The following is a 288358-nucleotide window of genomic DNA, read 5'->3' as shown; positions in this document are numbered from 1 at the left end:
ATGAAATATTAGATATAAAGAGATTAGCAGCGTGCTGGGCACGGAGTTGGCATTAGGTCAATATCAGTTATTACTATTTTCACTATTAATATTATCCCAGTCTGGAAGCTGACCCATAAAGGGATAAAAGAGGAAAGCCTCTAAGCTTAATGGCTGCAAAGGCCCCAAATCAAATCAGAGCATTTGGTGCCCGCTGTCAAATAAAATTTGCATGCCCAGGATGGGGGTGGGAGCTGGGTGTGTAATGTAATTTAAAACAATGTCTTTCCAGGGCAGAACGAAACTGTGAGAGATGTACATTGATGTGACAAAGGTTCCCCAAAGCAGCAGTTCTCCCACGGCCTGAAATGATGATATTTGCTGCTTGCAGATGTAGCTGAATTGGGAAAAGAGAGACTGTGCCCGCTGATTGTCACTTCATTTTATTCTCCCATTGCTGTTGTCCAAAGAGCTGAAGTGGGAGCCCCTCCATGGGGGTGCGTCCCAGGATCTTTCCCCACCTGCTTTTCCCTTATAAATTGTGATCTATAACAAATATACATTTGGGGACTTCCCTGATGGCGCAGTGATTAAGAATCTGCCTGCCAATGCCGGGGACACAGGTTCGAGCCCTGGTCCGGGAGGATCCCACATGCTGCGGAGCAACTAAGCCTGTGTGCCACAACTACTGAAGGCTGCGCTCTAGAACCCGTGCTCCACAACAAGAGAAGGCACCGCAATGAGAAGCCTGCGCACTGCAACGAAGAATAGCCCCCGCTCGCTGCAACTAGAGAGAAAACCTGCAGGCAGCAACGAAGACCCAACATAGCCAAAAATAAAAACTAATTAATTAATTAATGGGAAAAAAAAGAAATATGTATTTGGTTACTTCGATGTCTAAAGTGAATTTCTCATTTATATTTGGTCTTCAGCCACAGTTCCTGGCTCACAGCTCCAGAACCCTTGGAATTTCCTAAGTGAGGACAGTGATAAAGGTTTCTTTTGTTATGTTAATGAGTGGATTTTGGAACTCACCTAAGCCAAGGGAGCCAACCATCTATTTAGAGTTTCACTTTTTTTTTTTTTTTTTTTAATGGTACGAGGGCCTCCCACTGTTGTGGCGCCTCCCGTTGCGAAGCACAGGCTCCGGACGCGCAGGCTCAGCAGCCATGGCTCACAGGCCCAGCCGCTCCACGGCACGTGGGATCCTCCCAGACCGGGGCACAAACCCGTATCCCCTGCATCGGCAGGCGGACTCTCAACCACTGCGCCACCAGGGAAGCCCTAGAGTCTCACCTCTTGACCTGGGAGGGGAGAGAGGCTGGAGGTTGAATCAATCACCAATGGCCAATGATTTAATCAATCATGCCCCTGTAATGGAGCCTCCGTAAAAATTTTAGAGCTTCTGGATTGGTGAACATGTGGCGATCTGGAAAGAGTGGTGCCTGTTCCCCATACCTTGCCCTGTGCCTCTCTTCCGTCTGGCTGTTCCTGAGTTATAGCCTTTTATCATAAACTGGTGATCTAGTGAGTAAAATGTTAATGAGTTCTGTGAACTGCTCTAGCAAATCAGTCAAACCCAAGGAGTAGGTCCTGGGAGCCTCAGATTTATAGCCAGTCCGTCAGAAGCACAGGTAACAGCCTGGACTTGTGTGTCAGAAGCTGGGGGTGGGGGGTGGGGTGGGGATGGGGGCCAGCAGACTTGCAGGAATTAGCTCTTAACCTCAGGAACCCTTAACCTGTGGGATCTGATTCCACCTCCAGGTACGTAGTGTCTGAATTGAGTTGAATTCTCGGACACCAGTGGAGTGCTAATGGTGTGGAGACGTCCCCCACATTGGAAGTTGGGTCTCAGAAAACCGAAAGACCTCCTCTTCTGCATAAAAACCTACGGAGCTTCCCTGGTGGTGCAGTGGTTGAGAGTCCGCCTGCCGATGCAGGGGACACGGGTTTGTGCCCCGGTCCGGGAAGATCCCACATGCCGCGGAGCGGCTGGGCCCGTGAGCCATGGCCGCTGAGCCTGCGCATCCGGAGCCTGTGTTCCACAACAGGAGAGGCCACAACAGTGAGAGGTCCACGTACTGCAAAAAAAAAAAAAAAAAAAAAACCTACAGAAGATGTGCAGGAAAGGGCTCAGGAGTCAAGAGGTCTGAGTGTGAACAGTGGCTCTGCACTTTGCCAGCTGTGTGATGACGGCTCAGAAAATGCCGTTCGCCGTCTGGTTCTACGAGAATGAAGTCACTAGCCATGCAGTCGCTGACCTTTCACACACCCTGAAAGAAGTACAAGGAGGAAACCAGGAATGAGGTCCTCTGTGCTCTGGGGAAACTGGCAGAACAGGCCTTCAGAGAGTTAGATGTTTTCAGGAGACATTTTTACGAACCTGGATTCTTGCATCTTCCCATACTTGGAAAAGCACTACAACCATGACCTCAGACACCGGTTCCCCTCGTGAGCAGCAGCAACTTTCTACTGAGACGTGTGCTTGGTTGCAAGTAGCCCCTTCACCAAAATCACAAATATACTGCCCTCCCCGCTGGGAAGCAGTTCCTCAGAGCTATCTGAGAGGCTGTCTCCTGGGCTATAGTCCTCAGTAAGTCCCCAAATAAAACTGAAACTCACAGCTCTCACATTGTGCAGTTTGTTTTGTTTTTTCAGTCGACAGTGACCTCGGGCAAGCCTCTTCCCTCGTCTGTTGAAAAGGCAGTAAACTCATGCCGCTTACCTAATTCTGCTGTTATTTGCCTGGGCTTCTAACCCTGCTCCCCAAAGCCTGCCTGCTGCCCGCTACCCCCGCCCTGGTCCCCAGGGTTGATTACAAGTTGTGGTCTCCCCAGTAAAGTTCCAGGTTTGCAGCTTCATCTTGGAGGGGAAGGAAAACTTAGGCTTATAATGTCCAACTAGCAGCTTTGGATACTAAGAGCTAAGTAACTGGGCAATAATGTTGAAAAGCTGGGCTCCGTGAAGGTGCCTGTGCCACCTTTATGGAAATAATAGTAACAGCAACAACAGGCACCATTACCATTTATTAAGTATTTATTCCAGAACCCACATGAATTATCAAATCCTCAGGTAAGGGAGGTGCTCTGAGAGAGGTGCTCGGATGATTCCCATTTTACAGGAGAAATAGAGGCTTCAAGGAGTAAGATGATTTGCCATCAGGTCCACCCTGTACAGTTGTTCAGGTTGTGTACTGCATAAGGGAGCTACACTTAAGAGGATGACATTTACATTGCAGACAAATACTAACTTGCATGACAGCATATAGTGGGCACTAGGTGTCCATGCTTCCCAGGTACGTCTTAGAATGACCAGTCATTCATATACCCACCCAGACACCCACGACCAGGCCTCCACTCAGGAGTACAGGCACTCACACATTCACTGGTGCAGGGTTATAGCTGCACCAGGTCCTGACTATGCCCCAAGCATCCCCCTGAGGTTGCTGCTCCCACTGCCCTGGCTCTCAGTGGCTCGATTCCTGTCCCGTAGCAGACTCTGAGTCAGCTATGACTGCCTTGTTGAGGGGATGGGGCAGGTGCGAAACAGTATCTACGAACTGTGAGCCTGAGAGAGCGGGGCTGTGTGTGCACATAAAGCTGGGGCCTGATTCCTAATCGGATGATGTCTTGCCCGGGGTTCCTAAGAAGGGGCTTACGTGTGAGGACGTTTCTGAGGAACGGGATAACAGCACAGTGAGGGTTGTTTGGCTGCTGTAACAAACTCCCACAAACTTGGTGGCTTAAGATAACTCACATTTGTTCTACAGTCCTGGAAGTTGGAAGTCTGAAGTCAGTTTCACGGGCCAAAATCCAGGTGTCGGCAGGGCCACACTCCCTCTGGTGTACCCTCTTTCCCACCCTGCCCTGTCTCCTTTATCCCTGATTCTATCTGTCTTGGGACCTTCTATCTATCTTCAGACCTTCAGCCTGCATCTCACTCCTCCACAGCGAGGATCTCTGGGTACTTTCAGCAAGTTCTACCTAGACAAGATTCTAAATCTTTCAGGACAGGCTGAGCCTTCACCCCACCAGCCTCAGGCCCAACCCTGACCCTGGCCTTGATCTTCACCTTGAGTCTCAGTCTTGCTTCAGACTTAGCCCAACACTCATCCCAGGCTAAACCCTCAACTCTGCCCCAAATGTGCCTTCACCCCAGACCAAGTTCCATCCCCTATCAGACCGAGTTCCAAGCCCAGACATGACCCCAATGGTCTCCCAACCTAATCCAGCCCATAAACGTAAATTACTGGTTTAAAGAGGAAAACTGACAGAGAACGTGAATAGCGCGGATCAGCCCCTTCACCTCGGGAGTTCAGCTTCCATGTCATGTGCTTGGTGGGTCAGCTTATCAACAGCATCAGGGTCACAGTAGAAAGGCCACTTTGCTTGGGTCTGAGTCCAAGCTTTCTCACCAGCGAAGTCACCTTAGGCAAAGTTCTACGAGGCAATTTTCTGGCCTCTGTTTCCTCCTCTCCTCACGAAGGGATATTGAAAGGTCTCTGCACCCTCGTGCCTGGGTGTCTTTTGTAAATTGCAGAGGAACATAGGGATTTGCATTTTCTTTGTCCCAGATTCAGGAGTTCTCCGGAACTGATACTTACACCCCTCCCCAGCCAGAAAGACCAGTCTTCCTCCCAGCAGGGCAGGCAGGCACGCTGGGCCTTCCACCAACCCCCGACCCGCCGACAGTATGTTTAAACAAGGCTCCTACAAGCCCTGGCCCTGCTGCCAGAAGCCGACCTAGTTTCATTTCACCTCCCTTAAAAGAAAGTGTTATCCCAGCTCACCCTGTGTAGTCTGACAAACGTGTCTCTTTATTAGGGTGAACCGGGCCCTTGGAAGCATAGGAGCAGGTCACGTGCTGGCAAGGTTGCCATGGAAATTATTCACTTTTATTGAATTATTCATTTGTGCAGTCCACCTAGAATGTCCCCCCAGGCTCATAGCTGTGACAGACGGACACCTAGACAGAGAGGTGGGTGCCCCCCCGAGGCCCTCCATGTGTTGTTACTGCCCGAGAACTGCCTAATGACAGGACAAAGCAGAAAGCTGGGGTCAGAGACCCTGGCTTCCCTCCCGGCTCAGTTCCAGGGGACAGCCATCCTACAGTGATTTCACGGGCAGACTCTCCCTCCAGACTGCCAGGGTTCAAGTCCCCTTTCTCCTCTCCCCCTGTTTTTGCAACTGGAAAAATGCCTACCTCCCAGGGTTGTTGTTAGATTTTAGACTTAAGATGTATATAAAATTCTAAGAATAACTTTAGCTTTTATTATTTTCTTCCAAATTGCATGATCATGGGCCTCAATTTTCCCATCTGTAAAATGAAGACAGACCAAATACTCTTTAAGGAGCCTTCCAGCTCTGATATTCCCTGCAATTGGCAATGGAAACCAAACGGTGATTTCTTGCCTGAATTGATAAGTTTCTCAGGGAAACAGAAGCTATTTCCCCCAGTAGACTTTGTCCTCTTCCCAGAGGTAGCCACAGGTCAGAGTTGTGAAGTGAGAGTGTGCTGAAGACCCAGACGGGCCCAATTCCAATGTCAAAATCAGGGGAAGGGGCTTCCCTGGTGGTGCAGTGGTTGAGAGTCCGCCTGCCGATGCAGGGGACACGGGTTTGTGCCCCGGTCCGGTAAGATCCCACATGCCGAGGAGCGGCTGGGCCCGTGAGCCATGGTCGCTGAGCCTGTGCTTCCGGAGCCTGTGCTCCACAACGGGAGAGGCCACAGCAGTGAGAGGCCCGCGTACCGCAAAAAAAAAAAAAAAATCAGGGGAAGAAGAGTTGGTTCTGCATCCCTTTGACTCTCCCAAGCTAAGCGGTGTTGTCTAAAAGGCTGTTATACCATCACCAGCTTAATGAACCAGGTCATTTTTTCTAACATCACCACCACCTTCTGCAGAGATCACCTGGGCGTGTTAGTAATGCCTTCAAATAACTGATTCTCAGTAGACTGAAAAAAAAAAACCTCAACAATGTGATATTTGGTTTTTGGTATTCTAAACTGAGACCATTTTTTAAAGCAGCCACTGCAACGTATGTGTAAAGATGAAAATTGAGGAATGTTATCACAGAAGTATTGGAAATCACCTAAATGCTGATCAATAAGAGAGTGGCTACATACACTGCCAGTTTCTCTCCAATAATTTGCCATCTAGACATTAAAAAGAGTGAGTTAGATACATACTTATTGGCAAGGCATGATGCATAAGACACAGGACTGAGTTTGAAAAAAGATATAAAACAGCAGGTGCAAAAATAATCCCATTTAAATAAAACCTGTAAACATAAATATATATCCCAGATGTCTAGGGCCAGCCTACAGCTTCATATCTAGAGAAGGTTGGCTGGAACCCCCATCCACAAAGAGAAGCCCTGATCCCAATATTTCTGTGAATTCCTGAAGGACTTTTGTTCACATGGTCACACAGGGATTCTCCATCACTCCCTTCCCCCTCCCACCCTCATCCTTCTGCTGAATTAGCTCAAGGTTGGGGTTGTCTTACTGTCCCGTGTCCCAATTTTGGTTCCACACCATGACAGCTCAGATGTGGATTCAACCCCCTCCTTAATGCCCCTCCCTCTCCCGGCCAATCAATCACACTAGAACCGTGTCTGTACCTAAGGCTTGTGGAAGCTCCTCGAAGGCTTTTCATAGCAACAAAGCAAGCAACTGAAATTCAGTAATTAGGTGTCCCTGTTTTTCAAAAGTACCTTGACTACTCCCAGACTCAGGGCTCCAGCCTCCTGCTGGGTTGGGCTTTGCTCCTTTTTTTTTCTATTTTCAGCGGTACTGCTCTCTCTAACTTTTGATTGGCCCTGGGAGTGCCAAGCTCTTCTCACTTTAGGAAGCGCAGCAGTTCAGTCCTTTGCTGCCCCCCCAAATTCAAATCTAGGCCACCCTTGCACGTATCCAAACCCATCAAGAGGCTCAGGGTCAACTCACAGTGGACCTTTCACTAAACAAAACCCACCGTCCTTAGAAAGCAGTTGGGGCTGTAGACAGCAAAGTTTTACACACACACACACACACACACACACACACACACACGAATAAAGATCAGCCTGGAACCATGTTCACCCAAATGTTAACAGTGGTCATTTTGGGGTAATTTTACTGGCCGCCTATTCTTCTATACATATTTTTGTATTATTTTAATTTCCTAAAATGAGCATACATGAGTTTCATAGTCTGAGCAGGGAACAGGAAAGGAAATTTTCCTTTGGGGGAAAACCACGTCCTCTGTGACGCAGAAGGCCTGTCCCCTAGTCCCCCGTACATTCCTTTAGCATCTCACCGCCCAAAGCCCTGGGCGTTATCTAGCCGCTACCCAGACCTCACTCCCGACCCCTGAGCAGACTCTTCTCAGCCCCCTCCTACCTGTCCCAGCCTGTGGCACCACGGCATCAGCCAGCCAACCCCAGACCTGCCAGGAGGCCAGGAGTTCAGTCGAAACTGCCTCCCTGCCCCCGGAAGCATTCCAGGAACAACCATAGCAAGGGCCCCGGTGTGCCAGTGACAGCACCAGACCCTCCATTTCTGCAGAAACTCTTGAACTGAGCCACGCACAGAACAACTGAATTTCCCAGGAGCAGGGCTCATCGTGGGACACCTCAGGAGCAGAGCCCCAGCCCCCAGGGAAGGGACACCCCAGCAGCAAAGGGGAGGGGCATCTGGGAGGTCTGGAGAGCACGCTGGGTCTCCAATATCATACCCCTGATGATACATGTGGAATTGCTGCTGTTACTAGGGTCCTATAGATGAGATGTCACAACTGCTCTCTTGCTGAAGCCACAGATTGGGAAAGTCGCCAAGAAACTCAAGAAAGGAAAAGTCAACCCATGGTCAAGAAGGGAAGATGTAGGTTTGATGATTAAGTGTGAAGTTTGAGATCTAGAGGAAGAGGTTTCAGACTCCTCTCTGCCCCAACCCTAACCTGGCCAGGATTTCTGCCCAAAGACCTATCTGAGACTGGATGAATCATGTAAGAAAAATAGGATTTAAAAATCCATCCCCGGGCTTCCCTGGTGGCGCAGTGGTTGAGAGTCCGCCTGCCAATGCAGGGGACACGGGTTCGTGCCCCGGTCCGGGAAGATCCCACATGCCGCGGAGCAGCTGGGCCTGTGAGCCATGGCCGTTGAGCCTGCGCGTCCGGAGCCTGTGCTCCGCAACGGGAGAGGCCACAACAGTGAGAGGCCCACATACCGCAAAAAAAAAAAAAAAAAAAAAAAATCCATCCCCCATGATGCCCAGCCCTGAGCCATCAGCAGTGGGCACTCAATACCCTTTTGTTGAACCAAGCTCTTATAGAATGACCCTTCCCTCTTTTGAAAATCACCATTTATCCAGAGCCTTCTATGGATCAGGCACTATGCCATGTTCTTTACCTATGTCATAACCCAGTAAAACATCACACAAAGCAAGTGTTATTGCTCTTTTTTTTTTTATAGATGAGGAAACGGCATCCCACAGAAATCAGCATAACTAGCCAAAGGTCCCATAGCCCATTAGTCAGCTATTATGGCAATAATGCTACATAACAAATAATCCCAAAACTCAGTCAACAAGCATTTACTTCTCCCTGACAGATGTGGCTCTGCTGGGCTTGGCTCCAGCTTGTGGGTTGGTCTGTTTCTGGAGTCTTCTCATTCTCCTGGGATCTGTGGTTACCCACAACACATGCCCTTCATGGCAGATGGTAGCAAAATGACATGCCAGGACAAGACATACAAATACCTAACAGCCTGTTGGCAAAACGAAGCCTCATGGCCAAGCCCCACATCGATGGGAAAGGGAAATGTATTTCACCTCTTCTGCTGGGAACTAGTGCAAGGTCTCATTGCAAAGGGTGTGAATGCATAGTTTTAGTGGCAAGAATAAAGGAATGGAAACAATAATAAAATCTACCTACATAGCTAGTTGAGAGGTGAAGCCAGGATCAAACCCAGATCCTTCTGATGCCCAAATCCATAGTCACCCCCACTTCTGTCCTCTGTCCCTCCACAGGTGTGGGTGGTATAGAGGGAGGAGGCTGAAAGAGTTAGCAGCCCTCAGGAGGAACGTGAGCACAGTGCCTGGTGCACCTTGCTGTGCAATCAGTTGCCCTGGAGGAAGAGGGTGCTGGACCTTGCACTTGACCAGCCGGGGAGCCAGGGAGTGGGAAGCAGTGCCCCACACCAGGGTCAGGGTCAGCAACAGCACTTGTTCCCTGCCCAGCAGGGGCCACTGAAACTGTTCACTCATCCCCAGCTTCTGGGTAAGAGTGTACCCCGATATCTGGGACAGTGCCCCTTCTACATTTGGAGGCAACATCCCCCATAATATTTCATGCAATATTCCAACATCTGGAACATTACTGGGGGGACAACACTGCTAATATCTGGAGCAATTAACTTCCAACATCTAGAGCTCAAGATACCCTCAAATGGACATGACAGTCATAGGGAATAGCCAGGGTCCTGGGTGTGGGGTCTGATGTCTTGGGTTCCAGTCTCAGCCCTGATGCTGATTTGCACATCTCTGGGCCTCCAATTTCTTATTTGTAAAAAGGGAGAGAGGTAGGTTACTGTGTGTGTCTGAGAGCCTTCCCAGGCCGCAACTTTCTGGGTCCCGAGAGGCCAGTGTACTGGTGGTGGTATTCCAGACTCCGTGTTTGACTATATGTGACGAGTGGGCTCCATCTGCCTTTTTGTCTCTATCCCTGTCACTCAATATCCAAGCAACCTAAGTGTGCATTAACAGATGAATGGAGAAAGAAGATGTGGTATATATACACAATGGAATATTACTCAGCCATAAAAAAGAATGAAACCATGCCATTTGTAGGAACGTGGATGGACCTAGAGAATATCATACTAAGTGAAGTGTCAGACAAAGAAAGACAAATATCATATGATATCACTTATATCTGGAATCTAAAAAAAATGATACAAATGAACTTATTTACAAAACAGAAATAGATTCGCAGACGTGGAAAACAAACTTATGGTTACCAAAGGGAAAGGAAGGGAGGGATAAATCAGGATTTTGGGATTAACAGATACCCAATACTATATATAAAACAGACAACCAGCATGGATCTACTGTATAGCACAGGGAACTATACTCAGTATCTCTATTAATCTATAATGGAAGAGAATCTAAAAAAGAATACATATATTTATATATAAATATAAATATGTATATATAACTGAATCACTCTGCTATACATCTGAAACTAACACATTGTAGATCAACTGTATTGCAATAAAAATTAATTTTAAAAACCTACTTGCCACCTACAAATAAAATATATATATATATCTCCAAAGCTCCAGGTCTTCAATTCTAGAAGAATACAGGGCAATTGGGAGGAGCAGTGGCTCTGGGGAGGGGGCCTTGCCACCACTGTCCTCCTGGCTGGAAGCAGGGCTGAGGCTGGATTGCTCAGTCTGAATGGGGCTCAGAGCCCTCCAGTCCTGGGGCTTCCTCAAGAACCCCACATCCCTCTTGGATGGCAGGCAGCATCAGTATAGCTCTTGTTGCTCCAAGTGGGAGCCACAGAGCAGCAACAGCAGCCTCATCTGAATGCAAGATAAAAATGTGGAATCTCAGACCCCACCCTGGAACTCCTGAACCAGAATCTGCATTTAACAAGATCCCCAGGTGATTCGTGTGCACATTACAGTTTGAGAAGCTCCAGTGTAGCAGAACCCAGACCTGCTCTTATCTGCTCAGGTCCCTTTACCATTACTCACTGGCTCCTCCAGTGCCTGCATCCCAGCAGGCCACACCTGTGTCTTTGCTGGACGGCTGCCCTTGAGGATGCTCCAGGTCCCTTTGCCTGCAGCCCAGAGAGCCAGAAGGGCCTCGAAATTTACATCCTCCCAGGAGTAGCCCCTTAACCCAGAGGTTCTGGAACTTTCACAGTTCCTGGAGCCCTTGATGTCTCAGTAATTTTTTCACAGCACTTACTCCAAGGCCAAAAGAACTACCTAACGGTTCCATTCATTGAGTAGTGAGATCCAAACAACAAGTATTTATATCCTAACAGTTTAGTAGCTATTTTAAAATACAATGTACACAAATTCAAACAAAAAATATTCTTGTTTCATTCATCAATAATCACAAGTTCATATTAATGGGACAAGGATGCCTGTTGGGCACTGCACAACTTTTCAGTTCTTGGAATCAGACTGGACACCACCCTTGTTTCCTTTCCCACATTGATTTTCCCACAGTACTTGCTTTTTATCACAGCTACCTGTTTCACCTAACAGCCAGTTTCACAAAGATATGACATCATCCAAAAGAATGTAGGGCAATCTAACATTGAAACTGTGAACTATGTCAAGTGTGGTGTCTGGCAGCTGTAGCTGTGTTGCCCTCAAAATTAAAATATCCCAAGGCACCCTGGGTGCCTTGGCACAGTTTGGGAACCATGGCCTAACCTTTGATGGAGGGTGTTGGGGTATAAATGCCCCAGCTCCCTCTCTCTGACAGGGCTGACTCTGAGGAGTGACCTGCACTGTCTTCTGCTAGACTGAACCAACTTACCGTCTGCAGGACTTGGTCTTCCCTTTCTTTCTCTTCCCTTCCCAGTCTCACTTCTGCACTCCACTGTTTTTTCTTGGGAACGCTCCTTAAGTAAATCTCTTTGGCACGAATCTTCATCTTGAGACCTGCTTCTGGAGTACCCAGGCTAAGAAAAAGGTGACCAGGAAGAAGCAAGCCCGGGGTGGGGTGGGGACGGCCAGTGGCAATTAGGAAATATTGTCAGCAGGGGAGAATGTGAGTGCCTCACCTTCCTCCGTGGCAGTGAGGCAGGGAGATCAAGTCAAAGAAAGCTAATGAGGTAGAATTAGCAGCCTTGGTCACTGACCGGATAGGGATGGTGAGAAAATCTCAGGCCGCTCTGGGTTTGCCCTCACATGGAGATGCCATTAACAGCCATCTGGAGACTGAGGGCTGGGGTGGGTTAGGGGCACGCTAGCAAGTGTATTTTTCTACATGTTGAGTTCAAACCCTGAAATCCCAGTTCTAAAAAAAGGAGAAAGTGGAGCAGGCAAACTTCTCCACCCACTTTTTAAAAAGGCTCTGTTTAAACGTGCACTTGATGTGCTGTTCCCAGCTTCATTAACCTCCTAATAATTATACTAATTACTGCGCACTCTCTGTGTAAGGATGTGTTCAGAAGCTCCAGCTCACGCTTGGCTTCAGAAGCAGACAATGTGTTCCTCTGGCACGAAGTGTTGCCGGTACACCCTGCACTGCTGTCGGCAAACAGAAGCCACACCTGTTGAATGTCATCCCTGGGGAGGGGGGAGGGGGGAGGGCGCAGCTTGAGCGGCTGGCAAGCGATCACAGTGGCAGAGCCACACACGCATCTGAGCCCAGATATCCAAGACCGGGGTCCTCAAAGCTTTTGTTCTCTAAGACGGCCGGTGAGGGGGTAGGACGTCATCTGCCAACAGCCCATCCGGGGACAGGAGCTGTGCCAACTGTCCTCCAGCTAACAACTCATTTATTCCTCCCAACAATCTTGAGATGGGGCCATTGTTGGCCCCATTTTACAGGCAAGAAATCTGAGGCTCTGCTACATCTTTTTATTCATTCCACTCGTATATACTCGTATATGGCATTGACCTCTCTGTGTCATCACTCAGTCACCTTTATAAATTCAGACCCGAACACAGAACACAACTCCTTTTATTCTGGAAGGAAAACAGCAGAGATTGCTCCTCTGCAAAAGGGCCAATAGCCCCAAATGGAAAGGGGCAAGGGGTGACCTCCTGGCAGAAGGGGACCCCCCAAGGAAGACAGAGCAGACACAAGCTGTGATTCACAGGCCAGGCCAGGCCAGTGTTTGGGCTAGAACTGGATCCACAGATGTGATGGACTAAGGGGCATGGTGCGGGGGCTCCTGCACACGTGGGGCTGGTAGGGGCAAATTGAGAGCCACGTGGTGCGAGCTTTCTGACTCTTCCCCGTGTCTGGGCCAAGCCAATTTAAACAGGGCCTTGTTCCTGCCAGTCACATAAGCCAGGGGAGCCCCAGGCAGGACAGGACAGGGAATTCTAATGAGCTGGATGAAAGTGCCTGTATCTGGGCTTGGCAGGAAGGCCCTGGTCTTGGAGATGGCTGCCTGCACCCAGAAACACCCCTGGGGTCGGGGTGAGGAAGTGTTCTTGGCTGAGGCAAACTAGGGCAGGTAAGGGCAGGGTGCCTTTGTCAGTTGGAATAAAGGACAGATTAGAAAAAGCTGTCCCTCTGGGCAGACACAGCCTCTTAAGGGCAAGTGCTTTAGGGCAAAGAACACGGCACCTCATCCTCCTGCAGACACACAGCTCTGCTGCAGGGCAGGACGGGCACCTGATAACAGCCTCCTCTGGGCACCTCTAAGATGTTGACAGCACGACTGCCAGGGCCAGCTTGTTTCTGCCCTCAGGGAATTGGCACCCCATGGACTGAGGTGGAAAACAAAAAACTGGCTATGGGCGCATGGATGAGAGAGAGCACCTCAGAAAAGGAGCTTAGCGAAGTCTTGGCAAACGAGGAAGGGTCTGACAGGCTGACGGGGAAAGGGCGCTCCTGGCCAAGGGAACTGCTAGAGCAAAGGCTCAGAGGTGGGCAAGTGTGTGGCACATCTGGAAATTTGGAGTAGCTTGTGGCAGGGTCTGGGGAGGGGTGGGCCGGAAAGCTCTTCTCAGCCCCTCAGTACATTGCCCTCTTCCCATGTTTTGGAGTGAAGTTCACCTCCCTCATCAGAATTAAAGCTCCCACAGATCAGGGCCCCACCTCCAAAAGAAGCCATTATACTGCACCCCTCCACTGAGGCCCCCCAGCGTGGAGGAGTCAGGAAATAGGCCTGGGGAATAGGCAGGCCCTGAGTCAGTTTCAATTCCAGAATCTGCCTCCATCTCTAGTTCCCCATTTCCCTTTCTGCAGGAAACCATCCAGGACCCAAACTTCAAGCTGTTGATGAATTGCGGAAAACACTCGAGAAACTTCCAGCAAATTCTGGAACTGCATGCCATTCCTCAGCAAAATGTGGAGCTCTGGGGGCGGGGTGAGGAGTCCAGCTGGCTCCCTCCCCCTCCACGATGCCCTTGATGATGAATTCGACACCAGAAAAAATAAATCAATCCGTGGACGTGTTTTCCCTCGAGGCTCGGCAACGACAAAATCGTAATGAATGTGAATGTTTCTGGGTTATGTGTTGGAAAATTAGCGCGGGCTTGCATTCATTGAAATTCAGTTCTTTATGTATATCCATTCCCTTATATCCTTCTGGGATTTGCAGCCACAACAAAGATGCTGAGCAACAGATTAATCCAAGTGCTGTCAGTGACAATGATAAATGGAGATTTAAAAGCCTACACTGAGATAAATTACTATTAAAACTCAGGCCTCCCCTCTCCTGTTAGGTCTGCAGAAGCAAGAATGTGTGACAATACTCGGTTGCCTCCCATTATGCTCACTCCTAGGCTTGGGATGGTGCTGTCTCCAACAGTGGAGGATTTTTCTTTGCCTTAAGTGTTATTATTCCTTCCAGATTGATCTGGCTTCTTCCTGCTCTCTGCACCCCCTTGGGCCAGTGGATACCTTTTTCTCACATGGCTTCAACAACTAACCACCTGCACACCTGTGCCCGTCCTCTGAGCATCTGTGCCCTGAACCTAGCTGCCCTGGGCACCTCCCAGGACCTCAGACAGCACAGCTGAGAATGAACATGCTGTGTCCACCCCCAGACTTGCTTTTTTTTTTCTTTTGGCCATGTCGTGCGGCATGTCGGATCTTAGTTCCCCGACCAGGGATCGAACCCGTGCCCCCTGCAGTGGAAGCGCGGTATCTTAACCACTGGACCGCCAGGGAAGCCCCCCCAGATTTGCTTCTAAGTCCGTGCTCCCCGTCATTCACCTGGACCACCATCCACTCGGCTACCCAAGTCGGAAACATCATCCGACTCCTCTCTCCCTCTCAATCCCCTACCCAGTCAGTCACTCATTCCTCCATCCCAGCCCTCTTCTCTCCATCCCACCCCACTTCCCTGGATCAGATCCTCAGCAGCTCACCCTGGGGTGTGGTAAGTGCCTTCTCTGTGGTCTCCCGGGCTGGAGTCCCCATCCAACAGCCTCTCCAACCTCCAAGCCCATGCTCTGCCACTAACACCCCTCTGCCCCGTTTCCCCCTGCTGTGGTCTCTCCGGAGACGCCCCCATGGTGCTCAGGGCGAAGTCTAAACTCTGAGGCTCTTCCTGATCTAGCCCCAGCCTCGTGCCTCCTGCTGGGAGTCCACCTGCCGTCCATCAAGATCCTCGATGTCTCAGGAACACACCGCAATGTTTCTTGTGCCCTCGACTTTGTACCTTTTCCTAGAGATATCTTATCCACCCCTCTCTGCCAGCTGACCTCATGCTAGTCCTGAAAGCCCACACTCAACTGGGATGGGGCTCTGGTTCTCGCCTCGGAGCACTTGGCCCAGTTCTTCTGCAGCGTGTGTCACACTGGCTTGTGCGTTTGCCATCGCTTTCTTAATTGTCTCACCCAACTGTGAGTCTTGGGCATCAGGGCGTAGGTACCAGAGGTGTGTGCATGGGCAGTCTGTGCCCAGCCCTGTCTGTGTTTGACGCATGAAGGAGAGGAGAGGATCAGCTTGCAGTCAGAAAGACACACGGGCGACAGAGGAGGAACGCTGCCCTCCTAGACACTCGGGGGCTTGCCTGTGGCCACCTCGTGACAGCCGAGAACAGCAGAGCCCTGAGGCCCTCAAGCCCCAAGCCCTCCCGTCTCGACTCCAGCAGAGTTCCCAGGATCCCCCTCTCTCCCTCAGAAGGCACAGGATTCCCCAAACAGCATCAGGAGCCCCTTCTAACAGTACCTCACGGCTGCTTTGGGGAGGGAGATGCCCCGGAGAGGAATGAACTCATATTAGTTTATTCCCAAGATTAACATACCGAAAGCTTCCTTCATTAAAATTGCAGCACTGCAAACACGTCCTGGTAAACTTGGACAGGAAAGCTTCTCTCCAAGGGATAAGAAGTTGTTTCGAGATGAAGGCGTTATCTGGCTTGTCGCATCTGATTTTTCAGGCAAAAAAAAAAAAAAAAGCACCTCTATCCCTTTTTCTGTCTCCTGTCTCATTCTCCTTCTCGTTTTCTTCCTCTCTCTGTCCCCCTCCTCTCCCCCCTCCCCCTCTTGCCCCCTCCCCCTCTTCCACTGCGCCCCAATCCCAGCTGCAATTTCCCGGATAAAAACCAAAGACGTGGACTTATAGGTAATCAGCCGCTGCAGTCTGGGGGTGAATATTCAATTAGTTCCAGGCCAGGGATTCCTGATCAATATTGCCTTCTCGAGGCAAAACAGTGTAACAAACCCTCTTATTAAGCAATTCTAAGGTCTGGTGCTGATACCCATGACTGGCAGCTAATCTGTGCTTTAATTAATTCCGGCCCCTTGGTTAGCTAGAGCCATGGCTCACTCGGGGGGTTTTCAGCCCCCCACTCCATGGTCACGTTGGAAACCCAGCCTTAACCTAGCCCTTTGGTGCCCAGGCCCAGGGACTGAGAAGGAGAATAATAGACCCTCAGGAATGGAGGGGCCCACGAAGCCCAGATTCAGGGAAGAAAACTGCCCCCAAACACACCCATCCACACACTCACATTTCACATCCCTACCAAGTGACTGTTCATCATCTACTTGCACACCTTCAGTGATGGAGAGCTCACTACTCCACAAGAGACCCTGTTCTCCGGCCAGCTATGAGTCAACTCCTCCTGAGACAGACTCTGCCTCCATTGGTCCTGGCTTTGGACTTCAGTCCTGCCAGGCTCCCTCTCCCTTCAAATATGTCTGCCACTCCCTGTCCCAGCGCTTCCAAAGGCTTCCTTGGCCTATGGAAGAGCCCGTAGTAGTTGGCATTAAAGGTCCTCCATAGCAAGAACAGGAACACGGACAATCATAATTTGTTGAGTGTTTACTCGGTGCCAGCCCCGTGCCGAGTACTTTATATGTGTTTTTGTTTGTTTGTTTTTGTTTTTTGGGGGTACGCGGGCCTCTCACTGTTGTGGCCTCTCCCGTTGCGGAGCACAGGCTCCGGACACGCAGGCTCAGCGGCCATGGCTCACGGGCCCAGCCGCTCCGCGGCATGCGGGATCCTCCCAGACCGGGGCACGAACCCGTGTCCCCTGCATCGGCAGGCGGACTCCCAACCACTGTGCCACCAGGGAAGCCCTATATGTGTTTTTTAATCCTTGTAATAGCACCATGAGGATGATCCTGTTGTTATTCCCTGTTTTACAGCCAGGGAAACTGAGGCAACTTGAACAAGTTACTTAGGCAACTTGTTCAAGGCCAAGCCACAGATCTAACAAGGCTCCTGGGCAAGGCTTCCCTGACTCTGTCTAAACAGTGTGTCTACCCCCACCCTGAGCTCCTGCCATAACTCATCTGTGAACTGTCACTGCCCTCATTTCTGGGTATTCACTTGGATGTAAATCTTTTGCATGTTTGTCTCATGTACCTCTCTCAGGCAGGAGCTGGCTGCACCTCATTCATTTTGGAATACTCCACACTTAGAATGGAGCTCAGCTCTTAGATTGTGCTTGTGTCCATGGAAGGAATGTGTGAGCTAAACTTCTGTGGAGGCTGCTGGGGCCCAGACTGAAATGCCCCCAGCTAAGATATCAACCAAAGAAGAAGCTAAATGTCAGGGGAGCCCCACAAAGACTACCTGGATATACGTACAGAGAAAAGGCAAAGCAGAGGGGCAAAAAGAGCCTCAGACCAGGGGAATCAGGAGCCCTGGGTTCTCGGCCCAGTTGTGCCAGGCTCTTTATGGTATGTGGGCAAGTTCCTTCTTCTTTCTGGGCGTGGGTTCCCCATACACAAGCTTTGGTTTGCATTGACGGCTTCTAGAACCATGGCACTATTAGCCAGAGGGGGCACTTTGACCAGGGCTCCCCAGCTGTGGCTTGGGTGGAGTCTGGTCAGCAACTCCCCAGCTGGCCCCACTGCTATTGCTCCAGACTGCTGGGCACTGCCTGCTGCACCGTCACCACTTCCCCATCTCCTGGCTGAAGGATGCCCAGAGGAGCAACAGTTATAGCAACAATGGCCACAGCTAATCCTCAGACAGCACTCACTGTGCATCAGGCATGGTTCTAAGCACTTTACAAGTCCAGTTCCCAAAGGTGGGATGCCCTGGAGGACCTTTCCAGGGTGGACTGTGAGCCTGAGGCTGGAACTCCCTCTGCCCCCTATCTGGGCCCAGAACCCATGGCCAGGTCCAGAGGACAATCCCTTCTCTCAGCTGATGACCTTGCTTTCTGATTCACTGAGAAAATAAAAGCAACCAGACAAGACTTCACCCCTCCCTCTCCCTCCCAAACCTTTTAACCCATCTGCCTTTACACCCACCCTAGGAAAGCTGCAAATCGGATCATGTCCTGTGGCTATGGCTCTCAGCCATGGCATGGCAGTGGGCGGTGATGGCGAGAATGGAAACTGGACCCTGAAGGGTGCATGAGGGAGTTAACAAGAGAATCTCTGAAATACACAAGGCACAGCGTCTGGCCCAGAGGAGGACTGGATGGCGGGCTAGCAGAGTGGGAATGACACCCCAATGACAGCGATCGGTACGCATTCGCCACTTGCGCTGTGCGAGGCGCTGAAGTCAGTGCTTTCTGGACACTTACTTCCCAACAACTTTGCACGTGAGCAAACAGAGCTCAGACACATCCAGTCAGTCAGTGAGGAGGCGACCAGTTATCTGACACCAGAACCGCCACGTAAGCACCCGCTAGACTGCCGCTGACTGGGGCTGCCCTCCCCTCTCTGACCCACGTCAGCGCCCACTGGTTTACTGACGGAATCAGGTCTCCTCACTCCTAAGCTGTCACTCTTGCCCCTGTTACCCCATTACCTTTTTCTGCCTTTTTTCTCCTCAGTACTCAGGCATCATTAACATCTGACACCAAGCATTCAGGCATTCCCTTGGTGACTGAGGCTCGGACTAATGATTGTAACGTGACACTTTTATAAGTCATGGGTTGACCCCAGGGTGGGAGACCGATCCCAGTGGAACATGCCAGGGGACTCAGATGGGGACAGAAGAGGACATCTGGGTCATTTACTGCCTCTGTGGGTCATCCAGCTGGATGGGTGTGAGCTACCTTGGAAACGGAATCTCCAGCCTCCAGAACGGCTTCCAACAACCCCGGCCATCTGGCTTCATGCCCCATGTATATATGTATGTGTGCATGTATGTTGTATCAGGACTGGTCTGTGTAACCAGCAGAACATGCAGAAGTAGTGGTGTGTGACCTCTTAAGCCTAAGTCACAAAAGACACTGCTTCCGCCTTCCTCTCTACCATCACCCTGGTGGTGGCAAGGGAGGGGGGAGCTGCCATGTTGTGAGGACACTCAAGCAGTTCTGTGGCACGACCCCCATGAAAAGCAACAGAAGCCTCCTGCCAACAGCCAGCATCAACCTGCCAACTGCGGGGGGTGAGTCACCTTGGAAATGGGACCTTCAGCTCCAGCTGAGCCTTCAGATGTGAGACCCTGATCCAGGACCACCCAGCTAAGCTGCTCCCAAGCCCTGACCCACAGAAACTATGACAGGTCATAAGTGCTTATTGTGGTAAGCCATTACTTTGGGGGTAGTTTGTTATACAGCAGTTGGCAAAGGATTTGGTGGGACATCTTCCCACCTGCACCCCCGGATCTACCCTGTAAACAGATCTAAGTGGCATTCGTGTTCTGAAGAATTGCTCATCCAAGCACATGCTTGCAGGAGCGACCATTTTCTTCGGTACCACCCTGCCCACCTTAATGACCAAGATTTGAGGGCACCACCTTCAATGAACCGTTTTCATGCCACAGGAGGTCAGGTAATGCTCCAGTTGTGAAAGGGGATTTTGGATTTATCTCGGATCTGGGGCTAAGAAAAACCAAACCTTGATCATGGCAAACCTCTCCATGATCAGTAAGTATAGGCAGTGCTTCTTAGTGTGGGATGTAACGACCATTTGAGGGGAGGTTTGCTTCGAATAAACATTAACAAATTTAGCAGAGCAGAGGTTCACCTACCCTTTCAAGAAATCAGCTCCAGGATGGGGCCAGCTGGTGTCAGACCCTCTGTAGAAGGACTGCATTGAGATCTGTCCTGACTTTGGACTTCCACTTTTGGCTGCTGAGGCCCCTGCATGTGAGTTGGAGAAGCAGCCTCCAGAAACAGGCCAAAAGATGCTCTGGCTTCTGAGACCTCCCAGCCTTGGATCCCATACAAGTCTTCGGTTGCCTTACGTTCATCAAATCCCGCACTGCATTTTGCCAAGTACAACAAGTGTATATTTTTAAGAGGAAATTAATGCATATGTTTCTGATTCATCTTATGTGGAAACGATCAAAATATTGTGTCTGAAGTAAAGTCATATCCAGAAGAGGCTTTGGGTAGTTTTGCCAGGTTTTGATGATCTCTTTTCAGGAGTGGGTTCTGGCCTCAGTGTCGTCTGCCAAAGTCTCACAAGTTGGTGCAAACACCATCTCCTCCAGGAAGTCTCCCCTGAGGCCCCAGCCACCTACAGCTGCCTCTTCTCGGTGCACAGGGGGCTCCAAATCAGGGCCACAGCCTATGGAACTGTTCTTTTTGCCCGGGTCACAGTCCTCCCAACCAGACTGTGAGTTGCCCCAGGGCAGGGGCCAGACATGCTCCTCCCTGGGATTTGCCAAGACGCACCTGCGCAGGCTCACGAGGTGCGTGTCAGGAGGTGAGGCCACACAAGGGAGGCTGGACCAGGAGGTGAGGCGAGGAGGCAGCCAGGGCTTTCGGGCTTTCCTGCTCTCGGGCAACCCCACCCAGGGTCTCAGTGGGTCGTCTTACAGTTTCTGCCGAACTTGGTGTGGCTGGTCATAACAGTCCTGCCTCTTTCCTTCTTCTGAGGAGCCTTCCTGTTATTCCTCTACAGCAAAAAAGAAAACAACAACAACAACAGGGTCATTTCCTGAGTGACAAGGGCCCACAACCAGAGTCCTGTGTTTTCCTTCCAAAGTCTGTGGGAGGTGTGTTCCAGTTAAGCACTTAAAGTGAGCCTTCTGTGCTGGGATGACTGGGGGTGGGGTTAGGGGGTTAATGTCTGGGCAAGAGGAAAACACCCTCGAATGTCCTCTCCGGAAACAGAGAAACGTTGCTTCCAAAAACCTAGCGGGAGTTTTGGGAGAAGCGGCAGCCTGAGACGTCAGGGAGAGAACATTCAGGAAGGTTCCTCAGCCAGGCTGCCGCCTTCCACATAACCACGAGGAACCTTAGAGAGCCAGCATCCTGTTTGGAAAGACTGAGGAAGCTACTCTTGCAGAAACATCTAGCAACTCACGCTACGCTCTGGGAGCCACAGACCCCTTGGCTGCATCACAGAGCTCAGACGGAGGACGGCACGTGGGTTTCCTTCTTCCTGTGTAACTGCGTGTGTGTGTGCGTGTGCGCGTGTGTGTTGGGGGGAGGGGAGTAGGATACACATGTCTACAATAGGAGACACAGAAAACACAGAAAAAAATTAAGAAGGGCTCGTAACCATCACACACAGTCCACCCAATCTTTCCCCTCCACATTTCCAGAGTCGGCATCACAGGCTCGAGACGCTTCTCTTCTGCTTTTGTCACTTCACGTGATCATATCTTCATTTCCTGCCGTCACGAAGTGCTCATTGGAAATACCATTTTATGGATACGTAACATTCCATGCGCTGGCTATACCACTGCCAGCTTTAGTTTTTCCTTGGTAATGAGCAAGAGTTGCTCTTTTTTTTTTGCGGTACGCAGGCCTTTCACTGTTGTGGCCTCTCCCGTTGCGGAGCACAGGCTCCGGACGCGCAGGCTCAGAGGCCATGGCTCACGGGCCCAGCCTCTCCGCGGCACGTGGGATCTTCCCGGACCAGGGCACGAACCCGTGTCCCCTGCATCGGCAGGCGGACTCTCAACCACTGCGCCACCAGGGAAGCCCAAGAGTTGCTCTTCTGGAATTCATCTTTGTATGGAAGTCTTTGTTTAGATCTCAGATTACTTTCTTGTTCAAACCCTAAAGTGATATAATCAATTATGAATATCTTAAGGCTTCTGATTCCTATTTCTGCATTCTACTCCAAAATACCAATTTGGACCCCTATTCAAATCTCCTATCCACTGACTCTTCAGGCAAACTTAAAGGTTATGCAGACCAGCCCTTTATTTGGCAGATGGGGAAACTGAGTCCTGTGGAAGAGAGGGCCGAAACCTCACTCTGGTTAATCAGAGCCTGGTCTCTCCTGAGCACCTGTGTGCGGCCGTGCCTTGGACGAGGAAGCAGAAGTAAGAGGAAGGTGTCACGGGGGCTCCCCTCCCGGAAGCCTCACTCTTTCTGTAGCACAACACATGCACTGACAAAGCACAAGCCATAAAAAACAGGCTGTGAGCAGCTGGGTGAGCGTGAGGAGAGACTGTGCGCATACAAAAAGGGGTCAGCCAGAGCCTCCGCTTACCCACATCCCAAGTGGCATCTCCAGGGAAGATGTGAGCACCTAGGAGTCTGGGCTGTGGGATCCTGTCTCTTGCTCAGCTCTGATCTCTGAGGGGCGGTAGGCAGGGGTCTGCTCAGGGAACACAGCCAAGAGGGGAAGGGAATGAAGATCCATCCTTTGGGAGAGCCTAAAGAGGCTGTGCAGGCTTGGTCCAGGGACAGCAGTGCAGACTGGTGCAATCCAAGAAGGCCTCAGGGAGGAGGTGGTACATGGGCCAGGCCTTTTAGGAGCTGGGACTGGAGACTGGAGGAAAGTTTCAGAGGAGGGTGTTTGGGCTTCAGGCTGTAAATTTTTAAATGCAATTCTGGCTTTATATAAGTTTAGGTTACTTCTTTATTTTTAAATGGCACAGTGCTGAAGCCAGTCTAATAAACAGAATCAAAGATATACCACTGCAAGGTAATTCAATGGGTTGCTTTTTTAACATTTTATACAGCAAAAAATTCCTTGATCACAATCTATGCCATACAATCACCCTTTCTAGTATGTAGGATGCCAGGGGAGCCCCTGCCAAGAGGAGAGCAGGGGTGCAGGCCCGGTGTGGGATGGGGGATCCTGGGGGCGATGGGCAGAATTTCCCTTTGAAGGACAGGGTGGGGGTCGGGAGATACGAGACCTGCAACCACAGGTTGCTTCCCGGCCTCCAGCTCAGCCTCTGACTCAGTCACTGGGACCCCGCTTCTCTCCCAGCCTGGCCTGGAGCTGTTGCCTTTTGTGTCACTCTTTTCTCGGTGGTGCCAGCAGCCTTTATTGTTGAAAACGGCTGTATTTGGCTTTAATCAGAGCCCTTGTCAAGCACTCGCTGTATTTGGCTTTAATCAGAGCCCTTGTCAAGCACTCGCCCCCTCCTTTTGTACTTCATTGTCCTCAGAGGGGAAAAATTTATTACGAGCATCATTTTACACAAACTTCTCGGACATGCCGGGATTCCACAATTCCTGATGCCACCGACTTGTTTTCTGCTTACCACCCAGAGTCACAAAAGACAGACAGGAAGAATACCCACTTCTCCCCTAACTGCTGCTTCAAGTCCTGGTAGGCTAACGACTTGCTGTGTGATCTCGAGCCTGTTGCTACTCCTCTCTGGCCCTCGAGTTACCATCTCTGCAACCAGTGGGCTGGCGACGGTCTCCAAGAGTCATTTCATTCCAATCTGCTATAATTCTGAGGTTCATAAGAATAGCTGGAATCCTCCGGATGTAGGCATCGGTCCCCGCCTCTGGCCATCTTTATCTTCTAATGCTGATTGGGCTTCCTTACTGCACAGCCGAGAAGAGCATTCCTCAGCTCTAAACCTCTGACGGCCCCTCGTCTCCTGACCTGACAATCAAAGCCCTTCCTAGCTTGGCCTCCACTTCCCCTTCCTGCCTCATCTCCTGTCCCTGTCACCCCACCCCATCGCTGCCACCAGCAAACAACCTGCACTTAAAGTTTTCTTCATGCTTCTTTGATGTGGTGTGGAAGTCTTTATTTAGATCTCAGATTACTTTCTTTCTTTCTTTTTTTTTTTTTGCGGTACGCGGGCCTCTCACTGCTGTGGCCCCTCCCGTTGCGGAGCACAGGCTCCGGACGCGCAGGCTCAGCGGCCATGGCTCACGGGCCCAGACGCTCTGCGGCATGTGGGATCTTCCCGGACCGGAGCACGAACCCGTGTCCCCTGCATCGGCAGGCAGACTCTCAACCACTGCACCATCAGGGAAGCCCTCAGATTACTTTCTTATTCAAACCCTAAAGTGATATTATCAATTATGAATAGTTTAAGGCTTCTGATACCTATTTCTGAATTGTACTCCAAAATGCCAGTTTGGACCCTATTCAAATCTCCTTTTACCTGGAGTGACTCTTCCCCTCTTTCCTTTACCTGTCTGACTCCTAACTTTGCCTTCGAAACCTAGTTCAAATACCAAAGCCTCGGGAAGGTGCCAGGGGGAGTCGGTTTGTCCCTCCTTTGGGCTTCCCTGGCTCCTGGACAACCCCCAAGCCCAGAACTCCCCTCTGTGTGGCCAGTACCTCTCAACTCCAGACCACAGACTCTTCCAGGGCAGAGACCATGGTCATGGTCATCTCTGTGTTCCTGGTGCTCAGCTTGGGGCCTGGCACAGAGGACATATGGGTGCCGGTTGGCTGCATCACGGGGACACACAGGGAAGGCCAGAATTCAACTAGACCGGGCTGGTGAATCCGTCTTAGCTCTGGTCTTGCAAGAGCGGTGTGGCCTACTGGGAAGGACACAGTCCTGGAGTTACTTGTCTCAGGGTTCAAATGCCAGTGCTGCCACTCTCTGGGAACGTGCTCTTAGGCAAGTCACGTAACTGCACTTTTCTGTCTATAAAATGGGAATAATAAAGTCAACATTGCAGGTGTGCTGTTAAGAAACAGGTAAGAGACACATGCAGAGTCCAGCAGGTAGTAGGTACTCAAGAAACGGTAACCCTAGGGCCCACCCATCATTCCGTCCATCCATCCATCCATCCATCCAATATTGATGGGGTGTCTTCTGTTTGCTGGGTGCAGTGCTAGGCTGGGGATGTACAGTGAACAAGCACGATGGGATGGCTCTGATGTATTCTCCCCTTGCCCCTTGCCTGCTCTGGCGTTTGAGGTTGTGCCCTTGGTTTCCTTCCGGCCTGACCTGGCGCTGCTCTGAGCTAGTGGGACGGACACCCTGGCCTGGCTCAGGCCCCCTGGAGGAGGAGTACTGGCTGCCTCTGCACCTGCCTGCCTGGGGCATGCAGGCCTGGGCTGCCCTGAGGAGGGCCTTGGAGACAGCTGGGAAGGCTCAAGAGGGTGCTGGGGCCCAGGGGTCAGTGTTGACCATTGGGGCACACAGAGGCTCCGGCAGCATCCTGCAGGGCCCTGCCGCCGTCTGGCCCCCACTAACCTGACCAAAGCCCACCCAGCCCCCATCCCCAGGCTCCTACTCAGCCATCTCTTCACTCTTCCACCCACCCTCCCCTAGGGCTGTTATGAGGATTCAATGAACGGATGTAGGCGAGGCTCTGGAAAGTCTCTGCATGCAGTGAGCGCTGCAGGAGCATTTGCTTTCACCGTTTTATCCTTTAGTGCTCAAGGCAACTTGTGCAGGGGCATCATCGCCCTCTGTTTACAGCTGAGGAGACAGGCTGAGGAAGAGAACAAGAGCAGCCTGAGGCCAGGGGCTGGGAAGAGGGGAGGGGTCGGGGGGCCAAGTCCCAGTGGCTGGCAGGGCCTCACCCTCTCCGGCACCGGCACCGCAGTGAAGGGTCTCCAGGTCAGGCACTGTCGATAAAAATGCGTTATTACTGCCCTGAGCTGTCTAGAGCTCCTCCATCTGGGGGCAGGGCCAGCATGGTGAGCGGGAGTGGGGCTGGAGACAGTGGCACGGCCCCTTTGTTCAGGATTGAGTCTAACACACACACACACACACACACACACACTCCTGAGAGACCCCCCCAGGCAGCTCCTAGATAGATCCCCGCTGGGACGTGGGCCCGAACTCAGCCATCAGCCACAGCTGTGTTCAGGCAGCTCCTGGATGGGGGGCCTTTCAGAAACGCATCGCAGCAGCCCAGACGGTTCACACGCCCAGGTGCCTGGGTCCCAGACACCAAGTGAGAGGATTTACAAACATTTCCCGCCCCCGCAGCTCAGGGCTCCGTGTCACTCTGCCCATTTCCCAAACGAGGGGACCGTGGCTCAGAGACGGGGCTTGCTTAAGGCGCGAGTGGCCCAGCCAGGATGAGAGCCAAGTGTCCTGGGTGCTCAGCAAGCTCGGCCCCCTTTCCCAGTTCTCGGGGACTCAGTGGTCTTGGGAACTCCCTGCAGCCATGGTCCCTAAATACCAATAAGGAGCAAGACCAGCTACCCCAGGGCTCTTCCGGCTGGACTGTTTCCTCCACCGCAGCCCCTTTTGGGACACACTCCACCCTCGCATCGCGTGTTCCTTCACTCAGGGTCCTCGGCAGCCCCTTTCCTGATGTATCTGTCAGCACCGGGCACACACCCACCGCCTGGCAGCCCTGGGCATCTTCCGAGCTGGCTGAGACCTCCCCTTTCACATGCTTATTATTTCCTCCAAAGGTGACTCGATGACACTGTTTAGTGAGGACCCGCCTGAAGCTTAAGTTATCTGTGATTTAATGAGAAGCCTCTTAATGATAACATCTGTTGTTTTAATTACCAAAGGAATTATAAATGAGGCTCCCGGAGGAAACTGCTGCTGGGGCAGAAGCTGGAGAAGAATTCTCAACATCGGCGGCCCCGCTGGGTCCCTGGCACAGTGACTGCCACGGAGCGTGACCTGTCACAGAGAGCACTTCATCTTCATTTTAGTTAAGCGTTAAGGGTGAGGCGGGCAGCCTCCGGATCCAAGGGGGCTGAGCAGCCCCGATCCTGGAAGATACTCTGTGTGAGTAAGGCTTCGGCTCTGTGCACGGGAAGAAAGCAAAGGACAAACCAGCCATTTTTGCTGATGCTGTCGAGGTACATATCTGTCACCCAAAACTGGGGTAGGGAAAGGGGCTGGTCCTCCCCACCAGCCCAGCTGTGTGACCTTCGCCAGATGAGCTGACCTCTCTGGATTCCAGTTTCTTCCTGTAGAAAGCGAAAGGGACGTCTTTCCTTCTTCTCTCAAGGAAATGGTTCATCCCTGACATTCGATTCTGGGTGTAGAGCTGGTGAGATGTGTTCACACCCACCCGAGAAGAAGAACTCGCTGGGGCGTAGGATGAACGCCACATGGACGGAGGGTTCGAGACGGAGGACAGGGTGCTTCATTGTCATTGGTGACAATGATGCCAGAGTTCGTGATGGTGGTGACAGTGATAACAATCCTGCCGTTCCGCCTGTTTCTTACCCCTCCCGTATCCATGCCTTTTGCAGTTCCTCTCCATACAGGGGGTGAGTCTCTTTGCCCCACTGGATCCGGACAAGCCTTGTGACGTGCTGTGTTCGGTAGACTGCAGCACGAACGACATGCCTCTTCCAAACCTAGGTCTCTGCCGACCTTGCAGGTGCTGCCCTCTCTCTTGCTCCTCCACCATGACCGAGAGAGCGTGCCTGGACTTGGCTACAGAGGATAAGAGTCACATGAAAGGGCTTCCCTGCTGGCGCAGTGGTGGAGAGCCCGCCTGCCGATGCAGGGGACACGGGTTCGTGCCCCGGTCCGGGAAGATCCCACATGCCGCGGAGCGGCTGGGCCCATGAGCCATGGCCGCTGAGCCTGCGCGTCCGGAGCCTGTGCTCCGCAACGGGAGAGGCCACGACAGTGAGAGGCCCACGTACAGAAAAAAAAAAAAAAAAAGAGTCACATGAAGGAGAGCCAAGTCACCCTAGTGCCCCAGCCAAGGCCATTCGAGATCGGCCAATAGGCCACCAGTTCCCACTGCCCTTCCCGCATCCCCCAGCCAGAGTGCTCATCACACTCTACTGACATCTGGTCTACCCACCTTCTTCTCCAGACACCTGAGGGCTAAGAATACATCTCATCCATCAATGGATTATTCATGCTCTGCATAGGAACTGGACTGTAGTATGTGTTTCATAAATGCCTGTTGTATTGGCTCAGCCCCTACCTGACCAAGCATGGATGGAAGAGGAAGGGGGTGACCTCCTTGGAGCAGCTCCAGGTGTGAATGTGGAGGCCAGTGAGGTCCGGAATACGGATAAAGATGTGGGTCAGGGGCTCAGTGACACTGACGCGTCAACCAGCCCTTGTATTTGTCTAAGAATTAGGTTTTTTTAACACAAAAAGTTATTTTAACATAAAGAAGCAGGCAGGTCTCACTCGACAGGAGACTGACTTCCTGTAGCCCATTTTATTAAGACTCATCAAGACTGGCGTTCTCTGCATCCTCTGAGCAGGCAGTGTGCTCAGGAGGTAGAGCGATAGGGAAATTAAACACAGCAGCTACTTCCTTTGAAGCTTTTTTGAGCAGCAAGGCCAGCCAATTCCACAGTGTACGTGTCTGGAGAATACCAGATTTGCTCCCATCTGAGCTTTCCATCCAAGCAGGGAGATAGCTCTTCTAATTAGCCCAGTTAGATAAATATTCTTCCACCCAAGTTGCTGTTTAGAGAAAACAGATGGATGCTCATAAACACGGTCATGGAGTGAATTTGTGTAAAACTACCCTTCTGCTTGAAGTGGCTTCCAGTATTTAAACACATATATGTACACATGTGCACAAGCACACACACACAGAGCTCTGATGCCATACAACAAGGGCAAATTAAAAAGGGCTTAATGTAGCCAAAAAAAAAGGAAAGATTTCAGGTGGTAGTAAGACCCATGACATAGTGGGAGATCAGGACCTACAAACGTTTTCTTCCCTGGGGATTGTCCCTCCCCCAGGGTTGACCCTCACACACCCCTCCCTTTGACTAGATGATGCCCCATTTTATTCAGCAAGTCCCCACTCAAAGGCCTTTGATGTCTCCTTGGCATGGCTAGGATGAAGTCCACTTTTTGGGGTGACATTTAAGGCTCTTCCCAAGCTGACTCGACCCTGCCATTCACCTTCATCTTCCAACCTTCCTCTTCCACCCCATCATCGTGCGCTGCCGTCCTGCTGTAATTAATCCTGATAACTGTCACCGTCCTCACCACCCCCACTTGCATTTATTGAGTGCTAACTCTCTGACAAGCCCTGGACCAGGAGCTTTACATCCGTTATCTTATTTCCTCTTTGCAGTTTATGAGGTAGGCACAGTGATGCTCCTCAGCTTGAAGATGAGGAAATGTGGACTCAGATTGGTTAAGAGGCTTGCTCCAAGTTGCACAGCTAGTAAGAGGCCAACAGCCGCCGTACCGACCTCTTTGCCTTGGCGAATGCTGGATCCTCATTGGTGGATTCCCTTCTCCAGCTTCTTCATCTGACAATCACCTGCTTCAGCCCTGGGAAATGTTTTGCTCTCTGACTTCTGACCACTTCTTCTCCCATCAAAACTTCCCCGGGCTCCATGAATCACATCAGAACAAACGCCGCCTGGTCGAATGCCATTTCTCAAAATTTAGTAAAAAGAGTCTTAACATAATGACATGTTCTTCTCCAGGTTTTCATTCATCTCTGCAATCTCTGCCAGTCTCTAAGAGCCTGCACTGTCCCAGGTTCTGTGCCCTGCACTGTGGGAATGTAAGTGGCATCAAGAAGCATCCTCCAGGGCTTCCCTGGTGGCACAGTGGTTGAGAGTCCGCCTGCCGATGCAGGGGACACGGGTTCGTGCCCCGGTCCGGGAAGATCCCACATGCCGCGGAGCGGCTAGGCCCGTGAGCCATGGCCACTGAGCCTGCACGTCCGGAGCCTGTGCTCCGCAACAGGAGAGGCCACAACAGTGAGAGGCCTGCGTACTGCAAAACAAAAAAACAAAAAAACAAACAAAAAAAAGAAGCATCCTCCAGTATTTCCCTCCGACTCGTACATGGTGGTTCGCGGTGTTCTTCCAAGCTCAAAATATCTATCTGTGCACCTTTTCCTCTTTTCATTCAGAATGTTGTTCATTTATGCCTTCTTATTTTCTGGGTCAGTCTTGACGACGTTTGTTAAAGTATCGACCTTTTCGAGCAACTCACTTTTAGTTTGTTGATGTCTTTATTTTTGTGAATGTTCTATTTGCTTTATCGTTTATTCACTTTTATCATTACCTTTATTATTTCCTTCTTTCTAGTTTCCCTTATTCTCTTTCTAGATTCTTGAGTTGATTGCTTGGGTTGTAAGTTATGTGCAGCTGTTCTAATTTCCTAATAAATGCATTCAAGAGTATAAATCATCCCTCTAAGAATCAGTTAAACTACATCAGACAAGCTTGATTATGTAGTGTCTTCCTTATTTTCAATTCAAAATACTTCTTAATTTCTGTTGTAAATTTCTTTTGAACCCCTGGATAACTTAGAATTGTGTTTTTAGTTTCCAAACATATACACAGATCATCTCTTTGTTGTTGATTACTAATTTTATTGCATGCTGGATAGAGGATCTGTTGATAATGAAGATTTTTTGAAATTTATGGAGACTTCTTTTGTGGTCTAATACATAGCCTTTTTCCACATGTATTCGCTGTTTGTTTACATTTACATTTATATACATACATGAGCATACATGGTTTTTAATCTATCAGCTTCTGAGAAAGATGTGCTAAATTCACTCACTATGCTTGTTGTTTTGTCAACCTTCCCCTGTAAATTATTTCAGATTTTGCTTTATATCTTTCAGGACTAATGTTGGAATCACAGCATGAAATGCCTGTCCTTGATACTTTTAATACCTTTCACCTTGAGTTCAATTTTATCTGATAGTAATTTCTTTTATTGTTTTATCTCTTTATTTTTAATATTTTGATATCTTTTGGTTTTAGCCATTTTGCTCTTAAATAGCATGCAGCTGGCTTTTTAAAAACCAAATTTAAGAATCTCTTAATTGATTAGTTTAATATGCTCATAATTACTGTAATTGATGATACATTTACACTTATTTCTGCTGTCTTATTTTGTTTTCTATTTTCCCAACCTCTTCTTTTTTCTTTATTTTCCTTTCCCAGTTTCCATTGGCTCGACCAAGTTTTTTGTTGTTATTGTAGAGATTTCTCCTCTACTGGATTGGAGGTCATATATTCTATTTTTAGCTTCTGTATCTTTAAATTATTATATTTCAGCAACTCCTAACATTAATCCGCAAATACATCCCTCTGCTCGACTGAGACAAAGCTTTAGCACCTTTATTCCCTCTAGCTGTCCACTGTCTCTCTCCCCACCTAGACGATAACACTTAGAATTTTCATTTCAAATTGTCAGCCCTGCTCCACCTCTGTGTCAGCCCTCCTGAAAGTAGAGATGTAACCACAGCAAAAGGCAGGAAGAAACTGACCAAGTTCCCACTCCCCAGCTGAATGAAGGTTTGAAAGAGAAATGAGGTTGAGTTTTAGAAAAATTAAGTTTCTTTTGTTTGCACAGCCAAGTTTGTGAACTGAGGATATTCACTAGTGATGGGGTCGGTCCCCGTTCCCAGACTAGGGGTCTGGAGATGAAACAGTCTCAGTTACCCCCAGGGAGGCTCCCCTGGTGTTCTCCTCTTCAACAATTTCACAGGACATCAACAATAGACAAGGAGACTGTGCGACTTCAAGACAAAACCAAAACTCCTTATAATCATGTCAGAACACAGACAACACAGGAACATTAACCAGACCACGAAAATCACCAAATATCCCCCGATCCCAGCTAATGTGTGTGACTGCCGTTGCTCTCTCTCTTCCTCTCACCTTAGAGAAAAGAATTATCAAGATACCAAACAGGGCTTCCCTGGTGGCGCAGTGGTTGGGAGTCCACCTGCTGATGCAGGGGACACGGGTTCGTGCCCTGGTCTGGGAGGATCCCACATGCCGCGGAGCGGCTGGGCCCGTGAGCCATGGCCGCTGAGCCTGTGTGTCCGGAGCCTGTGCTCCGCAACGGGAGAGGCCACAACAGTGAGAGGCCCGCATACCCCCGCTACAAAAAAAAAAAAGATACCAAACAAACCCAGAATTATCTTCACTTCCTGACAGCATCCAACCCAGAACAAAGCTCTACGTCCTTGAACCCTGTCCAAATCCTCTTAAAAGTCCTTTCCAACAGCCTCTAACTGGGATGCCTCATGGTTCCGGGTAGTGGGGACTCCCCCTGGCACCTGAGACATGTGGCCTAGTACAACTATGATCTTCTTATAAAGATGCCTGAGTCCCCTGATTAGGTCTAGACTCAAATACAGACTAAACATATATAACTGAGACCCTGGAAGTGGGGGCCAACTTCCAGTGTGAGGTGCCCTGATCCCAGTTTTGCAGCTGAGACTCCCAGAGAAGTTAAGCAACCTAACCAAGGCTGCACAGCTGCTGAGTGGCAGGTCTGGGACTCAAGGCAACCCCAGAGCAGTCTGACCCCAAAATCTACCCTGTGAATCCTGTCCTCACATCATTATGTGCAAACCTGGTCTGGAGAGACATACCTGGAGCCAGGGGGCAGGCTTGGGCCTCTACTGCTCTCATCTGTGACCTCTCTGAGGGCAAGGATGCTGACACTCCTCTTACCCCCCAAACCCCCAGCACAGAGCAGCACAGACAGGGCTCCAGGAAGTCATCCTGATGATGCCAAGTCGATCCCCAAAGGCCTCTGCTAATTCCCTCCTCCCACGTAGGCCCACTCCGGACAGGTCCAAGGCATCTGTTCTCTCGGGTGATGCTCTGACTCCCTCCCATCTTTAGGGAATTCACAGAAAGTGTATCCACGTGGAAAGGGGGAAGCTTTAGCTTCCTTCACTGCAACCTGAGAGCCAGCCAGCTTCAGGGTCCTGCCACCCCAGAAAGTCCTCAATCTCCTTTGGCCGAGTCCTTCTGACATTTTCAGTGGTAAAATAAACTTGATTTACAGAAGCCATGAAGGAACCAGGGCGATGTGATTTCCAGAAGGCACTGTGCTATTGGGTATGATAAAGACTGAATGAGTCAGTAAATGTAGTTTAGTAACTGTTCAAAAAAATCAATACCCATGCAGTCTGTGGAGGAGGAGAAGGCTGTAATGATGGCCTAGAGGAGGGAGGATTCACGCCTGAACTCACGAATCCACGGCCTCCCCTAACTCCCTCCTGGACACACACAGACACATGACTCACGCTTCCCACTCCTGCACAGATACTCACAGACACACCAATATAAGTTGTGTGCACAGATAAGCACACAACATATATGCACGTGTCCAGGCATGTCCACTAACAGGAATAATAATAGGTACCATTTATTGACTAGTAAAAATGAGCCAGGCACTGGCATAAGTGCTTTGCATATCCTTATTTCATTACCATCCTGTACAACTCTATGAGGTAAGCAGATGACTATTCCCATTTTACAGATGAAGAAACTGAGGGGCTTCCCTGGTGGCGCAGTGGTTGAGAGTCCACCTACCAATGCAGGCGACATGGGTTCGTGCCCCGGTCCGGGAAGATTCCACATGCCACGGAGCGGCTGGGCCCGTGAGCCATGGCCGCTGTGCCTGCATGTCCGGAGCCTGTGCTCTGCAACGGGAGAGGCCACAACAGTGAGAGGCCCGCGTACCGCAAAAAAAAAAAAAAAAAAAAAAAAGCTGGGTGGAGCCAGTGGGGTGAGGAAGGACTGGACAGAACTGCACTGCAGGAGCCTCGTCCAGGTGTCCCGCGGCCACACTGGGCTAGAGCTCATGGCTGACCAGCAGCCTTTAAGGGACAGGACAGGGGACCCATCACCCATGCCCACAATCCACCTTGTACCTCAAGTCTGATTCACCTCGGCTCTTAGTCTGGATGGATGCACACTGGAATCACTCCGGGAGTTTAAAAAACACTGAGCCCATCCCACTACTGGGCATATACCCTGAGAAAACCATAATTCAAAAAGAGTCATGTACCACACTGTTCACTGCAGCTCTATTTACAATCACCAGGACATGGAAGCAACCTAAGTGTCCATCGACAGACGAATGGATAAAGAAGATACGGTATGTGTATACGATGGAATATTACTCAGCCATAAAAAGAAACGAAATTGAGTTATTTGTAGTGAGGTGGATGGACCTAGAGACTGTCATACAGAGTGAAGTAAGTCAGAAAGAGAAAGACAAATACCATATGCTAACACATATATATGGAATCTAAGAAAAAAAAAATGTCATGAAGAACCTAGGGGTAAGACGGGAATAAAGACACAGACCTACTAGAGAATGGACTTGGGGATATGGGGAGGGGGAGGGGTGAGCTGTGACGGGGTGAGAGAGTGGCATGGACATATATACACTACCAAACGTAAAACAGATAGCTAGTGGGAAGCAGCCGCATAGCACAGGGAGATCAGCTCGGTGCTTTGTGACCACCTAGAGGGGTGGGATGGGGAGGGTGGGAGGGAGGGAGATGCAAGAGGGAAGAGATATGGGAACATATGTATATGTATAACTGATTTACTTTGTTATAAAGCAGAAACTAACACACCATTGTAAAGCAATTATACTCCAATAAAGATTTAAAAAAAAAAACAAACAAACCACTGAGCCCTGCGGTTTCACTCCCAGAGAGTCTGATTTGCTTTGTTTTGTTTTGTTTGGGGAGGGCGGGAGTGGCCTGGGCATGAGAATTTTTAGAAGCTCCTCAAGTGATTATCTCATATTCAGTAATTCATCATGTACTTCCAACCTTAGGATAGGTATACCTCCCCAAAGGACCCCAGGATACAGGAAAACCAGAAATGCAGCTGGAGTTTCCTGGAATTGGAGTTCCCCGTACTCCAACTTTATCTTCCTACACACGCCCTAATAGGAATTCAACAAGGTAACCTTGCTGAATTAGATATCAATTAATTGTTAGAAGAGGGCCGAAGTTTTCATAGGAAATAAATTTCATTGTCATGTTATTAACTGAAATTGGTACAAGTTATAAGTAACTGCTGAGTGATAACGACTTCCTTATCAACATCGGATATTTATAATCTTTCAGGTTTTACTGGTAATTCAGTATCAAGATAATTAGATGTCAAGTAGACACATTAAATATTATTTACACTGCTGTTGTTTCTTAAATCTGCAATAAGATGGTGTTATGGAGTCTCCACCCCTTCCTTCTGTCATAATGGCTATGGCTTATGTGGGACAACACATCTTATATGTCACAAGTATTGGATGGGATGAAATCTGAAGTATGAATTGCCACTGAAAGTAGAGAAAGCTGAGTTTATTTCTGCCTCACCCTCTAGTAGCAGAAGCAGAAGTCTGGTCTAATATATCATCTCGGCTAAGCTGAGCTATTGAGGAGAGACTGCTGCAAAATCTTTTTCACTTTAATTACGTTTTACTTTTAGTTAATTGAATTACTTTATAATTACCTTGATGCCAACCCATATGAACCAGATTATTTGAACCACATTGAACCTCTACTGCCTTGCCACTGTTTTGATGTGCAGAAATCGCAATAGGGCTAGAGGCACTCATGAGTCCCACGTGGAGGAAAAGTCATTGATTCTGGCCGGCAAGGTTTAATTAACGTGTCTTTATGAAGGCAGGGCCCGAGCGAGTTTAGAAGAGATTTTATCCGAGAATAAAAGATGTAGGCAGCAGAGTGGCCGTGATGAATGAGATGGAATCGTTCCATTGAAAACAAATCAATTGGCAATATTTTGGAAATTGTTAAAAATGTTAAAATGGGTCACCCAAAGACCACATGATATCAGCGGGGTTGGCTCCACATCAGGTGCTGGCCCTGGGGAAAAGGTCGTGTCTTGCTCCAGTGAAGTGAGGGGCAAAGAGGGGTTCTGGTTAAGAGCATGGCTTCCAACTTTGAGACCTTAGGCCAGCTGTTTAAACTCTCTAAGTCTCAGTTTGTACATCTGTAAAATGGGGATAATGATGTACCTACCTTACTGGGCTGCAGCAAGGGTTCCATGAACGATACTTATTGCTATTATTCATTCTGCTTCTGTTTCATCATGCTCTTGATCCCATGTAACATCTTCTACCTTCAATTCCACTTCGATATTACTGTTGCCCCCATTTCTTGTTGTGGCTGGTTGTTGTTAGGGGTGAGGCATTTTCTTGGTGCCTTTTTGCCCACCACTTAATTTTTGACCTTTCTTAATCACTTTATTTTAGGTGAGATTCTTTTTTTCTTTCTTTCTTTCTTTCTTTTTTTTTTTTTTTGCGGTACACGGGCCTCTCACTGTTGTGGCCTCTCCCGTTCCAGAGCACAGGCTCCGGACACACAGGCTCAGCAGCCATGGCTCATGGGCCCAGCCGCTCCGCGGCATGGGGGATCTTCCTGGACCAGGGCATGAACCGGCGTCCCCTGCATCGGCAGGCGGACTCTCAACCATTGCACCACCAGCGAAGCCCAGGTGAGATTCTTTAAGCCATATAAAGCCAAGCTTGGTTTCTGGACACAATCTGCCATTTCTACCTTTGAATCAGGGAACTCAGCCAATCCACTCTCATGGAAACAACTGACACTTGTCTCATTTCTTCCCTCTTACATTATGGTTACTGTTTACCTTGCTGTTTTCTTTTTCCTTTTCCTTAATTTATCTGGCTTTGTCAAGTAAATACTTATTCCTATCTCCCCCCTCCATTATTTTGACAATTCTCTCTTGATTTTCATTCTATTAATGATGACTCTTAATCATCACATGCACAAAACACTCCATATTCTTCTGTTGCTATATTAAGAGATCGATGATTACTCCGCCCCATCCCAGTGCACCCAAGCTCTCTTTGCCAGTTATAAATTTCCCCCTCTTTCTCTCTCCCTGATTTCTCTTTGTATCGATGCTCTGTGTTTTGAGATACTTCTACACTTGATCTTGTAAGCCATTATGGTTATAATTCTCAAAAGAGACCATTTTCTAATTCATGTATACAGTTTGAAGTTCAAGAACTACTTTTTTTAAGTTTCAGAAAATCTTTACTCTTTTCCTATTGGCTCACCTTAGAAGTTCTTATTCCTTTTTTGTTGTCTCCTGGCTCTTGCCCAGATCTATCTCAGGAAGAGACACCTGTCCCAGGTCTTCCCCTGCATCTGCCTCCCTCTGGTTTCTGTGCCACCGTAGCTGCGGTGACCTTTGCTCACAGCTCTGTAGCCAGGTCCGGTTGTCATAGCCTGACTGGAGTGAAGGCCATAGGCGACTGAACTGACAGGTCTCTGCTGAGACACGAGAGGATGCCTCTCTGCTCCCAGGAGAGCTGTGTGCCAGGGGAAGCTCCCTCCCAACCTCAACACCTGCAAGCAACTCAGACTCAAATGCCAAAAAAGGTCAAAATCGCTGGAGCAAAACTCAATTTAAAAAAATAGTTTGCAAACTGGTCATTGGCCAAATCGATCATATAAATTGGTCCTTGGTAAATTGGTTGGCTTCCCCACAAAAGCACTGGCAGTGGGAACACTATATGGTCCCCAATATGCCACATTTGGCATACTGACTATTTTGAATTATACTTAAGAAACGGCAGGTGCAGAAAGGACACTCTGACCTTCCTTTATCCCCCTGGAAGCGGGAAATAAATCTCCTGTGTGCAAGGTAACTTCCCTGTACCAGGAAGGAGAGAGACATCCTAATCACCAGAGATGGAGAATTCATGGCTAAGAAGGCTACTAAACAAACCTTGTTACTTCTTCACTAATTAGCTACCCCAAGCCCAAACCCCTTTGTCTTGTCAATTCTTCACAGATGTATTGTTTCTTTGTCTAAAGGGCATAAAAGCTGTCTGCTTTGGTCACCTCTTTGAGTCTCATATCTTTGGGGGTCCCATACATATGAAATGGAATTTGTTTTTTCTCCTGTTCATCTGTCTTAGGTCAATTTCACCATTAGACCAGCCAAAGAAGCAAGAAGGGAAGAAGGGAAAAGGTTTCCTCCCCGACAAAGCACTCTGCTTCCATTTAGACAAGGTGAATTGTACTTAGATACTCAAAGGCATGAGTGCAAATGTGTCGTGATGCTTACAGCTGTGTCGGTCACTTCTCAGGTCTGTCGGAGCCAGCCCATAACACCAGTGCCAGAAATTGCAAATGAGAAATAAGGTTGCCTGAATTTCAAGTGTATTCGCCAGAACTGGGGCAGCAGCCTTGCCCCCACTGGGCAGGTGATGGGGACGAGCCAGCAGATGGGCCATGTCCCCAGGAGAGGGCCAGAGTGGGGAAAGAGCTGAAGACCTCATAGAACAGAAAACCGTGGACCTAGGCTTCGGGGGCTGGCGCGAGGGAAGGTGGGGATGGAAATCGGGACACTCAGCCTCAGCCTGGAGAAGATCAGATCAAAGGATATGTGCTCTGTGGGCATATCAATGGGGTCATATCCCAGGAAGAGCAGTTGATTTCTATGTAGCCCCAGGGGCTGGGACTGAGCCAACTGCAGAAGTTGAGGAAGGCAATGCCACCATCAGAGCTGGCCAGGGATGGACCAGTCTGGGAGGGAGGGAGTTCCCTATTGTGAAAGGCATGTCAGCCAAACCTGAGAGGGCATCTGATCTGTTCATAGGAGGTCTCCCGATTCCCAGGGATAGACTGGGTAATTCCAGGGTTCTACCTCCCTGGAGTCTGTAATTCTCCAGGTGGCTCAGATGTAATGGAGGGAGGAGTCTGCTTCCTGCCACTGGATACTCAGATTCATGAAAACTTAGCACATTGAGCTGGGAAGCAGGGGAGCCCTGGTGTTGAAAAAGTTGCAGCATCTTGATATTTGCTCCCAAGAATCTTGCATTCATCTTTAAGGAGTAAACTTGTCCCTTATTTTAGGAAAATCACCGTGATGTGCCTTTTAGGTACACAAATACTCGCTGGTTGTTCTTGGGGAAAATCATGAAATCGCCAGTAAGCTGAATACACATCTTTTAACCTAAGAATTTAAGGGTTCTGTTTGTCAGCTGAGACTTCCTTGCCCCCTCCCCATTAGGGGGGAGGGGCAGAAGTTATAATAAATACTTTTTGCTTCTGTATGAACTCTGCTGCAAAGTGGTGCTCGTTCCTGGGGAAACGTGGATACTTTTCTGGGCAGTTCTTTGTGGGAGAGGAAGCCTGACTTCAGAGAGAGGATGCTGATGTTACCTGCTTCATCTCTTGCTGGAGGAAAGACTGGACGGGACAGTCAGTGTCCTTGGAATGAAGTTATTTACGATGAATAAATCTGAGCTGCTCCCATGCCCTGTGGAGTGGGGCTTCCCTTGAAGTGAGTGGATATTCCACTGTCAGTCGTTCTGGGAAAGAGCTGGTCCCAGGGCAGGAAGTGGGGAAGAGGAAGGGAGACAGTAGATGGAGAGAGAAGCATCCCAGCCTCTTTCTGAGCTGAGCTGCTCGCTGTCCTGTGGAGAACACTGGACGTGAAACAGTCACTGGTCTGTAGGGTCCCCAGGGAGGGGTTGAGCCTCTGGCATCTGAGTGCAGCCCCCTCTACAGAAGTTATAAGTTCATCTTTGTAATGTTCTTCCCTTCTATGAACCTAGAACCTTTAGGAATGTGTTATCTGAAGTTGAAGTTTCTTCTAGACTGGGCTATAGAGAATTAAGTGAAGGGCTGCCCTGTGCTTGGGTTTGGGTTTGGAGTGGAGCACAGGTAGTAGCTGAGGGTGTCCCTGGTAGAAAACAGTGGTGCCCGTGGACACCAAAAGCCCCATGAGCCATCACAGGCAAGACAGTGGAGGGACAGCTGGGCACAGTGTTTAAGACACACAAGCGAGCATCACAGGGTCTCCCAGACACAGAGGGGTCCAGCAGGTAGGGGTTTGCAGTCAGTGGTAACTATTAATCAAGGTGTGACTTTGCATTGTCACCAAGGACAGATGCAGTACTTTTACATGGGTACTTCACAGCAGCCATGTAAAGTTAGCTATTACAGCTAAAACCGAGACTGAGGAAATATAGAAGTAGCATATATGAATGATGAGGAAGGTGACAAGGACAAGAAGGGGAGATAAGGTGACTCAGGGACCTTGTGGCCTCCTCCTTGCCCTCTCGGGCCCCCCATCACGGAACTTACACACAGGACTGATTATGAGTCCGTGTCCTACTCCAGACTCTCAGCTGTCCAAGGGCGGGAATGTTCTCTGGTTACTATGCTCGTCCCTCGCCATAGGAAAGGGACAGTTCTGTACGAGGTACACCGTGAGAAAACCACAAGCAGGGCGTGCATGGTGGGCAGGGGTGATGGGAGGTGGCACGGGCTCCATCTAGGGGGTCCTACAATTCCAGGCTTAGGAGCTGGGCTTTATCCAGCAGGTGGCAGGGGCCACCAGAGCACGGATCAGGATTGAGGTCATGGTGGGGGGCAGCTGCGGGGCCGTGAGCTCTGCCCATATCCATCACCCTGGTGGGCCATCTTGCAAAGAACGAGCGGGACAGTAGTGGCCCCAGAGCTGTCCCACCCAAAGTGTCCCCTGGAGTGGGAGAGGAACCCGTGGGAAAGGTAAGCCAATATAAATCAGAGCTAACCTGTGCTGATCACCAGCTCCCTAAATCAAGAATCTGGCAGATTTTCTGGGTGAGAATCAATCTTCCTGTCCCCACAGTAAATACCATAAACCTTTTTCCAGTGTGGTTTAGAGAATTTAACTGCCACGCTCATGATTTATTCGAAAATATCCTGCCAGTTTATGCGGACGAACGGGGAAGTCAACGTGCTTTTAGACAGGAGGTCAGAGCACTTACCGTGGGGCCAGGGCCTTCGCCCCATGGCGGCTCTCCAGCAGACTGCCACCTTCCACACAGGCCCCACAAAGGAGCACCCTGTGGCTGGCCACCTGGACAAACAGGGACAAGGGACATGGGAACGGAGGGTGAGCAGCCCAGGACACCAGAAGGACCATTCCCTAGCCAAGAGGGACACAGCAGAGGTGGCCGAGACTGCCAGCAGTTGGCCATTCCCTCTGGCCTTCTATCTATGGAAGCCAAGTCGGGATTTCTCTTTTTTTATAATTTTTATAATTTTTCATTACACAGCTAATACAAGAATACCTTTGTGTCATGCATGATTCAAACAATGCAGAAGTTTCTAGAACAAAGTGCAAAATCTCCCTTCAATACCCCATCCCCACTGCCTCCCTCAGAGAAACCACGGTCAAACCCTTAGTGACCACCATTCTCCATTCATAAACACATGTACCTTTTTTTTCCATAAATAGTTCACATTGTATATAATATGTTTATGGATGTATATTCCTTCCAGATTTTTAAACCTTTATTAAAAACTACTGCAATAAACTTCTTTATAATTCAACGCATTTTGATGCACACATGAGTTTTCTTTTAATGTAGACTCTAAATGAGACGCTCCTGGTTAGAGTTTTGACAGCTTCTACCAAATTGCCCTCCAAACGTACTTTGCCAGCAGGATATGGTGTCTCTCTCCTCACAGTGCTAGCAATACTTTCAGCTAATTTTTGCCAAATTAATGGACAAAACACCTTCATTGCTGATTTACTCATAACTGGTTTTTGAGAACGTGGAGCACAATGTCCAGTCTGTTCCTTCCTTCGTTTATTCTGCTCTTAGATTGTCCTTCTCTTTATGGAATTTAGAGATCTTTATCTTTGTCTTTTGAATATATTGCAAATATTTCATTTCAGCCTACTGCTTGTCTTTTAACTTTGTTGTGTCTTCTTTGTTCAGAGATTTTACATTTTTTAAAGAATACAGATCTGACTGTCTCATTTATGGTTCTGGGTTTTGTGACTTGGAAGGCTTTCCTCCCCCAGGATTATATTTTAACTTTTTTCCCTGTATTTTCTTCTAATATTCTTCTATGTTCTGCATTCATTCCTTGCTTCTAGCATCTCTGCTCTGTCACTTTTCTCTGCTGACACTACACTCCCTCCCCAGGTGATCATATTCCTGTTACAGCTTCAGTCACCGCCCTTGGGATCGTAATTCCCTCACGTGTATCTGCAGCTCTTCCTCTGGCCTCTAGACTTGCATATCCACCTGCCTACCTCACATCACAAAAGTGCCACAAACTTGGCAAATCCAAAACTGCACTCATGATTTTTCTTCCCAAACCTTGACTTCCTGTCTATCCTGCAGAATGGCCCAGAAACCTGGGCCTTGCTCTTTGCACTGCACTGTCCTTCACCCTCCATATCCATATCCCGCCAAGAGTGTGGATGGGGTCTCATCGGTTGTACATCCTAAACTCTCTGCCCACTGCTCTCTTTCTCCACCCTCATCTCCCCAGCCTAGGCTGCCTTCATCTCTTGCCAGGGCTTCTGCATTAGCCTGCTAACTCATCTCTACAGCTCCACTCTTACTTGCTGTAATCCTTTCTCCACACAGCAGTCAGACCCCTTCAAGACACAAATGTGACCATGTCACCCTCTTCTTCTCAAAATCATTAGGATGAAGAAAATCCTCCTTTGGACAACAAGGCTTCAATGATCTAGCCCCTGCCTATTTGTCTAGTCTCAAGCCTGCTCTCTGTGCACTAACCATGCAGTCCTTTTCTGTTTCGCCAACCACAGGGCCTTTGCACATGCTGTTCCCTCTACTTGGTATGCTCTCTCCTCTTCCACACCCAACCTGTTCCCCAATTATATTCTATTTTCCCTTTCTCTTCTCAGTTCAGATGTCACTTCCACGACCCCATAGATTACATCAGACCCCCATGTTAACTTTTCTCATAGCATCATGGACCTTTTTCTCATAACACTCACCCTAGTTTGTGTAGCTTATGTTTATGTATTTGATTATTCGATGTAAATCTGTCTCCGCCATAAGACAACCGGATCCATGGAGGCAGTGACTGGGTCTGTTTGGCCCAGCACAACGTGTGGCATTTGGTGAGTGCTCCGTGAACCTTTGTTGACAGAACAACTCACTCTGGCCTTCAGCGTCTGCCTGCTCCCTCGGCACCAATGGCAGGGCAAGGCCAGGGATGCCCCCTCTTCTGAGTTGCAGCAAGGAGAAGAGGCCTCATTTATCTTTGCCAAGAACCCAGTGAGTCTCTGGTGCCTGTCTCAGGGACACTTGGGAGACAGTGAGAAAAGGGAGAAGAAGGCTGGGAGGAGGCAAGATGATGGTTTCTTCAGGGAGAGGCTGGAGCAGGGCAATGAAGCCTTGGGATGCAGCTCGTCTCCTATCTCATGATGAAATCAGTGGAGGAAATTGTGAGTGCATAGCTGTCAGGGTGGATAGGGAAGGAAGAAAGCATCCGTGAGAGGTCCCGGCAGTTTGTGCTTAAGGATCAGGCAGAAGCCTCATGGCTCAGTTCAGCTGGACTGAGCTGAAATGTATGCTTATTCCAGCCTCATGAGATGGCTACATGAACAGCTAAAATGCATCATGCTTTCAAGTTGGAATGAGTAGAATGAATTAATTAATAAGTAAAGGAAAGGAAGGAGAGAATAAATACATGTATGCATTCATTTTCACTTATTTAACAAACCTTTGTGGAGTTTCTACTTGGGGCCAGGCACTGTTCTAGAGCTGGGGCTACTGTTGGGGGCAAAGTCAGGCTGGCCCCTGCATGAAGGAGCTTACATTCTAACGGAGAGAGGGAGATAGTCAATAAACAAGTAAGCAAGGACATACATTATATAATGCCAGGTAGCAATAAGAGTTATGAAGATGAATAAATAAGAGCAGCCAACATGGATTAAGAGCTTGTTACAAGCCCCATTCATGTATTAATACATTGAACTCTCCCAACAATACCATAAAGTAGGTATTATTATTATCTCTACTTAGTAATGAAGACACAGGAGCATGGAGAAGTTAAATAACTTGCCCAAGTTCTCACAGATGGTAAATTATTGTATTAGGGTATAAAATGAGCTGTTGTAACAAAGAGACATCAACATATAGTGGCCCAAAGAAAACGGATGTCTATTTCTGTCATAACAGCTCAGAGGTAGGCGGGTAGTCCAGAGTCGGTGGAAAGTTCTGTTCCAAGTATCATTCAGGAACCCTGGATCTTCCCACTTCGTTTCTCTGCCATACCATAGGATGTAGTCCTCTCTGTAGGGTCAAAGCTAGCTCAGCTTCATGGCTACATTACAGTTTGTGGGATGCAAAAAGAGAATGCAAAAGACCAGGGCAAGTGGATACACCAGAGCTGCACACATCACTTCCACACACAGCCCATTAGCCCAAGCTTTGCCTTACGGGCTCACCTAGCTGCAAGGGAGTCAGAGAAATGTAGTCTTTACCTGAGTGGCCATGTGGCCAGATTAAATTTGAGAGAGAATTCAGTTTCTAAAAGAAATAAGGGGAAATGAATAACGCAATGAGGGAAGGGGAGAAATGAACATTTCCTTCCCAGTGGATATGCTGAAAGTGAAACCCAGGTACTCAAGCTTAGAATAAGGGAAAAGGGAATGAACAATGTACTTTTTAATAAGATGGGCAGGGAAAGGCTCTCTAAGGAGGTAACATTTGATCAGAGACTTGAAAGAAGTGAAGGTCTAAGTAAGCGTGTTTCAGGAGAGAGAATAGAAGGTACAAAGGCCTCTAGGTGTGTGCTAGGAATTACATGGAGGTCAGTGGGCCTGAGATTTAAAAAGGAGAAAGAGTGTGGTCAGAGTTGAGGCCAGACAATGGAGGGTCATGTAGTCCATGATATGGAGTCTGGGAAGCCATGGGATGGTCTTTGAGAAAGAAAGTGATGGAGTTTGATTTATTTTTTTTCAAAGTTCACACTCAGAGCCAGGGAGGGTACAGTGCTTCCATTAGAATGGAAACATGGGCATTTAGGACGCTATAAACAAGAGGTGATGGTGTTTAGGACTAACACAGTTGCCCTGGCACCACCCACAGAGGGCATCAATGGGGAACCCTGCTGACAATAAGTGCCGGACAAGTGCTCTCTTTCTCCATTAGGCCAGGGACTCCGCTCTCCTGCCAACAGATATTGGGGCAGCCAGCAGCACTGGCCAAGTAGTCCCCACCATAACAAGTGGCCTGGACCAGGAAGCCTCTTTCACCCTGTGGTCATGAGACTCCCCTCTCCAAGCCAGAGCCACTGGGGTGGCCAAGGGGCATGGGAAAGAGGACCCCACCACAGCAAGCATCTGGCCCAGGAAGTTACTTTGTCCCCATGGGCCTAAAACTCCCTTCTCCACTGAGACATACTCAGCAGTCAGACCTTGGGAAAACCCTCTTGTCCCCTCAAGCAGCAACAGCAAAACCCAGTGGGATCAAGAGTGACAACAGACAAACTGAGCAGACCAAACTAACACAACAAAAGCTCCTAACATTAAACTGCCATTAGAACCACAGCCCACAAAAGTAAGTCACGAAAGTAAACGGGGTGACTGCCTGCTAAATTAGAAAATTAAATATGACCCAATGTCTTCTAACATAATAGATGAAATATCCAGTATACAATCAAATATCACCTGTCATACCAAGAACTAAGAAAATCACAATTCAAATGAGAAAAGACAATCAACTAATGCTAACAGTGAGACAAATGAGAAGGTGGGATTATCTGACAAGAGTTTTAAAGCAGCTTCAACAAACAATTACCAGTTCTCTTGAAACAAATAAGATAGAAAGTCTAAGCAAAAAAAAAAAATAAAAGTTATAGAAAAGAACCAAACGGCAATTATAGAACTGAAAAACACAATAACAAATAAAAAATTCTCTGGATGGGCTCAACACTTGATACAGTCAGTGAACTTGAGGATGGATGATGAAAATTCACCCAATCTGAACAATAGAGAAAAAAAATAGACTGACTGAAAAATAAACAGAACCTCAGGAATCTATGAGACAATAAGAAAAGAACACCAGATATTGCATTTTTATTATCAGAGTCCCAGAAGGACAGGAGAGAAAGAGTAGGACTGAAAGACTATTTGAAGAAATAATGACTGAAAACTTTCCAAATCTGGCAAAAGGCACAAACTTTTAGGCTCAAGAAGTTGAGCAAAACCTAAACAGGAAAAACGTGAGGAAATCCACACCAAGATACATCACAATAAAGAATTTGAAAACTAAAAGCAAAGAAAAGTTCTTGAAAGCAGCCAGAGAAAAATGATGCGTTACTTGGAGGGGAACACAAATTCAAAAGACAGTAGAATTCTCATCTGAAACCACGGAGGCCATGGTCTCTGCTTCCTTATGCCCTGCTGATGTTTCTCTCCCCTCCTCTCCTCTCCTCTTTTATCCTCTCCCTCTCCCTCTCCCCCACCCCACTCTCTTTCTCAGCTTGACTCTGCCGCAGCCCTGGGTTTATATTACTTCCCATTCAGGGGTCCAGCTGAAACTGATCATTGTCTCTTCACAATTCCCTTTCCTGGGAGAGAATCTGACTGGCCCAGCCTAAGTCAGCTGTCTACTCCTAGTGTCCTCAGCTATGACTGGGCTTCTGGGGCAGCCACAGGGGACAGGACTGCCCAGGGCCCATACCTGTGGATACTGGGAGGAGGGCAGATCCCAAGAAGGGGAATGGGCTGAGCCTTCACACCAAGAGGTATTCACTCCCACGAGGATGCCTCACCTGGAGACCGTCTATACCCACATCCCAGTTTTGAGAATACAGCAGCCCCCCTCCTGTCTGCTGGCCTTGGGACAATAATGCTGGATCCTGGACTCCTATTTCTTTATTCAGCCTGTATATTATGTCCTGCTGCATGAGTGGGATATGAAAGTAACTTTTTATTTCCCTTAAGATGACCTACCCAGAGCCGGAGGCTGTCTCAGGGAAAGCCTTTGCTGTCAGAGTCTGCAGTTTTAAAGAAGCCCTGAGCAGAGCAATGTAAACCATGGGTTTGGGAGGCCGTGGGGCACAGTGGGAAGATCCCTGGCTTTGGAGTCAGGCCATCCCGTGTTTAACTGCCAGGGCACTTCACAAGTTCACCTAACCTCTCTGGGCTTCCCAAGACAAACCCTTCCTATGTCGCAAAGATAAACCCAATGTTGTAGGTCAAGGGCCAATCACCATGCCTGGCTCATTGGAGCCCACCAGACCCTCTAGACATCGAAGGGGATGAAAAAACTGTGGGTATCATAAATAATCTCCTTGAGGAAGGATGTCACCAAGCGAGGTACGGACCCCACACACATTGCTGAAGCTTTGTGTCCCAGCCCCTTGGTGATACAAGAATGAAGGACGTGTGACCTCAGACCTTGATGACCTCACGTCTAAGGGAAATAAGTAGGATAATGGTTATCTTGGAGGCATAGTGGTTGCAAACCCAGACCCAGAAGCCAGGCTGCCAGGGTTCAAGCTGAGGCTCTGCCACTTCCTCACCGTGTGACCTTATCTGTGAAAGAGGGCATCATAATAATGCCTACCTCCCTAGGGTTGTTATAAGATTAAGTAATAAGTGCTTGAGAGTGTGATGGACACTCAGTCCATGGGATATGTCACTTTCAAAAATAGAAAGAGAGGTACATACAGGGTCCACGAGAGCACAGGGAAGGCAGCAGTGAATGCCAGGGTTGAAGTGTTTGCAGAGGGAGCTGGTGAGTGAACTGAGTAGAGGAACGGTGTGCAGGGGTGGGCAGGGGGGGTTTCAATTCTGGGCGGAGGCCACAGTCCGGGCGAGGTTGTCAAGGTGGGTGTGCAGAGCACGGCAGGTCCTTCGAGGAGCAGGAACAGGAATCGAGGGTGACATGGTGCTTGGTTTCCAGGCTGAGCACCCCTATGGGTGGTGGTCTCATTTGGGGGGGATGAGGGGAGTTCCGTTTAAGACAGGAGTGGATCACAAGGAAGGTGCGACATGAAGTTCACGGGTAGAGTGATGCCTGGTTCTCTGCTCCTTCCCCTAGACTGCCTCTGTGCTGGGCTGGTGCCTCTGACTGCCCCCTTGGGAGATTTTCCTCCCTCCCAGCCAGGACCACCGAGGGCCCTTGGGAGGTCCTTGAATGTGCGACTTTTTAGCGTTCACATTTATTCTGCTGGGGAAATCAGCCCTCGACCGCGGCAGTGCCCAGGCATGAATCATGATGTCCGCGGTGTGGAGGAAATGCAGCAAGTCAGCACTTGTGGGTGGGACCCCAGGGTTTTCATTCACAAAGAGATTTTTCAATTTTATTAAAATCAATAAGAGATTATTACAGTAGAAATGAAATGAGAGCCCCTAGCTTCTGGGATAACAAACTATACCACCGCAGCTGCTGACCTGAGAACCCGCTTCCAGGAGAGGCCCTCCTTGGAAAGGAGGGGGCTTTGAATCACACGCAGGGTGGAGGCCAAAGAGACATGCCCACCACAAAATTTCCAGCAAAATGCCTCACACTGTGTGGCCTCTCCCTAGGTTCTCAAATCTTCGGGAAACCTGTAAAAATCATGACATAATAGGTGGGGTGAAACTTTTTTGTGGAAACCAGGGATGAGTCCATTTCAGAATTGAGGTCAGCTCGGCGCTGGGATGATCCTTCTAAAAGAAGATGCTAAGTGTGTGTGGAAGCATTGTGTAAACTGTAAAGCGCTGTCCACCTGCTGGTGGTTATTCCTTTATCCTTATTATTACTCGTAACAGTAAGTTCAGGCCCTATAAACAGAGTCTTGGAGAAGGAGTGACAGGGGCTACAAGCTCTGAGTTAATGGTTGAGGTCCAGAGGGCAGGCCCCACAGAAACCAGGACAGAGGAGGCGATCGATAAATGCACATAGCATGAAGGAGAGACGACATAAGAAGAATCCAACCACACAGGAGTGCACACACGCTTAAGCAGCTCTTGGAGTGGAAGGGGCAAGGCGGGGTCTCAGAACCCAGCCTGGAGCTCCCAGGCCTACAGACATAGGGTGGGAGGGGTGGGATCTAGAAAGCTTGGCTCTCGGGGGTGGTCTGATTCCCCCTGATGGCTCCCTGGGCCGTGGACTCCTGGCTCCCTGCACAAGCTCTGCTTACCTGTCCCTGCCCGGGACTTGGAGGGGGCTGAGTTTGGGGCAGAAGGTCTAGGTTGGGCCCCAGAAGCTCCTGTGCTGGCTCTAGAGTTGGAGGCTCTGGCCCCATGGCTGAGATGCTCTAGTAGCCCCCGTCACCAGGCCCAAGCTGGTCAATTTGGGAACTGCAGTCATAATTTGGTAGGACAGCCAGGTCCTACCACCTGGGGGCTGGTGCTGCAGAGGTGGCAGGTCTCCCAGGCCTCAAAGCTGCCATGAGTGGGAAGCTGCTGGCCTGGTTGTCCACATCCAGGGGGTATAGACACACTCTTGTTTCACAGAAGCAAAGCCTGGCCCAGACTTAAGGAACTGGGTATCCAGGCTGTCCCCGGGGGCACAGACTCCAGCCAGAGAATGGGCCGTGGTTGGGAGAGAGCATGTGATGTGGCTCCCACAAGACTTGGAGGGGTCCCCCAATTTTTAAAAATTAAAACAACAGTAACAACCAAGGCACATGAAAATCTCCACCCTAACAAAGCTATTTTCATTTTTCTGTGTCTCCTTCAGGCCCCTGTTCATAGAGACACATACTTTTCCTTCACTGCAATTGTAATATGTGTGTAATTTTGTGTACAAGCGGGGTTTTGGTCCACTTAACAATACATAATGAACATTTTTCATGTTTCCACACAGCTTTTATAATTGAATAACTGCATAAAATGAAATACTATAGATTCTCCCTGATTTAAATAATTCCCCTATTACTGGGTATATAGGTTACTTCCAAATTTTTATTGAATAATGCCACATTGAACATCTTCAAAGGGGTAATTGTTTTCTTTCCAGAGGCAAACTCATAGAGCAGTAGGACATAAATATCTTTGACTCCTTCTACACTGTTCTCTTAAAGAGTGGTGGCATCTACACTACTTCTGAGGGTCACCAAGTTTGCATCCCCACCCATATCCTATACCCTGACCCCAACCTCACCATGGTGGCTTGTTTTAAGTGTGCATTTGAAGAGGGGGGCTGTGTTTTGCTAGTTTAATATTAGATAAGTAGGTAACATATTTAAGCAGAGTCGTAATATTTTTTCTCATACAAATTTTAATGAACTCTTTATGTGGCGTAGCTATCCTATGTGTATTGCAGTTGGGGCAAACTACCTGTCATCAAGCATCTTCTCATTTTGTTGCATTTTTTAAGGTAGAGGAGTGTTTATTCTGTTCTTGCTGTCATCATTCAGTCTTTTCCTTCCCAGTTTCTTCTATTGCTTCAAAGCTGAGGGTGGTCTTTCTTCGTAAAGGAAATAAATATTTCATTTTGTGCTAACTTATCTATTTTTTTAAAGATAGTACTTTAATCCATCTGTAGTCTATTCTGGTATAAGGGGGAGCTCTAAATTAAAATTCTTCAGTGCTATCCAGTTTCCCAATGTCATTCATTTTTAATTATTTTTAAAATTATTATTTTATAAAGCACTCTAATGATGAACAGCCTAGTCTTGTTATTTGCTTTTTTTTCTTTTTTAGAATATCCTTTGAAATCCTCCTCGGTTTGTTTTTCCAGAATCTGTTGCATTCAGAAAAATACTGTTGGGGTTGATTTGAGGTAGGTTGTGTTTGTCAATTAACCTAAGGTGATGAGACATTTTCACAATAGCCAGTGTGCTCATCTTGAAATATACGATACCTCTCACCCTGTCCCCATCCCACAGAGTTTGCAATTTTCTTTATAAAGGTCAGGCATATATTATGTTTACTCCTAAGTATGTCAGATCACTTGTTTCTGTTATAAATGGATGTTTTCATTGCATTTTCTAGCTGTTGCTAGTGTTCAGGAAAACCATCATTCTTATGCGTGTAGTCTGCATTCATCTTCCTCCTTAAACTTAATTCATAAATTTTTTTTTTTTCGGCACGCGCGCCTCTCACTGTTGTGGCCTCTCCCGTTGCGGAGCACAGGCTCCGGACGCGCAGGCTCAGCGGCCATGGCTCACGGGCCCAGCCGCACCGCGACATGTGGGATCTTCCCGGACCGGGGCACGAACCCGTGTCCCCTGCATCGGCAAGCGGACTCTCAACCACTGGGCCACCAGGGAAGCCCAATTCATAAATTTTTACCGATCTTTTTGAATCCACTATCCGTACAAATGTTGTGTTGTCTCTTTTTTTCCTCAGTTTATTTTCTCTTCCCTTACTGCACTGACGAGAACGTCCAAACAAGCTCAAGTGGAACTTCTCTAAATCTTTTGAGGAACTTGGTAGGTTGTCAGTTAACTTGTTCATTAATTATCAGTGTGATGATAACAAGAATTCATTTTTGTCTCTAATTTTGAACTGACTTTACCAATGCTGATTTTGGGTTCAAAATAGGTATGCTTTATCCTACTGAAGAATCCTTTAATTCTTAAATTATACTTTTTAAAAAGTGTTTGAATGTTATCCAATTATTTGGGGGGTAACTATTCAGATGATGTTACGCCTTTCATTTTGCTCTTCATGTTGCGTGAATCACGAAATTTTCCCCTGGTGACGGAGCTGGCATTCCAGCCCAGGTCTTTCATTTTTGACTCCCGTGTTATTTGACCAAGTCCTCATTTTAGGAAGGTATGTTCTACTTTACAAAGGCTTGAGCATTGCTTCTAGCTGTGTAATGACCAGCAAACACAGGCAGATCAAAGATGCTTTCAGACAGAATTCCTTCTGCCTTTCTGGGCACCTGGGTTTCAGTGACAGTCATGAAAGAAAGAGGTAGTGCCAAGCATCTGTGAGAGTAATTCTGAAATTTAAAAAACCTGTAAAGACCAGAGGAGTAATAGAAAATGATGGGGATCTCTCACTGATATCCGATGTCCATTTCCAGTCCTCCCTCCCTCTGCAGACGTGACAATGCCGCCAGAGGCTGTTCCAGTCCTTTCTAGACTCCCTGTCTGTCCCCCTGACCCCCACCCCCCTCCCCCTTGCATCCACAGCAGTCTGCCCCCATGGCGCTCTCTCCGGTTGCTTTCTTTCTGCTGCGCTCGGGGAGACTTTTGTTCTGCTCCAATTAGCCAGAACAGTTACCACTTCACCAGAATCCAGGCTGAAAGTGGGGCCCTGTACAGCACCGTGACACCTCCTGGGTAAACACCTCTCAATCCCTCACCCCACCACCCACAGGCCACACTTTCCCAGAACAGTCCCACAGACCCCTCACTTGAATTTCATGCCAAACCTATGAGGCCGGTAGACAGGAGTTATTGCTGATATCCCCATTTTACAGATGGAAACTGAGGCACAGAGAAGACGAAGGAATTGCCTAAAACTCATGCAGCTAGGAAACGGCAGGACACAAATTCCAAAGTAAACTCCCCTGTGATTCCAAATCCCATGTTTCTTTTACCACATCACACTCTCTCCTCTCAAGCTTGAAATAGAGAATTCAGACATCTACAATTGACAGAGTTAAGTGTGCATTTGTTTTAAGTAACTGGAAGCTTCCAGGCATGTGGAATCTGCGGGGGCTTGTCCCCTGTCTCAGACTGGGTGGGGGGCAAGATATCCTTTGCTTCCCCTCACTGTTTTGCTATTTCTCACATATTGAATTCAATGTTCCTACCCTTTGATGACCCAAATGCTGAGCAGAGCGGAGGGTGGGTGGGTGTAGGAGGAAAGGGCGGGGCGGCCCAGGCTCCCCACTGGAAACGGCTTTGGTTCTGCAGGTGGAAAATTTGTTGTCTCTGCCCCTCGGATGCTCAGGGGAAGCCAGGGGTTCCTGGAGCTTCACTTGTATGCAGGTCCCCATTCCTGTGGAACGTAAGGAAAGGACTCTGGGTCTACCTCCTGCTCCAGGGGCCCTTGGAGGGAGACTGGGGCTCACTCTGCCTTGCCAGGGGAGGAGGGGCTGGCGGTGGGAGGAGAGCCTCGTTGATCTCATTCTGAGCCGAGGGAAGGCACAGGCTTGGGCACCCTAGGATGCTTTCAAGGGAGGCTTTGCGGGGCAGTGACCTAAGCTGGACAAAGAGCAAGCGGAAGGGTGGGGCGGTGGGGAAATTAGGGAGAAGAGCATGAAAACAGCACAGAAGAAGGCTGGGGGGCTGTCGACATCCGGGGTCACACTGTTGGCGGGGAGGCTGGAGCGGCAAGCGGTGGGCCCTGAAGAGGGCTAGTTCACACCTCGGCAGAGTGGAGAAGCGACCAGCTCAAGGTCACACAGTTAGCTAGCGGCAAAACCAGGAAGAGAACCCAGCGCTCCTGCCTCCGGGCCCAGGGCTCTCATGATCAACTGCCCCACAGTGGCTGGAGCATCTGTGTCCGTGGTTCCCCTGGCAGGTTCAGCAGTCCAGGGCTCTGAGCCGCCCACCCCAGGGAGTCCTGCAGGCTGTTCCCCATCCTGGGGTGGGTGCTGTCCGGGGTGGTGAGAGGCAGCCAGGACCCCAGAGGCAGAGGAAATACACCTGGAGGTAATCGTAATAGATAGAAAGGAACAAGCAGAGACTGCAGCCGGCACGTGCAGACGCTGCACCACAGCCCTGCTCCCTGGCGAATCACTACAACATTACGATGTGCTCCGTGACTTCTCATCTGAAAAAACCCCACCGTCGTTCTGTGGTCCCACCTCTCCCTCTAGCTCCCACCCCACCTCTCTGCTCCCTCTCACAATGAAGCTTATAAGAGAAAGCTCATAAGAGCTCTCCCCACTCACTGTCCACACTTCCTGCTCACCCATTAGCCCACGCTGGTCTGGCTCCCATACCATCACCATTGAAACTGGCCTTGACCTGGACCCAGTGTCCACAACTGCCCGTTGCTTACCCTCTGCTTTGTCCTAACCACACTTCAGGCAGACTTCTCTCCTTCCCTTATCTCTGCTTGGCCCCGAGCCTGAGCAAGCACCAAAACACATAGAATGTTTGCTCCCCCGAGGACACCGGAAGTCCACCACCTTATCAGTTTCTCCTGGGAATCGCTGACCACAGCGGGACACTTTCCTGTCACACGTCGTTTGTCCAGCTTCCCCTCCAAAGAGTCTGCTTATCTCGGCGTGCTCCCCCTTCACCCTATAAAAGACAAACCTTCTGCTGTGTGATTTTTGAGCTGCTTTGCAGATTTCTGAGCTCAGAGCCTTTCCTATTGCCATAGTCTGTCTTGGCAAGAAGGTCTCCCCTCTCTAAGTCCAGCTTTGTTTTTATTTGACATCACAGTCACCAACTGGCCAGAACTGGGCATCCAGTAGAGGGAGAGGCCTCACAGAAGATGTTGTGAGCCTGCAGAGACAGGGACCAGGAACAAAGTAGACATTGTCCTTGGCTAGCAATGGAAATGTAGATCCAGTTAGACCAAACCCCTTAAGAGTCAGACCCAGAAGACACTGGGGAGCAGATGCTCCCACCATTATATGGATGGGAAGACTGAGGCCCTGAGGCCGAGAGGGCAGAAACTCCCCTAAGGGCACTTGGCTTGTCAGTGACAGAGTCAGGGCTGGATCTCCTGTTTCCTGATCCTCCCTGGACATATTTACCAATGAGAATACAGAAGCGCCAAGGGCAGCCTGGGAAGATTCCAGGCACAGACGACTCTTCTGGGCAGAGACGATTCCGCCTCTGCAGGGAAGAGCCTCAGAGGAGCAAGCTCGAGGCTTCCTTGTCTCTCCTGCAGCCCCCATCCCTGCTTAATTCGTGCATTTAGCCACTCTAATTAATGAGCAAACATTCTTTGCAAAACAATGTTTAAATACCTTAGGATTAATTGAATCAAATATTTAATTGCCCTGTAATTAATCATCTAAGCTTCATGAACTGAACCTCCGTCTCTGTGAGATGGGTTTATCCCAGTGACTTCTGAAAATAAACATGTGACGGGGCCTTTTGCAATCAGACTTCCTCCTCCCATTTGGAGCTGCTGGGGGGAGGGGACCCCGCTGTGGCCCTTGGGGGTTTCCTGCTCCCTGTCCCCAGCGAGCAGCCTGAGCTCAGCGTTCACTGAGCTTGGTGGGTTAAGAGGCAACACTGGGGACCACGTCACTCTGGGACCGGGGAGGCTGAATAAGCTGGACGGCTGCAAGATGGCCCCACTGCCTTAGGTATGTGTCTTTGGGCAAGCTGAATCCCTCTGCAAGCCTCAACATCTCCATCTGTGAAATGGGGAGAGTTACTAACCTACCAGACTCCCTGAGCTCTGAACAGGTTCAAAAGAGATCTCAAAAAGGGATAAAAAAGGCCTTGTAGACTGTAAAGTCTTATGCACCAGTGAGGGGGGCACTGTGTCCTCTGGTGCTTGAATCCCCTCTCCATTGTCCTCCGAGTCCCCCCAAGCATGGAGCTTAGCAGGCAGCTTGCGAGGAGATCCAGCCCAGAAGATTCGATCCACTGCCTGCAGCAATGCAGGATGGTGATGGCCACTCTCAGAGAGCATCTGAGGAGCTGAGGGTTGACCCCCTGCCTGTGCTGAGACCTGGAAAATTCCCAGCTGAGTTGGCAGAAGCCTCAGAGCCCAAGAAGTGAGGGCCCTAATTCTCAGCTTTGCCTTTCTCCTAGGATGCTGGGTGGAAGACCAGGGCATCCGTGGGCTGTCGAGGACACTTCGCAACAAACCAGGACAGATGAAGTCCCCAAGGATAGAGATCTAACAGTAGCTAAGAATGAGGACTTCTGATGTGCCAAGACCTGGTCCAAGACTTTACATGTGGTCAGTCATTAAGTCCTTATAATAAGCCCTGTGGTTGGGTAGGGTCAGGCTAGATCATTGCTCTTATTATTCCCCACCGATCTTACAAATGAGGAAATAGAGAATCAGAGGGCTTAAGTAACTTGTTCAAAGTCTCAGAGCAAGAGATGGAGCCAAGATCTGGCTGCAGGGGCGTGTCCTAAACCCTGTACCATCCTGGGAGAGATGAAGGGTCTCATAGGGCTAGACGCGGTGAGCTGTCGACTGGGGATCCATGCAGACAGCAGACAGACAGGGAGCCTTGGTACTTCTCTGACAGGATCCCTCCTCCTGGCTGTGGGAGGATGAGCTAGTCTCTCCTGGGAGACTGGCAAGACCATGGGAGGGACAGCCAGATAGCTGCCCTAACTCACTCCATGAGCTGGCTGAATTCCCGTCTGTCTCTGTGCCAAGGAGAACATCAGAGGCTAGATTCCTAACTTCCCAGTGCTGCCTTCCTCTGACCAGAGGGCACCCAGACTCTCTGGAGTGGCATCTATTAGGAGGGAATTAGCCCTCGACAGGGACAACCTCTGACCCAACATTGGAACTTCAGCTACACATCAGCAGAGGATTGATCAACTCCAGCCTGACTTGGGAGCTGCCGGGCCAAATGCTTCCCCTGGAGTTATTTATGCCACCCCATTAGCTCAGGAAGGGCAGGATTCATAGAGCCATCATGGCCTAAGAACTCAGTGAAATTAATACACCTGTGACTGAAATACACATGAAGCCTGAGCCTCCTCCATTTAACTGGGAAGAAAGCAGGGGAGGAGAAGTCCAGGCTCCTGATTAGAAGACGGGATATCCAGAATCCAGCCCTTCCTCTCCATCCGCACAGCCCACATCCTGGTCTTGTTCTCCACATCTCGTTAAGCCATTGCCACGGTACACGGTGCCCTCCCTGGTCTCCCAGCCTCTGAGCTCACCCCACCCAGTCACCCTCCATGAAGTTTCAGAACCTGGGACAGAGCAAAGAGCAACAAGGCTCCGCTCCTTGAAGAATGATGGCTGGAGCCAAGCTCTCTGTATTAGGCAGGGCTTTGAAAACCCTTTTCTGATGGGTACCTTTAAGAGCAGAACAATATGAGCTTGGTGTTGTGATCCAGAGCCCTGGCTATAGAATCAAATATAGCTGTGTTCAAGTCTGAGCCCCTGGTAGTTGTAACAGCAAAACACAAAGCAATTTAAATAGAGGAACTGGGGGAAAAACTATCATTTATCCACGCTGCAGAATACTATGCAGCTATAAAAGAGTGCATACTTGGGGAGGGTAGGGAGGACAGAGTTTAACCTATGGAGGCTATAGTTCTTACTCTGGTCATATTCCTTGTCTGTATGGCTCCTTCTGGATAGGAGGGATGAATGTCAGGACAGCATCAAGTCTCCTGGTCTTTGGTCATAATGAATCGAAATGGCACCAAAGCCTTAACTCCCCTCCCAAAAACCTAGGGAAGGGTGTTTTGGGTGAAGGAGGTTTTAGCCGGCAGACCTGCTGATTTTCCATCCACTAGTGTCACTTCTGCACCAACTTGGCCCTCTTCCAACCAAAAGGTTGAACCCTGGCTCCTCTAGGCTCATTTCCCTGCCAGAACTCATTAACTCATTCCTTCATTTATTTATTCATTTACTCAACCATTTTCTGAGCATGTACCCTGTAACAGGCCCAGTGTGAGAGCCAGGGACACGGCAATGAATAAGATGTGGACTCTGCCTTCAAGGGATCCCAGCCCAGCAGCGGAGGTAAACAGAAAAATGGAAAATTCCAAGGTGGGGTGATAAGCTCTAAGATCTGGGAAACCCAGGGGCTCTGGGAGCACAGAGGGGGTTCCTGGCCAGCAGGTGTGCAAGCAGAGAAGCCCTGTACTGCTCTTATTCACACCAAATCCCTGGGATTTGGGATCAGTGGAAGGACTAAATGAGATGAAGATGAGTGTGTAGCACATCAAACACTCTCCAAAATATCATAATTAACCTGCCTTCACAGTTGCACAGAAATTCATCATTTGCAGCATTCTCACACAGACTAACTCATTGGATAGATAAGAAATGAGAGCCCAGGGACTTCCCTGGTGGTCCAGTGGTAAAGAATTCGCCTTCCAGTGCAGGGGACACTGGTTCGATCCCTGGTCAGGGAACTAAGACCCCACATGCCAAGGGACAACTAAGCCCACACACCACAACTACTGAGCCCATGTGCCACAACTAAAGGGGTGCCTGCGTGCAGCAACGAAAGATCTCACATGCTGCAACTAAGACCCAATGCAGGGCTTCCCTGGTGGTGCAGTGGTTGAGAGTCCGCCTGACGATGCAGGGGACACGGGTTCGTGCCCCGGTCCGGGAAGATCCCACATGCCGCGGAGCGGCTGGGCCCGTGAGCCATGGCCGCTGAGCCTGCGCGTCCGGAGCCTGTGCTCCGCAACGGAAGAGGCCACAACAGTGAGAGGCCCGCGTACCGCAAAAAAAAAAAAAAAAAAGAAAGAAAAAGAAAAAGACCCGACGCAGCCAAAAATTAATTAATTAATTAATTAATTTTTAAAAAAAGAAAAGAAATGAGAGTCCAGAGAAGCTCAATGACTTATCCGAGGACACACAGATAGTAAGTGGCCAAGTTGAGACACAAACCCAAAGCTTCTGACTGTCCTTCCAACGCTCTCTCCCCCTCAACGCGCTGCCCTTCCTCCTGTTAATTTTGTTTATGTGTCTCCACCATCCTCAGTGACCGGTTATAGCAGTGCTCATGGAACCCATGCAGATGGAGAAATGAGTTATAGCTTTTCCCGCTCCTCCCTGGAGAAAGGTCCTCCTCCCTCCTCCTGCCTCCCCAGGGCCACGGCACCACTAATTCCATCTCCATCTTCCAGGCCCTTTGACCTCCCGAGCTTTGCCCTCATCCACCCAGAGGCTTCCCTGGCAGGGGTGGGCACTGCCTGAACTGAGGGGAGGAGGGGGGAGGGGCAGTGAGGGGAGGGAGTTACAGGGACTACGCTCCTGCAAAGTTATCCCGCACCCCCTTACACACACAGGTGACAAACATTTAAAGGAAGGCTTTCATAATGTGGTGTGAAGGCATAAGAACCCCACAAGAAGTGACCTCCTCCCTCCTAGCCCTGATCTCCACCAGGATACAGGCACACCTCATTTTATTGCACTTTGCTTTATTTTCCTTCCCAGATATTGCGTTTTTCACAAATTGAAGGTTTGTGGCAACCCTGTATGGAGCAAGTCTATTGGCACCATTTTTCCAACAGCATTTGCTCAGCTCTGTGTCACATTTTGGTAAGTCTCATATATTTCAAACTTTTCCATTAGTATTATATTTCTTATGGTGATCTGTGATCAGTGACCCTTGATGTTACTATGGCAAAAATATTACGACTCACTGAAGGCTCAAATGATGGTTAGCGCTTTTTAGCAATAAAGTATTTTTAATTAAGTTATGTACATTGGGGTTTTTTAGACATAACACTGTTGCACACTTTATAGGCCACAGTATAATGTAAACATAGCTTTTTTCAATTTTTTAATTGAAGTATATTTGATTTACAATGTTGTGTTAGTTTCAGGTGTACAGCCAAGTGATTCAGTTATACATATATTCTTTTTCAGATTCTTTTCCATTATAGGTTATTACAAGATATTGAATATCGTTTCTTGTGCTATACAGTAGGCCCCTGTCATTTATCTATTTTATATATAGTAGTGTGTATTGTTAATCCCAAACTCCTAATTTATCTTTCCCCACCTTTCCCCTTTGGTAACCATAAGATTGTTGTCTATAAACATAACTTTTATATGCACTGGGAAACTGAAAAATTCGTATTACTCCCTTTATTGTGATATCTGCTTTATTGTGGTGGTCTGGAACTGAACCTCAGTGTCTTCGAGGTATGCCTGTATGTTCCCTCTAGACTGGCCCAGAGCAGATATTTCCTGGGGCAGGGAAGAGGAAGCAAAGGGGAGAAGAACAGAGCCTTCTGGGTGCTGTGGACACAGGATACACTGAGCAGGCAGCACCCACGGTGTGGAGTCCATGGCACCCTGGGCACAGCCAACCCAGTGGGGACAAGGCCAACTGTCCTGCCTGGAGCTCCCAGAGGGGTGGGTGGGGCATGGCAATGAGGTGCAGCGCTCAGAAACAGAGGGGAACTGTGGGGTCCTGGAGCAAAGTTCCCGTGTTCTTTCCACCTGTCCTTTTGTCCCGAACACTAAAGATTCAGAGAAGAGTGAGACAAAGTCTCACAGTCTAATGGGAAGGCAGAGGCAAACCCCCAAACTCATCATTTACAAGGTAAAGCAAGAGAGACCAGGCCATGGCTACACTATGAATCAAGTCTGAAGGAAAATAAAGCTGCTTGGAACACACTGGGCCTCGGTAAATGTGACCTGCTGTGCATCTTTTCTGAGAAAGTTACTTGAAGATATACTTCAGTAAAACGAGGAAAGAATAAAAACGAACAAGGAAGGGGAAGATATAGAGTAAAATGATATAACGAACCCAGGGGTCAAATGGGAAAAAAAAAGAAATTCAAGAGTCATGCAGTATGCTAACACATATATATGGAATTTAAAAAAAAATGTCATGAAGAACCTAGGGGTAAAACGGGAATAAAGACACAGACCTACTTGAGAATGGACTTGAGGATATGGGGAGGGGGAAGGGTAAGCTGTGACAAAGCGAAAGAGAGGCATGGACATATATACACTACCAAACATAAGGTAGATAGATAGTGGGAAGCAGCCGCAGAGCACAGGGAGATCAGCTCGGTGCTTTGTGACCGCCTGGAGGGGTGGGATGGGGAGGGTGGGAGGGAGGGAGATGCATGAGGGAAGGGATGTGGGAACAGATGTATATGTATGACTGATTCACTTTGTTATAAAGCAGAAACTAATAAAATAAAATTTAAAAAAAGAGTCATGCAGCACACCTGGGCAGCAGCCAATTTAATGTAGAGCAGAAACGTACGAGTTCCCAGAAAACAAGATGGCAAGAAGAGAGGAGACATCCTAGGCAATGTGTGTCACATGTGCAACAAAGAATGTAAAAACCTAGAATAAATGAAGAACCTCAACAAATCAATAAGGAAACGAGAACTAGGCAGGGGTTATGAAAAGGCAATCAACGTACAGTATGGGAAGCCATAAATGGCCAAGAGCACAGGATAAATTGCTCAATCTCGTTCGTAGTCAAAGAAATGCAACCTAAAGCAACAATAAGGTTCCAATACTTGCCTATTTTAAAAGTAACAAAAAGCGCTGGACGGAACAAGGTTCTACTGCAGAGCACAGGGAACTATATTCAATATCCTATAACAAACCATAATGGAAAAGAATATATACATGCGTTAAGAAATAGAGACACAGATGTAGAGAACAAACGTATGGACACCAAAGGTGGAAAGCGGGGGGCAGGGGTGATGGTGGTGGGATGAATTGGGAGATTGGGAATGACATGTATACACTAATATGTATAAAATAGATAACTAATAAGAACCTGATGTGTAAAAAATAAATAAGTAATAAGGAAAATAAATAATATATACATGTATAACTAAATCACTTTGCTGTACACCAGAAACTAACACAACATTGTAAATCAACTATACTTCAATTTAAATGTTTTTCAAAAAAGCACAGGTTGGGGTGTGGAGAAATAGGCATTCCTCTCTGCAATGGTGGCAGGATAAATGGGTGCAGGCTCCTTTAAGGACAATCTGTCAACATCTAATAAAACTGTAAATGGCTTGGCTCCAACTTCCTCTCACATTCCCATCTCTGGCCAGTGGACCAACTTAGCTAGATGCCCATTGCAAGGATGCTTGGGAAACCAGTGTGCAGGGGTCAGCCACCCTGCCATGCAGAACGGGCCAGGGATGGGGAACAGATATAACAGCAGCCCAGCAAATGACCAGCTCAGTTGTTTTCACTTGTTTTTGTTTTCACAGATACTGCTCATTTGAACTGCTGGGCAGTAGTCGAGCGTAGGAATGGTTATCCATTTTCCTGTGGACGAACATGTAGATTGGTTTCTAGCTTGATGCTATTTCAAGCAGTGTTGTGAAAACCCTGCTGTGTGTGATTCCCCGTGTACACATACACATTTCTCTCTCGAAGAGATGCCTAGAAATGGAATTGCTGGGCTGAGAAGATTGGAAAGGGAGAAAAAGGAAAAAGCAATGATATTTCTTCTTCACACTCTGCCGTGGGTGGAATCTCCAGAAAATGGCTGATCTCCTGTGCTTTGAGGCTCCAGCTTCTTCAGCCAGGCTCGTCCACAGCCCCTGCTCCCGCCGGGTGGCCCTGCCTCCTGGGGTCCGGTCCCACCACCTCCTCCCTCTGTCCCTGCAGCTCCAGGGCTGGTGGTGGCTCCATGCAGTGACTCATCTCTCGGTCACCTCACCTTTCCCTGCCGCCCTGCCAGCCCTTCCTCCACCTTCAGAGCTCATTCCCTGTATTAAGGTCCCCGTATTAATATGCAGCTGGCGTGGATTTTGTTTTCCTGGCTGAACCCTAACTGATCTGTAGACCGCGGACAGGAGTTTGGATTTTAGTCTAAGTGTCAAGAATTTTATGCAGAGGAGTGTCGTGATTTAGCGTCTCACCTAAAACCATTAAGTTGGCCACCGTGTGAAGGCTAACTTGGAGGAGGGCCGGAGAGGAAACACGGCGCTCCCGTGGCAGGCTGATCCGCTGGTGGCTTGTACCGGGTGGGGCAGGGGCACGGGGAGAAATGCAGGTCCCTGCAGAATACTTTAGTGGTAGATGTATGAGAGAGAGAAGGAGAGGGGTCAGGAATAAAGCCTAGATTTCTGGCTTTACTAACCGGATGCCAATGCTGCCAATTACTATGGTGGGAAAAATAGGGTTTCCTTACCCATGGAGTCCTAAGACTCTGAGAATGTTCCTTCACTAAGCACCTACCCTGCACTAGGTGCCCTCCTGCCTTATCTGTAGGGAGGTATTAATACTGCATCAGAAAGCACCTTTGTAAACCTCACGGAGCTTTTCTTAAAAGAAACAATGACAACACAGGGGAGCAGGAAGCACAGCAAGGACATTTCTGGGGCCCAGCATCTCCCTTCTCTGCTGCTCGAAGGGCAAGATTTCCAACACTAGCTGGCTCGGCTGCATGACAGCAAAAGCAATACCAGCCACCCCACTGCATGCCTACTGTGTATCAGGCCCTATGCTGGGTATTTTATACCCATTCCTTCACAGTTTCACCAAAGGCCAATCTGTCAGCAGGGCTGGAAGGGCTGAGTGACTTCCTAGAGACAGTTAATGATTGGCCTAGGGTTCACACCATGGCATTCCCTATGATTTGGTTGGTGCCAAATCATGGTGTCACTGGGTAGAGACAGAAAGCAGTTTGTCATATATAAATGTAACAGGCAATAATGCCGCCTACTAAACAGTATATCATTCCTAATGATACTGTCAGCCCCTAATCAGTCTAATTTATATTGTCCACATGATATAATAGTCCCACCCAGTGTGGGCCTTCAGAAAGGCAGGATCCAACAATGTGTGAGACCAAAGTGGATTTCCACTGGTTCTGACTCTGGAAATCAAATGAAGATGGCTGATTCCCACTTCAGAGAATCAGGAGGCTGGGAGCTACATAGCAATAGCCAACCATGTTTACACAGACCTTTACAGGTAACCAAATGCTTTTATAGATGCAGTTTATTTTTCCTCTCTAAATAGCTCTTCATCATGCCCATTTTACAGATAAGGAAACTGAGGCTCAGAGAGCCGCAGGCAACATGACCTAAGTCACACAATAGGGAGTGAGAAACCTGGGATTTGAACATTGACCTTACTGATTTCAGAGCTCAGCTAGCTCGACCTTCCCTTCCCTCACTCTGTGGACAGGTCTTCTGCTGACCACATCCTGGTTCTGCCTGACTCCACAGCACCCCCCCCCAATGTAATGTCAGGCCCATGTGACAGCCTGGCCACATCCACGATGGTTTAATTTCTGCCATTTATGTGAACAGAAATTACTCACTAAAATTTAATTTGGTAAATTTCAATCTTTGTAAGCAGCTAATTCAATGAAGACACAGCCCAGCCAGTCAGCAGTTACTCTGGCTATTTCCGTGCGGCCAGCCCCCCAGATAACAAAGAACGCTCCAGCATCCCAGGCTGTTTTAAATTCACATTCCTTCATTATTATGTCAAGGAAAGTCATTATGTGACTGAAAAAAATGCTTCCTGTCTAGAAAAATAAAATGAAACCTTGTGCGGCAGATTAGCATGTTCTGTCGGGTATTAAATGGGGAGCTTTTAAGGAGCATGATTTCTGAATTATGTGGTTTGATGGTTATTTAACCACATTGGCTGGGGATAACTATTTATTGAGCCCGGAGCAATGCAGTTCAACAGACCCATCCTTATGTCCCATGGATCCCCTCAAGGCTTTTGCCAAGAACCAGACCTCTGGAATCCTCTGGGGCAGGGTGGAGAGTAAGGGGAGATGGAGCTAAGTTTCTTGAGTCAGCAGTGATGCCTAGAACATGAACAGATTTGCATGTGGATCAGAAGTTAGCAGAATTCCTGAAACTGATGTGTGTATGTGTGTGTGAAAGAGAGACAGACAGATTCAATACAAACCTATTAACCAGTTTGTTTAAGCCACTGGGGCCATGAACTTTCGGGGACAGGAACAATACTTATTCATCTTTGCATCTCCAGCACCTAGCACAGTGACTGGAACTCACATATAACCACAGTTTTGAGACTGGTTGTCACAAATACTAGTAAGAGAGCAGAGCCATACAATGGTAGACGCAGTGGACCAGTGGGATGTGGACTCTACCTGGATCAGTGTCTGTTGTATTCTTAGTTCCTGGACCACTGCCTGGAACAGAGATGGTACTCAACAAATACTTATTGAATCTTCTGAATCTTCACTGAGCTGTAGAGGTAAAGAGTCTCTAGGACAAAGAAACTAGGACCCATCTTGGGGAGGAGGCCAGGACAAAGGAGGTACCCTGGGATGATACAGAGAGTGGAAAAGTTGATGTTCAGCCAGAAGAGAAGCAGGCTCGGTATCAAGATCACTGCCTTTGCACCCCTGAATGGTCACCCTGAGGCAGGATTGGCCCTATCCTGGGTAGCTTTGGGGGAAGGAAGGTTATGGCTGGTAGGAAGTTATTGCTGGTAGGTAAATTTTGAGGGAGAAAGGGAAAGAAATTCTTAAAGTATCTGTCCAAGGAAGGAATGACTTTCCCTAAGAGTCAGTGAGCCCTCATGTGTCAAAAGAGACTCAAGTTTTGGGAGAATATTGGAGAAGAACGAATAACATCAGACAGAAGATTGAAGTACAGGAGAGTCATAGACTCTCCTTTAAGGTCCCAGGAAAGTCTATGACTCATAATACATATTTGATTGATTTGCTTCTTCTGGTTCAGAGAAAGCTGAATCACATCTCCTGGGTTAAGGAGAGGTGTTGAATTTGACCTTGAAGACCCTGAGATGGAGGTAACTACAGTCAGAACAGTTAAGATGGGGGACCAAGTGTGAAGAATCACATGCTGCCTTGCATGGTAGAGTAACATGTCACAGGCACACAGTGGGGGCGGTTCAGGGGACGAGGTTAAGGTGACTGTAGCTTGGAGAAGTGCGGAGCAATCAGGGAGACGTCCCTGGAAGTGGTCAGGTTGAAAAGCTGAAGCATTCAGGAGGCACTGGGGAGGCGAGACCCACGGGCCATGAGTAACAGAGCTGATGGGGTGGAACTGGGAGACTGGGGCTTTGACCAGCAGGGAAGGGGTTAAGGACAGTCCAGGAGGAGAAAAACCCAAGCACTCCAGGTCCTTAGGAAGGGTAAGAACTGAGACTGGGGATGAGAGAGCAAGACAGCTATCCCAGGATAAAGCAGCACCTGGTGGCATCATTTTAGCTGTGATGGAGGCAACCATGAATTGTGACAGAGGTGGAAGGCAGGAATCAAGGTTTTAGAAGCAGACAGTCCCGCCCTGAAGTCCTGACTCTACCACATCCCGCCCTGAAATCCTGACTCTACCACGTCCTGGATGTGCGGTCTTGGACAAACGAGCCTCTGGGCCTTAGTTTCCTTGGCTATAAAACTGGGCTAGAAAAAAATCTCTCCAGCCCTCTGAGGACTGGTATGAGTATTAGCTGGGGTCATGGATGGCAGCCCGATTTGTAAACTCTGAAGTGCTTGGCACTCAACAGGGGCAGCCGCTAATGCCACGGTATTGCAGAGTCTCAGAACTGGAGAGTGACAGGGGCTGCCTTCTGAGGCTGGGGCTCTGAGCCAGGCCTTGAACTTACCACCAAATTGGAGCAAACTTTATTCTTCACTTGAGGGGTTGGTCTGATGGGCCTGGGCATGGTCCCACATGTGAGTGACTGTCCTGGGGGCAAATTCACGCTAGGATGTTGACTTCCTTTCCGTTCTACAAGTCTGTATCGGAGAAGTGTTGACAAGTGCTGACCTGCAGCCTGACCACAGCTTGCTGGCAAACCCTCCCCCGATGGCTGCCACTTGGATGGTGCTTCTACCTCTCCCTGGACCCTGTCCCCAGCCTTCCCTGGCATCTCATGGTGACATCACACCAATTCAGTGATTCCCCCAGGAGATAGCCACCTATCTGCCAGTGACTTCTGGATTTGTACCTTCAGCCCTAACCCCACCCCTAAATTCCAAACTGATACATTATATATTCAACGGTCTACTTTGCTAGTGCCATGTAGATAAGGATCTCACACAGATACGACCCACATGTAATTTCTGGATGCCCCCCTTCCCCAAACCTGTCATTTCCTGCAAATGCCACCCCACCCCCAGCTTCTCTGGCCAACCCTCTAGATGTCTTCTGTCAGTCTGCTCTCCTTCCTTCACCCCTTCATCCAATCCATCTGAACACCCTGCCAGCTCTATCTCCCAAACATATCCCCAATCTGTCCCCCTTTCACCAAGTCCCCACATCAGCATCCTCTCAGCTGGTAGCGCAGCAGGCTCTGGACTGGCCGTCCCGCTTCCTTTCTTGACTTTTTCAAACCCCTTCCCTTCAAAGTAGCCAGAGGGATCTTTCTAAAGCATAAATCAAGTTATGTTCATCTTCTTTTAAGACGCTCTGGTGGCTCCCAGCACAGGCAGAATAAAAACAAAACTCCTGAGTGGAAGCCAGATTACACTGGGTCGAGGTGTGAATAGCATTCCAGGACATGAAGACAAAGAGCACAGAAACACTTGCAAGAAGCATGGCCGGGAAAGGAAAGAGAGCGACAGAGCTGCACATGGGCAGACTGTCAGGAAAGTGCTTTTGGTACTTTAGAAGGGATCACTTAAGCATGCTAAAAGCTAAAGGGAAGAGGGGAGGGGTGAGTGATTTATTTAGGTAACTGATGGCTCCTGTACTCAGGAGAAGAGATCCGTCCCAGAGCTAACTTACATCATCCAGGATGGCATTTCTGCCCCCAGATAAACCTACTTTTGTCAACTCTTTTCAAAACTACAATAAAATTGAGCTTCCTCAGTAAAGCCTACAAGACCCTCCAGGGCTCAGCCCCACCCACTTCTCCAGCGGATGCTGTGATGCTCACCAAACATTAGACTGGGGTTGCGTGCAGACTTTAGCACGCATGCGTACAAGTCACCGGGAGAGCTTGTTGCAACAGGTTCCTGGTCCTCCTCCTCCTGTGTCCCTCCTCCTCTGCGCTTCCTTTCCTGAGGTTTGGTCCTAAAGCCAATAGGTGCAGCACAGCAAGGCAGGCACACGCAGGAAGGGGAGGGCAGAAGGGAGCTGGGGGAGGAGAGTGATGGCACCGGATGGCTGCCCCACGCAGGGCACCAGAACCCTAATGGGGTGAGGAGGGAGGCAACACGGGATATCAGTACCCAAGCCAGTGAGGAGGATGCCACCCCAGAGGGGCATCCTGGCATGAGGTGACAGAACCAGACTGACTGAGAAAGATGTCTAAGCAAGGGGTGAGTGACTTGGCAAGGGGTGGAGTGATGGGGCAACCATGGACAGGACAGCCTGGTGTGGGATGTCTGGGCCCAGGCAAAGCAAGAGGGGCAACCCCACAGACGGGTGACTGGCATGGGGTGTCAGAGCCCATGTGGGGTGGATGCCATCTACACAGGGGTAGAGATGATAGCCTGGAATGAGGATTCAGAGCCCAAGCAGGATAAGAGGGTGCTGTGCAAGGGACAAGCTGGTAGCTGAGATGGGAGGTTGCTCACATTCAGGAGGATTGATCAAGAAAATATTCAGGGGCTTCCCTGGTGGCGCAGTGGTTGAGAGTCCGCCTGCCGATGCAGGGGACGCGGGTTCGTGCCCCGGTCCAGGAAGATCCCGCATGCCTTGGAGCGGCTAGGCCCGTGAGCCATGGCCGCTGAGCCTGCACGTCCGGAGCCTGTGCTCCACAACGGGAGAGGCCACAACAGTGAGAGGCCTGCGTACCACAAAATAAAAAAGAAAGAAAAGAAAATATTCAGGACAATGGAAGCCAGGTGTCATGGGTTGAACTGTGTCCCACGAAAAGCCTTATGTTGAAGTGCTAACCCCCAGTCCGCAGAACATGACCTTGCTTGGAAATAGGGTTGTTGCAGATATAATTAGTTAATGAGGTTATACTGGAGTAGGGTGGGCCCTAATCCAATATGACTGATATCCTGACAAGAAGGGGAGATCTGAACAAAGACATGCATGCAGGGACAACCAATGTGAACATGAAGACAGAGGTCGGGGTGAAGCATCTGCAAACCAAGGAACACCAAAGACTGCCAGCAAACCACCAGAAGCCAGGAGAGAAGCATGGAGCAAAGTCTCCCTCACAGCCAACAGGTGGAGCCAACCCTGCCGACACCTCGATCTTGGCCTTCCAGCCTCCAGAACTGTGAGACAATAAATTTCTGTTGTTTAAGCCACTCAGGTTGGGTAGTTTGTTACAACAGCCCTAAGAAACAACTACACCATGTTTTCCATTACTGGGGAGGGAGTTATGAACACCAAAGGGGAGAAAACTAGAATGAACCCTGTGATTTTGAATTTGAATTGGGTGTATTGATGTGAACTCATGGTTTCCTATATTTAGAGGTAGAAATAAAGAATTTATTGAAATAATATTTATTAACTATTGAAAGGGAGAAATAAATGTAAGTGTAGTGTATGGGTGTGTGTGTAATATATATATACATATATATATAATCTAAAATCTTACATAGATTTCTTAGCTCTGTCCTCTGAGAAATCCTTAAAGCAGTGACACTCCAGTAGCAATGAACATATCTAGCATCTTGTGCTCAGTATCACTAATTATTAGAGAAATGCAAATCAAAACTACAGTGAGGTACCACCTCACACTGGTTGGAATGGTCATCATTAAAAAGTCTATAAATAACAAATGCCGGAGAGGGTGTGGAGAAAAGGCAACCCTCCTATACTGTTGGTGGGAATGTAAGTTGGTGCATCCACTATGGAAAAAAGTATGGAGGTTTCTCAGAAAACTAAAAATAGAATTATCATATGATACATCAATCCACTCCTGGGAATATATCTGGATGAAACTATAATTCAAAAAGATACACACACCTCTATGTTCACAGCAGCACTGTTCACAATAGCCAAAACATGGAAACAACCTAAATGTCCACCGACAGATGAATGGATAAAGAAGATGTGGTACATAATATACAATGAAATACTACTCAGCCATAAAAAAGAACGAAATACTGCCATTTGCAGCAACATGGATGCAACTAGAGATTATCATACTAAGTGAAGTAAGTCAGAAAGAAAGACAAATACCATATGATATCACTTACGTGTGGAATCTAAAACATGGCGCAAATGAACCTATCTACAAAACAGAAACAGACTCAAAGACACAGAGAACAGACTTGTGGTTGCCAAGGGGGATGGAGGGGAGAGAGAGGAATGGACTGGGAGTTTGGGGTTGGTAGACACAAACTATTGCATTTAGAATGGATAACCAACAAGGTCCTACTGTATAGCACAGGGAATTATATTCAATATCCTGTGGTAAACCATAATGGAAAAGAATATAAAAGAAGAACGTATACATGTGTATAACCGAATCACTTTGCTGTACAGCAGAGACTGGCACAACATTGTAAATCAACTATACTTCAATATAAATAAATAAATATTAAATAAACAAAAACATATCTAACATCTTGGTTTCTAAATACTATTTTCCACTAATTAAAAAAAAAAACAAAAACTCCTTAGAGAAATGGCTGATGCCAGGTCTGGGGCAGGGAAGGTACAAGATGAACCTGAATTTTGTTGTACCTGAAAGCAGGGAAGTGCTCAAAGAATGATGGGGGTGGGGGGGCTTCCCTGGTGGCGCAGTGGTTGGGAATCCGCCTGCCAATGCAGGGGACACAGGTTCGTGCCCTGGTCCGGGGAGATCCCACATGCCGCGGAGCAGCTATCCCGTGCGCCACAACTACTGAAGCCCATGCGCTTGGAGCTTATGCTCCGCAACGAGAGGCCACTGCAATGGGAAGCCCATGCACCGCAATGAAGACTGGCCCCTGCTCTCCACAACTAGAGAAGGCCCGCGCAGCAACGAAGACCCAACGCAGCCAAAAATAAATAAGTTAATTTATTTAAAAAAAAAAAAGAGGGCTTCCCTGGTGGCGCAGTGGTTGAGAGTCCACCTGCCGATGCAGAGGACGCGGGTTCGTGCCCCGGTCTGGGGAGATCCCACGTGCCACAGAGCGGCTGGGCCCGTGAGCCATGGCCGCTGAGCCTGCGCATCCGGAGCCTGTGCTCCGCGGTGGGAGAGGCCACAGCAGTGAGAGGCCCACCTACCGCAAAAAAAAAAAAAAAAAAGAATGATGGGGACATGTCAAAAGGACCCAAAGGCAGTTTGAATGGGCTCCCACTGGTCAAATATGAGATAATCTGAGTACTAATGAAACAATGGTGGTAATGGATTATAATCCACTGAATAAAATATGGGAAACCATGTGTTCATATAGAGATATACAGATAAATGAATAAATTGAAAATGTGATGAGGAATAAAATAATGACATAATTTCAAAATGCCATCCTGCAAAACACTTATTTATTACAAAGAAGAAAAGAGTAACTTTACAGTAGAGAAGCCCGGCAGACACCATCTTAAGTCATCAAAGTGATCATCTCCACTAATGGGACAAATTGAAATCACATGCCACCAGATAGGATGCAAGATGAAGACTGCAGTGTCACTTCTGTGCTATTCCTGCCAACGACGCATAAACTGAATTTAATCACGAGGAAGCATCAGACAGAACTAAAATAACTGTCCTGTAATCTTCAGAAGTGTCAAGGTCTTGAAAGTCAAGGAAAAATTGAGGACCTTTTCCAGACTCAAGGGACATGAGCACTAAATGCAGCACATGATTCTGAAATAAATCTTTTTGCTTTAAAATACATTATTGGAACAACTGGAGAAATTTGAATGGGCCCTCAGAATTAGATGCATCTGTGCCTATCATTGCTAATCTCCTGATTTTGATGGCTGTATTGTGACTGTGTGGGAGAGTGTCCTTATTTATAGAAAATATACATTAAAGTATTGAGGGTGATGGGGCATCAGGTCATCAGTTTGCTTTCAAGTGGTTCAAGAAAATAGAAACTTTGATGTTATACTTCCTTTTCTGTAAGCGTGATTATGCAAGAAAAAAAATAAGGTTTACCAAAAACAGATGCTTGGACTCTGCCCCTAGGGATTCTGATTTAGCAGGTGTGGGATGGGACCAGGGCACTTGCATTTTAACCATTTCTCAGGTGATGCTGATGTTACTGGTCCACAACCCTATGCTGAGCTTCTCTCTGTTCCCGAAGTCACCAACTCATCATCATCATAGGTCCTTTGCTCCATACCTTTTACCTGGAAAGCCCTTCCTTAGCTCCTTTGTGTCATTTAGGTCTGAACTCCAATGCCATATTCTTGGGGTGGGGGTGGGGCTTTTCTTCTGGAAGCTCTAGGGGAGAATTTGTTTCCTTACCCTTTCTGGATTCTAGAGGCTGTGAAATCTGCCCCGTGCACATTCCTTGGCTTGTAGCCCCTTCCCTCCATCTCCAAAGGTATCAGTGATGCATCTCTCTGTGCCTTTCTACACACCATCCTCTAATGGACACTTCTATATCCCTCCTCCACATTTTTTAAAGATAAATTTATTTATTTAATTTATTTATTTTTGGCTGCTTTGGGTCTTCGTTGCTGTGCACAGGCTTTCTCTAGTTGCAGCAGGCGTGGGCTACTCTTCATGGCCGTGCACGGGCTTCTCATTGCAGTGGCTTCTCTTGTTGCGGAGCACAGGCTCTAGGCGCACAGTCTTCAGTAGTTGTGGCACATGGGCTTAGCTGCTCCATGGCATGTGGGATCTTCCTGGACCAGGGATCAAACCCGTGTCCCCTGCATTGGTAGGCGGATTCTTAACCACTATGCCACCAGCGAAGCCCCATCCTCCACTTTTAAGGATCCTTGTGGCTACATTGGGCCCACCCAGATATCCAGGATAAGCTCTTATCTCCAGGTCAGCTGATTAAGAGCTTTAATTCCATCTGCAACCTTAGTTGTCCTTCGGTACATAACAATATATTCACAGATTCTGGGGATTAGGATCTGGATCTTTAAGAGCCCATTATTCTGCCTACCACACCATCTAAAGATCTATTACCACCTGAAATTGTTACTTGCTGGAATTATCTTACTATGCCTACTTGTATAGTTGTTTATCAAACAAGTGTCTAGATGCACCAGCAGGCAGCCACATTTCCTGGGTTTAAATCCTGGCTTTCATACAGACTAAGGGTGTCACGTGGGATAGTCACCATCTCTGAGGCTCAGTTTTCTCATCTATAGAATGAGAACAGTAATTGTATCTTCCTTGTAGGGTTTCCTTAAGGATCAAAGGAAAGAGTATGTCTTTAGCATACAATCTGATACATAGGATGTGCTAACTAAATGTTAATTAATATATTATTGACCTGGCTGAAATCCCTCTCATAGTAAAGGAGGTAGCGTTGTCTCATTTGGCGACTGAGGGTTCTCCTGTCACCTGTGACCTCCCTCTTTACTGAAAGAGGTTTTCTTCTAAAGATTAATCTCATACTTGACTGCTTCTGTGTTAGTTTCCCAGGGCTTCTGTAACAAACCACAACAAACTTAGTGGCTTAAAAGAACACAAATTTGGGCTTCCCTGGTGGCGCAGTGGTTGAGAGTCTGCCTGCCGATGCAGGGGACATGGGTTCGTGCCCCGGTCCAGGAAGGTGCCACATGCTGTGGAGTAGCTAGGCCCATGAGCCATGGCCGTTGAGCCTGCACATCCGGAGCCTGTACTCTGCAACAGGAGAGGCCACAACAGTGAGAGGCCCACGTACCGCAAAAAAACAAAAACAAAACCCCACAAATTTATTCTCTTACAGTTCTGGAGGTCAGATCAGAAGTCTAAAATGAGCCTTTAGGGGCTAAAATCAAGGTCTCAGCAGGGCTGGTTCCATGTAAAGGCTCTGAGACAAAATCTGTGGCTTGACTCTTCCAGCTTCTATGGGCTGCCTTGACTCCTGGCCGTATCACACCAATCTGCTTCCATCTCCACATCACTTTCTTCCCCTGCTCAGTCTGATCCCCTGTCTCTCTTAGAAGGACCCTTGAGATTACATTGGTCCCACCCATCTAATCCAGGGTCATCTCCTCATCTCAAAATCCTTAACCTAATCCCATCTGCAAATTCTCTTTTGCCATAGAAAATGACCTACTCACATGTTCCAGGGATTAGTATGTGGGCATCTTTGGGGAAAGGGGGGGCATTATTCAGCACCTTCCTTGAACCAGTCTTTCATGCATGGGAAGAAACTGGCATCTGGTTCAGCACAGCTCCTGGTATCTTTCTCCTAAGTCTGAAATGAGCTGTTTGTGGAAGAGCATGTTCCTTCATCCCTTCCGTCTAAGTTTCCTCATCTCTAAAATGGATAGAGCAGCATCTACCCTGCAGCATTCTTTTTTTTTTTTTTTTGCGGTACGCGGGCCTCTCACTGCTGTGGCCTCTCCCGTTGCGGAGCACAGGCTCCAGATGTGCAGGCTCAGCGGCCATGGCTCACGGGCCTAGCTGCTCCGTGGCATGTGGGATCTTCCCGGACCAGGGCACGAACCCGCGTCCCCTGCATCGGCAGGCGGACTCTCAACCACTGCGCCACCAGGGAAGCCCCCTGCAGCATTCTTTGGGACAAATGACAGAAGCAGTGAATGCAAAGCGTATATGGCAAGGTCTAGAACACAGGGGAAGCACAGTACATGTTCACAGTTGCCCCTCCATCCCTTGTGCTGTTAGGGGTCCAAGGCCCCAGGCAGGGCTGGGCATGGCCTCTTCCACAGGCAGAGCCCCAGCCACTCGCTGCTTCTCGTCCCCTCTCCCCGTGGCCCCCATGACAGTGAGGCTCTATCCTCAGCTTTTCTGAGACACCTTGACCAAGAGAATATGACAGACTCGATAGCCATGCTCAACTCTCAACCACCCCCCAACTGATCCACCTCCACATCCTACTACACACACAGAGACACACATTCACATCCTTCCAGGTCATCCCACTCAGGCGACCGGCTTTGATGGATGTGAGCTTTCCTTTGGAAAGAAGCATGTGGAGGAAGCTTCTTCTTTCTGGAGCTCCAGAAAAGAGCTGACCTATTTGAGAAGAAGACCTGTGAATAAATCACTCATCAACACTCCTCCACTCCACCACAACTACTTTTCTTCCTTTTGGATCTTATCCTAAGAGCCTTACCTATCTCCCGGTATGTGAGGGGAAATCAAACTAAGTATTATGTGAATGCTTTGCACTGCTGGGGTTCCAAGTATGTCAGCCTCCCCATCACCATTATTATCTGATCCAAACCAGGCCCTGTGCCCTCCTGGTCAGAAGCAAGCCCCGCTGGATGGCTTGGGGCTGCACCAGAGTGGCTCTGGACTCTATAGGCCTTGGAAATCTTGGTTTTCCTCCTCTTTTCCTGCATGGGAATCCCTGAACACCAGTTACTCACCCACACCCTACCAATCAAACCCATTCTTTTGTGCAAAGATATGCTACAAGCCGGGCGCCATTCTAGGTTCTAGGCATATAACAGTAGATAACGTAAACAGTCTTTTCCCTCATATGGCTCACAGGGGAGCCCACCTCTTTGGCTTTTAAGGGGGGAAGCAGGGTGGGAATGTGGGTAGAGACTTTTGCCGGGGATGGCTAAATTCTCTAAATCTGTTCTCCTCTCTCAATCCTGTAGCTCTTAACTTATTTGAAAGAGTCACAGGACTGTCAAAGCGTCTGAACGAAGTTATGTGCTTGCCCTCCTGAAACATGAACACGCACATTCACCCTTACACACACACACACACACACACACACACACACACATACACACCATTTTGCAAATAACCTCTGGGCATCAAGGAGCCACTGAAGCCTCTCGTGAATCTCGGGTCAGAAACCACTTCTCTCCACAGTTCTGTTCAATCCAGGCAAAACCCTAGCCTCTCCGAAACAGTCTCACTTTCCCAGAAGCCACAGAATTGATTACTTAAGAATTTTAGAGATTGCTGAATAATGGTTTAGTTTCACATCCAGCCCTATGGATGCTCACAGGTGAAAAGGAAAATGACAAATGCTAACTCAGGCAGCCCAAAGGGAAAGAATGCCTCTTTAGATTTGCCAGAGAAAGAAGGGTTGTAAAGCAAAGGCCGTTGGAAATAGCTATTATTTCTACTTCATGTAAAAAAACTTAATGTTCAAATGAGTTATAAGCTCAGTGAGTTGAGAATTTTCAACTGTACTTTCTGACTTTTAGACTGTAATGAGCAGCTTCCTTTTGTGAGGCCCCAGCTCCAAGCTGAGCCCAAGGGCTCTAGTCTCTGAGCTGGTGCATATACCCAAAATGATCATTAAAGCACATCATGGAAGAGAACATTTTCATCATATGGTACAATTGGGGCCCAAGGTTTGGCTCTTCTGTGCTTCAGAAACAATGATGTCTTTATGTTCAGGAAAAAATGCCTGCTAATTCTACCCAACTTTGAATCCCAGAGTCAACTTCTTAACAGCACCCTCACGCACCAATCCATGAATAATTGAACACGCACACACTCTTCATTATAACCAGGTTCTGAAGTTCAGCTCTCCAGCCACTTCCCACTTTCTATCCCTTAGTGCCTTGGGATCTTAGGGCAGCTCAAAATCAGCAGCGGAAGTGGGTTGGCTGCTGGCCGTGGTGCTGAAAGAAGACCTGTTCTCCAGAGCTGCTTGCCTGCTTTTCTCATTTCTGAATACTGTCTCCTTCACAGAATTACACTAGGTTGCACAAGGTGACTTATTCCCTGGAAGCAGATGTTTCCCAGAATATTCCCTTGGACTCCTGATTTACCCAGTCCTCTTCTCACTCTCCAACCCCCTTTCTAGACACTCTCCAACAAGAATCGCATGTTCCAGCCACACTGCACAACTTGTAGTTTCTCTCACACATCAAGCTGCCCAATGTATGCTATTTATTTAAATATTACACACACACACACACACACACACACACACACACACAGAGCATCCCTTCACTTTGCATAACTCCTACGGACTACTGATTCTTCAAGACTCAGCCTAAGTGTCACCTTTAGGAAGCCTTCCCTGATTACACATGAGTTGAGTTTCCTTTACCTGGAAAATTCTTACCTCTCCTACTTCAAATGGAATTAATCATCCTCAACTCTACATCCCCACAGTGTCTTGTGCTTCCCTCTATGACATTGTGTACCACTCTCAATTATGATTTTCTTTTCCACATTTCTTTCTCCACTAGACTCTGATTTTCTTGAAGTCATGGATCCTGTTGATATAGCTTCCATACAAGTGCAGTGTCTGCCACATTACCAAGAACTTACTGCTTGAGAAAAGTGTGGTATAACTCTGCATCTCCCCCTAGAATTACAGAAACTGAGGGCTCTGGGTATATTTCTGCCAAGGTTACACATTATTTTCAAGAAGGGTAAAATGGTGGGAAGAAACAATAAAAATGATGATATATGTGAGAGAAGGGAGGATAAATGAAAAAAATTTTTACTGAAAGCCTGACTTGGAAATGGCGAGTGGGTTCTCAGATAAGGTAGAAGATAAAAGACGCTTAAAGAGAAAAAATCCAAGGTATTTACAGTTACAGGGGAAAGGCTTTTCCTGTCTCCTGATTCCCAGGTAGAGGGACTTTCTCTAAATGCGCTTGGCCTCTTGAAAAGTCTTAACTCCACCCCCATGAAGGTACAGTGAACCACCAGTTTGGTGGCAGCTTTCATGTTCCACTGTTTCTCAATTTAAAAAATCAAATACCTTGGAGGAGGAATTAACTCCCTTTTATCTTTGCCCCTCAACCGACACTAGCAGGAGACGGTGACCTGGTCTGCAGGTTTGATTTTTGCTCTCAGTTGGGTGGTCCCAAGTTCTAAACTGGAGGTAGGGATTAACAAGCCCTCCTGACTTTACTAGATTATGATCCTCTAACTTGGCCATTTTGGGTGATTTTTTTTTTTTTTTTTTTTGCAATACACGGGCCTCTCACTGTTGTGGCCTGTCCCGTTGCAGAGCACAGGCTCCGGATGCACAGGCCCAGTGGCCATGGCTCACGGGCCCAGCCGCTCCGTGGCATGTGAGATCCTCCCAGACCGGGGCATGAACCCGTGTCCCCTGCATCAGCAGGCGGACTCTCAACCACTGCACCACCAGGGAAGCCCTTGGGAGATATTTTGATGCTCCTTGTTCCAACTCTGTCCATTCTCTTTTAGTTCTGAACTCAGCTGAGGGAGAGAGGTACTATTTACCAGATTCCTCTCCAAAGCCCCAACAGGTACCAACAAGTTTAGTCATTCATCCCATGAATATGGGATGAGCACCTCTGTGCCAGGAACAGTTGTACACCAAGGACTGAGAATTCCAGAAGAAGATGTAATATGTCCTCACTCCTCAAGGAGCTGGCAGACCACTGAGAGAGACAGAATGAAGGGTAAACTACTGAACTACAACGTGAAAAGTGTTATAATTCAGTCTGAGCAAAGTGTTATGAAAACACAGAGATGAGATAGATTGATTCTGCCTGGAGGAGTACAGGACGGCTTTGACTGAGAGGGAACATTTGTGTCAGGTCTTGAAGAATAATTAGGGGTTTTCCATACAAATGAAAGGCTGAAGGCTATTCCAAGCAGTGCAAAAGTTCAGCCATTTTAAAGTGCACAGCATTTTGAAGGCATAACCAATATTTTGTGCAACTTCCTGGAATGCAAGGGAAGGGAGAAATGGTTAGAGATAAACATAGACAAGAGGTTGGAACCTGATGAAAGGAGTCTTCAATGCCAGGGTAAGTGATTTGGAATTTACCTTAGCATCTGCATGCAAAATGGGCAAAGCCCAGGGGCAAGGAAGGTTCTGTAATTTATAAAGATGCCACCTTCTCAGCATCTGACCCATTGCCCCAGCAATCAACTCCTTGGGGTCTCTCCGAGCTCCTCCTGTCACAAAAAGGAAAGGAGGAAAAACAGAAAGGTCTGAGAAGGCTGGTGACCTTGTACAATTATCCTTCTGACAGTGCTGTTTCTCAGAAGTGTTCTCTTAGCTGTGGCATGATTAATCTTTCTGCAACCATAATCTAGTATTTCATCAAAGCACAGATGGAGTGACAAGGGCCATGTACACTTCCTGGATCATTAGGAACATGCTTAGGATGTTGAATACACCCCCTTTAGATTTGGAGAAGATAGGATAGAAATGAGAGAAAAGATAACCTAATTGGCTAGAGAATATCATCTCTAAGAGGTTATCAATTCCTGCAACTAAAACTGAAGTCCTTCCAATTCAAATGACCCGAAAGATGTCTTGTCTGTGTGGTGGGGTCACCCAATCCTGGCCCCAGCTTTTGATGCTGGCCTCAGGCAGAGAGGAAGATAAAGAGAAGGAATGAAGGGCTGCCCCAGGCATCTGCCCCAACCAACTTGCTCATGTCCCCAGTACCCAGGACCCCCTCCCAGAGCTAGTTACCAGCAGGAAATGTCAGCTCCAGATAAAGGGAATATCCTTCCCTTGACTTCAGGGAGTGAGGGCTGCCTGGGCTTGACCGAGATCACCCTCTCCGTCAGACACCCAAAACCCCACATCCTTGAAGATGAAGTACAGTGTGCCTTACATCAGGGCCAGCTGTCAGAGGACAGCCAGGGAAAAACTCCAGGCCCAGCCTTGGGGAATTAAGAACAGAGACGAAGACCAAGGTCATGATCTTAGAGTACTATTAGCCTACAAGAGCTGTCCTTGGTGGAAGAGCAAAGAGAAGCAGAAAACAGCATTCTTATCCCCAGGGAACTCAGTCTAGGCAGTGAAGAAGGGTCAAAGGTGAAACTAAGAGAGGAGTGGGCCAGCCTGTTGCAATGTAGAATAACAAGCTGTGTGTATGAAGCACAGTGTCCAGTTCCCTGCCCTGGTCATCTCTACCCAGTGGAAAAGCTCAGCTCTTCCCTGAAAATCCTTATGTCAGAAACAACTTTTCCCTTCTCTGCTCCTATAGACCTGTTTGAGCCTATGTTCATGGCCTGGGTTGCTTACGGGTCAGCCTCTTTTATTAAACAGCATTTTCCTTGAAGGCAATGACTATGTAAGTGCCATACCCGGCACATGGTAGATACCCAATAACGAATGCTAAGACTGCAGAATGGTGCCTAGATGTTTGATCCCTGAATCAGGCCCACTCAGTAGCTTTAGCAACAGGTGCTCCAATCCTTTCTTCCCAGCTCAGCCTTTAACACAACGTCACTTTCTGCGTTACTTATGGAGATGCCACTTCAACTACATTTATGCATCAGAGAACTGAAGTCCCGAGAATATCAGTGATATTACCCGTGACCCAAGAACATTTCCTCCAGTGAGCACAGGACTTCTTCTGTCAGAGAGGGAAAGAACCACAGCAGATTGGCTGGCGCCACGGAGCCGGTGGGAGTTGTTAAATGCCAGGGAAAGCAGCTGTTTGTTTAATTTTGTTATCTACTTTTCATTCCAAGAAACTGAAACTGGATACGCACAATAGGAAGATATTTTTAAATATTCAGATCCAACAGTGGCATTTGAATGAAAACTTTCCCTTGGAGACTTTACCAATTCCATTTTGTGCCAAAAGAGACACTTGAGTTTTTTTTTTTTCTTTAGCTACTTTTATTCTTTAACTGCTGATTGACTTGGATACCCAAAAAGTATGTGAGCCAGTCCTTTGGGCACCAAGAAGACCACTGTGTGCACTTGGAGACACATCCCCAGGTCATTATCTCATTGTCATCATCACAATCATCACCATCATCCTTGAGGTCATCATCACCATCAAGATCCACCACTTACCAAGAACTTCTCCAAGCCAGGCATTGTGATAGGTAACCTCTAATTCCTGCAACATCCTTACAGTCTAAGTACTGGCTTCTCCATTTTACAGGTGAGCATGTGGGACTTGTGCTATTCAATGACTTGCCCAGGGTCACAGAGCTTGTAAGTGGTAACACTTGGATTTGAACCACTGGTTCTCCAAATGACGTGTATTGAGGAAAATGCTGGTTTGCTTCACAGGGGCCATTCTTGTTCGGGGTGGGCTACCCTTCCTCCTCACCCCACCTCCCAACTTCTGATTACAGCCTTGAATTTTCATCTGGGACCCACCATTCCCTCCGTCTCAGTTCCTGTGGTGGCTCCGGCAGTGATGTGTGTGACAGGGTCATGACTAATTGGAGCTCAAATTCCATGAGATTTCAGCTGAGGCTTCTGGGAGGAAAAAAGAATGTCCTTTGGCCCCAAAATTTCAAGATGAGAGGAAATAAAGTCAGGAGCTGCTGTCCTGGTCATGCTGCCACTGAAGCCTATGGCTAAAAACAGCCCAGGAGAAGGCAGGGATGAGCGCTGGGAAGGAACCAAGCCCTGAATGCAGCCATGCCTGAAGCCATATCCTCCCTGGGTTGTGCAGTTACACGAGCCAGTGAATCCCCTCCCCTGTCCCTTTTCTTTGGTTTGGAACAGATTGGTCACACACAACAGAAAACGTCCCGCTGATCCCCTCTCCCTCTCAACCCTAAAGTTCTGGTTTTGCGGCCTATATTGTTTCCTATTGCTGTTGTAACAAATTACCACTCTCAGTGGCTTAAAATGACACAAACTTATTCTCTCACAGTTCTGGGAGCCAGAAGCCCTAAAATCAAGGTGTCAGCAGGGCTGTATTCCTTCTGGAGGCTCTAGGGGAAAATCCGTTTCCTTGCCTTTTCTGTCTGAAGGCCACCTGCATTCCTTAGCTCATGGTCCCCTTTCTCCATCTTCAAAGCCAGCAGCACAATATATCCAAATCTCTCCCTCTCTCCCTCTCTCTCTCTCTCTCTCTCTCACTCACACACACACACACACACACACACACACACACACCCCTCTGCTTCGTCATATTTCCTTCTCTGACTCGGACCCCCTGCCTTCTTCCCTCTTATAAGGACCCTTGTGATAACCTGGGGCCCATCTGCATAATTCAGGAAAATCCCCCTTTATTAAGATCTTTAACTTAATCATATCTGCAAAGTCCCTCTTGCCATATGAGGTAACCTATTCCCAGGTTTGGGGCATTAGAATGTGGACAACTCTGGGAGAGCCATGATTCTGCCTATCATGTGCCCCAATCCAGCATCTCAGTGTGTGTGGGGGGGGTTGCTATTGAAGTCTCTCAAGACGAGGGCTGTCCCCAGGCCTTGACCTCCAGCCCTTTGTCCCTTACAGAGTCAAAGCAGAGGTTCTTAGTCACTGGACCTCACACTTGTCAGGACAGGCCCCTAGGAGATGCCACAATCATCAGAGTTGTCAGCTCCATGTATGTGACCCTGAGCAGTTCACTGGCCCTCCCTTTTGGTCCAGGAGGGACATGAACTTTGATGGTCTCAGAGACACATGCAGTTCAGACCTCCTACTTCGTAAGATCATTTAACTAACAGGCAGACAAAGGAAGGTCCAACCTTCCCCTCACTGGTGACTGGTGAGAACAGCACACAGTTTCCAGAGACAAGCCACGTGCCCAGGACCCAGTAGCAGGAACGATCAAGAAATCCCTCAGCTTCCATATTCTGAGTAAATCAGCACAAATTTAATTTGGATGTAATTTTGAAAACATGACCCATAAAAATATCCACAAGTACTACTCTACTGGGCCTCCTGGAAGGAAAGACACCTTTGGGGGCCAACGAGAGGCCTGTTTTGTACTCTAATCAATAGGTTCCACCAGGACACAACTGAAGGATTTGCAGTGAACTGTGTAGCTCAGGGAGGTGTTTCTATGAAAGGTCACAGGACAAGGTGAAGTCGAGAAAACGCCATGCTTTCCTCCTTGACATTTCAAGGCAAAGGAAGGAAGGAGACAATGGTGGGAAAGGTCAACCTAAAGTGTGTAAAGATGACAATTTAAGGGGACCACAAGGTCAAGAGGACGCTTGGGGGGGGGTGGTCAAGGAGCCAGGCCTTGGGTCTGGGGTCCCTTTAGCCACTTGCATAGGGCAAGTCTTTAACCCAACTAAGCCTCAGTTTTCTTGTCTCTAGAATGGGAATTCAGACACCAGCCTCACACACTCACAGAGTGGTTCTATGACAAGGTTGGATGAAAGCCCCCTGGAAACCATGAAGCCCACTTCACAGGTGAGACACAGCATCGGGGCATCATCAGCTTTTTATTAGTGGGTCTTCTTTCAAAGAGGGCTTCATTCATGCCAGAAGCAGCCTACCGCAGTGGCCCAGGGTTGGCTTGGCATGGAGACTGCCTGGGTCAAAAGCCTGGCTCTGCCACTTACCAGCGGAGGGGCCTGAGGCAACTTACTTAACTTCTCTTTGCCTCAGTTTCCTCATCTGTAAAATGGAGATGATAGAAATGATACCTACCCCCTTGGGCTGTTGGGAGGATTTTACAAAGTAACACGTGTAAAGCGCTGAGCTCCAGGCCCTACGGCAAAGCATGTGTGATGTAGGTCTTGGCCGTTATTGTCATTTTGTCTGCTGGTCAGTTCTGTTTCTTTCTCTTGCCGGCGCTGCCCCAGTTCAGGCCAGTTGTGCCCATCGATGCTCATCTGGACAAAAGTGACCTGCCCCGCTTCCTCAGGCCTCGCCTCCATCCCATCTTCCACACCAGCTACCGGGGGATGCTTCTAAGGCCATCTGCTGCTTCCCTGGCCCTCCAGCACGGAGCCCACACTGTTGGGCATGGCACCCAGAGTCCGTTAATAATCCAGCTCACACACATATCTCCAGCCTCATCTCCTTTCCCACCCATTCCACTTGGCAGCCACACAGAGCTTTCTCCTACCTAAACCCCATGCCCACAACACGGAATGTCTCTCCCCACCACCCCCATCACCCTGAAAACCCCAGTGGATCCTTCCAACTCGACACTTCTGCCTGCCACCTCGCCCTCCCTGTGAGCGTGCCCCAGCCTTATTTTCCTGTCATGGTCCCCTTCTTTCCTGCTTGTGCATTACATCCTTGTAACACCAGCTGCTCACAGGCCTCCATGACTTGGGCAGATGAGCAAGCACTGCTGTGAGTGGAGTTTCCTGGGGAGGGAACCCCAAGGGACATGGGCCCCTCATTTCACCCCCTTTTAGCCCTAGAGACTTGGCAAATTGGAACCGAAAGACCGAATTACCTTTCTCCTACCAAAGAGTCCTTCCTGGTTTATTTCAACGCATAGGTTTCCATTTTTTAATTTTTTTCAAAAAATGTAAAGCAGGAAAAACAAACAACCAGCACCCATATATACTTACTTATCCATCACCCAGAATTGACAATTTGTTAATGTTATTTGCTTTGTCTCCTTTTATTTAAAAAAATAGATATATTTATCTACATCTATATCTATGCTACTCTGCAGTTAGATTCCCTTCTCTCCTCATTCCCAATTCTGTTTCCTTTCCTCCGGCCAAGGCAACCCCTATCATGAACTGATGTGCACCTTTCCAGTTCAGTTGTTAAATTTTTATGTGGACCTAAGAATCCATGATGGTGTGTAGCGTCGCTGTGTGTGTGTTGATTTGCATCAGGGGTAGAATATTCCACTTACCCATTCTTCAATGTTTTCTGCAACTCACTTTCTCATTCAATATGATGATCTTGAGATTTACCCCCATCGCGGCATGAATCTAGTTCATTGCATTTAATTGCTTTTAATCTCATTATATGAATATACTACACTTTACTCACTCTCCCCTCTCTAGTCTGAAAGCTAGGTTGTTTCCAATCACTTGTCATGATCGTTGATGCTGCAGTCAACAGCCCTGCACACACACGAGGCTTTCCCCAGGGTAGAAACCACCACGTGGAACTGGTGGGTCTTGGGTTAGGCTTCATTTTCAGTTCTGCTGGATGTCGCCAAATTAATTGCTCTCAAAAGAGGTCATGGTAATTCTCACCATCACCAGCAATGTTTGGTTGTGCCCATTTCTGGGAGGCCCTCATTTCACAGGTGAGGAAACTGAGACCCAGACCAGAGATGGAACTGTCCAAGACCCTGCCTGCAGCCAATCACTGCTGGAGCGCAAATTAGGCTTCAGGCTCTGGACACATGACCAGGTCTCTGGTGACCACACTAAGGAATGCACTCCCAGGAGTCCCCTCGCTCTGCTCAGCCAGGGATAAACTCTAGTGACAAACCTCCCCTTGACCTCTCTCTGACCATTCTTTTCCCAACCTTGGAAAACACTCACTGGTTTCTACATCGCTAGGGGGAAAAAACCCTCATAATAAAAGTTACTGGCTAATATAATAACAAGTGTCTTGTATCATGGAAGTTTTGTATACATTTTTTAACAATAAAAATGAACACATGTTTTTCTTTACTAAGAGGATTTCTGCACTTATCACCCCTGGGAAGAAAATCTGATGTACCTTGACTCTATTTTATGGCCATCCTGGAGAACTGAGATGTTGTCAACAGAAGCATGAAGAAACTATAGGGATAAAAATTAGAGACAGAGACACTGATATTCAAATAAATGTTATTATTTGAAATTGGATTTTGTGGCAACAGTAACAGCAGGCATCACTGAGAGTGTGAAGGTCAGACCTTCAGATATTGAGGGCACATCAAGCCCCGGTGCCAGAAAATTCAGCTTCCAAAGATCTAGTACTGCCTGGATTCTCCTCAAGGTTGCCTTTATCTAGTAACTGATTCGCCCACACATGGAACACCCTAGGCCCCCGGATCTGGAGATCTGGAAGGTGGGAGAGGAGGGGAGGGAGAGAAGGGGAGGCGTGCAAGGAGGGGCGGGGAGCAGGAGTATGTGGGGCTTGCCTGGCTCTTCCCATGCCTGTGGCTGAGGGAATTATGTCAGGGGATGAGGGCTAGTGCTTCTCAGCAACTCAACGGTATGAATGACTGTTTACTGAGCACCTGCTGTATGCCAGGCCCTTCCTCCAGGCCCTTTCGAGCCGTCATTTCTAATCCTTAGAACCCCAAAGGGCAAGCTCCACTATTCTCCCCATTTCACAAACCTGGGTGCTAGGGCTCAGAAAGGTCAGCTAACGTGCTCAAGGTCCCAAAGGTGACACGAAGGGGTACCGGGTTCGAGCCCAGTTCTGCTAGACCCTAGAGCCTGCATTGAGTCCACGCTGGAGGCAGAGGAGATTGTAGGTCAGGGTAGACTCAGAAGCCAGACCACCTGCGCCTGAAGCCTGAATCTGCTGTTTACTGCGTGTGTGACCTCAGGCACTTTTCCTCCGTGCCTCCATCTCCTCATCTATAAAATGGGGATAATGAGAAGTCTCACCTCATAAGGGATTAAATGAGTCAGTACATATACAGTATTGAAAACGGTGCCAGGCATGACACAAGCATGGCCTGTCATTGCTGTCACCCGGAGGGGCTTTATATTTTGACACAGTTCCTACAAGGACTGGGTCTATTTCCTGAACACCAGGGAAGTGTTTCTAGGCTGGGAGTTCTCCGAGTTTGGTTCCCTGGGCAACCATATCAGCACCACCAGGGAAAAGCAAATCCTCAGTCCCCACCCCAGACCTAGTGAATCAGAAACTAGGGGTGGGCCCAGCCATCTGTGTCTTCATGATCTCTCCAGGCAACTCAGATGCATGATCCTGTTTGAGAACTGCTGGTCTAGGCAACAGGATTAGCTTGGGTTTCTGAGTTGGGCTCCTGTAACTTCAAACCTGGACCAAGCTCTATTCCAGTGTGACTTGGGTGAAGTCTGAACCTTTCTGCTCCATAGTTACCTTAGAGACAACACGAAGATCATGATCTTACTCTGAAGATTCTGGTGAGGACAAAAGAGTGTTGAAGTGGTCTTTAACCTGTAGAGCTGCCACCAAAGGTCACGGGGAGTCACACTCCTCTCTACATGTCCCCTGTGCAGCCCACCTTCCCAGGACGCCCCTATCTGGAAGGATGTCCAGCCATTTGGGGTGATGTAAGAGGCAAGGTAACAGATACACATACACATCTCTGCCCCACCCCTCATCAACCAGCCTTCAGTGAAGGATCACCTGGATCACAGCCTATTGGAAATGAAAGTTAGAACAAGAAGCCTCCGGATCCACCTGGGGGTTAACAGGAGGCCATATAGCCCCAGGGCCAGGCAGGAGCGCCCATCTAAACCTCGGCACTGAGGCCTGGGGAGTCTGGGGAATCTGAGCTGAGGCAGCACAGCCCCTGGCCCCCAATCCTGGCCACATTCAGCAGCCACCCTCCAACCGTGGGCTGGCCCTGGCCTGGCCCATGACTCTGGGTCCAGGGCTCCGGAAATGGGCCCTTCCTGAAGACAGTTTCTGAGTCCTGAGTCCCGACAGAGTGTGCCAGGTGGGGATGGTGGGAGTTGAGCAGGGCCCTAGGTCAGGCTGCTGGAACCAGCCAGAGCTCTCCCTCCAGCCAGAGCTGGCAGGTCTGGGAAGGCTGCTGGCTGCTGGCCAGAAGCCACGACTTCTCCCTGCCCTCAACAGCTCTGTCTGTCCAGCAAACAGATCACTTTTGCAAGACTCCATCCATGTCTCAGGAATCCGCTGCAGGCTTCCCAGGCGAACTTTTCTGTTTCTCTCCGCCTGGACGGTTTTGCCAGCCCTGCCTTCTGCCTAGGAGAGGCTCTGAACTGCTGAGGCTCCAAGTAAAGACGAAGCCCCCAGGCAGAGCCTCACTCCCCGCATGGCGGGGAAAGATGAAGCTGTCTCTCGCCTTCTGCTGCTGCTGCTTTGAAGCCCTGACACCGAGGGGCTGCTCCCAGGGCCAGGCCAGGCCTGGCAGCCGAAGGCTGTGGGTCAGAGGGTTCCCAGCTCACTCGGCCCTCCAGAGAAGCAAGCCTACCTGCGCAGCTCGAGGCCTGTGAACTCGAATGCAGTTCTCTTCTGATGCTCAAGGCCTGCCCTCGTCATTCTAGTTTGTTGCCTCACAAAGCCAGCTGTCGGTCTACCATGGACAGTTCTGCCCAGGGCGGCTTCTTGAGCCTACAACCTGTGCAACTGCATGGGGGCCGCACTCACAAGGGGTGTGCTTGGTTGAATGTCGTCTTGCAACTCTTAATAATTAAGGGGGCACCTGTGCCTGTGGAAGTGAGGGGAAGGAAGTTGGGCTGGACAGAGGGAGAAGCTGAGCTGCAGCACCATCTGCTCAGCGATGGCCTCAGCCAACCCACAGCCGGGATAACCCTTTATGGCTGTGTCAAACTGGGGCCAGAAGGCCAGATCTTTTCACCCTGTGTTGATCATTGGATATGGACTGTTCCAGACAGGGGCATAATCTTGGGTGAAGCAGCTCTCTGCAGCTGGGCAATATCTGAATGACAGGTGAGGGCTCTTGGCCTGCAGATACCTCCAGCAACCAGGAATACATGCTTCATTTCTGAAGGGGGGCTCTGGGCGATGCATCACAGCATCCACCGCAGGGCCCCAGGAGAAGGCTGGGGGGTGGGTTGTGGGAGCCTTTATCTTCCTAAGCTGTTCTTGGAGTATCAAGAGGGACTGGAGGAGACCCAGTGGGTGATCTTTCTCAATACCCCATTGTGGAGAAAGTGACTTATACTGTGAGTATATTACAAACAACCACAGGGAAAATTTTTGAACATACCCAAAGCAAAGCTATTCCAAGTAGTTATGACTTGTCAGTGACATTTCTAAGAGGAAACCATCTCAGAGTTCCAGCCTTATTCTTGTCCACATCACAAAGGCTGGGGTGATGTCTGCAGACCCCATCGATCATCTGCCAGTGTCTCTGAACTTGGCAGCCTTGAGGCACAGGACTTAGGGAGACACTGGTGAAGTGTCTCTTGGTACGTGGAAGGTACATGGGCTTTGAAGTCACAGTCTCAACTTTAAATCCTGGCTCCGCCCCTTGCTAGCTGTGTGATGTTGGGCAAGTTACTTGACTTCTCCGAACTTCAATTTCCTCCCCTATAAAATTAGGGTCGTAATACCTACTCATAGGGCGGGAGGGTTAAGTGAGATGTGCTTGGCATGGGATGGGTGCTCAGACCATGTTAGTTGCCCTGTTATTACAGCTCATGAAAAGGGTTAACTGTAGTTAATTGAAAAGGATTCTCTCTCTCTCTCTCTCTTTCTCTCATTTTGTTATGCTGTTTGCTGGGCACTTACTGTGTTCCCAGCCCTATCCTAATAGCTCTCCTGGGCAGTGAAGAGGGATGAGAATAATGATTTCATTCTCAGAGAGCTTTCAGTGTAGTCAATATAAAGTAATACCCTGGTGAAATATTAATAATGATAATAATAATCGTCTCTTACATTTCTGATTTAACTTAATCTCACAGCAACCTTGTGCAGAAAGTATTTTTAACCCCTTTTATAGTTTTCCAGATGGGAAAACTGAGGCTCAGAGAAGGACAGAGACTTGCCTGAGGTCACACAACAGACCAGTGGTAATGGGACAGGAACTAGAACTCAGGTCTCTCTGGCCTCAAACCCCGTGACCTTCTCAGGGGCACAGGGGATGCTGAAGCCCCTGGGCTTGTCAATTACCACTGAGTACTCCTTGCAGAGTGAAACTGTCACTGCCGAGGAAGAGACTTGAGTGAGTGAAGGAGTCAGGTGGGCTAATCAGGGGCAGCTGCCTGGAGGAAGAGGCACTCCAGGCCCGGCTGAGGGAAGGAGGGGCCCAGGAGTGATCTGCGGGAAGCCATAGGAGCTGGGCACCGTCAAACTTGTGGGTGACCTTGGGCACGTCCTTGCCCTCCTCTGAGCCTGGGCCTCCATGTTCTACAACGAGAAGATAGGAATAGGCCACGTGCGAGGCTCCTTCTGCCTTGCTGGGCCTCTGGGGTTCTGATGTGCCCCTGCTCTGAGAAGAGGGCCCCCAGAGCCCTCTGTGGGGTTGGCAGCACTGCGGCTGTCCCTCTGCTCCATCCCACCTCCTCCTCCTCCTCGCTTCCCTAGACGTAGATTCCCTAAAACCCCTGCTAATTAACAGTGTGCATTAACAGTCCCCCTCCTGGGGAACTCAGCCTGCTACGGCCCCTCCCAGCAGCACTGTGTATTGCCGAGCTGTCCCCCGAAGGAAACAGATGTCCCGTCTGCCTGGTGGCACCTGCCTGAGCTCAACTCTTAGCCCCCTGAAGCTGAGAAGTGAGCGATGGGCTTGAGGCAGCTGGTCCCGCCTCCCCCTCACCAGCTGTGAGGCCCAGTCCAGTCAACACCCACCTTGCCTTTCCTATCTGGCGGCACCCTCCCTGCGCATCTCCCAGGGCTCTCGCCAGGATCTGCCAAGGAGGCAACAGAACACCTTGCAGGCTGGAAAAGGCTGAGCCGACGGGAAAGGCTGTTAGAATGAATTAACACCAGCTCTGCCGCCAAGCCTGTCCTGCGCTCCCTCCTCTGCCTCCAATTTCTTTCCCCATCATGTTTCCAGAAGCCCTGCATGCCTATTTTCCCCCAAAAAACACCAGCTGCCTGGCAAAGCCCTATTTTTGACTGCAGGGGAAGTGGCCAGGATTCTCAAATGCAGCAGAAATTTGGTTCTGAGTAGCCTGTGACTTAACGCTGGAGCTCAGCTGGCTCTCAGCAGAGACTTGCCCCCTCCCTCTCCCTGCCCACAGCGACCCCCAAGCCAGCTCCCCATCATTCTCGACAGACTCCTGTTAACAGCCTGTCCAATGGAGACAGTGTGGCCCAGACTTGGGTTCTTACCTGGTGGCTGGAAACCTCAGCTCTTAAATGCCGCGATTAATTTCCTGTAACAAGCGACCACAAACTTGGTGGCTTAAAACAAGAAATGTACTCTCTTACAACTCTGGAGTCTAAAGTCAAGGCATCAGCAGGGCCACACTCCCTCTGAGGGCCCTAGAAGCTGATCTGTTCCTTGCCTCTTCCAACTTCTGGTGGCTTCCCCGGAGTTCCTGGACCTGCGACTACATCACTCCAATCTCCACCTCCATCTTCACAGCACCTTCTCTGTGTATCTGTATAAAATCTCTCTCTACATCTCTTTTATATGCATCCGTGTGATGGCATTTAGGGTCCCCCAGATAATCCAAGATAGACTCCTCCTTTCAAGACCCTTAACTTTGCTTTATCAGGTAATATTCACAGATTCTTGGCATTAGGACATGGCATATCTTTTGGGGGGCAACCATTTGACCTACTGCAGGTGCTCTTAGCAGATCCTAGAGGACTGAAAGGGAGAAGTCACACAGGCAGCCTCTCTGTAGGGAGGACCATGGTCTGGCCTCTGTTTTGAGATCTGTAAAAGGTTAGCGGCCCATGGAGGTCACTGCACAGGCAAGGTAGCAGGATACAAGATTAACATACAGAAATCTGTTGCATTTCTTTATACTAACAATGAAATATCAGAAAGGGAAATTTTTTTAAATCCCTTTAAAAATCACATCAAAAAAACCAAAATACTTAGGAATAAACCTGACCAAGGAGGTGAAAGACTTACATGCTGAGAACTATAAAACATTGGTAAAGGAAACTGAAGATGATTCAAAGAAATGGAAGCTATCCCATACTCTTGGATTGGAAGAATTAATATTGTTAAAATGGCCATACAACCCGAAGCAATCTACAAATTTAATGCAATCTCTATCAAATTACCCATGACATTTTTCACAGAACTAGAACAAATAATCCTAAAATTTATATGGAGCTATTGATATAAAAAGACCCAGAATTGCTAAAGCAATCCTGAGGAAAAAGAACAAAGCTGGAGGCATAATTCTCCCAGACTTCAGAAAATACTACGAAGCTGCAGTAATCAAAACAACATGGTATTGGCACAAAAACTGACATATGGATCAATGGAATAGAATAGCCCAAAAATAAACCCACACACATACTCTCAATTAATCTTTGACAAAGGAAGCAAGAATATACAATGGAGAAAAGATAGTCTCTTCAACAAGTGGTGTTGGGAAAGCTGGACAGCCACATGTAAATCTATGAAGTTAGAACATTCCCTCACACCATACACAAAAATAAATTCAAAATGGCTTCAAGACTTAAATATAAGACGTGACACCATAAAACTCCTAGAAGAGAACATAGGCAAACATTCTCTGACATAAATCACACCAATGTCTTTTTATGTCACTCTTCCAAGGCAATAGAAATAAAAGCAAAAATAACCAATTGGGACCTGATCAAACTTATAAGCTTATGCACAGCAAAGGAAACCATAAACAAAACAAAAGACAACCTACGGAATGGGAGAAAATATTTGCAAACGATGTGACCAACAAGCGCTTAATTTCCAAAATATACAAACAGCTCATACAATTCAATAACAAAACCCAACCAAAAAATCCAATTAAAAAATGGGCAGAAGGCCTAAATAAACATTTTTCCCCTGTGCTTTTTTAGTGCGTGTCCTGTTGGTAATTAAACACACATATGTATAATCATGTGTTTAAGCATATGACTTCCTCACTAGACTCTTGAGACCGACAAAGGTAAAGGCCATACCTATCTTATTCACCACTCTATCCTGAGTGAATAAATAGAAGATGGTCTTCTGATATTTGCTTAAATCCTTCTGGGAATGAGGAACTCACTACCTCATGAAAAAGCCCATCCATCTGTGCTCAGCTCTAACTATGGAGAAAGTGACCCCAATTCCATTTTTCTAAGCTGCCCTAGTCTGGCCATAGTCCAATCCTTTCATCCGTATGTCTGAAGTAGCACCAGCTACTACCAGGAGCCCTCATGTGGCCTGGAGAATGATCTAGAAGACATGCCCAATCTTCTGCAAGCTCTTTGACCTTCTGGAAGGTCTTCACCTTCTGTCTTTACATGCAGGCCCAAATCAAGTCATCTGCAAAAACAATGCATCAATGCAAAGATAATAGAGCACAATTTAGGACTAAAGCAAAAGCTCATTAATTTTCAGGGAAATGCAAATGAAAACAAAAATGTGATCCTACTTCTCAGCCTCCAAATTAACAAAGATTGATAACATCTAATGTTGGCAAGGGTGTGAGGAAAAGGGCGCTCACAAACCCTGCTGGAACTGTAAATTATTTCAACCGTTTTAGAAATTAATCTAGCAGGATTTATTAAAGTTAAAGATATGGACTCCCTCTGACCCAAGAGCAATGCTGCTTCTGGGAATCTCTCCAACTGAAAGAAAAGCACCCGTCCAAAAGCTGTGTAACCAAGAATGTTTACTGTACAATTATTCATCATAAAAAAAGGAAACTGGAAACTTCATATTCTATGGAATACTACACAGCTATTACAAAGAATGAAGCTGATCTATATGTATGGACTTGCAAAGAGATGTACAAAATACTCAATAGGGAAAAATAATATGGAGAATAATGTATATAGAATGTTTCTGTCCTATTTTTTAAAAGCAATTATAAATGGAGCCACATAAGTCTGCCACATTTGGAGGCAAGGGTAAGGCTGGGACCTCAGCAGATCAGCACCACAGTTAGTTTTGGGGTACATGGTTGATGACTTGTCACACAAAGCCCACCGACTACTAACCGCTACCTGTGGGCAGAGCTCACCCGTCTCAGCCTCCAATCAAGGAGATTAAAGCTGAGATTAAATCTCCTGTTGGCTGAGATTAAAGCTCACCTCCTCACAAGAGCCCCCCCAAAAGGCATGGAGGTCTCCCCTCAGGACAAGCTGTTCTTAGTCTTTAGGCTGAGGAGTTTAGTCACCACAAGGTTCATTCCAGACTCTGTGGACATGGCCCTTCGGCACATCTTGGATGAAAGCCAGTTGCAGCCCAAGAGAAGAAGTTCTTTCCCAAAATTCTACCTCAGTCGATTGCACACACACACACACACACACGCACACGCACACGCACACATGCACACCAAAACCTTAAGTCAACCAGTCATAGGTCATAAGCAGATAAAATGAGGTGAATTGACAGAATTTCTTTAGCAAACTGTGCAAGAGCCTGAGGCCAGGATGAAAAGATTTGGCTTAATTAACATGCAAATACAATTTCCAGCCTAATGGCTTGTAACTCACAATCAATGTCTTTGTGAAAGGGAATGTGACAGGCACTTCCTGGTCCCTGCACCCAGCCCGCAGCCTTTGTCACTTGTGCCCCTAACACAGCCCAGAGGCTCCAGGCTCTGCGTGGCTGACTCACATCTGCATAGAACTGTACAGACAAGTCAGTGGCTTTGCAGTCTGAATTCGGAGTCAACCTAGTCTCCTAGTATTTAAATTGTGGAGTTCACTGGTAAAGTTCACAATTTTTAACATGGAGTTATTATAATAAAAGATATGGAGGGGACATCCCCGAAGTGTTTACAGTGGTTGCCCCTGGGATACAAAATCAGAAGAAAAGGAGCTTTGTGCTCTGCATACTTCTGGGTCCATTGATATTTATAATAAGCATGTATTACTTTTGTAATTTAAAAAATTATGAGGGCTTCCCTGGTGGCGCAGTGGTTGAGAGCCCGCCTGCCAATGCAGGGGACGCGGGTTCGTGTCCCGGTCCGGGAGGATCCCACATGCCGCGGAGCGGCTGGGCCCGTGAGCCATGGCCACTGAGCCTGTGTGTCCGGAGCCTGTGCTCCGCAATGGGAGAGGCCACAACAGTGAGAGGCCCGTGTGCTGCAAAAAAAAAAAAAAAATGTAAAGACTAGATGTTCTCTGGATATGATGATTTGGGTTGTTTTTGTTTTACTGTATCTTAATATTTAAAGAATCACAAACTAGTGAAAACAGGGAGGGAACGTAAACGCTCATCTGGCCTCATTTCCTCACAATTCAAGAAAAGCCCAGGGATGGCAGAGTGGGGAAGAAAGCAGTTTTGACCAGTTTCAAAGCCAGTTCCTGTTAGCTCTGGGGCAGATTGCCCTGGTTGCCTGATGCCCAGACGCTGTTCTTTCCCTACAAGAACTGCAGGCCCCAGCTCTGGCTCTGTCACCCACCACGTCCTCTGCACACTTAGGAAATGGGGAAGGACTAAACCCAGCATGCGTCATCCTGAAGGTCAGCTCTGGCTCAGAACTTGACCTACATCTCAGCCACCTGTGCTTTCCAGCCACCACCTCAACTCCTGCTACTATCCAGACACACCCTGTCTTCTCTAGGACAGGAATAATAATTACAATGAGCTGGTTACTGTCACTCTCTCATCAGCTCTTCCCCAAGATACAGAGAAGATGTGGGATACGAGAGGAGACCCCTCTTGGGAACCACTGCAGCTGGGTCTGCAGAGTGCTAGCCCCACCGTGACTTGGCCAGTGTCACCAGCATCAGCCCTCACCCCTCCTTGCTTTGCACCCGGCATTTCAGACATAGGGCATAACTAATAGAACAAACATCTATCCCATGGTACCAGCACGGTGCTTCTCAACTGGAATTTAAAAAAAAAAAAAAAAGGTGTCTGAGCTCAGGCACCAGCATTTTTTAAACCTCCTCACGTGGTTCTGATGTGCATTTCATGCATAAGTGTTATGTGGATGTTGGGATTCTCCATTTGCCTGAACTACCTGACTTTCCTCAAACTATGATTCTGGAGCAGGGCCTCGCCTGTAATTGACAACAGCGAATTATACTCAGGTGCACCTTTGTCGGATTGAATTGCTTCAAGGTGGCTAGCTTGGGAAGGGTGTGTGGGCTCCTGCTTCCTTTTGGCAAGCTCCAGAGTCTGGGGTGAGAAGGCCCTGGTATGCATTGGATACGGAAGTGGGTGATTGATTGGTTTGGGCAGAAGGAAAACACCACGCACTGATTCAACTACATCACTCAAACCAACAGCCAATTCCAATCATGAGCAGCCGACCCTGCAACAGGATGGAAGGCAAGAGGTTCAAACTCCTTAACATTTCTCTGATAATGTCGAACTGGCTGCGTTCCAAAAGCCAGGCCACTCTGACCAGCCATTCCCCCTCCTCTAGGCTTCTGGAATGGCTCCTCCCTGGTAAACCTTTAGTGGAAGTTCATAGTGAATGGAGGGCTTCCCTGGTGGCGCAGTGGTTGAGAGTCCGCCTGCCAATGCAGGGCACACGGGTTCGTGCCCCGGTCCGGGAAGACCTCACAGGCCGCGGAGCGGCTGGGCCCGTGAGCCATGGCCGCTGAGCCTGCGCGCCCGGAACCTGTGTTCCGCAACGGGAGAGGCCACAACAGTGAGAGGCCCACGTACCGCCAAAAAATAAATAAATAAATTATACACACGCACACATAGTGAATGGAAACTTGGCCACAGTTGACTTTCCAGCACCCGGGACAGCGTCTGGCATTAGGTGCTGCTCTTGCTCAATGTGGCTTGTTGTCCTATGCAGCTGTGGGGGTGGAGGACTTAGCTTTAGCAGCCTCCAGCAATGGGGAGCTCAACCTTTGGCTTCCAGAGCTGCATGCGGAAGGCCACCAAACTTACCCAGACCCCAGAAACCAGGGCTAAGAATTGTGGAAGGAGATTCCTTTAGAACCACCTTTGGCCTTGGACATTTATTTAGACCAGGGCACTGTGCAAGCAAGGCCCTAGTAATCAGAGCAGGCTGAGGACACCCCAGTCAGTTCCCTCCATTCAGGATGGCCCATCAGTACAGATCAGCATAAAGTGAATACAGACAGACTTATGCTATGCTGTCCCCACTGCCTGCAGATACAGGTAGGAAGAAAGATTCAAAATTAACACATTTTTCATATTATCCTTATCTATTTTATTGTATGTTCAATGACAAAAATAAAGCATACTAAAATCAAACAGTAAAGAAGTATAGAAAGAAAAGTAAATATCCCTCCCTACCCCAGTAACACCTCCACAGCTACCACTGCCATCCCTCAGGATGACCGTCAACAACTTGCTGTATATCTCTTCACATCCTCCTCTAAGCTCATAAACACAGAGACACACATAAACATGTACACAGATATGTGTTCCAATTTTCTTTTTCTCTGAAAATGTAATCACGTACTTAGTAAAATTTGTTTTTTAATGACTATCTTTCTAGGTCAAAATACACAGTTCTAAATTGTTCTTTTTAAGAATTGCATATTATTCCACGTGGATGAACCATATATTACTAAAACAGCCTCCTATGCATAGGTGTTTTAGTCAGGGTTCCTCAGAGAAACAGTCAACAAGATGTGCAGAGAGAGAAAAAGAGAGAGTGAGAAGTTTATATTAAGGAATAGGTTTGTGCAAGTGTGGAGGCTGGTGAGTCCAAAATCTGGCAGGTTAGGCCGGCAGGCAGGAGACCCAGGAAAAGTTTCAGTTTGAATCTGAAAGCAGTCTGCTAGCAGAATGACTTCTTCTTCTGGGAAGGTTGGTCTTTTTCTGTTAAGGCCTTCAACTGATTGGACAAGGCCCACCCTCATCATGGAAGGTAATCAATCTGTTTTACTTCAAGTTTATTGACTTAAATGTCAATACCTTCAAAAATACCTTCACAGAAACATCTAGAACAATTTTGACCAAATATCAGGGTGCCATGGCCTAGCCAAGTTGACACATAAAATTAACCATCACAATAGGTATTCAAACGTACTGAATTATTACTAAATGGCAAACTCTAGGCTGCTAGATTTTTGTTCACATAATTTTATTTAATCTTCACAATAACCCTATGAGGTACGTAGAATTACCCGAGTCTACCCATGATGAACTGAGGGTCAGAATTCAGGGTTGGCTAGCTACAAGTCTTAAACGCTAACTCACCCTCACCAGCTACGTGAGCCTAAGCTATTTAGTTAAACTCTGCCCTCAGCATTCCTCTCTGTAAAATGGGTTTAATAACCTCATCTACGTACAGGGTTGCTATGAAGATTGAATGGGAATGCAGGGTAAAGTGCCTGAGAATGCATGGTGCCTGGCAGATTATAAATGTTCAATGAAGACGTATTATTTCCACCATTATTCTGGTGAAGGAGGCTGGGACCCCCTTGGATGAAGTCCACAGTGCGTGGACACAGCAGGTGCCTAAACCATTTACAAACCACTCCCGTCACCCGCAAGCTTCAGAGTTTCCTTAATTAAGAAGCAGCCTGTCCCACCACCTGGCGGTGTGTTTCCATTTCCTGGCCTGAGCTACAGTGTTGCCACAGTTGGGCTTCACAGAGGAGATCTGAGAAACATTAGCACTCTCTGAGGCCCACGCTCCAGACCCACTGGGGAGTCCACCTCTCCATCTGCCATGGGCCCCAAACCAAGCATGTACCAAACAGCCCCGGTGCAGGAGTAATTAAAATGCCGTGTTTAGAACACGCTTTCAGCGACCGAGGCGGGGCCGTTCAGCTCCAGATGGAACATGTTCCCAGTGAAAACCTCTTGGTCAGGGCCCCAGGCCACTTCTGGGCAGCAGGATAGAGCCTTCATGACAGGATCATCTGGTGGCCACTCTGCCCCTGCTCTCCCTGTGGCTGGACTCACCTCAGGGACCCAGGATGCTGAGAAGCCACTGCCATCTGTTCAAACCTGCTACTTTCAAGCCACCGAGGGCTGGAGGATGATGTATGTGGACATCAAATAGGACAAACTGCCCTGTTGTCCTCAACCCCACACGCACACCAAGACCACCCTCATTTAGACATGAGCGCTGAAGTCACAGTTTGCTTCAAAGTGTGAATTGCTGGGACCACCAATTTCTCTCTGGACTTCCGAGAAAGAGAGACAATGGGATGTGAGTCTTGAGAGTTGATGGATTCAGGCAGAACTGAGAGGCCCACGCACCACAAAAAAAAAAAAAAAAAAAAAAAAGGGAAGGATCATCTATGCCATTTGGTCGGACATCCCACCCAACACAGGAAATCCTGCTGAACCATCATTCCAAGCGAAAATCATCCTCCTCTCGACTGATCCAAAGAGAGCAGGACCACTCCCTCTTAAGCCCACCTCTCTTGCTGTACAAAGTCTAGACTATGAGACAGTGTTACTTCGTCTTAGTTCAAAGTGTCTCCCCTTGTAACTTACACCTATTAGCTCAGGTTCTGTCCTCTGTAGCCACACAGAAGAAAATAAAACCAAACAAAACACTTGGCCCTCTGGTAAGCAGATTAATAACCCCCCAAAGATGTCCACAACCTAATCCCCAGAACCTGTGAATGTTACCTTACATGGCAAAAGGAACTTTGCAGGAGTGATTAAATTAAGGGCCTTGAGATGGGGAAATGACCCTGGGTTATTCAGAAATGCCCAATGTCATCACGAGGAAGCTTATAAGGGAAAGAAGAAAGCAGGAGGGTGAGAGAAGATGTGAAGATGAAAGCAGAGGTCAGAGGGTTAAGACTGCTGCTTTGCATGGTAAATGTATACAATGGAATATTACTCAGCCATAAAAAAGGATGAAATAATGCCATTTGCAGCAACATGGATAGACCTAGAGATTATCATACTGAGTGAAATAAGTCAGACAGAGAAAGACAAATACCATATTATATCACTTATATGTGGAATCTAAATTTTAAAAATGATACAAATGAAACAGAAACAGACTCACAGACTTCGAAAACAAACTTACGGTTAACAAAGGGGAAACATGGGAGGGGAGGGATAAATTAGGAGTTTGGGATTAGTATATACACATACCACTATATATAAAATAGATAATCAACAAGGATCTACTGTATACCACAGGGAACTCTACTCAATATTCTGTAATAACCTATATGAGAGAAGAATCCGGGACTTCCCTGGAGGTGCAGTGGTTAAGAATCCGCCTGCCAATGCAGGGGACACGGGTTCAAGCCCTGGTCCGGGAAGATCCCACATACCGCGGAGCAACTAGGCCCGTGCGCCACAACTACTGAGCCTGCGCTCTAGAGCCCACGAGCCACAACTACTGAAGCCCGGGCACCTAGAGCCCATGCTCTGCAACAAGAGAAGCCACCGCAATGAGAAGGCCGCACACTGCAACGAAGACCCAACACAGCCAAAAAGAAAATAAATAAATAAATAAAAGAATCTGAAAAAGAATGGATATATGTATATGTATGACTGAATCACTTAGCTGTACACCTGAAACTAACACAACATTGTAAACCAATTAACTATATTCCAATATAAAATAAAAATTAAATGAAAAAAATAAAATGTTACTTCCCCCTCAAAAAAAAAAAAATCGTCACTTTGCAGACAGAATAGGGAAGAAGCCAATGAAAGCCCCTAGAAGCTGGAAAAGATGGGAACAGATTCTCCCCTAGAGCCTCCAAAAGCAGCACCACTCTGCCGATCTACCCCTTGATTTTAGCCCAGTGAGACTTCTGACCTCTAGAACTGAATGAAAAACTGATGCTGTTATAAGCCACTAGGTTTGGGGTCATTTGTTATAGCAGCAATAGGAAGCTAATACACCATCTTCACGGCAGTCCCTGATGGAGGTAAAGCCAATGGCTACGCACCCTCCCTCCCCACCCACCCCCCGGCAACTATTCTCCTTTCCAAACGAAATACTGTTTTCAACCACCTCTCGTAAGACATGATTTCCAGGTTTTTGCCATCCTTGCCATCCTACTCTGTAATCTTTCTAGTGCCCCATGTCTAATATATGCCTTTACATGGTGGCCCCAAGTAATGGATATATGACTCCATGTGAGACCAGCTCAAGCCCAGAAAGGACAAGGATCCTGGCCTCCCTTGATCTGGATAATCTGCCTCTCCATGACATTCAAGTGTCGACAGCTTTATCATGCCAACAAGCAAAACCCTGAGTCCTCTTCATGTGCAATGTTTCAAGCTTGTTCTCCCTCATATATGTAGGCAATTGAGTTTTATGATGCAAGTGTAGGAGTTTACGTTTCTTCTTCTCACCCCTTGAACTTTTACTTTTCTTCCTTAATTTCAACCCACTGTTCCAACCCATCTAAGTTAATCTGAGTACTAGTTAAGGAACCAAAACACAGTCCCCTGCAGTAACCCCACCCTGATGTTTCCTTCCAGGCTCTCCCTCAGCCTGCTGCAGCCAGAGAACCAGTCTTGACAGCTACCCCTTTCCTTGATATCCCCAAAGACAGGCACAGGTCCTTTGCATTTCAAGAGTTTTGCTAGTAGTCACTGAGAGGAAACCGAGAGGGAGTAAGAAAGCAATGAACATGGGGAAATTAAAGTGGCTCCAGAATCTTATGAAGTCCTTCATCTTCCCCAAATTGCACTGAAATGACCAAAGAAATAGAAAAATTAGAGATTGTCTTAGCTCAGGCTGCTCTAACGAAAATACCATAGACTGGGTGGCTAAAAAACAGCAGGAATTTACTTGTCACAATTCTGGAGGCTGAGAAGTCCAAGATCAAGGAACCAGCAGATTTGGAGTCTGATAAAAGCCTGCTTCCTGGTTCATTGTCGACTATCTTATTATTGTGTCCTCACATGGCAGAAGGTTTGAGGGAGCTCTCTGAGGTCTCTTTTTTATAAGAGCACTAATGCCATTCATGATGGCACAGCCCTCATGACCTAAGCACCCCCCAAAGGCCCGATCTCCAAATACCATCACACTGGGGTTAGGTTTCAACATATGGATTTGGGGGGAACATAAGCATTCAGGCTCTAGCAGAGCTTTGCAACAGACAGTGATGCCAGCAGTAGACAGAAACGTGGAAGAAGACCTGGGAGGTGTGGAGCCTCCTCTTGGAATGGATGGAGGGAAACATGGTCAGTAAAAGGATAGATCATGATCCATACAAGAAAAAGATTGGCCCATCTGAGAAGTAGGCGAGAACTTTTCTAACAGAGCCCAGGAAAATCTCTAAGCTCAAAGCAACAGAGACCTGGAGCAAGGAAGTGGTGATCAGGAGGTGGCATGCCAGCTGGCAGCCGGGGAAAGTGCATGTGTGAGCTTCAGGCAGAACAAGAGGACGGGATTGTTCCAGCAATCGCTTGGCATGGCCTGAACTGGGTGAGTGGAGAGGGGGGTTTACTGAAACAGGATACTGGTGTGGCAATAAGACTAGATAGAGGAAGGCCAACTGTATGTCACCTCACCAAGCATGACTTCAAAAGTCAGAGCCCCAAACCCTTAGCACAATACCAGTAGCCCTAATTCACTGGATTTCAATTATTTTTATAAAACCCAAAGTAAGAAATACATTTACAGCATGACCCAGCATGTGCATATATACATGTTTCATTTTTAAAAATACTTATTCTTACTACTTGTGTTGCATTTTGATATTTTCTATTCTGGTCTAGTCTGTTTTATTTAAAAAAAAAAAAAAAAGATGCGGGCCACAGCCCACTAATGTGATTTAATGTAGCTTAGGTCTCCATGGTAACTCCACCACTCTCCATACACAGATACCCCTAAGATCTTAAGACACTCCTAAGAGGCTAGAAGCGGGGGTAGAGGCAGGGAAGAGTCAGAAAGAAGAAAATGTATAGGTTTCAGGGACTCTTCCAGAGCCCAAGAATTCCTGGCACCCCTCAGTGGAGAAGACATGACACGGACATGGGCTTTGTCACACATCTGCTAAGGGGGAGGTGCCTACCTGCTGTGGTCCCAACAGATGTGTAAAGAGCTTTGTGCAAATCAAAAAGAAAAACACAAATGCCACAATCGGAATAAGGGCCAGAGGCATGAACTGGCAATTCACAAAAAAAGTGAAATATGTGTGACAAGGACAAAGCTTATTAACTTGAATATTGCCCTACTTCCAGCCTCTAGAATCACTTCTGTCTGCTGGGGTGAGAGAAGAGGGGAAGAAATAGCTTTTGAGCAGTCTTTTTAAGTTATTAATTAGATCCCCTTTTATGTTCTTTGAGACATACAAGTAAAGCCTGATTCCTTTTTAATTACTTTGGGCTACTTGTCTGTGCTTCTCTGATTAAGCTCCCCCCTGCTGGGCCACAGGACCATGGCTTTCACATGGGTTACACAGACGAGGCGATGTTTAACCTCCCCTGAGATCAAAGGAATGCAGAATAACAGGACAGCACGAAGTCATTTGAACCCACCAGACTGGATAAGATTTATCATCATGCCAGGGTTGGCAGGGTTGTAAATGGCACCAACTTTCCAAAGTATGACCTGTTGCTATGTATCAAAATTTAAATTGCACATGCTCCCTGATTCAGCAGGTCCACACATACAAATTTATTGAAGGAAATCATTGGAAAAGTGTGAACATATACTTACCAGAAGGTAGAAAGCTGAAAACAAGCTAAATGGCCACCACTAACATTTACCTACCACTCACCGAGTACCAGACACAAACAGATCATTTAAAGGCTTCATTTTAGTTCATCCTTGTGTCAACTCTACAGGGTATGTGTTGTTACCGACATTGTAGAGCTGAAAAAATTAAGACTCAGGAAGTTTAAACAACATGTCCAAAGCTTGTTTTTTTTGTTACAGAGCATAACCCTACAATGACCTACTATAGAGATGTTTAAAAGCATTCGTTTAAGCAACAAGTCTTTATTGAGTTCACTATGTGCCAGGTGCTGTTGTAGATGCTGAGGACACAGAGGGAAATCCTTGCCCTCCAGTTGCCTGCAGCTATCTGCACTCACCTGGGAAGATGGCTACAAAGCCGTGATAAATGGGAAAGCAGGTTAAATAGTGGTACTGTTGTGTATAATACGATCTATTCATTCTTTCATTCAGCCATTAATTTCTGAGCAGCTCTTCTTTGCCAGACATTTGCTGGGCCGTTCCCTGGACTGTAAGACTCTCACTGCCAGCAACTGGTTCTTTCAGTCTCCTTATTCATAGTCGAGCCCAGGGCAGACACAGAGCAGGTACATTAGTAACGTTTGTTGACTGAATGAGTGAACAAAAGAAAGTAGGGGACATAAAAGGCACCAGGCTTCGGAACAAGATACTTCTTTTTTCCCAAACATGGGAGTATTCTTTTAATTTTTATTACAAAAGTAATATTCTTGAAAGAAAAACTGAAACAATTTAGGAGTATACAAAGTGAAACTCCTCCTACCAGATAATCCCATCCTTTAGAACAAATTCTTGATTCTTTCACGTACAATTTTCAGACTCCCAGTGCTGCCCCCTCAACAAAGGTTTCCCTTGTTATTCTTTGTCATAGCACCCTATCGATTCACTTTATACACTTATCAAATTGTACAATTACTTTATTTTTTATTGGATTACTTGTTCAGTCTGTATTACCCCACACTGAATATATAAGAGCAAAGGAAAAATAACCTTCACACTGAAACTAAAGAACAAAACATATGAGCTTCACTCCGTATAGTTAACAACTAAGTTTGGAGACAACTATAGATTTTTCTTTCAACTAAGAAGTAACAAGGACTTCCCTGGTGGCGCAGTGGTTAAGACCCTGTGCTCCCAATGCAGGAGGCCCAGGTTCGATCCCTGGTCAGGGAACTAGATCCCACACGTGTGCCGCAACTGAAAGTTCACATGCCACAACTAGGGAGCCTGCGAGCCACAACTAAGGAGCCCACCTGCTGCAATTAAGACCCAGCACAACCAAATACATAAATAAAATTTTTTTTAAAAAAAGAAGTAACAGAAGATATTTCTAGCTCCATCCTTCCTCCCCGCCTCCCCCAAGCCTGCTCCTTAAAAACTCTGGATCTTTTGTGATCTTGGTTTTTTTTAAGTTCTGGCCCAGGAGACCCCATTTTTTAAAGTAACTCAAGAGTCCATGGATCAGACTTTCTGGCCCTAGAATTGTAGGGTGGTCTGAAGGTTAGCAAAAGGATTCATGGAAGACTGGGGTCTTTGCCCTGCAGCATCCCTGCCTAAGACATTCCCCAGAGTGCCAGAGTTGCAGATAACAGATAACTGTGACTCCATGAGATGCGGGGATATGTGTTTGCTAAAGATGTGAGAGCAAAAGCAATTAAAAAGGCATTAGTTGTGTGTTGTCAACTTATGTTCTTAAAACTAATTATTTGTTCACTAAGGTTCCCAGTCTTCATCAAAGGTTTTGTCACATGGAAGTAGCTGGCAAACTTGACTTGTAGGTATGAAATAAAAGGCTTAGCAGAAGCAAACTATGTCATGGTTTCTGAGGAAATCAGGACCAACCCTCTTATTAAGACCTGTAAACTCTGGGGTTAGCAATGAAAACATACATAATTCATGGTTTTATTATCAGCTCTTTGTGATGTGACAATTAGCCAGGAGCCTTATCATCTTGATTTTTACATGAATCTTCTCGATATGCTTCCAATTTTAAAGCTTTGAGTAGTCTAGAAAGGTGGCATCAAAAATTGTATATTGGGGGCTTCCCTGGTGGCGCAGTGGTTGAGAGTCCGCCTGCCGATGCAGGGGACACGGGTTCGAGCCCTGGTGTGGGAAGATCCCACATGCCACGGAGCAACTAAGCCCGTGCACCACAACTACTGAGCCTGCACTCTAGAGCCCATGAGCCACGACTACTGAGCCCACGTGCCACAACTACTGAAGCCCGTGCGCCTAGAGCCCGTGCTCCACAACAAGAGAAGCCACCACAATGAGAAGCCCACGCACCGCAACGAAGAGTAGCCCCTGCTCGCCGCAACCAGAGAAAGCCCATGTGCAGCAACGAAGACCCAATGCAGCCAGAAAAAAAAAATAAATAAATATTTTAAAAATTGTATATTAATCACAGTCATTCGTTTCCATTAAAATTAAAGTGGAAAATCTATAAAAGGTATAAATCCACATCAATAAAGACAACAGGAGGTGAGCAGCAGGAGACAAGAGATAAAAATAAGTTTCTGGAATCTGGAAAGTGGGAAGACGTGGGTAACAGATGAAGCAATGTGGAAGACCCCACACCTAAGGGTACGCATGGAAATGGACACAGCCCAGGAAACCATCTGCCCTCTAGAACCCTGTAGTTGGGACTCAGAAATTTCACATATAAATGGAAATGAGATATGGAACCAAAGGCAGGGTGGATGAGTTGATTATCTATATAGAGAAAATCTGAACTCACTCTTGGAACAAAACTTAGCAGCCAGGTACATATATCTAGGTAAAATATTGGAGAGTCAATCTCAAGGAAAATTGATAGTCCATGTATTGGTTATCTACTGCTGCATAACAAATTACCCCAAAGCTTAGCCACTTATAGCAACAAATATTTATTATCTTTCAGTTTCTTCAGATTAGGAATTTAAGAGTAGCTTAGCAGTTCTGGCTTAGGGTCTCTCATAAGGTTGCCATTGAGATGATACCAGGGCCACAGTCACCTCAAGCCTTAACTGGGGCTGAAGGATCTGCTTCCAAGATGACTCACTCCCCTGGCTATTGGTTGGAAGTCTCAGTTCCTCACCACCTGGACCTCTCCATAGGCTGCTTGAGTGTCCTCATGACATGGCAGCTGGTTTCCCCGAACAGAGAGAACAAAGAGGAAACTGAAATGTCTTTTATGGCCTAACATTAAAAGTCACATGTAGTCACTTTTGCCATATTCTATTCATTAGAATCAATTCACTAGGCCCAACCCTCACTCAAGGAGAATGGAATTAAGCTCCAACTTTTGAAGCATGGCATGCCAAAAAATTTGTAGACATATTGTAAAGCCACCACACCCCAGGAAAACAGACCTCCACATCTGGCATTTAGGGTGAATCCCAGCTCCAAAGCCAACTCCTTGGTCAATATATTTAAAGCAAATTCCAGGGACTTCTCTGGTGGTCCAGTGGTTAAGAATCCACCTTCCAGTGCAGGGGACGCAGGTTCGATCCCTGGTCGGGGAACTAAGATTCCACTTGCCTCGGGGCAACTAAGCCCACGCACCAGCTACTGAGCCCGCACACTCTGGAGCCCACGCACCACAACTACAGAGAAGCCTGCACGCTACAACAAAGACCCGACGCAGCCAAAATAAGTAAATAAATATTTAAAAAATAATAATAATTTCATTAAAAAAGCAAATTCCACCATTTAACATGTCTTCCTCATATTTATAGAGCACTTAAGCAACTGTATATAGCTTATTAACTGTATATAGCCTCTAAATATAAATTGTTAAATTATAAATCTAAATTGTCAACCAGAACACCAGATACTTAAGGAAAAAAACTTGTAAGAGAGAAGGATTCAACAATATTAAAAAGAAAAACTGATCCCTAGGGATTAGAAATAATTCAGGAAATAGAAGATAAATTAAAAAATAAAACTCTAGTACATTCAGGGAGAATACAGAAGGTTGCATCTATTATAAAATAAAATGATTCTACAAAATTTAAACAATCAGAAAACAAGAAAGAACACTTTGAAATTAAAAATATATCACCAAAGTATTTTTTATATATGTAAAAGGACTGTTTTTAAAAGTCAAATCCGATAACCCTGAAAATATAACCTTAAAAAGAGACAGAAAAGATGAAAGAAAAAATAAGAGGCATACTGAAGAAATCTGGGAAGTCCAACAGATATTGGGAAAACTAGGGAATTTATCAGATCTGAAGGACATGAATATCAGAATTAAAATATTCACCAGATGGTCAAGCATAATCAATGAAAAAAAGAAGTCTATAGATAGTTCATTAGGAAATTTCAAAATGTCAAGGATAAAAAGAATGTTTTTTTGACCTTCTAAAGCAGAAACTGGCACACTACAGCTCATGTACCAAATCTGACCCACCATTTGCTTTTGTAAATAAAGTTTTATTGGAACATAGCCATGCCCATTCATTTGTGTATTGTCTGTGGTTGCTTTCATGCTACAACAGCAGAACTGAGCAATTGCAACAGAAACCATATGGCCCACAGTCTAAAATATTTACTATCTGGCCCTTAACAGAAAAAAAAAATTTTTTTACTAACCTTTGTTCTGGAGAGAAAGGTTCCAGAAAAAGAGAAAGAGAGGGACAAAAGTTCACTCACAAAAGAACAAAATCAACCTGGCGTCAGAAACTTTTTATCAGCATCATCAAATGTGAGAAGACAATGGGAAAAATGCCATCAAGGTGCTGAAGGGAAATAATTTATATCCTAAAATTCAACACTCAGCTGAAGTATCTATCAGATGCAAGAAGAGTGTAAAGGCCTCTTCAGATATTCAAGGACTCAGAAGATTTACTTCCCATGTATCCTTTCTTAGGAAGTTATTTGAGGATGTGCTCAGGATAAATGAGGGAGTAAATCATGAAACAGGAAGAGATCCAGGAGACAGTCCTTGGATGGCAGCTGTGCAGTATGCCTAGAAAGCATTAGTCAAGGTTGGGGCAAGAAGGTGGAAATGTGGGGAGGGGGAAGAATTGAAAGATTTCATTCTAGCTTTGAGAATTAGGGAAAAAATTAAGGAGGTGATATGGTGGGGGGATGGGGGTGGAAAAGGCAGAGGCAACTGCTGTCTGTGGAACTTATGGATCCAAGAGGCCTTGACCCTAAGCTTGTCTGCTGCTGAGGGGACTTGAGACCCCTTGAGTTATGGACTGAAAAAGAAGTCCACTTCCCCAGGAGGGAGGACCCCTGACAGAGTTTGGAATGTTCTTTTACCAGGAAAATTTGGTGGTCCAACCACCAAAGGGACTTGCCTCTTCGCTAAAGTTCATTTCTCTTCACGAAAGGGGCTAGGCTTGGCCCATCTAGGACTGGAAGCTTGCCAAGGATGGTGGAGCTAAGGCTGAAGGTTTCTGCTTTCCTGGCAAAGGCCCAACCTAGAACCACCCTATTGGGGCTTGAGAGAAAAGGATGTGCAAATATGATGAGAGCTGGTGGCTTCTAGGTTCTGGGTTCTGAGCTCTGTGAGAGCAACATTAGAGAAAGAACCAGAAAATGCTCTTCAGAAGCCCCAGCTTGCCCCACCTTCCACAGCTCCTCTCCCCTCGCTCCCATGAGAAGCATTCCCCCTCCCCTAAGCCCACACCTTCTAGAAACGCTAATATTCTCAGCTCATGAAGCAAGACAAAGCAATTCTCCTCCTCTTGGTCTGTGAATGTCTGGTCATATCCTCAAGCATATGTTTTCAAAACCTATGACTTCATCAATATTTTTTAGGCAACATCTATTTATCCTAGAGACAAATTTCACAACCAGCAAGAGTGGCCTATGACAGTTGTTGAAATAACAGGTTTTTTTTCTCTTTACCAAATTTCCATTTTCCAGGTGAGGAAACTGAAATCAGAGAGGTTATGTCACACACTCAAGGTCACAAGGTTGGGATCAGACCCAGGAGTCAGAGCCAGGATTCAAACCCAGAAATGTGTGGCTCCAAAGCCTGGTTCCAAGTTTTTCCCTCTCCTCCTTTTATTCCAGAAAAGAGGGGAACATCACTGGACTGTCCTCCCCAAGTGCCTTTCAAGGCCAAGGGCTCCTAATTTCTGTGTGCCTTGGTTCACAAGTCCCAATTTCTGGTAAAGAGAATCTGACTGGCCAGATCAATTGTACCTTCTTGGACCAACCAGCTCTGTCCAGGGGCAGCAGAGGCTGCCGGGGAACCACTGAGTCAGGAGGGCAGCTCCTAGGGAAGATGAAAAATGTGGGAGCTGGAAGGCCATCCCAAGGGGGGCATGCTTCTGATGAGTAAATTTTTTCAAAATAAATTTATTTATTTATTTCTTTATGGCTGCGTTGGGCCTTCGTTGCTGCGCGTGGGCTTTCATTTTAGTTGCAGCGAGCGGGGGCTACTCTTTGTTGCGGTGCGTGGGCTTCTCATTGTGGCGGTTTCTCTTGTCGCGAAGCACGGGCTCTAGGCGCGGGGGCTTCAGTAGTTGCGGCATGCAGGGTCAGCAGTTGTGGCTCGCGGGCTCTAGAGCGCAGGCTCCGTAGTTGTGGCGCACGGGCTTAGTTGCTCCGCGGCATGTGGGATCTTCCCGGACCAGGGCTCGAACCTATGTCCCCTGCACTGGCAGGCAGATTCTCAACCACTGCACCACCAGGGAAGCCCATGAGTAAATTTTATTAGGCAGAATTGGTTGCCTTCATATCTCTGTGTACACTAACATCTATAGCCATATAGAACTGTCATCATTTTTCACCAAATGCACTCTGCTTCTCCACCCTGAACAAGCTCCTCTGGCTCAAGAGCAGAAAATAGAAATGCATTTCATCTTTCTCTGGGCTCCGGCATGGGGTGATTACTTGGCAAATAGCCCCGTCGCTTTTGGTCATCTTGGACATTTTTTCTACCCAGCAGCTCCTCTTCCCAAACAGACCCAGAGACATTTCTCAAAATGTTCTGCTCAAACAAGCATGCAACAAAACAGCTTGTCAGTTTGTCTCTTTCTTGCCGAAATGAGACCATGATGTCAAAACCCAGTCCTTTATTCATTTAGAAACGATCAGATAATGGAGCGCTGGTTTAATTTTCCAGTGAAAATAAGATGCTTCTTGACTAGCGAAGCTCCCTATAACCCTGGGAAGTAATTATCTTCTTCGGAGTCAATCCCTTGTGGATCTCCTAATTAATTGTAAAATATAGATGAGGTCTGTTCAAAACATAAGTTTACAAGGTTAATGGCTGGTGTATTATTCATGATATGCTCTTTGTGTTGGTTGGACAATTTTGTTGGGCACATCTATAGAATAACTGATGACAGTTTCCAAGTCCCTCCTCTGTCAAGTGCATGTGTTGAGAGGAGTGACTGGAAATTCCTTCTGCCTTTGACAGACTAGTTTTCGAGGTGCTCCAGTGTCATCAAGGGAAATCAGCCCTGTCTGTGGCAGACCCTTGGCTGAAAATGACTAACTATGCACTCCTATACCTACAAGGCCATGCACACACACACAATCACACTTGCATGTATGCACACATACAAGTGTCTGTATACATATGCATGTGCACACACACAGTGCATATATGCACTCCAGCATGTGCGCACACACGTGCATGCATATGCATCTCACACACACAAGCAGATGTTACACAAAGAACATCAGCATCAAAGTCCAGAAAACTGGTTTTGAACCTCAGACCTCAAACCTTGGGCATTGTCTTACTTGAAGACAGAGCCACCTGAGGACATTTTGCATATTCACAGCCTCCTATTGGGGTCAGGAACATTAATATGGGTAGATCCTTCAATGTTCATCTTTGTGGCAAAGACAGACGTACTTAATTGGAGGTTGTCCTGTCCTCGTGTCGGGGTGAATGCATGTGGGAACACATAAGGACTGGTTTGCTGTTAACAGTCAGATGTTTTATCACCAAATATGCCAGGAGCCTATCAGAACACAAGAGCACCAGATAGGATTCCAAAAGAAAACCTAACTTTTCCTTCCTTTCCTGATAAAGACCCTAATGGCTTGGTGAGGAATGAGGGTTGCTATGAGAACAAGCTGTAACCAAATCAGGTAGATAAAGGCAAGGGTATTGCAACTCGGGAGAAAAGGGAAAAGTTTGCTTCTTGGCTTGGGCTTGAACTATTAGGCTACTGCTAAAGAGGACGGACATTTTCTCCTCCTTTTCCCAAATTCCTGCCTCTGCATGCCCACTTCCTAGCCCTCTCCAAGCATGGAGACGTTGGCCTGGCTGACCAGAGCCCATGGTTCACTAGCGGGCAGGGCTGCTGCACCTGAAGAGTAGAACAGCAGGCTCTCTGCTCCCTCCTCCCCTCCTGCTTCACACTGCGGGACGCACAGCTGGATAACTATACCCCAGAGGGTGTGTCTGAACCATCAGGTATGGACGGAGTCCATGTGAAGAACACAGGAGAAAAAGCCTGTGCCTCTGTCCATGGTGGTCCAGAAGGGCTTACACAGAGCTGCCCCCTTAGAGTAAGAGTTGCTGCCCTGGAAGAAGAACAGAAAGTTGAAGACAGGTCAGAGCGTGAGCAGATGTGGAAGCATTAAAGACAGGGCGTGTCGGGGACTGCTGAGTCGTTTGACAGTGCTGGGCGGCACGGGGGCTGGACAGGTAAGAAGGACTGGAAGTGTCAAGGTGAAGAATTTGGACTTTACCCTGTAGGCAATGAAAGGTTTTCGAGCATAGGAGTGACATAATTTGTGCTTTGGGAATTTCAGACCGGTAACAAGTGTGGGAAGAGACTGGGGCAGGGAGTTCTACGTGGAGACAGGCAGCGATCGGCAACGGTGGTGTCCTGTCTAAGGCAATGACAGTGAGGATGGCGAACAGGAGATGACGCAGGGAAAAGGAATGAGGAACAGAGATGTGCCAGGGCTCGGCGGGAACTGACTGTTCATGAAAAGGGATGGAGAGCAAGAGGTTGAGATGGCTCTGGGTTCGACTACTGAGGCCTGGGTGGATGGTGATGCATCTACAGGAGGGGACACAGATAGGGGTGTGCAAGGGCACACACGCACATGAATGCATGCACTCCTCAGCCAATGGTTATCAGACCCCCATTCTCTGGAGTTCTCTCCCTTTACACCTCCCATCTATGACAACTAACATAGTAATGAAAATATTAAATAGGGTCACATACTATTTATAAACATTTAGTAAGAAATTTCCATACCTAAACAGCTCCATGAGGTAGGCCAACGGAGGCTCAGAGAGGGCAAGCCACTAGCCTAATGTCACACAGCCAAAAAGTGAGAAAGTGCAGTCTTGACCTCTGACTCACAGTCTCGCGCTCCTGCTATGCCCCAGTCAGGCTAGAAAGAAACTTGGAGATCAGTTTGTCCAGCCCTCTCATTACTGTTCTTTATGACACTTTGTGCCGTAGTAAGGAAACTCCTTTTAATCTTTCTTTTTGCCGCCACTGTCCTATTTCCTCCAGAAAGGAGTGCAGCCAGAGAGATTATTTTGACACATTTCCTGAAGATGCTGTTTCTAGAGCGCTTGCCTGATAAAAATGATATATTTATTTCGGACGGCCAAGAGCTTGCCGAAATGAGGAATTTATCTGCGTAGCTTTTGTTATTAAAGTGATTCTTCTTGTTTATTTCCTTCTAAGCTACTGATTCCATCTATAATACATGAATTTCAGGTAATAGAAATTTTTCATGCAAGTAAATATTTTAATAACAACATTATGGTCTTGATTTGGAGTGTTCCAGGCAATCGCTTGGAGTATTCAACAGGCACTGCACTGGAGCCCAGGGACCTGGGTTCTTGTCCCTGCTCAGCATCTGTGACCTTGGACAAAATCCAGCCGTCTCTGGGCCTCCGTTTCCCTATCTGCAAAACGTGGTGGCTGCCGCGTGCCCTCCCTGACTCACAGGGCCACTGTTAAGATCAGAGGAGAGGACAGCTCCGAAGGTTCTTGTGGGGAGGCTTCAGGCTTCACCGTGTACTGGCAGCGGGAAAATGGGGTCCTCACTAGGGTACAGACTTGCCACGATAACAAGACACTCGGCAATGCGGCAGCTTAAATAAAGTACTTTATTTCTCTCACAAAGGCAGGTGGGAGTCCAGAAAGGATAAATGGCTCCACCCTCCACGGTCATTCAGACACTCAGGTAGGGTGTTCAGTGCCACCATTCTCAACATGGAACTTCCATCTCTGCATCCAAGGTGTCTGCTCCCACCGTTCTCATCTCCTCATAAGCAAAATGTGGCAAAAGGGAATCCAGGATAAGTGGCTCTGCCTTTAAGGAGATGACCTAGACACCTAGACGGTACACCCAGCACTTCCACTCACATCCTATTGGCCCAAAGTTAGTCCCACAGGTCACTTGGCTTCCCTAGTCGCAAGGAAGGCTGAGAAATGTAGTTTCTAGCTTGGTGACTGTGTTCCCAGCTACTGCTTGGAAGGAGAGAATGGATACAAGGGGACACTCAGCATTATGGAGCATGTGACCACTCAGGAAAATGGTCACAAGTATGAAACAGCCCACGGGATCTTCAGGAAAAGCAAACAAATGAACAGGTGCACGACGGGCCTGCCTTGCATACTCGTATATGCGTGTACTCATACATGCACACCTGCAAACAGAGACTGGCTCAGCTGAGCAAAAGAATGAGAGAAAATCAGCGTATCTCCTGGCTTTCAAGATATGCAGTGATCCAAGAGAGAGGTGATGGTGATGTGGTTGAAGGTGGGGTAATCAGGTTGGAGAGAGGTGATGAGTTCAACGTCAGTTTTGCCTTCCCTGCCCTGGAAGGGGAAGGCCATGCTGAGGACAGTCTGAGGCTCACAGAGCAGGAGAACTCCAACAGGCTGGACCTGGGAGGGTCACAGACTTGAGGACAGACCTCATATCAGACACAGTGCAAGTTTTCCTTGCTCCATCAAGCTGGCAGTCATTCACTGGTCTTTCCCCAAACAGGGCTGTCTTCCATTCCTTGACCCCCACCAAAGTATGCTAACACATTCTTTGGCTGAAAGCTATACCCTCCAGCCACATGCATGTCTGGGCTATGACTTATGTCCCAAACAAGCTGACCCTTGGTCCAGACTAAGTCCCAAGCTCCGACCACAGCCAGGAGTCTCCCAAATACTCTCCAGGATCTCTGCTAGGAACCCAGAAGAGAGTGTGGCTTGTTGGTGCAGCACACATCACACTCCTGCCCTAACCCCAGCCCCAGCCCCCAGCCCGTGGCAGGGGTCAGAAGACTCCCCAGAGTAGCAAGAAATGTCTAGTCTGAAGCGATCACATGGGGGAGAGTTCACTAATGCGAGTGTCACAGTAGACAAGACAGGCTGTGCCTTCAACAGACAGGAGACCATCAGAAGAGCCTCACTATTTACTCTTCACATACGCCTCAACTTACAATAACAGCTCCTGTGTATTCATATCAGTTCATCCATAATTGTTTGTCAAAACCACTTTTCTCCTCATTATTTCCTGCTGAGGGTGTGAGATTATACAAATGTCTGTTGTAGCTGCCACAGAACCCAACAGCATTACAAAGGAAGAGAAATTAAACCCCTACTTATTAGGAAGTTTTAGTTCGACTCTCTAGGAGGAAGTAATTTATTAGATTACTTTTTGGAAATTGCATGAAGACATTGGTCTTGTGACGTGCCATACCAGAGTGGCATTATCTGCTGTTTCAGTACAGGGGACCTGGTACCAACAGCCAGATTAACTTCTAGTTAAAATATATTTGCTGATTAACTTCTAGTTAAAATTCAGGTGTCAGGCTGACTGATTCTGGCCAGAGCCAGAGCCTGGGACCCACATTTCTGTTGCCTGGGAGACTTGGGTTCTTGGTAAATAATAACATTTATTGAACACTTTCAGTTCCAGGTGACAGGTGCTGTGCTGTGCTCAGAAACTTACGTACAAGCAAGCATCATTCCTCACCGGGATTGTGGTCATTCTTTCCTTCATCTGTGTCAGCCCCATCCCACCCCACCTGTCTTTCATGGTACACCCAGAATGATCCTTCAAAACCCAGACCTGATCTTGTCCTTCTCTCCCACCACAGGGCCTTTGCACAAGCTCTTCACTCTGCCTGGAATTCTCTTTCTACCCCTCTTCACCTTCCTACTAATCCTTTAGCTCAAGCCCTACTTCACTCTGAGCAAAAACCAAAGTCCTACAATGGTCCAAGTGTACAGTGACCATATAATATGTATCGTCCAAGCAGGTACACTTTTGAGAGTGAGATGGGGTGCTATTAATAATTATGGCAGAGCAACAGGTATGGATACCACTAACTTGGGAGACCAGGCCATGGTCACCCTCTCTATAAGACCATCATGACTTGGCCCTTTCCCACCTCTCTGACCCCCTTGCCTACCATCTGCTCCCCTAGTTGCTCAGCTCAAGTCCTCTGGCCTCCTTGCTGTTCGTCAACCATGCCAGGTCCATGGCCACCTTAAGGCTTTGTGCTGGCTCTTCCCATTGTCTTCTCCCAGGAGTAATCTGAACAAACTCCTTCACCTCTTTCAAGCCACTGCTCAAAAGGCACCTGCTCAAAAAGGTTCACCCTGACTGTCCTGATGACCTCCATCATCATCTTCCCCAGAGCCATGGAGAACAGAGCTGGGTCATAGTGACATTATAAGTGTCATCAAACTCATTTCCCAGACATCTGAAATACTTGCATGGTCATCAATTTGACACACTGATTCATTAATATAACTTTTGTGCCAGACAAGTAACATGTAGGGAAGCTCTGTAGACCCCAAAGTAGACCCCAGACCAAGTGGCTTAGTACAGAATTCCTGATCTGTCCTTGTCGGTCCCCACCATGCTGGGAAAGTAATGCCCCAAGTCACAGAGATGCCACTTCAAATATCTGCCTCCACAGGTGACAACCTGAGCAACTCAGCCAGGTAGTAAGAGGAGCCAGGTGGCCCCATGGGGACAGAGAGTCCTCCAGCTTGGGAGAAGCCCTGGAATCCTCCATGCCCAAATGAACTGACCCCTTTGTAGTAATCAGATTTCCATTGGAAGCATCAGAAACCCAACTCAAACAAGCATAAATCAAAAAAGCAAGGCTGGGGCTTCCCTGGTGGCGCAGTGGTTGAGAGTCCGCCTGCCGCTGCAGGGGACACGGGTTTGTGCCCCAGTCCGGGAGCACCCCACATGCCGCGGAGCGGCTGGGCCCGTGAGCCATGGCCGCTAAGCCTGCACGTCCGGAGCCTGTGCTCCGCAACGGGAGAGGCCACAACAGTGAGAGGCCCGCGTACCACAGAAAAAAAAAAAAAAAAAAAGCCAACTATTGTGTCCCACCCCCCGGACCTATGGAATCCGAATCTCTGGGGACAGAACCCAGAAATGTGCATCTTTAGTAAACATTCCCAGTGATTCTGACGCACAGTAAAATTAGCAGAACACTAATCTGTGTAAATAAGGGAAGAGAGATTAATTCTGACACAGTGAGTCAATCTGAACTTTCATTCATAACTCAAGTGTCCAAGAAATATCACATTTCTTTATTTTCTTTAAATCTAATTAAATCCCACTTCATGACCCCACCCCACCACTGTAGCAGAAATGCCATAGGTCATTACTGGGGCTACCGTCCCAGGGCCTAAAGGTCCCTCTGCCAACCTCCGCCCCCTTCCAGTGAGGGGCACTCACTCTCCCCTCCCCTCAGGGACACCACCCAGACACCACAAATGACAGAGAGAAGAGTGGTCTTCAGGCACCTTCTGCTTTTAGTCCTACAGAAGCTCTAAATCCAAGAAATCAAACGGCCTGGCAGCCTTCTTGGAATAAGAGGGGAAATCTTAGTTATCTTGCCTACGTAACTTGGCATTTTTCAGACCAGTCCCGTAGTGTGAATTCAGGCTTCCCAAGAAGAGTCAACTTGTGTTGATTAATGCCCAGGGGAAATTTTTTTCCTCCTCCACTTAGTACCAGATTTAAAGGTAGGTGAGTTTCCTTACAGTAAGGATCCCTTACGACGAGAATGACGGTTTCCTAGCAGACTCCACCTGGCCCTGGTCTTTGCCTCCTAGTCTAAATCCAAGGTCAGGTTTATTCAGATAAGCAAGTGCCCTCAGGGCAAAAGTCCGAAGAATTGGAGGGGCACCTGCCTTCACTAAGTTTTTGACCTCATTGTTTCCTTTCTTCCCAGTTTATTAATACATTTAAGAGAAAAAAAATTGTATTTTCTCCAGCACTATTTTCAGAGGGAGGGGAGGTCACAGTATTTAGTGTGCCAGATGGAGAAGCAGAAGTCTGGGCTGTATCATTTCTATCTTTTGGAATTTGTTGAGATTTCCACTGAAGCCTCATACATGTCAGTTTTTGTGAATATTTAATGTTTCACGTGTGCTTGAAAATAGTATCTATTCATTGACTAACACTTTATATATATGCACATATATATGCACAAATATATATGATCAGCTAATAACTTTGTTATTAAAAATTTCTATATGCTTTACTTATTTTTATCTCCTTGTTCTGTTGATTTCAGATAAGGAGCTCCATGCTGATTATAGATGTATCAACTTTGTCCTGTATTTTCTTTTTTTTAATATCTTTATTGGAGTATAATTGCTTTGCAATGGTGTGTTAGTTTCTGCTTTATAACAAAGTGAATCAGTTATACATATACATATGTTCCCATATCTCTTCCCTCTTGCGTCTCCCTCCCTCCCACCCTCCTTATCCCACCCCTTAGGTGGTCACAAAGCACCGAGCTGATCTCCCTGTGCTACACGGCTGCTTCCCACCAGCTATCTATTTTACGTTTGGTAGTGTATATATGTCCATGTCACTCTCTCACTTTGTCACAGCTTACCCTTCCCCCTCCCCATATCCTCAAGTCTATTCTCTAGTAGTCCTGTGTCTTTATTCCCGTCTTACCCCTAGGTTCTTCATGACATTTTTTTCTTAGATTCCATATATATGTGTTAGCATACGGTATTTTTCTTTCTCTTTCTGACTTACTTCACTCTGTATGACAGACTCTAGGTCCATTCACCTCATCACGAATAGCTCAATCACCCATCCGTTTTGTTTACTGTATTTTGAAGCCATGGTATTAGGTAACTGAAGGTTCGTGATTGCTACATCTTCTTCAGTTGGCTGTACCTCCTTATCAATACCACCCCTCTTTATCCCTTTAGTACTTTTCATCTTGAATTATATGTTATCTAATGGCAACATAGAAACACCTGCTTTTTGTCGTTGTTAGTATTTTCCCAGCATATCTACTCATATCTTTTTATTTTCCACATCCCCCTGTCATTTTTGTTCTATATGTGCATCTTGGAAATAGCATAGAGCTAAATTTTGAGACCTAACCTGATATTTCTCTTGGTAGGTATATTTGGGTCACTCACAGTGACTTTGGACTGATGCTTGCCATTTTATTTTGTGTTTTCCATTTACTCTGCTTTTTCCTTCCTTCATCCACACCCCACTTCCTACCTGTTATCGAATGAACCAAGTATCTTTATCACATTATCCCTGCCTAATGTATAATATTTCCCTCTCTAACATTCTTTTTTCTATTCTTCCAGAGAATACCCTTAAATACTGTGTCCGTATTTTAACTTATATTAACTATCAACGTCTAGAAGGAATGTCTCTACAGCTTCCCCTTGAACAGAAAAACACTGAGTCCTCTTTGCTCCCCTCTACCCCTCCCTGCCCCTTTCCTACCCCTTCCCTGTCTCTTCCCACATTTATATCCTCTGGGATTTCAATTCTAGACTGCCATTATTTTTTAACAATCAAAGATTTTTTATCTTTCACTCTAAGTCTTACTAGCTTTCCACCTACCATTACATCTTTCATCCCAACATTGCCTTCAACTCACCTTTCATGTCTCTATTAATTTTTTCAGATGGATTATGAAAGGCAATCTTTCTAGATCTTTGCCTAACTGAAAATATCTTTACCTTCTAGGGCATTTTAGGCAAGGTATGTAATTCTGCCTTTAAATTATTTTCCCTTGGAGCTCGGAATACATGGCTCCGTGTAGGCTTGTATCCAGGTGACCCATCCTTGTTATTTGACAGAGACTCGGTTTCTCTTTTGATCTTTTGCTCTTTCTGAAAGGTTTTATGATACTTCTCTTTATCCCTGGTGTTAGGAAATTTTTCTATGACTGTCTAGAGTTTCAAGCTTTTTTTTTTTTTTTTTTTTTTTTTGTTGCACCGGGTCTTAGTTGCAATAGGCCGGCTCCTTAGTTGTGGCATGCGAACTCTTAGTTGCGACATGCATGTGGGATCTAGTTTCCCGACCAGGGATCGAACCCAGGCCCCCTGCATTGGGAGCGCGGAGTCTTATCCACTTCGCCACCAGGAAAGTCCCTCAAGCATTTTTTATTCAACATGCTCGGCCTTTTGGCATCTTTCAGCAATGATGATAACAATTATAGTGTTAATAGCTGGCATGGAGTTTTACCACATGGCCGGCCTGGTAATACTTTCCACAACCCCATGCTAGATAGTATCATTATACCCATTTTACAGAAGAGGAAATTGAGCCACACACACACACACACACACACACACACACAAACAAACTCTTTCTTGAGCCCTGGAAATTATTTTACTGTTACTTCTTTTAGAAGATCCTCCATTTTTTTCTGCCATCTCCTGTCTGTCAGGTATTGGGATCTAGAGTCAATCTCAATGTCTGATTCTTTGTCCTGGGCACCATGTTTTGGGAGATTTGCTCAGTTTGATTGCTGGCCTCACTGAACCCCACTTCAGCTGTGCCCCTTCCGGGACTGAGCCCATCTATTGAGGTCCTGCCTCTTAAGTCCAAACAACCTCACCGTCACTCCCCACCTGGAGACGGGTGGTCAAGGGAGGGACCAAAGCACCTGTCCACTCTGCACCCAATGTTCATGCTGATGGTTGCCCCACCCCATCAGGGCTGGGCTCCTGACCCAAGCTGAGCTAATCAAGTTCACTCTCCTCTCCTGGGAATTTGAAACTTAGAAGAAAACCCTTAACTAATACAGACTTGGTCACAGGACTAAGCCCCAACCTGGTCCGAGATTGCTCTATGACCAGATCGAAGCTGAACTCTGACCCCAACAGCACACCTGACCCCCTCTGGTCATCTCAGGAACACGTGCTATTGTCCCAGTGGCCCTGACATGAGAGGTTTCCCTCGACACGACTGGGGGACACGTCTTGTTTCCCATCACAGCAGCCAGCTCAGGCCTCCTCCCCATGCACTAAGCGGGGCTAATCCCTGGGACTGTTGGTTTCACCAACACCTGGGCCCAGAGCCTACCCGTGGAGTGTCATCCTGGGCACATTCTCTCACCGTGGGACCCAATGCCCAGAACAACTGCCACAATCTGTTCTTTGACCTGAAGGAATCAGGCACTGCTCCAACTCACACAGTCTCTCTCTGCACGAAAATCTAAGCAGATGCCACTGGTCAGAATCTCCTAAAAAAGACCTGATGGTTACCTGGTCGGCTGGAAGCCGCTCAGAGGCATCCTCTCTTCTGAATACCAACACGCTACCAAGATCTGTTGACTCAGGCCCCCAAGTGCGTCTGCTGTGAATTCCTTCTCTCCACCCTCCCTTCACGCAAGCCCGTACCCACAGCCTCCTTCCTGCCTGGGATTCCCGCCCCCAGGCTCACCGCCTCCCACCCCTCCCCCAATCCCTCACTCTCTTGACAACCAAAGCGAACTTTCAAAAGATCAAATATGACCACATCCCTTCCTGCTTACAACGCAGCCATGGCTTCCCATAGCCCCCCAGATAAAGCCCAACCTCCTGACGTGGCATTCCAGGCCCTACGTGATCTGGCCTCACCAGGCTTCACCGATGGAGGAAGGGAATTTATTTCTCATGTAGACGATTTCCCCCAAATTCTCATGGGCCTCCATTCAAACCCTTCTTGGGGGAAACGATGGCTTTATTTCTTTAGAGATTGTCATTTCATACAGTGGAGAGTTGGGGGGGTTACAATTATATATTGCAAATTGAAGCTGTTATTAATCAAAGCATCCCTGAAAATATCCAAAAACTTAATGTGACATCTTAGAGCTCCTCTCCCGCTGGCCCCAATGCACATCCAAAAGGAAGCTGACCTTTTCCACAGCCAAATTATAAATGTCAGAATTGCATGGCGTCGTCCTTCAATTACGGTCACCTTGAAAGGGAAGAATGCTGGAGGCCTCACACTTAAGTATTTTCAATCACAGATATATTTCAAACACTCTGTCTCCTTGAGAGAGGAGTGCTGGGTTCTAAAAAGCTGGTGTAGCCCTCACTGTGGTTTCTGCACGATGTGTCGTGACCCAGAAAGTCAGCAACTTAAAAGATGATTCGGGGGTTGATCAGAACTACACATCTGATCTCCTTCTGTTCCAACAAATTAAAGATTTAATTTTTCTTCAATTGCTATTTCCAGAAGCACCATAGTACAAAGATGCTTCCATTGCCTATCTCCTAAATACAGGTAATTATAGTCTGATTTTCCTTTTACTAAATCATGTTTTTATTCTGCAGCTTTAAATAAGAAATTGAAAAAAAAAACTTTCCTTCTGGTCATATACCTATTCTTCATTCAAAGTCTCCATTCAATAAGAAGACAGAAAGGGTTGAGTCCAATAAGTAGAGAAAAGCTATTCCACATTCTAGGCCGATGCGATGCTATGGTGTTTATAGTACAAACATGTTGAATTAGTATCTTTACATGTTACAATAGAATTTCTTCCTCTGTCTCCTGTAACCATATTTACAGTGGGGATTTTCTTCCTTCTGCACTCAATTAACAAGGTATATTATTGGATTTTAGTTATTATAAAACATGGGCAATTGATATCATTCTCTCTTTTTCACAGAACATTCTGGGTCTGATTTGAGCTGGGAAGTCTGGCCCCATCACAAAGAGGAGAGCTATGAATTCAGTGGGCTCTGCCAGGGAGCTTTGCTTCACTGTGTCTGTTCTCTGCAGACATCCTGTCTGCTTCCAGGTTCAGTGGCGCCAGAACCTTGTGGTCAACAGGGTGGTCAGAGCCAAGGGCAGCTGACCCCTGAATCTCACCAGCTGGTGGTTGGCCTATACACTGGCCCATTACACTTGGACACGTGGCAGAACTTGTCCCCTCCCTGGGATCCCAGTGTCTCTGATTCTCTACCTCCACCCCAGAAAGTGGGGCACAAGTGTAGCTGGATAGGAGGATGTTTTTTAGGTGAAGCAGTCACTGATCCTAAACCAACATTTCAAAAGTAATATGTTGATGTAGCGATTGTCCAGAGTGCAATGAAAAAACTTTATAGGAAACAAGACCATGAACCACAGAGGTGGGTAGAAGGCAGGGTGACCAACTGTCCCACTTTACCTAAGACTGAGGAATTTCTCAGGACGTGAGGCTCTCAGGTTTAAAACCAGGACAACCCCAGGTGAACCAGGGTGGTTGGTCACTCCAGAAGATGGTAAAGTCTTTCTTATGTGCCCCGCCCTAGTCCCACTCGCCCAGATGTTAGAACCAGGCCAAGCCTTTGAGTGGGGGGCCAGGAGAATGCCCAGGGCCTATTGATGGAACATCAGCAACAGCCCTGGGAAGATAAGCTCTGGTGGGACACCCACACTGCCCCAAGAGTGGGTACAGGGTGGAATCACTAGAAACACTATGCCAGTAGAGGTTTCACCATAGCCCACTCCAAAACTCAGCTCAGGAGCCAAACCAGAGTCAGACCAGCAAAACAAGGATTTGGAAGACCGGGCTGGTCCTTGTGTCTCTTCTGGGGCTTGGTCCCAACTTGTGGCCCAGGCTGTAACTGGAGGCCACTTTCATCCCCCCCCTGCAACTCTGGGTAGCTCTGGACCCCCCGACTCTCTGTCTCCCCTGGCCCCGCCCCCCCCATTACCAATGAACTACAGCAATGCTCCTCCCCCTCCCCATCTCCTTCACTCTTCCTCCTCCATCCCCCATCCCAAGAAACAGCAATGCTACCAGTTACTCAACCCAAAGCCTTGCAGTCACCTTGACTCTTCTCCTTCTCTCCCACCTCATGTCCATGCTACAAGCAAATCCTGTTGGTCCTACCTTGGTAACGTACCAAGAATCCAACCACATCTAAACACCTTCCTGAGAGACTACCCAGCTCTGAGTACAGAAACCAAATGAGACTGCATCTCCGGATGGCACTGCTGCCCCAACCCCCTGTGTGCCCGGGCAGCATTTCAGCTTCCTAACCAGCCCATTTCAGGGAACCCACAAGTGTTGGGGTGCATGTGACCCACCTAACACAGTGGCAAAGCCAAGAAGGCATCTTGGAAGGGGGATTACCACCGCCTCTAATGACCATCCGCCCTCCCACCCTCTCCAAATATCAACCATAATCATTTTCATCTTTTTTTGAGATAGACGGCTGATATTTTCTCAATCTTATGAGAAGCATGAATGAAAACATTTGGAAAATTATTCTTATTTATCTCAGTCATATACTATCTTTTTTAAGTGTGTCTGTTTTGCAAAGAAAGCCACACGATGAGTCCCAGCGCTACCTTCCCACCAGAAGGGCGGGAGGCACCACAAACAGCAGTGGACAGGACGCGGTTAAACAGCAAACATTCCCCTACATGCGCACACGCGTGCGCGCGCACACACACACGCATGTTGCTGCCCTAGAAGAGCAAACAGGAGGGGACCGCGTCGTATGTCTGTGGATTCGATGAGAAACTGGAGCAGGACGAAGTCCCTTCCACCACAGCTAAAATCCAGGTCAGGGAAATGCAGACCCAGAACAGAACAGAGGAATGTGTGGCCAAAGCAGCGCAGACCCCTAAGGTCCAGGAAAGTGAGGAGAGCTCATCCAGGGGTCAAATGGGTGGCAGGGGCTTTGCAGAGGGGAGGGTTTGAGAGGCAGAGGGATGAGCCTGGGGGCTGCCCTGATGAGAGCAGAGATGCCGAACCATGGAAACACAACCGACGCAAGCTGTGCCTGGAGCCCGAATTTCATTTCAGTTCAGTTCAGTTCAACGAATATATATTGGGCATCTACTCCGTGCCAGGCGCTAGGGGCGGCCCACCAAGATACAGCTCCTGGTGGAGACCACAAGGCAACAGTGCAGCGGGGCTGGGCTCTGATGCACCCGGTACACAGGGGTGCTTCCTGCCTCTCCAGGGCAGTCTGGAGTAGGGCACGGGAAGAGGATTAGCAAACACAGTGGCAGCTGGGTGCCTGAGGTGGCCCCGAGGAACCCCCTTTCTCAGGAAGGGGTTCTTCTAACTTCTTATTGACAGTGGCAGACCTCGGGGTCTACGACTTGTAGCTGAATCTGTGGATGAGTATGCTAGCTGTCGAGTAAACTGTTTCCTGGCATGGATTCGGGGCTTCGGTCAATCTCTGGTAATCCTTTTGTCCACCAGGTCAGTGTCGGGCAGGGTAGGCCCATCAGACAGCAGCCATGCAGGCTGGGTCTGGGAGCTGGCAGAATGTATCAGAATTTCTAGGAGGGAGGAGATGGGGTTAGAGGTGGCAAGAGGTGATGATAATGAGTGTCCTCCAAGACCCCTCTCTTTGAAACCCCTGCCCAGGGGCAGGGAGGTCATATCTCCAGCGCCCAAGGCCAGAGGAGGAAGTTCTTCTGAGTGGGTTCCTCGGTGGACCAGGAAGCAGCGGGGATGGGGAAGCCCATCCCTGTGCCCCTTTGGTCCATCCCCACTGCCGCCCCCTTGGTCCACGGCCTTGACCCCTCTATTAGACAGTTGCCTTCGCCTCCTGCCTCTTCTCCTGCAGTCCTCTCCCCATACTCCCTGAGAGATGGAACTGGCCCACTGATCAGATGGGGTCAGTCCTGGCTTAGAAAACTGAGGGGCTCCGCCTTGACTGTCAGAGACACCCCTACTCCCTCTGCCTGGCCATCGCCGTCCTCCACGGCTCAACTCTATTACCAGTTCTATTGCCCCTGTGCCCTTCCACGCCTGACCTCTCCCTCCTAAGCCAGACTCCAGCCCCTACCTTCTCAGGATTTCTTGAAGCCACCTCATCTAGGCTCTCCTCTCCCATCTCCACCCCACCCCCCAGATCCTACCCACCCCTCAGAGGCCACCTCCTCTTAGAAGCCTGCCTAGATTCTGTCCCTCATTGAGCTGGAGTAACCGCCTCCCTCTTGTAGAGGACCTATCACATTTTCCTCTTGTACTGCAGTGGTCTGTACACAGGATTTCTCTTTCTCCTTGGATTCCTTGATATTGTTTACACTCCACACCTCATACAGGGACATGGTATATAAATTCTTGTTAATTAAATAAACCTTTTTTTGTAGTTGTGGCTTTGGCTGTGATGCTACTGGTGCAGGCTGAACTCTCTGGGCTTCACCTTCCCTGAGAAGTGACCTGGTCTGAAAGCCACCCCATTGCATTTTGGGGAAAGGACCCAGGAGTGTGTGAGAGCAGCAGGCCGGAGTCCCACAGGGCAGGCCGCCCCTCCCCCACGGGGCAGCATCCTCTTCCCGCCTCTCCTCCAGGGCCAGAGCCCCGGAGGGAGGTGCATCGTCTTGGATGGAGCCAGAGTTCCCAACCCCAGTGACACACAGTCTACACCCCACAAGTCCTCCATGGCCAGCTCTGTCCGCCAAGACCTCCTGTTGGCTCCTTGATCGTCCGTGTCTCCCTGACCTCTCCTTCTCAGGCCAGGGGTCAGCACTCCTGTGCTGCAGCCCAGATCACATCACGTGGTTTGCCGTTCTGTTGGTAGATGGTTCCATGAGTGAGTCTGGTTTTCTCCATTAGCTCCGTAAGGCCAGGATCGGCCTGTTTCTGGTGTTCGTTACTTCCTCCTGAGTACTTGGGGTTGGGGGGGTGTGGCTTAAAAATAGCTTTCCAGCTTTCAGGGACCACATTAGATTTTATTTTTGTTAATTATGGCCAGCTAAGAAGAAAAGGACAGAAGTGTGCGTGCTCTTTAGATGATGCATTTGGGACAAGGCCAAAGATGTCCTTTCCATGGAGCTGTAACAGAGGAGAGTGGAAAACATCTCCCGCAAGCCTGTCAGGCTCCCAAGAGCTGCACCACCCATTCAGCCCCCTGCTCACAGGGAGCGCAGTGATTTAGGTTTGATGAAACTATATCCCATTAAATTAACGTTGTTAATTTGAATTTTATTGATTTCATAGTTTGCTGTTCTATAATTTGCCCATTTGTTTTGTTTTTATAGTCATATGAGAGCCATAAGCAGAAGGCTTTTACTCCTGCCTTCATGTTGGTACATATTTAAGTAACATTATGATAGAAATTGCTTGAGTCAACAAAAGTGGGGGAGAGTTCTTTGAAAATATTTTTATTTTAAAAGGGGATCCAGGGGACTTCCCTGGTGGCACAGTGGTTAAGAATCCACCTGCCAATGCAGGGGACACGGGTTTGAGCCCTGGCCGGGGATCCCACATGCCACAGAGCAACTAAGCCCACGAGCCGCAACTACTAGAGCCCGCGGGCCTAGAGCCAGTGCTCCGCAGCAAAGACAAGCAAGCCACCGCAATGGGAAGCCCCCGCACCACAGCGAGGAGTGGCTCCTGCTTGCCGCAACTACAGAGAGCCCGCGGGCAGCAACGAAGACCCAATGCAGCCAAAAATAAATATGTAAATAAATAAATAAATTTATTTTTAAAAAATTGGGGGATCCAAGCATTGCTTGGGTGTGAGAAATATTTTATTTGACGTCTCGAAATTCCTCCCAAGCCCAGGTGATTTCTTCATGTGAAATCTGGGGCGGGGGCGGATTTTCTCAGGAGGCATCTCTGCCCCCATGTACAATTCAGAGATTACAAAGGAGCATGTAGTGGGTTGTAGGGGGCAGAGAATGTTGTTCTCTGAATTGTCCAACCAGGAGTATCTGCGCCCCAGTTACAAATCTGAGAGAGAGAAACACTTTGAGGCCATCTTTATGTTCATCACTCTGGGAAAAGAAGAGATGTGAAATATCACAGGACAGACCCCTTCATGCAGAGAAGCCGCCCCTAAATGATTGATCCTGGAGGGTACCTGACGGTAACAAATGCAACCATGCCAAGAGACGGTTTTTTCTTTCTTTTCCCCCCAGAAGATATTGAGACACTGTGAATTTATTAAATCTCTAAGCAAAGCAGCCAGTTCATAAGCAAATACCCCACATCGCATTTATTTTGCACTTTGCTAGATTTTTTATATTCTAATTGGCATACAGGGCAGAGTGTAAAGCCGACAGGAAAATCACAGCAAATTATACAAATTATACAGCTTACTACTGTAAGCTGCGAGCCTAGAAAGTCAGGTAACCTTGAGCCACAACGCATTCCCGAGAATCTGTTCCCCACACCTCCCTCTGCAGCCTCATCTCTGGCTTCTCCCAGCTCACATCCTACATCCCAGCCCCAATCTCGAGCTCACTGCGAGGCTTCTGTCCTGCTGTCCTTTCTGCTCAAAACTTTCGCCACCTGCTGTGGACTGGGTGAATTAAGCTTGTCCTCTCACGCCCAGCTGAGAAGTTGCTTCCTCCAGGAAGCCTCCCCTGACCCACGCCAAGACAGGAGTTAATTAACACCCCTCCTCCATGCCCCACTGCACCCTGCATGTGTCTGTGGCCTGACAGTGTCCTGTGGCCTGAATGTCTGTCTCCCCACTAGACTGTGGGCTCCTGGGGGCAGGGCCTCAGGCCCTTCATATCCCCAGGGCCTGGCAAAATGTCAGTACATGGAGGTATTCCATTTGGGGTTTTGAATGGGTGGATGGATGAGGTTTCAGAGGAACCCCACTATCACTAGAGAAAGAAAACAACAGTGACCCTATGGTGGCAGCTGTCCCCTTCCTTCCCCACCTCTTCTCCCTGATTCCCAACTGCTGGGTGCTCTCAGCTTCCTGCTGTGGGTTTTGGCTTCTCATTCCCTGAGCAAGTGGGACCTTCAGGCAAAAGGCACTAAAGCAGGTTCCCTCTCCCGACCTGTCAGACCCCCTGTCACAGACCCAGACCCTCCCCATCGACCTAACGCAAGATCCAGAGCAAACCGCTGAGCCTCCACCTCTACCCACAGGCTCTCGATGGATCTGGATGGTGGGGGGTTGTCTACAAGTCTGTAGAGGTGGCCTTCTTGGTTCCTTCTCTGATCACTACCCATTGACACCCCAGTGCCTCAGGAATGGGGCCTAAACATGGTTTTGTCTGCCCCAGCTCTGCCAAGACCCACCTGGAGAACCTGGCAGACTCGTAGACAGCTACCAGGATGGCCGGGCCTTGCTGTCCCCAGATCCCACTCCAGCTGCCACCTCCTACATCTTAGAATCGTATCTGGTGAAATAAGAAATTCTCCCATCCTTCCGCTACCAGGCCCTCTGAGGCTGGCTGAACCCCAACGATAAATCCTTAAGGTTATCAGTCAGCAAAACCCACGCTGCCCAAGGGGCAGGTGGAGGCCAGGTCAGGGCCTCACTGGCTAGCCTTCTCCTCCCCGTTGTTTTTCTGTGTATGCCCAGCCCTGCCTCCCACATCCCAATCTATGATAGTGTAGATAACCTTCAATTCAAACTATAAAAGTTGGTTTTTCTCTGCCTCTAACATTGTGCTAGAAAATGAACCATAATTTGAAACACACAGTAAAATGTAATCTTTCCTTTTTAGCACTCAAGCTCCTTCATTGTCAAAGAAAGCCAACGGCTGGTGGTGGATTGGATTTTGTTTTTTGCCAATTATACATTTTGCCACAAAAGCTGCCTGAAGTACAAAAAAGAAGTGAGGGCGTTCACACTCTGAAGATGAATCATCTTCAAAGCTGGCATCAGAACCCCCCATGTTCATAACCCGAGTCTTGAGACAAAGGCTCTAGTCATTAACAAGAGTGTATACGAGAGGCTAAAGTTATTATGACCAGTGTTTGCAAATTCACTGCAGTAAAGAATGTCTTCTATTAATGACAACAGCTGTCGGTTTAATAACCCCAGAAAAGATCATTAAATTCCTTCACATTTCCCAAAAACAGATGGAAGAATTGCAGAAAGGTTCAAACATATGGGAAAACATATTGGATTGCAGGAGCTCCACAGGTCGGCCAGAAATCCGATACTCTGATGGACTGTTCCGCACGCTATTGCCTGCAGGTACCCATTGGGAGCAGGTGTGCTCCATGCCTTGTGGGGGGCATGGAAGCATGGTGAGGAGTGGTGTTGAAACAGGCAAGCCCTTGGTGTGCTAGGCTGGACTGGAAAGATGGCTGCCTGAGTTGGCAGGTTCTTGTGAAGGCTAAGAGGGTAGCTACTGTCAGCGGCCCTCATCCCCACTTTGCTGCCTCAGTGATTGCTGGAAGTACCATCCATTCGTAGAGTATGACACACTCAGTTTCCCATGCATGCTCCCTCTGATCACTGCACACTTACTCCAACATACATAGATGTATCTGGGCCACCAACAGCCAGGCCAATGCCTTTGCAGGTGAACTCCTGATACCTTGCATCAAGAGACTTATTCTGCTGATGGAATTGCCCACATCAGGGCCCATCAGCTTGATCTCAAGTCCATTCTCTGAGTTCAGGGTCAGAGGTACCTGTGCACCTTTTGTGTATCCAGGTGCAGGAGGGCATTTTAAGAGTTCTGAGTCTGGTGTTCTAATGACTCAGATCTGAATCTGTCTACGTTGAGAGAAGGAGAAGTAGCCACGTAGGAATTGTAGAGTTGTCAAAAAATTATCTACCAAAAAAAAGGCCACAGGACCTGGTGGTTTTATTGGTGAATTCTTTCAGACTTTCCAGGAAGCATTAATTCCCATGCTATATAAACTGCTCTCACCATGTAGACAAATATGGGAAAAAAAGTTGTTCATGGAGGAAGCACAGTCTTGATAACACTTAACATAGCATAAAAAGAAAGAAAACTAAAGACTGAGCTTGCTTAGGAAGGCAGATATAAATTCCTATGGAAATAGTGGCAAGACAAATTTAAAATTATATTGGTGGGCACAGCAAAGGAAACCATAAACAAGACGAAAAGACAACCTTCAGAATGAGAGAAAATAGTTGCAAATGAAGCACCTGACAAAGGATTAATCTCCAAAATACACAAACAGCTCATGAAGCTCAATATCAAAAAAACAAACAACCCAATCAAAAAATGGGCAGAAGACCTGAATAGACATTTCTCCAAAGAAGACATACAGATGGCCAACAAACACATGAAAAGATGCTCAACATCACTAATTATTAGAGAAATGCAAATCAAAACTACAATGAGGGCTTCCCTGGTGGCGCAGTGGTTCAGAATCCACCTGCCAATGCAGGGGACACGGGTTCGAGCCCTGGTCCGGGAAGATCCCACATGCCGCATTGCAACTAAGCCTGTGTGCCACAACTACTAAGCCTGCGCTCTAGAGCCTGCATGCTACAACTACTGAAGCCCACGCACCTAGAGCCCATGCTCTGCCATAAGAGAAGGCATCACAATGAGAAGCCCGCACACCGCGACGAAGAGTAGCCCCCGCTCGCCACAACTAGAGAAAGCCCGCATGCAGCAACGAAGACCCAATGCAGCAGCCAAAAATAAATAAATAAAAATAAATAAATTTATTTTTAAAAAAAACTACAATGAGATATCAACTCACACCCATCAGAATGACCATCATTAAAAAATCTACAAACAATAAATGTTGGAGAGGGTGTGGAGAAAAGGGAATCCTCTTGCACTGTTGGCGGGAATGTAAATTGATATAGCCACTATGGAGAACAGTATGGAGGTTCCTTAAAAAACCAAAAATAGAGCTATCATATGACCCAGCAATTCCACTACTGGGCATATACCCAGAGAAAACCATAATTCAAAAAGACACATGCACCCCAATGTTCACTGCAGCACTATTTACAATAGCCAGAACGTGGAAGCAACCTAAATGTCCATCAACAGAGGAATGGATAAAGAAGATGTGGTACATATATACAATGGAATATTACTCAGCCATTAAAAGGAACAAAACTGGGTCATTTGTAGAGACATGGATGGACCTAGAGACTGTCATACAGAGTGAAGTTAAGTCAGAAAGGGAAAAACAAATATTGTATATTAACACATATATGTGGAATCTAGAAAAATGGTATAGATGATCTTATTTGCAAAACAGAAATAAAGACACAGACATAGAAAACAAACGTATGGATACCAAGGGGGGAGGGGGGTGGCATGAATTGGGAGATTGGGATTGATATATATACACTACTGACACTGTGTATAAAATAGATAACTAATGAGAACCCACTGTATAGCTCAGGGAACTCTACTCGGTGCTCTGGGGTGACCTAAATGGGAAGGAAATCCAAAAAAGAGGGGATATATGTATATGTATAGCTGATTCACTTTGCTGTACAGTAGAAACTAATACAACATTGTAAAGCAACTATATTCCAATAAAAATTAAGTATAGAAAATTATATTGATGGATATAGAGGGATTAACCAGGTTTACAAGGATAATTTGATGTTACAAAATTAATTAATATAGAACACATATATAATATTGTTGGATGGAAATATCCACTATTGAAAAGATTTCTATTTCTAGTCTATTCAGTGCTCCCAGGTGGTCTAGCAGTTAGGATTTGGTGCTCTCTATTTCTAGTCTATTTAATTTGTACTCATCTCAAATTTATTTATTTGTGTTATGGGTTGAATTGTGTCCTGCCTAAAAAGACATGATGAAGCCCTAACCTCAGAACCTCAGAATGTGACCTTATTTGGAAAAAGGGATGTTGAAGATATAATTAGTTAAGATGAGGTCATATTGGTCACTAATCCAATCAGACTAGTGTCCTTATACGAAGACAGCCGTGTGAAGACAGAGACACACTGGAAAGATGCCACGTGACAACAGAAGCAGAGATTGGAGTCATGCAGCTACAAGCTAAGGAACACCAAAGATTGCCAGCAAAACACCAGAAGCCAGGAAGAGGCAAAGAAGGATTGACTTACAAGTTTTTGAGGGAGCACAGGCCTGCCGACACACTAATTTCAGACTTCTATGATCTAGAACTGTAGGACAATAAATTTCTGTTGTTTTAAGCCACCCAGTTCATGGTACTTTGTTACAGCAGCCGTAGCAAACTCATCTAATTGGTTTAAATCAGGAGTCAGCAAACTATAGCATGCAGGCCAAATCTAGCCCACAGCCTGTTTTTCTACAGCCCTTGAATTGTGGTTTTTGTATTTCACATTTGTAAAAAAAAATTAATTAAAAAAAATAAAGAGGAAGAAGAGGAACTATAGATTATATGTGGCCCACAAAGCCTAAAATATTTAGTATTTGGTCCATTACAAACAAACAAAAAAAAAAGTGTGCTAACTCCTGGTTTAATGCAATCCTAATAAAAAAAAAATTCCCAGTGGATAAACAAGCTTATCTGAAAGAAGAAACCAGTGAAATTTTTAGCTAAGAAAACTTTGGTTGAGGAAGAGTACAGAGAGATTGCACTCTGAGATATTTAAGTATCTAAAGTATATAAATCTACAATAACTGAAATAGGGAAAATACTGGCATAGACATCAATGAAATAGGATATGTCAACCTTAAATGGGCCTAGTTGATAATAAGAAGAGATTAATACATGCTATGGGAAATATCAGAAGCTTATTTATAGGCATACATATAATTTTTAAATATTGGGGATAACTGGGACATGGGGGAAATTAATTATTAGATCATCACATCACACTATTCATCAAAATACATTGAAGACTAATTTTTAAATTAAATATAAAAAAGGAAACTAGAGGGCTTCCCTGGTGGTGCAGTGGTTGAGAGTCCGCCTGCTGATGCAGGAGACACGGGTTCGTGCCCCGGTCCGGGAAGATCCCACATGCCACGGAGCGGCTGGGCCCGTGAGCCATGGCCGCTGAGCCTGTGTGTCCGGAGCCTGTGCTCCGCAACGGGAGAGGCCACAACAGTGAGAGGCCCGCGTACCGCCAAAAAAAAAAAAAAAAAAGCTCCTAGCATGATGCCTGGTGCTCAATAAGCAGTATCCTTCATTGGGATTATCCACAAGTTTCTCATTTCCCAAGGCCCAGTTGTAGCCCCCCTCCTCCAGGAAGCATCCCCTGACCACCCAGCCCAGCACATCAATTCTCCCTCTCTTGGTTCTGACAGCCCTTGCCGTCTGCTCCCACCAATCTAACACCAGACTCCTTACTCTCTTGCGAGGGCACTGATTCTGCTCCGTAAGCTGCTCTTGTCTCCCTTAATGCCCAGAAAATTCTCTGAGAGCACAGGTACCTCCCCTCCCTCTCCAGCCTCCCCCTCAGTGCAGGGCTAGGCACACAGTAGGTGCTCCAGGTAGGCCGGTAGGATGCAGCCAGTTCACTGAGAGGTGGAAGTTTGGCTTTCATGGAGCTAGTGAAGGCTCTGGAGGAAGGGAGATGATGGAAGGGGTCACTTGGGTGAGGCGCTGCGCAGCAGATCCACAATATTCCCAATCTGTTGCCTTCCTTCCTTCCCGGCAGAGTGATGAACGTGCCAGGGGCTGCGCATTATTAATCACCTTAAAAGCAAACATTCATCTTGATGCAGGATTTTTACTTTTCTCCTCTAATAACGGATTAAAGCACCCAAATGTTAAATGGGCCCGATAATTTACATTTTGCTTAAGCAGAAAAAACAAACCGTCAGGCCCTCACGGCAACACCGCTTTCCGACAGATTGAGAGATAGGCTGAATAAACTGCTGGAAGTAAAACATGCACGTACACACGCTCCCCGCCGATACGTGACAGCTTGCAAATATTTTGCAAAAAGAGCTATATGATTTCTGTACACAGACAACTACCCATTCCCCCTAAAGGATTTTCCTCTCCTCCTTGCCTTCTCAATCACTTGAGGTCATTAAGCCAAAAATCTCTGGGTAGCATTCCCCTCAGCTCCTGTTCCCAAACTGTGACCTCAGCCCTGAATAAATCAGTCCTGAGAGGAAACAATTCATGGGAGTTCTAGCACCACCAAGAGACAGCAAGATGGTCATTGCCATTCCCCTCTCTTCCCACCTGCTGTCCTAATGGGGATCTTGGAAGAAAAGAGAGAAGGTTTCCTGAAAAGAGAAGCCAGAGGAAAACTGCATCTTGATCCTCTTTGTTCAAACACCCACAGAAAATCAGCCATGGTGGATTGTCTCAGGTTCCAGCCCATGGCTGAAATATTGCAGTAGGCCATGCCCTGGAGAGGAGACAAGAAATCTGAATACTTATTCCTGCATTGGCACCAACTTACGGTGTGACCTTCACCAATTCCCTGTCATTCTTTGGTCTTCAGGTTCCCCATCTGAACATGAATGCTTGGTGTTGATAACTCTAAACTCTGCCATTTTGTGGCAACAAAATTTTAACAACTCCTGGACTCCAACAATCACACAGGACAAGAACATCAAGTATTAGAGCCTAACAGTTTTTAAAAAAGCATGCACGCTCACTGCGCACTGAGCATGCTCAGTGCCAAGGCAATCAAGTCCCTCATCTAAGAGCAGATCCCACCTCACTGAGCATGCTCAGTTCTAAAAGAAGGGGACACTGGGTTGCTTAATCAAAGGGCAATCTTGACTCTTGATGAAAGCTTACCCTCTCTCCCTGAGCTCCCCAAAGATAGGATACACGTACAATGTAGCAAGTAGTTGAATTAAACAAATCAAGCACTCTCAGCCAAGGCTCACTCTGTTCATCTGCTGGTTTAGATTAACTCTGATTGTGACATATATGATTTTTGAGTAAGAGTGTTACACCAAAACTCAATTCCTTGCAAATAAATCCTTATCAGCTAATCCCACCAAAACAGCATGTCCTCCTAATCCATTCTCACACTCATCATACCTGTAAGAATACAGATTTGAACAATAGCCAACTCGACCTCATTGACATTTAGAGATCACTCCATGTAACAACACAATTCACATTCTTTTCAAGTATACAAGAAATATCCAGAGATGGGCCACATACTTGGCCATAAAGCATGTCTCAAAATTTTTTTAAAGACTGAAAGTTTATTCTCTGATGTGATGAAATTGAATTTAAAAGTAGTAACAGTAAGCCATCTAGAAAACCATCAAATATTGGTAAATTAAACAAAACACGTTTAAATAACCATAGGTCAATGAAGAAATAACAATTTCAAACTGAATGATAATGAAAGCAAACTCTTCAAAATTTGGGGGATACAGCTAAGGCAGAGGTTAAGCAGAGCAGAAGAAAAGTTAGACCTTTAAATGCCTATATTAATAAAGAAAAAAGGCACAAAAATCAGTGATCTAAGCTTCTATAGATGAAAAAAAGAAGAGCAAATGAAACCCAATGTAAGCAGAATACAGGAAACAACAAGAAGAGAGAAAATCAATGATACAAAAATTGGACAATAGTGAAAACAAGCAGAGCCAAACCTCCCAGAGAAGACTAATAAAATAAAAAAAGAGGAGAGAAAACACATATTATCAATATCAGGAATTAAAGAGGGGAGATCGCCACAGATTCTCTTGAATCTGTGATCTGTAAAAGAACTATAGGGAATATTATGAACAACTTTATGACAATAAATTTACAGGTGAAATAGACAAACTTCTTGAAAAAGATACTCACCAAAACTAACATAACATGAAAGCATAAATCTAAAAAACCCTATATATACTAAGTTTAACTTATATCAAAAACTTTCCCACAAAGAAACTCCAAGTCCAAATACATTTACCAGTGAACTTTATCAAACAATTAATGAAGGAATAATAACAATATTAAGCAAACTCCTTCAGAAAATCAAGAAGAGAATATTTTCAACTCATTTAAGGAAGCCAGAATAGTCCTAACACCAAAAATTGGCAAAGATATTATTTTAAGAAAGAATTGCTATAGATGACCAATATTTCTCATGATTAGGGAGAATAAAACCCTTATAAAGCTATTAAATATATATATATAAACTATATATATATATATATATAAATATACATCAAACTATTAAAGGGACTTCCCTGGTGGCACAGTAGTTAACAATCTCCTGCTGATGCAGGGGACACAGGTTCAATACCTGGTCCGGGAAGATCCCACATGCCGCGGAGCAACTCAGCCCGTGTGCCACAACTACTGAGCCTGCGCTCTACAGCCCATGAACCACAACTACTGAGCCTGCGTGCCACAACTACTGAAGCCCGTGCGCCACAACCACTGAGCCTGCGCTCTAGAGTCCGTGAACCACAACTACTGAGCCCGCGTGCCACAACTACTGAAGCCCATGAGCCTAGAGCCCGTGCTCCGCAACAAGAGAAGCCACTTCAGTGAGAAGCCCGTGCACCACAAGGAGAAGTAGCTCCCGCTCGCCGCAACTAGAGAAAAGCCTGAGCAGAGCAAGGAACACCCAACGCAGCCAAAAAAAAAGAAAGAAAGAAAAAAGAAGTAATCTTTAAGAAAAAACTATTAAAAAAAAAAAAAAATATATATATATATATATATGCAGTGTGTGTGTGTAACACATCACAACCAAGTAGTGTTTATCACAGGAATGCAAGGTTAATTTAACATTTGGAAAACGTCTGAAAAAAATCAAGTTGAAAAAACTCAGTGAAATTCACAAAATTAACAGAATAAAGGAGAAAAATATAATTCACAGCATTGATCATATAAAGGGGAAAAATCATACGCTATATGGTTCACATAAAGTATTAGACAAAATTCAACACCCATTATGTTATTTTTTTAAAGGAAGCAATGAAAGAATTTTCTTAATCTGAGAAAGGCATTTTTTAAATTAAAGCTAACTACATTCTACCTAATAGCAAAACACTGAATGTTTTTCCTGTAAGACCAATAGCAAAGTTATTAGATAATTATCTTCAACATTGTACTGGAAACTTTAGATAGTGTAATAGGAAAAGAAAATAAACAAAACCCATAAATATTGGAAATTAAGAAGTAAAACTAGCATTATTCAGAAAGGCTGTGTGTATACATAGAATACACTACAGAATCCACCAAAAAACACTAGAATTGAGTTTCTTGACATTGCAGCATATAATGTCACTATATAAAAAGTCAATTATTGTTCTATGTACTAGCAACAAAAAATGGAAAATGAGAACATTTTAAAGTATCATTTGCAATAGAACTAATAAAAGCAAATACCTAGGAATGAATCTAATGATCAAGGTGCAACCACTATACTGAAAACCACAAAACATTGCTGAGAGAAATTAAAGATCTACATAAATGTAAAGATATGCCATGTTCATGGACTGGACAATTTGATGTTATTAAGATGTCAGCTCTCCCCAAACTGATCTATAGATCACAATCCTAAATTCCAAGAGGAGTTTTTGAAGAAACTGACAAGTTGATTCTAAAATTTATATGACAATTCAAGGTACCTAGAATAACCAAAATAGTACTGAAAAAGAACAAAGTTGGAGGATATAAACTAATTTCAAGACTTTCTATTATGCAACAGTGATCAATTCAGTATGGTTTTGGCTTAAGGACCAACGAATACGTGAATAGAACAGGATAGGAAGCCCCCAAAAAACAGACCTACATTTATGGTCAATTAATTTTTGATCAAGTCAATTCAATAAGGGAAAGGAAACTCTTTTTAATGGTGTGAGAATAACTGACTATCCATATTAAAAAAAAAAAAAGAATCTCAACTCCTACCTCACTCCATATGCAAAACTGAGTTAACAATAGATCAGAGCCTTAAATATAGTGCTAGAACCATGAAGCTTCCAGAGAAAACATACGATGGTATCTTTGAGACTTGGGTGGACAAAGTGTGAGATAATAGAAAAAATACATTTATTGGTGTCTGCCTCCTGACTCAGAGTTCCTAAATTCCTTGGAATTTCCTGGGCCATAGGAATATCTTTTGTTCTAATGAGGTGACTCTTGGTGGACTCCTAGATGGGGGCTGGTCACCAGAAAGACCAAGCCATGATTAGAAGCTTAGAACTTTCAGCCCTAACCCCTATTCTCTGGAAGGGGTCTGGAAATTGAGTTAATGATCGATCATGTCTACTTGATGAAGCCTTTATAAGAATCCCCAAAGTACAGGATCCTGGGAGTTTTCTGGGTTGATGAACACGTGGAGGTGCTGGGAGAGTCATGCCCAGAGGGAGCATGGAAGCTGTGCACCCCTTTCCCACATACCTTGCCCTATGCATCTCTTCCCTCTGGCTATCCCTGAGTTGTATCTTTTTACAATAAACCAGTAATCTAGTAAGTAAACTGTTTTCGTGGTTCTGTGAGCTGCTCTGGCAAATTAAAACCAAGGAGGAGGTCATGGAAACCTCCAGTTGATAGCAGTCATCAGAAGCACAGGTGACAGCCTGGACTTTCAATTGGCATCTGAAGTGGGGGAGGAAGTCTTGGAGTCCTAAACCCTTAACCTGCAGGACCTGACAGTATCTCCAGGTAGACAGTGTCAGAAATGAGTTAAATTATAGGACACCCAGCTGATGTCACAGAGAATTGCTTGGTGGGGGAAAAACCCCACACATTTGTTAACCAGGAGTGTCAGAAGTGCAGTCTTCTGTGTGAATAGTAAAGGAGAGGCACCCAGGAAGAGCGACTTTTTCCTACTCACAAAGATTTCTTAGGACACAAAAAATAATAATCATAAGAGAAAAAATTAACAAATAAAATTAATCAAAAGTTAAATTTCTTCTTATCAAAATACACTATTAACCAAATGAATAAATAGGCTACAAACCGAGAAAAATATTCATGGTTCATAACTCCAACAAGGGACTCATATACAGAATATATATGGAATCCTACTAATCAGTAACAAAAAGACAAGTAACACAACTTTATAAATGGGCAAAAGACTTGAAAAGACATTGCACAGAAGAAGACAGATGAATAGTCACTGACATGAAACATGCTCAATATTCATCAGGAAATGCAAATTAAAACCACAATGAGGGCTTCCCTCGTGGCGCAGTGGTTGAGAGTCCACCTGCCGATGCAGGGGACACGGGTTCGTGCCCCGGTCCAGGAAGATCCCACATGCCGCAGAGCGGCTGGGCCCGTGAGCCATGGCCGCTGAGCCTGTGCGTCCGGAGCCTGTGCTCCACAACGGGAGAGGCCACAACAGTGAGAGGCCCGCGTACCGCAAAAAAAAATAAAAATAAAAATAACACACTGTCCAGTGGGGAGTAAGATGCAACCCCACCTAAGAAACCTGATAAGAGCACAGAAGGCAGAGTTGGAAGACAGTCTCCAGAGATGAGAACCAATGGGTATCCACACAGACTCCAGGGACAACAGCTGGGAATGGGGAACCAGACAGTGAGGAAGAGGATAACGGGTTGGGTGAAGGCCACGGCGTCTCCACTTTGGGTGTACAAGACAGTGAAGGAACACAACACCCGATCTGTCCCCACCTCACTCAGCTCGATACCATTTAGGTACCACACCTTAACGCTTCAGTGAAGATGTGTGCAAATCTTCCTTTGAGTTCATCATTTGGCCTGTTCGGAGAGGTAAATGAGGACATTTAGGGACAGAGAGGAGTGTTGAGTGGTGGTGGCCCTTTCATCATTGGCAGCACCTTCATTGGGGATTACTTGGCTAAGTACCCTATCTGCACAGCTGGAGAACTATAAGCTCCTGGCAGGCCGACCTACCATAACAAATAGATTCACAATGTTAACGGTGCAAACACAACAGGCGTTCCTTTCTGCCTTCTGTGCCCAGTCCGAGGAAGGTGGTCCCGCTGGGGACTCTCCTTCATGCAGTGATTAGATCCCAAACTCTTTTCATCTCACGGCTTCTCCATCCTCCTAGGCCCTTGTTGTCATCTGCTTCCAGGAAACGGAAGAGGAAGAAGGAGGCAGGAAAGACATCTATTTTTCTTAAGTTTTTGGTCCAGCGACCTTGGGACAAAGATTTCTTAGATAGGATACGTAAAGAACAAACCATCAAAGAAAAAAACTGACAAACCAGTTAATTGGTCTGCATTAAAATGAAAATTTTCTCCTTTTCAAAAGACGCTATTAACAAAATGAAAAGACAAGCCACAAAGAGATCATTTTTGTAATCCATATATCTGACAAAGGGCTTGCATCGAGACCATACAAAGGACGCTGAGAATTCAATAAGAAGAAGACATTTTTAAATGGGGAAAGTTTTTAAAACATTCACAAAAGGAGATATACAAATGACCAAGAAGTACATCAAGAGGATGCTTGATAGCTTTAGTCAAGGAAATGCAAATTAAAACTACAGTGAGATACCATGACACACCCACCAGAATGTTTAAAATTAACGGGACTGGGCTTCCCTGGTGGCACAGTGGTTAAGAATCCGCCTGCCAATGCAGGGGACACGGGTTCAAGCCCTGGTCCAGGAAGATCCCACATGCCACGGAGCAACTAAGCCCGTGCGCCACAACTACCGAGCCTGCGCTCTAAAACCTGCGAGCCACAACTACTGAGCCCACATGCCACAACTACTGAAGCCCACGCACCTAGAGCCCACGCTCTGCAACAAGAGAAGCCACTGCAACGAGAAGCCCGCGCACCGCAACTAGACAGAAAGCCCGTGCACAGCAACGAAAATGCAGCCAAAAATAAATAAATAAATGTTTTAAATAAAATTAACGGGACTGACAGTATCAGGTGTTGGTGAGGGTGTGGAATAGCAGCTCTCATATACAATATTGCCGAATGTAGAATGGTACAACCACAGCGGAAAACAGTTTGGCGGTTTCTGGCAGTTAAACAAGTAGTCATATGACTCGGCAATTCCACTACTACTCATGTAGCCAAGAGAACAGAAAACATGTTTACCTGGAGACTGATACAAATGTGCATAGCAGCCTGATCCACAATAGCCCTAAACTACAAAAACAACCCAAATGCCCACAAGCAGGTGAATGGGTAAACAAATTGTGGCAGGTTCATACAATGGAAACCGACTCAGCATAAAAACAAAAAACAAAAAAAAAAACCACACACACACACTATTGCTACATGCAACATAGATGCATTTCAGAACATTACGTTAAGCAAAAGTAGCCAGCCCAGACGATTTCATGTTGTGTGATTCCATTTATATGAAATCTTAGACTATGCAACCAACCTAGGGTAACGTAAAGCAGATTTGTGGTTGGGCAGGGGCGGGGGGTGGGGTGGGTAGGGAGGGGCGTCCTACCACAAAGGCGCACGAAAAAACCTTTGGGATGATGGAAATGTTCTATAACTTGATTGTGGTGATGGTGGTCTACATCAATCTGGGAGTGGGGACATCCATAAAATGGCATACTTTTAAAGGGTGCATTTCATTGTATGTAAACTATGCCTTCATAACATTGATTAAAAAAAAGAAAGTCTTAGTCCAGAAAATGCACACATATCCCCTGTCACATTCCAGTGGTCAGAACAATTGATCACAAGGGCAATGTAGCCTCAAGGGAAGCGGGGAAATGTAGTCCAGCTGTGTGGCCAGGAGAAAGAGGAAAATTCGTTTGGGTGAACAGCAACACATCCCACTGTCTGTGGCCCAGAAGGTTCCTAGACACCTCTTCCAAGGCAGATAAGGCAGGGCTGGCCAAAGTTCACAAGACAGTAGATAAGGCCTGGGACAGAGACCTGAGCATGGAGCTACGGGGGCAAAGAGAAAAAGGATGTCTTCCCAGAGAAGAGGGGTTGGTCAACAGCCTGATCCCAGAAGAAAAAAGCAAGAGGAAAAGGAATAAACAACAGCATGGGAACAGGAAAGCAGATGCTGGAGAACTGGTGAGAAGTTCTGCGCAGCTGGGCAGCGTGTCTGGGGAAGAGGAGTGGGTGGTGGGGTTTCCTGGGTCTATGGTAAGGGGCTAAGCAGTGCGGGTTACATCGTGCACACCCTGAAAAGCCTGGAAGGGTCTGAAGGAAGCTCTGGCTCTGACAGCCCCCAGGCTGTTCCCATCCTTCATCCCAGAGCTGCTGTGCTCAGAACACCCGGCAGCTGTACTGCCCTCTCCCACGCAGTCCCAGCACCTAGGAGTGGGGGCAGGTCCCCACGTGGGACACAGGCCCCAAGCAAGACGGGCTGGAGGCAGCCCCCTCCGCTGGAGGAGAAGTTCCGGCTGTGACTCAGGCTGCTCGCCTCAAATCCAGAGTCAGCGTCACAGGCAGGAAGTCCTGTGTGGCCGGAGCCCACTCGCAAAGCCCACACCCATCTGAGTCACAGCACAGAGAAGGCACCCGTTGCTCAGGCAACCGAGGCCCCAGCTCTGGGCATGGATCCCGGCCTGGTTAACCCCTCACCTGCCAAGTAGCGGGTATCTGGCCCCCAGCTTCTATAAGTCAAAACTCTAGACTCACCTGGATTGGCTCTACCTGCCATCCAGCCTGTCCCCCAAAAGGCATCTCAGAATGGAGGATGCAGAATCTGCTTCACTCTGTTCCTCACTGTCCCACTGAGGAAAAGAAGGCTCAGAAGGGGCCAGGCCCTCACCCAAGGTGACCAGCTAACAAGTGGCAGAACTGAGATGGGAACCCCAGGTGTCCTGGTTTCTGCCTACGAGGTCATCTTATCCACTAGGTGTGATGGGGGAGAGCCTAGAGCCTATGAAAATACTTAAGGCCTAGAAAAGAATGATGGGTTCCAAAATACAAAAAGAAAACTGCGGAATCAAATTTAATAAAATGTTTAAAGTTTATAGAACAGAACTTGGAGGTCGGCTTCACTAATGGCTACATTTAGAATGTGTAAAATGTTTCCTTACATTTGAAAACAATGTCTAGATTAGCTTCTGTCACCTTGCAAGAATTCCCAAGTATTCAAGAGGATGTCTGAAAAAGCTTGACCAACACTGAATTAGTTACCTGTGACCCGATAATTTCAAAAGCAAAATTGTAAATGTCTTTTCAATTTATTTACAGTAAGAAAAAAATCTATATTTCATATGTGATCTGTGTTATTTATGAGGAGAGAAGCTTCCAGAAATAAGGAGGCAAAAGCCCAATGGAACCTCTATGTGCCTCTGACTGTACTACCTTCCCTACCTAAGACTAAAAGTGGGGAAGAAAGAGGGCCCAGCCTGGGGATGCAGCTCCCGCCCTCACCTCCAGGCACAGTGCAGCAGGGTGGGAAGGTGCCCTGCCCCAGGGTGAAGTGGACCTGGAGGATTTTCCCCTCCTGAACAGCAAAGCTTCTCCTCTTCCGGCGGGACTGGAAGCTAGCTGAGCTGCAGCCACAGTAACGGCACCCTCCCAGCCACGCTGAGTGTGCACACTGCGGCTTCCCGCACCCACTGAAAGGACCGATCCTATTAGATAAGGTGCCGGGGAGAAGTCCGATTTCATGTTCCAAGTAGGTTATGCTGATGGAAACAAGATAAAGGCTTCGTGCCTGGATCTTAGTTGTATCAGGAGTCCTGGGAAATGCTTTCCTCCGGTAAATGGTACATTATTTGCTCTCTGGGGTAATTAGAGATTCACAGACCTGCAGTCTCTCCTGTGAGGATCCACAGATGATTCTAAAGTGGCTGGCCAGGGAGTCAGCCCTCCCAGGGCATGGGAGGTAGGCATGGGGAAGAGAGCAGAGCTCAGGACCTGAAGACGTGGGCTCAAATCGTGAATACAGTTACTAACTAGCCAATCCTTCGCCATTCCTGTTGGTTCACCATTGCTGGCCTCAGTTTCTTCATCTGTAGGATGTAAGGAGGGGACGAGATTTCCATCTCAAAGTTTCCCTTCAGCTCCAAAAGTTCAAGAGCTTTAGCTTTTCTCTGTGACCATGTGGCTCCTGCCCTGAGTCTTTTAGTCCTAGGGACTCCAAAGGTCTACCCTAAGCCCAAGGACCACCTCAGTCCCAAGCAGAACATCTGCTATAGGGGCCTCCTGGCCCCCTGCCCTCTCTTCCCTCTCCCCCCACAGATGGGGCTGCCTGCCCTGTGCTGGTCCCCATCACTCAGACTGGGACACCAGCAAACCTGGGGTATCCGAAGTATTTTTGTAACGTAAGCACCTTACAACAATAAAATTACATTTTCCCACCCCATCTTTTGTGCTGTTGTCAGTTTTTTCCATTTTCATACGTTACAAACCCTATGATACAATGCTATACGTTTTCCTTGAAGCAGTCATTTGTCTTTTAAAAACAACAAAAGAGGGAAAAATATTGTTTTTTTATACTTACTGACACTTCGCCATTATCAGTGCTTTTCATCCTTTCTTTTATATCTGAGTTTCCATCTGGTGCCGTTTCCCCTCATTTGAAAAACTTCCTCTAGCATTTTGTGAAATGCAGGTCTGCTCATCTTTGGTTTAGCTGAAAATGACTTTCTATTGCCTTCATTTTTTGAAAAGGATATTTTTCACTGGATATAGAATTTTCAGTTGACTTTAAAGATGCATTCCATCATCATATGATCCCCATTGTTTTTGATGAGAAGTTTGTTCTCATTTGTATCATTGTTCCCCAGGATGTAAAGTAGTTTTTGTCTCTGATTTCAAGTTTTTTCCCTTTCTTTGGTTCTCAGTAGTTTGATGATAACATGCCTAGGTAGCAGTTTTCTTTGTATTTATCCAGCTGTGGGGTGAGCTGAGTTTCCTGGATCTGTAAGTTTATGTTTTCACAAAATTTGTGGAAATCTACAACATTGTTGTTTCCATATGTTATTTTCTGCCCGATCTTCTCTTTCTCCTCCTTCTAGGACTCCAATCACACATAAAATAGGCCACTCAATATTGTCTCACAGGCCAAGGAGACCATGTTCAATTTTACTTCAGTTAATTTTTTTTCTCTATTCTTCAGACTGGGTAATTTCTTTTGATCTATCTTCAGTTTCACTCACCCTTTCTTCTGGCATCTCCAATTTGCTATTAAGTCCATTAACAAATTTTTCGTTTCAGATATTTTAGTTCTCAATTCTGGAATTTCCAGTTGGTTCTTATTGTTATCTTCTTTCTCCCATCTGCTCATCATTATGATCGAGTCTTTGTATATTTTAATAGTTTCTATTTTAAAGACCTGTCAGCTACTTCCAACATCTGGGTTATTTTGAAGTCCGTTTCTATTGACTGTTTTTATTTTGACTATTGATCACGTTTTACGTTTCTCTGTGTCTAGGAAATTTTAAGTGTCTACTGGTCATTGCATACAATATGTTGTAGAGACTCTGGATTCTGAATTATTTTTCCATGATGGCTTTACTCACATGTCTGGCAATTGGACTGGCTGTCAGCTAGGACACCTCAGTTCACCTCCATCCTCCTGTAGGCTACACCAGCTTCCTGGCCTAGTGGTCTCAGGATGGTATTCCAAGAGGCTGACACCAGAAACTGCAAAGCAACTTAAGGTCTAGCTTTGAAAGTCATATAATATCCCTTCTACGTAGTCTGTTGATCAAAGCAAGTCTCAAGGTCAGCCCAGATTCCAGGAAATGGGGAAATAGACTTCTTCTGTGAAGAGTGGCAGAGTCTCATTGCAAAGGGACATACACACATGGATGCAGGAGTTTTGTGGCTATAAACAGTCTACCATAGCACCCTTTACTATCCTTAGAATGAAAGCATAGAAAATAGAACCAACCCCCAATTTTTTAAAACTCAAAATAATTCAGTAACCATAGTATAAGGGAGGTATGAGAGGAAAATAAATTATAATAAAATAATGTATATTTCAATATGTAAATGTTGGGCATAATTGCCCTAGAAGACATAATGAAGTAATCAGCATCTTATATTTATATGCAGATCTACACATGCAGAGGCACACAGGAGTATTATATTGGTGACTCAGATATTATGAGCATCATTACCATCACTAATGATCTCCAAAATGGTGAACAACTGTTGGTAATGTTCAGAACAAAACAAAAAACAAGATTCCCTTGATTTACACCACAGTTGCATTCCTGGACTCTTCGGTGTAGATTAAAAGCCATGCAAAGAAGTACTTATGTTCTAGGTTCAGATACATGTGAACAAGTTTGGCCCCTACAGGAATGTCTACAGCACATTCAAAGTCCAACAGGACAAGAGACAATTTTTTGAGAACATTACAGGATAACTAGGCACCTCCTTCATCTTTGGTCCAACCAAAACCGCACTCTAGAGTTTGAGGTGTCCCTGGGGAGTGGTACTGCTGGTTGAAAAACAATCAGATTGGGGGCTATTATAACAGGGTTATGGACCAGAAATACACACTATGGAAAGTCTCCTGGTGCACTATCAGAAACAAAGCAATGCCCAAGAGGACTACCAGTGAGGTTCTGGAGAGAAAAGGAAGAAAACAGAAGAGGTGCCCAGGAGGGTGTGATCAAAGCAGGTACGGGGCTTCCCTGGTGGCGCAGTGGTTAAGAATCCGCCTGCCAATGCAGGGGACACGGGTTCGAGCCCTGGTCCGGGAAGATCCCACATGCCTCGGGGCAACTGGGCCCGTGTGTCACAACTACTGAGCCTGCGCTCTAGAGCCCGTGGGCCACAACTACTGAGCCTGCACATCTGGAGCCTGTGCCCCGCAACAAGACAGGCCGCAACAGTGAGAGGCCCACACACTGCGATGAAGAGTGGCCCCCGCTTGCTGCAACTAGAGAAAGCCCTCGCACAGAAACAAAGACCCAGCACAGCCAAAAATAAATAAATAAAAATAAATAAATTTTTAAAAAAAAGCAGGTACGGCTCCCAGCAGATCATGAAGTAAGTAGCTCTGTGTTTCCCACCCACATCAGAATCAGGAAAGACCCAGTGATGCAGCCCCTTTGGCGGGGGCAGGCCGAGCAGCCCACCAAACCCGTCTGGCTTGCAGCCTCCATCCTGAGCGCAGGAAGGTGGTGGACCGGCAGTCGTCTGCCCTGCTCCAACATCTGAAGCTGACCCTATGGACTTACTTTTGTTGAACTTTAAAGAGGAACAGGGACTTCCCTGGTGGTCCAGTGGTTAAGACTCCACGCTCCCAATGCAGGGGGCCCGGGTTCGATCCCTGGTCTGAGAACTAGATCCTGCACGTCGCAACTAAGCGTTCGCATGCTGCAACAAAGATGCCGCGTGCTGCAACTAAGACCCAGCACAGCCAAATACGTAAATAAATATTTTTTAAAAAATAAAGAGGAACAACTTCAGTGCCTCTGGGTATGGATTCTGGCGGAGGGGGATACCTCAAGATTTTGTGTTTAAGGCTGTGCCCCCACCCTGCCAAAGTTTTTCTTGAGGAATGAGGGAAGATCACAGCTTAATTTGATAGCAGTGGGCGAGTCCCCAGAGGCAAAGGGAGCCAGCCAAGAGCTTCCGTGTGTCTGCATGTGGCACACGCGTTGAGAGTGTGATCTATGGGTTATGGAGTCATTTCTGTTAATTAAACTCCTTAATGTAATTTTGAGGTAAGAGTGCTTGGCCTGTATTTCCGACAGTCCCTGGAGGACCAGGAAAGTGGGAGAATATGCCATCTGGCAGCGCACCGTGAAACTTAATCACCGGGGGGAACTCGTGGGAAACTGTACTGATGGGGGAGAGATACATAGAGGGACAAATTGACACACAGAATCTGTACTCCTTTACCAATGATCAACGTTGACAGCAGGGTTGTTTCCCCTCCATGGCCAACCCCCCACCCACCCAGCCTCCAGTAGCATCTGCATCTCCCCAGAGGCCAGCCCGCTCCCTCCTCCAAAGTCCTGTGGTGGCTATTCTCACTCCTGTGTCGTGACAGGCCCTCCCCTCCCCACCTCAGAGTCAGGATCCTCTGATTTCCCCCCAAAATCGAAACCTCTTGCTCCTCAGATTGTGTTTATGTAGGGCCACAAAAGTGCCATGTTAACTCAAGGCCGTGCATCTTTGGAAGGAAATCAATACATAATTATGTGTTCTGTCTAGGCAGCAATGGCCCAGAACCAGGCTGACTGGGAATTAGATAAAGTAGAAAACAGAGTGGTCAAGGCTGGCCAAGCTGACCGGGGATGCACCACGTTGGCTGGGAAGGGTGTGGAGGCTCTGGCCACCTCTTGGGTCTCAGAGCCTTTACTCGTGAAGCTGCCGTGTCCTGGGATGAGCTCAGACCGGCAGGTGGCGGGGTCGGGGGGGTGACTGGCTCCTTGGCTTCTCCCTGTGGAGGATTCACTGATGCGTTTACGGAGGGCAGGACTCTGGGGCAGCCTCCAGGCCTCCACGCTCCCCCTCTCAAATCCACCCCACATGGGTGCCTGCAGCCCATATGATCTTCCTAAAGTGTAGATATGACCACTTCATTTCTCTGCTTAAAGCCGTTCTTGGGAAGCAGCATGGGGGTTAAATCATCTTCCATGAAATCAGAAAGGCCTAAGTTTGCATCTTTCCTGGGCCCCCGTAAGTCATGGAACCCCTCGGTCAAACAGACAAGGATATGGAGCCTACAGAGCTGTTTGTACGGGTTCTATGAAATCACACGGGCAAAACATGTAACCCAGTGCCCAGCACGTAGTAAGTACTGGCCTTCATCACCATCATCATCATCATCATCATCATCATTGTCATCACTTTTTTATGGCCTCCCAGAGGCAGTGCCTGATGATCTAAGCCAAATGAAGAGCCTGTAGCCAAGAAGGGGTGGGGGAGGGGTCTTAGTCCATTAGGGCTGCTGCAATAATGTGCCATAGATACCAGTGGCTGAAACAACAAACATTGATTTCTCCCAGTTCTGGAGGCTGGGTAGTCCCAGATCCAGGTCCCTGCAGATTAAGTGTCTGGTGAGAGCCCTCTTTCTGGTTTGCAGATGGCTGCCTGCTTGCTGTGTCCTCATGTGGTGAAGAGAGAGAGAGATCTGTGTCTTGTCCTCTTTTTAGAAGGGAACTAATCCCATCCTGAGGGCCCCACCCTCATGACCTCATCTAACTCTAATCACCTCCCAAAGGTCCCACCTCCAAATACCATCACACTGAGGATGAGAATTTCAACACATGAATTTGGGGTGGGGGATACACATTAGGTCCACAGCAGTGGGGGAGGTGAGAGGAAGCTGTGGCATCTTCAAAGGGACAATTGCTGAGCAGATGGTGGGTCCAGCTGGTGTTTGGGTAAAATGCTCACTTTCTTCATCTTCCCCAGGCCTCCTTCCACATGTTTGAGCAACAGCACTTATGATTTGGAAGAGCTTCAGTTATCTTTCCTCCACTTGTGGGAGGCTCCGAGCCTCGTGGGTGCAGGACCTGGATGAAAGTCACGTCCCAACAGGCTTCCCTGTGATGTCGGCATGTGCTTGTGACAATGGAGGGGCTGGGCTTGGCTATGGCTGGCTCACAGCACTGACCACGCAAAGATCCAAGCTCATTCTGGGACTAGTGTTCAGACCTCAGTCTTGGGCTGGGGCCAGAGCTCAGTCTGGAATTGGGGTCAGAGCTCAGCCCAGGGCTGGGATCAGTCCTCAGCCTGTAGCCAGAATCAGGGCTCACATGAGCCACAGGTGAGACTCAGCCTGAGGACAAGGAACAGACTTTCTTGCTGTGAAGCTTAAAGATTTCTATGAACATAACCCATGGCCAAAGCTTTGTGGGCATCAGGCTCTAACCACACCATTGATGTTCCAGGGGCTGAAATGCATCATTTCCCTCCATGGCTTTAATGCATCTTCCAGCCCACATGAAAAGTTAATGCAGACATTTTTAAAAACAAAAATATCAACATTAGTGATTTATCTTCTGCAGCCAACATGCCTGCCATAACCATTCTGCTTCTTGATACCAAAAAGGACCCTCAACAGGCAGAAGAAAAGCAAAAGTTAACCTCCCTTGAATATTTCCAAAGACCCAGGTGTTCGGGCCCTCTGTAGCCAATACCCCTCCCATGGCAAGAAGGGAGCCCACCGGGCCAGAGGACAGAGTGTTTGGTGCCAGTGGTCGCAGTGCATGGGCTGGAGAGCGTCCACCAAGAGAAGAGGGGAGTTGGACATAGACCAGAGAGCACAGAAGAGGAGCCGGGGATCCCTGAGTGAGAAGAGGCCTGAGGACAAGGCGATGGGAAGGGACTTAGCAGGGGGGCCAGCGTCTGGGCCTTGGATTCCATACTGCCCTTCACCAGCAACAGAAGCCCCTGAGGGGAGCCCGTCCTCTCTCCCTCAGGATAAGGAGCACGTGGGTGCAGCACCCATGGTCCCCGCCCCATGTGGCCCAGATGCCATGTCCTCCCTCCAAGCTCTTTCCCTATGGGGACAGCAGACCTGCCCACGTCCAGCCTTCTCTGTATCTCCCTCCCCAGCCTTGATGTCCCCCAGCCCTCTGTAAATTCAAATCTCTATTTCATCCCCCAATTCCTCAACTGAGATGACTCCAGAAGGCAAACTCTTCTGCAGCATTAAAAAATAATTTACAGAAATAATGTTCCTTTAATAAAAGCCACCTAGAATGATACAATTTTTATAGCACATGCCAGAATAAGAAAGGTCCGAGCTCTCGGAGAAAAATGAATCTCTCCCACTCCAGTATACTCCAAACGATACAACCTCCTCGGGTGAATATAATATATTGACTTGGAAAGTTTAACTTGTAAGGTAATTGGGCCAAGATGCCCACTTATTCTACTCCAGAGCCCTCCAAAGACAAGCTCTTTCAGCCCGGCTCATAAATATGAGGACAGGAAGAACAAACTCGCTTCTGCTGCTGCTTCTTTTTTTTTTAATATAATTAAACAGTTAGTGGCTAAATTGCATTGTAATTGATCGCAAAATTGCTTTTTTAATGAGATTTAGACACTAGGAAATAGCTTTTTTTTCTTCAATACGCCCAAAGTGAACTTGGTCATTTTGACAACAAACTATCTCCCTGGCTGTCTCCTCGGCTGGTGTGACCCTGAGATTTAGCGGACAGGAAGGTACGGGGCGAAGCCAGCAGACCCTCCTGCCTCCAGCAAGGATGGTACTTTTATAACACCCTCCTCCCAGGATGCTCAGAGCAACTTCATGCCCTTCCCCGCTCCACCCAATATGCCTGGAGTGTCAGAGCTGGGGTCCCGAGATTATCCTGTCTGCCCTCCTCATTTTCCAGTGCCTTTTTTTTTTTTTTTTTTTTTGCGTGCCGTCAGTGGAAGGAGCAGGGTGTGCAGAGGCCCTGGAGGAAGGCGGGGGAGGGGGTCACAGCAACCCCACAGAACTGAGGGAATTCAGGCATCGGGAGGACGGAGACAGAGGACGGCAGAGCCGGCGGCCATCGGGAAGCAGCTTTGTCTGCGTCGGGAAGGGCCTAAAGATGGCAATAACATGAGCAGGTCTGCACCTGGAAGAGACCTCACTCTGGCTTTTGTCAAGAGAAGAGATCTGAGGGAGGCCATGGGATGCCGTGAAGACAGGCAGGAGGGTTTACCAAGCGTCCAGACAGGAAACGCTAGCAGCTGCGACCAGGTGGAGGTGATGGAGGCGGCAGAGAGAAATGGACAGATCTGAGCGGTATTTTGGAGGTAAAATGGACAGGACACAGTGTGATTAGATAAGGGCGGGTGACGAACAGGAGGGCGTGAAGCATGGATCTGCCTTGGGCCACTGGAGGAGCAGTTGCACCACCGGCTGGGCAATCGTCACCCCCCCCCCCCGATCCAGACTCCGCGTCCCCTCTGCACACCTAGGGCCCACCCCCAGCACTAGCACCCTAACCATGCCAAGCTCCTTAGCAGCAGAAGTCATTTATTCCTCATAACAACTCCAGAAGTTAGGTCTGTTATTACTCCCATTTAAGAGACGGGGATACAGGTTCAGAGAGATGAAGGAACTTGCCAAGGTCACCCAGCCAGTAAGCGGCAGGCACAGGGTTCAAACCCGGGCCGTCTCAATCCGCAGCCCACGTTGTCACCCACCTCACACACTGTCCTGGGTTCAGCTCCAGGTCCCAGGAGGCCTCCCCCTTCTGCCAGTCTTGTCCCTGGGTTGCTGTATGATCCCTGTCTCTCCTGTGCGCGTGGGCATCCTTTCAATGACCCTCCCCACAACAGCTGAGGCAAGTTAGTTTTGTCTCTGTCCCTTGCCACTCTGTGGCTGCGTCAGTGACCTTGGGAAATCAATTCTGCACAGATTCAAATACAAATTCATCAAGAAGTCTGGAAGCAGTCGCTCACCCGGCACACTTCTGATATGGCCTGGGGATCAATTAGAATAATGCTAGTTCCTGCTGGATAAACATCAGAAATTTAAGATCTTAACACAATGAAAGATCACCTCTCACTCACCTAAGAGTCCAGGGTGAGTGGGTGTTCCTGGCTGGCAAACAAATTTCCTCCCCTTAAGGATTCAGAGACACTGTTCTCTCCATCTTGTGTCCACACCATCCTCCAGGGCAAGGCTCTGCAAACTTTTTCTGTAAAGGGCCAAAGGGTAAATATTTTAGGCTTTGTGGGCCACACCACATCTGTCACAACTACTGAACTCTGCCGTTGTAGGGAGAAAGTGGGCATTGATGACATTAAATGAATGGGCATGGCTGTGTTCTAATAAAACTTTATTTACAAAAACAAGTTGCAAATTTCAATAAAACTTTATTTACAAGAACACGCAGCGGGCCAGATTTGGCCCATGGGCTATAGTTTGACTCCTACTTCCAACTGGCAAAGGGGATAAGGGGCTGATAAAAGAATACCTACTTCCTAAGCTCCTTCAGCCAGAAGTGTCACACAACACTTTCATGTACATTCATGTGTCCCTACCTAGATGGAAATGTAGTCCCTGGCTGGGCAATCACTTCCCAGCAACAATGCGACACTGCGGGAGGGAAAGCATGCATGGGTCTTCGGCAACTGGCTAGCCAGCCATCTCTGGGAATTTAGTTACATTCTACTAATACCAAGCCTCTACTATGTGGCAGGCTCTGTGCTCCATCTGGGGACACAAGGGGGTCCACAAGACACCGCTCCAGCCCTAGAAGGATCAGAGTCTAGTTTAAACTGAAAATGCAGCTGTTTTTAAGATAAGACTTTACCTCTCTTTCTGAGGCTTTCTAAAAGGTACCCCAGGGCTTCCCTGGTGGGGCAGTGGTTAAGAATCTGCCTGCCAATGCAGGGGACACGGGTTCGAGCCCTGATGCGGGAAGATCCCACATGCCGCGGAGCAACTAAGCCCATGCACCACAACTACTGAGCCTGCGCTCTAGAGCCTGCGAGCCACAACTACTGAGCCCATGTGCCACAACTACTGAAGCCTGCTCACCTAGAGCCTGTGCTCCGCAACAGGAGAAGCCACCGCAGTGAGAAGCCCACACACCACAACGAAGAGTAGGCCCCGCTTGCTGCAAATAGAGAAAGCCCAGGCACAGCAATGAAGGCTCAACACAGCCAAAAATAAATATAAATAAAATAAATAAATTAAAAAAAAAAAAGAAAGCCGGAAGAAGTGCCAGGTCATTAAAAAAAAAAGGTACCCCAAATACCAGGCTGAAAACCGTGGTCCTACCAGGGAGCTGATGGGAAAGGCAGAGAATTGATGGAAGCTTCATAAAGCAGGGACCATTGTATGTATTTACCATTGACTCCTGGAGCTCAGCACAGGGCCTGGCACATAGTACGTGTTGAGTGAATGAATGAATGAACACCTAGATCATCTGTAGAGTTAGACCCTGGAGGTTTGGAGGTGGGTGGGTAACTTGAACATGCTTGATTGGTTTATCATCTACACCAGAGAATCTTAGATTAATGCAATGTCAAAATATCAAAGGGGAATAATTTTCATCCAAACAAAAAGAGTAAAAACTTAGATTCACCACATAGACATTTGGCCTAGAAAAGAAATTCTAGTCCTAGTGAAACCAGGAGACCTAACTCTAAGAATCTGTAATAGTAACAGCCATAGGGGATGTATGTATATGTATAGCTGATTCACTTTGTTATAAAGCAGAAACTAACACACCATTGTAAAGCAATTATACTCCAATAAAGATGTTAAAAAAAAGAAAATTAATTGTAAAAAAAATAGATAAATAAAAATAACAGCCACAATTCAATACAATTCTTTACACCTGATAAAATGCATCCCTATCCATGAACTCATGGGAAGCCTCATACATAATGTGAGGTCAACAAGGCAAGCTCCATTCTCCCCATTCTACAGAAAAGGATACAGAGGGCCCAAGAGGTGAAGTGGATCCCCCAAGGCCACACAGCTAGAAGATTGCCAGAACCAGGCCCGGAGGTCAAGGCTGATTTTGAAATCAGTGAGGGTCTATCCCTTCCCCTAGCCTGTGGCTCTGGGTTGAGAACATAATATCAACAAAGTATCAATTTCTAGAATTAAACTCATTTTTTAAAAAATGTTATTCCAACTTGCATCTTACCTAAGAAAAGTGATCTAAAGTATGTATGTGTTTCAAATACAAAGTAGTTTTAATTTTGCAAAGTTTATGAAATAAAGTACCCCGGGGGCATGCCTCGCAAATGAGATTGGATTTACACAGAATCAAGAAGACAGGAGCTGGGAGACCCTCTCTTAATACATGACCTCTGGCAAGTCACTTCCTCACTCGGAGTTTATTCTCAGTTGTTACCACGGGGTGGGATCGGACATTCTCCGGAGTCTTTCCCTTCTCAAAGAAAAATGCTATCATCAATTATCTCCAGGCATTAGGCCAACATTTTCACAATCTCCCAATAACCAATTCTGTAAGCATAACGGGGAGACAAAGGCATTGGGGGTTCACTTGAAGGAGGCTGGGGTGATGTCCCTCCAGGCAGCCTCTGGATTTGAGCATCCAGCCAAAGAGATTGGGGGGATTGAGGAAGGCGGGCTGGGTGCAGCTGAGTCCCGCAGGCACCCATGAGCCGGGACATGTCATAAACCTCTCAGATGCAGATGCAAGCAGCCTGTTCTTCCCCACCCATCACTCTGCAAGGACTCTGACCTTGGGTGACATCTCTCTCTTCATCTTCAGGAAGTGGTAAGTAAGGTGATTATGAGCCATTGACATTATAATAATGAGCTTGGAATGGAGTGCCACAGGCAGCAGTGAGGGAAGCCAGGTGGCAAATCTTCACCCAGACTCCTCTGGGCGGCGGGTGACAGTCCTCTGCACACATCCTCTGCAGATCCACCTGGCTGAGAGGGGCAGAAAGGAAGCAGGCCGGGAGCTGGGCTGCTGGGAATTTCCAAACCAGAGCCTGTGCACCGGGAAGGAAGCGTTTGACAGAACTTCTCAGGGGTTTGCTCTGAATAATGAGTGGCGTGCCAAAGTCAGGATTTGTATTTCTTATTTTTCAAAAGCCATATCGATGGGAGCGAGCTCACAATACAAACAGTGTTGATTGCAATCACTTGCCGTTCCCATGGCAACAGACCAGATTAAAAGGGCAAACAACGGAGCTGCCACTCTCTTCAGATTATTCTTCCGATTTTAATTGACAGACAGCACGCTAACACATGGAGTCCCCAGCTCACTGTTTAACAGAATGAAAACCTCTCCTCAGTAACTGACTGGGGACCCTCCAGGCCAACCACCCTGGCCCTCACTACTCCCATCCAGGGCATAAAGCCCAACAAAAGTCAGCTGGTAGCTTCTTGATTACCTCCAGTGATGGGGAGCTCATTCCACCACTGGCTGGATATGGTGCCCTTTATTGGGCACCCTCTTAGCAGCCAAAGGCCTGGGCTCAGGCCATTGAAACAAGTATGAAAACAACAGTCGACAATAGCATCAATTTTAATCAAAGCCAACATTACACACTGTGCTCATCACTCCTTATTTGTGACCCCCTCTAAATCCTCACAACGGTCTGCAATGAGCATTATTATCATTCCTACTTTGCGGATAAGGAGACTATGGCTTGGGGAGATGAAGGCCAAGGTCACACAACTAGAAGTAGCAAAGCCAAGACTGAAACTCAGACCCATCTGACCCCAGAGACCATGCCTTTGCCCCCACTGTGCCCCGGAAGGAAGGAATCAGCTGGATTTGGAGACAGTTGCCTGGCAGGGGTAGGCAGGGCTGAGAAAGTGAGGACTCAGGGACAGCTGGCGTAGAGGCACCAGCCCCACTTGCGCTGCCAAGCTGCTGTCTCTGAGCCCCAGGCGCCTCCTGAGAGAGGAACGTGGTCCTGGGGCTATGGGCTCAGCCATCCCTCTGGCTGTGGTGTCATGACTGTTGCATTCTTTGGGGTTTGGTCTGTGGTTTCCAGGGCTCCAGCTTTGCCTATCTGCAGCTTCCTTCTCCCCTGGCCCTGTGTTCCCTCCTCACACAGCTGCCCAGCATTTTGATTGGCCTGGTTCAAAGCAATCTCTACAGGCCCAGGGAGCAGCAGATTTTTGGGAAAAAAACAACACTGAAATAAAACAATAATGAATTCACAAAGAAAATGACAATTAAATAAGCCACCCCGGGGCATCTGGTGTTGAGCCACAGATAAACAAGGTCTGTTCCCAAACTCAGGCATTCCATCATTGATTTACCTCTCAACTGTTTATTGTGTACCTACTATGTGCCGGGCACTGCTCGAGGTGCTGGAGGTTCAAAAGGGTTGAGACCTGGGTCATCCAGAGAGAGATCAGGGTGGGGAGAGCTGGCAGGCATGGCCACAAAACACAGAGAGCAAGGTAAAAAGAGACAAATGAGGGCTTCCCTGGTGGCGCAGTGGTTAAGAATCCACCTGCCAATGCAGGGGACACGGGTTCGAGCCCTGGTCTGGGAAGATCCCACATGCCGTGGAGCAACTAAGCCCGTGCACCACAACGACTGAGCCTGTGCTCTAGGGCCCACGAGCCACAACTACTGAAGCCCACGCGCCGCAACTACTGAAGCCCGCGCGCTTAGAGCCCGTGCTCCACAACAAGAGAAGCCACCGCAATGAGAAGCCCGCGCACCGCAACGAAGAGTAGCCCCCGCTCGCCACAGCTAGAGAAAGCCAGTGCGCAGCAACAAAGACCCAACGCAGCCAAAAATAAATAAAATAAATAAATAAATAAATAAAAAGAGACAAACGCTATAAGAGTGGCATGGGCCATTGCCACTGATGCTGAGAGAGAAGAGAGGCCGCTCTCCTGGAAGACCCTGGAAGGCCTCTTGGAGGAGAGGGTCTTTTCAGTCATTTATTCACTCCATCACTGAAGCAATGTTTCCTGGGTCCCCACAGACCCTCTGCTAGGGTCTGGGGATAAGAGGATGGGCACTAGACCCATCCCTGAAGATGGAACCAGAGTCTAGCAAAAAAGAAGACGGCAAAGAATTAAACTCGTCAAAAAGTGCCCCCAAGGATAAAAAGAGTGCTCTAGGGGCTTCCCTGGTGGCACAGTGGTTGGGGGTCCGCCTGCCGATGCAGGGGACGCGGGTTCGTGTCCCGGTCCGGGAGGATCCCGCATGCAGCGGAGCGGCTGGGCCCGTGAGACATGGCCGCTGGGCCTGCGCGTCCGGAGCCTGTGCTCCGCAGCGGGAGGGGCCACAGCAGTGAGAGGCCCGCGTAGTGCAAAGAAAAAAAAAAAAAAAAAAAAGAATCTGAGTGGGAGGAGCTAAAGATGGCTCGGACGGGACGCTGGCAGACAGAGGTGGTGAGAAACAGATTCTGCGTGTGTTTGGCAGGTACAGGTGACTTAGCCAAAATTGTGATTTAACTGTGTCGGGAAGCTGGAAGAAGTAAAGAAAGAGCCGGCAAGTGGGATCTACAAGTGCTTAAGCCTCGGATTCCTAATAGGACAAAGATAACGTTGGAAATCTAGAAATTCAGACTTGGTCATAAAAGATATCCCTGGTTCAGAGTAGTCTGGAAATTGCCCTAAAAGAAGTGCCATTCTCCCTCCCCACAGCAGCCCTGTTCAGACGCTTGTTTGGCCAGAGCCTGGGGAAGGAAGGGCAGGAGAGCTCCAACTTAATAAACGGCACATTTCTGGAAATGTGACTGCATATGCCCAGTAATCACTCAACAAAGGCAGCTTTCAGCATCCATGTCAAGATGCTATGTTTGTTCAATAACCTGATATCACTATTGGACACATGGCTTAAGTAGTTAAACTGGAATGAAGGTTTGAGTAGGCGTTCTATAGGATACTTTTAGTTTAAACATGCTCTTTCTTCCATGACAGGCTGATTGCCAGGAAGTTCATTCCTGAAAGCAGCACAGTTTCCGCGCCACCCCCCACCCCCACCCCCCGACCCTACCCCACCGCTAGTAATTTGGTGCTTTTTCAAGGCTACAATGCTTCAGCCAACAAACAATTTCGGGGGGGGGGGGAGGGGGGACTTCAAAACTACCTGATACAAAATGTTATTATAAATTGGACTCTCATTAAGATGAAAGGATGATGTGTGGTTTCAGGTTTTATTATTTTAAACCATTTCTTGGATGATTCTTTTTTCCCTTGGAAAACACAAAGCTGTGACTCAGTAAGCCCACAGCTATAATGAACAAGCGACAGATAACTCAATTCCTTCAGATCTGTCTTCCAGCTTCATGTGTCTCTTTAGATAGTTTGTGTTTTATTTAGTAATTTCACATTTTCTTTACGCAAAACCAGGGTGGGTGTTTCTTTCCTGAGAAAATTTTAATGCAGCAGCTGAAGGTTGCAGGAAAAAAAAAAAAAAACCCACTGGTGAAAGATGCTCCATTAAAGTAAGATTGAAGCCAAAATTGAAAATTGAGAGCTAATCTTTGTGTATCTTTCGAATGGAAGTATTTTTAAATTGGCAATTTAAAAAAGAATAGGGCTTCCCTGGTGGCGCAGTGGTTGAGAATCCACCTGCCAGTGCAGGGGACACGGGTTCAAGCCCTGGTCCAGGAAGATCCCACATGCCACGGAGTAACTAAGCCCGTGAGCCACAACTACTGAGCCTGCGCTCTAGAGCCCGTGACCCACAACTACCGAGCCCGCGACCCACAGCTACCGAGCCCTCGCACCACAACTACTGAAGCCCACACGCCTAGAGCTCATTCTCTGCAACAAGAGAATCCACAGCAATGAGAAACCCGCGCACTGCAACAAAGAGTAGACCCCGCTCACTGCAACTAGAGAAAGCCTGTGCACAGCAACGAAGACCCAAGGCAGCCAAAAAATAATAAATAAATAAATAAAATAAAAAGAATAAAATTGGTTGGAATACTACAGTGCAAGTTGGGCAGTATCATTGTAATTCTAATTAGATGCATTCCCCTGTTTGAGATTTACTTACAGAACGATCTCAGTTTTAGCGGGAAGACATCCTTTTACTGACAAATCTGATGACGACTATGGAATTTTACTTGCCTTGTGGTGGGCTACAAGGGCAAAGCCCCATACAATGTGGACTCGGAGATGAAGGCAGAGTCACCCTTCCTTGCTAGTGACTTGAACTCTTGTGCCCAGAACGCAATGGAATTTACTGAGAGGTATTAAGTATCTGTGCTTCTGTTTCTTTATTTCAGAGATAACCAGGAATTAATTTTTCACAACACTGAGGAACCATCTGGATTTGCAGCTGGAAGCAGTGTCATCAGCTCTCCCATAACTTCATCTCCATCCTAGGAGAATGGGTCCTCCATCTGGAATTTTACTGGCTTTGCTGATCCCATTCTTGGCAGTGTGCGTAGGAATATATGGATTCCCCAGAAAGTGTCAGTACTGAATAGTTTGAAAGTCAGGAATCTCATACATAATGGGTAAAATATTTTACAGGAGGCAACTGAGAAGCGGCAGGCCAAGGATAAAGAAAGAGAAAGGAAGGATGAGAAGAAAAGAAAAGAGATGGCAAGTGAACGGAAGCATCCTGGTTACATGGTCCACGAAGCATGCGGCTTCAGTGACACTTGGGCATCATCATCATTCGGCAGATAGGAAGGCGATCATGCAAGGGTTTTAGGTGCCAAGCTCAGAAGCGGTGTGCATCACCTCCACCCCCATTCCGCTGGCCAGAGCTCAGGCACATGGACCCATCTAACTGCAGGCGGAACTGGGAAGCAGGCCAGTCGTGTGCCCAGGGATAGAAGGAAAAGGCTTTGGTGACCACCCATCTGGTCTGTCACAAGACTCCTTCTATCATGATTCTAGGTTCTCAAGCTGCTTCTAACTCTCCCCAGGAATAACCAAGTTACTCATCCTGAATGATGGGGGCTCCTCAAGAAGGGAAGAAAGCATTTAAGTGGCACACTCTGATGATCCCTGGCTCTAAATCCCCAGCTAACCTGCCGATGCCATGCCAGCAGCCTTCCTGGGAAGCTGGCTTCTGCACACCGCCAGAAATTGGTTCCCACTGAGGGCAGCTGTTCTTAAATTAACCAAAACAAGGCACAGAGGGGAAGGAGCATTTGGAGAGACAGCTGATGGCTTCACTGAATCAGAGGAAGCCTCTCCGCTGCTGCCACCCCACTGCCAAGCTTCCCCTCCTGTGGGCCAAAGAATGTTTTCATGTTCCTTCCTCGGATCTGAACTCAGGGCCGTTTACAAGCCCCGGACGGAGATGAGGCCTTCTGATGCCAGCCCTAGGAGCTGACAGGGCAGCCGTGAGGGGCCAGCCAGAGATGCAAAGTCCCGGGAAAGGAAAAGGCATTTCTAAGAGACACATGCAAAGCAGTCAGCAGGATGAATACAAAGTTTTGAGATTGGTGTCACTTTTCTTCCAAAGAATTCCCCAAAGGGGTCCTGAAAAGTAGCTGTGAAAGAACTGAAGATTCAGTGTTGGCCGTTTGCAGTATTTATTACAAAAAAGGGATGTCCGTGAAAGGTTGCACCATTCACATTGGCACAAAATATGCAGCAGTCTCCCCGAGGCCGGGTATCCTTCATTACCACACTGGCAGGAGCTGTCAGGGCTACAGGATGGCTGTGAAAATTCACTCTCACCTAGAGCCAGGCAGTGGGGGTCCTGCCAAAATACAGAGGGCACCTGAACAGAGGGCTTTCTGAAGGCAAACATAAGGCTGGGACTGCTAGGGTGCGGCCGCAGTGCGTGTAGGGGTGACCCTGAGGTGACAACATGCAGAGCGATCGTAATAATAAAAGCAGCCGAGGGCTTCCCTGGTGGCGCAGTGGTTGAGAGTCCGCCTGCCGATGCAGGGGATATGGGTTCGTGCCCCGGTCCGGGAAGATCCCACATGCCGCGGAGCGGCTGGGCCTGTGAGCCATGGCCGCTGAGCCTGCGCGTCCGGAGCCTGTGCTCCGCAACGGGAGAGGCCACAGCAGCGAGAGGCCCGCGTACCGCAAAAAAAAAAAAAAAAAAAAAGCAGCCGACATGGTCACTCACTGTCTTGGTCAGCGAGTACATTTCTAAGTACTTCAGAATGCGCATTAACAAATTCAGTCCTCCCAACTACCCTATAAGGTAGCCACAATCATAACCTCCATTGTACAAGTGAGGAAACTACAGCTCAGAGAGGTTAAGTAACTTGCACAACATCACACAGCTGGTAAGTGGTCACACTGGGTTAGGAATCCAAGCCTGTCCAATTCCAGAGCCCTTGCTCTTAACCTTCATTCTATGCTGACCTCTGATGTGGCCCTGGAGATAGCGGGACGGGTGTCACTGAGATGATCTCTGAAGGACCCCAGGGAATCATTATGGCAAGTGGACAGTAGTCCTGGTCAGCTTTAATTGGACAACCAAACTGAGAGCAGCAATGTCCCAATGTTCCAATGCAAGGGGACAGCCAAGAGGACCACCGAGGAACAGTCACCTGTATTTTATGAAAATCACTACAATGGCAGCAGTCAGAGAGTGAATGCCTAATGGATGGAAAAATTCCAGTCCAGGCTATAAGAGTCAGTGACAGCAGGAGGGAGAGCTCTGCTCTGGGGTCAGAGTTAGTTCTGGTTCAAATCCCAGCTCTGCCGTGACCTACCCATGCAACCTTGGACAAGTTACATAACCCCCCTCCAGCCCCCAAGTTCCTCAAAGATAAAATGGGCCATTGGGACGGAAGGGGGAGGGTGATAAATCCACCTCAAAGATTGTTGGAAAGACTACATTGACTGGGTAGGCGTATCAGCCAAGCTTTAGCAGGAATCCGAATAGCAGGGATCCAATAGCACCGTCGCTTTGGGTAATTTGGGGAAAGTTTTGAAAGGGGGCTTTATAAAAGTGAGGGGAGGATACCGTAAAACCACGTGTAACAGTGCAGTACCCCAGAGCCACGGCCCATTACTACTCTAGGAAGCAGGGGAGGGTGTGGTAACCAGAACTCTGAAATAAAGGACCGTCAGCAGAATAGTCCCCCAAAGATGTCCAGGTCCTAATAAATCCCAAAGCCTGGGAATGAGTTACCCTACATGGGAAAAGGGGACTTTGCAAATGTGATCTTGAGGTGGGGGGAGGATACAGAGTGATTGGGGTGGGCCCAGTGTAATCACAAAGGTCCTCATAAGAGAGAGAAGAGAATCGGAGAAGTTGTGATGACAGAAGCAGGGGTGGAGGGCTGTGGAGCCACGAGCCGCCAAGGAAGGCAGGCAGGCGGAGAAGCTGGAAGAGGGAAGGAAAGAATTCTGCCCCCCAGAGCTTCCGGAAGGAACACAACCCTGCTGACACCTTGACTTTATTTCCTTGAGACTCATTTCAGACTTCTGACCTCCGAACTGTAAGATTTGTGTTGTTTTCAGCCACCAAATGTGTGGCGATTTCCTACAGCAGCCATGGGCGACTAATACAGTGGAGGATGGGTGCAGAGCGCTGCCCTGAAGAAGGTGTGACCTTTCATCAGCCAGGCCAGCAAATCCCCGCAGAAAGCAAGCAGAGGAAACAAAACCCTGACCTCACTCTCCTCTGGAGAAGAAGGTGCCAAGAACCCAACTGAAGCCAGAGGGAGCCATGTCCACACAGATCAGCTTCTGGGGCGGAGTGCAGGGAGCAGAGGTGGGGACAGATGGGAAGAGACAGAGAGGTTCTCCAGCGCCACAGGGAGACCTGGAGAAAATCGATGTCAGCTCACACACTGTACAAGAGCCGGGGGCCACGCCTGAGGGGCCTGAGTCCTGACAAAGAGCAGGACGCCCACAGTGCGGCGGGAAAATCAGACTCACCCTTAACCCTCAGATCAGAACCCCAGCAAGACAGACTCGGATCTGGGGCATGGAGGGTGGAAATCCTTCCAGAGCTTCCTGCGGTGTGTGTGTGTTGGGGGGATGCCTTGAATGATCTAATAGGAGCCAGTCTGCAGAGGCGATCAACTCAGAGGCCACCACCCCTCCTCCTGTCTTAACCACCAATCCCAGCCCTGGCTAGGCACCCCACACACACCACACCCTTCAAGGATGAGATTGTGCTGGATGGAGAAGAAAGCCCAGGGTCCCAGGCATTGGCTGCCCCCCCTAGCCTGGCTCTGGCCAACTGCTACTGCCCACAGTACCAGCTGGGGACATGCTCAGGCCCTGCTCTCAGAAACTAACATTCACAGGCCAACTTAGCTGAAACATGCAGCCTGGCACTAGCCAAGAAGGCAACTGTGCAGATTAAGAAAAGCTACCGTTTCCTTAAGACATTTTCCTGCCATCTACTGGGGGTCTACAGTAACTGCACATATCCAAGATGACAGTGAGGAAAACAGGGGCCCCCTGGAATTGTGCAATGCACAACCTGCACAACTGTAAGTGGCAACCCCCCAGCCTGTCACAGAGCCCTCATCACAACTGGATGATAGTGACTGTGGCCTTTTTTGGTTTGTTGTCTGTCTCCCCAGCCCCCACCGAAACTACCATCGGTGCCCCCCGGCCAAGACCTCCCGGAACACGCCTCTAGATGAACGCACTGGGCTGTGCACTGTTGCAGTGAGAGAACACAGGGGAGAATATACTGTTGGGTCATGTTTCTATGAAGCTCAAGAATGAGTAAAATGAATTTACGGTGTCCAGGGTCAGAACAGGATGGGGTGTATATTCACTGTCAGTAGAGTAGCCACTATGCCCTGTGATGACTGAGCACCTGGAGTTCAGCTGGTCTGAACTGGGACGTGCTGGAAGCATCAACTATACTTCGAAGACTCAGTGTGAGAATCAGAGTGCAAAGTGTCTCATGAACGATAATATGATAACATTCTTGACAGACTGGGTTATGTTAACGCCACCTATTTCCTTTTTATTTTTTTTAACATGGCTACTAGAAAATTGTAAGCTACCTTTGTGACCTGTACTATCTTCCTATTGGACGGAGCTACTCTCACTCTTCCCTGCCTGCGCCCAGAGGGGAACGGAAGCCTGTGCCTCAGACTCAAGGTCATTCTGCAGCAGACCTCAGTGAACTGGGCATTTGTCTGCCAGCTGATCCCATCCAACTCTTCCTTTAGGAGGGTCTAGTTAAGGCGTTTTGACAGCTTCTGCAGAAGGTCTGACTTATTATTAGGATACATGGGTGTTGCACACGGGGAATCAGATCTTAAAAATTCTCTCTTCTTCCTCCTTTTTTCTCCCTCTTCCTCTCCCTCTTATCTTCCTACTCTTCCTTTCTCCCCCCCTCTCCTCTCTATACATCTGTCTCATGCCTCTCTCGCTCACCAACTTGCTTCCCTACTTCTCAGGCCACAAGGGGGGGCAACAGGCTGCCAGCTGGTCCCCAGTTATACTGCTTACCTGTAACCCCCTGGAGAGAGATCCCTCTGCCTCTGTCTCTGGGTGTCTCTCTCCTAACTCATCAGGGAGCTGGCAGTCTGGCTGTGGTCGCAGCCCGCCCTGGGCAACCAGCTCTGCAGAACGTAGGTCTCCGTCTTTCCTTCGTAATGCAGGCTGGGGAGGTGAGACCCACGGGCAGCCCCAACTGGGGGCTGGGATAGCTGAGCCTGTCAGCCAGGAGGCAGGCAACCCAGGGGCCTCGTAGGACATTCAGAAGAACAGAGCGTGGGTCGAGGTTTAAAAAGGGGGGAACCCCAACATGCCACCAAAGAGTAAAGAAAAAAAAATTGGTGAGGCGGAAGGAAAATGTTGGGATGCAGACAGAGCCACAAACTGTAAGTGGAACTGGTGGAGAACATGCTGGCAACACATTTCATCCCAGCGCTGGATCTGTCAGAGACTCACTGTCGTGACTTTGGACGTGTCCCCTCTCATCTCTGGCCCTTAGTTCCTCCATCTGCAAAATAAGCTGTTAGATACTTTCTGAGGGTCCTTACACACGTAGGAATCAAGATGTGTTTTTCATAAAGAAATGGACTACACTGGGTCATGGCCAGCAGGTATTTCTGAACCCGTGGTATGGGGCAGGCATTATTCTAGCTACTGGGGACGTGGCAGAGAACAAAGCCGAAGAAATTCTCTGCCCTCCAGAGACTGTCACACTCAGTAGAAGCTGCCAGCCTCAAGACTGCTGAGGAGAGACAAATGCTCCATTACATCTTCAAATGATATTTTTATTGGAGGCCAGGAGGAAAGGCGAGATTCTTCGTTCGTGGGATTCTCACACTAATGAGAATACCTGGAGTAATGGAGCAATTGTAATTAGGCCAGGAACTCTGCACAGGCGAAATGGCCATACATTAGAATGGGGCCATACCTAACCTTTCCTTGAAAGCCCTGAGAGGGGAGGGATGGGAGAAAAGGCTGTGCAGGGGGCAGCCTCCCCGCAAACAGCAGGTACTTGGAGGCCGCCAAGGTGGTCCCTCATTCGCAGGCCGATCAATCAAGGTGAAGTTCAAGACAGAGTCTCTGGTACAAGACATGGGAAACCCAGGGAGGAAGAGGGAAAAGCAGGCAACCAGATGGTGGCTATCCGAGGACTCAAACCTGGGCTGCCTGGCTGTCATCACGCAGACGGTGGTCATGGGGAAGCCAGGGCTCCAGCACTTTCCATGAAGCGTCTACTATTCAGGGGAAATCAGGAGCCAGGGAAGGCCCAGGTGGCCCCTCACTCCCCAGCTCTGACTCTCACCTGCTGCCTGGACCCCCAGGAGCAATAGCCTTGCAGGAACTTCAGAGCAACACCAGCTCCGCTCGTCAGCGTGGGTTACCCTCACTGCCGCCACGTACTGAGTCCAGCTGTGTGACCCGGGCAAGCAGCATCCTCCCCAGAGCTGAGGCTCGTCTGCCAAGTGGCACCTACACTGCCCACCGTGAAGCAAGGGAAAAGGCACTCAAAAAGGGGCGCTGATCCGTCCCCGGGCTCACGCCAAGCCTCCAGCGGAGCCCCTGCTATTGAAGGTTGAACTGTTGGCTAAATGCATCCGACTGAGGTTGCCTGGCCATTTCTCATGGACGAGGAGGTGGTTTGGCCTGTGACAAGCAGTAACTGGGCACGCGCTCTGGCCCTTTGCCATGCCATCAGCTTCGGGACACGCACCAAACCCTTAGATGCCCCTTCTAGCTGAGCCCCTCTCATGGCGAGGGTTCTGCCACTGAAGGGGTCCTCACCTCCTGAGAGGGGGCCATGCCCAGTGGGGCAGGAAAATGCTGACTCTAGTCCCCATTCATCTGGGTCGGAATTCAAATTCCGCCCCTGCCCCTGACTAGCTGGGTGACATTGCACATGTTTCTGTACCTCTCAGCCTTCCTTCCCTCCTTCCAGTCCGGAGGAGACTTGATGCCTGTTCAGCAGCATGTTGGCAGAGAACAGGGGGCCCAGCTGAAGGTGCCACTGCAGAAAGCTGAATGAAGGTGCAGGTGGGGTTGGGGGAACCAGCGAAGAATGAGGGGCACCTTGGGGTACAGGTGGGGGTGAAGGACCAGGGGAGGGGCTGCTGCTCTGGGGAGCAGTGAGAGCTGTGGCCTAGAAGGGCTCCCTGACCCCAACTGTGACCACAGGACAAAGAGCATAGACACGGCAAAACCACAGCCCAGCAAGAAGGGAGTGGGAGAAACAGAGACCCAGCCTTACTCTCCTCCCACACAGACCTCCTGCTGATACCTCCTGTTGGCCAAACCCAACTGGAGGCTGGAGGGCCAGGGAGGTGGGACACATCAGCATGTGGAGCCTCTCAGGGGACAGAGCAGGCCAGAGAACAGATCTGGGGACAAAAAGAAACCAGTTGGCTGTGGTAGGCTCTATAATGGCCCCCAAAGGTGCCCACATTCTAATCTCCAGAACCTGTGAATAGGTTACCCTCGTGGTAGCAATGACTTTGCACGTGTGCTTAAGTTAAGGGTCTGGAGATGGGGAGGTCATCTTGCATTATCCAGGTGGGCCCAATGTATCCACAAGGGTGCCTATAAGAGGGAGGCAAGGGGGTCAACACAGAGGGGATGTGATGATGGAAGGAGAGGAACACAGACGGAGTGGAAGGTGCTGCTCTGCTGGCTTTGGAGACAGAGGATGGGGCCACAAGCCAAGGCATGCAAGGGCTTCTAGAAGCTGGAATAAGTAAGGAAACGGATTCTCTCCTGGAGCCTCCAAAAAGAAAACAAGCCTCGTGACCCATTTGGGGACTTCTGACCTCCAGAATTGTAATGGGATAAATTTGTGCTGTTTTAAGCCATTAAGTTTGTGGTAATTAGCTACAGCAGCACTAGAGGCCTAATACACCTGCATAGTACCCAAGGGGATCCCTCTGCCTGGTCCCCAGCCCCCTGCCACCCTCCCAAATCACTCTCTGGTGTTGCATCATGTAAACCCCACTAGACAGAGGTCAGGAGGGTGACTCAGACATGGGAACAAATGCCTTGGTTAAGCAGTAATGATTCTCAGAGGGGGCAGGCCAGAGGGGGAGTAATAGGGAAGAACAATTGGTACTAGATGTTTCTTTCACTTTAACATTTGTGTTCTATTGCTTTTGCTTCCAGCTAAGAATGTTGCCTATAGCCTGAAACATACAGGATAGCCCATTCTCAAGGCTCTGACCTTTAAGGGTATAACACTTTTCCATTCACATAGAGATAAAAAGTTGCAGAACAGAGAATAACACTCATCTTGTTGGAGGTTTACAGGAACATCGCAACCTGACCTAAGGAGACAGCTGCAACAACAGAGGATTCTGGCACCGAGAAGTTTGCCGCGAGCAACAACACCCCTCCATCACCTCGCCTTTAAAAATGCTTGCTGGGCTTCCCTGGTGGCTCAGTGGTTGAGAGTCCGCCTGCCGATGCAGGGGACACGGGTTCGTGCCCCGGTCTGGGAGGATCCCACATGCCGCGGAGCGGCTGGGCCCGTGAGCCATGGACGCTGAGCCTGCGCGTCCGGAGCCTGTGCTCCGCAACGGGAGAGGCCACAACAGTGAGAGGCCCGCGTACGGCAAAAAAGGAGAAAAAAAAAAAAAGCTTTGCTGAAACCTTTTGGGGAGTTCAGAGTTTTTTTGGGAGCATGAGCCACCCGACTCCTTCCATGGCTCTGCAATAAATCTTTCTCTGCTCCAAACTCCAACATTTCGGTTTGTTAGGCCTCCCTGTGTGTCAGGGCACAAGAACTCGTCCAGTAACAGGGGCTGTGAGGCCCACACAAGCCCCGCTCACGTTTACCCCTCCAACTGCTCCCAAACTAAGCCTACAGACAGGCTCTGGGTTGCTCTCTAATAGAAGTTTCATATTTTTCTCCTTTCGTGTTTTTTTTTTTTGCGGTATGCGGGCCTCTCACTGCTGTGGCCTCTCCCGTTGCAGAGCACAGGCTCCGGACGCGCAGGCTCAGCGGCCATGGCTCACGGGCCCAGCCACTCCGTGGCATGCGGGATCTTCCCGGACCAGGGCACGAACCCGTGTCCCCTGCATCGGCAGGCGGACTCTCAACCACTGTGCCACCAGGGAAGCCCTCTCGTTTTTTAAAAAAACATCATACCGCTGTATGGACTGTCTGGTGAGGGAAGCAACACAATGTAGAACAAAAAGGCCCAGCCCAGAATCCTGGAAACCTGGATGCTAATCCCCGTCTACCCCAGCTTTGGAGTGGCATCTAGAAAGTTACTGGCCTTCTCTGAGCCTCAGTTTCCCCATCTGTACAAGAGGATGAGACTGAGGCATGCTGATTCCATGGTTCTAAACACCTCCCCCCTGTTGCCAGTCAGCCTGACCCTGTAGGAGTGGGGGTGGTCAGGGCCCCTGGAGGGCCGCCACCTCCAGAGCCCAAAGCTTTCCCGGCCAAGTCCAGGTCCTGGACCAGGAACTACAATCTGCTTGTTCTCTGCTGCCCCCTGCTGGCCGCTCAAAAACAAAGGCTTCCAGCTAGATCCCTTGGAAACAGTCAAAAGGGACCCTCAGGAGATGCCCCTGCTACTTCCTGCATGCACCGGCCTAGACCTGGCCAGCCAAGACCTCCTTGGAGACACAAGGAAGCCAGTGCAAGGACCAGAGGCCTGGCTGGGGAGGCTGCCTGCTATGGGGCCCGGAGTCGGCTCTCCCCATCTCTGCATTCCACCTCCCCCGGCACTAGTGAGATGAAGTATGAGATGCCATGAATTCTGAAAAGTGGTGATGTTGTCCCATTCGCTGCCTTTGGATGACAGTAACAAGAGGATGGTGTGTCCCTGTTCTCTCACACACACACACACACGCACACACACACACGAATTCACACAAGAGCAGCACACAAAAAGCGTGCCTGACAAGGCAAAAATTAGCAGGAGGGAGTCCACTGAGAAGACCAAGAGGGCTGGACCAGGAAAGAAAAGAGAGACCGTGCAAAAACCATGATTAAGAAGCTGAGGGTATGTCAAAGGCACATTATGATTTGTGTCCCCCATTTAAAAAGAAGACAGGCAATTAGAAATGCTCGGTGCAGACGAGGCTGGGGGAAAGCTGGCCTAGGAAGTCATGAACCAAAATGTGGCTTGATTTTAATCCACTGGATGCCATGTGAGAAAGAATTCCCAGGGCTTTTGTAATAGAAATGTCTCAAATGGCTGCTGCAGTTTGGGGGTGGGGGGGATCTCCAGTTGTTTTGAGTTCAGCACCTCCTCAACTACGAATGCCACGGTGTCTCCCGCCACACTTCACGGGGGTCCTGGCCCCTACCCCTCTTTGTTCTTGGGCTTGCAAATGTCCTGGGGCATCAGGAGGGGAGCCTTCCACCCAGGATGCACTGGACAGGACCACACAGGGTCCTGGGATACATTCAGGCATCAATCCCACTGGGGGGACCACAAATCAAGTGAGATCTTCACTGTCCCCAGGAAAAGGGGAAGTAGTGGGGACGCTGCACACAGAATATGGACAGGACAGTGGAGGCTGGGAAGCTTGCAGAGCACAGTTCCTGTCCTCAAATAATGCCATTTGCCAGGCTCTTCATCTGCTTCTGAGCTGCCCCTGAGACTCTGGCTGTCCAGACACCACCCAGGCCTTTTTTCAGGGCAGCCGGGAGCAGGTGAAGGTCCCCTCTGCTCTCATCCCACAGCCTCCACCCTGCTCCGCCTTCTCCAGCTCAGAGCCTTCTTTCCGGCCTCAGGACATTCCTCCCTTCCGTCTTCTGCAGGTCATATGCCCCCTTCCTTGGACTTACTTTAAAATCTCCACCTGGTTCTCTGACAGTATACCTGGCAGCCCATCAGACACCGAGCCTGATTCAACCAAAAATTAACCCTCTTTCCTCCACGGTCGGAGGACTTAAACCTCAAATCTCCTAGTGCCACAAAAGGGAAGAAGAAGGCGGGGGGGGGGAATCCCATGTTAAAATAGACGCTGCCACTCCAGTAGCCAGGAATATCCTCGTTCTGGTGGTCCAGGGGTCATGAATTTGGAACCACAGAAAACTGCAATTACACTACACGGCCATATTCAGGTAAATGATGTCTATTGATTTTTCAGATTTTAGAGTCAACCAATGAACAAAGCATAGAAGACTTCATTTTGGTGACAGACAGAACACAGACGTTAACAGCCAGGATGATGGGAGAGTAAAGGTACATCAAACCGGTTAGGGAGGAAGAAGTGGGACATGAGAGGGGAGGTCCCAATGCTGCCACCCTCATCCTACACAAAAGAGAGTCCCTGCAGCCCAGCAGAGAGTTCTAGGTGAAGAATAAATACCAAGTTACAAAAATAACCAAGCAAAGAACCAGCGATGTAACTATCCGAAATTAGGAGAAGGGAAGGGAAGGAAGGGATCAGAAAGCATCAAAGCATTCAATTCTCACTTTTCATTGACGTGGGGTAAAAAGCACACGTTGGAGGGCTTCCCTGGTGGCGCAGTGGTTGAGAGTCCGCCTGCCGATACAGGAGACACGGGTTCGTGCCCCGATCCGGGAAGATCCCACATGCTGCAGAGCGGCTGGGCCCGTGAGCCACGGCCGCTGAGCCTGCGCGTCCAGAGCCTGTGCTCCGCAACAGGAGAGACTGCAACAGTGAGAGGCCCACGTACAGAAAAAAAAAAAAGAAAGAAAGAAAGAAAAAAAAAAAGCACACGTGGGGAAGCTGATTTAAACATAGGGAGATAGAGAAAACTACCAAAAGAGTAAAACACAGGGTCCATTACAACTGCTAGCTCGGGGCTTCCCTGGTGGCGCAGTGGTTGGGAGTCCGCCTGCCGAGGCGGGGGTGGGGCCGCGGGTTCGTGCCCCGGTCTGGGAGGATCCGCTCCATTACAACTGCTAGCTCGGGGCTTCCCTGGTGGCGCAGTGGTTGGGAGTCCGCCTGCCGAGGCGGGGGTGGGGCCGCGGGTTCGTGCCCCGGTCTGGGAGGATCCCACGTGACGCGGAGCGGCTGGGCCCGTGAGCCATGGCCGCTGAGCCTGCGCATCCAGAGCCTGTGCTCCGCGGCGGGAGAGGCCGCGGCGGTGAGAGGCCTGCGTCCCGCAAAAACAAAACAACAACAACAAAAAACTGCTATCTCTAGGCTAAGGGATGGGAGAGATAGGGCAGGAAACTTCATTTTTATCCATAAGCTCTTCTGTGCCCTTTGGGGTTTGGGGGTTTGTTTGTTTTTTGTTAACCCTGGCATGTATCAGTAAATGTTGCTTGCCACATTAGTAAACAAAGGATGTTGCAGCCACCCACAATGTGCACCCTGAGAGGATTCAGGATGGAGAAAAGCAGGATGCTGAGCCTACATATAATAGTTAAGGTGTATCTCAAAGGAATGTTTTCAAGGAGCCCAGACTTTTGCATCTTCCCACACCTAGAAAAGTGCTAAACTCATTAACTTGAGATGTCTGATTTTCTTTCATTAACGGTAATCTTTTGAAGTTCCGACTATCTGGTCTTTGTTGCAAAAACTCCTATACATCCTGGCTCCTCCCTTACCTCTTCGGAGCAGTCCCTCAGGGCTATCTGAGAGGCTGTCTTCTGGGGCGGGAGTCCTCAGAAAGTCCGCTGAATAAAACAGAATTCTCAACCTCTAGGTTGTGCATTACTTTTTCAGTCGACACATACATTATTTTGACTTTTAAAATTAAAAGTTTAAAAAGTGACACCAAAATCCTGGCCAACTGAACCAGAAATGGCCAGGCCATCTTCTAGCTGCCCAGTGCCCTGCAGTCCGGCTGGGGCGGAGGGGTCGGTGTGTGGCAAAGTGGCGGCGGGCTGGGGAGGGTGAGGGGAGGGGCCGATGGCGGTGGGGCCTGAGGCGGGAGGCCTGGCGCCTGCGCACTAGCCCAGCATGTTCCTGCAGCGCAGCCGCTCCTCCTCGCGTTTCTCCTCCAGGCGGTTCTCCAGCAGCCTCAGCTCCCTGCGCACCACCTTCCGCATGGACGGCTCCAGCTCCAGCACTTTCTCCAGGTCCGCCTTGGCCTCTGCCTCATTCCACACCTCGGCGTGAGCCCGGGCCCGCACGTAGTAGGCCTTCGCGATGCCTGCGGGGAGGATCCAGCTGGACCCGCCACCCAGCCCCAGAGGCAGCCCCGACCCTGCGCCCGGCGGGGCTTGACCAGCTTACACAACCCTTAACCTTGACCCTGATCCTTAACCTCTCTGTACCTCCAGAGCCCGTCTCCTCCACTATAAAATACGGACGATAATAATAGCAGTACCTACTTCCCTCCCTTCCGCGGACCCTTCCAAGGCCCTGCACCTTATTTTACATTCACAACTTTCTATTCTTTTCTTACAGAAGCGCCCCAAATGGTACAAGCTCCAGGCCCAATCCCTGCACCTGTCCGTTACGGTCACTATAAGGATAAATGAAATGATAAATGCAGAGAATTTAGCGTGTGACGCAGAGTAAGTGATGTTGTAACGTTCCTCAAACATCGTCTTCACAAGTATCGCCATTTCCGCGCATCACGGATCCTAGAATGTACTTAGTATTGTTCTCTGTATTGATTGCTCCCATTTTTAAAACCCGTTTACTGCTCCACACAGGTTTGGTGAACTGCTTATATTTTGCCCTAATGCACCTTAAGATAAAATACCTCCCACAATAAGCACAGCTCATCCGTTATCTGTGATATCGTTATAGGCTTGGGAAAACCCTGCTGCGTGGAGGCGAGTTTTGACGCCCTGACAGGGTCAGAAGAGAAGGCCACCGGAGGTCTGTAAACGTGACTCTGGGCCCCTGGGCGGGATTGGACACCCTCCCCCCCACAACCCCGGACCCGCTTCACGCCACCCACCTGGGTGGTGCCGGAGGATGTCACTGGTGTGCTCCAGCACCTCATAGTACTCCTCCTTCTTCAGCAGACACTGGCAGTAGTTCAGGATCAGGGTGTTGATCATCTTCTCCAGCTTCAGCCACTGCACCTCCCAGGGTTTCTCCTGCCCGGTGAAGAAAGGTCTGCTGCTGCCCTGCCCCCACCCCTCTCCCCCGCGGCCAGGGCCAGTGCAGGGCTGCTCCCCCCACATGCACCCCACTTCCCAACCCCCTGGCGGGCAGCCTCCCACCTTGATCTGCAGGTTCCTCAGGCAGACGATGGCTTCCTGGTACTTGGTAGAAGCCTCCTCGTAGCGGCCCAGCTTGAAGAGCCTGTTTCCTTCTCCATGGAGGATGGGCACCACCTGCATCTTCTCATCTTTACTCAGGTTCCAGGTCTCCCTCTGGTACTCGCTGGGGGCCTCCACCTGCCCCAAGAGCTGCAGGTCAGTAAGGCAGGGACCCCGAGTGCTCGAAGCCCAGCAGGGCAGGCCCTTTCCCTTGCAGGGGACCAGAGAAAGTGGACCCAGCACATCTTGCTGAAGTCAGCTCTTCATTTTCCACAGTGAAGATCGCGGGCAGAATCATGCTTGCTGGCCAAACACATACAAACAGGGGAAGGAAGCAACACGCCCCCCACCCAGGGCCTTACCCTAGATCAGAGCCTTTGTGCAAATTAAGGAAAGGTACTCCTTTGTCAACACACTTTACTTCTAATATTCAGAAAATTGCCATGATACTCGTTTCATTAGAACAGGACACTTTATTGCCACCTGTTGGAAAAATATTATTATAAAAGCACAGATATATAATGTCTCTAATGAGCACCTTATAGGGGATGCCTTCTTGCAGTGCCCAAGCCGCACAACTGTTCAAGCAGGCCCCTTGGTGACACAGTTCTTATTTATTTGCCCTCAGGCTGAGCCTCAGCCTTGGCCATTAGCTGAGTCCTGCCCTGGTTTGACCCTCTCCCACCACCCCACAGACAAGGGCCATGAATCATTCTGGGGTCTGGGGGAGAGATTGTGGATGGTTCCATGCAGCCTCTCCCACTATTGGAGAATGAGATCGGAACCCACAAACCATAGGGACTGAGGCCGAGGATGTAATTCTAGACTTTTGGAAAAAAATGGAAGCTGATAACCAATAGAAATAAAATGCCTCCAAGAAGAAAATAACATTTTTAAAAATTAGTCCCAAAAGGGCTTTTCCCTTGGAAAAGGCAAAGTACCGTTTTTGTGGGGGAAGGATCCAATTCCAGTTCCCCTGTGGTTTATGAATGCTTTATCGTTCTCTGAAGAGGAACTGGGTGATGTCCAGTGACCCGTGGGGCTGGGCTCCCCTTGATGCCCACTGACCCCTGTTGCTCTTTGATGCTGGGACAGTACCTACCCCGCCTCCCATGCCCCAGGGTCACACCTGCAGCAGCTCTATTATGAAGATCAGTGGCTGCGGCTCCTTCTGCAGCTCATCCAGGTCCTCGTAGCCCAGAGTGTGGTAGGCGAACATGTTGGCCAACCCACACGTGTGCACGTGCCACTCAGTGGGGTCCTTGCCCTCCGCCATCTGCCGCAGGCTCCGGGACAGGATGGGGTAGACCCCAGTGTGCTGTGGGGAAAATTGGGCGGATGGCATCAGGCTATCTGCTCAGAGCCAGCTGGGCCACAGAGAGCCCCACTCTGGGACCCCCCAGAGAAGGACTCCTGCTCTCTCCCTACACCTGCCCTATGGCTGTTACTACTCATCACCCCAGCGTACCCCCACTAATCACTGTGGTTACCTGTGTGCCAGGGAGAGCACGCTACACCTATTAGCTCCTTTAATCCTTAAGGTGACCCAACAAGGGAGGCCCTACTATTCTCCCCATTTTAGAGATGTGGGAACTAGAGCCCAGAGAGGTTAAGTGATTTGCTTAAGGTCACACAGCTAGGAAATGAGAGTCAGGATTCAAACCCAGCTCCGGGGACCATGCTTTAGCCGCAGTGCTATGCTGCCTCTTGCTGGCCCTTGTGGTCGACTCAAACGGGTTTCTCTTCCAAGGAGACCCTCAGTCTGTGAAGCCTGTGACCCGCAGGGACAGGAGCATGGAGAGCTGTGGAAGGAGCAGGGCTCTGGGCCCAAGAGGGCCGGGTTGGTGTCCTGATGGTGCTGCTGACTGGCAGTGAGTCCAGGTCACTGCAGCTCCCTGAGCTCCCACCCCCTGGATTGCACCTCTCTGATAGGCTGGTGTAGGGGTTAAATAAATGAGATGGCGCAGATATAGGGCCAGCTCATCACAGCTTCACCCAGCACCAGGAGCTGGGGTGGCCACCCTCAGGGTGGAAGAAGGCTAGGAAAATCAGCTGCTTGGCCTCAGGCAAGGCCTGTGGCATTTTAGGCCATCTTAGGCCTCAGCTGCCCCATCTGTGAGCTGGGATGCCCCACAGACGAGCTCTGAGAGCCGCTCTCCAGGGGCTGGGTCCTGAGATGGCCCATCTCAGGCTCCTGCACCGCAACTCCAGTAAAGACACAGCACTGGGAAAGTGAAGAGGCGGGAATGGTTCAGCTTGGTCTCCAAGTCACCAGCAAGGACATGAAGGTCACCCCCTCCCTGCCTCCACCAGCCAGGATTAGCCTGGAGTACCTTCGGCTTCTTTGTGAGCTGGGTGACCAGATGGCAGTTAAGCCTGTTGAGATTAAAGCTGGATGAAGGGAGGGAGGGGCCCCCCGGGAACGGCTTGCTGCAGGGAGGGCGCAGTCCTGGCCCTCACACGGCAGCCCCAGCTCGCAGCCCCCTGCCTCCCAGAAAGTCAGTGCTTAGCTGCTGACCCCGGGAATGGGAGGCTGCTTGGACATGGCCTCAGACCAATGCCTTGTCCCATTAGCCACCTGCCACCCTAGCACTACCAGGGATGCTGGTTGGCACGGTGGACTGTAGGATGCCACCGGGAGTGGGCAGACATCCCAAGAAGAAGAATACAGGCCAGAAGAGGGAGCAGAACTCCAGGGCCCTGCACCCACCTCTGCAGCACCTCCGCTGAGACTGGGCAGGGGGACCCCAGGACCACTGCGCCTCTCTGGGGCTTCAAGGCCATAGCCTGTTTCTGTCTGAGGGGCTCTATCTATCTGGAAATTGCAAACTGGCATCCTGGAGGCCACATTCAGCTCCCAGATTCGTTTTGTTTTATCTTTCATGTAATTAGTTGCCAACACTTAAGCACTGAGAGAAATCATGGACTAATGAAAATCTGGTTTGTCTATAAAACTCAGACTATCCAGCCACACCGGCCCTGTCCCTTTCACACAGCAGCCATCCCGTGGGAGCTCAGGAGCAGCTGCCCCCTGTGGATGGAGCAGATGACCTTCAGTCACCCAGGGGCCCTGGCCCTTGTGGTATTTGAGTTTGCAACCCCTGGCCTCACCAGGCTGGGCACCAGCAGAAAATTCCTCATGGAGACCAGTGTGCTCCCTGGGTAGAGGGGGTGGTAGTATATTTCAGGGCAGAAGCTCCCAGAGCCCCTGACGGCCCCTGCCGCTTCACACCCCCTGGCCTGGATGCTACCTCTCTTCCCACTTCTAGGCCTGGTGAACTCCTATTCATCCTTCAATACCCAGCTCAATGTCATCTTCTTGAAAAAATTCCTCCTATGATCCTCAAGCAGTAGTTGCTCCCCTCCTGTGGCTCTAAACCACTCTGTCCTCACTCATGTATATCGTGGTGCTACCTGCCCTGCATTGTAATTGCTTAGGTGTCTGCTCCTCCTCCAGAATTCAAGTTCCTTGAGGGATGGGAACTTTGCCTGTTTAGTCTCTTAACACCTAGCACAGGCCAAACCTGGTGCACTGAATGTTTTCAGTTAGATAGACCTACAGATAGATGATGGGTGGATGCTTAGTGATGGAAGAATGGATTAGGAATAATTCTGGTTGAAGGGAGGGATGGATGAATTGATGCCTAAGTGTGTGGATAGAAGGATGGATAAAACATGGATGTATAGGTGGGTAAATGACTCTGGAAAGGTGTGTGTGTGTGTGTGTGTGTGCGTGCGCGCGTGCAATCATAGCAGCTGTGAGCTGGGGGGAGATGAGGGACTATTGGAAAAACCAGTAATCATCGTGGCATAAAAATTACCAGCCTGGGCTTCCGTGGCGGCGCAGTGGTTGAGAGTCCGCCTGCTGATGCAGGGGACGCGGGTTCGTGCCCCAGTCCGGGAAGATCCCACATGCCGCGGAGCGGCTGGGCCCGTGAGCCATGGCCGCTGGGCCTGCGCGTCCGGAGCCTGTGCTCCGCAACGGGAGAGGCCACAACAGTGAGAGGCCCGCGTACCGCAAAAAAAAAAGAAGGAGCTTGGTAATGGCTAGGTCAGGCTGTCAACACTTGAGCCCACCAACCAATCCTAACATCACAGTAAGAGAGGTAAGCAGATGTGGAGGTACACAGTTTATAGAAAATACTGGGGATCGAGGAATGTGTTAGACAAGTCCATGGCAAAGCAACCAGCAAAATCAGAACATGGGAACTTCAAGACAAGTTACCCAGTTTCTTCAACAAATCCACGTCCAGGAAACTCTAAAAGAGAGGAGAACCCATAAACGAAAGGAGACTTAAGAGATGTATTAACAAAGCTCTGTGCATGGACTTTGTTTGTATCCTGATTTGAGCAAACCAACCAGCAGGAGTGAATGAAAATTGGAGAAATTTGAGCAGTGGCTGGATATTAGATGGCATTAAGGAATTATTGGGGTTTTTTTAATGTAATAAGGATATTGAGGTCATGTTTTTTAATATCCTTCTTTTTAGAGACACAAATTGTAGTATTTACAGATGAAATGCTACAGTGTCTGGAATGTGCTTTAACCATAGGGGATGAGGAAGGAAAGTGGATGGGTTTAGATGAAACAAGACTGGCCTTGGAGTGATGGTGCCTGGCATAGGGTGTTGGGTATTTGGAAGTTGATTATACCTTTTTGTCGACTTTTGTATAAGTTTGAAAGTTTCCACAAGAAATGTTTGTTTAAAGGTCAGTGAGTTTTGCCATTTCTATCTGGACCACCGAGGAGAATGCCTTGTCTGGATGATTGCTAAGGGTGCCATAAATGAGAAAACAATTTTGCAGTGTTGGTAGGAGTGGGGAGGAGGGCAGAAGATGACCCGTGGCCAAAAGTCTCCAGGATCCAATAATCCTGCCCAAAAGTGAGGGCTGTGAGGTGGGCCCTGCACCCACATCCCACCAGCCAGCCTTGACACCGATTGTCACTTTAGCAGCACCTATTCTTTTGGGGGAATCCATCTTTGTCGCTACCATAGCTGAGAAGGAACGGGCAGGGTTCTCTCTCCAGAGTTTTGTTTTACCCTCACTTTCTTGAAACACAGCAGCCCTGCAAAGCGGGTGGGCGGGGCCTACTTACGATGGTGTCACACCAGAACTCGGCCACCTCGCTGAATCGCATGGACGTCAGCAGGATCTCCCAGACCTCCAGCTTGAACATGTTCCCGATGATGATGTGCATGGGATGGCCCACCTGCTTGCTGTCATCTATCACCGTCCGCTCCTCATCACATTTCAGGGTTCGGAAATGAAAGGTCACCTGGTCACCAAGAGAGCAGACCCTGGTCTAGACATACCTCCCGAGGCCCAGCAGAAGCCACCCCCTGCCACTGACTCCCTGGGCTGTCCTCCCCCAACCCCAATCAGACCTTAGAGCATCCCCCCCACCAGCCTGCACTCCCCCACTCCCTCCTAAAGGACCACATCCCACTCTCAACAGCTCTGCAGGTCAGGAAGTCCTGCCTTAAACACGCCCTAGATCTGAGGCCGCAGACCCAGACACATCCACCACCCGTCTAGGAGCCCACCAGAGATTCCCGGACAAACACCCTGAGCCTTGAAGGCCCTTCCTTCTCCCTCAGCATTTGGGACATCAGAAAATTCCCAAAGGCCCACCTGCATTCCACACTGAAGTTTAATTTGCAAAGTATCAAAAACACCCCGTGAATGGGCACCACTTCAGAGCTACCCAGATGCCTGGGGCAGAGGCAAGGGGAGGGGCAGTTGATAATTCCAGCAAGGACCTCCTGGCCACTTGTTGGCAAAGCTGACGAAGGCTGTTTGCAGTGCCCTGTGGCCAAGCTGGAATGCAGAAGGCTGCCATGGGGGCTTTTAACTGGTCTGGGGGGCGGGCCCCACTCACTCGGGCTCCGGTGATGAAGTTTGGGAGCTCCCCCGTGCCCCCATGCAGAATGGTTTTCTTGATCCCTTCCACGTTGAGCAGCAGAGCGGCATCCATGGCTCCAGGTGCAGGGTGACGTCCAGCCCAGCTGAGATAATCTGCCTGGAGGAAGGCACTTAGGTGGCTGAGTCTTGGGGGTGGGGGGGCGGGGAAGGGCGGTGGGGGGCGGAGCGGGGGTTGGGTGCGAATGAGAGGAATAAGGTGGAGCCACTCCCTGCAGCCTGGCCGCTGTCCCATCCTCTGCTTCTAGCAGTGACGCAGGGACCCTGCCTGACATCCACTGTTACTGCCTCAGCTTGTGTTCTATCCCACCCTAAGAAGGAGGGAAGACAGCTGGAGCTTTCTTAAAGAAGACAGGAGGGGACTTCCCTGGTGGTCCAGTGGTTAAGACTCCACACTCCCAATGCAGGGGGCCCGGGTTCGATCCCTGGTCAAGGAACTAGATCACGCACACCGCAGAGAACATCCCACATCCCATCTTTGCGGCAGCAAAGATCTGTGTGCTGCAACTAAGACCGCGTGCAACCAAATAAATAAATATTTTAAAAAAAAGAAGAAGAAGACAGGGGATCAGGAGTGAGCGGCAGCAGAGAGGCTTCAGGCCACTGAAGGAGGAAAGGAAGGGGCACCGGAAGCCCCCTTTGCCCTGCCTGGTCCTGGGGCGTTGGTCCTGGTCTCAGACTCTTTGTCCCTTTGGAGCCCAGGCCAGGGTGCAGTCCTGCTTCCTCTTTCCTGTGTCCCACTATCTCCTCCCCAAGATCTGCCCGCAGGTTTCTGGCTTGGGAGAGCACTAAGATGGAGTAAGAGAAGGGGAGCAGGTTTGGAGAAAGTTCAGGAACCCCCACCAGCCCTGCTCCTGTCTCCCCTACAAGGTCTGGCTGAGGACAGTGAGCTCTCCCGTCCCCTTTGCAGGGTCTCATCCCTGTGCCCTGGCACCCAGGCAGAGCTTATTCTGGGCATTTGGGGTTTAAAAGTGAAAAATGATGTGAAGACGTGGTGTTTGGCGCCACCTTGTGGCCAATTCAAGTTCTCATGCCCCGGCTCCCCCAGGCCTTGAGGGTGAGAAGGATTCTGAACAGCACAGAACTTTCTCTTCTTGACCAGAGGCTATGTTACCAGCACAGAACTTTCTCTTCTTGACCAGAGGCTATGTTACTGGGAGCAGGGACACGTGACCCTGCCGCAGGGAGAGACGAGGACACGGCACTAGGAGCCCAAGAGAGCTGCGTTCAAAGGGCTGGTCCCACCTCTTATTTCCTGACCATGTGGCTTTGGGTATCTCCCACCCTATCTCTATTTTCCCAACTGAAATGGGAAAATCGACCTCTCCTGCCTCCCTATGAAATTGAGAAGCTTCCCTGAAAAGTGAGTGGGACCCCAAAACCCAGCATCCCTAAAAGTTTTGACTCCCATGAGGAACCACTGGCATACAGCAGGGCCAAGCCTGGGCCAACTGGTCTGGGTCACAAACCCAGACTGGAGCAGCCCAATCACCCCTCCAGGACCCCTCCCTGAGTGTTGAGAACCTCCCCACTGTGGGCCCAGCTCCATGTCTCTCTGGGGACAGGGGATAAGGTGGAGAGGGGTTGCAGAGGTCCTTCTTTTCTGTTCCATTCTTTCTGCAGCCACATAGCAACCTAGAGCAGTCTGCATGCGTAGGAGGCAAGATGGATACTTAGATGGTAAAACTACAAAGAAAAATCAGAGAGATTCCCATAAAAGTCAAGGGAGAGAGGACACAGAGCAGGGGCAGTGGTTGCTTCTGGGGTCCTGGCAATACACTGTTTCTTCACCCAGCTGATGGTTACATGGGTGTTGGCTTTATAAGTATTCATGCTACTAGCCTTTACGTTTTAGGCATCTTTCTGTCCATGATATCATTCACAATGGAAGAAAAAGTTCTAACTGGGTCTCACATTGCTCAAAACTCTCCTTCTGTTTCAATTGCTTCCCTTTGCAGGAGTCGAAAAGCACACATGGGGACTTCCCTGTGGTCCAGTGGTTAGGACCCCATGCTCCCACTGTAGGGGACGTGGGTTCAATCCCTGGTCAGGGATATAAGATCCTGCATGCCAGATGGTGTGGCCAAAAAAAAGAAAGAGAAAGAAAGAAAGGCGCACATGGATTGCAGAAATACCTAGGGGTTGAACTGACAAATTTGGCCCATGGTTGGTGAAGCTGAGGGGTACGAGCAGAAGGGGGTGTTGAAGCTGATGCCGGAAGTTTCAGTTTCACTGCTGAGAAAAATGAGGTGCTCAGGCCACAGCCTCCAGAGGGACCCCAGCCACTGTTTGTCCCACAAACCAACCTCCTAATGGACTTCATAAAAATGGAACTCTAATAACCTCAGTCCCCTCTGAAAATTCAACAAAGGCTTCCCACCACCATCAGGATAAATTCTAAGCTCTTTCCCTGGCTGATGGGGTCCTTCAAGCCCTGCCTCTTGCCATCCGGCTCCTGGCCTCTCCATCTCGCTCAGGCTTCCTCTGCTCCTAGAACCTGATGGAGCTCTGGCCTCCCAACATCAGCCTTTGCAGACCCCTCTGTTGGAAATCCTCTTCGGCTTTGTCTCCCTAACTCATCAGCTAAAACATCATATGCTAAGGGAAGCCTGCCCCGACCCCCCAGCTCCAGTGGGTTCCCCATTCCTTTTACACCCTCTCATCAGCCCCTAGCACTTCACATTCATGACATTTTGCACAGTTTAATGTCTGCTTCTTCCATCACACTGGCCGCTCCATGAGGTCAAGGTAACTGGTGGAAGTTTTCTGTTGGACAGGGAGCCTTCAGGGCAGGGCAGGGCAGGTCTGGAGCTCCTTCTCCTTCTCCAACCTCCTCCCCAACAGAGGCAAGGATGGAGCTGGACCCCGAAAGCCTCAGCCTGGAACGACGGACTGGTTTTTCCCCCTTACAAGGAGGGCCAGGAGCCCCTGTACCCACCACCTCTCCGCTGGGAGCCTGCTCGCCTCCGTACATTTTCCTTCCCACCACCTTGCTCCACCCTCCACAGGAGGCCAATAGAGAGGTTCCTCATTCAAAAGAAATTGTTTCTTCCTCCTCTTGTTGCCATGGAGACCGCTCTCCTTCACCTGCCCTTCCAGTCACAGAGCTGAGGGAGGCGGGCTGAAAGCTTCAAGCAGGGAGGGCCTCAGCGTGCGTTCTATCCCTCGTTTCTGATGCTTGATGAGGCCGTGGAATCTAAGGTTAAGAATTCAGGTTTCAGAGTCAGCCCTTCAGGGTTTAAGTTCCAGCTCCGACTCTCTGCTCCATCTTGAGCGAGACACCTCACCCGTCTGAGTCTCAGTTTTGTCATCTGTAACGGGAATAAAAATAGTACCTGCCTCATAGCGTTGCTGTGAGGATTAAGGAAGATTAAAGAAAGGAAATGCACTTAGCAGACACATGGTAAGGGCTTCACACATATAAGCTATCGTAGAGATGCCCGTGATGTACGAGCCAGGCACTGCAACAGGCAGACAGGTATGGCTGGACAATTGCAACACGGCAACCTATTTGGGAGGATTTGTTTCTACGTGTGTCATCTTCCGAGTCTTTCCCACACGTTGAACTTAGTTTCCAGAAAAATAATAACTCCTGCTTTCCCCCCTCATATTTCATTGGTAGAGGACACGAATTAAATTCCCTAATTACAGGGCTTCCCAGGTGGCGCAGTGGTTGAGAGTCCGCCTGCCGATGCAGGGGACACGGGTTCGTGCCCCGGTCCGGGAAGATCCCACATGCCGCAGAGCGGCTGGGCCCGTGAGCCATGGCCGCTGAGCCTGCGCGTCCAGAGCCTGTGCTCCGCAATGGGGGAGGCCACAAAGGGAGAGGCCCGCGTACCGCAAAAAAAAAAAAAAAAAATTCCCTAATTACAATAATAAATACAACAAGCATACAAGAAGTGTGGGAACACACACTTCCGACGCTTGGGAAACAACTCAGCTAGGGGAAGAAGCTGAGCAGGCAAAACTGAGCAGCGTTTTTCAAACCACAGCTCACAACTCTTAGAGCGCCACTGTAACGTAAACTTAGCGAGCTGTCACCAGGACTTTTTTTTTTTTTTTTTTTAATGAAATAGAAAATATGTCAAAGCACCTCACACATAGTCAAGTATTGTTTCAGGAAACTTTTGTTTTAGTTACACGTATGTGTGTGTGCTGGGGGTCTCACCTGGGTCCTGGGCCCCCAAACATGATGTTCCTTGTGCAAGAAGAGCATCTCCTCCCCTGCCTCCCGCCTCCCCACATACACACTCAAACACACACAAACACACACATTCTTTGCTTGGTGAACTCATTTTCTAGGTCTCAGCTTTAAGTGACATAACTTTTGTGTCATAATTTTCTTTGATGAATCGATTACTGGTTTTTTAATTTATTCATGTCCGTTTCTCCCCACACACTGGATCTGAGCTCCTGGAGGTAAGGAATGCATCCATTTTGTTGACCTTTGTGGACCATTGTTAGCACAGGGCTGAGTCTATCAAGACACAAGTTAGGTATTTGGAAAGACACATGAGGGGACGTGGGGAAGGAGGAGAAGGGGGGCTGGGAGAGACCAGGGTTGGATACACCTGCCGGGGAGAGGTGCAGGCTGAGGAGATGCAGTGTGGTGCGCTGGTGAGGCTCGTGGACCCTGGCCCCAGACTGCGTTTGAATCCTTGCTGCATACTAACCAGGGGAAATTGGGGCCCCACCTGACCTCCCCACACCTCCGTTTCCTCATCTAGTCCTTGGCTGCAATGAGGGGCTCATGAGATCCTCCTGTAAAGTGCTTGGAACACCAGTACCTGGTGTATAGTAAGTGCCTCGTATTTTAATCGTCCTCCTCCCATGGGGAGGGTCCCTTCACAAGGGTGTGGGTGAGATCACCCAGAGGTGAAGAATGGGGTTAAGGACTGAGTTTCAAGGTGCCCATCAGTCGAAACTCGGGGTGGGGCGGTGGGGGGTTTTAGGTGAGGACGGCAGCAAGGAAACGGAAGGGGGAGCATGGCCAGTGCTGCCTTGAGGTGGAGGGGGGACGGGGCTTTCTAAATGGTGGGCTTTTTAGTTTGGATGCTAAAGGGAGGGAGGGAGGGAGGCACTCAGCTGCATAGAGGGGACGGGGCGGGGGAGGGAGGGGGCGGGGAGCGTACTTGGAGGAGGAGGGGAGGTGCACCCAATCTGTCCCCTCTTCCAGGATGGACTTTCCTGGGGGTCAGCGCGGGTGGCAAGTTTGGGGGACAGAGGGTCAGTCTCAGGAAGGCACAGAGTCACGAGGGAAGTTTGAAACAAAACTTCCACAGGAACCCAAGGCTCCGAGCTCCCCCAGCCCAGGCTCTTTCTGACAAAACCACTGAGACCTCCAAGCAGGATGGGGGGGGCCGCTAGGAGCTCGGGACCCCGCCTCCGCCCCGCCCGGTCAGACCAGCCAGAGCCCTTTGTAGCTAAGGAGGGAGCCCAGCGACCGGGGACCGAGCGTCAGGAGGTGGCGCCGGGGCTGAGCCGGCGCGGGGGAAGGATTCCGCAGGCTGAGCGGGCGGGACCGGAGAATACAAAGAGACCTCAACGCGCTGCTCCCGGCCCGCCAGACATCCAGAGGCAGGAATGGGGACGGGCGGGCCAATCCGAGAGCAAGATTCACAGCCGCGGGCGCAGGGTCCAATCGGATCCCCGACGAGGCAGCGAGGCGGGGACGGAGCCAATCAGCTGTGAGGACAGGGCCAGGGGGCGGATCCGCCCGGTGTTTCAAATTTTCTGGATGGGTGAGAAGCAGCTGTGCTCGGCTTCTGGTCTGCGTTGGGCGCTGTTGGGTGAGTGCGGGCAGGGGCGTGGTAGGGCCTCTGTTAAGAAGGGACGGGAGGGGGGACCTCCCGTTAGGACAGACACGGTATGTGGGGCTTCTGGGTATAGCCGGATGGACATTGGGGTGTCTGGTCAGCCCGTCAGAGCGCACTGGGTCAGGGCGAACCCGTGAAAGAGCCGCTGGTCCTGCCCGGGACCAAGTGCTGAGGCTCGGTGACGGCCGGCAAGTCCTGCCTCCCTCTCCGCCTGAGGCAGATAACGGAAAGGAGGCTGGGATGAAAAGACAGCTTGTTTCAGACACTTGCAGCACGGGACACATTGCTGACCGGCCTTGTTCAGCCTCTACCCTCTTCTGGGCCTCGCTGACCCCTCTTCCAGGAAGCATCCTCCTGCCTGCACCCACAGTTGCCAAGTGCCCCACCCCATGGGCCCCCATCCCATCTCTTCCCCCGGTACTCAGGGTGTCTTTGAAGCCTGGGAATGGGACAGTGGGGGGATGCCTTGCTGACCTCCCTTTGATCTCCTCTCCAGGGTCTGCTGGGCAGAACAGACTCTCGGCCAGGCGGATGGCTTCTCGGTGGCCGGCCGTGGGGGCCTCCATGCGTCGGAGGTCCCTACAGAACCAGGGGCAGCTGGAGGAGAGCAAGGCCCTACAGCCTGCAGTTGGCCACCCAGACACCTCCAGCGGGGCCCTGGACTCCCTGTGCAGACGGTTCCAAAGGAGGCTGCCCCTGAGAGCAGTCAGCCTCAACCTCAGGGCGGGCCCCTCCTGGAAACGCCTGGAAACCCCACAGCCAGGACAGCAGGGCCTCCAGGCTGCAGCTCGCTCAGCTAAGAACGCCTTGGGTGCCGTGTCCCAGGTAATGTCGAACATGTCCAGGTATGGAGGGCTTTCTTGATGCTGGATGATAGCTGCCCCCAAGAATAGAGACTCTATGAAGACAGGGCCTTTGATTTGTTCATTGCTGTGTCCCCAGCACAACAAATAGTTCCTGGCACGTAGCAGGTGCTCAACAGATAGCTGAATGAGTGAATGAAAGCAGTGTTGTGAGGGAACAGAGCCTCACAAGACAAGATGATAGAGCTGTATTGTGATAGGAAATTGCGTTCAAGGGGCTAAGGGTGGGAGAACACCAAAAAGAAGCTTAGTCAGTGAAGGCTTCCCAGAGGAGGTGATCCTGTGGAATTCGCCCAGGAAAGGGGGAAGTATGAGTGTACAAGGCAGGTGAAATAGTCCAGACCCAGGGCTGAGGGAGGGCACCATGCTGAAGAGAACTGGCAGGAACTTAGCCTATGTGTGGCCGGAGGACAGAGAGCAGCGTGGGACGTGAGAGGGGCTGGGTGTGCCGAACACGTGTAGATGCTCCCAAGAGCGACTGGGAGCCCTGGGAACCAGTGGGAAGAATTTGCAACATGGTGGGAATTGGGTCCGATTAGCAATATTAGAACTTGTTCTTTAGCTACTTGATGAAAAGGGGGTTAGAAGAAGATTCGCCTCTGAGGGGGCCTGGGGGTGTCTGGCCTTGCAGAGGAGTGAGCAACTTCAAGAACTGCTCAGAAGGTAGCTTTGAGAGGGTTTGGTATCAGATGAGAGGTGTGGGCAGGAAGAGGCCATGTGTGCTGGGGGTGATGGGTCCCTGGGCCTCCCAAGTGGCTGTGTCTCCAAACCTAGAGCTGGAGGCGTGGGGAGGTGTCACCTAGGAAAGGCAGGAGCTATGAGAGTGGACAGGCCTCCAAGGAGAGAACTGGGGGTGGGCAGGGCATCTCCTTGCTGTCTGAGTGGGAATCTGAAGGTTTGGGAGAGGGGAGCATTTCTGGACCCTTTGAGAAGTCTCTGAGCCAAATGTCAGTCCCTGAGAAGGATCTCTGTGCAACAATGTGGACGGTAGATTAGAGTCAGGGAGACCAGAAGCCGGGAGAGAAATTATTTCACGGTATCCCGTGGGCAGGCCTGCTCTCCTCTGGGCCTCGCCTTTGAGTCTGGGTCAGTCTGTCCCGAAAGAGGGTTTGGACTTAGACCAAACGCAGACTCCATGAGCCAGCATGGTTCTGCTGCTGGCCACGCACTTATCCCCGGGGGCCCCGAGCTGGGTCCTTGCCGTGGACCCATTCCACATGGACTCATCTGCAACCCTCACCTTGAGACTAAAAGCTGCCTGGATTTGTAGGACCAGCTGGTGGGCCGAAGTGTTGGGGGTATGGCCTGGGGACTCTGGGGTAGCTCACTCTTGGCTTGTCCATGCTGACCTTTCCATGTACCTGTCACAGAGAATCCAGGAGTCCTGCCAAAGTGGCACCAAGTGGCTGGTGGAAACCCAGGTGAAAGCCAGGAGGAGGAAGAGAGGGCCACAGAAGGGCAGTGGCCCCCCGGCTCGCAGCCTGAGCCACAGGAGCACCCGGCTATCAGTGGCTGCCCCTGCCGGCTCAACCCTGGACCCCCGGGAGAGGGAGCATCGCCGCCTCTCCACCCGGATGGGCCCGCGTGCCCACCCTCGGCGGCGGTCCAGGAGAGAGGCTGCCCTCCGGAGCCCCTACTCCTCAGCAGAGCCTCTCTGCTCCCCCAGGTACGTGCAGTAGGCCTGCCCCGCAAACACTAACTGGGCCCTGGGGGCTGCTGAGCCCCTCCTGCAGCTCCCTGGAGCCAGGGACACCCTGAGCGGAGTCACATCCGTGCTCCGGCCCAGCTCTGCGCCCTGCTAGTGGGGGATCTGGGGAGGTCCTTCAGGGCCTTAGTTTCCCCGTCTGCCAAAGGAAGAGGCGAGCTTAACTCTCGGAGTATCACAGTCACCCAAGCCTCCTGGGGTGGGGAGCCCAAAAGCAAGTTTTGAAGCCATGTGGGGGGCTGAGGCTCACCTGTCTACAAGATCACCTGCCCTTGACCTTGTGGGCCTTGATCCAGCTTTTCTCTGCCATCTGCTCCAAGCTGCTCTGATGTCACTTCCTGGAATGGGGGTCTGCGGTGACACGTTCCCAGCCCGTGTGGGTCATCTGGGCCTATACACCAGGCCCGGTGCTGGATGGGAAGGGCCCCCGTCGCAGGTTTCCAACTAATGACTGATATGCGTGGCTTTTCCTTCCGTTCAGCGAGTCTGACAGTGACCTAGAGCCCGTGGGGGCAGGAATCCAGCATCTCCAGAAGCTGTCCCAAGAGCTGGATGAGGCCATCATAGCCGAGGAGAGGTGAGCTGGTATACCATGCTTCAAAGGGACATGGCCGGGAGGGTCCGCCTTGAAGCAGCCACTTTTTTTCAGGCGGGCTCTGGCTCTGCCCTGCTGTGTGACCCTGGTTGCCCCTCTCCCTCTCTGAGCCTCTGTCTCCTCTGCAACATGCCTCGGTCTCCTCCTTGATGAAAGACCTAGATTGGGGTGGTGGTTAAGGACATACCCTGCATGTATGTGGCCCCCTGGGCCTTGGTCCCCCACATTCGTCCATCACATGTGGCCGGGTCCCTGGTTCCTGAAAGACCCGCCCTTCCTCTGCCACTCCCCATGGCTCCTCTCAGCCCTGCCCGCCCACGGAACTGGGGAAAGCATCCTGGCTGCTGTGAAATGCCTGGTCCGTCTGCTTAGGACAGCGTCCCGGGGGCAGGGCCTGGGCCTGGAGCTGCCCTAACTGGGGGGCCGTTTGTACGTGGCTGTGACGGCCTCTGAGGCGGGGCCCTGCCGGCTCTGACTACATGCTGAGTGGGCCATGTCGCCGCCACGTTGCCAGGTCTGCTCTTGTCTAGCTCAGGCGGGGAGGGTCCCTCAAAGCCTGCGGCACCCAGTGGCATCTGTCCCTCCTGCTTTCCCACCTCTAGTGGCGACATGACTGTTTCTCTCATTCGTGACTGAGGACAGCATCCTTCAGGTAATGCCCTCCTCCTAAGCATCTTTCTCTGTGTCCTCCCCCTCCCCCTCCCCCTCCTCTTGCACGAGCCCGGAGACATACTTGGAGGCATGTTAAAGAACTGAGTCTTTTCTGGAAAAAGCCACACAGCCGATGGGCCGCACAGAGCAGGAAGGTGCAAGTCTTCTGAGCTGCTCGGAGCCGGAGCTGCTGACCTCACTGGGCCCGTCATTGATGGAGCAAAGCATACCGGGGCCCCAGGCAGCCGCAGCCACCTTCTAGCGCCTCATTCGGGGGGCAGTCTATGGTGTCCCCGCCTCCCCTGGCTTCAGCACTGTGAGGGGCATGAAGGGAGCTCTGTCTTGCAGGACGCAAGCCATAGCTGACCACCATGCCCTCACACCCAGGGTCCACGCTTCCCGGGAGTTCCTGGAGGACCCAGGAGCTGGCAGTGCCCCTGGGCCGCTGCAAACAGGGACCGGACTAACAAGGGCCCAGGTGGAGGCTTCTCGGGGGTCTCTGCCCTCCTGCTCCAGCCGCTTCTCCACCCGCCAGTGACCACTTGCCGCAGTCTGCGAGTGACTCGGGGAGGCCTCGGAGAGGCGGGGGGAACTGCTCATTCTACTCCCCTTTGGGGCTTAGAAACTCACCCCACACGTGAGCTTTACAGTTGCTTCACTTGTAACGTGAAGTGCAAGCACAAGGTCACATTTGAGAGCCCTGAGCTGTGTACCCAGGAGTAGGGTCTGCAGAGTCATCTCCTGTGTCACCAGCGCAGGGGCTCTTGGGAACCCAGATTCTAAGCCCTGCTGCCCACAGCAGAGCCCCGGAAGAAGGGGTGGGAGAGAGTTCCAGGCTCCAAGACCTGAGTCCACAGGTACCTATTTACACTCTCAGCACAGGGCACCGTGGGCGTACAGGGAGAGGTAGCCCTGTTCAATAGCAACTTCTGCCCTTTGTAAATTATTTAAGAAATCTGCTTTGTCATTTTATTCGAAAGAAACCAGTGTACGACTTTCCTAGACAACACTGCTTTTTCATAATAAAGACTCTCTTTCTGTATCTGACGTCTCTCCGTTGTCACCCTACCTACCCCCTGCGCCGCTCTGAGCCATAGGTCTGTGGTCTAGGGCCCGGCTTTGTCGCCCTCATCCACCCCGACTCCAAGCCGGCCTGCCCCCAGTTCAGGCGGAACATGAGCAACGGGAAGGGTCTCTCGGCTTAGTTCAGAGCAAAGCACATTTTAAAGGCAAATAAGGTTTTTATTTAAGTGACAACATTTGAGAGTTAAAAACCAACTCACATCAAAATCAAGACCAGCTGTAAAAATCTTTTAACTCCGTAATGCTGTTTCTGTCTTGTTAGAAATCTGATATTTTACATTTTCTTTTCTAACGGATTTTGTACAAGGCAGCCATGAGAAATAGAATAAACCTTTTTCACCACAGAACCGTCCACCACAAATAATACTGAGAGTTACATACTTAGGAACAGTCAGACGGACAAGATCAGACCGGCTGCCACCACCGAGTAGACAAATAATAGAAAAGGACAGCGGGGTCCGAGGGTGGGAGTCCCTACGAGCAAGCCACCCTACCGTCCCACCCCTCCCTGGTGTCACCTGCCTCTCCTTGTGCCCGTGAGGGTGGCGGTCAAATTCCTGATTTTTTTTCCCCATCCACCTTGTTGATTTCTCAGCAAGGAGACAAGGACCCAGGCCAGGCCTCGCTGCTTGGACTTAACCCTACTGGGGCGGGGAGGGGGCAGGGGAGGGGAGGTTTCTTTTGGCTGAGCCAAAGAGAATAGGTTTCCAGAGCACTGGGCACCCAAACCCCCGAGGATTCGGCAGGAAAGTTGGTTATTTAAGGCGGGGTCAAGCTGAGGCTCCGCAGGCAGGGCGCCCCTCCCGGGCAGGGCTGCACCTGGGCTGGGTGGGCGAGTGGCCCCCCCAAAACCGGCGCCACCTCGGGACCCATTTCCACCTGCCTCGGGGGCCGCCTTTCATTGAACAATCGGCGCCACGTTTTGCTGGCAGGGCACTTCCGGGGTGCGGGTCTGCGCTCCAAAGCCGTCAAAGTACAGTTTAAAACCCATGAGTTCCAGCCTCCCCTCTTTCAGGGAGCACACCCCACCCATGTCTGGAATCCTGGGGTTCAAATATGTTGGTTTTCTGTGGCCCAGCACCCAGACTGGAGGGCCCTTTATCCAAATGCATGAAAGAGTCTTAACTTTTTTTTTTTTTTTTTAATGTATCTGTTGCAGAGCCTAAGAGAGGAGTTGAGATCTTTAGAAAAATGCCATGAGGCCGGAAGAGCAGGCCCTGGCTACAGATGCACCCTGAACCCCCAACAGGGCGAAGGCAGGGGAGGCCGCAGGCAGGCCCTCTGCCGGGACAGCCGCCCCCCACCCCAAACTAGGAAGAACAAACATGCCACGCAAGGAACAAGGAGCTTTGGTCAGGCGGGAAGATGTGTTTTCCAGCTCCTGGGGAGCAGGCACAGGGAGCTGAAAGGATTCTCTAGAAAACAGCCAGACTGGGGGGTCACAGAAGTACTCCAGGAAAGGCAGTGGCACCCCCTCGGGAGAACGACACAAGTTGGTTCTTTGTTTTTCTCCAACTTAACTGGAAGGAGGAAATCAAACAAACCACTAGCAGAGAAAGTGCACGTTGGTTACAGAGTTGCTGTGAAAGCAAACAAGTCGAGTGTGGTCACTATACAGAGCTCCACATACACACGTTCACACACACCGACCGAAGCTCCCAGAACGCTGTGTTCACCACCTCTCACTGCACACCTTCAGCATCTGAGGTGCACGTCGTCAGAGCCCCAAACCGGAGCTCCAGAGGGAAGGGGTGCGGGCCCTCCTGCTGGGGCCCACATCCCGGCTCCGATCCCCACAAGCGCAGAACCCTGCTCCCATGGACTTCAAATTCCTCAGGGTCCCTGCTATCTCTTGCTCCCAGCCTGGGGTTCTCAGAAAAAAGGGCAGAGGGACTCTAACTGGCGGAGAAGTATCTCACGCTAATTATTTCATCACTTGAGAGCCACACATCAGTGGCTTCTGCAAAAAGGAGATGGAATTTCAGAGAAGCAGACCAACTCGGCCCGAGTGTAATGCAGCGTCTGCTTTGGGAAGGAGGGGAAGGACTGGAGTTGACGTGGCTGTGCCGTATGAGCTGCTGCTCCACGGAGAGCCAAGAAGGATGAAATGTTAAAGGAGGGATGGGCCCGCTGCGAACCGCCAGGAGGCAGGACCAGAGAGGAAGCCGGGGGTGATCACCCCTCCCCAGCAGACTTGCCAGCAGCTCTGGGCCTGGGCGCAGAGGCGGCGCTGGAAGTGGAACAGGAGCTGGCAGGCTGGAGAAGAACCAGTTCCAGTGGAGAGCAGGGGTGGGGGCTGGGAGCCCGGAGCCGTCCAGCCCCAGCGGCGCGTCGAGTTTACCGGCTGATTCACAACAGCGGTGCCAGCTGCCCCCACCAGCACCCGCCCCTGGGGAGGACACTGGCCACATGGGACCTGCAAGAGGTAGACAGCAGAAGCGACACTGAGCTGACACAGGTGCCTGCTGGGTATACAGATGTCTGGGCCTGGGCCGCCCGGCCCGTGACCCAGAGCCTCGGCTGCAAGAGCTGGATCAGCCTCCGTGACAGCCCGGAGGGCTCAGAGGCAGCCCGGGTAGCCCGACACAGCAGGTGTGGGTCTGGGCCAGGGAGCGGGGGGGAGTGCAGGAGACCAACGCCTGGGCCAGGGGCTCAGCAGGAGGAAGGCCTGGGCAGAATTTGAGGGGCCCCAGGAGAGCCAAGCCCTGCCAACCTCAGGGCACGACCCAAGAGGAGGTTACGGGCACCAAACCAAGCTGAGTGGCAGGGGGAAGGGAAGAGAACACAACAGTTTGAGCCAAAATTACATGAACCCCCGGAGCTCTGGGACCTCAGCTGTTACGCCTTCCAGGAGCCAAAGGGAGAAATCACGCTGAGCAGAGCCGGGGAGGGGGAGCCCGACCAGTGCCCTTTGGGGAATGTCTCTGTCCCTGGGACACCAGGTTTGGACATCAGCGCAAACCAAACCTCTCTATGGAGCAGGGACCCCTTCCGAGCAACCCCACAGAGGGGCTTCCTTTCAAGTGATGGGGCAACGGCGGCTCCCTCTTGCCCTCCCCCGCACCGCCCCAGCCCCTCTCTTAGTCTGCAAGGAAGGTCCAGATCACCGGGCACTCTGAGAGGCTCTCAGGCCTGAAAAGCCTCGGAAGGCAGACGTGCAGGACAGCCTAGGAGTCAGAAACTCCCACCCATCTCAGCTGCGGAGACCCCTCCAATTACAGAAGGCAGGCAGGGCCCAGAGAGGGCAAGCAACAGGCTCGAGGGCTCACAGCCAGCCCAGCTAGGCCAGAACCCAGGGCCACAGCCTCACAGGGGAGGGCACCAGGCAGGACTCCGGGAAGAGGCATAACTGTCCTCAAGGGCCACGGGAGAAAGGTGAGGATACTGAGGACAAGAAAGAGGGGACAATGGACAGCTGCAGGAGGACAGACCGTCAGCACCAGACCCCGCCCCCCAAGGGCCGTGGGCAAACGACTCAAACATAGGATGAGCCCAGGGGACATCCTCTCACTCCCAGAACGTGGCCACTTTGCCACAGGAGAGCCAGGCCCAAAATGGTGACCCGGGACGTCACACGGAGGGCGGACACAAATGCCACTCGACCCTCCAGCAGGCAGCCAAGAAGCTGTACCTGCCAGCGGCTGTTGGTCCCTGGTCTGGGGGCTCCCCCCGTGAGGGCCTGCGTAGCATCGCTGTGGAAGCCTCAGGAACTCAGAAAGATGGTCGACTTTGTCAAACGCTCCGGCTCCGGGCAGGCCTGCCCCCGGGATTATACAAACATCCACCCTAGCTGGGGCTTGCGCTGCAGGCGTGACGGAGCGCAGCAGCGACTGCACTGAGACCCCTGGATCTCACCCCTTCGCAGCCCAGGGAGCCCCCCAAGGCCAGGCAGGGTCCTGCCCCCCTCGCTGGTCGGACACTGCTGGACAGACACGGGAGGGAAAAAGCAGGAAAAGGCCTGTGTCTGCCGGGGAGAAGGCAGCCCGCTGGGGCCCCCCTGCTCTGCGCACAGCCTGGCCCTCAGGGCACCGACTCGAACTTGGGGGGCCCGCGCGCCCAGCTGAGCGCGGGCAGGGGCCGCTCGTGTTCCTTGTCGGACTCGGGCTGGCTCTGGGCCCGTTCGGGCTTGGGGTTGGCGGGCGGGTCGGGCTGCTGCACCGACATGGTCCGGCGCAGGTGGTTGCGCTTCCGCAGGAACTCGGGCTGCGCATGGAGGCCGAAGCTGCCCTTGCGCAGGATCATACGCGAGCTGTTCTTCTTGGGGCGCGAGCGGTGGCCGGCCTCCAGCGCGGCCAAGTGCGCGGCGTAGCCCTCGCTCAGAAACTGTGGAGGGGACAGGCGTCAGGCCAGAGGGGCAGGCGGGCCGTGGTCCTGCCCTTCCCCACACCCCAACGTCGCCCTCTCCCCGGAACACCCAGCTGCTCCAGGACCTGGGGAGCCCATGACCGGTCAAGGCTCCCCGCCCGGCTTTGGGCAACTGAGCGCTTCTGTCTGTACCCACGGGTCACGCCAGAGTTCCCTGGATCCCTGATGGGGTGAAGCTCCCATCCTTGTCACCTTCACTAAAATCCCCCGAAGGTAAGTCTCCCTCTCCCCTCCTCCAGCTTCCACCGCACGGAACCTCGATATTTTCCGGCCCCGCAGCTGCGCTTCTTGCCATTCCCTCTCCTTAGGTCCTCAGAGCCTTTGCTAACTCAAAGTGTGGGCCGTGGATCAACAGCATCAGCACGACCTGGACCCTCGACGGGCAGAATGTCAGGCCCCAGCCCAGGCCTAGGAATCTGAACCTGCATTTAAACGAGGTCTCCAGGTGATCTGTGTGCACCTTAGAGTTGAGAAGCCCTGCTCTAACGGTCCCCACTCTGAGGTCCCACCATCTCTGCCCCTCCACCTGCGCTGGTCACTTTCAGGCACCTCCCACTCAACGTGGCCCAAAGAGATCATCGCCTTCCATTCAGTCACCTGCTTTTCAATCCCAGTAATGGTACCACCTACCTGGTCACCCAGGTCAGAAACCGGGCGTCATCTTTGACTTTCCCTTTCTCTCGACCCATGCGTCTGATCCCCTCGTTACCAAATCCAACCCATCCTGCCTTAGAAGTGCCTCTCGGACCCTTGGCCTTCTCTGCCCTGCCACGGCCCTGCCACTGCTTCCCTCCCCTCTCCCCCGCCTCTGACCCGCCTTCCACCTGCAGCCTGACGGATCTCTCTGAATCACAAACTCACTCCAGAGCCGTAGAGTCCCAGCTTGGCGAGACACACAGGCCATCCAGGACCCGCTGCTCCAGCCCTCGCTCCCTTTCCCTCCCACATCACGCTCAGCCAAGCTGAGTCACTTGCAGTTCCCAGAATATACACGTGCTCTGCCGTCTCCTGACTGTGGCTTTCGCTGCTGCCTCCGTCACAAAGGCTCCTCCAACCTCAGGCCCTTCCTGGACACCAGAAACCAACCTTGTCCCCGAGTCCGGCTTAGCTGCTCCTCTCTGGGACCCCACAGTCCTCTGTGCTCCCTGTCATTCATTATGGCTCCTGCCACACTGCACTGTTATTGTCTGCTAATTTTTCCATCTCCCCCACTAGACTGGATGACATGACATCCTATTCCACCGTGGATCTCCCCTGCACCCAGCGCAGGGCCTGGCCCAAAGCAGGTACCCAGTCGTGTTTGTTGAAGGAAGGAAGGAAGGAACAAACAAATGACTGAAGGAGCAAACACTGGAATAAACCTCCTCCCCCCCCCTCCCCTTTTGTTGGTTCCACCCCCTCACCCCCCAACCCCCAGCCCCACCTCTTCCCACCTGGCACTGGGTTTGATACTTCTTGGTGGGCCGGCCCACAATGAAGATCTGGGAGGGTGGCAGGCCTAGCACGCTGTAGACGGAGATGTCCTTCGTGGAGCCATAGGCCGCACTGATTTTGATGAAGCACTGAAACACAGGGCAGCTGATGGAGGGAGAGGGGGCCCAGCGCATCCCCACAAAGGATTCCCAGATGTCCCCCCAGGGAGCACTGCTGGGGGACCCTTTATCTGCACACTGATAGACTCCAAGTCATGGGTCCACCCTGCATCAGGAACCACCCCCTGCAGTGGTCTCCCCTCCCGCCCCACCCCCTGCACCGAAAGCCTGATACGGGCTCCACCTGTGAATCACAGCCCCACGATTTGCTGACCCCACGTGAGGAGCACGATCCGTAGGTTACGAACAGTGGGGCAAAGTGCTCCTCTGTGGACAGGAAATTGAGGGCCAAGTTGACACAATCCAGGGCCAGGACTGGAGGCCAGTTCTGTCCTGACAATTCTGCCCTCTGGTTCTCCTGCCTGTCCATGCCTTTCTCTCTATTCCATGACTACCACCTGGATTCTGGTCTTCTGTCTCTTGCTTGGGCAACAGCCTCCCAACTGGCCTTCCTGCCCCTCGTTTCTCCCGCCAATCCGTTCTCCATACAGCTGCCAAAACGATCTTTCTACCACCCAAATTAGACACTGCCACTCCCCTGCCTTAAGCTTTTCCATGGCTCACCATTACCCTCAGCAGAGAGTTCATGGTCTTGCCCAGTTTCTAAGGTTTTCACGGCCTGCCCAGCCCAGGCCCCTGATCACTTTGGGGACCTCAGCCCCCACTTGACCTGAATCTGATCCAGCACATACCCCCATCCTGAATACCTGCAGCTCTGAGAACATCCCAGGCTCTTTCCTACCTCAGTGCCTTTGCACATGCTGTTTCTTTGGCCACCAGACAAACTCATACTCATGCTTCAAGACTCAGCTCAGAAGTTACCACCTCCTAGAAGCCTTCCCTGGCCTCTCCAGACAAAGCTGGGTCCTCTCTCCTCTGATTTCCCAAAGGGTCTTTTCTAATCACCCACCAGTAAACTATCAATTTCCATGTTTTTCTTCCTGTAGATCAGGGATTGGCCGACTCTTTTGGTGAAAGACCAGATACTAAATATTTTAGGCTTTGCACTCTGTTGCAACTACTCAACTATTCCATTGTAGCTGAAAAGCAGCCATAAACAACCCGTAAGCAAATGAGCATGGCTGTGTTCCAGTAATACTTTATTTATGGACATGGAAATTTGAGTTTCATATAATTTTCACATGTCATGAAACCTTATTCTTCTTTTTTTTCCCCTAACGATGTAAGAGAATTAAAACCATTCTTAGCTCACAAGTCATATAAAAACCATGGGCCGGATTCAGCCCCTGGGCCATGATTTGTCAACCCCGGCTCCCGATCAGCAGTTCTCAAAATTTTGTAAGCATCAGAATCCCCTGGCGGGTTTGTTAAAATACAGATTGCTGGGCCCCCTTCCCTGAGTTTCAGATTCAGTAGGTCTCCAAGGGGGGCCAGAGACTCTGCATGTCTAATGAGGTCTCAGGGAACCCTGTGCCATAGGGCACACAGTGAAAATCACAGCTCTAGGACATCCCGAGTTCTGTTTGCCTGTGTGCATCCCCAACACCCAGGACAGGGGAGGGAACACACTAGGCACTTAAGTGTCTGTTGAAGGGATAACCAGATGCAGAGATAAGAGTTTAGGCTTTCAGGTCAGATAAAGGATGAAAGGGTGACTCTGAGAGCCTGGGCACATCCCTAAGCCTCACCTTTCTCACTTGCCTGGAGGGATAATAAGACACACCTCGCTGGGCAGTAAAAGGACCAGTGAGGTGCACGTGAATGTGCTTTGCAAACTGAGCATCCGCTTGGACAATCGGAGGATGTGGGGTAAAGGAGGAGGCCCCCCCCACCCCGGGTTGAGGGAGGAGGGGAGGGGGAGGGGGAGGGCGGTGGAGGAAGCCCTGCCCAGCCGGGACGCTCACCTCCTGCATGAGGTTGCGCAGGAAGATGGCCTTCTGCCGCAGCGGGTCGTGCACCAGCCCGTCCGAGAAGAAGATCATGCCCTGTGGGAAGTTGTGCTGGGACAGCCACGACACCACCCGCTGCTTCTGCATGTCCGGCCGCCCCGTGATGTAGAGGATCATGTAGCCCAGGTCCTGCCAGTGCCTGGCGAAACGGCATTGCAGGGTCCAGCCCCGCCCCGTGCGGGCCACCCCCTGCCCAGCAGCCCGCCCCACTCCCCACTTCCCCCTGCCCCGAGAAGCCGGAGGAGCTGTTCCCAGGAGCACTAGGGGAAAACAAGGGGGCACCCTGAAGTCCGCACCCCCAGTTGAGCCCCGTGAGTCCTGGCCATCTCCCCCGGATGGCCCACAGGCACCAACCACATGCCCACAACACAAATGATCCCCCCACTCCTGCCCCCTCTGCTTGGGTCCCCTTCTCTGTGATGCGCCATCATCATTCAAGTTTCTGGAGCGAGAGAAGCCCCTTTGATTCCTCCCTTTCCTTCGGTCCCCCCTCCTTCCTCCTCCAATCAAGGAGCCTTTGATTCTACCCAGCAGGACCTTCACTCCATCCTCTCGCTTTAACTCCACTTCTTAGCCTTAGCTCAGGACCCATCGCTCTCCTGGGCCACTACAAAACCCTCCTGGGAGGCCCCTTTCCCTCCAGTGCCCCCAATTCCAATCCAACCTGGGCCGTGCAACTTCAAGCAGGTTACTTAACGCCCCCAGAATTTCAGTTTCCCCATCTGTAAAATGGGGATAATAACAACAATTACCACCTAGGGTTTTCTGAAGGATGAAATAAATTCATCCCAAACAAGCCTGGCAGTGACTTTCTTGTTATCCTTGGTACTGTTTCCATGGTGATTTCTGTAAATTGCACATCTAACCCCACTACTCCTTTGCCTAAAGCCATTCCTGGCTCCCCGGTGCCCTGAGGTCGCAAGGCCCCCCTGCACTGGTGGTCCTCCACACTCTGCCCTTGGGCATGGCAGCTCCCCAGCCACATGAGCTGCTTTGCTGCCCCAGACAAGCCCTGTGCTCTTCTGCTGCAGACCCCTGCCCTAGAGAGGCTTTGTGGCTCCATCTCCTTATGTTCCCATCCCCCCATCTTTCAAGGCCACCTCCTCCAGGAAGCCTTCCCTGCTTTCCAAGCCGGATCTGCCTCTCTCTTCTCTGTGCTCTCACAGTGGGCAACTGCTCTCCGTTGACATGGAATCCTGTCTGCAAGACGTCAGATGAGTCCAGGCCTGACTGCAGGCTTTTGTGGCGCTAGCCACTGACTGGCCACCATAGATTGGGGGTTTCCAAACACTGGAAGATGCTCTGAGAGATTTGGGGAGGTTTTGTAAGAATGCACAGGCTCAGGTGTCACCTCCAGAGTTCTGATTAATTCTGAGGGGGTACCCAGTGATCTGTGATTATAAAAAGCAGCTTCTGATGCTTAGCAAGGTTTGGAGAGCACCGCAGCGGCCCCAGGAGCCCATGTGAAGAGGTGAGAGCACCCGATGGACTGCCCCCCCAGAGAGGAAGGACCACAGCCTCCCCTTCCCAGGTGTGGGAGGGGGACACTGACTTGGGAGGGGCTTGGAGAAGATATACTGGGAATAAAGGACGCAGGCTTATAAGGAGGAGGTCGACCCCTGAACTGAGCAGGTCCAGGGCCTGTTTCCACAAGGCCAGTGGGCATCTTGAGGTGAGCAGTCTCGTAGGAGTCCTCGAGCCAGACTAGTTTTCTCTCCCCAGAGTGACCACTGCTGCTGGGGTGATGCAGGGCAGTCCCCTGACCCAGTCCCCAAGAACTCCCAGGACCCGGGATTGGTCCCACTCTTGGTGTTCTGATCACTTGGAGTCCTGGAGTACGGTTTCTCATGCCCATGACTTGTTTTCTCCACTGGACTGTGAGTCTCCTCTAACTAGGATCTCTTTCTGCATCAGTGCCCAGCCTAGAGCCTGGCCCAGAGCCAGCCTCAGAAAAGAGTGGAGGGAGAGAGGCAGGGAGAGAGGGAGAGACTCAAGTGGTACCTCTTTTGCTTTTCTATTGGCAAAATCCGTTTGCACCTCTCTCAGCAGTACAGTAGCCCTAGGAAGCTGTGCTTCCTGCCACACCTCCTGCCCTGTCCCAACCTGGCCTCCAACATCCAATGGCCCTAAACTTGCCCCACCTCTTCCCCGCACATGGTCTGTTCTTCCCTGTCCCTGTCACCTTCTTGGCCTATCAAAACCAGTTTTGTGGGCTTCCCTGGTGGTGCAGTGGTTGGGAGTCCGCCTGCCGATGCAGGGGACACGGGTTCGTGCCCCGGTCCGGGAAGATCCCACATGCCGTGGAGCGGCTGGGCCCGTGAGCCGTGGTCGCTGAGCCTGCGCGTCCGGAGCCTGTGCTCCGCAACGGGAGAGGCCACAACGGTGAGAGGCCCGCGTACCGCAAAAAAAAAAAAAAAACGAACAGTTTTGTATTTTCTTCTTTTTGTCTTTCTGCATGTGCTAATATTTGTACAATGGCATGGACTGCAATATATATATATATATATATATATCTCTCCATCCTTCAGGAGTTGCCTCAAATGTCACCTGCCCCAGGAAGTCTGCTCTGCTTTCTCCAATCAGCTGTAGTAGCTGCAATCTCTCGATTAGCCCTGTGTGTTAGCTAGTCTTGAAAGATGGCCTCCCAGTGAGCCACGTGTCCCAGTATTCACAGCTTTACGTGGTCCCTTCCCCTCGAATCTGGTTCGACCCTGCGCCTCACTTATAACCAATAGAACGTAGTGGAAAGGACACTGAATTCCGAGGCTGGGTCCTAAGAACACTTGTAGCTTCCAGCTGGGTCTCTAGGAACCAGAGGAGGCCGGTCACCATGGTGGAAGTCAGCCACCAGGTACAAAGTGTGGCTAGTCTGAGACCCCCTGGCTGGCCACATGGAACAGCCACGTGGAGAGAGAGAAAGAGACGCCCCAGCCGAGGAACGAGACACGTGAGGTCATCATCCATTTTGGACATCCTCAACCTCCAGCCCCGTGGAGCCCTTAGATGACCCCCAGGCTGGACCACCACCTGACTGCCACTGCTGGGGAGACCCCACGGGAGAAACTCCCAGCAGAACCCAGTCACCGATTTGACAGAATAATAAAGCTTGATCTTCAGTTGCTAAGTATGGAGGCATTTGCCACACAGCAGCCGGTACTCAGAACACACCGATGTTATCCTGATTGGGATCTGAATGCGAGAGACCAGGCCTGATTCTCCGCACAGAATGCTCAGACAGCGTTAGAATAAACACAGGGAGGAAGACAGAGAGGGAGGGAGGGAGGGAGGGCATCCGAGTTTCTCAAGGGCCCTCAGTAAATTACTCCTGGAGGTGAAGCCAGGACTCCCGGCTCCGGGCCCGTAACCCTCAGGGCTGCTGGCCCCTGCCCCGGGGGACACATCCCCTGCAGAGAGGGAGCACTCACCGGACAACGTCCACTGCCCCCGGCCGGACCTTGGGGTCGCTTCCCATGATGGACACGCTGGCCGCAAAGGAGCCATCGATGCTGAAGACCACGCACTCCATGCCCCGGGGCAGCACCGTGAGGTAGCTCATCGCGCAGGTCTGGTCGCCCCTGAAAGGTATGGCCAGCGGTGCGCTCAACGTCAGTGTGTCAGCCTGAGGCCAAGGTCAGCCCACAGCCTGGGTCAGAGCTCAGTCGGGGCCAGGTTGAGAGAGAACCTGGACGGCATCTCCTGATGCTACAGCTGTGACCGCATCCCATTTTCCTCTCTCCCTGCAGACAAGGACAGGGTCCAAAAGACAGTACCTCGAGGACCCCATCTTCTGGACAGGCCTGGCTGTCAGGGCCAAGGAACTGGGTGAAAGCACGAGAATGTTCCCTGGGTCTTACCTGACGACCATCTTCACGGGGTAGACTCCGACCCCCAGGCGCCGGGGCCGCGGCACGCTGTACGTGATTCGGCCGCTGCTGTTGGTGATCTCCGTGTCCAAGTGCACCCAGCGGCCGGAGGAAGGCTCTGCCATCACCAGGATGTCCACCTGCAGGCAGTGAGGGGACCAGGGGAATCGCTGAAGGCCGGGGGGCTGGGGCTGGGCTTGGGAGCTCTTCTCTGCCAAGACAGCAGGGCTTGGGGTCCTGTCCGATGCTAGTTCCTGGCTCCAACCACCTTTCCTCTTTCCACGGCAGCTGCACCAGCTTCTCCGAGGCACCCAGTCCATCCCTCACTCCCGCTCTCCCTCCCTGACCTGCGTGAGCGTCTCCCACCTCGTGCAGCCAGGGCTTCCGCAGCCCTCACCCCACGTGCCATGTGGTACCCAGGAGGGGATGGCCCAGCCTCTCTGTACCTTCTCCCCGGTCAGGGCCACCATGTCGAGGGGCCCGTACATGAACCGCCCCACCAGGACCTGGGGGCCGTCTTCGGCAGCAATCACGTCGTTGGCCCGGTGGTTGGCGGTGACATTCTGGAAGGACAGAAACCAGCTCAGCTTCTGCAAGGGGACTTGACCTGGTTTTTTCCTTACGTCAGCCCAGGGTCAGCCGGAGGGATGCGCACTTGCCGGATATTGCCTTCCTTCCTATTAACCTCATTAGAGTTTCCGAGATGTGTCCCCATGGAATCCACGAGGGAAACAGACCCTTAGACCCTCACGTTGTCTCCAAGGAGCCCTGGGCTCCTGCAGACCAGCATTCTCCGCTCTTGATTCTCCCCATGGCCCGGAGGTAACAGCCAGTCCTCAGAGCCTGGCATCCTTCTAGACCCCCAGGCTGGAAACTGAGGGTCACCTTCACTTCTTCCTTCCTCATCATGACTCACATCCAGTAGCCGTTTACCATCCGTCTCTGCTTCGTTGGCGATTTAAATGTCAAGAGTAGAGAAAACAGGGGCTTCCCTGGTGGCGCAGTGGTTGAGAATCTGCTTGCCAATGCAGGAGACACGGGTTCGAGCCCTGGTCTGGGAAGATCCCACATGCCGCAGAGCCACTAGGCCCATGAGCCACAATTACTGAGCCTGCGCGTCTGAAGCTTGTGCTCCGCAACAAGAGAGGCCGCAATAGTGAGAGGCCCGCGCACAGCGATGAAGAGTGGTCCCCGCTTGCCACAGCTAGGGGAAGCCCTCGCGCAGAAACGAGGACCCAATACAGCAAAAATAAATAAATTAATTAATAAAAAAAAAAAAATGAGAACTAAAAAAAAAAAAAAAAAAAAAAAAAGAGTAGAGAAAACAGTGTAGGAAGTCTCGTGTGGCCGGAAACCAGTCACGGCCATTCTGGTTCTGTTCTTCCCTGGCTGGATTCCCCCCACCCCGCTCCAGATCATTCTGGAGCAATGCTGGACGTTGCGTCACTTGTCTCTAACTATCCCAGCATCCCCATCCTGCTTCACGTCTGGTTTCAATTCATTCCGTAGCTCAGAGGCCTACATTGGCCCCAGCTGCCCACCACTCCCAGCCTGGCTTCAAGACCCCAACCACTCTATCTGTACAGAACCACCCACATCTGTGTCTTTTCCCACACCCAGGTGCCTCTCCCCTGGGCTCTGCTAGTAGCATCTTAAAGGAGCCCCTTGTTCAAAAACACCCCCCGTGGCAGATGAACCGTCTTTATAAAGCACAGATCTTTTAACCCCCCGGGGCCCTTGGGATGAAGTACAAATCCTGAGCCTGGCATCAAAACTTTGCTGGGCAATCTTTTCAGTCCCATCTCCTGCTGCCGCCCTTTGAAGCCCCACTGGTTCTTTCAGGTCAGGCTCTGCAGAGGCCTCTGGGCCTTTGCTCACACTGGTCCCCCCACTTTCTATGGCATCCCTGGTCCCCTGCCTCCTTCTTCCAGCCCATCCACTAAGACCTGACTCAACGTCGTCCTCTCCAAGAAGCACTGGTGGACTCCCCAGAGATGGTCTCTACCTCCTCTCAATTCCCATGGTATTTTAATTCAATTCAACAAACATTTGCAGGCACCTCATCTGCACTGGTCCCAGAGCTGGGCTCTGGGGATGCAGAGAGGAACCAGTCATGGACCCTGCTGACCTGGAAACCCTCAGTCAAGTGGGAGATGCAGGCCTGCTTACCAGAATACTGATAAGGGAAGAGCTCATTCATGGAAATAAACACATGGAAAGATGCCGTAAAAAGGAATTAAGTACTGACAAAAACCACAACGTGGATGAACCTTGAAAAAGGTGCTCAGTGAAAGAAGCCAGATGCAAGGAACCACATATTGTATGATTCCATTCTATGAAATGTCCAGAATAGGCAAATCTATAGAGACAGAAAGTAGATTAGTGGTTGTTTAAGGTTAGGGGTGGCAGTAGGGGGCTGGGGGAGGGGGATGGTAGCTAAAGGTTAAGGGATTTCTTTTGCAGGTGATGAAAATGATCTAAAATTAACCATGATGATGGCTGCACACATCGCTGAATACACTAAGATACCTTGAATTGCACACTTTAAGTGGGTGAATTGTATAAAATGTGGTTATAGCTCAATAAATATGTTTACCAAAAAAAGAGTTGATTCGTGGATCACTGATCACCTTGTACCATTTAGGACTGTTCTTGGAGTCCATGTCTGATGTTCCCACAGGACTGGAAGTGCCCACCCCAGCAGTGGCTGTGCTTGTAAATCCCTGTGCCCCACTGCCTGGCAAAGGGTCTGGGACACAGTAGGTATTGACCATCGTTTGCTGAGTAAATGAATGTATGCCTACCGAACTCCTATTCGTACATCAATACCTCGCAGAGATGATGCTTCTTCAGGGAAGCACCACACGGCCTGCCCCGACAATCCTTCTCTTCATCTTCTTCCTAATCTGTGCCTCCCTCTATATGATGGCAAATGCCACACTGGGCTGTGAGCCCCGTGGTTGTGTGTAGGACTCTTTCGGACCCCTGGGTACATCTACAGAGCCCTGGCATATAGCAATTGCTCCACAGTTGGCATCTCCTCACCATCCCCAGCGCCCTGGAGCCCCACCCGTGGTGCTCCTGCGGAGCCAGGCCACGGGCAACCAGCTCCCCATCTCACCTACTCCCCCCTCCCCATCCACTGCCGCCCCCGGGGGCCTCGTCTAAGCCTGAATCCCAGCATGTACGAGCACGGCGATCTGAGGAGCGAACCAAAGCCCTTCCCCGCCGTGTGGATGCCCCAGCCCCCGGGGGCAGCCCCACCTCCCCGAGACCACAGCCTCAACCCGTAGGCACCTCCAACAAGCACATACCCGCAGCTTGACCTGGGTCCTCTTTCGAAGCCACTTCTCGCGGGGGTTGGCGGGGCTCAGTGCTGCGGGGTCCAAGCCAGCACTCTCCTTGACGTTCACGCTCTCATAGCGCATCACCTGATTAGCGGCCCAGCAGGACTCTGGGTCAGGCCATCTGGACCCCTCTCCCTCCTCCCCACGGTGTCAGGGCCCTCCAGCTTGCAGCCAGTCAGGCCCTCCCCCAGGCCTCCCCACCTCCCAGCCTGGGACCCTCAGGAGGCCGGGAGCCCCCAGCACCTACCACTCTGCCCACCGGTCCTGACGGCTGGGGCCAGACCACTGTCTCTCAAATGCTCTGGCCTGGAAGCAGCCTCTGCTCTCAACACCCAAACCTAGCAGCCACCTGTGTCCGTACCACTTCTCTGCCTTCCCCCATTACGGTGGGTGACCCTTATTGAAGGCCAGCTGGAGCCCCGGTCCCACCCAGCCCCACCCACCCCCTCAAGAACATAATGGAGCCAGCTCCCCTCTGAACCCTACATTGCTGGCTAGTCCCTCACTACTGGATCCTTCTCCTTAGCATCTAAATATGCCGTCATGGCGCCTCTCCCTAGGACCCGTCTCAACCACCATCACATGTTCCTGTTCTCCCTGACAGCAAAAGTCCACAGAAGACTCGCCCTGCACTGTCTCCACGTCCCCCCTGCCTTCTCCCCTCCCTCACTCCAGGCAGGCTTCTGACCCTGTGTCTCCTCTGAAGCCATTCTTGCCAAGGCCCTGTGACCTCCACCCTGCCCAACTCAGCGGCCCCCTCCCGTCTATCCGCTCTGGTCCTCCTCCGACCTCAAGGGATGTCCTCCTCCGTTCCCTTCGGTGGCTCTTCCTCTCTCCCCAGAGGAGCTCCAGGACTCCTCCCTGAACTTCTCCATCTACAGTAACTCCCTCGGTATCTGTGATATTGTGATTTATAAGAAGAAGTATGTATTTGGTCTTTGTCCAATTTCTGGCACAAAGCTCCTCAAATCCTTGGAATTTCCTAAGTGAGAGGGACAAAGGTGTCTTTTGATATGTTAATGAGGTGACTTGAACCGCATCTAAGGATGGGGCTGGTTGCCAGGAGAACCAACCTTGTGATCAGAGGGTTGGAACGTTCAGTCCCGCCCCAGCCCCATATCACCACCTCCAGTCCCGCCCCAGCCCCACATCACCACCTCCAGAGAGGGGAGAGGGGCTGGAGGCTGGAGTTCAATCACCGAAAGCCAGTGATTTAATCCATCATGTCTATGTAATGAAGCCTCCACAAAAACCCAAAAGGATGGGATTTGGAGATCTTCCAGGTTGGTGAACACATGGGAATTTGGGGACGGTGGTGCCCTCAGAGAGGGCATGGAAGCTCCAACTCCTTTCCCCATACCCTGCCCCTTGCATCTCTTCCATCTGGCTGTTCCTTTTATAAAATCTTTTTATAATTAACCAGTAATCTAGTAAATAAACTGAGTTCTGTGAGCCACTCTAGCAAATTAACTGAATCCAAGGAGAGGATCTTTGGAACCTCCATTCTATAGCCCGTGTGTCAGAAAACCCAGGTGAGGGACTTCCCTGGTGGTCCAGTGGTAGAGAATCCACCTTCCAATGCAGGGGACGTGGGTTCAGTCCCCGGTCGGAGAACTAAGATCCCACATGCTGCGGGGCAACTAAAACCCACGTGCCACAACTACTGAGCCCACACGCCTCAACAAGAGAGCCCGTGTGCCACAAACTACAGAGCCCGCGCGCCACAACTAGAGAGAGAAAAACCTGCATGCCACAACTAGAGAGAAGCCCACGTGCTGCAACGAAAGGACCCACATGCCTCAATGAAGATCTCATGTGCGCCAACTAAGACCTGACGCAACCAAAAAAATATATAGAAAAAAATTTTTCATGATGTTTAAAAAAAGAGAGAGAGAGAGAGAAACCCAGGTGACGACCTGAAGATTGACATCTGATGGGGGAGGGGCGGGCAGTTGCAGGGCTGAGCCCTTAACCTGTGGGATCTGGCCCTATCTCTAGGTAGATAATGTCAAAACTGAGTGAAATTGCAGGGCACCCAGCTGAGGTCAGAGACTTGCCTGGTGTGGGGAAAAAACCCACACATGGGAATTGGTGTGAGAAGCAGGGCAACCCATCGCTGGCTTTAAATGCCATCCAAGCTCTGATGACTCGACATTTTAATCTCCAAGCCAGCTAAGCTCCAGATTCTCCACTCACCTTCCCTCCCAACATCTAACAGGCATCTCATCTTCCCAGGTCCAGACCCAAGACTCAGTATCCCCTCCCGCCCAGCCCCGCTCTCCCCCAGCCCTAGGGCATAGTGTCACCATAGTTAATCGAGTGGAAACCAGGATTCGTGGGACCCGCCCCCCGTCCTTCCCTCGCAGCCCGAACGTCAGCAGGTCCTGTCACCACACCTCCAACCCGGCAGCTCCTCGGCACCTCCGCCACGCCACCGGCTTCCTAGCCCAAGCCGCCACCTCAAGGTTGGGATCCCATGCTTGCCTCATAGCGGGGCCTCACACTTGCTCTCCTGCCCTCCAAGCAGCAGCCACAGGACTTCCTTCTAAAATATCAGTATCTCTCCCTTGCTCAAAACTCTGCAGTGGCTTCTCATTGGACCCAGTATAAAATCCCCCTCTGACCTTGGCCGTGAAGGGTGCATGTGATCCGACCCTCACCTCCCATCCTCTTCCCCACCAGGCTCTCCCTCAGTCACTGGCCTCTCTCTCCACCTATTTTAGAGACGAGGACCTTGAGACCCACAGGGGAACAGGCATGATGACTCCAGTCTCCAAGCTGAAACATAGGTACATTCTCCTATGTGGTGTCTATTTAATTTTCTAGAAAGTACCACGCCATTGGCCAGAAGCCAGCGTTCCTTAGGAAAACCGTTGTCTGTCCAGGTCACCCCCCCACTCATCGCGCTTCAGTGCCTTCCCAGTGTCCAACGTGGCCTGCAAGGTCAGCCTCTTCTCCCCAGAAGGACGGGCCCTCCCAAGAAGGGACGACAGTACCTGTCTCAGGATGAAGGCCACCACGTCCGTGGACTCCCAGTAGCTGGCGTGGAAGAGGTGGGGTAGGGCCACGGTGGGGAAGGCGGTGAGGACGTCGGGGCAGTACAGGGCGTAGTCGATGCGCTTGCTGCCCCACCACTTGGCTGTGACTGCGGGTCCAAGAGTGGGGCAAGGTCAGAGCGGCCTGCCCGGGGCTTTGACCCAAGGGGCAGCGCGGGACCCCAGGGCCCGGATCCAGGGGTGGATGTGCCACTCGGGGCACAAGTCTGGGGCCAGAGCGCTCGGCTCAGAATGAGCTCTGGGAAATGTGCCGGTCCTCCTCCACCTTCAACGACCCCCCAGCCCCCTCGCATACCCACCCCTCCCCCAGGACGCGTGCTGCAAACTGGTCCCCAGGATGGGGGCCTGACCCACGGAGACGTGCACAGTCTCATCCCAGGGCTGTTGGTCACAGGGACTCCCAGGGGGAAAACTGAACGTTGGGATTAAGTCGAGGCCTGGCAAGGTCACATCTCAGTCCACGGTCAGAGGTCAGGGCCCCTGTCCAGGGTCAGAGGTCACAGTTCTGAGGTCAGAGCTCGGTCTGGACTCCCTTTTCCCCTCCTCCCCCGCCCTCAGCAGCCCCGGCAGTGGGCCAGCGGCCACCCGGAGGAGGGTTCCCTCTCCCGTGAATCCAGGCAGGGCCCGGGAGACCCTCACTCACTGCGGGAGGTGCCCACGGGGGCCAGGCTGTCCGAGGACTCCGAGCTCTCACTGTGGGAGCTGCCCTGGCTTATCCTCCGCCCCGGGCGCTGGGACCTCGGGGCCTGAGGGGGTGAGGCAGGGGCCTCCAGAAGCGGCGGGCTGCCCCGGGAGCTGCCCTCCAGGAAGAGGGAGCTGTGGGTGTGCAAGGCGTCAGCTGGAGGGGGAATTTCACAGTCAAGGCCGAGTGGTGGGCCTCAGATGAAGCTGCCCGTGTGCGCCAGCCCCATGCTGGGCAGGAGGCTGAGCCCGGCCTGCTCCCTCACCTGCCCAGCGGGCAGCCCGCACCTCTTACCCCAGGGCCTGACGGGACCACCTCACCATAGTGTGCAGTCAGATTTCACCTCCTCCAAGCCATGGGTTAGGCAGGCACGAGTCAGGGTCCCAACCGTCACGTCCAGCCCCAGAAGAGCTGCCGAGGGCGCGTCTGGGACCCTGCCTCAAAAGCACCAGCTGAGGTCACAGGTGGCACATTACCATGTACTCTTGTATCAGACTCCTCCCTGAGCCACAGAGGACTGTGGCTGAGCTTGGAAATGAATGGGGCCTCCAGCCTGGGAGCGAGGGCGCCCCCTGGGGGCACGGGGATGCCCTGAGCAGAGAGTGACACATTTTAAGATGTGGGAAGGTTTTAGAGCCCCTTCTATCTACGGAAACTCCTGACAAAAGAGGACTTTGGAAATTAAGTTTCCACTGAAATGGGGGCAAGGGGGGTAAATTGGATTTTTTTTTCTTTTTTTTTTTGCGGTACGCGGGCCTCTCACCGCTGCGGCCTCTCCCATTGCGGAGCACAGGCCCCGGACGTGCAGGCCCAGCGGCCACGGCTCACGGGCCCAGCCGCTCCGCGGCACGCGGGACCCTCCCGGACCGGGGCATGAACCCGCGCGCCCTGCGCCGGCAGGCGGACTCCCAACCACTGCGCCACCAGGGAAGCCCGGTAAATTGGATTTTAATCCTGAATGAGCCACATGCACAGCAGCCCCCGCCCCCAATCTGGCCCAAATCTATGAACAGGCTTGGCTAAACTTCCTGAACTGTGGTACGGAGCCAAGGCTCTGATCTCCAAGCCCCTGACTGTCCAATAGAGGCCTCCCCTTGGCCTCACCCCAGTCCATGCCTGGCTCACCCCACTTAAGCCCTGGAGGCCATTGGCCCTCCCCCAAACCCACCTGCCCTTGCTCCTGATGTTCCCTCCACCCAGAAGATCTCTCCAACCCCCATCCTCCAGCTCTTCTCCACCTGTCCAATGCCTTGGTTGAAGGTCCCCTCTTCCATGAAGCCCTCCAGGGTGACCCACTCCGTGCCCTGCCCCTCCAGAGTCCAGGCTGGGCTCTAGGAATAGTACTCAGCATGGATCCCTGGACTTACAATCAGGTCTGACAACTCAAGTATGATGCTGGTCCCGGCCATGGGAGCTGGTCACGGGGCAGAGCCCAAAGATGCCTCCTGCAGAACAGGTGCTCACACAGGTGGGCTGCTCAGAAGGCAGGTGAGTCAGCTGTCTTCCTGTCCCCCCCGCACCAAGCACACAGACCTTGTTCAGGTGAGTCTAGTCAACTCTGACAGCTGACTAGCTTGGAGGGGCTGGACCAGAGAGGGTGTCCTGGGGCACCTCCTAGCTGGGGCCCAGCCTCCGGCTCAGCACACTCTTATACTCCTGAGGGCCTACCAAGGAGGAGGGAATGTCCGTCACCCAGCGGGAACCTCTGGTAGCGGGGCACGCTGACGGGCGACACCAGGTGGAACTTGGGCTCCAGCAGTGGTTCAAGCCGGGAGGCAGAGGGGTCTGCGCAGTGGAAAAAGCTGTAGACCTGACTGCAGGCAGGACGTACCTGGAAACCTGGGTGGGGGTGGGAAGTGGGAGGATACATGGGGGAAGCCCCTTGAGCACCTGCTCCCTTGGCCCTAGGAGGCTCCCTTGACTGCAGCTTTGAGTAGCCTACTCCTCTGCTCAAGAACCTGCCATGGCTCCCTGCTACCGACAGGATCAAAGCCATGAGGTTCAGCTTGGCCTTCAATGCCTTGCCAACCTGCCCCACCTAGAAGCACCGCTGTAGGTGCCCAGCACTACAGCCATGGTGGACGTCAGTGACTCCCCAGCCAGGCTTGCTGCTTTCCTTTCTCTGTGCTTCTGCTCAAGCTGCCCCTCCTCCTAGCAGGACGCCCTCCACTATTTCCACTGGTCAAACGCCTTTAAATTCTTCTAGCTGCCACTTAGTTGCTACCTGATCTATGAAGCGGACCTAGGATCTTTCAGTCAGGATCAGCACCCCTTCCTTCGGCCCGCTCAATTCCCAAGCCCAGTAGTAAGTAGACTTCTTAGTTTGCCAGAGCTGACAGAACACTTCTCCCATTGACCAGCAGGTGTCTCCACTGAGGCTTCAGCGCATCAACGCACCTCCCTGTCCCTCTTAGAGGACTGGACAGTCCAGCATCCAGGGAGCCCTAGGTTTCCTTAGCAACGTTAAGGACGGCCGTGGGATTCTGCCTCCTCTCCCCACTTCTAGCAGACCCCCCCCCACTTTTTATCTGTTCCATAGTGCAGGTTGTTGGTAAACTTTGGTGCTAAGGAAATTCGAGAATCCTTGATCCATTGTTCTCTGAGGTGCCTCCAGCCTCTTATATCCTCAGAGTCATTGCTAAGCCATCTGCTGGTGCAAATCACCTCCGTGTGTATTTTAGAGGAATGGGGAGAAGGCACTGAAGGCTGCAGGGACTGCAAGAGCAAACGCACTGAGGTGAGCAGGGCATCTGCAGGGGGCAGTGAGACCAACCCAGCTGCAGAGGGCCTGCCTGGGTACTGGGGATGGAGGGGGTGGGTGCAATAGGGCTTCTCTTCCCTGACAGCATGACAACTGGACAATGGGGGCACAAATCAGTCTGGGGCATGTGACAGGGACAGCGAAATCCACCAGGAGCTGCCTCACCTTTGCCCATCTAGGGAAACTGCCCCACTCTCCTCCCCCCCGACCCCTCCTTCTTCTTCCTCACCTCTCTCTTCATCTACCCCAACTCCGTGGCCCTCCCCGCCCCCACTCTCCCCAATTCCAGGCCCTCACACAGTGGCCTAGTGACCCAAAGGCATCTTGGACCCCAGCCCACACCATACCCACCATCCAGTCCGGGCAGCACCGTCCTCCGCATGGCCAGGACCAGGCCCAGGGGCGAGCCAAAGAGGAAGAAGTCGGACACCTCAAAATCCAAGCGGCCCAGGCTGACCTCGGGGAGCTGGGGCCCCCCGGCCGCAGGGGGCTCCGCCTCATCCTTCAGCACGCTCGAGTGGATGCTGGCCGAGGGAGGAAGACAGGGGAGCGCAGGTTAGGGGAGGACCAAGCACGGGGGGTGAGCACTTAGCAGAGCAGCCTGAGGTCCGTGGTGCAGCGCCCAGCCCTCTGTCTCTGGGGCGGGGCTCAGACCCGGAGTCCACTTGATGGATCACCGACACGAGATGGCGACCATCTCAGCATCCAACGCCAAGGCCTGGCCAACGTTTGGGTAAGGCAGCAGTCAGCCAACTTTTCCTGTAAAGGGCCAGATGGTAAATATTTCAGACTTCGGGGGCCATATGGCCTCCATCACATCTACTTAACTCAACTCTGCCGCGTGGCACGCGGGCAGCCACAGACGCTACTTGAACAAATACGCGTGGCCATGATCCAATCAAACTTTCTTCACTAAAATAGACTGAGCACCTGAAAACCTAAGCCCCCTGCACATTGGCAGGTCTGCCCCATCGTACTGGTCTTGTGATGGCCACACTGTGAATTCCTGCCCTGTCCAGCAGAGAAGCCCGGCCTGGCCAGACAGCTGGGTGACATCAGTTCTGCCAGGATGAGGGCTTTCATGGTAACTCATGTTCCAGGCAACTTGCAAACACAGATGCAAAGAGCTTTGTCTTCCCTCCCCTCTAGCCCACAAAGGAAGCTGAGCTTAAAGAGAAAAACATGAGACACACAGAATTCCAGCCGTTCCCATCCCAGGTGCCCGTTGCCCCAAAGACTTCAAGTTGATGTTTAGCCACAGACCCAGAGTGGGCTGCTGAGAATGGGCAGAAAACTGGGGACCTCCCTGACCTTCCAGCTGCATTTAGGTACTGCTCGGGGTTTAAGAAAGTCCAGCAGGATCGCATGATCTATGAATCCATTAATGGAATGCAAATTCTACTAAAATACTCAAGTTGGAGGAGAAAGGGAATCCTAGAAATAACAATCGAAATAATGTGTGCCAGTCCCCCATCCCCTGTGGGCGAGGGTCTGGGCAGTTGAATCTGAATCCCCACACACCCTCCGCCTCTCACAGTGTGAGCATCTTGCTGTGAGGATGACCACCCCGGTGTTTAACAATTCGTATTTCATGTACAGCGTGGTCCCTAAACACACACCAACTACTTAACTGCCAGAGAAACAGCCATCTGTCCCTACACCAGAAGGAAGAGCTGGCTGTGTTGGACCAGCTATCGAGAGCCTCCAACTTCATGTCACTCTCCAAATTTGGGGCTTTCTTAAAGGATTTTTCAAGGATGAACCAGAAATGGTATGATTTTACCTTGCAACCTGACTTGAAATGTAGCTGCTTTTCTAAAGAATAATCTTTCCAAGGGGCTTTAAATATGATTTGAATATGCAGAGCCTTTGACTTAATAATTCTTCCTCCAGGAATCCATCTGAATGAAATAACCCATATATATATATATATATATAAATAAAATATTTATGCACAAAGATGTTTCTGGAGTGCTGTTTATAATTGCAAAGAACTGGAAAAAGCCAAAGTGTCCAGTTACTGGGACTAAGTAAGATGTCATCCATTCACTCAAAAAAATATTTTTAAGAATGGGGAGGGGGAAGGGTAAGCTGTGACAAAGCGAGAGAGAGGCATGGACATATATACACTACCAAACGTAAGGTAGATAGCTAGTGGGAAGCAGCCGCATAGCACAGGGAGATCAGTTCGGTGCTTTGTGACCGCCTGGAGGGGTGGGATAGGGAGGGTGGGAGGGAGGGAGATGCAAGAGGGAAGAGATATGGGGACATATGTATATGTATAACTGACTCACTTTGTTATAAAGCAGAAACTAACACACCATTGTAAAGCAATTATACTCCAATAAAGATGTAAAAAAGAAAAAATAAATAAAAGGTTAAAAAAAATAAATTAAATAATAATAATTTTTTTAAAAAAGAATATTTACCAACTATTTTTAATTAATTATATGGGGAAAAGACCACAATATTAGAGGGTTTTTTAAAGTAAAACTATAGGCAAAGCAAGTAAAAAATATACTGCAAGGAAATACTCCGAAGTCAGCAATGGTGAGAGGATACACTTTCCAAATGTTGGGATGACCTCATGCTACTTATCATCTGGGTAGAAAAGAGGAGGGAGGATGGGAGGAGAGAATTGAGGAGAAAGGGAAGAAGAAAAGAGGCGTTCCTTCCCATCTGCATCTATGTTCAATACCCATCTGAATCCTGAATAAATGTACAGATAATTCATCCAGCCAGTGTCTGTTAACATGCCTCTTCTAGAAAGTTAAAGGGTGGGCAGTTCCATGGAGGGGCCCGGCTGGCCTTTGAATGAGAGTGCATTGGGTGCTGGGCCCTGGGAGACCAAACTGCTGACCCCAGCTCTCCAGTAAACTGGCTGTGTGATCCCTGGAAAGTTCCTAACCTCCTTGGCCTCTGCTGCCCCATCTGAGAAATACCAAGAACACAATACCAAGAAATACAAAACACACCTACATCTGTTCTTTCACCAGATTCTTAAGACCATCAGTGAAGTAGGCGGAAGAGCAGCATCTACCCTCTTGGTGGGACCGATTGCCCCCAGCTCTCTGTAAGCTGGGGAGTGGGGCGGACACAGGGTGCAGAGTCCCGGGTCTTGGCGCAGAGTCCGTGGGAAATGGCCTTGGTCCCAGCATTTCAGTGCTGCTCCCTTCCCCCAACCCCAATGCAAGGGCCTGGGAGTCACAGGCCTCCCAGATGACTACGGGCCGAGGTCCTGTCCCGCTGGACACTTTGCTGGAAGGCAGCAGGCACAAGGAGCGGTTACCTTGATAGGAAGGCGTGATGCTGGGTGATGGCCTCGCAGTCATAGGTAGAGGAGTCGCTCTGTTTCCGGGGCAATGGCCTCTTGGGTTCTTCATCCTCCAACGCGCTGGAGACATCGATGCTGCTCTTGCTGAGTCGCTTGCTGCCGGCCAGGCTGCATTCCTCCTCCACCACAACCGGGGTGTCCTTTGCGGCCGAGCAGAGGACAGGAGGACACTTCGGTCACTGGAGACTCCGGGGCCCCGCCTCCTCCCCCAGCACAGATGAACCCCTTTCTCCTACGGTGTGAGGCAGTACTTCTTCCAAAAGGGGCATGGGAGCCACAGCACAGTAATGGTGGGATTTTAGGCACAGGGCTTTCCCCCAAGTCCAAAGGGCTCGGCAACCCAGCAGGACTCTGGACAGCTGTCTAGGGACCAAACCCGGCATGAGCCGTCTCTGGGCTTCAGTTTCTTCACCTGTAATAATCATCTCCCACTACTCTTGCAGGACTGTGATACGATACCTTGTAACGTGGATGTCACAGCACAAACATGAAAAGCTAACACTGCTCCCCCAAGAAAGGCCCTGTTCCCCATGGGCCGGGGCTGGGGCTCCCAAGGACAGACCCTCCCCCATTCCCACTATCTGGCCCGCACCTGGGTGCTGCTGACGCTCCCCTTCCGGCTGCTGCTGCCAGGGCTGTCACCTGAGGGCCCCGCGCTGTAGCAGATGGCATCGAAGGCCAGGAGGCCCCCCACACAGTCCCCGATGAGACACACCTGGAGAAGGCAGAGCTGGGACTGCAGGCCTGCCCACTGCCACCCCCCACCCCCACTCCACACCCAGCCAGAGCGTGGGTCGCCTGTCCGCGGGGGAACAAGGAGCCTCTCCCAGGGAGGCACTGAGAGTCCCAACAGGGGGATGGGAGGGTCAGCTTGAGGACAGGAGGCAGGCTACAGTCAGGGGTCAGACTTGGGCCACAGATCAGCATGGGCTGAAAATCAGAACTCAGATGTTGGCCTCAGTTTTTCTATCTGTAAAATGAGGATAAACTCAAAGATCTCAAAAGCCTCTTTGGATCTCAGAAACTAGGGCTCCAGGGCACCCTGGTCTAGATCCTTCTGGAAGACCCCAGCCTCTCTCCAGGCAGGGACCAGGACAGGGAGGTGAGGGCAGGCTGTCCTACCTGCCCACTGAAGCCAATCCCATCGGGGGATTTGAGGAACTCCATGTACACCTGGTTGGCTCGCTCGATGACGGTGGCAACTGCATCCTGGTACTGCGGGGAGGAGATGGCCAACAGGGGCAGGGCGGCCAGAGGGATGTGGTCCTGGCTGTTGCTGAGACAGCCCTCATCGTGGCTGTAGGGATTCAGGCTGCAGACAGGGGGCCAAGGTAAGCCCAGCCGGGCAAAAGAGAGCACATGCTGGCCAGGAATTGGGCGTTCGGCTCGGGGACTCTTCAGGAGGACACAGGCAGGAGCCGGACGAGACAAAGCACAGGCAATGGGGTGGGGGTGGAGGGAGGGGCAAGCCTCTGCTGAATCCCCTGTATGTCCATCCCGTGCCAGCCATGATGTGGGCCCTGTGCCTCTTATGACAGCAGTGCTCTCTGCCCTTTTCTGTATGGCTTCAAAGGACACCCCAGTTATGGAGGAAGCCTCTGGTGTGGATCAGGACGGGGACATGTCATCATGGCAGGCTTCCTGGAGGAGGTGAGGCTTGAACTAGGCCTCAAGAAAGGCTTTAGGAAAGCTAGAAGGGAGGTGAGAGGGCATGCCAGGCATGGGTATCACACATCGGCCACAGCTTGGAGGTGGGCACGCAGCTGCACGCATGATATCGTGTCCATCTTTCTGGGGAGAGGATCAGAGCCATCAAGGGCTTTGCAGAAAGGTCTGTGACCCCAGAAAGGACTGAGAGAGCCTGTCCTACAGCACCCCCCCACACACCAGTGGATTGATCCTCAGCCGCTGCGTGGGCCCCTCACTTCCTCCTGCCTCCCTCTCTCTGGGCAGCTCAGCCCCAATAGGGACCAGCTCCCAGCTGCCTGTGCCTGCCTGCACCCCACCCATCCTACCTCTGTCCCCTGGGGTACCGGACCCAGCTGGCCGGGAGGGACAACAGAGGGAGGGACTGTACGTCCCCTCCCCAGAGCCTGCCCTTCCCCCATAGTCCAAGCTCAGGTCATCCCAGGGCCCAACAGGGACCTGACAGAAACTGGGGAAGGTGACAGGGCTCAGGGCACCCTGGACAGGAGGCAGAGACCTCATGGTGTGCCAGGCGGGCCTAACAGCCATTCCTCATCTCCAAAAGAAACACAAATTAGAGGAAACAGCCCTCAATTGCAGCCGGAGAGATTTTAATTAGCTGAGAAAGACCTCCTTCCCAGCAGTGATTAGGGGTGATCGATGGCTGGGGTAAGGAGCTGCCTGGGGGACAGCTAGGCTCCCTCCGGCTGGCCCCTCCAGTGGATGCCGGGCCATTTGTCTTCCTGGAGATCAGGCCTGAGCCGGGTGACCCGGCCCTGGAGGTCAGATGTCCTGGGGAGAGCGGGGAGGGGTGGGGAGTCCTGAGATTGATGATGAAGGAACACAATTAACTCCGACTACTGGCAGTGAGGGACAGAGCCTTCTTTCAGCTCTGCTTCCCAAACCCGCTGCAGAGCAAAAGCCTGGAGGAAGTCGGGATGCAGATTCTAGGGCTCCTCCCCTCCGGACTCAGCCCACCCAGGGGGAGGCCCGACCGCCTAGCAGTTTAAAAAAAAACACACCCGGAGTCTGGGCCATTAACCAGGTTGGGGAACTACTCTCCTTCCTGACCGAACCTCCTTCCTTCCAACTCTGGTTGGGATCTGCCCAGCCCGTGTCCTGGGAACACGGATAAATCTAGAAGGCAGAGGAGACTTTCCTTTCTCTCTCAGAGGGGAGAACTCTCTCTCAGAGGGGACTCCCCGCATGCCCTCCCCATGTTCCCCCTGAAGCAGCCTGACGCTGAGCCCCTCTCCTTAGAGCCACACCTGATCCAGAGCACCCACTCCATCCCCCTGGGGAGTTGGCACCAGACTGGGGATCCCTCTCCACCCTCCCCAAACCCCACATGGATGGGGGCTCCTCTGCAGAAGCTATGAAAGGGGGTGAGGGGTGAGACCGAGGTGCCACTGGCCTCCCTTTCACCCCAGCTGCAGAAAGTTCCAGGCTCCAGGCTCGAGAGCCAGCCGTTTGCCACACAGGTGCTCAGGGTCTTGTTTGCCTATATCACTGCTGAGCAGCCAGGACTCCCAGCTGGCTCCAGGCACCACCTTCAGCTGGTTCAACAGGGCAGGCATCTGGGGAGCACCTGAGGGAGCCCCCGGGTCCTGGAGCAGTGGGCAGGATCTCCCAAAGTCCCCCAGGTTCTGAGGGCCCCCAGTTTCACAATCTGTCCCGTACTGGTTCCAGGGCAGGTTCGTGAAGAACTAAGCCCTGCAAGCACACTGCCTTATTCCCAGCCAGCAGGGTTCTCTTCTCCTGCCCCGGCCCACTGTCCACCAACAAGGACCCCTACCAGGATGGTGATGTGAGTCTCAGCTAATGCCTGCGCCTTGCCACGTGCTTCACACGCACTAGCACACAGAATCCTCACGATAACTCTAGGAGGTGGTTAATATCATGATCACCCCCATTTTACAGATAAGGAAACACACAGGGAGAGGTTAAACAACTTCCCCCAGGTTACACAGCCGGAACTCAAATCCAGGCTGACCGGAGAGCCCGCACCCTTAAGATGTTACGCTACTATCAAAGCACACCCAAAAGTCACCTCCTCCAGGAAGCCTCCCTGGCCCTCTCTCTGAGTGTCCGCAGTGCCCTGTGCCCCCTCCATCATAGCACACATCTCTACTGGCTCTTAATTGTGTGGCTCGAGAGTGGGGCGGCCTGGGTTTGACTCCTGGGTCCATGGGCTGCGTAACCCTGGGGACATTGCTTGACCTCTCAATGCCTCAGCTTCCTTGTCTGGGCCAAGGAGACCAGGGCCTGTTGAGCACAGGAAGTGGGTCTGAGTGCCACCCAGCCCCGGGCAGAGGAGGATTCGGTGCGCAAGTGTTAATCACTTTGGACTCTAGCTGACCACTTCCCACTGGTGATGCTCGTGGTTGATCGGGACCTGACAGCCCAGAGAGGCCTAGGAAGGCACCTACCTGCCCACCACGTACCCATGTGGCAGGGGCAGCCCCTCCGCTTCGGCCCGCCCCCCCAACCCCAGCCAGTCCAAACAAGCAGAAAGGGACTCACTTGGAGACGAGTGAGAAAGCCTCAGAGCAGATGGCGGGACAGGGGACGAACTTGATGAGGATGTGGCCCAGGGCTGCGGGGAAGTGGGCGCGCGTGACCTTCTCCAGCACGGAGCTGAAGGTGTGGATGTCGGCCACCTTGCAGGACGGGTCCCCCGAGCCCGTGTCCAGGATGTTCCCCCCGTGCAGCACCAGCAGGAGGACGTGCGTCTTGCAGGAGCGCTGCGGGCAGCCTTCCTAAGAGGGACATCAGTCAGGAGAGACAGAGACCGGCAATGGGGAGGTGGGGGCAGGGGGCACACAGAGAATCACACACACACAGGGGGACTCTGACGGCACCTCCTGTGCATTCAGAGTGAGGGGCACAGGCTGCTAGGAGGGCAAGCCCCTCCGTGTCAGGGTGGGAAGAGTCCCAAGGGACTCTTTTAGTTCATGCGGGATCCAGAAGCCCAGAGAAGGACAGGGACCAGCGTGACATCACACAGCAAGTCAGATGAAGAGCTGAGTGAAAACTGGGTGGCCTGTCTACCAGCTCGGGGCTCTTGCTGACATCCTGACCACACAGGTGGCCCAGACACCCTCAGAAACCCACCTCATTGTCTTCGTGGATCTCGATGCTTCCCTGGGCTGGGAACCTCCGTCTCCTCAAGGAAACCCGGTACAGTTCTCCTGTGGGGTGGACAGAGGACTCAGCATCTCCAGGTCTCCCTCACAGTGACTGGATGTTCCCTGGGCCCAGCTGGCATGAGGCCTGGGCTCCCAGGTGAGCTGGAACGACAGCGTCCCCAGCTCGGGAGGGTCACGCTGCCCAGCCCCTGCCGCTGACAGATACACAACCTGAAACCTCTCTCCTCCTGAAGAAAGGGAGGCCGGGGACTTCCCTGGTGGCGCAGTGGTCAAGAATCTGCCTGCCAATGCAGGGAACACGGGTTCGAGCCCTGGCCCGGGAAGATCCCACATGTCGCGGAGCAACTAAGCCCGTGTGCCACAACTACTGAGCCTGCGCTCTAGAGCCCGCGAGCCACATCTACTGAAGCCCGTGTGCCACAACTACTGAAGCCCGTGCACCTAGAGCCCATGCTCCGCAACAAGAGAAGCCACTGCAGTGAGAAGCCCATGCACTGCAACAAAGAGTAGTCCCTGCTCGCCGCAACTAGAGAAAGCCCGCGCGCAGCAACGAAGACCCAACGCAGCCAAAAATAAATAAATTTATTTAAAAAAAAAAAAAAGGAAGAAAAAGAAAGGGAGGCCGGCAGTGTGAGGCCATCATGGATGCTGTCTGTCCCTGAGGCCAAGAGGGGTGTCCCAGAAAGGAACTATTCTGCTTTTCTCACCAGTAACGAGAGAGCAACAGGACAGATGCCATCTGGTGACTACCAGTTACGGAGGGAAACTTGGGCCAAGCATCCCTCTGAAAACGACTAGAGGAGCTGGGTAAAGTATTTTTTAAAGGTCTGTTTGAAGCTCTCGGAGTGACAGCAAGGCCTTAAATTATGGGACCCCGGTCCAGGGAAGGTGGATCCTCCGAGAGGCAAGGCCAGCATCCAGGAGCACACTCACCGTCACACACGAGATTTGGGGTGAAGCCAGCCACTGCCAGGAATGTTTTTCTTGCTTCTCTCGGCTGCCATGTCCTCCTCCAGTAAGCGCTCCTCGGCATCCAGCCCTGGCTGAGCTCTCATTCCTCTAACATGTAAACTACAGCCGTGGACCAAATCTGGTCCGCCGTCTGTTTTTGTAAATAAAGTTTTATTGGGACACAACCGACTTCTTCATTTATGTATTGTCTATGGCTGCTTTTGTGCCACAGAAGCAGAGTTAAGTAATTGCCACAGAGTTCTTACAGCTGGCAAAGCCGAAACTATGGGCCATCTGTCTCCTTACAGAACAGTTTATCTGATCTAACACCCGCATTTCTGAATGTCACTGCACTGGACTCTCCGGTGGAGAGGCACCTCCAAGACATCCAACGGCCCCGTCATGGCCCACCCGGTGATGCCGGCCATGCTGAGGAATCCTCACCACCTCTCCTTTCTCCCCATGAGAAGGATACTATTTTCTCTGTGTGGCTGAACCACAAAGCTAGACTGTGAACCAACCACTTGTTTGCCTTCAAGCGGTTCATCTCTAAAGCATCTAAAGTTCTAGACAGGATGGCCCTTTCTCCTTCCCACTCCACCCCCACCCCCTGCCACGAGCCTGCAGCACCCACTAGGAGTCACATCTGGGGAGGGGCCTTCCCAGGGGCTTTACAGGCAACCCTGCAGTAGGCGTGGGCGAGAGCCCTGGCCAACATGTTTCTGAGTCAACATCTTCTCAGCCACTACTGGCCCCAGGGGAGGGAGCGTGCAAAGAATTCCAAGTGAGAAGCTTTTCTCAGTCAGCAAGTGCATTTCTGAAATATTCTGTCCTCACAGACACAACCTTGGTCTTAGGGTAACTGTTTTATGAGCTCGGAGCTGCTGCCCACACAGACAGGAAATCGTTTCCCAAATGATGGAGAGGTTTGGCTTGGAGGAAGACGAGAAAAAACTTGTTTTGAGGCCGGACTCTGCCCTGTGCTTACTGAGACGCCTTCAGTGGCTCAGACTCTTCTGCCTTAATTCGGAACATCCTGTAGACCTTGCCCTGGGCTTGGCTAGAAGAGGTCTGGGTCCTGCCTTCAGGACAGGATTATGCTAAAAGACACCAGTAAATGGCTCCGTTTTGTTGAGCACTTATTACGTCCCAGGCACAATGAGCTTTACAGGTACCATCTCATCTAGTCCCCACAGTTATCCTCTGAGCTGTGGTCCTCTTATTATTAGCCCCATTTTACAGATGAGAAAACTGAGGCTCGAACAACCAAGGTCACTTGCCCCAAACCACACAACTAATTAAAGACTGAGTGAGCTGCCCCACACTCAGCAGAAGACGATGCTTGACAAAGTGGCTCCCCTCCCATCCCCACTGATCTCCACAGCTTCCCAGTGAGGTAGACACGACAATCCCCATTCTGCAGGAGAAAAAACAGGAGCACAAACTGATGTGACACCCTGAAGACTAAAGCCCCCGGGACTTCTTCCCACCGCACGTGAAAGTTTGCTAGTAGGAAACCCCGAGAGTGTCCAGGAGGGAAGCTGAGTGTCGCTTCCCCAGGATGAAGCAACCATACTTCGTGGTGTGTGCAGCCTCATGTGTGCAGCCCTGGGGCAGCTGGACCAGGAGGAACCAGGAGCTGGGCAGAGCTGAGGTCATGGGCGGGGAGCCTGGGAGACCCCTCACTTCTGGGGCCGGGAGAAACCTAGTTGGGACCATGGACTTTGGAGCCAGAATGCCTGAGTACAAATCTAGGCTCTTACCAGCTGTGTGCCCTGGGTCTCAGTTTCCTCATCTGGAATATGGACATAATAATAGTAGCTACCTCACAGAGCGGTGATGAGGATAAATGAGCCCATACATACAACGTGCTTAGGACAGGGCCTGGAACATGGTAGGTGCTATATAAATGTTAATAGTTTATTATTATTATTATTACTATTATCCAGGGTGCATCGGGGGGCACACAGCCAGAGCCACAGCTGACACAATGGGGCCGGAGGCTGATGGGGACATCACCGCCTCCACACTCCTGCCCTGCCCCCAAGTTCCTCCCTGAGCCCTGGCAGGCTCCCCAGCCTCACTGGGCTGGATGCCTGCTTGCAGTGTGATTACAGAATTAAATGCTGTGATTGCCACAAATTACCATAGTGAGGCTATAAATAAGTTGCAGGGAAGACATGAGGGTCCTGCCATCTCCTGGGCACCATGTCCTCCAGTATGTGGGGACTGCATCCTGCACCCTCACTGATTACACAGACCGAGAGCACCCGCATCCTTGATCTTCCTGTGGCCAGCTCCCTTGGGGCCCATGTGATGCCTTGGGCATCAAATCTGTGCTGCGTCCTGGCCACGAATGATGCTGAGGCAGTTCCTGGCTCAGTGGAGATGGGAGACCAGCAGGGTTGTCTTCAGCATCCCTCACCCCTTCCCTAGCCAAGGGGAAGAGTCTGGCCTCCCATGCTGTTTGAAGATGGAGACTGGCTTCCTTTTAATGCACAAAAGCCAGAAATACTTTGCTCTGGAAGATGGAGGTGGGGAGACCTGGCCTGCCAGATCTGGATTCTGGCCCCTTGAGAGCTGACTAACAGGACCAGAGTTTCCCCATCTTCAGTCTTAGAAGAGGTCTCTGTAGACCAACAGAAAGGCAGCCTAGAACCCACCTGCCAGTACCTTGCCCACAAGGGTTCTGCTCTTCTAAGAACCAGACATTCCCACCACAGTGACTGAGGCCACTGGCTCTGACTCACCCACGAAACACAACTCTTTCACTCTTCCATGCCTTTGCTCATGCTGAGCCCTCTGCCTGGGAAGCCCTTCCTCCCTCTGCAGACCAGCAAACTCCTACCTAACCTAGGAACCTGCTCAATTGTCACCACCTCTGGAAAGCTTTCTCAGATCTACTCAGGCAGAGATGGTTATCTCACAGGGTGCCTGGCTGGGCCTGGCTTGCTGCTGTGAGATTATTTGTCTAATTTCCTCATCAGACTGTGGACCCCTTGAGAGCAAGGTTTACCAGTGGTCAGGACCTAGCATGACATTTTTGTGCAAACTTACTGCAAGTGAAGATCCCAGGGTACACATGACCTGTGAGACATCTCTATGCTGTCAAACCCCCAGGAGAAATTGGGATCAGGGGAGCATCATCCACCAGGGAAGTGGTATCAGGGAACCTCTGGGAATTCTAGAGCTTCCTGGCCGGGGCCTTATCACTCTGCCCCTAGAGGCTTCCCCAGAGCCTCTGGTGACAAGAGCTGCTGGCAGGGGTTCCTGGGTGGTGGGGAGCCACATTCCAGGGGCCCCAGGACCTCATTAGCAGGCTGCCTGTTTCTTCCCACTTCCTGTTCACTGCTGTTTGCATGGCGCTATTCAGGCTGGGTCCCTGCCGTGCCCAGATCTGGGCGGGGTGAGCCCACAACTGTTTTTGTGACAATGTTTTGTGACAAGCTCTGAGGCGGGCCAGCTACTACAACGCCTGCTCCCAGCACCCCTGCCAGCCCTGGCACCAGGACCAGTGCCCACCCCCCGCCCCAGCTCACCGTGGCGCCTCCTGCCGCCTGAAGAATAGAGGCTATTTTTGCTTAATCACATCCTTGGAAAGGCACAAATCATGATCATCCCTCTAATCACTGATGTGCTACACTCCTCTCAAGACAAAAGCCAAGGTCGTCACCCATGCACTCAGCACCCTAAGCAAAGCATCACCCAGTTCGCCCAAAGACTCCATCTCCCTCGCCACCCGCCACTGGGACCCACAAGGAGTGGGTGCTGGGGGTGCCCCCGGGCTAAAGCTGACCCCTCAATTTTACCCTCCATTCTACCAGCCCTGGCAGTCGCCCCACCTCTCTTAGTCACTCCTGGGGTCAACTGAGCAGAGCTGGGCCCAGCTTGAGGCCACATGGCACGTCCTGAGACGTATCTGCAAAAGTATCTAATCCTTTAGAGCACATGGAAGCACATGCATGGGCAAAGACACACACACGTGTGTGTTTGCATAAACCCAATGGCTTGGCTATCTTGCTCTGTGTGAGATGCACAGCATATACCTACAAATGTCTGGGAAGATCTAGAGCTTCATTCAGCTGCAAGCAGGAGGCTCAGATCACGGCCCCAATCCCCCAGGTAGACCCACATGGAGAAGGACACACACACGGGAGACAGGCGTGGACAAGTCCTGGGATGAGAAATGAGTACCCTCGTCAGAGGGTGACCTCGGGCACCCTCCCCGCGACCGCAAAATGAGGGGGTCAGACCTCATTCCCTCTTAGGAGTCAGGCAGTCGGAGATTCCCTGAGTCTAAGCATGCTGTGTGAGCTCAAGCCTCCACGCCCAGCAGAATTAGACTCTTAGACCGTAATGGGACCTGCAGGCATGATGCGCGAGTTGCTTTGAGGGATGCCAGAGGAAGGAAGAGGAACCAAGAAATGGCAGGTGGCAAATGTCACCTGGATTTTCAAAGTGGTTGAGTCTATCTAGGGAGCTTCATGTCAATTTCCAGGCAAGACCTGTTGCAAATTAACAAACAAGTGTTTGGGGACCCTTAGAAAAGGAAGCAATGGTCCCCCAGAGCCCTGATAGGCTCACTCAGACATCTCTGGCCAACCCCACCTCATTGCTTGTTGGGCAGGGTCACTGGGCTGGGAGCCCAAGGTAGTGCCAAGGGCTTAGGGCATCTGGGGAGGAGGGGACACTGGCAGAAAGACAAACCAGGTTGGAACCCGCAGCTCTCATAGTGGCTCAAGGAGTGCAGGTTCATGAATGGGGCCACGATGCAGATGGGACAGTGTGAAGCAAGGGAAAGAATGGGCCCGTGCTGGATGGTTTTAAAACTTTTTTAAAATAATGAAATCTTTTGCCCAGTGAAATTTTCCTTAGAAATTTTCCTTAGAAACAATTTGCAGAACAGGTGAAAGTGGACGGCTCTGACTGAAAAAGACTGGGGGGCCCAGAGCCCTGCTTCCTTACTTCCCCCCACCCTTGACCTAGGCAGCCACTGAGGGCTCCAGAGAACAATTAAAAAGCCACCAACTTTGTTCACCAGCCAGACTCCAGGCCACCCTCCTCCACGGTGCCCCAGCCCCTGGCTTTATGCAAAAACAGCAATCTAGGGCTTCCCTGGTGGCACAGTGGTTGAGAGTCCGCCTGCCGATGCAGGGGACACGGGTTCGTGCCCCAGTCCGGGAAGATCCCACATGCCGCGGAGCGGCTGGGCCCGTGAGCCATGGCCGCTGAGCCTGCGTGTCCGGAGCCTGTGCTCCACAACGGGAGAGGCCACAACAGTGAGAGGCCCGCGTACCGCAAAAAAAAAAAACAAAAAAACCCCCCCAGCAATCTAGGTGGAGGGGGTGGAGGATGGGTTGGAGGCCTGATATGGGAAGAAAGCACACCAAAATGCTTATAAGTGGTCTTCTCTGGATGGTGGAACAATGGGTGATTTTTTTTAACTTTCTGCTTTTCTCTATTTTCCCATTTTTCTCTAGCAAACTCATATTTCTTTTAGTTTACAACTATTTATGAATACATCGATTGAATGCACTCCCAGCTTGTGTCGTGTTTACGATAAGAATATTGTCAACAAGCTACTACTCCTGACTCTGCTAGATGCAAACACTACAGACAAAACACAGTGAAATGCCCTGCCCTCTGGGAGCTGACAGCTAAGGAGGGAATCAAGAGGAGATGACACGCTTATGGAAGGAAAGAACGGATGTGAAGCACGAGGAGTGAATCACCATCCTGCATTTGGGTTAAAAATCCAACTTGAAATGACTTGCCAATTCCTCCTCCATCGGTTATTGCCCAAACTTGTGTCGGGGCTGGAAGTATCAAGATGAATCAGATATATAGCAGGTGCCTTCAAGGATCTCTCAAGCCCCTAGGGTCACAGGATCAAGGCCCATGTCGTGTGACCCAGCCCAGTCACATGACCAAAGGCTGCAAACAGCCTGAGCCAGGGTAATGGGACCCCCAAAGGTAGTCAGCCTCTGAGGCTGCGCACACTAGAGACTATGGAATGAGGAGGGGACGTCCCCGTCCTGCTCCCTGCAGCTCAGGTCACTTTGAGGGCACATCTGGAGCCCAATAACTGGGCAGGAAAGCTGTGGAAGGGGGCCCAGCCTGGGGAATAGCAGGCTCTATGGGACATTTGCTGCCTGCAAATCCCAGCTGAGCTGTGTTTGGGTCACAGGAGCAGAAGACAGAGTTGGGGTGAGTGGGGGAGCGGATAGTTTCTGAAGAGTTCTGAATTTCAGCACAACTAAGGAAATGTTTACAATAGTACAAGAGTGACCCGTGCTGGCCCAGTGGCAGGGCGTTCTCTCCCCTTCAGGAGGTTGTACAAGCAAGGAGTGTAAGTGGTCACTTGGCAGGGATGCTGGCAGGGGATGTCTACCCAGGGCTGTGGGATCTAGAGGCCAAGGCCCCTCCTATGACTCCTTAAGCCTTTCAGGGTCAGAAGCCCATCAAGTCAGCCTGCATTCATCTGGCTAATGAGGCCAAACCCCAGGGGCCAGTTAGCCCCCCCCCAGAGTTGCTTGTCCCCACTAAGTCCTGTCCCTTGCTAGGATCTGGGCCCCAGATCCTGCCTCTTGAAAACACACTTTTGGCCACCCCAAGGGAGCTTGGGGATAGCTCCGAGGAGCCACTCCCCTTGGGGGAACCCAGTGTCCCCATCTTGAATCAGGCCCAGGGAAGTTTTCAGATATACAACCATAAGAACCTCTCCTGCCACTACACAGTGATGCTAGAAGGGCTTGGCGTCCCCTATCTGGTGACTCTCTGTCATAAATGCAGTCTTTCTCAGATGGGTCTTGAGTTTCTAGTCCTCGCCCAGCGTCTCAGGCAAACTTCACATTCATCCTGGGAGGACAGGGGTGCTCTGCCCATTTTACAGATGAGAAAACTGAGGCTCAGAGAGGTTAAGTGAAGGGGTGGGGATTTGAACCCAGGTCACCCGGCAAGGGCTCTTTCATCCTCTTGAAGCATCATCCCACAAAGGCAGGGGTTAAGAAAGGGGTGTTCTTGTCAGTCTTTTAAATGCCTCCATACTGGCTCTGCCAGCAGAGCTATCCCTGGCAGGGAAGGAAATGGGAAGAGAGGCGGTTATCAGGAGCAGAAGCCTGCCTGAACCTTTGGGTCCTACCCCCTAAGGAACCCCTGTCAAGCCTGCCCTGGCCCAGCTTGGAAGTCAGCACACAAAGGAACCCCAAAGCACACTCCCTGACGGTAATCCCCTCAAAATGAACATGGGCTCCAGAAAAGGAGAGGGGCAGGGCCCTTAAACACATGAAAAGGTGCTCAACCTTAGAACCCTAAACCGCAGGAACGCTCATTGAAATCACTCTAAAACGCCTTTTTTTTCCACCTTAGCAGTTATCAACACCCAGCCGCCCAGGGTGTGGGAAAGCAGCCTCTCCTCATTCATTGTGGGTGAAAGCAAAAACCAGTACAGCCTCTGTGGAGGGCAGTCTGGCAAGGTCATTCCACATACAGAATGCCCTTGACCCAGCAATTCCAAGTCCATGTGCAAAATGACATGGGTACAACACTAACCACTGCCAACACTTTCTAAGATATAGACAAGAGACAGAAAGCAACCTATGTGCCCATAAATAGGGACCTGGTTCAATAAACTAGGCCACCGTGAAATATGACACACCCGTTGCAAAGAATGATGCCCTTCTGAATGTCTTAGATAGTAAAATACTCAGGATATATTGTTATCCGAGAAGAGCAAGGTACAGAGTGGAAGGCACCAAATGCTCCCATCTGTGTGGGGTATATATAAAGATATATATATATATAAATGAATATTTAGGGAGATGCTCATATATGCAGAGAATATCTCTGGAATGTTCTAGAAGAACCTAGTCACAATCATGGCTTCTGGGGAGAGGGAGGAACCCTCATCACCTTCGTTCCTTTAGAATTTTATACCATGTACATGTGCTACCTACGGTCTACTCAAGAGACAGATTAAAAATAAGAATTTTTTCAAAGGGCATGTAGCAGGGTGATTAAAAGCCCTTTTGTCCCCCAGGAGAAAGGGATTTGAGGAGACAGAGGTTCCCTGAGACTAAAAAGAGATCCCCACCCCCTGCCCCAGGCTGAGGGGAGGAGACAGAACTAGGTGCGGTGCCCTCACAGCGTGGGGGACTCTCACAAGTCCAGGAGGAGACAGAATGATTTTCACGGTCTGGCCACCCTGTGCCCCAAGGAGCCTGGCCCCTAGGCAGACCAGGACGGAAGGGAGTACCAGGCTGGGGCCCGGAGCCCCGCAGCATCCACGAGTGTGGATGGAGAGCTTCCTGCACACATTTGCACGTGCACACGCTGTTTCCCCACCCTCCCCTGGGGGCTTTGGAACAAGGGCAGGAAAATGAGGAAAAGGGAAACCCCTGGAATCACAGAGGGGTCTCTGTCACGAGTCCAGCCGGATGGGTATGCAGAGTCGAAATTACAAAGGAGCTTATAGAAAAATAAAGGAAAAGGTGGTTTGTTCATGTATAAGTCAGTGGACTGTGCAGTATGGTCTCCATTCGCCCCTCCAGATCCACCTCCACCATCCCCAGTGAGGCTCCCTCCCTGCCCGCTCACCACAGGCTGTCCCTCTCCTGTCCCTCCCGAAGGCCAAGCTCCTGCACAGGTGGGGCAGGGACAGAGGGGGTGGCTCTCCACGCAGCGACCTTCAGGGCTGGGAGTGGCCCAGGGCATCGTCCTGTGCCTGGCGGGTTTCCTTTACCTGAGATTGAAGAAACCCCTACTGGACTCTCCTCCAGTCATGCTGCTCGAGAGCCTTCCTTTTCCTGCTAGAACCCCTGACCGAATCATGACTAGACTCTAACTGCCCTACAAAAATCTTATCATGTCAGCCTACACTGTCCTTTCCTGCGGCTTCCCCATCCTGACCAAGGCCCGTGTGGTCTGCCCACAGGCCCGACTCTCCACTCACCTCTCCCACCACTTGCCCCACCCTCTCTGAGCTCAACCACGTCGGCCTTTTTGACAGTTGTCAAGGATCCCATGTTCCTCTCGCCACAGGGCCTTTGCACATCCTGTTCCCTATGCCTGGACTCTTCCTCTCACCCTCTGTGCCCAGGTAGTCCCTACAGAAACCTCAGTGTTCCCTACTCCTGGGGGCCTTCCCTTCTTACTCTCCTCCTCCCGAAAGCACCGTGGCTTTCTGTGTCCTAGGACTAATCCTTATACTTTTAGTTTTGTGGTTATTTCATTTGTCTTCCAACCCCCAGATTGTAAGATCCTTAAAGGCTGGAACTGGATTTGTTTTTGTTCCATTTTATCCCCAGAGACTATTAAGGTGCTGGCATATAAAAGAGACTCATTAAATATTTTTCAAACAAGCGAATGAACTAATAATTTGTTCCTATTTTGTGCCCCTACACGTGTCAGAAGCTGCACACGTCCCTGGCAATGCAGATGCGGCACAGACTCACACAGATGCACACGGAGCCTTGTGTAGATGACTGCATTGATGCTGGGACACACATGCTAACGCACACACACAAATGCACAGGCGCACGTTTCCCTCTGCACGCACACACACACACGAACGGACCGTGCCAAACATAGGCATACGCACACGCACGCAAGAAAAGTGCTCCCAAGGCGGACGTCTGCCACCCTGAGCTCATTAAAGCCGCTAAATATAGCCCGTCTGCAGCTGTGCTCAGCAAGCTGCCCACACAGGCCAGGAAAAGACACCAGTTACCAGGCAGAGGAGTGGGGAGGCCAGCCGTGGGCAGGGGGCTTCGTGCACCACGCCTGTGTAGGGCTGCTGGGGAGGCCATGGGGCTGAGGGTATGCAGGAGGGGTTGCCCCTTGGTGGCTGGTCTGGAGGTTCAGAGCTGCTCCTCTGGTCCCTAATCCCAGACAGTGGGACGTGAGGTCAAGCCACACCCCCATGAGAGCATCCTCATCTTCCCCCTCTGCCTCTGTGGGACAACCACACAGGTTTTTCTGACAGTTATTGGGGTCAAGGAACCAAGCTCAGTCCAGGACCAGGGACTGGAGCCAGGATACAGCCTGGGACAAATCGGGGCTCTGCTGGTGCCTAGGGTAGAGGCTCAGTCTGGGATGAAGATCAAGGGTCCTTCTGGGGCCAGGACTGGGACTCAGTCTGGACAATTGTCAAGGACGAGAGAAAGTTCAGAGACCCACTGCTCAGCCAGCTCTAACAAACAGGCATGGCCACGGGCAGACCCTCCCCACACTGGGGGCACCATCTGCTGCCCCCACCCCTGCATCTGAAGCCTGGCACTGGCCCTGAGAAAGCCATCTGATGACCACAAGTGTAAGTCACATGTGCAGGTCAAGCTGTACTCCACACAGACTGGGTCCAACTCAGAGGGCCCAACAGCAAGTCCTCCTGTCCTGGAATCTTCACCCTCCTCCCACCCCCCCGACCCACACAGGTGGACATGAGGTAGAGAAAGTCTCTCCAGCTTGCACTTTACTGTGCACATCCTGGACCCCAAGTTTTTTGGGGGGCTCATGGAGCTGGCTCTTGAAGGGGGTACCCGTGTGACACAGGGGACAATGGGGCACCTCCCCGGGTACCTGGGGTGACCAGAAAGGAGAAACTTCAGGAAAATGGGAGCTCAGACCAGATATGGGACTGAGCTCTGGAGAGGGAGGGGCATGGAGGTCTGTGTTTGAGCACCTTCCTTGGAAGGTTATTTACCCCTAGTCTTTATCTTCTCAATGTGACCCGGTTGTAATGATGGTAACCTTTCCCAGCATCCAGGTGGCCATGAAGATCAGTGTGCAGCGCCCTGCACACTGTGAAGCTGCTGAGAGGGGAAGGGAGGGGGGGGGATGAGAGAGTGAGGCAGCCACGGCTCTCCTGGGAGAGGCTGCTCCTCCCTGGAGATGGAGCCAGCGGACAGAGGAAGGAGCGTTACTACGCCCACTGGGCCGACAGCTGTGCCCTCAGCCTCCTCTGTGATGACAGTAGGTCCTGGCAGGAAGGGGCGGACGCAGCTCCCTGACCCAGGAAGTGATGAATGGAGTAGAGGGCAGAGGCCAACAGGGCTGGGTCCCAAGGGAATCGCTCTGGAGCCCCAGGTCCTTCCTACCATCTGCTGCGGAGGGGGCTGCTAGTGTCCCCTCCACAGGGCTGGATGCACTGCTCGAGTTTGCCAACTAGCTTAAGAGAAAACTGTGCTTGGAGTCTGCATCCTCCTTCTAGAAGTCCGTCTGGAAAGGAAGGGGAGGGCTGGTGGGGAAGGTGGGCAGGTGGGTCATGCGGAGGCCGGTCTCATCCTTTATCGGAGAGGAATCACTAGAGGGCATCAGGAGGCCATGAGGACAGGTCTGCCTCCTACGAAGGTCTCTCTCACACTCTGGAGGGAGAACCAAAGTGGGAGAGATCAGAGGCAGGGAGGCCAGCATGGGAGGATGGATCCATCCAGAAGAGAGAAGATGGTGGCCTCAGCTGGAGAAGGGATGGGGGATGGAGCGGGTGGAGGCATGAGAGATCTGCTGCGGGTAGAATGGATGCTCTCAGGGGTCTGATCTGACTCTGGAAGGTGGCAGAGAAGGGGAAGTTTAGAAGGACGCCCAGGTGTCTGGCGTGAGTTTGCGGAAAATGGCGCCATTCATTTTGTACAGAAGAACAGGAGTGCGGTTCAATGAGCAGGTACTAAGCTCCCCGAGTCCTTACACCCAGCGCCACGTCAGGTGCCAGAAGTGCTCGGTAAATGTCGGCTCTGCTGTGGAGTAGCGTGAACACGGCAGAACAGCCAGACGTGCAAGCAAAGGAAACCAGGAGACAGAGGCAGCGACGGAAAATCAGAGAGCGCTAGAACGTCAGAGCTAGAAGGGGCTCTACGTACAGACGGGCCAGGAGACCGGCCACAGGCAGGCGCTGAGGCTGCCCAGCGAGTTAGCTGGAGGGGTGGGGGGCCCAGGTCTCCTGCACCCTGGTCCGAGCCCCTCTCTCCCCTCTGCCTCCACCGGCCCCTCCGCACTGGTTCCCTAGGCTTCCTCAAGTCTGGTTCCAAACTGCAAGCACAGGCCAGAGGCAGCAGGTTGCCAGCGCACCTGTGCAGCTGCAGGATGAAGGCTGGGCTGCCTGGCAGAGGAGGGAGGATTCCAGGACACCCCCGGAGTCCCCTCAGGCCCCTCTCTCTGGCCCTGACCCCCGAGCTGCCCAGCGTGTAGGAAGTTGGGAGCCCGTGGAGCTCAGCTCCTGGGGCAGAGAGTGGCCCCGGCCCTCCGAGCCCGCACAGCAGTGAAGACCCTACCACCTGAGTGGATGAGGGGGCCCCCGGCCCAAGGAGCTTGGACCCATCCAAGGTGAAGAAAAGACTCCTGGGGGCCAGGTTTAACTCACGTTGCTTCTCCTGGAGGATGCTGGATGTGCACGGCACGTTCCCTTCTCCTGCAGAAGAAGAGAAGAGAAGAGAGGTGAGCAGACTCCGCCTCACTGTCGGCCAGACCCTGGGAGGCCACTGTGGCCCCACTGGCCCCTCCTGTCCAGCTGCCCCCTCCCGGAGCCAAGAGCCGGAGGTGGGCACCAGGGAACCCCCAGCCCCTCATGCCCTGCCCGGCCCCTGCCACACTCAGCTCTCCACTCTTCAGACCCTTTCTACACGACAAAGCCCGAGCCCTGACGCCACTGCCTGGGGAGGCGTGTCCTGGCCACCTCCGCCCACCTGCATAAAGCAGCTGCTTGTCTGGGGTGGCCCTTTCCTACACTCACTCTCATCTCTGAGGGTCACCGCCGCCCTGCAGACAACTGGAAATCTCTGCCTCTAGGCCAGCCTCTAGTCTCCCAAGTCCTTGACCCATGTCCCCCACCGCCTCCTGGACCTCAGCTCAGCAGGTAGCGCATGCGCACCACTACCACAGACAGAGTCCTGGAACTGCCCCTGTTCCCAAGTCCCCACCTCAGTGAAGGCACCACCTTCTCCCCAAGCCTGGGAATCACCCGTGACCCCTTTCCCTGCCTCGTCCCCACTTTCAGTCAGTCACAGAGTGCTGGGGCCATCTGCCTCATTCTCTCCTCCTTACTCTCTCCTTCTCCACCGGATTTGGACTCCCCAGTGGAAGGGGTTTCTGTGCTGTTCACTGGTGTGTTTCCAGGCCTAAAACAGTGCGTCTCAGTCAATATCTGTTGGATGAATAAATGAAACACACACACAAACACATACACACACACACAAATACATACACACAAACACCCACAAACACAAACGCGCGCACACACACACACACACACCACTCCCCAAATACAGAACTCCATCCTGTCTCCCTGGACTATTGCAGTAGCTCCTCCTTTTGATGAGAAGCTTTTTTTCTACAATTATGAAAGTAACACAAGATCCTTATGGATATTTTGAAAAACACCAACCATCAGACAAAAGGGAAAAGATTCCTTATAATCCCATGACTGAAGGAAAACTGCTGGTCCCCGTTCTATGTCATTCCTTCCAGGCTTCTTTCCATAAACATTTTTTTGGGGCCAACTGAGATCATATCATCTCTCTGTGGGCAAGGATTATGTCATTTATCTCTGTATCCCCAACAAATAGATCAATGGTTGGCTCGTGGAAGGTATCATAGATGATAAAGAAGCACAAAATACACTTTCTGTACTTCAAGTTGAAGCATGAATAAATAAATAAAGCTACGAAACCTCTGTAAACATCACTCCAACAGCTATAGAACATTCTATTGAGAGGATACATCATGGTTGACTTTTAAATTATCCTATTGGCAGAAAGTTTCAAAATTTCACCATTATAATTACTGCTGCAAGGAACATCTTTGTGGCTGAAGCTCTTTCTGCCTGTTTTATGATTTCCTTAAAATACAGCCACAGAAGGAAAATTTTGGGTCAAAAGGTAAGAACAGGGCTTCCCTGGTGGCGCAGTGGCTGACAGTCCGCCTGCTGATGCAGGGGACACGGGTTCGTGCCCCGGTCCGGGAGGATCCCACATGCCATGGCGCGGCTGGGCCCGAGAGCCATGGCCACTGAGCCTGCACGTCCGGAGCCTGTGCTCCGCAACAGGAGAGGCCACAACAGTGAGAGGCCCGCGTACCGCAAGAAAAAAAAAGGGGTAAGAACATTTTTAAGGCTCCCGATGTTTATTGCCTGATTGCTTTCCAGAGAGGCGTATGTTCTGATTTACACACCCAGTCGCAGCAGAAGTAAGGGCTGCTCTTAACAGACACTCACCTCCCCAGCATTTACATTGGTCTGTCAAATTTCTCTGCCTCTAGTTTCACCAGATTAATCTTTCGAAAACTGGCCTGCCCAGGCCACTCTCTTGCTCCAAGCCCTCCAGTGACTCGCCGTCATCAAATTCTCAGCCTGGCAAGCAAGCCTCTCTGTAAAGTGGCCCCTGCCCATGTCCCCAGCCTCTGCCCACCCCTTCCTGCCTCATCTCCATCAGCCAAAGGACCTGCACACCATTGGGGCTCTTCCATCTTTCTCTGTCGAACACGCTGTATCCTGCGGGCTGGGTGGAGAACCAACCCAAGGCCACCTCTTCCACAAAGACTTTGATCCTTCCTCAAAGGGCTCAATTCTCAGGACCTTTGTCCTCAAAGGTCAGCTCTGCATCCCAAGGGACTCACAGGGTCAGGTTCAGCAAAGGCCAGTTCCCTTCCATCGTGAATGCTCCCCTCGAGCCCACCCCACCTAACTGGAAGGCTCAGAAAGGGACCCAAGCCAAACCCCAGGAGCTAGAAAATTCTCTGTGGCCAGAGTGAGGCTGGAATCTGAGAAGTGGAATCCCCGGCCCTCAGCTGACCTCAGCCCACTGAGAGCCCAGTCGGTCAGCAGTTCTGTCTGAGGCCCCCAGAGATCTTCAGCCAGGGGAGCCCCTTGGCATCAGGAGACCTAGCCCTGGCTCTGTGGCACCATGTTTTGGGCCTCGATTATACACACCTGTTCAATGGACAGTCTCACTCCACTCTGCTGAAGGGTCCTCCAGCTCTGCCAGGACAGGGGTCCAGGGCCAGGGGGACAGCACAAAAGTGGCCAGACTGGAGTCTAGGGCATGGGCCAAGCAATGTAGAAGTCATGCCTCCAGCCTGAAAACTCTAGCTAGAGGCAGGATCCTGCTGCCCAGGTGGGATCCTCTCTCCTGACCCTGACCATGCCGGCAGAACCTACAGATACCAGGTCTGGCATCCCCGGCTTCCTGAGCAAGTCTGAAGTCCCCCCAAAAAATGTGTCCACAGCTTCCCCAAGAAGAAGAAGAAGGTTCTTCCTTGGAGAACCTTCCCCAGTTCTCCAAGGAAGGTTCCAGGGCACAAACAGAAGCCAGCTCCAGGCCTCTGCCAGGGGCCTTGAATGCCCTTCCTCGTGCAAAGCTGCCGGTCCCTCCCCTGCAGACTCAAGGACGACTTCAGTGTAGGAAATGCCACCACCTCCCCGCCAACAATCCAGGGGCTGATGGGCGACTCCCTTCCAAGGGAATAAACCATCCCAGATGCCATGCACCGGAATCCATCACCCTGTTTCTGCAGCCTCTGCCTGCTAGGGCTGCCTTCATGGCTCATGTCACCTGAATCCTAATCTGTCTCCCTCCTCCATGGGATCAGGGCCTCTGGGCACTCTCAAAGGCAGGAGTAGGGAATGGAAAGAGCATAGACTTGGAGTCAGGAGGCTGAGATTCCTTTCCAGGTTCCCATGGACTCAGACTCACCGTGTGACCCGAGGCAAGTCACTTTCCCTCTCTGGGCCTCATTCCCACAATCCAGTGTGGGTCCAGTACTCTCTAAGGACCCTACAAGTACTGAAAGTCCTTGGTTGTACTGCATTTAGGTTAAACACCTGGACTCACATCTTGGTAACCGTGTACCCTTGGACAAGTTACTTAACCTCTGCCTGCCTCAGTCTTCTAATCTATAAAATGGGGACAGGAGTGCTACCTACCTCAGAGGGTTATTGTGAATATCAAATGATTAATGTGTGTAAAGCCCTTAGCACACAGCCCAGCACACAGGAGCCATTCAAGGTGTGAGGAGTGGTCTTAGTGTTGCTTCATTTACTTATTTACTTTTAACAACTGGCTCAAGACCTCATCTCTTTTGTCACCATCATGACTCCAGGTGGAGTCAGGTAGAGAGACTCAATGGTTAGTGCTGGGTGCCAGCTCACAGTGCTCCCCGGGCCCAGGGGTCATGGCAGAGCCCGTGCTCCACAGAGGCCCAGGTGGAGAACAGAGGCCTGGGCACCCTCGTAGAGTAGCCCCCCGACAGCATGACAAGGTGCGCGCAGACCGCTTCCCCGGGTGCCAGAGCAGCACTGATGCAGACAGAGCAAGGGAGATCCCACATCAGATGTCAGATGTGTAGGTCAGGACGGAACACGAGCATCCTGTCTGAGCACCAGCTGAGTCCAGGGGGAAAGCCGGCTCCCGTCACCCAGCAGGACAGATGCCTCCCATCGAGATGAAGACGCTCACTTATAAAACCCCTTCTATTTATCTATCTGCCAAGCACTGTGCCAGGGGCTGTGGGGGACGCGGAGATGAAAAAGTCAAGGTGAGATGAGAGAGGAGGAGGGAGAGACTCGCTCTGACCCAGCGACCCTGGGGAAGGTGCGGCAGAGCCACGACTTGAGAGCCTCGGGGCAAACATAGCTTTGACCGGGAGAGGACCGAGCAGGACACTGCAAGCAGCCAGCGAGACCGCGTCCGCAGCACGCGGAACCAAGGAAAGGCAGGTGTAGGGGAGCGGGGCCGGGGGCAGATAAGAAAACTGCAGCTTGGAGAGGCGGAGGGATTCACTAGCTCTTCCAAACCCAAGTCTCCTGCCATTTCTACTGTGCCCCAAACCAACTACATAATGAGCAGGGCCCAGTGCAAAATGAAAAGGCAGGGGCCCTCGTTCAAAAAGCAAAAAAATAAAAAAACCTGGGGATTCCCTGGCGGTCCAGTAGGTAGGACCCGCGCTTTCACTGCCAAGCGTACACAGGTTTAACCCCGAGTCGGGAACTAAGACCCCACAAGCCATGAGGCCCAGCCAAAAAAAAAAGAAAAAAGAAAAAAATAACTGTTATAGGTACTAAAATACTGTTTTTCCCTTTGTCCTTTCCTGACCTGTCCTGGTGTTTTTTATTTGCTACTTAATGTGTGCTCCCTCGTGCACAGGGATACCTGAGGGGTGAGTGTAGACCCTCACAGGTGCCCGGGGGCGCCCGCTTCTCAGCGTGGCACCCAGGCACATGGGCCATCAGCTACCAGAGTCCCCCTCCCGCCAGCTGCTGGACCCTGGCACCGTGCCGTGACCGAGAGCAGGAAAGCTGGGCCATGCGTCCACCCTTCCCACTGCCTGCTGCCCCGACCCCCCAGGCAGGCAGGTGACCCCCAAGGGTACTGCACCCTCCGCATCAAAACACTCTGGGACCCTGGACGGGGTGGGTGAGAGGCCTGCCCTCTCTGAGTCACCCGCTGAAGGCACCGCAGCTCTGCCAGCCCAGGGTGGGGACGGCTGCTCTGTACTGACACTGGGCCCCATGCCTCTGACCCCAACCGTCCTGGCACCTAGGCCCCTGCTTGGGGGAGGACAGTAGCTGTCTCTGGGCAGGTGCAGGGAGGAGGAAGCTGGGTGGCAGAGGGCAGGAGAGCGGGAGGCCAAGAGCCCATCCTGGGAGGCAGGGAGGGGGTGGGAGGCGGCCCAACGCATGAACCAAGCTCCCAGCCCCAGCACACGCTCCACTGTCCCATCAAGCGGCACTTACAAAACACAGATCTGAAGACAAAATCATTCAGAATTGAGATCATTAAACCCCAAGCCCCAGTCCTTTCAGAACACTGGTCACAGCCCTGACTACAACACATACACCTCTAGTGTTTCTCTAGTACCTGCTCTGTGCCAGACCCTGGGGGAAGGGGAGGCAATGGGCCAGGTCTAGCTCATCACCTCACTGTTCTCAGGCCAGGCCCTTAGAGCAACTCACCTAGCTGGCTTACAAGATGCTGCTACCAAGCAATACTTCATTATCATAAAGGAAATAGGATTTGTAGCCCAGGCAGGACTTCAGTGGGCAATAATGCCTGCTGGGGGAGTGGAGCTGGGTCATTAAAGCTGGGGGTAGCGGGGAAGCAGGGGTGCAGAGGCGGAAAGAAGCCAGGAGGGAATGTCACTGAGAAGCTGGTACACAGGATTCACACTGGTGTTACCTGGGTAGAAGGAAGAATGTTGGGGAGGTCAGGGCCGGCCCCAGCAGTGCGGGCTCAGTTGTGGAAACCAGAAAGGCTGTCCCTGGGCTGCAGAGCTTGTGGTTCGCCCAGTGCTTTCCCACCTGTTCGATCACTAAGATCTCACACCTGTGCGGAGAAGGGTGCCTTCACAGAAGAGGAAGCTGAGGCTCAGAAGGATAAAGTCACTTACCCAATTTTATATCTGGTCCCTTTCAACACCCTCACATCTGCTGGGGGCTCTTCCCATGACCTCTGCCCCCTATTGGGGGAGGGGCTTTCTAGAGCAGGGGCTTCCTGGGATGGCTCAGGCAGGCAGTGTGGGCAGTGCTTCCTGAAGTCGGGGGGTCAGGGGCTGAGGAGTGGAGAGCAGGGGGAATGGAGAAGGGATTGTTTGTAAGGGCTGCTGGGGAAAAGCATCCAGCTCCGCCGTCCCTCCCAGCCACCAGCAGGCGAGCGCGGTGAAGCCGGCCTCCTGATTAGCAGGCTCCCAGGACGAGGGTGATTAACCAGATGTGCCGCTGCTTCAGCCACTGTCTAAATGAGACCCGACTTGGCCTAAGCTTTCCAGGGCCCCTGGGCCCAATAGGCTCGCCTCGGCTGGAGCTTTCTTCAAATGCAGAAGCTGCCAGCAACTCCCGCAAACACGACAGGCTACACAGGGAGGGCAGGGCCTCTGTCGCCCACTAATCCTGCGTGTCCCAACCTCATACCCCCGCGCATCTGAGCCCCATCATTTCCTCCAAGAAGATGCTTCCATATCCCGCCCGTGGTTTCCTGAGTGATTTTATATTTCCTCTTTCCAATCCCCTTCCAACAAACTGTGAGCTCCCTGAGAGCAAGAGAAGCAAAATGTGTGGCCAAGAACAGAAACGCTCTCACCAAACACCTGAAACAGGAGGATGTGGTGGCCGCTGAGGGAGCAATTCAGGCAGACTGGGCCTCGGGGAAGAAGGAATCGGGAATTCTCCTCCTGATATGCCAGAAAGGGTCTGAGCAGGCCCCATGGAGCAGGAATGGGGGCAACTGAAGCCCTGTGATCTGCCAGGCCTTGGGGGCCCAAACCAGGCTCTGGCCAGCCTGCTAACTCAGCTCATGCAGTGGGGCTGAGAAGGAAAGACCCACAAGCTCCCCCCTGCTCGGGGTGCTCCCCAGACACTGAGCCTCTGCTGAGCTGCAAGGTCAAGATTCACCCTGATCACCTCTCACCCGGCCCATCACAACCCCCTCTACACTCATTCCCTGGTCCCTCCTATTTATTATCTTCTGCATTGGCTTCCAGAATGATCTCTCTAAAATGTAGCTTGTCCCTCCTGCTGAAACTATTCCGTGGGTCCCCAGGGGCACTCCTGATGTTCAAGGCCTTCCCTTCAGCTTCCCCGCTCCTACCTCTTCTCTGAGACCCCCCCATCCCTCTGGCCACCCCCCCAGCCCAATGCCTAGCATCCCAACTTCAGTCAAGACGAACTCTGAGTAGCTCCCCAAATGTCCCCGCCTTCTCATACCTCCCTCCGGACCTTTGCACCTGCTGTTCCCTCTGCCTGCTGCACCCTCACGGGTCTGTCCAGAGCCCCAAAAGGCCTCCTTCATGCCTCACATCTCAGCTCCAGCTCCGTGTCCTTCTCTGATCCCTCTGGACCTTGTTCCCACTCTCGTTAGAGTAATTAGCTCAGCCTGGAACCGCCCCACCCCCAAGTCTGGGAGCCAGTCAATTCTGAGTCCATTTCTGAGTCATCAACGTGTCCCCAGCATTGACCGGCACAGGGTCTGACACAGAGTAAGTACCAGTATGTGTGTCCTGAATGCATAAGTGAGGGAGGGAGGGCACGAATGCGTGATGAGCACCTCACTGCTTCGGGTTCAGAAAAGGAGGCAAAGCATCACCACCCAGAAAGGCACAGCTGCAAACAGACGGGTCAGCGCTGCAGGGGCGGCCCAAGTAAGCAGTGCTAAGCAAGAGGGAGGTGCTCTGGGAGAGGCTGGGCCATCGGGGAGGCCCCCTGGGGAAGAGCACAGGATTACGAGAGCTGGAGAGGAAATCAGGGGAAAGGCAAGGGGAAAAGCAGGCAGAGCTCAAGTGGGCTTGAGAGTCAGCAAGCAGCCCCTGGGCATTTGGCTGGAACACAGCGTGAAGGGAAGCGAGAGGTATAGCCCAGAAGTCATGAATATTAGAGATAACCTTGAGATCGCCAGATTTAGCAATGACCTGACAGCCCCTGTGTAGCCTCCCTCACGGTAGTCATTCCAGGGCTGTTTGACTCCTGCAGGGATGGGGAACGTACTAACCCTAGACAATTATAATTGTTAGAAGGAAGGCTAGAACCAGGATGGCCTCACATGCCAGGCTGGGGGGGGGGGTTATACTTCCCTCTGTTTTTTTTAAATTTTTATGCACTTATTATTTTTTTTGGCTGCGTTGGGTCTTCGTTGCTGCTTGCAGGCTTTCTCTAGTTGTGGTGAGCGGGGGATACTCTTCGTTGTGGTGCGCAGGCTTCTCGTTGCTGTGGCTTCTCTTGTTCTGGAGCACAGGCTCTAGGCGCATGGGCTTCAGTAGTTGTGGCATGCGGGCTCAGTAGTTGTGGCTTGTGGGCTCTAGAGCGCAGGCTCAGTAGTTGTGGTGCACGGGCTTAGTTGCTCCATGGCATGTGGGATCTTCCCGGACCAGGGCTCGAACCCGTGTCCCCTGCATTGGCAGGTGGATTCTTAATCACTGTGCCACCAGGGAAGTCCCTATACTTCCTTCTGCAGCCAACAAACACCTAGTTGCCGACTCCATAGCAGAATGATGTTACTGGATTTATATTTTAGAACCATCACAGTAGGATTGGATAAAGTTGGCCAACTGGCAACGAGATCCGGCCTTTTTCTCCTGTCCCGTACCCCCAGAAAACGTCATTAACTATTTTGTATGAAGTAATCTTTAGTAGCATTGTAAAACAGGAAGGGATGTCCTGGCAGATCAGAAATTCTGAGGTACCCTCAAAAGGCAGAAGGCAGAGAGATCTGATGGAGGGGGGTAGGACTGACTACATAGTTTGTGGGGCCCCTTGTTCAAAATGACTAAGAATTTCAAGATGGTAACAGCAGAGCATAAACTCGAGTGTGAGACTCTGCTATGCATGGAGACTTGTGTGACTGCTAAGGTCAAATGCCCAGAAAACCAGGCCACGAGAGAGGAAACCATAACCTCAACCCTGTAAAGAAAGGTCTGGAGCCAAAGGTAGGGGCAGCTCAGAGGGAATGTCAGGGTCATGGGCGGAGAACACAGGAACAAAGGAAGGTTTTGCAACTGTCCGGGCTTCCATGGTAGAGAAGCCAGGTGACTGGGCTCCCCGCTCACCCTGCCCACCAACCCCTGCTTGTACCAAGCAGAGGCATCTGTCCCCAGGTGTGAGAAGGGCTGAGTTTGAGGGACCGGACACCCTGCGGGGCTGAAAATACCCAAGAGGGGCAAAGCAGAAGCGAATGGCTCAAGCCACCCTGCAGCATTTCCTACCCTTCCCAATAATAAGATGACAGCACCTTGCAGTCAACAGACATGTCACATCACTCAGAGACGGGCTAACTGCAAACACGAGGTGCAGTATGTATCCAAATAGTACTAAATATAAAAGGAAAACCAACAATGTGAAAGAAAGATACCAAACTCAATGCCTGAAGGAGAGTACAGGAAAATGGATCTGTGGGTTCCTTCAACCAACTGAGTGTCATAATTATGAATGGCTCTCAAATTTAGCAAGCACCAGAATCTCCCAAAGGGCCAGTTAAAACACAGAGTCTGAGCCCTACTGATTTCTGATTCAGTAAGTCCACAATTCATATTTCTAATTATTTATTTATTTATTGGGGGCTGCGTTGGGTCTTCGTTGCTGCGTGCGGGCTTTCTCTAGTTGTGGTGAGCGGGGGCTACTCTTCATTGCGGTGCGCAGGCTTCTCACTGCGGTGGCTTCTCTTGTTGCGGAGCATGGGCTCTAGGCGCGGGCTTCAGGAGCTGTGGCACACGGGCTCAGTAGTTGTGGCTCGCGGACTCTAGAGCGCAGGCTCAGTAGTTGTGGCACACAGCTTAGTTGCTCCGTGGCATGTGGGATCTTCCCGGACCAGGGCTCGAACCCCTGTCCCCTGCATTGGCAGGAGGATTCTTAACCACTGCGCCACCAGGGAAGTCCCACACAATTCGTATTTCTGATGGTTTCCAAGTGATGCTAATCGTGTTGGTCCAGGGACCACTCTTTAAGAATCACATATCTAGAAATAAGGGTATAAACTAGAGTCAGAAGGTGAGTGGCAGGAAGAAACAGCTCTCTGGAAAGCTCGAGGCAGAGAAATTGATCAGGGAGACCTAGGCAGTGACTGCTCCCTTTGTCTCTATGAGAATGTGGCCTTGATGACACTAAGTTTGTTTCAGAAACAAGAAGGGCCCTGATTGTAAAGAGTCTCTTAAGTGACAGCTCATAGACTATTAGCACAAATTATTCCGGAAGAGATATGTAAATCCTGAGCAAAAAAGATTAGTGACATGGCAAGATCCAAGTGGAATTTATCCCAGGAATGAAAGATTGGTCAATATATGAAAATCCATCAGTGTAATACGCTATATTAATACAACAAAGGACAAAAACCACATGATCATCTCAATAGATGCAGAAAAAGCATTTGGCAAAATGTAACATCCTTTCATAAAAGCTCTCAAGAAACTGGAGGGAATCTCTTCAACCACAGAAAGGACTACAACAACAAAAAACCCACAGCTAACATCATATTTAATGGTGAAAGACTGAAAAGTTTTCCCCTAAGATCAGGAACAAGACAAGATGTTGGTTCTCATCATTTCTATTCAATATTATACTGGAGAGTCTACCAGGAAAATTAGACAATGAAAGGAAATAAAAGGCATCCAGTTCAGACAGATTGGACTACCTCTATTTGGAGATTGTATATATAGAAAATCCTAATGAATCCCCCCAAAATAAAACCAATAAACGAGTTCAGCAAAGTTGAGGTATACAACATCAATTTACAAAAATAAATTGTATTTCTACACACTTGCAATAAACAATCTATAAATGAAATTAAGAAAACAATTTTGGTTACAATAGCATCGAAAAGAATAAAACGCTTAGGAAGGAATTTAACAAAACAAGTGTAAGACTTGTACACTGAAAACTGTAAAACGTCATTAAAAGAAATTAAAGAAGACCTAAATAAATGGAAAGACATTGCATGTTCATGCATTAGAAAACTAATATTGTTAAGCTAGCAATACTTCCAAAATTGATCTGTAAGATTCAACAACAATCCCTATCAAAATCCCAGCTGGGGGCTTCCCTGGTGGTGCAGTGGTTGAGAGTCCGCCTGCCGATGCAGGGGACATGGGTTCGTGCCCCGGTCTGGGGGGATCCCACATGCCGTGGAGCGGCTGGGCCCGTGAGCCATGGCCGCTGGGCCTGCGCATCCGGAGGCTGTGCTCCATGGCGGGAGAGGCCACAACAGTGAGAGGCCCGAGTACCGCAAAAAGAAAAAAAAAAAAAAAATCCCAGCTGGATTTTTTGCAGAAACTGATGAGCTGATTCTGAAATCCATGTGGAAGTGCAAGGAACACAGAAGAGCCAAACTTGCAAGAAAAGAACGTGCAAAAAAAAAAAGTTGGTGGACTCCCACTTCCTGATTTCAAACTTCTACAAGTGTACAGTTATAAAGACTCTGTGGTACTGGCACAAAGATAGACATATATATAAGTGGAACAGGATTGAATGTCCAGAAATAAACCCATATGTTTATGATTAATTGATTTTTGACAAGCGCACCAAGATAATTCAATGGAGGAAAGAATAATTTTTTTTCAATAAATGGTACTAGTACCACTGGTCACCCACATGCAAAAGAATGAACTTGAGTCCCTACCGCACAGCATATACAAAAATTAACCCGAAGTGGATCCAAGACCTAAATATAAAAGCTAAAACTATAAAACTCTTAAGAGAAAACATAGGGGTAAACCTTCATGACCTTGCATTAGGCAATGGTGTTTTAGATATGGCACCAAAAGCACATACAATAAAATAAAAAATAGATAAATTGGACTTTGTAAAATTTTTAAAAATTTGTGCTCCAAAGGACATTATCAAGGAAGTGAAAGGACAATCTGCAGAATGGGAGAAATATTTGTAAATTATACAACTGATAAGGGTCTAGCATCCAGAATATATACAGAACCCTTACAACTCAACAATAAAAAGACAACCCAATTTTTTTTTTGGCTGTGCTGCACAGCATGTGAGATCTTAGTTCCCTGACCAGCGATTGAACCCATGGCCTCTGCAGCGGAAGCTTGGAATCCTAACCACTGAACCTGCAGGGAATTCCTAAGACAACCCAATTTTTAAATGGGCAAAAGATTTGAATAGACATTTCTTCAAAGAAGATGAACAGTGACCAATAAGCACATGAAAAGAAGCTCAACATAATTAGTCATTAGGGAGATGCAAATCAAAACCACAATTATATACCACTTCACACCCTCTAGGATGGCTATAACCAAAAAGACAGACAATAACAGGTGTTGGCAAGAAGGTAGAGAAATGTGAACCCTTATAAAGTACTGGTAGGAATGTAAAGTGGTGCAGCCCCTTTGCAAAAGAGTTTGTCAGTTCTTCCAAAAGTTAAACAGTTACCGTACGATACACATCAATTCCACTCATAGACATATACACCCAAGAGAAAATATGTCCACACAAAAACCTGTACACAGATATTTTTGACAGCATTATTTATAGTTGTCAAAAAGTGGAAACAATCCAATGTCCATTGACTGATGAATGGATAACCAATACGTGATATATCCATACTATAGAATAGTATTCAGACACAAAGTGGAATGAAGTCCTGATTCATGCTACAACATGCATGAATCTCAAAAACATTATGCTAGACAAAGACAGCAGCCACAAAAGACCACAGTGTTTGACTTCATGTATATGAAATTCCAGGGGTTTGGGGAGAGGAAAATGGGGATTGACGGCTCATGGATATGGGGTGTTTTTGGGGGGAGTGACAAAAATGTTTTAGCGCTAGATAATAGCGATAATTGCACAACTTCAATAATATATTAAAACCATAAAATTGTACACTTTAAAAGGATGAATTTTATGATATGTGAATTATGTCTCAATTTAAAAAAGAATTTGGCAAGACCTGCCTTACTTGGACAATGTTAATGACAGCTGTGTGTTTCCTTAGACAATTAGAACCAAGCTCAATCCTGCTCTGTGTTATAATCTCACTTATGGATCTTTGGCTAATTAATCCAATCTGAAGTGTGTGTGGTCAATTCCCATCCACTTCTGACAGACCAGAAAACTGAAACTTAAAAGAACAAGGAAACAGAGACTCTAAAAAGCATGGAATGAGTCCATGACATCTATGAATCCGTATCAGATTGTTATGAAAAAGAACCAACCAGAGCACATGAAAATGAAAAGATGATTGTTAAAAAAAAAAAAAAAAAAAAAGAGTTGATCAGAAGAACGGAAACAGCCAAAGAAGAGAAAAATTGGGGAGCTGTTGATTAGTTGGAAGAAAGGACTACTTCCAGAACCCAGCAAGAACCAAGAAATAAGAATAGGCAGGGCAAGTTGAGACATGGTTCCAGCAACTATCTAAGTTTGGGAAGGAGAAAACATAGTGAAAGAAATACTTGAAGAAATAATCAAAAGAAAATGTCACAGTAATGAAGAGGACACTAGGTTCAGGCACAACAAACAACAAAACCTCATCTGCAAACTTGGCTGTGACTTCAGAATGCAAAGAATAAAGCTTTTAAAAACTGAAAGCTTCAGGGCTTCCCTGGTGGCGCAGTGGTTGAGAGTCTGCCTGCCGATGCAGGGGACATGGGTTCGTGCCCCGGTCCGGGAAGATCCCACATGCCGCGGAGCGGTTGGGCCCGTGAGCCATGGCCGCTGAGCCTGCGCATCCGGAGCCTGTGCTCCACAACGGGAGAGGCCACAACAGTGAGAGGCCCGCATATCACACACACACACACAAAAACTGAAAGCTTCAACAAGAGGGAAAAACAGATTACCCACAAATTTGCCTCAGACTTCTCACCAACAACACTAAATGCGAGGCCATGAGGAATGTCTTCAAAGATAGTTTGGAATACTATTATGAATGCAGGCAAACTTGCATTCAGGTGTAAAGGCAAAAGGAACACATGCTGAGAAATGCAAGGGCTTGGAAAATGACTATCCTTAACGACAGTCCCTACCTGAAAGAATTATTTGAGGAGACATTCTAATTAACAGAGGAAGTAAATCCAAGAGGAAGTCATGGAATTTAAGAAGCAGCGGTGAAAACTATACACTAAAAAGGGTGAATGCTGGTACTTCCCTGGCAGTCCAGTGGTTAAGACTCCACGCTTCCACTGCAGGGGGCGTGGGTTCAATCCCTGGTCTGGGAACTGAGATCCCGCAGGCCCAGCCGGAAAAAACAAAACAAAACAGGGTGAATGTTTACCTAATGTAAATCGTACCTCAATACACTTAACTGAGGAGGGGGAGGAGGAAAGGGGAGAGGGAAGGGTGGGAGGAGAAGGGGGAGGGGATTAGAGCATTACAGTCAGGATCAAATAAGAAAGCCTGGATCACTCTTACCACTCAGCATCTATCTGGAGATCCTATGCAATGCAATTTAATAAGAAAAATAAGTAAGCTGGGTAAATATTGGCAAGGATATAACTGTTGAGATTTGTAAACAATGTGACACTCTACCTAAATAAACCCAAGAGATTAACTGACAAACTATTAGAAAATAAGAAAATTCAGCCAAGTGGCAGGCATTCAAGGCACAAAGATTTCAAATACATAGCAGACAAATAATTTATATCCAAAATACAAGTAAAGAACGCCTAAAAACCAATAAGAAAAAGACAATTCAATAGAAGATGAACAAAAAGCATGATTAAGAAACTCAGAAAAAAAGAAAATAGAGCTGGGCAACACATTTATGGAAAGGTGATCGCTCTCACTAGCAATCAAGTAAGGACAAAGCAAAACAAGAAAATGTCTTCATCCGTCAAGCTGATGATATCAAGTCTGGTGACATTGTGGGGAAATGGCTCACCTAATCCACAGCTGGTGTGAATATAAATTTGCACAGTCTTTTTGGAAAACTGTTTAGCAGTATCTATTACAAGTTTCAATGCTTATACTCTTAACCCATGTATCATTGTTTTAATGATGAAAAATTCCAATGTTTATCACTACACAGTGGTTAGATAAATTATGGTACATCTATTGTAGACAATACTACAGTACAGGTAAAAATAATGAGTCAAATCTATAAATACTCATAGGAAAAGCTCTCCTAGATCTACTATTAAATGGAAAAAATAAGTTAACTTGCAACAATGACATCTAATATCTATCTCTAGAGAGATACCCTCCACGTTGATAAACTTTGAAGTGAGGTCTGCAATTGAAAAAGTAGATAAGGAAGACTGGTTTATTTGTATTGATTGTTTATTTGTATTGTTTGTTTGTTTACAACAAGAATGTATTCAAGTGGGAATTCCCTGGCGGTCCAGTGGTTAGGACTCTGTGTTTTCACTGCCGAGGGCAGGGGTTCAATCCCTGGTCAGGGAACTAAGATCCCGTACGCCGCAAGGCGCGGCCAAAAAAACAAGAGGAAGAATGTATTCAAGAAATACTATGGTTATTTGTACACCAATATTCATAGCACCATTATTCACAATAGCTAAAAGGTGAAAACATGTCCATCAATAGATGAATGGATAAACAAAACATGGTAGATACATGCAGTGGAATATTATTCAGCCTCAAAAAGGAAGAAAATCCTGTCACATGCTACAACATGAATGACCCTTGAAGACATGCTAAGTGAAACAAGCCAGACATAAAAAGACAAATTCTGCTTGATTCTACTTATATGAGGCACCTAGGGTGGTCAAATTCATAGGAACAGAATGTAGAATGGCAGTTCCCAGGGGCTGGGGGAAGCGGGGAATGGGGAGTTATTGTTTAATGGGGACAGAGTTTCAGTTTGAGAGGATGAGAAAGTTCTGGAGCTTCTTCATCCTGCTGGTGATGACTGCACAACAGTGTGAATATATTAATGCCACTAAGCTGTACACTTGAAAATGGCTAAAATGGTACGTTTTATATATTTTACCAATTTTTTTAAAACACTAAATAAAAATAACAAGACAAGCAATTGTAAAAATAATAATAAGGTAGACTGAGCTGATGCCAAAGGATCCCTTTCCATGAAAATACTGGGCAATAGGGACTTCCCCTGGTGGCGCAGTGGGTAAGACTCCACTCTCCCAATGCAGGGGGCCCAGGTTCAATCCCTGGTCAGGGAACTAGATCCCACATGCACGCTGCAACTAAGAGTTCGCATGTCACAATTAAGGAGCCCGCCCGCCACAACTAAGATCCGGTGCGACCAAATAAATAAGTAAATATTAAAAAAAAATACTGGGCAATAAATAGCCACAAAAAAAAGTAAATATGTAACCAAGCTCAAAATAAAGAATGGATAATATACAAGTGCCAGAAACAAAGAGGGAACTACAATCCAGACACAAAAGCAGAAGCTAATGTAGAGAAGACCCCTGGAAGATTCAGATGGATAAAGGCTCCAGGTCTAGAGGCTGAGAACAGTATTGCTGTTAACTCCACAGACTTGGCCTCAGCCTGTGGAAGGTGAGGAGCTAGAGCAGAGCCCCCTGTGTAGTAGGGATCCATGAAGGGCTGCTCCACCCATAAAGAAACATTAAAAAAAAAGTCCTCTGGGGAAGCAGCCAAAAAACCATTCACAGACAGTGGGAAAGAAAAAAGTCACACATGAGTAATTAAAACCCTAAGCCCTTGCCACCTATGGGTGTAGGGTCTAAATTTACACCACTCAAGTAGAATGGAACCGCAAAGCTGTAAATTTAGCATATAAAATGTCCACGATTAGTGAAACACTCAGGCCCAGCAGAGACACAAGACCAATCATTAGAAGGACGTTTTCAAGACCTGGGGGACACAAGATTCCCATAGAAAAGAAAAGGGTGGGGTGTTGACCAAGATGAGTTCACAATAAAAAATGAAGAAACAAAACCCATGAGGTACAGGTAGCATGTGCGCAGGTACACACACATGCACACACACATACCAGAATTAGCGCCCTCAAGAACTGGAGATACCAGAGCAGCCTGAACGTACCTATGCAACACAGGCTCCAAATGACTGAGATTAAAGATGGGCCATAGAACATAATTAAGGTTCAGAAGGAAGAAGCTCAGCTCCATTTGGAACTTGCAGAGCATTAAGTGGTTTTGAGATGTCCAGGGAGAGGGAAGTAGGAGCCTCCTGAGAATATGAGTCTGGAGCCCAGGGGGTAGGTCTTGGCTAGAGATGAACTTGGGGGTCATCACCAGGGGTAGTTGTGATTGGCCAGGGCCTGAACCATGGTGGGGGCTGTCTCTGCAGTGAGCCCTGCGTTTAAGGGCAGGAATGTAGAAGGAGGCAGGGGTAGAGCTCGATCTATAACACCAATTTGGATTGCAGCCTTTTCCAGAAAGTGTTTTTAGAACTTCCTCTCCCCAAAGGAGTCCCCAGAGGCTCTCTCCTCAGGCCCCTGACTCAGCCTGTCTTATTGCCCTGTAGCCGTGGCCATGATCCTCTTCCTCTCTGCTGTGAGCTCCTACAGGGGTAACAAGGCCAGCCTGCTTGTCTTTATTTCCCCACCATCCTGGGCTGAGCCCGTGTCTCGGCTCCAGAAGTGGCTGCTGGAATGAATGAAATTGGCGTGTGTGCTCTGTCGTGTTGTGGGAATCACATCATGAATCCACACGGGAATGGGACTCAGAAGGAACCAGAAACACGGCTGGTTTCCTCTTCCTCACCCCTCCTTCTCTCTCTCTCTCCCTCTTGCTCCCCATTTCATACTGGGAGGAAACAGCATCAATTCTTGGACTCAGGCAAGCCCCTGCCCCTAATCCAACCTCTCATGAACTCCATGATGCAGTTGTTAGAACTGTATTTGTGAAAGATCTTTCACTCTTCTCTCCCCCTTCCCATGTTATAATGACCAGGCACTGAAGGCACTTTTTAAGTATCAGCTCATTTAATGTGTGCAATTTGTGTGCTAGCCCCATTCTGCAGATGAAGAAACTGAGGCTCTGAGAGGTGATGTGACTTTCCTGGCCACAAAGCCATGGGGTGGCAGGGCCAAGGTTCAAACCCAGACCTCTTCGATCCCAAAGCTACGGTTTCAGCCTTGCCCATCGACCTCCATCTGCTTCCTCCTCCCCTGCCCTCCCAGCTCACACTGCTTCTCACTCACCTCCTCCTTAGCTCACACTGTGTCTGAGTCACACATTCCTTGGCAGACAAGCCCGGGTTGGGATGGGAGGGGATGGCCAGATGGGTGGTGAGTACAAGTCTCGGTTTGTCTTTTCATCACTCCAAGCATTGTCCCAGGGAAGCACTTGGAGTCCATGACCCCTTCTGGGCCCCCTCCGGGTTCCTGGGGTGAAGGAAAGAGTAGACAAAGGGTCCGTCTGCAGATGAGTCGCAGGGAAGACCGGGAAATTGCCTCTGGACTGGTCTTGGGTACCAGACTCAGAGCCCACTCGTTCTGTGAATGTGACAGTGGCCCAGGAGGGCCTTGCCGTTAAGACTCCAGGTTGCTCGGACCTGACTTTGCCGGGGCTCGGAACTGTGCTGAGCCTTGGTCCAATTAGGGACGCAAAGCCCTGGTCTGGGAATCAGGAGCCTGGAGATCTAAGTGTGATGCTGCTCCCAACTTGGAGGACCCTGGGCAAGATGCAGCTCCTCTGAGCCTTGGGTGCTTCATTTGTAAAATGGAACAGCCATCCCAGGCCTGTCCATTTCTCAGGATGGGCAAGATGGTATGGGGCGGGCTCTGAACCAAGGAGGCCGGGATGGGGGAGGGTAAGAAAAGGAACAGATGCTGGGGTAAGACGGCTACCACCAAGATGGTCAACACCAAAATGGTCATTCTCTTGGGCTAGACCAGGACTGTCTCACTGAGCATCTCCTGATAGGTAGCCTGGCCCAGACCACGACAGGAAAGATGGGGCCAAGAGAGGAAGGAAAAGAGGAGATGGGGAGGAGGGGAAGTAGGAGGAGTGATATATTGGGTGGGGAGGAGGGATAGAAAAAGCTAACAGAAGCAGAGGCACCCTGGACCCTGGATAGGGTTCTAGTCCCAACTCTGCTTCTCACTCCTGTGTGACCTTAATCAACTACAGCCCCTCTCTGAGCCTCAGGTTCCCCATATGCCATCTCAGATTTTATGAGCTCCTTGGTTCCATCCTCCACTTGCCTTGTGAAGCCTGGGTCCATAGGTTCATTGTCAAGAACGCTTCCTTGAGACCCCCTCTCTTGCCTCCTTCTAAACTTCCTGCCTCTCCCCTCTGGGCCCAACAACCCTCAGCTTAAGGGTTGACCCCCTTATGTTTTGACTTACACTCTGTGACACATCACAAGGCAGAAGCCTTAGTTAAATCACCTTTGGTCCCTCCTACCAAGCACTTACACATAGTAGGTGCTCAACGAACATTCTGTTCATAATATGAAATGGTCAGATGGACAGAAGGATGGATGCCTAAAAGAATAAGCCTGCTTTGTCTGCTGTTTAAGCTCCTGGCCAAAACTCCCCTCCTTCAAAAGCCTCTGGACGAATCCCCAGCCATAACCTTCTTCAACAATTCAACCAAAGGAAGTTACAACCCCAACTGCTGACCCTCTCCCCTGCCCATTCCCAAAGGCTTTCCAGGTGCTACCCTACATTAACTAGCAGATTCCAAGGAGCTTGGAGCCTGCCGCCTGCCCTTAATTACCCATGCTCCTGGGTGGGTAATGAACACAGGAAGCTCTGTTGGTTGAAGTACCCTAGAGTTTTTCTGGCACAGAAAACCCTGCAGAAGTCCCCATGAGGATTCCTGCAGCTCATAGAATTCAGGGGTTGTAGGCGAAGTTCCCAGACAGATAGATGACTCTTCATAGAAAACCCAGGTTCTAGCCCCAAATTGCCATCACTTCAAACTGCGCACTGTCCGCAACATACATATGTATACACCCAGCCAGGAGAGAAGCAGAACCTTACCTTGATGCTCCTCCAGTTTCCCCATGGTCTCGATCTGCTCCACCAGGTCATTTGAATTCCACTGGCTCATCCCAATGAGGATGGCGTTCTTCCCTTCAGCCACCTCTTCTGTGGAAAGAAGTAAAGATGGGCATGAGCCGGCAGGGCTGTGTAGAGGTAGCCCTAACAGGAGCTTATATCTCAGGGAGTATTTATTTCTTCCTTTGAGTTGAGGAAGATGTCAACTATTGAAGGTGTCTATAGTTACAGACAGGTGTAAGACATCCAGGAATTTTTCACTGCAAGAAGGCATTGTTGTTATACCCTACTGGGTCTCCACATGTTACAGCAAAAAAAAGTAACAAGGGAACAGTCATGAGAGAGGCTGAAAACTCATAAAAGGCTCCATTCCTAGCACTAAGAGTGGTATTTCTTGAAAGGCAAGTGTGTTTGGGAAGAAAAAGTAAAGCCTTACCACTAGGTAGCAGTTTTTCTTTGGGTGAGTTACTTGGCTTCTCTGAGCCTCAGTTTTCCTATCAGTAAAATGGGACTAGCAATGTCTAATCAAAGAGTTGTTGTAAGGATTAAAGGAGAGATAATGAATATAAAGGTCTTGGTGCACAGGGGGTGCTTACAGATGGGAGACATTAAGGTTACTTCTTCACATGAGGAGTGAGTTGCCATCCTTGTTCGAGCAGATCAGGATGTGAGTGGTGCAGGAGCAGCTCTGGAGTAACTGAGAGAGCAGAAGACTTCTGCCTCTATGGAAGAAGTCTTAACGGAAGCCTTAATGCTTCCATTCTCTCTTTAGTCCTCCCCTCAACCCTGTCTCTATCCTTGCCCTTTCCCAGTCTGAGCTCAGAGGAATTGGTGAGGTCATAGTCCCTAACACGCTGAACACAAGCCCCTGGGTCCCACACATCAATTACACACATCTGGTGCAGTCCCTCATCCAGGAAGGGACATTTCCTCAAGAACAAACCCACAGGAATGCCCCCTCTCTCTCTTTAAAGAGACAGGCCTTCCTGGTGAAGAGCTTTGTGCCTTTTCTCATAGAACAGACATTAAAGGGTCGTGAGGAGAATCCTTACACTCATCATAACCGAGAAGAAAGAGATAAGACCCATTTCACTGCCAAAGAACTTCACAGAGCAGATGGAACCAATATGGTGAATCTAAAGCTTGGGGATCTGTCCAGAGTTCTGAATCACTCAAGCTCAGTAATCCAGACCCCATTTCTGGCTGGGTCACCTCCTCCTGCCTTATTTGATTATTTTATGTGATCTATTTAACACCACTTATCAAATCCTTAGTACGCACTGAGGTTGTTATAAGTGTTTTACAAATACAAATTCATTTAATTCTCATAACAATACTAAAAATGTACAATTATTATTATCTCCATTGTATAGACAAGGAGACTGAAGCATGGAATAGTTCAGTAACTTGCCAAAGGTCACTGGCTAGAGCTGGGATTTAAACCCAGATATACTATTTCAAAAGTCCTAAAATCCTGCCCTCCTGATGGCCTGCCTGCCCTGGACATCCTGTATTGGCTGCCCAAGCACCACACACAACCAGACAATTTCCTGAACCTGGTGTGTTCCATCTGGGCATGGTTTACACCTCTAGGCAGCATCATGCTCTGGGCAGAGCCCTGACTGGGTTCCTGTCCTGAGCTGCTACCTGTGAGCCTGTACCTTTACAGATGTCCCTCAACTGTTCCTATTTTCTTATTGCTTAAATGGGAATAACAGCTCTGGTTCCACAACTCTTTCTGGCAAACTTTCATGAGGACAACTGACATAGTAAATGTGAAAAGGCTACACAAGCCAAAATGCTGTAAACAAATATCAGGTAGTATTATTCCTGGGGAAGCAGGATCAGCAGGGGGTTAAGAGCTCCATTCTGGTGTTAGATTGACTCTTTTCAATCCTGGATGCACCATCTGCTAGCTATCTGACCTTGGACAGTAACTTATGCTTTATGAGCCTCCATTTCCTCATCTATAAAATGACATCATAGTAATGCCCACGTCATAGAATTGCTGTGAGGATTAAATCAGATAATGAGATAATGAAGGTAAAGCGGGTACAAGCATGACTAGCACACAGTAGGAGCACAGAGGTGGATAACAGCACAGGAGGATGACGGTACCACCATTACCACCACCACCAGAGCATGTGGAGCTATGCCCCAGTTCCAGTCACGCTGCTGCCTACCCCTATGTCATTTTGTCCCAGCTTCAGAGCGGGGTCGTCAGGGTCAGCCTGCAGCCCACCTTGAGTGCCTATGTCTCCTGGCTCAGTTACCCAAGCATGCAGTTTTCTGCTTGTTCATTTAACATTCATTCTACAACAGAGGGATTCCTGAGCAGCTGCTGTAGGCAGTGTGAGACACGACCTCCATCCTGTAGGAATTCAGCTTTGTGAAAAAACACAATGGGAAACTGACCCAGTCAGATGAGTGAGCTGGGGCTCCCGGTCCAGTGCTGGGTATACAGCAGGTGCTCACACGTCCTAGATCCTGGTTTTTCTATAATGCGTAATCCCTATCCCACGGTGTATGTGAGGCTATCAGAACCCCGAGAGGCTTCAGCATCTTTTCCCTCTTCCTTGTATCTGCATGACCCACCTCCATCTTTCCCTCTCGGCCTTCTGTCTGTCTCTCTAGGAGATGTATCTCCTCTCAGACTCTCCCCGTGTTCCCCCCTGCTTGAAGCCCATCCCTGACCCCCTCAGACCAGGTCCCTTCCCATTGATCTCTGTCCCTCTGGGTCCTGGGGTTTCTCTGTCTCAGGCTCTCTGCCGTGTCTGTCCCTCCCTCTGGGCCTCGATCACGATTACTCTTTGCTCTTGCTCTGTCTTTATCCCAGAACCTGTCTCTCTCCTCTCTCTGGGTGGATGTGTCTCTTTTTTTTTTTTTCTTGTGCGGTACGCGGGCCTCTCACTGCTGTGGCCTCTCCCGTTGCGGAGCACAGGCTCCAGACGCCCAGGCTCAGCGGCCATGGCTCACGGGCCCAGCTGCTCCACGGCATGTGGGATCTTCCCGGACCAGGGCACGAACCCGTGTCCCCTGCATCGGCAGGCGGACTCTCAACCACTGCGCCACCAGGGAAGCCCTGTGTCTCTTTCTTGATCTCTCTCCTTCTCTGGGTTTCTCTTTCTTTCTCTGGGTGCCTGCCCCTCAGGAGCTTTCCATCTCTGCAGGCCTTCTTGGCGTCTCTGATCTCTCTCTCTCCTGGGTCACTCTCTCTCTTTCAGCTCTCTTGGTGTGGCCCTCTTGGTGTCTGTGTGTGTGTGTGTATGTGTCCCTCTCTCCCATCCTCTCTGAGTCTCTCTTGCTCTCTCTCCCTCTCTGCCTTCTCGTATTTTCCCTGGCTTCCTTGCACTCTCTGCTGCTCCCCCCACCGCCACCCCAGGCTTCAGCCTGCCTGTCTCTCCAGCTGCTCCCCGGCCCCCCACCTCACAGACGAGATTTCTCTCCCTCTCTGGGCCACTCCTCTGCCCCTGCGCTCAGTACTCAGCCTTAGATCTTCACTCTGGCAACAATGGGCTTGTCCCGAGTGGCAGCAAGAAACACACACACACACACACACACACACACACGGAAGCAGCAGCCGAGAAAGCTCCTTTTGGAGTCACTCAGGAGAACCAGGGAGACGCGTGCCTCAGCTCTGAGCCTCTGCTCTGTTTCCCCTCATTATAGTACGAGACTCCCAGTGGAGGCCAAAGGCCGCCAAGGGCTTATCTGAATAAATGTCCTGGTTATTGACTTTGCTTTTCGACTTCTGGTGACTGTTCCCTATGTGCCAATGCTCAACCCCGGTGACCCCTGGTGCAGGCAGAGTTTTTGCATCCACTTTGACCCCCCTGAGCCCCAGTCCCTGCCCATTCTAGGTGCCAGGCTCAGCCTCACCCACCAGTACCACGCCCCTGGCCTTGACCTCAGACTGACTCCAACCCGGAACAAAACCTGGATACAGCGAAAGCCTTTCTTCCTACCCTGGGGCCTCTGTGTCTGCTGGACTCACAGGACTTCAAAGCGGGGAACCTCCTTGTCCCGTGCTAGGCAGGCTTCACCTGCAGCTCATGGAGCCCAGGGCTCGGTCACCTTCGGCCATCAGCCGGTCCAGGTCCCTCCATCACTCCTTGCCTGAGGCTGACAGGCCAGTCTCTCCACGGACCAGATATGCGCTGCTCTGGGGCTTCAGGGACACAAGATTGCTAACCTCCCTGACTGGGGACCGCTTGTCCCATGCCCCACCTACGGCCATACCACCACCCTCTCTTCATCACAAGGGGGACCCCACCCAGCCCATTCCCAGAAGCCTTTGGGGCAGCTCCTTGGCATTTGCTTCTCCACGTCCCATCCCCTAATAAGAGGGAGGGTCAGGGGTCAGCGACACACCTGTGCTTTGCTTCTCTGAGGGCTCCTTTGCCCAGCTTTCCAAAGCGACTCCAGCCACGAGACAAACCCTGCACCCCGGCTGTGCTCCAGAGGGGGGACCCGGGGTCCAGAGGCTCAAGACTCGCCTGAGGTCAGACAGTAGCCAGTCACTGCCCCAACCCTGAGGAAAACCTGGCTGCTCTGACCCCAGATGACCTGCGCCACTTCCCTCTACTCTCAGAGATCCTGAGTCTCTGGTGTCCTGGTGCAGGAGCAGGGGTACACAGGGCCACTCCAGAGCCTGGGCAGGAAGCACATCCAGAGGCTACTGGGCCGGGTCTGCCCTCCCGCACAGCGCCGAGCAGGCGCCCCCTTGCTCACTCGGGCCACACCAGCCTTCCTATTCACTCCTCCGGTAAAAGCTTCGCACTGGCTGTTCCCACTGTCCAGAACACTATTCCCCCAGATCCTCACCTGGCTCATTTCTTGTTATTCAGCTCTCAGGTCAAGGCCACATCCGCTGGGGGGCCTCCAACTTGCCCAGCCACTCTATCACAGTCCCTTATGTTATACTGGTGGGGGGGGGGAGTGCCTCCATTTTTTTTTAAACGGCATTACTAAAGCTATAACTGACATTCAATAAACTACACATATTTAAAATGTACAATTTGGGAATTCCCTGGCGGTCCAGTGGTTGGACTCGGTGCTCTCACTGCTGAGGGCCCGGGTTCAATCCCTGGTCACAGAACTGAGATCCTGCAAGCTGCGCAGTGCAGCCAAAAAAAAAAAAAAAAAAGTACAATTTGATAAGTTTTGACATATGTGCACACCCAGGAAGCCATCACCCTAATCAAGAGAGTGGACATATAACCATCCCACCCAGAAGTTTTCTCCTGGCCCTTTTGATCCCTCCTCCCCACCCCCAGGCAACCACTGATCTGCTCCTGTTGCCATAGACTCGTTTGCATTTTCTAGAGTTTTCTATAAATGGAATCATCATATGCACTCTTTCTCAGTCTGACTCTTTTTCACTCAGCACAGTTATTTTGAGATTCATCTGTATTGTTGTGTGTTTCAGTTCATTCCTTCTTGTTGCCAAGTGGTATTTCATGAATACTGAGTACATGAATGTACCGCAATTTGTTGATTCATTTACCCATTGATGTACATTTGGGTTGTTTTCACTTTGGGGCGATCATAAATACAGCTGCTATGAACATTCAGGTCCATGTCTTTAGGTGGACATATGTTTGCTTACTTCTTGTGTACATACCTAGGAGTGGAAAGGTAGTTAACTATGATTAAATTTTTAAGAAGCTGCAATCTGTTCCAAAATGGCTGTCCCATCGTATGTTCCCACCAAGCAGACTTTAAAAGTCCCGATTCCTCCGCATCCTGGTCAGTTGTCTTAATTAGTCATTCTAATAAGTATGAGGCAGTGTGTCATTGTGGTTTCGGTTTACCTTTTCCTAATAACTAATGATGTTGAGCATATTTTCATTTTTCACCTTTCATTTTTCATGTATCTACCTTCTTTGGTGAGGTGTCTGTCCCTCTGCATTATTTTATTTATGGAAACTATCAATAGAGCTCACTTGCTTGTACGTTGTCTTCCCACCCATCACCACTAAACTGTAAGCTCCATGGGGGCCACGACAGTGTCCACTTGCCCTGCATCCCCTACACCCGGAATAGGGGGATGGACAGATGCTCGATACATACTTGAGAGAGTAAATAAATGACTCTGAATTCTAGCCCCTGCTCTGCCTGACCCTCTGTGTGACCCTGAACAAGTTTCCCAGTTCTTTGGCCTCAGTTTTCCAGCCTGTAAAATGAGGTCAGGGTGCTGAACTCAAAGACCTTCAGGGCCCCCTAGCTCTGACATGGGTTTGAGGCATGTCCCCTCTTGGCCACCATGGGTTTCCCTCGCTCTGTACTCCAACCTTGCTAGACTGTGGCTCCCCAGATACCCTTTGACTGCATTGACAGGATGGGGAGTGGTGCTTCTTCTGGGTCTGGGAGCCTGGACCGTCACCCATCCTGCAGCATCCAGTCGCGGGTACCAGCCGCCTTGAGGCCCCATACCTGCTGTCACAGCCCAGGGAGCAGGCATCCTGCCCCGGGGATTGTTTTGGTCCCGGATAGCTCCATACTCCTACCTGACTTCCCCCCAGTCCCTCCCAGGCCTTACACACACAACCAGAGCCGCCCCCAGAGCCTAAGAGTCTTCCTCTGCTACTAGACCATGAGCCATGAAGGTCTCTTGTCCCACCAGGTTAACCCTAGTGCTGGACAAGTGGGATGGAGCTTAAGGAAGAAAGGGAGGGAGGAGGGCCCCATTTTCAGCAATAAGTCGAAGAAAAAGGCCTGACCTGGACACTAAGCTCCTGGGCTCCAGCCCCTCTGCCCCCACCTTGCTGTGTGATCTTGAGAGGTCCCTTCCATGCTCTGGCCTCTGTTCCTGACAATGTGGCTCCACCATGACTGGAGGTGGAACTGCAGAGGCAGCAGGTTGCAGGTGGGGACAGAGACCACACCCAGGCCAGGGTCAGGGCTCAGTCTGGGCTGGAGAACAGAGGCAGGGAGGTGCCCCTTCAGAGCATGCCCAGAAAGCCGGACACGCATGGCCTGGCCCCAGATGCTGAGAAAGCTCTTGGGAGCAGAGAAGGAGGATGGCTTTACCTCTTTCTGCCCTGAGTGGAGGAAATATGCAAAAGCCTTGTCCAGGGAGACCACAGGGAACAGACAGGAGGTGAGGAGTTGGCAATGCAGAACCAAAGAGGTTCCAGCAGCCTGTGGGTGGATCTTGGGGCTGAGAGCTACAGATGCTCTGGGAGAGGTGACATAGGAAAGGTTCAGAGACACGAGGTTCAGAGGTCTGGTAGGAAGTGCTGAGAGGTGGAAGACAGGGAAAGAGATGGGAGAGTGTGGGATCCTGGGATAGTGGAGAGAAGGAGAGACGGAGGTGAGGGGAGCGGGGAGGAGACGAGACAAAGGAATAGAAGAGAAGGTGGGGCCACCCATAAGAGAGGAGTGAGAGGTGAGGCCAGTTTGGGAACTGCAGACAGAGCAGTGAGATCATGGGGGCAGAGGACGGAATGCCGAGGGTCCGCAGGGAGGGAAGCAGGATGGATCCACAGCTGCTCCAAAGGAAAGCAGGTGCATAGGGCCCACAGGGATGGAGACGGAGCTGACCGGCACCACCCGCAGACGCCTCCCGAAGGAAGCCATCATCGTCATCTGGGACTACAGAGCCCTGATGAACTGCAAAAATATTTTAAATGAAAGTGTTCTAAGCATGAAAATATTGAAGCCGTTGTTGTCACACTTTGGGTGAGTTGCTATGGAGAAAGTCAGCCCCGGCTGCCACTCCAATCAGACGCCAGTGGGAGACAGGAAAGAAGCCCCAAATGGGCTGGTTTGGGGTTAGCATCAGGGAGGGGGTACTCCACCCAGAGTCAAGAATGGGGGAGGCTCAGGCTGGGGCAGCATCCCACTGCCCGCCCCACCGTGCCTCCCCGAAAATCACCTGAACTGGATACAGTCTCCATCTCTGGAGGCACAGAGCTGATAGGGAAACTGAGGCCCAGAGAAAGTGAAAGACTTGCCCAAGATCACAGAACGAGTCAATGGCACGGCTGAGACCACGTCCCAAGGGTCCTGCTCTGGGTCCTGGGGTCCTGCCAGTGCATGCTCTGTTTCTCTTTCAAGACCCCATTCAGCCAGTACTTCAAAGCTGGCCCCATCCCAGGAGTAAGTCAATCCCCCAAATATGGTGACTTCCCAGAGTGGAGCTGAGCCAGCCAAGTGAGACTTGGGGACCCTCCTAGCCTGGAGACCCTCCTAGGCTTGTGCGTCTCACCCAACCCCGCACGGCCCAGGCCAGCATGACTGTGAGGGTCCTCTCTCCTGAAGTCCAGACAGACTCTGCCTTCCACTGGTCCCCACACCTGCCCTGCATGCCCTCATCTCTGAGACCGTGCTCTCTGCCTGAAATGCCCACCCCATCTGGTGCCCTCTTCTCCAATCCTTGTAATGTTTCTTGTTTTCCCATCCTCACTTAGATAGCGCCCCTTGCTATGTCCGGCAGGCAGGCCATGCACCCAGCACTGAAATGCAGAGCTGATGTCCTCCCCTCCCTCGTCTCTCCCCTGAACATCTGCAATAATCTTTCTAACTCGTCCACATCTCCACTCCGGATCCCCCTCCCATCTGGGGGCTGATCTTGAGAGTCACCTACTAGGTCACTTGCAGCCTCATCTCTCCTTTTCCCCTGCCGCGTGGGCCTCCAGTTCCTGGAAAGCCCCGTCTTTCCTGCTTCAGCACCATCATCCCTGCTGCATCTTCTGCCTAAGGCTCTTTCCTCCCACTCTTCTTCTAGCCAGCTCCTACCCTCAGTGCTGCAGAGAGGATATTAAGGACTTCCCCAGCCTAAACCAGGTACCCCCATCATCTCTCTTTCTATTAACACTTGGTGCTTTTTACTCAGGGGTGTTAGTTCCCATTTGTGACTGTATTTTCCTTTATGTAATTGTTTGATATTTGCCTCTCCCATTAGACTATCAGCTTGATGAGGGCAGTGGCCACGCCCATCCGTTTACTGCAGTATGGTAAGCGCCTGAAATATTGTAGGGACTCAGCAAATATCTCAAAGAGTGAATGACGGGACGCTGAGCCCCAGCCCTGAGGGGACTCGCAGATTGGGTAATAATGAAGCACGGAATTGCAGTGTCTGAGTGGGGAGAGATACTAACTCCCAACAGGGATCCCCTTCTTGGAGCTTCTAAAAAGGTCACCCAGACAATGATGGGACGATGAGATTCACTCACCTCTGGCATCAAAGAATTCATCATCGGAGCTCTCCACTGAGTCGCTGAGGACATTTCGAAGGTGCCAGGGGGCACCACCGCCCGGAGGAGGGCCACCTGCCGAAGGAAACACACCTGTTAGCCAAGCTTGAGGCCGTGTCCTGGCATGAAGGAGGTAAACCCAGACTGCCCCTGGACCAAGGTTTAGCCAGCATCCTGCAGGTCCCTGCCCTCCTGACTTCAAGTGCACAGCATCTCGCAGAGCCCTCCCACCGCTATGCTTTCATTTAAGACCCCAATTCCTTTCTGAGACGGCTCAGTGGGGCAGGAACGAGGGTGCCCATTTTGAACACACCAAAACCGAGACCGGAGGTACTTAAGAGATGTTGCCAAGGTGACACGGTGTGTCAGGAAGCATCAGGTAAGTTTTGCTGGGTTAATAAATGACCGTAAAACAATAACGGGCTCCTTCGGTGTCCGGGCTTGTGGACCCCTGCGGCCGTCGCCCGGCTGGCGCCAGGTCGGCTCGGCGGAGGGAGGGCCTGGGCTGTGGGTAGGCGGGAGGGAGGTTGCCTTTCCCTGTCTCCCCCCGGGCCGCCTGAGGCGGGAGGAAGCAGTGGCAAGAAAAAAAAAGGGCTTCCCTGGTGGCGCAGTGGTGGAGAGTTCGCCTGCCGATGCAGGGGGACACGGGTTCGTGCCCCGGTCCGGGAAGATCCCACATGCTGCGGAGCGGCTGGGCCCGTGAGCCATGGCCGCTGGGCCTGCGCGTCTGGAGCCTGTGCTCCGCAACGGGAGAGGCCACAACAGTGAGAGGCCCGCGTACCGCAAAAAAAAAAAAAAAAAAAAACAATAACGGTTCATTCCTCACTCACACACAGGTAGGAAGGGGGCTCTGGCCACGGCGGTCACTCAAAGACGCCACCTTATGATGCCAGCATCTCGAATCGAGACTTCAAGTTTTGCAGAAGCAGGGGAGGAGAGCACAGAAAGGCACGCCCAGTCGTAAAGGAGTCTTCCCACACATGACACACTTCTGCTCATGTCATTGGCCAAAGCAAGTCACATGACCAATCCCAGCTTTAAGAGGGCGGAGGAGAGGAGAAGCAGACACCCTGAAGGGCACTAGTGATGTTTGTTGCACATGTGTGCAGGCCAGGGAAGGACTGCAGCCTCCCCTGGGGAAAAAGCCCCACACTAAGAAAAGGGAGACCTGAACTTGAGTTCCACCCCGTCTCTGCCACTTGCAACCTCTGCGGCCATTTCCTCTCCATACCACAGCCTCAGTTTCCCCTTCTACAAAGTATCGGCAACAATCAATCCCGAGCTCAAAGGATCAGAAATAATGCATGCTCAGCACCTCTATCTCGGGGGGCGCTCAGTGATGGTGACTGCTATTATTATTAATATCTGCAGAGGCCAGGACATGGGGCTGAGAGAATCTCCAGAGCAGGCAGGAGCAAGTGCACATAGAGAACGTGGCCCCTTGCCCTGAACTCAGCCTCAACCCACCTCCTACCCCACGACCGGAGGGAGGAAGGCCAGAGGCAGAGCTGGGTCCGAAGCCTCCTCCCCTGCTCCCCCATTCTCAGAGCCCCCTTTACTTGGCACTTTGGGACTCTCATGGAACCAGCTGGTGCCCGGCACATCCAGGAACCCCTCCACCTGCTCCCTGGACACGTGAGCTACTGGAGATGGCAGATGAATTCCAATCTAATTGTAAACATTAAAGCCATAAAAGTGTTAGAAGAGGGCTTCTCTGGTGGCGCAGTGGTTGAGAGTCCGCCTGCCGATGCAGGGGACACGGGTTTGTGCCCCGGTCCGGGAGGATCCCACGTGCTGCAGAGCGGCTGGGCCCGTGAGCCACGGCCGCTGAGCCTGCGCGTCCGGAGCCTGTGCCCCTCAACGGGAGAGGCCACAACAGTGACAGGCCCGCGTACCGCAAAAATAATAATAATAAAAAGTAATAATAAAGTGTTAGAAGAAAATTGACCTGGTAATTTTCCTGAGGAAATAATCAGAGAAGTATACAAAGATGGCACTATATAGTTGATCATCTTGGTGTTCTGGTAATACCAATAAACTGGAAGAAATCCCAGTGTCCATCCACAGAGGACCAGACATACATTCATACACAGTCATCAGGGGAATTCTTTGCAACTGGTAGGAAAATCAAGTAGGTCCTTATGTACTGACATGGAAAGATGCCCACAGAGTATGGGTAGAAGAAAAAAAATGCACATTGGTCCCAGAACCGTAGGTATATTTTGACCCCATTTTTGAAAAATATACTTATACCTGCACACTGAGGGTATGTACAGCATATTAGTTAAGAACTCAGGGTCTGAGGTTGGAAGAGGCCTAGATTCAGGCTCAGGCCCTTGCCTCTTAGAAGCTGTGTGATGTCAAGTGAGTCCCTTCACCTCTCTGTGCCTCATTTTCCTCTGCTATAAAGTGAGGAAAGCTCATACCTGCCCCATGAGCTTATTGTAAAGATGAAATAAAATACATTGAGGTGCTTAGCACAGGGCCTAGCATACAGCAAGTGCTTATAACAGTAATTATTATATAAATATACTTACACAAGCATTAAAATGTCTGGAAGGACAGGCACCAAAACATCAACAGAGATGATCTCTACAGAGTAGAATTTGATAAGAAGCAGGGAAAACTCAATTTTTACACTGCACATATAATTCCATATGACTATTAATTTTATAAATTCATCTTATTGGTTCTAAGACGTACATTTTTTTCACACTTCAACATCTTTAAAATTGGGGTGTGTCTTACCTGATGGCATGTCCTCATTTAGTTGGCATTGTTTATTCTTTCCTGGGGTATAGAAAATAATGACGCATCTTACAACTGACTGCATCTTAATTCAATGGAAAACAGTAAAATCGCCATGCACACAAGGTACGTCTTCCTCCGTACGGCCCTGGTCATCCAGTACATGTGGGTTCTTGCATCAGCAACGCCCCTAACTCAATTTCCCCGTCTGTGCAATGAGGAATCTGACAGAGACTTTCCCCTGAAACTTTTCAACTCCGACTGATGTTTGAGGAGCCAGTCTGGCACATAGTAGATGTGAATGAACCAGTGAGGGGTGGGCATTCCCCCAGCCATGGCTAGAATGCCCATCACGATGCAGTCCTCAGAAAATCGGCTGCAGCCTCAGCTCCCCACACCCAGTCACCCTGCAGGATGCTGGCACTGTTCCCTGCCCTGAGCTCAGATCTCAGAACGTAAACTGTTCCTGAAGGGAGAGTCCAGCACAGGTCAGCCCAGGGACACAGCCCTCCTGCCTGTCCCTCCTGCCCCACCCACCACAAACTCCCAAACACACACCCAGCTTGAGCTCCATGGCTTGGAGCCAGGCCAAAAGCACTTTCTGAAACACAGAAAAGGCAGAGGCCACAGGGAACACTGACCTGGGAGTCACTTCTAGGTGTAAAGCTGGGTCTGCCATACACTCCCTGTGGGGACCCTCTAAGCTCTTGATTCTCACCCAACAGTGTGGATGGCATGACAGGCTGATCAGCAATTTCCTGCCCGTGACCCCTGGATTTATTGCAAGGGTGTTTGAGAATCCAGATTCACCATAACTGAGTATTTCTAACGTGGATATGGGACCGTCTCCCAAATATATGTGGGGGAAGTTCTAGTTAGTGCAACAAGACAAGAAAAAGAAATAAAAGGTATACATGTTGGAAGAGAAAAAACAAAACTGCTTTTACTCTCAGATGGCATGATTGTCTATCTAGAAAACAAAAACTCTGCAAAATCTACAAAAAAAGAACCTACTGGAACTAATAAGTGAGTATAGCAAGATTGCAGGATACAAGATCAAAATACAAAAGTCAGTTGCAATCCTGTATGTCAGCATGAACTGGAATTTGAAATCTGAAAAACAATACCATTTACAATAGTATCAAAATAAAATAAAGAAGTGCTTAGGTATAAATCAAATGTATGTGAAGATTTCTGTGATTCAAAAAATACAATCACTTAAAATTCTTCTCGATTTTACACTAATTTTATATGTTTTCTCATATAAACCTATCCCTTTTATAGATGCTAAAGGTATAAAAACTATCAGACATCCTATATTAATGTGCAAATATCCCTTGCTGTCCAAATCTATTCCGTTACTAAGAAAGCAAGAATCTGGATAGTCAGGACAGTCATATCAGCCTCATCTACTTGGCTCCTGAGTTTTGGATGGTGAGCAGCAAGGGTTTAAGTAGCGATGGGTTTGTCTGAAGCTGTATCTGAGTCGATTTGGGTCCTGAGTTTGACTAGTGAGGGTTCAGCAAGAAGGTCCTGGTTATGGTGGGTCTCATACCTGTGCAGTATATACTCCACCTGAGAATGAAGAAGGGCAAGGATATTCCTGCCAACCTCTCCCTCCTAAATAGAGTGTGTGCTGGAGCCTGAGGAAAAGAGGAGAGCTCTGGAAGTTGTCCCTCCCTCACTCCCACCACCACATCCATCCTTGCAGGCCACCATCATCTCAGGTCACCGCAACACCCATAACATGTGTGACGGGCTGGCCTTGGGGAGAACCCGCCAGGAGGGAAGGCTGCAGGGAGGCCAGTTCAGCTCCATTTGAGGGAGATGTTCTCCCAGCTAGAGGTGGGCAGAGAGGGAAAGGGCTTCTGGGTGTCAAAGGGAGCTGTCCATCCTGCAGGGCACTGTGTGAGATGCCAGGGACACTGAGGTGAATAAGAGGGACAGGGCGGGGCCCTGCCATGGGGCCCTCCCAGCCCTTACACCCTGCGGGGTGTGGGTGATGGTGGCAGTGGGCAGGGAAAGCAGACCTGGAACAAGGAAGCAGCAAAGATCATTTCAGCAGTAGAAAGTGCTGGGAAGAAAGTAAAACGGTCCCTTCCTACCTCCAACACGTCCTCCTTCCTTGAGTGTCTCCTACAGTGTCATTACAGCCTAGAGAATAGACAGGCATGAATGCGTGGATCTGTACATCCACCGAGGGATGATGACAAGGGCGATCGGCCCCGTCATCAAAAGAACCCTGTCACCTGTTCGAGTTATAAACGCTGAACCAGCGCTGTTTCTCCTTCCACATGAACCCTTCACCTGATTGTGGGCTCTCCTTTGTGGCTGAAATCTACAGTTGATTTTCTCTTCAAAGGCATCTTTTATCTGGTTTACTTTTAGCTTCTTTGTTTTCAAAATGCATACCTGCACTGGTTTTTAAAAACACACTATAAGTTTGTTTAAACCTGCTACAGTTCCTCCCTCCTTGCAAACAACCTCTGGAAAGTTAGGTGTGTGGAGGGACCTCAGTTATCTACCCTGGTGTAAAAAAGAACCTATATTGGGGGCTTCCCTGGTGGCGCAGTGGTTGAGAGTCCGCCTGCCGATGCAGGGGACACGGGTTCGTGTCCCGGTCCGGGAAGATCCCACATGCCGCGGAGCGGCTGGGCTTGTGAGCCATGGCCGCTGAGCCTGCGCATCCAGAGCCTGTGCTCCGCAACGGGGGAGGCCACAGCGGTGAGAGGCCCGCGTACGACAAAAAAAAAAAAAAAAAAAAAAGATAAAAAGAACCTATAAGAACGGATCGTGTTAAGAAGCAGCCGTCACCTGGCTTCTGGGTGGAAGATGTTCCCTTCATCTCTTCCTTCAGGGTGCAGGCTTTTTAGTGAACGGCAAAGATCATACTTCAAAAAAGGAAAACAGTGATAGACAGAGTATCTTGGGAGGGGTGTGAGGGGAAGACTTTTCTGAAAAGCTGTGAGATCAGTGGAGACTTGAATGATGAGAAAGAGCCAGACATGCTAAGCGTGAGTGTGTACGTCTGTATGTGTATGCATGCTCCTGGCACACATGCGTGGGATGGACAGGCAGAGGAGGAGGATGAGAGCCTGTGATGAGAGCTGGAACAAGTGACGGAGGGGGAGACAGGTGTAAGGGGAGGTGAGAGAGGAAATGAAGCCAGACCAGGTAAGATTAGGGTTAAGCTTAGGGTTAGGATAAGGTAGGGGGTTGCTTGCTTGTTGAGGATGGGAGCTCAGAACAGGTGGATTTTAAGGTTCCAACCTCCACCCAGCATCTATCACCTGCACGCTTCAGACAGAGGGAAACACAGATGCCCAAGAGGGTCAGGAAGTCTCCCAAGAGATAGGGGGCACAGGTCAGGCTGCTAAAGGCCACACGTGATCTTGAGGGTCAGAGAAGGTGGGTGCCATGATCCCAGAACAGCGAGGGCGAAGGCCCAGAAGCACAATCTCCTTGAGGTGGGTCCCTGCCCTTCCCCTCTCTGCATTTTCTGGGTCCAGTACAGGGTCCCAGGTGAAAGAGGGCCAAGGGGTGTTTGGCAGACAAGCGAATGAACACAAATGACCTGCTAGGTGCTTCACAGGCATTATCTAAAGTAACCAGCCCCGCGGAGTGGGTGTCATGAATCCCCATCTTACAGCTCAGGAAAGAAAGTTCAGAGGCGTGGAGTCATTCGACTGAGGTCATAAAGCTCATAAGTGATGGAAGCAAGATTTGAAGCCAGGTCCACGTGACTCCAGGGTCCGTGCTCAGGACCACCATGCTGGGTGCTCTGTGGCAGAGCTCAGGGCACGGGGCCCAGGTCTCCTCTCCTCTTCCCTTCCCAGGCTGCAGAGTCCCTTCCGCAACCCCAAGGCTCAGCCTACTTCTTCCAGCAGACTCCTGTCCCACCTTCTCTACCACACTTATTCAAAACTCTACATCAGGGGACTTCCCTGGGGGTCAAGTGGTTAAGACTCCACACTTGCAATGCAGGGGGTGTGGGTTCGATCCCTGGTTGGGGAGCTAAGATCCCGCAGGCCTCGAGGCATGGTCAAATTTTAAAAAAACCTCTAAATCAGGATAAAAGAGAAAGGGGAATATCTCAATCCTTCCTAGCAATCCAGAGAGAAACAAACGATCCTTCACACCCCACGATGCGCTGGTCCCCCAGCAAAGCTCGGGGTAAGGTGGGGGGCCTGCAGTGGGAGGGGCTGCTAGGAGCCAACCCCGCCCTCTCTCCTGGCGCATCTACCCACCACCATCAGGTCCAGTGCGGTCTCCTCGACCTTGTCTCAGGCCTGGGTCTCCCCACCGTGGGTGCAGCCAGAGGTCACCCACTTCCCCACCTTGGCCCTGGCTCCCAGGGACGCAGGAACAGGCAGATGGACAGATGGACAGGAGCCAGCAGTGGGTACTCTGCCCAGTACCGGGGACCCCAGGGCAGCCCCGGCCTGAGGGTCAGCCCCACCAGAAGGGAGTCACTGCCCTGCTCTCAGGAGCCCAGTCTGAGGGGAAAGACATTTCACAGTAAGGAAAGCCCTGGTACAGTAAAGTGAGGGAGGCGGGTATTGGCCGACTCTTCCTGGGCCAGACCTTGGGCCAGGTGGTTCCCAGGAGGAAGGAGTTGGGGACGGAACTGAATGGGCTCAATCTCAGCTCCTGGGTGCCAGCCTCGGGGCCCAGCCCTGCACAGCCCCTGCACAGGGCACAGGACAAAGGAGGGGTGGGCAGCCTAGCCTCTGGGCTAAATGCCACCCCTACCTCGTCTCAGAGGTGTGGACAGGACCTCCCAGAGGCAGACACCCTGCAGGCTGAAGGGCCCAGAGGCCTTCCTGGGGGAGGAGGCCCAATCTGAGCTTTAAAGGAAGGGTGGGCAGGATTGGCCAGGCTGGGGCAGGGTGGGAGGGAGTAGAGACATGGGTCAAAGCCATCGGGCCATTTCCAAGAGACGCTGGATCCAGAACCTTCTCCTCAAGAGTAAGAAGTCTGGCTCATCAGAGCAAGGGAGGGGACATATGCGTCTGCTGTGACAGCCACGGCCCTGTGGGTGTTCAAGTAACACCTACCAATTTCCAGACCTCCAGGGAGTCACAAGCACCTCTGAGCTGGCCAAGGTGGGCTGCCTGGCACTGAGCCTGCTGCCCATGAGTGTGGCCGCAGCTTCGGTGCCCAGTCCTGCCTGAGGCCACATCTGAAACCACGGCCTGGCAGGCCTGCTGGATTCCAGCAATCTGTGCCTCGGAAGAGGACGGGGCCAAGGGGAAGAAAAGAGCTCGGCTGTGGGCTCCTTCAGGCAGGTCCCTCGTCTCCAGTCTGGCTGTGTCTCCTCTGTCTCTCTCTCTCTCACATACACACACACAGGCACGAGGATGGCAGTTTCTACAAGCACAAGCATCTGGGTCTAACTGCTGACAATCAATGCTGCGGAAACCATCAGGCTGCCAGACATCCCGTGGGCAGTGGGAGCCCCGTGGACACGTAGAGTCCAGAGCCCAAACGTGGCCCACACAGCCCCCCCCACACACACACACTTAGAATCACACTTCACAGTTCTGGCCTGGGGTCCCAGGGGTCCATCCACTTGCTGGATGCAGGGTGAGAGATGCAGAGTCTGAGTGAGGCTCCTACTGGCAGGCTGGGGGGGACTCTGAAGGCCCCCCTCCTCTCTGCCCCTCCTCCCGTAGCCCTGCCTTCCTCCTCTCACTGTCAACTCTGCCACTTCTCAACTGGTGATCTTAATAAATGTCACTACACCACTCTGTGCTTCAGTCTCCTCCTCTGTAAAATGGGGGTAATAATAGTCCTTCCCTAGGGTTGCTATGAAGATTACGTGAATGAATATTTGAAAACGGTTTGGCATGGTGCCTGGCACTCAGTGCTATAAAAGGGTTTGTTAAATAACATAAATAAATCATGATATCCACGGGCCTTTCTTTGGTCCTTTCACAGGTGGAAGCTCCCAAGAGTGGGCCCCTCTCCTTCTTCTCCAGCCCCTGGAATGGGAGCCCAGAGGGCAGAGCAGGAACTGCCCTCCTCACCCTGAGGCTGGAAGCTCCGAAGCCCCGACAGTCTCGGAGCTGCTCCTGGTGCATGGCTGGCCCTTCTCTCCTCTCCACCGGTGCAGCTTCCTGGGGCTGTGTCTCATCTGCCCCCCAAACCTTGAGCTACCTAAGGCCAGGACCTGCTCTGTCTGCAAGCCCCTCCACCCAAAGTCTGGGTTCCAGTAACACGTCGCCACTGGGAGAGGCCCCTCTCCCCCTCCCCCTCCAGCCCATACCATGTTCTTTCCCTCCAAGACTTTGCTCCTGGACCTCCTGGTACCTGAAATACCCTCCATCCCCACCCTACCCCAGCTGAAAGCCTTCTTTGACCCCAATGCTGGTCTGGGTGCCTGCCTCTTCTGTACTTCCATAACATCCTTTACCTGTGCCCATCAGAGCACCAATCTGCAGAGTAGGTCCAGGCCTGCCTGTCTCACTGGGCTGTGGGTCCATCCACTTGCTGGCAGAAACCTGGTAGGAATCCTCCCCAGGCCCATAGCCTCTCCCAGCCCAGGGCTGGGCACAGAGAAAGCTCTTGTTACACTCAGCATGGCCCAGCACCGGGTCGATCTCAGGAGGACCCCCTCTCAGGGAAGTATCCCATAGGGAATGTCCTCAGGCCCCCTCTCTGGGTCAGGATGAGTCTGACCAGACCAATCAGGGCCAACCAGCCCATGCTCAGCCTTCAAGGGGCTATGGGGCCACCCAGGGAGAAACAAGAGGCCAGGAGAAGCTGCTTCCAGAAAAAGGCATTATTGAAGGAAACCAGTGCTGGTTGGGGGTTGGTTGCTATAGAAACATGTCCTAACTATCTCCCAAACTGCTGTATGCGCCACTGATGAGCTCGTGTGCTGGGCTGTTTCAGGGCACATGCCAGGAGTCCCAGAAGGGCCTGTGTGCTGGGGTTCCCAGCGCCTGGAGCCCAGATCCTGGAGGACCCTGAAGGAATCCAGCTTCCAGGGAACCCACGTAGCTCCATCAGTCCAGGGGTGGACTCAAGAATTGAGGCTGAGGCTCCGGGATGCAGAATTTTCCTGAGACTAGCCATGGCCCAACCTTGACCTCAACCACAGCCTAACCTCGAGCTGACCCCACATCAAGTCACAACCCCAATCACAGAACTGGGACCTGATCTCAAACCAGGCCATGAAGCTGAGCACAGGCCAAGCCACACACTAAGCCTTGACCCAGTCACAGACCCAGACACACGTTCGGCAATGACTCAAATAAAAGGAATGCCTCTAGCCACCGACTGAGGCCTGACCCTGGCCATAAACAGCACCAGGCACTGCATCATATAACTTCAAGGCTATTTTCACAGCTAACACTAAATTCTGTACAGCATTTTACACCACTGCCAGGGATTTGCATGGCCATCACTTCCTATCATCCTCACGACAGCCCAGTGAGGTCAGTTCAGAAGGGCTCCGATCCCTCTTTGAGATGACAAAAGGGAAGGTCAGACGGGACCTGCCTCCCGTCATGCTCCCTGCGCCTGGGGGTGGCCTGGGGGTGGGATGACAACCCCAGTCTCCCAGCAGGACACAGTTGGGCCAACCAGTCGCTTTGGGAAAAAATGTGCTTTTTGAAGACCTGCTGGTATCTCATAAATATGCCACTTAAATACCCATTAATTACCTGATTTAGGAGAGAATTAGTGATTAATAGCTTTGGCTCTCTACTGTACTTTCATTTGCTCTGCCAGTTCGGCTCCCCGCAGTTCTGAGTTATTTGGAACAATTCTCTCAAGCCCCAGATGTCCCAGCTCTGTCCCACCAGACTCTTGCTCCATAAGGGAGAGGCTTTCTCCTCCCTCTAAAGGGAGCTCCCAGAGCACCTGCCAATTCCACCTGCAGGCTCCTCAGGAGGGCGGGGGAGCCCAAAAGACAGGACAGAGGGGCCCCTCCAGATCACCCCAGGACCCACTGCAGGGAGCAGGGAACAAGAGACCAGGAGGGACCCAGGCATCCAATCGGGGCATGGGGAGACCAGATTGGGGAGGGTCACAGGGTCAGCGAAGGACGCTGGGGGCTCCTTTAGAGCCGCCACCTCAATGAGCTGGCCAGCTTTTTGGTAAGGTGACCAAAGGCTACCGTCAGCCTGAAGCAAGCGGCAGCAGGGGAGCTGTCCCCACCAGCCAGGGCCAAGGTGACTCCGACAGGCCATTTGTGCTACCTGCCACTCTGGAGTTTCTACAGAGCAAGGATGGGGCCCCAGGTTGCCGCTGCCCCAGGCTCTGCATTTGGTGCCATATCACAGCACCGGGAATTGCCAGCCGGGACCCCGGAGGCAGGGCTGCGTAATGCTCTCACCACTGCTCCAGATTACACTGTACAAGAAGGAAAGAAAAAGGCAGCAAAGGGATAAACACCACCCCACCCCAACCCCCACTGGGCAGTAATGGGAAGGCTGAAAATAGCTCCTTTTACCACAAGGGATGATTTCAGAATTGCTCAGCTGAGACCAGCCTCACGGGAGGTGGGAAGTTGGAGGACTGGCGGCCGGGGGCGGGTATGGCAGGCCAAAGGGAGTTCTGATCAGGAGGGCAGCAAGCTGGACCATGGCCACAGCAGCCCCAAACCTCCCAAAGACAGACTCGTGGAACAGCTGCAGCCCCTCGAGCCCGCAGCCCGGATCCTGCACACCTAGATCCCTGAGGAGGTCAGGAGCGCAGGACATGACGTGCTCTGCAAGTACTGAGCCGAGCAAACACAGCATCGGCGGCAGACAGCTCAGAAGAGGCCTCTCGGATCCACCAGAACTCCACGCCCCTCCCAGACAGAACCCAATGCGTTTCTATTTTTGCTTTCAACCCTTGTTTGGCATCCCCGGCTAGCAGACGGCTACTTCCCTCCCTCCCGAACAACGGGTCATCTAGGAGGGGGAACACCTCCTCGCTGGCCTTCCCTGCCCCAGGTCTGCAAATTAACAGGCTGACCCTCAAAACGGAAGATGAGGCTCCAGACAAGCACACACACAGCCCTCCACCAGGATACCAGGAGAGAACAGCTTAATGCCCGAGAACTCCGGTTTCCAGAGGCAGATGCATTAGCTCCTGCCCCCCTGCCGGCCCTGACCGCCCCAGAACCACAACGCCCTCCCCCGCAGGTCCTGTATTCACCCCACTCTCAGGTCACAGCCCAAGTCCCTACATGCCACCCCCAGCCTCAGCCGGGCCCCAGCCTGAGCCGTGACCCCATCCGCGAACGAACCTCACAAATGCCACCCTGGGGAGAGTCTGGAGCAGGCGGGGTGGGGGCCCCACTGCAGGGACCCAGCGCCCTCCCACAGCCGCTGACAGGCAGGGGCACCTCACACGCGCGCCCCCCGGTGGCCACACGGCTGAGCAGGCCTCCGCAGGCAGGCAGACGCGGGGCCCTGGAGGTGGCATTTACCTCCGGAGTGACTCACTAAGGCTCCCATTCGTTTGCGAAAGGGGCTGCAGTGTAGCATTTCCCTTCTCTTTAGAAAACAAGAATTGTAGAAGAGGGAGTATAAAGAGATTTGAGGGAGTGGGTGGGGAGCTCAGATCCCATTTGATTTCCAAACTCATCTGTTATGCATTCTCTCCTCCCCCCTACCACACCCAGCCCTTCCCCTGGGGGCCCTGGCCACCACCTTCCACGAGGCTCCTGGCTGCAGATCTGGTGATAGGCTGGGGCCCCAGGACCCCGAAGAGGCAGGTGCTCTCCATGTCCTGGTCCTCAGCTTCCCATTTGTCCTCCCATCCCCACCATCCTTGTGAGGGAGGAGAAGGAAGGAGGTGAGGGCCCGAAAGGCACAGTAAAGCCGGTGGGGAGCGAGACCAAGAAGGAAAAGAGAGCAGTGTTTGAGCTGGAGCAAACTCAGAGCTGTCCTGTCCCCCGAACTCTTTCCTTCCCACTCCCCTTTTACAAACGAGGACACTGGGACCAGAGGGGCAGTTCAAGGGCAACCAGTGACAGAGCCAGGTCTGTTCTTTGTTACACAGTCCAACTCCTAGGAATGCTGAATCCAAGAGAAGAAGAGACCTAAGTTCTAATTCCAGCTCTGCCTCTGACTTTATGTGTGACCCTAGAACCAGACACTTAACATTTCCAGGCCTCAGTTTTCTCATCCATAAAATGGGAATAACATCAGCCCTATTTCAAAGAGATGCTGCCGTGCCATTGGACAGTAAAGCATGTTGACTGCTACCAAAAGATGAGCCAGGTTGTCCCCAGGATGATAATCCCTGACCCTCTCCCTCCCTCTCCCAAGCCTGGAATCCCAGAGAATTTCTGGGGGGCACCCAGATCCTACTGAGTAGCTCCCAGTCCTCAAAGCCTCACTGGTCTTGGGAGTTCACACCCTCTGTCGTTGAAGACACCAGAGCTCGGAGAAAAACCCTTTGCCTTTCTGGCCTCGGTGTCCCACTTGCATAATTAACACGTAGGACCAGAAGATCTCCAAGCCTCTTCTAGCCATGAATTACCACTGTATACTAAGATGTATACGAGGAAACATCCCACTTTCTGGCCAGTCCGACACAGACATGGCCCCAGCAAGGGGCGCCTAGCCATGTCCTCATACTCTGTGTTCCACCACTCGAACACCAGCTAGGTCTGGGGCTTCATGCGCTGGGGGTAGGACTCTGTTTTAACTGTACTGTCTTTGACTCACCACGCCACACCACAGCCAGGACTAAGAGGCAGCAAAGGGTCTCAATCTGGGGCCTGCTGGGGCCTGCCAGGTCGGCTGCTGTGACAGGTAACTCAGCAGAGGAACCAGAGACTGGCCCAAGCTCCAGCACTTCCCCGACTGCACGGAAGGCCCGGAAGGCTTCCTGGGGGGCAGAGTTTTAGAAAGGCCTTGAGTTGGGACACGGTCATCTGATTTGGCCCTAGCCTTCTCCCTCAGAACCTGAAAAGGTGCATTTGCAATCTCCCCACAGAAACGTGATGCGCTTCCCCAGATACACAGCGAAGCCATCCCAGCACCCTCGGCCTGGGAGTTTCTGAGTCGTGCCTCAAATCTCCTGGCACCTCCCCAAAGTCCTGAGAATCCCAGAGTCGGTCCCTTTCCCAAGCTTCCAAACGTTCTGTCCTCTGAGAGCTCCGGCCACTCCCCACGCCACCACCTGGGAGCCGTGAAGCAGGGGGCCCAGAAGAAGGTCTGGCTTTGGGATGTGAGGGGGTGGCTGACTCAGCAGAACAAGGTCCCAGCCAAAACTCTGGAAACACAGGTTCTGGGCCCAGCTCTGCCACCACCTTTTTCTGTGGCCTTGGGCAAAGACCTCCACCCCACACCGCAGGCCTCAGTGTCCCCTCGTGGTAAGGGCTTTGAACATGAGTTTCTGGAAGCGTCCTCTCAGCTCTGCCACTATAGGATCAGTATTTTACTCACTCGAATTACTGGGTTTGATACAGTCCAGCCCGCTGGCTCCGCCCCTCAGAGCAGAGGCCAACACCTGGGAGCAAATAAACTGGTTCCTCCAGCCTGGAAGGCCCAGCCCTGTGGCCCCAGCCAGGCCTCTCCAGATGGTCCTGGCCCAGCCTGAGAGGTTCCAAGACCCTCTTGGCTGTTGTCTCTGTTCCTGCCCCGGCACAGCCTTCCACCTGCCCTGCCCCCGGATGGGCAGACACCCCTGTCAACCTGCTGGGGTGTGGAGGGAGGGGTAGAGGGGGCCAGGGAGGAAGGGAGGGGCTGTGCGGCTGGCAAGAACCAGCACAAACTCTTCCCAACTAAGACAGCCCTGCCAGGCTGGCCTCGCTTTGCCCCCACAGGAGCAGCCAGAGGGATCTGTCAAAACACCCAAGCCTTACACAACCCTCCCATCCTCCGTGCTCTCCGGAGCTCCTCTCGGCCTTCTGCACCCCCCTAGGGATGCTTCACCCCAGCCAGCCAGGTTTGGCCACCCTTGGGCACCTCCTCCCCACCCACCCCCATTCCCACCCGCCATACCTACACCTTTCCCGTCCCACCCTCCTAGCCTCACCTGCCCGTGGAAGCCTGCTCCTTGCCACCTGCCTGTCCAAATTCTGCCAGCCTTTAAGGCCCAACTTCTAGAGCTATTCAGCCTTCGCTGTTTCCAGCCCCCACTGGCCTCCTCTCTGTCTGCACTGCACTTGGGGCCTTGCCGCCCCAGGTAGCTCCGTGCATTTCCTGGCCCCTCCCCTCTGCCAGCCCTCACCTCCCTACTGCAGACTTTCATCCCCAAGGTAGGCCTCTCTCCTCCTTTGTCCCCTAGACTGGAGCGCTCCCTCAGGGCAAGACCAATGGCTCCCCTCCTCTCGCCTTTTCTCTCAAGACTGGACATGGGGCACTGTAACGATCCTGTTCTGTGTGCTGAAATCTCCCCGGAGATTTGGTAGTCGCCCGTTGGGGATCCACCCTCTGCCATTGATCCAATCCTTTCTAGGACTTGATGACATTTTCTCTTGTACCTGGGTTCTCCTGGCAGCATGGAAGTCCTTTTCACTGCCTTCCTTCAGCTCCCGTGTGACATGGTGGACATGGCCATGGCTGGCTGCTCAGGCTGTGCACTGCACAGGTCTGGGACACCTTCACTAGACCACAATGTGATGACCTTGGAGTCATGCCCTATGGTGGCCCTGAGGCCCAAACCCCTATCTCTAGTCAGTGGCTCCCCTGACCAGTTTTAGACGGAACACCTCACAGGTCAGAGAGCACACTCCCTCATTCACAGTCCAGCTTCTCACAGCCTTCAGCCTCCTTTGGTTCTAACAGCACCCTCTTCCCCGCCAGAGTGAAGGCCTGATCATTTCTGATTGACCATCAGCCTGTCCATCCGCGGTAGATGATCCTGAATAGCCACTCCTGTCTGAGTTACAGCCCTTCCTTGGGCCTCAGTTTCTCTAGCTGTAAAGAGAGGGACTGGAGCTCCTACCTCTGAGGATTCCCTCTGTTCTAAAGCTCACCAGTCCATCCTACACAGATTTTGACATCCGTGCACACATCACCACAAGTTGTCTTCAAGTCAGTTAGAAGCCTTAGGAAGAGAAGGGACCTTTACAAAATGCAAAGCAGCCTGGAAGAGCTAAGAAGAGGAGGAGAAATCCCATCTTGCTGGGGTCAATCCCAAAGGCTCCTTGGGGTGGCGGCTGAGGGTGGGAGGGAAGAGCCTGGGCTCTTGATCCACAGAGGAGGGGAGTCTGTGCTGCCCTGAGGGAAAGGGCCAAGCATGAAACTGCAGCAGGAAAGACAAAATGTTAGAACACCAGGCACTGATGCTCAAAGCAGAGCAGTTTTTCACCCGTCACTGGAACAAATTCCCACGGACTCTCAGTCTAGAGACCAAAGGACCCACAGACCAAGGTGGAGGGGCTGGAACCGCATCTTTGTTCTGTGAGGGGGGCAACCTACGAGGGTAGCAATGGAGAAAATCCAGTACTCGGAGTCCTTACAGCCTGGGTCTACATCTAGGCTCTGCCCAGACCCTCTGGGCAACCTGGAGGGAGCTATTTCTCCAAGTACCTGTTTCGAGATGTTTTAAAAAGGGAAGAGTAACACTTCCTGCCTCCCGGCATGGCTGTCAACATGGCCTGGTACCTAGGACAAGCAGCAATTGTTAACTGCTGTTGTGATGACAGTGCTCGCGGCAGGTGATCTGTGCAAGGGGTGTGCATGTACTTGCACACACACAGGCAGCAGAAGCGCGGGGGCAGTGGGCGGGACACACACCCTGCCATGTGCCCTATGGGAGGAGCGGGGGTGGGTAAGGACCCAGGGAGACAGCCTTTTCCAGCTGCCTGGGGGGAAAGGGGAGGGAAGTGAGAAAGGGGGTGTTTACATGTGTTCGTACTTGCTGTGTCTCACACAACCAGCCCCACCCCAAGAAGACTCCTCAGGGACAGAATGGGAGTGTATTCTCAGGCATCCAAATCACACACCCAGCATACGTACAGGGGCATCCGGACCCGGCCCTTGGCCAGGGCAGCATTTGTGGGGTGGCAGTGGATTTACACAGCCCAGCGGTATCCAGCCCAGGTGTGCACAGGGGTGAACTCACACTCATGCCATCATGTCATCGCTGGTGGGTAGAGGGTGGGGTTCGTGCCAGACCAATGTCGAGTCCAAGGGGATGGCATGGCACCTGCTAACGTCACAGGCTGGGTGTGAGTTCACGGTAGATTTACACATGCCAGCCTCCCAAGCCAGCCCTGCTGTGTCCAGGCTTGCTGCCACCGTCGTTCCGCCGCCCTCCCAAGGCACCATGGGCCCAAAGAGTGCAAAAAGGAGCAGAGTGTCCACCACCTCCTGGTCCCAGTGCCCAGCGCGGGGCCTGGCACAAAGCAGATGTTGGTGAATGAACGTCTGGCTGAATGAATGAACGAACGACTAACGCCCACTCCCTCACATCACGGGCCACACGGCCTGTGTCTGGGGGAGGGCAGAGCCCTGGGGACCCCAGAAGAGGCCCCGCTTCCGACCTCCGCACCTGAGGCTCTGCCTCCCAGGGTCCGGGAGAGGGGAGGGGGGAACGGCTCATTAGCCGGTGCGGAGCGGGGCACCCCTCCTTCCCCAGAAGAAATCTGGGTCTCCTGACTGAGCTGGGGGCGGGGGGGGGGTTGTCGCGTCCTAGATAGAGCGAGCGGCCGGACAAGGGGGCGCGTCCTGGTTGGCGCTGGGGGGCGTGGGATGGAGCGGCGGCCGCGGGACCTCGCCTTCGGTCCCCGCGCCCGGCTCTGCCCAGAGCCCCGGGAGGGCGGCGATCGCTCCCCACCGCCAGGCTGGGCAGAGGCGCCGCAGACCTGGCCCTTTCCGGCGGGGCGGTGGCGAGGGGACGCGGTGTCCCACGAGGTGACCGGGGGCGCAGGAAGGGCGCGGGGCGCGCGGAGCCCCCTCCCCACTCTCCCGGGGACCGGCCGCACCGCCGCCCCCTCAGCCCGCCCGGAACCTCCGCCCACCTGCGCCGGGGGCTCACCTGGGCCGGCGGCCCCCCCTCGAGACGCGCGGGTCCCTCCCCCCGCCGGCGGCCCAGCCCTCTCGGCGCCCGCCCTCACCTGCACGGCCCGCCTTGGCCATGGCCCGGCCGGCGGGCTCCGGCGGCGCTGCCCGCTCTCCTCGCGGCTCCCAGCCCGGCCCCGGCTGCCCAGCCGCCTCCGGCCGCGAGCGGACTCCGAGCGCCGCGCGCCGCGCCCCCGCCCCGCTCGCCGCGGCCGCCGCCACCGCAGCCGCCGCCGCCTCGCCGCTCCCTCCCGCTCCCTTAAAGGCGCCGAGCGGCGGCCGCGCCGGCCCCCCCGCGCCGCCGGGGAGGGACTGACGGAGGAAGGCGCCCAACGCCGCCCCCGCGGGCCCGCACCCCTGCCCGGGGCCGCGGCAACCGCTCCAAAACGCTCCGCTCCGAGCCCCGGACGGGCGCAGAGACGCGGAGGCGCTGCGGTCCAGGGGGAGATGCGCACGCGGACCGCGAGTCGGGGGCGAGAGCCACTGAGACTGGGCGCTAGAGACACCCCTGGGGCCGAAACACCGACGGGGAGAGGGGGAGAGAAATTCGGAGGAGATTCGAGACCCTGGCACCTGGAGAGTGACAGAGAGCAGAGAGGAGAGAGAGAAAGGAAGAACGGGCACCGGGAGGCTCCCGCGAAGCCAAGAGGGAGGTGTCTCCAGGGATCCGAGGCAAGAGATGGTCCCCTCCATCAGCCCCAGCTCCAGGCTATCATTTCGAGGATCCACAACCTGGACCTGAACTAGCCTCAGAGGGGAAGGGATTTCTGTGCCCTTAGTTCTAAAGGAACTTGTAAAATACACGAAAAGCCCACCTGGGATTCCAGGCTGGAGCAGTCTGGGGAGGCCAGGAGCCTAGCTGTGAGCTGTAGCCCCCTTTGCTTCCCACACCTGGGACTCAGACATCCTGGTGAACAGGCCCAGCGGAGGCTGGGGAGACTGGGGTTGTGGCTTCTGCCTGGTGGTGGCCGGGGATCCTCAGCCCAGCCCCAGCAGGGGGCGGGAGAAGGCCAGCCGTTTCGGTGGCGCCTGGGTGGTAGCCAGATGGGAGGCCCCAGGAGAGAGCAGACCTCTCCCTAGCTCAAGGCTGGGCCAGGTCGGTGGGCCCAGCAGATGTCTGCCCAGCCTTGGCAGCTCCCAACATCCCCAAAGCCGGCTGCCTGGCTCAGCTGCTGGAAAGGGCTAGGGGGTATCTGCTCTCAGATGACCTTTCAATTCCCACCAAACCATCCCTTGAGAAGATGCCCTCTGCTTCCTTCTGAGGAACTGGGAAGCTAAAGCCCAGTTACCGTCTGTAGCCAGGCACCTCACACACCCCGTCCCACACCCACCTTCCAGGAAAAAGGATAATTCCACCCTTAGGGTAGCCACTGTCCCGACTCCAGGGTCCCATTATCCCCTCTATGGAAACGGGGCACATATGGTGCTGAAAGGGTCCTCAGTGGGCATTTAGCCCAGCACACCACCCCCCGGGGCTTTGTCTCCATCCACCGGATCCCCATCAAATGGCCCTTCAGCTCCTGGTGTATTATATCCAAGGACAGGGAACTCAGTACCTCAAGCAAGAGTTCTTCCATCTTTGGGCACTGCTGACCGTGAGAAGGTTTCCCCTCATTTGAGCTGAAATCTGCACCTCAGTTGACCCACCTGTGGGTCCTTCTGGGACCTCACTCAACAAAACCAAGGGGCCCTCTGTCTAAACTCCCTAGTGTGGCTTCACCAAGAGGGACCAACCATCCTGGTTTGCCAGAGACGCCTGGTTTTAGCACTGAAAGTCCCACATCCCAGGGAACCTCTCAGTCCCCAGAGTTCTGGATCCCAGAACCAGACAGCAGGGCTGACCAATAGACAAAATTTCAGAAGCTCTGAGGTTGAAGCCAGAGCTCTTGGCCGGTGTGTGCCATCCATCACCAGCTGGGAGTGTGTGAGTGAATCCCTGCAGCCTTTCCTCATTACTAGGGCATGGTGGAGGCAGGGATAGCAGTGAGTGGACAGGCAGTATGCTCGGGGCTTCACATATATCATGTCTTTTAACCTCAGGCAGTTGGTACATAATACCCTCGGATGTGTTGTATTATCCCCAGTTTACACATAAGGAAAGGGAGGCTGAGAAAGTTCCATGCTTGTGGTTATGTAGGATAAATTTAGAGCCTATGTTCTATCCCTTGGGCCTGGTTCTCACCCTCCCCTGCAGGCAGGGCACAGTCACAGGCCTGACTGCCTGGATAATGTCCAGGTTCGGCCACCTGGTCTGTGGATGTGAGTTGTCACAGAGGAACAATAAAGCAGCCTCAGAGGGGACACACCCGGGCCTGAGCACCTCCTGGGGCCCTTGGCTCACAGCGGCAGCAGTGACCACAGTCTGGCAGGGGCCCTACTTCCAGGCAGCACTGCGTGCACGCACGTGTGTGTGTGTGTGTGTGTATTTCATAGGCAAACACATCCTGCTCAGGGAAGATGCTCCCTGAGGTGGGCACTGAGACCCTTCCCACCTCTCCGTCCAGTCACCACAAACCCTTGGGAGGGGGTGGGTGGGGCAGGTTAGGGGAGACGCCGAGTTGATGGGAGTTATAGAAATCATCTAGCCAGACCCTCCTCCACGCCCCCATTTCTCAGATGGGAAGACAATGGGCCAGAGATGGAGGAGGCTTGCCACGTGACAACCCACTTCCGGGATCCATCCGTGGCTTCTCCACTTTGGACCTCCACCGTAGCCCCAGTCCCTGTCTGAAGATCAGTGCTGCTGCGTGGATCTGGAGTCCAACAGGGAATGTGGGGCCCTGGCCCCCCAGGGCAGCTCCTGAATGCGTGGGCTGTGACCTGCTACCAAGGAAGTTCTGGCCCTGCCTTCGGATAGAGTAAACACATCAGGACTCAAGGCCATTCGATTAACTGGTGGGAGTTTTCCTGTGTCAGAAGAATTGTCCTTAATTGAAGAAAGGAATAACTAGCAATTTAGAGACGCTGACCTCAGCTGCCTGCAGGAGAGAGAAGCCAGAGTCCGCCGGTGCTTCCTGGGCCTCCCAGCTCTGTGACTGAGAGACGGGGTCAGGGTTCCAGACAGGATCTTTCCTCTGGGACCCGCTGCCCAGACCCTTTCCTCTGCCCACAGCCTGTTCAGCTTCCGCCTCTGGAGTAGCCAGTTGACCTCCGGGCCCAGCCAAGCACTCCAGCCTAGAGAACTGGGGAAAAAGTGCAGAGGCCAGTGCTACCTGTTCCCCAGGAGAATGTGAACACAGATGTGGATGGAGCGAAGAGGTGCAGGCGGGTGTGGAGAGGAACATGGCTGGGGTGACCCCTCCATATGACAGACCCAAGGCCTGGGTATCCATCCCGGGCAGGTGGTGTCCAGGCACTTGGAGAGGTAAGTGGCCGTCATCAAGAGCCAACGTGGCCCCGTAGAAAGGCAGCCACGCCAGGTTACACTCATTTCCTTTTTGGACACGTTGCAACCGGTGGAGTTCGGTATTGCAGTGCCTGCTGGGCCTGGCATGGCCGCTGTCCAGATCTCTGATGGTGACTTGCACCGGGGTCAGGTGCAGGACAGTGGTCTGGTTAAGTGACTTACCCCTGCCCATTGCTGATGGGTGCCAGCAGAAGGAGGCCTGCGGCAGGACTAGGGCCAGCTCGAGCCCGGCAGCAAAGGTGCCAGTGAGTCCCTCGGCCTCTGCCAGTGTCACGTGGGTCTCTCTCACCCGAGCTGCTGGAAACGCCTCCCTTCCCTGCAGTGTCTCCTGCCTGGCTCTAGCCTTCTGGGCCCCTCCTCGCTGGTTCCCACACTTTAAAGAAACTTAGGGGTTGTCCACTGCCATGAGGATGGCCCCCAATCACAAAAGCAGCCCTAGGAATAGATGCTTTTCTTTGGAGCCTTCCAGAACAACCGGGAGTGGCTGGTTTGTTCTCACCAGCGCCTTCTCGCACCAGGCTGCCCCCAACTTCTGCCCACCATCCGGGACACTGGGTAGAATGTGCCTTCGCATCTAGAGCTCTTCTTCTTCTCCTTGCTGGGAGCTGTGGCTTATCTAGTCCGTGCTTCCACCTTCAACCTCAAGAAGGGTTAGGACCCTGCCTGTCCCCTTCCCTGCTGGCAAGGGCCCGTTCCCAGCAGTTAACACTAATAACCCAGCCTCACTTTCACAGCAGATCCTGTGAAGGAGGCACTGGGTCACCAAGGTTCTCATTTGTGATCTCACACAGAGGCAGGAAGATTCCCTTAAGATCAACACAAATGACCCCTTAGGTGAGCCCTAGACCCCTGTGTAAGAACCCCTGGCCAGGAAAGACCCCCCACCCCCTGCCGACCTAGTAGACCAAGCTGAATGCTCTACCTTTACATAGACCATGGTCCCCACTCTATGCCCACAAGGGTGGGCCGCAAAATCTAGATGACATTCACATTCCTGCATCCTCAGTATTTTCGAAAGATGCTTGGAGACATCTTGCAGAAACTGTTGAACAAGACCTCTCCCGATTTTACTTGAGTGCTCAGATGACCCGAGGCTCAAGTTTAGATTTTATTTCATCAATTGCTGTTTAGCTGGCTTTGCCGTTCTTCCGAGTGGGGTGCGCTGGTAGATGGGATTTTGGAGAGAGGGTCTGGAGAGGCCGAAGGGAGATTTTTTAAGAAAAGAGGGGGTTGGGTGGAGGCAGAGAGATGTGGCCGCTGCTCTAAGGAACGAGCTGATTTAAGAGGCTGCCCAATGGGTTAGCGATTTATCTCCTCCTCCAGCGCTTGCAGTTGGAGCTGTGTTTTGTGTTTGTTTGATGTCAAGACTGTTGAGATTGGCCTCAAGCAAGACCAGTTGTCTTCAAGTTATATTTAGACCAAATACAAATGAGGAACTGGCTGAAAATCTAAAACGCACTGCAAGAGTGGTCCTTGGAGTCTACACTCCTGCAAACATGCATCAGTGCCAGCGGCCCAAAACAAGCACGTACCAAAGCTCCGACCTCAGACTCGTTGCTCCCCTGCCCTGGCCCACCCCCACAACATTGTTTATGACAGATTCCAGAACGCAGAGAAGCAAACACAGGTATAGATGATAAGGCACTAAGGAAACAATAGATCAGCCCGTGGGTCCTAATTACTAAAGTAACTGTATTGACGAGGCAGGAAATCACAACCAGATTATGTAAATAGATTATGTAACAGACTTTATCTGCACCTAGTAGAATATCTACACCTATTAGGGCTCTTGTACACCTTTCTTCAGATACGGCTTTGCTCAGGCTTCACAACTCGGCATGGTCCTTACTCTGGACCCCTACAAGGTCCCAGCTCTGGCCATGCTGGCTGAGTACCAGGATGGCAGTGCTGGAAGGTCCTGAGGGAATCATCTAGACCCAAACCATCTTTATCCATTTTGTTTGAACACGAGATGCACCTAATAGGATATAATAGGATTTTGGTATTTACCAGCTCATGGCATCTCCTAGCAGTCTCAGCAGAGTCTTTTTTTTTTTTTTTTTTGGTCTCTTTTTGTCCTCACCCCCAGTCCATTCCTCTCTTCCAAATGCTGTGTGCTTTTCCCATCTAACTTCAGAAGCTCTTTCTCCTGTCTGTGTAGCCTAAACATTATATACCTGCATGGATGCATTTAAAACATTACATAATGGCACCATGGCTAGCCCGTTCTGCTTCTTCCTTTCCCCCCTTTAATATTGTTTTCAGACCTATTCATACTGATGTTTGTGGATTTGGCGGGTTCCTTTCGATGATAATGTTTCCTAGTGTGATAAGACCTCATCTTGTATTTCCTCATCCCCTCTTGATGGGCATTTAGTTTTCACAGCTCTTCGCTGCTACAGATGCTGCTGCAACAAACATCCCCTGCATTTCTTGGGTTTCTGTGTCAGAGATTCTCTGGGGCACATACACAGCACTGGAACTGTAGGGCCGTTGGGAACACGCGATTTCCCTAATCACCGCATCAGTAAGCTGCTGTCGAGAGAGAGAGAGAGAGAGAGAGAGAGAGAGAGAGAGAGAGAGAGAGAGAGTGTTCTGCCAATACCCTCATTTGATGGATATTAAGACTGAGGCCCAGAGCAGGGAAGGGCCTTGTCCTAGTTTAGAACCCGATTGTTCTGACTTCCAGCCCAGTCTCCATCCGCTCAGAACACTCCACACACTCCCTGTCTCCCATGGAGAGAGCAGGGCAGCTGCAGCCTCGTTGAGCAGGAAGCTCGGCCTGCGATACAAATTTCATCTCTCTCCTCCAGGTCCGAGCACAGCGGTACCCACCACGTGCCTCCCTGGGAGGGGATGGAGAAGAAGGTGGGCAGTCTGAGCTGAAGTCAGCAGAGAAAGGCCTCCTACTCAACAGGAACAAACCCTGGCAGCCCCCATGGCCCGAGTGTGGTATAAGCTCCCGCTGCAGACCTGCCCCACCCTGCCCTCTCCACAGAGGCATCATCTGAACTTGCTGATACAGATCTCAAAGTGTATTAGTCTTATCTCCCCAGAGAGGACCCCACACGGCTGGGGCTCAGGCAGCTGCTGAAGAGAAACCAAGACAGAGTCACTGGGGGGAGGGAACCCCTAAGAAAGGGCCATTCTGTGCATCCTTCTGCCTCCAGACTTTGCTACAACCTTCAGCTCTCTCTGTTAGGCTAGCTGGGAAGCTCTTCTTCACAGCTGCTCTATTTCTCTCCAGCTGTAACAACAACACAATAACAACAATAACAGGAATAGATTTGCTGAGTGACTACTATGTACCTGGAAATGCTTTAAGTATTTTTCATGTGTTACCTCATTTAATCCTTATAGCAACATAATGAGGGAGGCATTATTCTAACCGTCCCCATTTCACAGATAAGAAACTGAGGCTCAGGCTTCCCTGGTGGCGCAGTGGTTGAGAGTCTGCCTGCCGATGCAGGGGACACGGGTCCGTGCCCCGGTCCGGGAGGATCCCACATGCCATGGAGCGGCTGGGCCCGTGAGCCACGGCCGCTGAGCCTGGGCGTCCGGAGCCTGTGCTCCGCAACGGGAGAGGCCACAACAGTGAGAGGCCCGCGTACAACAACAACAAAAAAAAAAAAAAAAAAAAGAAACTGAGGCTCAGAGAGGCTAGGTATCTTTCTTTAGTTCACACAGTTAGTAAGTGGTTGGACCAAGTATTCCAACCCAAGCCCTAGGATGTCTGTGATTCTCACCTTAACCTCTAGAGAGAAGAAGACAAGAAATAAATAAGACAAAAGCAAGATACAGGAAACTGAGAGGCTGAGGCTCTGCCACTAACTCCAGGTACAGCCTCAGACAGCTCACTGCCTGCCCTGTCTATACTAGATTCACAGGTTTCCCAGAACCTTTCCGCTGGGCTCTGACCCCGTGGTTTTCCAAAGCCCACATTCAAGATGCTCTGGCAGGTGGAGAAGCTGAGTCAGCAGGAGTCTCCGGGGCACAGATGATGCGGCCTTGGCCCGGGCAGAGGCCTCCTGGGGCTATCGGCCCGTATCCCCTGGCCGGATCTCATCCCCTGGCCGGATCTCGTGGGTGGGTGCTGCTGGGGCTATCTATTCTTATTGGAATTTGAATGCTTCAGGTCAGAGTGACTAAAAGGCTGAATTTTACAAGGGTTTTGAAAGTGAATTGACTCCACTTATTAAAGATATACTAGATTACTTGCTGAGTGAAAGGATGCTCCGGGGACTCCAGGCCTTTCTCGAAGATAGAAACATCCCTTTCGGAGCCCAGCTGCTCCCAGTAAACCACTGGGGGAGACATTGCACTGGGCAGGTGTCAATTAAATTACCGGCTGAAGGATCGCAGTCCATCAAGGAAACATCCTGGCCTAGAAGGGCTGCAGGTGAATAAAGAGGCAGCTGTAGAAATCCCCTCTGGTTATTTTATGCAAATCCATTTCTAAAGGCAGGAAGGCAAAGACTACAAGGAAAGTATTCACAGGAAGACTTGACTTTTGGTCATGAAATGTGTAAGGGAGAGGGAGGGATGAAGGGTGTTTGGTGCTCCAGAATGTGACGCACAGGACCGATGCCAGGTAGGGGTCAAGACACTGCTTGTTTTCAGACTCAGAGTCCTAGGGGAGTGAGTCCTAGGTGGGCAGGGGCTGGGAGGTTGTTCGTCTATGCCTCTGCGGATGTTGGACAGTTTGAAGGGTATCTGGATTCAGGGCTGGAGTTGGAAGGACCTCCAGACCCCACTCACCGCATCCAACTCCAACTCAGCGGACCCAGCACCTCACTGTACAGATGGGGCAGCTGGGCCCCAGGTACTGGGGGTGGGAAGGGGGGAGTCAAAAACAGGGCATTGGTGGCAGAGGGTCTCCAGGTTCATCTCTCAGGGCTCTCTCCTCACACTCCTGCGTGGAGGTGGAGGGAGTGTCGCTGGCTTGTGGAAAGGAGTCTTTTCTACTCTCTTTGACTCCCTCCACCCCATCCTGCCAGGAGCAGCGGGGGTGTTGCTGGTGCCCAGGTAGCATTTGCTTGCGGAAGTAACACGAGGTCCAGACGGTGTGCATGCAACACGGATGCTTCCTACTGTAGCAGGCACAGACTCGGGCTCTCTTAAGCAAAAGGGAATTTATTGGCAGGCTGCCGGGGCTGAGGCTGCAAGGACAGGCTTGGAGAGCAGAGAGGAGCAAAGGCAGCTCAGAGGGCAGAGAACTGTAAAGCCCAACAGCCATCTCGTCGCAGAACAATTTGGCCTGAGCGTCACTCCCTGCACCTTGGACAGCCCCACCGCTGAGTGGGTTCCAGAGGAACCTCATCTTTGCACCACTCATTCAAGCCAGGCCTGATTGGCCGAGGCTGGGACGTGGCAGCACGTCCCAGGTTCCAGCAGTGGGAGAGGGAGCTCTGAGAATCCTGCCATGGCAGGTGGGCTCCTGCATTCCCAGGACTCTAGTCCAGGGGCACTGGCGGTGTCGCACATGAAAGGCTGCAGCGTGAGTTCCAAATCACTTGGTTATTGGGGGCTGCGTCATCTCATGGATGACATAGCCCCTGCAATCCCCCAAAAACTCAATCCTGAAGACTTGCCAAAGTTCAGGGTTCCAAAAGTCTTCAGCAGAGTGCTGTTGTCTGCCGTTTAGAGTCATCTGGCACTGGCATCCTCCGTGCACGAGGGTCCTGGTGTGTCCCCGGCAGGAAAGTTCTGGGAAGGGGTTGGCTTAACCGCACAACTACACGGAGTCTGTCAGTCCTTCCACAGTGCTTTTTAGTCCAGGCTGCCGCAGGCTGTATGGCTTTAAATGTTCCAGCGTTACAATATTTCATACTTGGGAATTAAGCACCACTATGATTTTCAGAGTTCAAAT

The 288358-nt window shown here is 50.3% G+C and overlaps 3 protein-coding genes across 6 annotated transcripts; 1 reads left to right on the top strand and 2 right to left on the bottom strand.

Moving 5' to 3' along the window:
* Positions 1 to 171242: 171242 nt before the first annotated feature.
* AIPL1 (AIP like 1 HSP90 co-chaperone) lies at positions 171243 to 178488 on the bottom strand (the record flags this gene model as incomplete). Its single annotated transcript, XM_081219563.1, has 6 exons — positions 171243 to 171445; positions 172205 to 172346; positions 172473 to 172649; positions 173641 to 173829; positions 177610 to 177789; positions 178393 to 178488. 6 exons carry the CDS (start codon positions 178486 to 178488, stop codon positions 171243 to 171245), a joined length of 987 nt encoding a protein of 328 aa, XP_081075689.1.
* A 5410-nt stretch (positions 178489 to 183898) lies between these two features.
* Positions 183899 to 189105, top strand: PIMREG (PICALM interacting mitotic regulator). Of its 4 annotated transcripts, none has more exons than XM_081217981.1 (6): positions 183900 to 184222; positions 184746 to 185074; positions 186483 to 186778; positions 187299 to 187394; positions 188015 to 188064; positions 188412 to 189105. In XM_081217981.1, exons 1-5 carry the CDS (start codon positions 184171 to 184173, stop codon positions 188046 to 188048), a joined length of 807 nt encoding a protein of 268 aa, XP_081074107.1. In that variant the 5' UTR covers positions 183900 to 184170; the 3' UTR covers positions 188049 to 188064; positions 188412 to 189105. The 4 variants fall into 4 exon arrangements, with proteins under 4 accessions (XP_081074108.1, XP_081074107.1, XP_081074106.1 ...); XM_081217980.1 differs by having other exon boundaries at positions 183901 to 184222; positions 188451 to 189105; XM_081217983.1 differs by lacking the exon at positions 183900 to 184222 and adding an exon at positions 184263 to 184666 and having other exon boundaries at positions 188451 to 189105.
* A 4061-nt stretch (positions 189106 to 193166) lies between these two features.
* Positions 193167 to 279219, bottom strand: PITPNM3 (PITPNM family member 3; the record flags this gene model as incomplete). The annotated part of the gene is made up of 20 exons (XM_081219142.1): positions 279140 to 279219; positions 261355 to 261450; positions 252158 to 252265; positions 232195 to 232242; positions 218857 to 218933; positions 218266 to 218501; positions 215179 to 215368; positions 214649 to 214771; positions 214012 to 214196; positions 211074 to 211246; positions 209630 to 209800; positions 207923 to 208117; positions 207220 to 207368; positions 204191 to 204307; positions 201323 to 201439; positions 200868 to 201016; positions 200439 to 200588; positions 196969 to 197152; positions 194945 to 195073; positions 193167 to 193469 (listed from the first exon to the last, which is right to left on the bottom strand). Exons 1-20 carry the CDS (start codon positions 279159 to 279161, stop codon positions 193167 to 193169), a joined length of 2922 nt encoding a protein of 973 aa, XP_081075268.1. The 5' UTR covers positions 279162 to 279219.
* Positions 279220 to 288358: the final 9139 nt, after the last annotated feature.

The sequence above is a fragment of the Mesoplodon bidens genome (genome assembly GCF_964165515.1).
Source record: "Mesoplodon bidens genome assembly, chromosome: 19".
NCBI classification, from domain to species: domain Eukaryota; kingdom Metazoa; phylum Chordata; class Mammalia; order Artiodactyla; family Ziphiidae; genus Mesoplodon; species Mesoplodon bidens.
The sequence above is the reverse complement of the archived record's forward strand: the minus strand, read 5'-3'. Positions and strand labels throughout refer to the sequence as shown.

What these genes read in the sequence shown, in the direction of transcription:
- PIMREG (XM_081217981.1), top strand. Translation starts at nt 184,171, where the DNA reads ATGGGTGAGAAGCAGCTGTGCTCGGCTTCTGGTCTGCGTTGGGCGCTG. An exon ending in TCTGCGTTGGGCGCTGTTGG is followed by an intron (nt 184,223 to 184,745) that starts GTGAGTGCGGGC and finishes TCTCCTCTCCAG; the next exon opens with GGTCTGCTGGGCAGAACAGA. An exon ending in GCCATCATAGCCGAGGAGAG is followed by an intron (nt 187,395 to 188,014) that starts GTGAGCTGGTAT and finishes TCCCACCTCTAG; the next exon opens with TGGCGACATGACTGTTTCTC.